At 45.8% G+C, this 288,358-nt stretch overlaps 1 protein-coding gene across 1 annotated transcript; it reads left to right on the forward strand.

Moving 5' to 3' along the window:
- Positions 1 to 58,771: 58,771 nt before the first annotated feature.
- On the forward strand, positions 58,772 to 220,532 carry LOC309799070 (forkhead-associated domain-containing protein 1-like). The gene is made up of 10 exons (XM_082612098.1): positions 58,772 to 58,829; positions 63,244 to 63,350; positions 82,803 to 83,009; positions 99,138 to 99,368; positions 136,897 to 137,020; positions 137,704 to 137,828; positions 140,743 to 140,832; positions 141,256 to 141,476; positions 142,013 to 142,175; positions 220,271 to 220,532. The coding sequence occupies exons 2-10, from the start codon at positions 63,258 to 63,260 to the stop codon at positions 220,385 to 220,387; spliced, it is 1,371 nt and encodes a 456-aa protein (XP_082468224.1). The 5' UTR covers positions 58,772 to 58,829; positions 63,244 to 63,257; the 3' UTR covers positions 220,388 to 220,532.
- The last annotated feature ends 67,826 nt before the right edge of the window (positions 220,533 to 288,358 follow it).

A 288,358-nucleotide genomic window follows, 5' to 3' on the forward strand; every position in this document is an offset into this window, starting at 1 on the left:
TTGATGCGCGCGGGCTTTCTCTAGTTGCGGCGAGCGGGGGCTACCCTTCTTTGCAGTGCGCGAGTTTCTCTTTGCGGTGGCTTCTCTTGTTGCGGAGCATGGGCTCTAGGTGCGTGGGCTTCAGTAGTTGTGGCACGCGGGCTCAGTAGTTGTGGCTCACGGGCTCTAGAGCACAGGCTCAGTAGTTGTGGCCCATGGGCTTAGTTGCTCCGTGGCATGTGGGATCTTCCTGAACCAGGGCTCGAATCTCTGTCCCCTGCATTGGCAGGCGGATTCTTAACCACTGCGCCCCCAGGGAAGTCCACCCACTAACTCTTTACCAGGGATATGGCTGCCGTTCCTGGACAAATTCAGTTGCCCCCTTTCTTCTTCTGCTTTGACGATGGTGATCACACGTGGTGGCTAATGTTTTATGCTCATTTATTATGGACCAGGAAGTGTTCCCAGCATTTCACGTGCACTATCTCACCCACTTCTCACAGACTAAGAAATGGCTGTTGGTATCCCTGTGTCTTACAGACAAGGCACAGAAATGACACACTCGTCAGGGTCCCAGAGAAGGAGCAGAGCCGGGAGCCGGACCAGAGTCTGTGTGACGCCGGATCCCAAGGTCTTAACCCGAGGTCGGCACGTTATGGCCCAGGGCCAAGTGCGGGCCATCGCCTGTTTCTGTAAAGTTTCCTGGGAACACAGCCATCCCATTCATTTCAGTATTGCCTGTGTTGTCGGCTACAATGGCAGAGTAAGCTGGGCAGATCCTATGGCCCACAGGGCTGGAAATGCTTACTGTCTGGCTCTACAGAAAACGTTGACCAGCCTCTGCCTGTAACACTATGCAGTCCTGCCTCTTTCATTTGACTTGGTTTCTAAAAGAAGAACTTAAAATAGAGGGGGGAGCTGGGGAGAAAGAACTCACTCAGATTGAGCCTTACTGTGTGCCAGGAAATGTGCTGCTTAATTGCTTAAGTTTACTGAGGAATAAGAAGAAACAGACAAGCTGGAAAACTAAATTTTGAACAGTCTTTTCAATACCTCTTTAAAAAAGAGCTGGAAATATGTGGTTCTAAATATACATTACACATATATATGCATTTGCAAATATAGTAATAATATAATTACATTGACATGGATCTGATAAATGTACTAGACATTAACATATTATATATACAACAGATGCATACTATAAATTTTACCTGTTTCTTCAACTGGAAAGTTTTCTTTTAAAACTGTGGACTGTTGGGAATTCCCTGGTGGTCCAGTGGTTAGGACTCAGTGCTCTCAGTGCTCTCACTGCTGAAGGCCTGGGTTCAATTCCTGGTCAGGTAACTAAGATCCCACAAGTGCACGGCGAGGCCAAAAAACGAAATAAATGAAACTATGGAATGTCTTCCCTGAGTAACTTTTGAAGCAGAAATTTGGGGTTTGTAGTCTGAAGCCTGCTGTAGCTAGAGAACTATTTATCTATCAAGGTTTCTCTAAGCAGCGTTTTACTACTTGTCTTATGATTGGTTCCTTGGTCTTAAATCATTCTTCTCTGGAGATGCTGCTTTACTTTTATAAGTTGAAAGGTAAATTTGGTGCATGATGACAGTCTGGTGGGTTTTATTTGAGCATGTCATAACCTTTAAAACAACTTTCACTCTGAGTACATAGTGATGCTTATGCTAAAGTCTCAGTAAGCATACTGTCCAGGAAATTTGATTGTTTGCAAGTGTCAGAAAACCAACTAAAAGTAGCCTAGGCAAAAAAAAAAAAAAAAAAAAAGCTCATGGAACTGAAAAGGCCAAAAGCTGCAGCTTAGGCCCAGCTGGATCCAGGCACCCAAATCATGGTCAGGAATCTGACTCTTTCTTCCCTGTTAGCTTCCCAATCTCAGACAGACTCTTGCCTCACCTGTAGGAAAGTGGCCACCAGCAGCCCCAGAGCCCTCCAAAGTAGCAGTTCCAGGGAAAGAGCCAGCATCTTCATTGACACTGGCTTGGATCACGTGGCTTCTCCTGAACCAATCAGTGAGGCCAGGGGCCAGGAATGCTCTGATTGTCCAGGCCTGGGTTATGGTCTCACCCCTGGGGTGGAAGGGTCAGAGTTCTATGGACTCAGGATTGTCAGGGAAAGGGTGTCTTCCCTGCAAAAAAATTAAGATGCCCATCCAGAAGATGGAAGAAATGGATGCGGGGGAGGCAAAAACAAAGAAGATGTCCATGACATTAGGAAGCATTCCTATTGCCTAAGTGGAGCCTTGCTAACGGGATTTGCCACTAGGGATCTGGGGGGAGGAAAATGATGAATAATCCACTTTTCCATTGGAAAAGTCCCAGGCTAGTCTCCAAGGAAGCAGAGTTGCTCGTTTCTCTCCTGTGGTGAACTGGTGTGATGAGAAGCTCAGAGTCTGGGCCTTAGTTGTCCATCCCCAAGAAGGGTGGTGTTTCCACATTCCTGGGACCTCTGAATAGGGCCCGTTGTTGAGGAGGATGTGGCTTTACTGTACCGGGGGTTGAGAAGCCGGCAACTGAGTGAATGGCCAGAGAGTATGGTGCCCTTCAGAACAAAGCCTCTTTCTGGTCAAGCTTTGTCATCTCCTACCTGACCTTGTAGGATTTCCTCTACCCTGTGCTCTTACAGGTCCCGTGGGGACTTACTTATGTGATGAGAACTCCTGAGGCTGTGTGTTTTACATCAAAGGCGATTTCCCGAGACCAGTGAAGTGGAGGGCACGGGGCAGCAGGCAGCCTCAGGCTTGGCCTCTGCAGCAAAAACTCACACAAAAGGACCCCTGAGGCTGTGTTGTCACCAGATGTCTACAGGCGATGGAGATGACATCGGGGGAGGTGGAGACGGGAGCGTGGGCTGAACCCTTAGCATCCTGCTGAGACAGAACCCAGACTCGGTCAGGAACCAGGCCGCGTCCTGTTTCCTCTGGCAGACCACACCCTTTGTTACCAAATCAGAACCACGTTGCTCCTTCTCTGAACTTAGTTGATGATCATTCATTCATTCATTCATTCATTCCGTCTCTCTATCTGGCAAGACCGAATTGAAGCAGGCCAAGTCTAGGGGTAGCAAAAGCTATTTGCAAAAATACGGCTGTTTTCTCATTAGATTCTATTTCCCATTTTATGGACTGACCAGGAAGCTGATTAGAACTTGAAAGGAAAGGAAAAACCGTAAGATTGAAGATTTACAAGAAAATGGGAAAATTAGATGGGCCAGATCTCCTTGAACACAGCTGGGAAAAACCCAAACGAATGGCTTTTCTGAACAGCTCAAAGGGACTTAATTCTTTTAAGTTCCAAAACCTAAAAATAATGTATAACTTGGCGGTTCTGTGTTCTAAATGTATAACCCTGATTTCTCACACTGAAGCCCCGTACATGATTTACCCTTTTCTTGGGGACATAGAATTATTACCCATCTCTGAGTTACGGTGACACCCCGGGAGCTGTTGAGATAAAGGCCATTTGTCCTGGCACCAAGTAGCACCCTCTCCTGGCTTCTGAGATCTACTGGCCATGTTTTCTAGTCTCCATTCTGTCTTTCCAGGTCCATGGCTCCTCCATGCTGCGGTCAGTGTCCCTGCTCGCCACCATCACCCCTACCCCCCAGGCCCTTCCAGACCATGGGAATTAAGCTCCACATCTATGTATGTTAAATTCTTCTGTAAGGAAGCCGGTCTCTTCTCCCTCCTTTATGTATTTACTCACTAATGTATCTATGTCAGTATGGATCCATGTATACTGATTTTACACTTTGAATTATAATCCAATACTCATTAAATATTTCTTCGCTCAAATTCTTCCAGCCTTGGCCACTGGGAGCTCTTTCAGATTGCTTGCTGTGTCCTTGAGCATCTCCCCACCTTTTCGTTTTGGGCACTTCCTTACTCTCTGCTGTTACAAGATGCGCCAGGCTTAGCATGTGTTTTCCCCATCCCAGCCCCAGAATCAAAGTGCTTTTTATTTACACTCCGTTTGCCAACCGTTCAGCTCAGTCAGCGAACACCTACCATAGCAGGCACTCTGCTGGGTGCCAGCATAGCCAGCAATTGGCTGGTAAATATTTAATGACCAGCTCTCTGGAAAAAGTAAAGTACATGGATGCATAGCATAAGGTTTACTGATATAAAGAATGTGTAGCACAGTCTTTCCATGTAACAAGATATACAGTACTCTTTCCTGTAAATTCTATATAGCCAGCTGACCCTCACAGAATGCTTTCATTGACTTTAGGTGAACTCTTGTATCCATAGCCAATTTCTCATTGCAGTTGACGAATGAGAGAGTTCCCAACCTGAGCACTCGTGGGTATTTTTGGATATTTTGGATTTATGAATAATACAAGTGAAAAAAGAAAGACGTTAGAACTTCACATGTTCATCAGTGACATGAGTGACTTTGTTGCTGCATCAGATAATAATTTTTAAATACTGGAAGAACGTTTCCCCAATTTTTTGCTCTATTCATAACATAACGGCTAAGACACAACATGCTTTTGTATAATCTGCATTGTTAACATTTTCTCCATTACCGTCTTAAGTCTAGGCAATCAACAAAACAAACAAACAAACAAAATCAAGCTCTACATGAACCACCGTTATTAAACCTATGTATAAAACTTTTTAAAAACCAAGCCCTCATTTATAACATTTCCTGATTTCTATGGTGTAATACGCCCTCCACGGTCAATTTCAAGCTCCCAATGACACATCCCTGAATACAGAGAAGGAAAGAGAGGTGTGGTAACACATTACTATGTAACATTTCCAACAGAAACATATAGTAGAGTGAAATAACCTCAAGAGCATAGGTAATAATAAAATAGAGTAAAATAATTAGGAAAGGGTGAGTTTTAAGTTTGTATAACTTTTGTTTCTGATATAATTTAATTGTAAACTTATGTAAGTTAATTCGTATTAATGGCTGTGTTTATCAACCAGTTGGCAAAATTCCTGGACATTTTACAATCGGTTCTCGTGAGCGGGTACCAGCTGGGCCCAGGACTCCTCTGGTACAGCAGTGAACATACCACAGGTCTTCCCGGATGGAGGCTGGGGTCCTCTGAGCTGCTTCCAGCGCGTGGCATGTACCAGATGAATAACACTTCCATAAGACAGTTGTCAGTGTTCCTAGAAAATCCCATTTCTAAGTAACCCATGCGATGTCTTGTGTTTTTTCACACCATCTAATGTTCATTTCCTTTTTTTAACTTGGAAAATATCCTATCATTCACTAACCAATCGTCTAAGATCCGTTTGCGAGTATGGAAAGCAGGTAATAAATCATGACTTCGAGTAACCTAGAAGTCCTAAGAGCACAGGTATTGGAGTCAAATTGTGTCACCACTTCCTGGATGTGAGACCTTGGGCAAGTCGTTTAACCTCTCTGAGCTTCAGTTTCTTAATCCACACAATGAGGGGTAAAATGCCTCCTGCAAGATTATTCTGGAGATCAGATGAGACGACACGCATTAAGTGCCCAGCACAGTCTGTGGCACCTCTGTGGCTTCTCTACACAGTGGCTCATAGTCGTTGTATTGTCCACAATTACTTACAAATGGCAGAGCACATAACAAGCTCTCCAAGGGCAAGGTCTAAGTTTCCACCTTCTCTGCAGGCTCCAGGGCTTCCTGGCAGAATTCATGTGTACTGTACGCACTCGATGTGCAAACTACTTCGAATTTTTTTTAGGGTGTTCTGTTCAACTTACACTCTTCTCAGGGTTAGAAGCAGATATTGGAGAAATAACACAAAGAACAAATAGATAATTTGAAAAAAAATGGATAGTGATTTCTTGAGTAAATCATGGACCTGTGTTTATTAAAGCTAATATAAATTCAGCCGTGGATGTGGTCATGGTTAATCCAGGTGTTTGACAACCTGCTTTTTTTTTTTTTTTTTTCGGTACACGGGCCTCTCACTGTTGTGGCCTCTCCCGTTGCGGAGCACCAGGCAACTAAAGCCTGGGTTTGAATCAGACTCCACGTCTGACCAGCCGCGTGATCCCGAGCAGGGGGCCTCGCCTCTCTGAGTCTCAACCTGGCTCCCTTGCAAAATGGGCACATTCATGGGAACGTCAGCCTTCAGCAACGCTGTGACGAGTATCATTGTAGCATGTGTGAACAGGCTTTGTAAACTCTGGAGTGTTCTGTGAGGTATAAACTACCCTCTATTCTCATTAGAGGGAATTCATTTCATAACCTGCTCCTGGCTCTTGAACTTTGCTGTGCATCCAGTCAGTGCTGGATGATCTGGAACCAACAGCTGGTCTATTTATGGCTGAAAACCCACAGGTCATAGGAAGACAGAAACACCCGAGCCCCTGGGTGGCCACAAAGATAAGGTCCGTGTCTCGAGGACCGATGACATGGTGGTCACTGAAGGAACAGGCCCCCTCCTGCCCCTTCCACTAGTGACAACTGAAAACCTTGGTTTCCCCAACACCCCGATCCAAGATCAACCCGACTCTTTGCCCAACGTTGGAGAAGTACCGGCGTGTCCTGCAGGCCTGGCTGGCCCCCTCTGACGGTGTGTTGCCTCCTTCCACAGATCAGTGCCCTACAGCAAGTGTACAACAAGGTGCTGTGCCAGACCCTGTCTGAGAGAATCTTAGAAATCACCTCCCTGAAGCACGAGGCCGAGAACTTAAGGAGGGAGGCCGCCATCACATCAGGTGAGGCCCTTCTGCATTCAGGCCCCAGAGCTTCTGCCCTCCCCCTGCAGACATCACCAGTCAACCAGCACACCTGTGCCCGTGACATGGGTGCAGCCTCAGGGATCACCCGTGTCGCTGCATTAGAGTTCTCCCTCAGTGGAGGTTTCTTGCCACCCAGTTCCGAGGGCAGGGCCTGGTAAATATTTGAGAGAATGTTATCTCTTTGCTACAAGGTCTCCTGAGCACTGGCCCCACCAGGGAGAACACAGGTCACCTTGTGGCTTGGGTGGTTCCACAAAGCAGCCTGAGTGCAAACTAGAGCGTGGACAAAATGGGCTCACTCCTTTAAGGCACCCATGGTCTCACCCATTTCAGCCCAGTGCACTTGGGCCCAAGTGAAAACATTTTCTAATTTGATCAGAGGTGGTTCCCTGATAAAGGGCTTGGGTTGTGAGAGGTGCAGCCAACGCACAGCTGTGGCTGAGCTTTGATTCCCTGGATTCCTTCATTGCTTCCACATGTTTCTTGAGCTCCTACTAGGTGTCAGGCCCCGTTCCAGGCTCCGGGGAGGGAGAGCCAAGCAAGACAGTCAGATTCCTGTACTCACAGATTTGGGAGGGGGTGACAGACAATAAAAGTAAACGGATGAATACACAAGCCCACGTCAGAGAGCAGTGGTGCTGTGGAGAAAATAAACTGTGTGTCGTGGTGGCCAGCGCTTCAAGCGGGGAGGCCAAGGGGGACCAGCTTAGTGGGTGTGCAACCATGGAACTCAGGTGGGACTTGAACCCGTGGGCTGGGACTCGAACCCAGTGAGAACCCACTATCTTTTAATCGAGATCACGCATCTGGTCTCGCGACTTAATATAGCTCAGGTTCTTTATGTCTCATCGCAGAAAGAATTCAGTGAGAGACAAAGTAAGAAGTGGATTTCTTTAGAGAGAAACACACTCCACAGACAGAGTGTGGGCCATTTCAGAAGGCTAGAGACCCCCAAATATGGGGCGGTTGGGTTTTATGGGCTGGGTAATTTTATAGGCTAATGAGTGGGAGGATTGGGACAACTCTAATATTTTGGGGAAGGGGCGGGGATTTCCAGGAATTGGGCCAACACCCACTTTTTTTTGTTTTTTTTTTTTTTTTTCTGTATGCGGGCCTCTCGCTGTTGTGGCCTCTCCCATTGTGGAGCACAGGCTCCAGACGCGCAGGCTCAGCGGCCTTGGCTCACGGGCCCATCCGCTCCGTGGCATGTGGGATCTTCCCAGACCGGGGCACGAACCCGTGTCCCGTGCATCGGCAGGCGGACTCTCAACCACCGCGCCACCAGGGAAGCCCCACCACCCACTTTCTGACCTTTATGCTCAGCCTCCGAACTGTCCTGGTGCTGGTGCGTGTGTCATTTCGCTCATGTATTACAATGAGCCTGTAATGAGGCTCCAGTTCCCCTGGAAGTCGAATCTTACGCCCCCTTGGACCTAGCTGATTCTAACCAGTTTATGTTGTATCCTCCACGGCTATGTCCTTCTTTTAGAGAGGACCTGTTTCAGGTGCGCAAGGACAAGCCAAGGGCAAGAGAGGCTGCATGGAGTGAACAGGGGATTGTGGGTCTGGGCAGGGTCTGGGGGTCTGGGTTTTTATTCCAAGGGTGTTGGGAATCCAGTGGAGGTTTTCAAGCAGGAACTGGCATGCCTAGAGACCTGAAGAGGATGGGACCACTCACAGACGAGGGGAGGGAGAGAAGCAGGTGACAGGGAGGAGGCAGTGAGCCTCGGAGGGGCACATCACTCTGAAAGCAGCCAGCGCGTAGCAGGAAACATGCCCACAGCTGTAGAAGCCAGGCATAGCATTGAGTCGCACGTGAATCACCATCTCTGTATGAATCTGTGCTTTCCTTCTGCCTCACTCTGCAACTTAATCACACCCAGCCCCACCCCCTGCTGCCCCCAGGTCTCTGCTTATGCTCCTCCCTCACTTGGGATGTCCTCAGATATTTTTTGAGCACCTCCCCCAGGCTAGGTGCTGTTCTGGGCACCAGGAATGGAAGGATGAACTCACTGGTCCTCACCTTCCTCCCGTATGTCGGCCAGTGAAACCTCATCCAAGCATCAAGCCTGTCTCAGATCCCACCTTCTCTGATCAGGGAGTCGGACAGACCTGGGTTGGGATAACGCTTGAGATGGGCTGGACCCACTCAAAGTGTGGCAAGCCGCAGAGGGATTTCCAAGTAACTGAACTGTGTCCTGGAGGCAAAGCTCATTTTTAAAATGAAATTCTGGAGCATTTTGTGCTTTATTTCATAGACATTCTTGATTGATACCTACCACTAAAACTGGGCCTGATGTTCTTTCAAGAAAAGAACCGTAGGAGATAACCCAATACCACTGCATTTATGCACCCTTCTTCCCACTTTTATTCAAAATGATACTACAATGCAAGAGGGAAGAGATATGGGGAGATATGTATATGCATAACTGATTCACTTGGTTATAAAGCAGAAACTAACACACCATTGTAAAGCAATTACACTCCAATAAATATGTTAAAAAAATGATACTACAGTAATGGAGTAGTTATCTATTGCTGCATAACAAGTTACCCCAAAATGTAATGGATAAAACCCCAACCAATATTTATGATCTCCCCCAGTTTCTGTAGTTCAGGAATTTGAGCGGGGGGTGACTTAGTTCTCATGAGTTGCAGTCAAGATGTCGGGTGGGGCATCAGTCATGCCATCTAAAGCCTCGGGGGGCGCCGGAGGATCCCCCTTCAGAATGGCTGCTCATGTGGCTATTGGCTGGAGGCCTTAGTCCCTCAGCACACATGCTTCTCTCTAGGGCTGCTTGAGTGTCCTCACAACACAGCAGTTGGCTTCCCCCAGAGTGAGTGATTCAAGAGGGAGCAAAGAGGAGGCCACAGTGTCTTTTATGACCCAGCCTGAGAGGAAACAGTCCGTCATTTCCACAGTATCATATTGGTTCCCCTGGCAGCCCTATTCAGGGTGGGAGGGGCTACACAGGGCATGAATTCTAGGCGGCAGGGATCATTGGGGCCATTTTGGAAGCTGGCTGCCGAAAAAAATAATAGGCACCCTTTAACAAACATAATTTAGCCACTTTGTGTTCTTGGGACATACCGCATCATTTGACCCTTACAATAACTCTGTGTGGGACAGACAGTGGGAGGTGAAATAGCTTGTCCAAAACCACGAAGCTAATAAGTGGTAGAGAGGGGTCCAAACTCAGAGGACTGTGAAACCAACCACCCCATCAATAGCGTCCAGCAGTGCCCTCTGCCACACGCCCGTCTCCTGGCCTCTGGAGAAGAATTCCTGGACCTTCCCTGTGCTGGGCCTTTGTTCCCCAGGCCCATGGTGTGGCCTCTCCTCCCAGCTTTGCCTGGCTTGTGCCCACAAGGGGCCCCTAAAGGCTTCTCCTCTCGCTGCTGCTGACCGCCCCTCATTCTCACTGAAGCCTCAAACCCTGTTCCGTGGACTTTGCTCTCATTCCCATTCCTGCTCTGGGACCCTTGGAAAAAGCCTCCCCAGTTCTAGGCGGGCACCGGTGGTGGCTCAGGCTTGGAAGGTCTTGTCCGAACGTTGGCTGACAGCCATGGTGTTGCCAATGATCCTTCCTGCCTCTTTGACCTCCATGAGTCTTTTGTTTTGGTTTGGTTTGGTTCTTTTACAGAGATGGTGTCATCTTTGCAAAGAGACGTGTTAGTAAAGGATGGTCAAGTTCAACAACTACAACAGGAGGTGAATCAACTGAAAAGTGAGAACAAAGAAAAGGATCACCAGCTCGAAGCCCTCAGCTTCAGAGTGAGTGTCGGGTCATCAGCAAATTGTAGCTGCGAAAAGCAGACACAGTGGAGTCACATGACACACGGTGGTGAGATGAGGCCAGTGCCCAAGGACACAGGGAGGGTAGCTGCTGGGCAGGTGGCCAACTTCTCTGAAGCCTTTCAAAGGACAGCATGTATGTGGCTCAGAAGAAGCATAATAGATTTTCAAATCCAGCAAACATTTTCTAACCCCTATTATAAATTAGTTTGTTTAATCCCAGCAACAAACACCCCTATGAGCATATACTGCCATTGCAAAGTTTAACATTAAACAGAATACGATCTCTCTGTGAGCACGGATGACCACACGGCTGCGTCGTGGTCCCAGAACCACTGGTTCTCATAACTGTCTTCAAAGCAGAACGTCTGAAGATCCAGATGCAAACACGCAGACTCTCATTTCCTCCTTAGACTTTAGTGTGCAGAATGTCTCTATGGAAGATGAGCGTGGTAGGCAAGCAAAGAGCTTTTTCCATGTAACTTTGACTATTTGCAAATCTTGCCTTCAATGCTAACTTTAGAATCCTGACTCTATAGGATAAGATTTCTCAGTATTTGTATGATGTGCCTGTTTCTGTGAGTCAAGGTAAAACCTCAAAGCTTTCATCTCAGGTGGCAACTCAGAGATTCCCAGAGGCTACCCGATAGCTAGGTCTGCATGGGGGTGGGGTGAGAACAGACCTTGAGGTTCCAAGGAAAAGGCACAATAAGTAATACCTGGTACGTAGTACCATACCCAGTTTGGAGCTGGTGAAAGGCACTGCATGAGCTTTGGGATCAGACAGACCAGGGTCCCATCCCAGAGCTTTCTTTTCTTGTAACTTATTTGGCCTCCATTTCCCCATCTGTGAAATGGGGATGACAAAATCGTTTTCCAAGAAGTGGGAGGCTGGTTTTAGTTGTGCTCTTCTGCCTCTGCCCGAGGTCGGCTGCCTGGCCAAGCCCTCTGCATTCGTTTCTCCCAAGCAGAGTGTCTTCCCAGGCATGTGCTATAGCTGTTTAATGTGGTGTGTGTGTGTGTGTGTGTGTGTGTGTGTGTGTGTGTGTGTGTGTTGGGGACGGGAAGGGGATGCAGAGCTGGTGCTAAGTAGAAGGAATCTGCAAAGACAGCACCTGCTTGGCTCTTCTACCTCCTGAAGTGCATTTGGATGATTTATGTCCCCGTTTCCCCTTCCTCGTTGACCTTGGAATGAGGTCCCTTCTCCTCTAGACTGTGCTGGCCAATAGCACAAGGGCTCGTCACCACCAAGGGTACTGCTCTTGTGAACATTTGAGATGCCTTTTTTTTAATGACATACATCATGTGTGTTAATTTTAGAAAAATAAGTAGTTGACATTGAAAAGAAAAAGTAAAAAGAGAGGAGAGGAAATGCTACCTTGAGAAATCAGTGTTAATATTTTCATGTCTGTTTTTCCAGTCTTGTTTCTATATATTGCCTAGAAATCAATCAATCATTTTATAGTGAATTTCTACTATGCACATTTTTTAAATTTTAAATACTGATTATTTTCCATTCTAATAAATCAATGCTCTTATCATTCGTCTTAAAAGCTACATACTTTCTCCTGGATGTACCCAGTGTTATAAAGTGGTCTGCTGTTCTAAACAACACTTGGGTTGTTTCCTCTTTTTTTTTTTTCTTCCACTGTTACTGACAATTCTGTGAAGAGCATCCTTGAAACTACAGATTTACTTATTTCTCCAGTCATTGTCCTTAAGGTACATTCCTAAAGTGGGAATTGCTGGGTCAAAAGAAGGCACATCCATCCTTATGCCCTTAATGCCTGTTGCCAAGCCGCCCTCGGGCAAGACAGCTCCGTTTACCCCTCCACACCAGTCAGGGCAGTTGTGTCTTTGAGATGCAACCTGCACAAAAGCCCTAAGATGGACCTGGGCTCACTGGCTCGGCCCCGTCCACCCTCACTGGTCACAGCGTGAAAATACCCCAATTCCTGCACCCTAAGTACCCAGACACTACAAAGCTGGATTTCCCCTGCGGTGAAGTTTGCTGGCTTTTGAAGAGGAATTTAGACGCTCTATTCCTCAGAACTCATGAGAGGGGTGAACTGGGAACGACTGCAGGATCCCGTGCTCCCATCACACAAATGGTCTCGCCTCTCAGAATTCAGAGGTGTGATTGGGTTATACAGCAGGAAACACTCCTGGGCGTGAACACAGGTACTTGGGACCCCCAGCCAAGCCCCCGTGGCCTTGTCCTTTTTCTCCACAGTGCTCAGTGCTGAAAGAAGAGTTACAGAAGGAAGATGCCCAGAAGGAGAAGTGGGAAGCCCAAGAGAAAGAGTTAAAACTCTGCAAAACCGTGCGTTGAACCTCCTGACCCCTAGGTGTCCACTGAAAGCCTAGATTGTGGCCTTGAGGGTTTTGGAGGGGTTCCTTGGCCCATTAGCTAGCACAAGCTCTGGGGCTTTCTGGGTGTTTGTCTGTTATTGTAGTCTCCTAATTCTTTGATTTGCTAGCCTCAAAGAGATGGGTGAAAAGACCATGGAAAACACACGCTCCCCAGATTTTCTGGGCAGTTGGCTCAAGGCCCCTCATCAGGTTTCCCCTGGGGAAAGGGACGGGAGGTGGCCACCGTATGCTGCTAGAAATTCACCGCGGTCCCTACCCCTGGACTTGTGATGCCCAGACTTTCATGATCCACTGTCACAAGTTTTATCACAGCCCTGAGCACTGTTATTCACACAACTCTTCTTGAAGTATTTTTACTTAAATACATTCAATTTTACAACAATTCGTAAAAACAAAATAGAAAGCAAATGTATCACTGGCCTTGTATGGAAGGTGAACATAAAAATTAACACAATGAAAAGATGACCACTCAATGTAAATGTTCACCCTGTGTACCAGCCCAAACCCTCGTGCACATCACCAGGCATATGTTTTCCATCCGTTGGGAAGGACGGTGCCTGGGACGGGGGCAGGAGACGTGTGTTCTTCTCTCTGTCAGGAGCACACTTCTCTGCCTCAAATGAGAAAAATGAAAAGTGTCATTGTTCTTTTTTCCAAACTGTGCCCATTGTGTCTTCCAAACAGCCCTTATTTAGATTGAACTCAAAAATATACCCCAAGGAAAGAGATTCTAATGAGTGGATAGGTATCTTGTACTGTTTAATCCAGGATCCATGCTGATCTTGAAAAGAAACTCAAATTTTCCCTCACCCAGCCCTTTCATTGCATCCGTTGAAAGAAAGTCTACTTTGCCTCAAAGATGTGGAATTGTCCCCCAAGGGAAGGAATGAAGCGAATCCCAGACTAGGTTTCTGCCTTAATGAACCGGATGAAATGAGTTGTGAAGTTGACTTCCCTGTTGTTGGAACTCTTTCAGCAAATCCAGGACATGGAAAAAGAAATGAGGAAGCTCAGGGTGGAGCTGAAAAGGAGCAGTACCGAGCAGAGGCTGATCTCTATGATGCTGCGGGAAAAGAGCAAGGTATGGCAGGGACAGGTCGGCCTGGGAACCACTCTGGGGCAAGCACTCCACCTGCATCATCTCTGTTCATCCTCACAATGACCCCATGCGGTCTATACTGGTATTAACCCCACCTTACAGTCGGGAAAACTGAGGCTCACAGAGGTGAAGGAAGTTATGCAAGTTCACTTGCATAAAGTAGTTGTGGCAGAACTTGAATCCAGGTCTGCCTGACTCCAAAGCTCCTGTGTGTAACCACTACCGTAGACTGCCTTCAAATCTTAATTGTGAAATTATTTAAGAAAGAATTGATCCATTAAATCAAGTTTGCCAATGATGTTGTTCCAACTTAAATTCTCATATTGATTTTTTTTTGTCTTTTTGTTCCATCATTGAGAATGTTTTTGAAAATCTCAATATGTTTGTAATTTGAGTGTTTCTTCTTTTAATATGAACGATGTTTGCTTTATATATTTTGAGGCTGTGTTACTAGGTGCATATGAATTTAGAATCCTAATACTTCCTGTAGAGCAAAACTTTAGATCATCATGAAATGTCCCTTTTCATCTCTAGTAGTGTTTCTTCCTTAACGTCTCCTTTGTCATTTAGCTTCATCACTGGCTTTCTGTTGGTTAGAGTTTTCATACCATATGTTTTTCATATGTTCTCTGTCAATTTTTGTCTTAAGGTTTAGACATATGCCATCAAATAGCGTATCATTTTTACAAAATCCAGTTTGACAATCTTTGACTTTTAGTCCATTTATATTATGTAATTACTCGTGTCCTGGGGTTTAACTCTACCTTCTTGCTCAATACCAGATGTACCATCTGTGTTATGTTCCTTTCTCTCCTTTCTTGCCTCCTTCTGAGTGGATGGTTTTCTCTTATTCCACTTTCCCCCTCTATTAGCTTGGAAATATTTCACTTTTATACTATCCTTTTAGTAATAGTAAGACAATAGCATTCATCCTTGACTCACCAAAATCACACATTAATTAAGTTTTTCACTCTTCTACTATTCTCTTAGTAGTCATCCTGAAGACTACAATATGCATTGTTTTTTTTGTTTTTTTTTTTTGCGGTACGCGGGCCTCTCCCTGTTGTGGCCTCTCCCTTTGCGGAGGACACGCTCCAGACGCACAGGCTCAGCGGCCATAGCTCACGGGCCCAGCCGCTCCGCGGCATGTGGGATCCTCCCGCACCGGAATACGAACCCATGTCCCCTGCATCGGCAGGCGGACTCTCAACCCCTACGCCACCAGGGAAGCCCTGCATTCTTAACTTACCAAGAGGCAATAGTAGTTGATAATTATGCCCTTCTCCTTGACAGTGCAATGAGTTTCAAACACCTTAACTTCACTTAGCCCCTCCAGATTTATAAGCCATTGCTGTCATTTTCTAAACTCCTCTTGATACTTAAAACCCCACAAGACATTATTAGTGTTTTTCTATGGTCAGTATCATATCCACACATTACCCTTACTGTTGCTTGTCTTTTCTGCATCTCTGATCACCCACCTGGGTTCATTTTTCTTGTGTCTGAAGAATAGCCTTTAATGTTTTCCCTCATTGTGGCTCTGCTGATGACAAATTCTCAAATGTGCCTGTGTGTCTGTCTGGAGATGTATATTTAACCTTCATTCTTAAAACACATTTGACTGCGTATTGAATTCTACAATGGCAATTCTTTTCTTTCAGCACATTAGATACAGCATTAGATATGTCACTATTGTCTTGTGGCTCCTATTATTTCTATTTAGAAGTCATCTGTAAGCCTAACTGTTGTACCTTTGCATAATCTGTCTTTTTCTCCGGTTGCTTTTAAGATTGTCTTTTGCCTTGATTTCCAGCAGTTTTATTATGGTTTATCTAGGTGTGGATTCAGTTTTATTTACCTCGTTCAGAGTTCGTAGGGGCTTCTTGAATCCCTGGCTTGGTGTTTTGCCTTAGTTCAGGCGCTTGGGCTCTGTACCACACAGGCAGTGGGGAGCTCCTAAGGCTTCTGAACAAGTGACTGATGCAATGACATTCGTGGACGGTAATAAGGGTGAAAATGATAGTTACAATTTCTCACGTACTAGGAGTTTCCTTGAACATTTCATCTCTTCATCTTCACAACAGCGCTGTGATCTAGAAATCATCCTCTCCATTTTACAGATGAGAACGTCAAGGCTACTAGTTACTAGTAAAGTAACTAGCCCAATGGCACAGTCGGTTTTGTCTGACTCCAGGTTCGTCTGACTTCAGTGACCCTGGCGTAGCAAACAGCCACATGCTACTGTTTACACTGAAATTAATGAAAATTAAGTAAAATTTTTAATTCAGTTCCTCCGTCACACCAGCCCCATTTCGAGTGCTCGATCCCCAGATGTGGCTGGTGGCTGCCGTATTAGACAACACAGCCTCGCTCAGACTACCTGTACCATTGCAGAAAGTTCTGTTGGACAGAGCTGCCTTACAGCTGGGTAACTCTCACAGTACCGTTAAGATTGCACTGGAAGAAACTAAACTCGAGGCGAGGAGGCCAGTTGTCACAGTCCAGCTTGCATGTGAGAGGGGTTGTAGGACAGGCGTGAGACCCCTGAGTGTGAGAGAGGGAGCAGGGCGGCTGTTGAAGGTGACTCTGAGGCTTGGGGATGGGAACGGGGGCTGTTCATGCAGAACACAAACAGGGGCAGAGTCCAAGGCTGGACTTGGCTTTTGCAGCACATGAAAAAGGCTGCTGACCTAGAAGTCAGAGCATGTTTAGACGTGGGAGAAAACTAAGGCCCAGAGAGCTTAGATGACTTTTCCAAGGTAACAGAGCTCGGCAGAGGCTCTTCCACTGGACCACACTACTCAGAAGAAAGCTCTTAAGGGCTTTTCTGGGTCTTTTATTACATCCCTGTGATCCCCCTCTTCAGATCCCTAAAAAAACAGCCTGTGAATTTGTTTCAGCACAAAATCTTTCCATTTATTTACGAGAGTTTGCCTCATTTCCTGTTAGTGCCAGGGCCCAGGGCTCAGCAGGTGCATCTAAAAACTGAGCAGCTGCGAGGCCTACACAGGCCAGCCAAGGGTAGCGTGGAGCACTCCCAAGCTTACTGTTTGTTGACTGTTACCCAAGCAAGGGGGGAAAAGTAGGCAAGCTTCTCCACTTTAAATGCCTTCCTTGGCAGGCTGCAATTCTTAATAGACATTGCTTTAGCAAGCCTCCAGAGAGGTTACCACCAGTGAGTGTGCTCAAAGTGGTAATGACAAACAGTTATGATAATAAACCCAATCATAACATTTCCAAGTACCCATCACGAGTTATTAGAACGAGACTGTACGGCGGACATTCCCGTTCCCCTTTCATAGGTCACAACAGTACTTAACACACTCACAGAGCCCTTAAGCACTATTCCGAACATTGAATCCCCACAAGAACTCTACGCAATGATACTAGTATAATCATCCCCATTGGACAGATGAGGACACTGAGTCCCGGAGCAGTGAAATAACTTTCCCAGGGTCGTACGGCTTGTTAGGGACCGAGCTGGGATGGGAGTGTGCGGTAGAACATAGTTGAGCCCCGGGTGCAGAGCTCGGCCCTTTCCCGTAGGGGGCAACTCCCTGTGAGTCTGCCGCTACCCTGTGCATGCCTGTGACCCCTGCTGCTGGTCTGCAGCTGTCCCTACCCCTCAGGGACTCCCCCACTGCCATTAGCCACCCCCCCCGAAGAGTTTCCCCAGAGGGCATGATGATCACATTAGCAGCAAGCCCTCGGTTTCATCATCCTTTCAGGTTGAAGAGAAGCTTCGGGAGGATTCCAGAAGGAAATTGCTTCAGCTGCAAGAAATGAGGAACAGAGAAAACCTCATTAAAGCCAATTTGGAAAGGGTAGTAGGTCAGGTAGGCGTGCTGCAGAGCCCCTTCACGGGCCCGTGCTTTCCACGGAATCCCGCACCCAAGCGGCCGGCAGGGATGAATGAGGAGGAAGATGGCCTGCCTTAGTTCACCCGCTTATTTTCTATACGAAGAAGTGTCTAGAAAGATCTAGAGCTGAGATTCTATCTAGATCTGGAGTCTGAGCTCTTAACCACGATGCTCTACTACTTCGCTATTAGTTACTAAGCTAAGCATCGTTTTTCTGTGTTTTGAAGAAAGTTTCGTGAACCTTTGTCCCGCCCCCAAAGGTAGTGGAAATGACTCCTGCGTTAGTCCTGTCCCCCATCAGCTGCAGTTTCCCTTCCCCTCATTTCAGATGAGGATCAACAGTTCTCGGGAAACTCAGCAGTATTTGCTGCAAGAACAGTTACGGCAGCATCTGGCAGAGAAGGAGAAGCTGACCGAGGAAAGGCTACAGCAAGAGGAGAAGCTGAAAGCCAGAGTCAAGCGGCTAATGGCAGAGAAATCGGTAAGGTGGTCCCCGTCCTTCTCTTTACTACTGGAAACTGATGAAATGGGCTTTCCTATGAGAAACAGAGGGCACGTACTCAGATGGAGGAATCTCAGCAACTCCTTGTTGGGAACTAAATTAATTAAAGAGGGTGAATGATGTAGGAGGAATTAACATGAAGCTTCAATCCTAAAGCTCAGAGATCAACTTGAAGATCAACTTGAAGAGGCAAGCTTATTGAAATGTCTAGAAATGGTACTTTGTTTATATACCGCAGCTGATTTTATTGATACAAATCCCAGTCGTTACTGCGGGTCCTGGTTTGTGTCTAAGTGTGTGCAAGACCAACCAATTGTATTTCAGTCTTTTGCTTTCTCTTCATGCATATCAGGGGAAACACATGGCCAAAACGGCTACTTACTTTTCCAGAAACCAGCCAATTAGACGATACTTTACAGTGGCGCCTCTCAACTCAAAGGTGTCCACGGATCATATGGGGATGTTGTTGAAATGCAGATTCTGACTCAGCAGGTCTCGGGTGGGGGGAGCCTGGGATTCTGCATTTCTGAACAGCTCCCAGCTGGTACCAATAGCACAGCTCTGCAGACTACATTTTCAGCCACAAAGTCTTAGAAGAAGCTTTTCCCCAAGTTGGCCGATAAGAACCACCTGGGGCTTCCCTGGTGGCACAGTGGTTGAGAGTCCGCCTGCAGATGCAGGGGACACCAGTTCATGCCCCGGTCCGGGAGTATCCCACATGCTGTGGAGTGGCTGGGCCCATGAGCCATGGCCGCTGAGCCTGCGCGTCCAGAGCCTGTGCTCCGCAAGGGAGAGGCCACAACAGTGAGAGGCCCGCGTACCGCAAAAAAAAAAAAAAAAAATGCCCCTCCAGGGACTTCCCTGGCGGTCCAGTTGTTAAGACTCTGTGCTTCCGCTGCAGGGGGCGCGGTTTCGATCCCTGGTCAGGGAACTAATATCCCGCATGCCGCATGGTGCCGGCAAAAAAAAAAAAGCCCCTCCAGGAGCAAATTTGATGTGATTGTTCAGAGATGAGACCAGAATGACAACAAGTGGAAACCCAAGCTTAGAAGAATATTAGAAGAAAAAAAAGAAATAAAACATGGGGAGGGAACATAGGGGGGATCTCTTATTTATAGTGATGCTAAGTAGGTAGGAAAGTTGGAAATCTTCCTAGATGTGACTCTGTATTCGAAATGCAATTTTTAAATTCCTTCTCTGCTGAAGCCCTGTAATGAGATTTTCCAAGGTACTAAGTAAGTGACAGGGTTTCTGCTAATCCATGATTTGTTCATGTTTCTTCAAATACAAGAGAGGGAGGTTGTGATCACTGATAAAGCTGCTGTCCTCACCATTCTGGCCACAGGAGCAGTCCTTCAGTGATCTAGGAGCCAAGTGCAAAGGGTCCCGACATGAGGAAGTCATTCAGCGTCAGAAAGAGGCTTTATCTGAGCTTCGTGCACGAATTAAAGAACTTGAGAAGGCCTGCTTGTCAAGTAAGTTTCCTCCTGCCTAGTCACCCCCTCTGTGCTGAGAACCGTGGACCCCAGACTTGAGGGTTCACTTTAGGGACTAACCAATTTGCCAGGACCACCATCTTCTATCCCCATCATTTCATAACTAAAAAAACAGAGTTATAAAAAAAGATGGGCAGGAAAAAAAAAATAGATGGGTAGGCATGAGCTCAGAGTCAAGAGCAGGCCTTGATATTAAATAAACAGGATTTCATGAAAAACTCACAACCTTGTCCTTCTTTTTCTTATTTCACTGTGGCCCAGTGAAAACTTTTTCATAGACGGATGCTGTGCAAGGACCAACCTTGGGGAACTTCCCAGGATAAATACCCTGTTTAGAGGGAATAGGGCTTTCAAGAAACCAAGCTTGCTGCTGGGTGGAGCCCTGGGCTGGGACACAGAAGCCTGGGTTCAAGTCCGTCCTCACACCTGTGGCCGAAGGTTCCCCCTCAGTGCCCCAGCCCTGGGAGGCTGCAGCCTCATACGAGCTGTGTGGCCTTGGACAAGTCATGTCACCTCTCTGGGCCTCGATGCCTCACCTGCCAAGGGAGGATGGTGAGCTCATTAGTACTGGCCTGTGGTAAGGGTCCAGTAAATAGCAGCTGTGAGTTTTACATGCAGTAACTTCTTCCTGAGCCTTTCTTTTGAGTGTAAATTATGTCTTTTGTAGATCACAAGGACCACATGGATGGATCATGTCTAGACTTAAAGACCCTCGGGATGGAAAAAAATGTTCAGAAAAGATTGGATGTAAAACCTGACTTGCCAACTTTTTCAAGAGTAGAGATCGGAACGGTAACCAAAGAAACTTTGTCTCTGCATTGACTGACACGTGGGGAGGGTGGGCATGAGGACAGACACTAGCCGTGTGCCCTGGCACCACTGTATACATCATTGGTTCGAGGCCAGGTCCTCCCTGATGGGCTGGCACCTGTATGGACTGATCGGTGCCTGGCCGTACCAGCGATCCAATGTTTGAATAGAAAGGCGGCTTCCCATCATGTACAGCATGATATAGCATTGCACTGATGCTGGCCAGGTCAATCTCTGGGCCCTCCTTTTCACATCACACGTTATATTCTGCAGAAATATCCAACAAGCTAATGTACAACAGTATGTCATGAGCTTGCCTAACATTTGCTTTTTGCTATAAACTGAAAAACATGAACACATAAAGGGCAGCAGAAGGGAGCCATGATGATTAAGAAGACACAAGTTCTAGAATCAGAGACCTGTGTCCTAATCCCAGCTCTGCAAGCTCTGTGACCTTGGGCAGCCTCCTAACCTTTCTGGGACTTCAATTTCCCAGCTGTAAAATGAGGATGGAAAAATTAAAGGAGATCATTATGTAAAGTGCTTATCCCAGTGCCTAGCTCATAGCGAGCACTTTAATAGATGATAGTTATTATTGTCAAACAGTATTTAAAGAGTATTATCCAAGAAAACCTTCCTTTCTTAGGGAGCATAGTTTGTGTTTTCCAGGATTTTCAGAAGTAATTTGATTGTTAGGTTGAAGGTGCCCTGTATCCTAAATGGATGTTTGATCGGGTGTTTGACTGACACATGACAATGGACAGCTCTGATCAGCGTGGCTTGCTGCGGCAGCTGGTCTAAACCAGCTTTTGGAAAACATAATAAAGCCATCCTATCTGTACCAGCATTTTCTCCTACAATTTTTCTAGACATTTGCTCACACGTCTAGAGATGTGAGTCTTCAGAAACGTGTTGGTCTTCCTGATAAAATCGAACCTTCCTTCTCTGAGGTTGGGAGTAGAGGGACCGTCTCCAGGTGGGGAGCTCAGCTGGATCTCACGTCCTGATGGTCCTGCTTCCAAGACCTTCTCCTTGGCAACAAGCCCTCATCCCACCACTGACACCACAGAGCAGGAAACCTCCTAACTCTCAGTCCGCCAAGGTTGGCAGTAATTAAATGAAAGAGCAGGAGGAAGAATAGCTGACATCTGTGAACTGCTTACTGTGTGCCAGGCGTTGAGCTCAGCCGGCTCCATGCCTTATGTCATTTAACCATCGTAGCAGCCTTGTGTCATAGTTACTATTATTGTCCCCATTTAACAGATAAGAAAAATTAAGGCTTCAGGAGGTCAAGTACCTCACCCAAGGTCACAGAATAATGATTGAAGACACACCAGGGGTGTGTCCCTGGTGGTCTGTCTGCTAGCCTGCAGAGACCGGGTGGGGACTGTGTGCTTGGATCCTGTAGCCCAGGCTCTTCCTTAGTGACCCTCCCCTCAGGAAAAGAGGGGGCGTCTGGAGAGGTACAGAGGATGCAGCTCAGGGTAGCTGAAGACACTGAGCAGTATCTCAGGTTCTTTTTGCAGCAGATCTGCCCGGTTTATTGTCATCTTCAGATACCCTCTTTTATTCTCATCTCCATAGATACATAGACAAATATGTCCACGCTTATCTATCACAGTCACTTTGGGGGCCATTATAGTTTTTTAGTTGTTTTGTTTTTAGTCTCAGAGGTTTTCTGGGTAGTGCCAACAAATGCTAGGGCTAAGAGAGGCTCATGGCAAGCATTAAAAGGCAATTTATTTTTTAAGGAGGCTTATTATGGTTATTTGTAGTCGTTCAGTTCGGGTAACCTATTCAGACTGGTGGCCATTGCATGCAGTCATTTGGGCTTCCAGCAGCCAGCTGGCTGGTTGGGGTCTTAGGGAGATGCAGCTGCAAACACTATCTGCATTGTCTCTGGAAAGGGTCTGAAGTGATGCCCACCCACCAGGTTCCCGAGCCAGGAGAAGGTTGGGCCAAATTTTGTGAGGGTATGGTTTCTGCTGCACAGAAATGAGATTCCTTTAATAAAAAGGAGGGAGGCTATTTTCCACTTAACCTTCATTCGTTCATTCAACAAACATGCCCACTATGCACCACTCGGTGCCAGGTGCCATGCTGGGCACAAGGAGGGAGATAGTGAGCAAAAGCCGCATGGTCCCCATTTTTCTGGAGCTTGTCTTCTCAACATCAGCGGTACTGATTTTTTGAGCCAGGTAACTCTTTGTTTGGGAGACTGCCCTATGCATCGTGGGGTGTTTAGCAGCATCCTTGTCCTCTACCCACTAGACGCCAGCAGCAATTATGACAACCACAAATGTGTCCAGGCATTGCTAAATGTCCTGGAGGGGGTAGGGTGGACAGAGTCACCCCCGGTTGAGAACCACTGGCCTAAAGGGAAGACAGACGAGACGGTGGCCAAAGAACGGCACAAGTGATGCATCATTTCAAAGGCAGTCGTGCTCTGAAGGGGTAGGAACACTGTCATAAAGAAAGCAGTTCACAGAGTCAGACTGGATTTAAAACCAACTCTCTTGGCATGGACATATATACACACACACGCCACCAAAGGTAAAATAGATAGCTAGTGGGAAGCAGCTGCATCGCACAGGGAGAGCAGGTCGGTGCTGTGTGTCTACCTAGAGGGGTGGGATAGGGAGGGTGGGAGGGAGACGCAAGAGGCAGGGAATATGGGGATATATGGATATGTATAGCTGATTCACTTTTTGATATAGCAGAAACTAACATACCATTGTATAGAAATTATACTCCAATAAAGATGTTAAAAAAATCAACTCTCTCAAATTATTCTTTAGTATCTTTCCAGTTCTTCCATTATTATTTGGGTTATTCTTCTGGATGTAGAAAATCATAATGGAATGCCAAGAGAGTTTTTCTTCTTTTTTTAAATTTCAGCCTCAAAATGGCCTTTCCAGCCCAGGGTCCATCATGGTCTCTGAGAAGTTAAGGAAAATGGATCTGGCTGACGCTTTAGATCTTAGTGAAAAGCTGGTAGGTATACCCAGCATCAGTCCCCTCCTGTCCAAACCTGTGTGCCCTGCAGATAGTTTAAAACCAACTCCACATACATGTTTAGTTGTTACAGTAGCTCCACGAGACCCATCTCCTATCCCAGCATGGGCTGGAAATTGCAGAGCCCAATTCCTTGCAAGACTGGGTAGTAAGAATGAATGTTTATGTCTGTTGTCATTCCCCCTCCCCACTTCCCCCCAGTTCTCAAAAAGGCATAGTGTAAATGGATGCGGGGGAAAATGAAAGTCGTACTAAAAACCCGAAATGCACTCATTTGCAAAGCATGTGTTTCTTCTCTGCAACTGCAGAAAATGAATGAAACAGAATTAGACGTTTGCCTCCTCAAAGTGCTCACCAGTGGTCTTGGGCCAGGCCTCTTACCTGCGAAATGCTTTCTCGTAGTACATGGACATGAGCCAAACCCTCGGGAATTTGATGAACATCCAAGGTATGTCAGGTCACGTGTCCATGAAACACCTCTCCCCAAAAGAGAGGGAGAGAGTCTACCAGCTTCGAGAAATAGACCTGTACCTGGTGTTTGATAAAATCACCCTACTCAAGAACCAGCTGCAGAGAAAAGAGGAGCTTTTGAGACGATACGAGAAGGACATTGAACAGCTCAAGTATGGCCCATGTCTCCGGCAAAAGGCCCAGGCCTCCATTCTCCAGGCTAAACCTCGGTGCAGCTGCAGACCCGTAGGGACCAGGACAAGAGGACAGAGGCCTGGGTGTGGAGTGGGGCAGGCGGGATGGTGACTCAGGGCCTGATGGACCCAAGTCTCTGGGCAAGAAAGCAGCAGTTAAAGTACCCTACTGTTAAGGAATAAGGTGCACCTTTTATAAATGTGTCTGATGTTTCACCATGTGTGTGCTTTTCGTAATTCCATCCTATTTTCAGTGGTATCCATTCCCCGACCCTCTCTGGAAAATTGGGAGGGGCTGGTAGCATAACCCTTGCCCCCTTCATGCTGCACGTCCACAGCCAATGGGCTATTTATTCTGCCCTCTAGTCCCCACATCTTCAGCCTTCCCCCCACTTGTAAGGAAACCGCGAAGCCAGGCATATATGGAAGTGTTCTGAGGATCTCCCAGGTCGGGAGCATTGGTGGTGAGTGAGAAAGATGAGGAGAAAAGAGACTTTGTCTCCCCTGTGTGCTCAGGCAGAGCCAAGTGTCGGTTCAGATGTACCAGTCACAGGTGGCAAAGCTGAAGGACGACATCTCCAAAGAGGCCGAAGAAAAGGCGCTGCTGAAGGAGGCCCTGGCGCACATGGAAGAGCGGCTGCACCAGGAGAAGAGGGTCACCAGGGCGATCATGCAGCAGAAGGTGAGAGGTCCCTGCTCAGAGCAGAGCCTCTGAGGCTGCCCCTCAGCTCCCTTTAGAAACAGCCAACTGAAGTCCCAGTGGGACCCAGGCAGCACAGAATGCATTCGCTCATTGCAAAGGAAGGTGGCAGAATAGCTTTAGCGTTAGGCAGACTTAGGTTTAGACTCTTGTTCTGCCATTTACTGTGTGACTTCAGGCAGCTTTTTTTAATTTTTTTAACATCTTTATTGGAGTATAATTGCTTTACAGTGTGGTGTTCGTTTCTGCTGTATAACAAAGTGAATCAGCTATATGCCTACGTTTATCCTCAGATCCCTCCCTCTTGCGTCTCCCTCCCACCCTCCTTATCCCACCCCTCTAGGTGGTTGCAAAGCACTGAGCTGATCTCCCTGTGCTATGCAGCTGCTTCCCACTAGCTATCTATTTTACATTTGGTAGTGTATATATGTCCATGCCACTCTCTCACTTCGTCCCAGCTTACCCTTCCCCCTCCCCATTTCCTCAAGTCCATTCTCTACATCTGTGTCTTTATTCCTGGCTGCCCCTAGGTTCATCAGAACCTTCTTTTTTTTTTTTTTTTTTTAGATTCCATATATATGTGTTAGCTTAACCTCTCTGAGACTCATAGTCTAGCTTGCCTCTATTTTTTTTAACTTTCTTTTTTTTAATTTAATTTTTATTTTATATTGGAGTATAGTTGATTTACAGAGTTGTGTTAGTTTCAGGTGTACAGCAAAGTGATTCAGTTATACATATACATATATCTATTCTCTTTCAGATTCTTTTCCCATATAAGTTATTACAGAATATTGAGTAGAGTTCCCTGTGCTCTACAGTAGGTCCTTGTTGATTACATATTTTATATATAATAGTGTGTATATGTTAAACCCAAACTCCTAATTTATCCCTCCCCACCACATTTCCACTTTGGTAACCATAAGTTTGTTTTCAAAGTCTGTGAGTCTGTTTCTGTTTTGTAAATAAGCTCATTTGTATCATTTTTTTTAGATTCCACATATAAGTGATATAATATGATATTTGTCTTTGTCTGACTTACTTCACATAGTATGATAGTCTCTAGGTCCATCCATGTTGCTGCAAATGGCATTACTTCACTCTTTTTTACGGCTGAGTAGTATTCCACTGTATATTTGTACCACATCTTCTTTATCCACTCCTCCATCGACATTTAGGCTGCTTCCATGTCCTGGCTGTTGTGAACAGTGCTTTCTGAGACTCATAGTCTAGCTCGTCTGTATTTTTTTAACTTTTGATAATTCGTGTATTTTATCTTGTTCTTTCTATCCAGATAACTATTTTTTCTACCAGTTTTATTGAGACATAATTGACCCACAGCACTGTACTGAGCTTAAGGGTGTCCAGCATCATGATCTGACTTCCCGGCCTCCTGAAATGATGACCACAATCAGTTGAGTGAACAGCCCGAGTGTTTTTAAAGGCGGCGCTTCTGATTTTCATTGTTCTGCCAGGTGCCAGGGATACACCGAGGAATAAGCTCTCTGAGAATAAAGATTTGGGTTTGCTCTTCTGAGTAGCCAGAATAGTACTCCAGTCTTTCTGACTTGGGGCTGTGTATTTGTACACGCATGCTTGCGTGTATGTGTGTACATGTGAGTATGTGCTGTGTGTTTGCATGTGTGTGTATTTGCGTGTGTGTGTTTGTTGCCTGCATGAGCTCTAAGGAGGCCAAGGTCATAGAAGGGTGCCCTTCTCCTCAACCAGGAGGTGATGGTCAGATAGTTCCTTGCAGAAGCCTGCCCTCCATCCTGCCAACCTTCCAGGCAATAGGTTTCCAGACAGCAGGCTCTCTGGCTTAGAGCCCCAGAAATGAAAAGTGGCTGTCCTGCTCTGAGGGAGCCTGGATGCGGTGTTTCCAGTGCTCACTGCTGTGAATTAAACATCACAGGCCTTAGTCTGCATGTGTCATCGGGCTGCCTCAGGCAGAGGACAGTTTCCTTTCACACCAAGCAATGCCAGGGAGAGCTGGGCCAGTGACAGAGTTGTGACTTTCCCTTTGATGTGCCCTCTGGAGAGCTCACCCCTCTCCGACATGCCCCCCACCTCCGCGCCCAGGGCTTGGCAGACTAGGCCCCAAAGCAGAGACACCAGACCACAGAATGGGACAGAGAAGGGCCCAAAAAAAGCCATTGTCATGTACTGAAAACCTGAGGATTTACATAATCAGGCTTCACATGCATTATTCATGGGCTGCCTCATTCATACACAATGCAAGGGACATGCCAGCTTGTTTGTCAGGAAGAAAACAATAATACATTTGAAAGTTTTGCTGGATCCTAAAGGGCACTTGTATACATCTGTCTTGGCATCCGTTCCTTCCAGGGAGTATATCTTCATTGTCTTTAAGCAGAAATGAACAGAAAGTAGAATTCCTCTTTTCTAAGTATTACACTTGGTATTTTCACAAGGAGCCTTAGTTTTTTTTTTGTTTTTTGTTTTTTTGGTACGCCGGTCTCTCACTGTTGTGGCCTCTTCCCATTGCGGAGCACAGGCTCCGGACGCGCAGGCCCAGCGGCCATGGCTCACGGGCCCAGCCGCTCCGCGGCATGTGGGATATTCCCAGACCAGGGCACGAACCCGTGTCCCCTGCATCGACAGGCGGACTCTCAACCACTGCGCCACCAGGGAAGCCCGAGCCTTAGTTTTTTAGCCTTTTGTATAAAACTTTGAAACTCTTCACCCGTTCACAGAGGTGGCAAGGTTGAAGCACTGAGATGAAATGACACATCTTAAGCCTCAGAATTGCCCCCCCCCAAAAATGGAGTTTGTAGTTTTAATGTTTGACCATCTCTTCACCAAGCAGACCTTTCAAGAATCAAAAGTCCTATTTCCACACTAATATCTCTGGCTGTGAAAATGAGACTTGGTATAAGATGCTGGGCCTTCACAGCGAACTGGGCCTGTGGCTCTGTCCATGTGGCAGAGGGACGGGAACCACGGCCCAGGCCGTGCTCACTCGAATCCACATCCCACATCCTTCGAGAAGCCGGCAGTGTCTCTCAGAGTTCAGAGGCCAGATTTGGAGTCAAACAAATAGGGGTCAAGCCCCACCACTGCCCCGAATGACCCTGAGTAAGTGGCTTGACCTCTGTATCCCAGGTTCCTCAACAAAAGCAACCAAAACTGTTAGCAAGGGGCCTACTGCGTGGGGCAGCGGGAGGGTTAAATGGCAAAATGCCTGCAGTGCCTGGCACATCGCAAGCCCCGTTTCTAAGGGGGAAGAATAGGCAGCTCATGGATGGGTGGGGATTCCTCTATTTCTTTCAGGGAGCTTCCTGCCAGCTGACGCCTTCCCCAGTCCTCCCAAAGCCGCCAGCTCTTATGGGACGCGCTCTTCTCTTTGGTGAATACGACTAGGGCCACGGCCAAGAAAGGACCCAGATACCTTTTGTGAATGGGCTAAGGCTGGAATTTTCAATAGGAAATTTTTAAATGCACAGAAGTTGCCACTTGGGAAGCACGCAAGCCCTTTCTTAGGGCTTGAAGTGGAAGAAAGGCTGAAGGGCACCGGCTGCTTCTGGCAGGAGAAGCCGCTCAGCTCTCCTGCCAATCAAATCTCCAGCCAATCAAGTCCTGGCTAAGGGGCGTGACCACCGCTTTGCCTTGTGGTCTCAGCCAGGAAAAGCCCCTAACCTTCCCTCTGCTTAATTAGCTCAGATCCCTTTTCTTTAAGATGAGAATAAAAATGGCACCTAGCTCGTAGCCTTCCCAATGGGAGCTTGTATGCAAAAGCCTTAGCACATAGGACCACAAAGCATACACGCTCTCCTACCATCGTCATTATCCTCACTATTCTCTTTAACTCACTATCTTCCAAGATTTCCTTGGGCCCAGGTATTCTCAAGATTCTGGCTTCTTCCGTGCCACTTGTGTGTTTTGTTTGTGTGTTTGTTTGTTTGTTTTTGCGGTACACAGGCCTCTCACTGTTGTGGCCTCTCCCGTTGCGGAGCACAGGCTCCGGACGCGCAGGCTCAGCGGCCATGGCTCACGGGCCCAGCCGCTCCGCGGCATGTGGGATCCTCCTGGACCGGGACACGAACCCGTGTGCCCTGCGTCGGCAGGCGGACTCTCAACCTCTGCGCCACCAGGGAAGCCCCACAATTGGTAGATGTTGTGTAGGAGGAGCGTGGGATGGGAGGGGCTTGGGGTGGTGCTCTTCCGCCCACAATGATGAAGTAGAACCATATGGCCAGGCCTATGCAGCCTACGGATAGAAGAAGGCTAAAGAAAAAGACCCTCCCGCACCCCCTTCATCACATCCCAGTGTGTTCAGTAAAGTTCAGGAAAAGCAGGTGCACAGGGCCCAGGCTCTGCCCTTCAGTGCCCAGTTGCCCACTGACGGAACTTAATCCAGGAAGGAATTTTGCAACAATGTTCAAACTGGGGTTCCCTGGAGCCTTTGGGTGCCATGGACGGGTGTGACTCTCAAAGCACACACACCTTTCTCCCGCCAGAGAAGCTCTCCATTATCTTATACCCCAAATTCCTCATGGGATTTTGCTTGGATAAACGGTTCTGCAAAAAAAGAGGCGGGGTATGGGGTGGGAGAGAAGAAGGCTGTTGGTTTAAAACTAACCCCTGCTTTATAATATCTGGGAATTTGGATAGTGATTGTCTCAACTGAGTTTGTGATAAATACTGAGTGGCTGCCAGCTCGAGGCCTTCTCCACGGAAAATGCCTGGAGGGCAACTGTCAGTTCAATACGGGCCCATCAGCCTTCACGGACAGTCCTCTGAGGGTAGAGTTAGCATCCTTCTGGGAGAATGGAAGAGTCTTGTAAGCACCTATGCCCTGTCCCAAAAGACAGCCTTATTTCCTCCCTGAGTTTTGTGACTACCCGGTAGGGTTGCCAGATTGAGGGGAAAACAAACAAACACAAAACACGATGCCCAGTTAAATTTTAATTTCAGATAAACAACAAAAGCTATTCAGTATAAATGTCCTAAATATTACACGGGGCGTATTCACACTCACAAATTTGTTGGCTTCATTCTGAAATTCAGATTTAACTGGGCATCCTGTATTTTATCTGGCAACCCCTCCAACATTTACTGAGCACCAACTAGACACCAAGCAGGGAGGTTCTGAAGCAGGTGTCGCAAGATGGCAGCCCACAGATATATTCCATTTGGCCCATGGGATTTTTTTTTAGTTACATTTCAAACTAGGGCAGTTTCCTGGAATACTCTGGATTTCCAGCTTCTCTGGGAAACTTGGAAGATCTGGCGACCCTAGGCCCACAGACCCACAAGCCACCATCACAAGCCTCCATCTTCCAGGCCCCTTAGAAAGGCGCTGGGCTCGTGTGTTTGCTGCTGTCCACCACCACCCCAGCTCACTTCACCCACTTCTTTTACTTTCCTGGCCGCTGTAGGAATCAGGTTGGCGACCCCAGTGGATGCTCAGGGCTCTAGGAGAACGTCTCCTTCCTGACACCACTGCACATTCACCTGCGGAGTGTCAGTCTGCAACGGAGACCCCAGTTCCCTCTCACTTTTGTGTCTCCAGTGCCTAGGGGATGCTCTTTCTTTGATGAGCTGCCCCTGAGGTGCAGGGTCTTGAGCAGATCAGGGTCAGCAATAGTAATCAAACCCCAGGGGAGCGGCAAGCTCCAGGGTTTCAGTGATGCTGGCTTCCCAACAGGCCCCTGTCGTCCCTGCCAGGGAGGTTAGCCACTGGGGCTTTCAACATTTCCACTGGGTGGAAAGCCACTGGACATCTACAGCCTCTTCCACTGATCTAGGAGGCTCTGCTTCCAGCTAAAGCAGATCTGTCCTCCAAGAAGAATACAGTATCCTTCATAGCCTTCTTGGTTGACCACCTCCTTCTCTGCTGGAATCTGGAACAGAGATTCCCTAAAAGGTGCAGCAGGACACTGTAGCGTTACCCCAAAGCCACACCCCCTTCTGCAGACCTCTATCCTCACCTCCTCACCTAGGAAGGCTCAACATTCCATCCAAATGGGTAGCATCTGAAAGTTGAGAAAAATCCATTTTTCTCTGATGCAAAAGGCAAAGAAGAACATAAGCTAAATTTGGTCAATATTCTTTCTGTGTTAAAGAGATGAATGTTTGGAGAGCTGATGAAGAACTCAAAGATGCAGAACTCACATTTCCAGGTGAGCCAGAAGAGAGAAGAGAGAAAACCCTAGAACGTCAGCAGGAAGCCCAGTTGACAGTTATCCCACATCTATTATGTATTGAGCATTTGGCATGTGCCGGGCACAGAGCCAAACACTCGACATGCAGTATCTATTTTAAGCTTCACAACAACCCTATTGGATGGGTGTTGTTATTATACCCAATTGACAGATGAGGTGTCTGAGGCTCAGAGACTTTCTTTGTCCAGAGCCACACAGCTCAGTAGGAGAGCTGGGAATCAGTGCAGATCTGACACCCAGGTGAGTACTAGCTTTTCCTCCTTTAGGTTAGAAACCTCCAGGTAATAAACCGGATACATTTCCAGTGGCATTTCTCTGAAATTTCAAGGAAGCATCCTCTAGAATTCTCTTCCAAGTTGAGAATTAAGACTACGAAATCTTGAACATGTTGAAACATTGCCATTGACCAATCAGCCCTGGAACTGGAATTAAGCCAGTCCACGTTCCCACTTTGCAGACAGTAGAGGTGAGCTCTCAGAAAGCTAGAAAGCCAAACACATTTTGGTTGAATATGAGAGAGGAGACATTCAAGTTTGATAAAAGGCCACAGTCATGCTGAGGCAACCAAATTATCATGGGAAGAAACGAAGATATTCTAGGTGAGGGATATATTTGGAAAATAGAAGCTTCTCAACCAGCATCCTTGTGCTAAGACCAGAAGGTGGTTAGTCCCCAGAGCAGGATGTTAAGAGGATAGAGAGCATCCTGAGGGCCCCACTTGATCTGAGACGTTTGCCACCCTGCAAAGTGGAAACGACTGGAAGTTTGTTACTTATTCACTCACATATATGACTGAGCTGGGAGGAGGCAGAAACTGCCCTACATCTAGGTTTTGTCTGAGGACCACCTGGGGATGTGAAATGGCAGAGGAGATATTGGGATGGGTCCCGGATGTTGTGGGAACATTGTGCTTCTCTGAGCTGTGAGACGCCCTGGAACTTCACGCTGCCTCTGGCTTTAACAGAAACGGGGCAGATGGTGCTTCGGCTAAGAGCAAAGAGCCAGCTTCCCATTCTCCCTGCCCTCCAGCCTGAGCTTAGAAGTTTGGTGTCTAGGATCTCGTCAGTACAGAAAGGTTTCCTCCAGGTTCCTTGCCAAGTGTAACTTGGGCGACTCCTTCCCCAAGAGTGGGCCTTGGGCTTCCCTGGTGGCGCAGTGGTTGAGAGTCCGCCTGCCGATGCAGGGGACACGGGTTCGTGCCCCGGTCTGGGAAGATCCCACATGCCGCGGAGCGGCTGGGCCTGTGAGCCATGGCCGCTGAGCCTGCGCGTCCGGAGCCTGTGCTCCGCAACGGGAGAGGCCACAACACTGAGAGGCCTTCGTACTGCGAAAAAAAAAGGCGGGGAGGGGGCTTTTTTAAGGATATAGGGGTGAGTGCCTCATAAAAACTGGGAGCTGAAAGAGAGCCTGGCCTCGAAATAGAACTGGTAAGCCATCAGATCTCAGGCATCATCTCTTTTACACACACACAAGCATGCACACACGCACACACAGGCCGTATCTCCTCTCTGTGTCTCTGTGTGGCTCCCCTGATCTCTGCTCTCTCCAGTCATGTGACAGGAAGGAATGACCTCATGGTCCCCCAGTTCAAAGGACCAGCCCAGGAAGCAAGTAGCATCTTAGAGCCCATAACCCCCAATCCTGGGAGTGATCATCTTAAAAGCCCAGCCCGTGCCAAGTGCCCGATCAGCTATGACCAGGGACAGAGTCACACACATGGCTGCCTGGATCCAGGAGTAGTGCTCAGAAAAGGGTTAGACAGACCCCCTAGAGTATGCTGCATTTTCCCCTCCTAAGACATCAGAGACATAAGGCATTCAGTTCAGTAACAGCTTTTCGAGAAAAAGTCCATCCCAATGAAATTGCCTATGATCAGAAACTCCTGGTTCAAAAAAAGATGCAAATGTCAGAAGAAAACGTTATCTGTGTATCTGGAAGAGTGTACACCAAAATGTGAATAAGGTTACCTGTGGGTAGTGTGATAATGGTGGATCATTTTACCTTCGTTTTGCTCACGTCTATGTGTGTATATAAATACTTTTTACAACAAAGATTTTATTTTGAGTAAAAAAAAATGTCATTTGAGAAATATTTGGGGATCTCCCTACAATTATAGAGTTTGGGCATTTGTTGCTCTTGCTTGTTGTAGGTTGGAGCCAGAAAAGGCACCCCAAAGATGGACCAAGGAAGGGAGATGCTGAAGAGAGAAATGTCCAGCAAATCCAGCCAGAGCCTTCTGTTTTCTAAACCTGGTGGAAGGAACTAGAAACGTTGTCCCGCTGGGCCTCGCGTGATGCTCCGTGAGTCAGTGTAACTCTTCTGCGTCAAACTACTAAGATGCTTTTTTAGGACATTAAAGGTTGCTACCCTAGTGTGTTGCTTCCTAGACTGGTATTTTGCACAATACTGTATTTTGGAGTGTGTGAGGAGAGGGGTTCTTTTCACAGATATTATGAATGTAAACATACGCTGGTGTATGAAGAATAAGTTTGAAATCAGACTCCTAGGCCTGGTAGATGCAATTATGTGTTTGAGTAGTGACAAACCCAAATGTCACACCTCCAAGGAGCTCTGAGAAGCCCGCAGTTGAGAAAACCCAGGGCGTGTACTGGGGCCACAGGACAGAATGGTAACCTCAGGGCTGTTGGGGCCATGGTATAGTGCATTTATATCTGAATTGATTATAATAAATGTGAACAGCAACCAGTTTTATCGCTTCCATAACAGTGAGTCATGTTTATGTGGCGCTCTGCGGTGTTCAAAACACTTCTCGTCTAATCGTCTCTCAAGCCCTGGGAGGTAAATAGCATTATGTTCCCCATTTTACAAAGGAGGAAGCTGAGGCCCAGAGAGGTTAAATGGCCCGTCTAAAGTCACACAGCTAGTAAATTCAAGAATTGGGTCTGGAACCCAGGTTTCTAACTCCATCTCACGCTGCCCATTCTGCCGCACCAAGACAGCCCAGTAGGTCAAGTCCCAGGCCATCAGGACAGACCAAGTACCCAGTCATCAAAGAACACACACTGCCCAGGTGGACACACCCTTTTCCCGTGGTGTTTGAAGAGACCCTCATTTTTGCCTTCTCTCCAGCCATCTGTTCTCTCCCTGCCTTTCTTATACAGCCAGAGACCACCAAACAAAACAGGAGGAAGAGCCAGAAGCCATGAATATCATTTATTTTTTTATTTTTAAAAAGCCACATGAAATGTATTTTGATATTTTAAAACCAAATGCATTCTTTATACTGATTAAAACTAGAAGGAAATGGGAAAAATGATTTGCATGATCTTCCACTAAAGGTACTTCTTACACAGTGAGAAGGGTGAGCATCACCTGACCTTAAAAATAATCTTGAAAATCCCAGCAGTTTTCCATAAAGAACATATTACTTATACTGTACCATATCCCCCAAATCCAAAACAGCAATCTCCAGCACCAGAAAAGATCACTTGGTCAGGCAGTAGTTAAGTAGCTGGCTCATGTTTGGAAGCCAAATTGTGTGGGAAAAAAATACTTTGGTTGAATACAAATATTTGAATTTGCATAAGTTAACTGTAATGCCTATGTGACTCCACTGTATTTGAGGTCTTTCAAAGGACGTGTTAATCTTTATCGTATCAACATTGCAACCCACAATGGCAATGTCCTTTCTTCACTCCTTGAACTAGATGGTTCTTTAGGTGTCTCCTCAGCCACACACCCCTTTCTCTGAGAATGCACATTCCCCAACCAGGTTTACCCTACCTACTGCTGCTCTCTTGGCCACACCTGACTGGCTGATCAGTAGATAGTGTACCCAAGCCAGACCAATCAGGTTTCTCTTCTAACCCAAGCTGGGCCAATCAGCACCTGTGCCCTTGATATTTGGAAGTGGGACACGGAGTTACCACACAGGTCATTAATGGCCCGGAGCTGAAAGTCTTGATGCAGTTCCCAGCTGGGGTGGCCATTTCTCCCACTGTGTTTGGAGAAACAAAGCCAGTCTTAGAAAGAGATGGCCAGGATAGATAAGCAACAGGTAGAGACAAGAAACCAAGACCCAGGGAATTCCCTGGCGGTCCACCCTGCGCTTTCACTGCCAAGGGCCCGGACTCAATCCCTGGTCAGGGAGCTAGGATCCCATAAGCCACACCGTGTGGCAAAAAAAAAAAAAAAGAAGAAGAAACCAAGACGAGCCCCAGAGAGACAGTGCAGCAGACACTACAAGCCCCTTAGTCATTGCCTTCCTGTACTGTATAAGCAGCACCCTAATTTCCCAGCCTCCCTTTCAGCTAGACCTGGCTGTGTTGTTCAGTTCTGGCCAGTGACATGCAGGTGAAGGCTCTGGGCAGGGATTCCCTTCTGGAATTAAAGGCAAGGCTTTGCTAGGAGAAAGTTTTTCTCTTTGTCCCTTTGCCTTGTCTCCTTTTCCTCTCCTGGAGCTCGGACTTGGAGCTGGAACAGCCGTGTTGGGGATCACCAGGTAACAAGCAAGAGACCAAAGCCCACCTCAAAGGACAGTGGAGTGGAAAGACATGAAAAGCCTGGGTGGGAGCCTTGTGGCATCACTGTGCTCTGCACTGTACCTGAACTGCCTACCTCTGTACGTCCTGTTGTATAAATAAATAAATCCTCTCAGTTTCAGCCACTGTAGTCAGATGTACCTGTTTATGCTGTGGAGCAAATGACTCAAAAGTTAGTGACTTAAAATGGCAACTGTTATTACTCATGATTCCATGCGTCAAGCAGGCCACTTGTACTGGTCTGGTTGGTTTGGCTGGGGCTAGTTTAGGGTGGCTTCGTGTACATGCCTGCCTGGTCATTGCCCGGCAAGCTGGGTTAGGACAGTGGTTCTCAACTGGGGGCGATTTTGCCACCCAGGGGGCATTGGGCAATGTCTGGACACACTTTGGTTGTTAAACTGGGGTGGGGGTGATCCTATCATCTCGGGGTAGAGGCCAGGGATGCTGCTAAACATCCTGCAGTGCACAGAACAGCTGCCCACAACCAAGACTTATTTGATCCAATATGTCAATCGTACCGAGAATGAGAAACCCTGGTCTAGAAAGGCCTCAGCTGGGACGTCTGATTCTGCCTGGTGTGGTCCCTCATCACCCAGCAGGCCAGACCAGGCCACGTGTGGTGGGTACAGGTTTCCAAGAGCAAGAGGAGAGAGAAAGCCGCAAAGCACACTTTTCAAGTCTCCACCTGCCATGTGTTTGCCAACATCTCATCAGACAAAGCAAGCCACATGGCTAGAGTTCATTTGGGAGGGGCTCCAAAGTTTTACCATCTACCCACATCCAGGTTTCTGTTATTTAAAGCTGAAGGCAGCGCGCGCCCAGAGCGTTAACGGGCGGGGGCGGGGGTGTGGCGTTGGGAGGTCCACTGGGCCTCCTGGTAGCCTCCCTGAGTTCAACCAATCCAGTGAGGAGAAGCCGTGGGCGGGGCGAGCTCCGCTGCCAGAGCGGCGTGAAAAATTTCCCAAGGCAGAGCGAAAACCTTTCCTGAGCGACTGAGCATGCCCGCTGGTGAAAGGTCCAGCCCAACTTTCACCACATCCCAGACTCCAGAGGGACTTTTCTGAAACCCAGAGAATTGACCATGTCCTCAAACAGCTTAAAAGTCTTCCATGGCTCCCCCGTGCCTCCTCAGGAAAAAAAGATCACACTTCAGTGGGTTTTTTATGCTTCATCCTCAACCAATTTCTTCAGCCACGTCTCCCACTACATTTGCAAGAACTCTTTTGCTCCACGGATGTCGAAAACTTGCAGCTTCTCATACATACCATGTTCTCTGTGCACACAGGTTCACCTACCTGCGATTCTCTGCCCAGGCCCTCTCTACCAGGATACTTGCATCTGTGCTTTCTAGGTCTATGAAGACAGTCATGCTTCATCCCTCTGGCATAGCTCTTGGTTTTTTTTTTTGCATCTTTGGTGGAGTGTAGTTGCTCTACAGTGGTGTGTTGGTTTCTGCTTTGTGGCAGGGTGAATCAGTTATGCATGTGCGTGTGTTCCCATGTCTCTTCCCTCTTGCGTCTCCCTCCCTCCCGCCCTCCCTGTCCCACCCCTCTAGGTGGTCGCGGAGCGCTGAGCTGATCTCCCTGTGCTGTGCGGCTGCTTCCCACTAGCTATCTATTTGATGTTTGCTGGTGTATATGTGTCCATGGCATAGCTCTTCTTATTCTGTGTTGTGAATATACTCTATGTGCTCCATGTCTTATCTTCACTAGAATGTGAGCTACTTGAGGGCAGGGGTCTTGGCATATTTTATACCTGTATGGAACTCTAAGACCTACCAGGGTGCCTGGCACAGGATAGATACTCAATAATTGTTTATTGAAAAAATGAATGGATTATGAGCTCCATGAAGGAAAAAAAAGAAAAGCTGAAGGCATTCCAACTGATGCAGAAAGTTGCCCTGATTCCTGATGACTTTCTGGTTCCTGGTTTCTTTCCTTGGAAAGGCCCATTCCAATGCCTGCCCTTGGGTTCCACTAGGACGTTTTGTATCACTCAAGATTCTCTGGTTGCAACCAACAGAAATCTCCTGTGGCTAACTTAAACAGAAAAGGAGTTTACTGAAAGGAAATGCGGAAGGTTAGAGAATCAAAGGGCAAGCAAAGCGGAGGAGTCTGGACAGGCAGGAGCCATTTTTTCTTCTCCATAGATGTCGCCTTTTTTCTTCAGCCGGTTTGAGTTTCTGTTATTTGCAACCAAAATGGCATTTACTAAGACGCTCTGCACAGCCCCAACTGGTAGCTCTGAGAAGCTACCAGCGACCTTTCTTTCCCCTGATGTTGTACCAAGGGACAGCAGGGTACCTGCAGTCCCCCCCCCCAGAACTCCCAAACTTCTGATCCCCCAAGAAGCTAAGCCAAACAACTTCCTTCCACCCTTGCCAAGGGGGGCCCATTTGGATTCGTGACTTTGCAGATAAGGTGCCCTTCTCCAGCAACTTGGCAGAGCCAGCAGTGCCTGCTGTTGTGGAAACCGGGGTCATGAAGTGTCTACGGAAGAAAACAGCTTCCCCTGGATCCGTGTTGCAAAGTGTGTTCCTGGTAAGTGGAATGGTTTCCAATTTTTTAGGGTCTTAGGAATAAAAGCAATACACTAACAATGAGAGGAAACCCAAAATCTGCTAATGCATTTATTTTTTTTATTATTATTATTTTTAAATTGATGGCTGCATTGGGTCTTCGTTGCTGCGTCCGGGATTTCTCTAGTTGTGGCGAGCAGGGGCTACTCTTTGTTGCGTTGCGTGGGCTTCTCATTCCATGACCTTCTCTTGTTGCGGAGCACGGGCTCTAGGCATGGAGGCTTCAGTAGTTGTGGCTCGCAGGCTCAAGAACGCAGGCTCAGTAGTTGTGGTGCACGGGCTTAGTTGCTCCGCGGCATGTGGGATCTTCCTGGACCAGGGCTCGAGCCTGTGTCCCCTGCATTGGCAGGCGGATTCTTAACCACTGCACCACCAGGGAAGCCCCTCATTGACTCTTAATGCTTCCCCCTGTTGAGGACAAACAGGAGGAAAAAAGAAAGGGCAGGGCTTCCTTGGTGGCGCAGTGGTTGAGAGTCCGACTGCCAGTGCAGGGGACACGGGTTCGTGCTCCGGTCCGGGAGGATCCCACATGCCACCGAGCGGCTGGGCCCGTGAGCCATGGCTGCTGAGCCTGTGCGTCCAGAGCCTGTGCTCCGCAGCGGTAGAGGCCGCAACAGTGAGAGATCCACGTACCGAAAAGAAAAGAAAAAAAAAAAAAAGGGCAGTAACAAGGTTCCAAATGAGCTGAGAAATGACCTTCTAAAAGGGCTCTCAATCTGGCCTCTGGTAGATGTCTGTCGGGGTTTCTGCCCAGCCTAGACCTTCCTCAGGAGAGAAGACGTTTAGGGCTTACAGTGGGCTGACTGGTGGCCCCAAAGATCTCAGGCTCTAATCCCTGGGACCTGAGAATGTTACCTTATAAGGTAAAGTTTTGCGGATATAAGGATTTTGAGTTGAGACTATCCTCGCCCTAAGTGCCATCTGTAAGTGTACTTATAAGTGAGAGACAGGAGGAGATTATATACAAAGAGGCGGAGGCAGTGACCACAGAGGCAGGACTAGAGTGCTGCACCTACAAGTCAAGGGATGCCAGCAGCTTCTGTGGTTAGAGTCTTTTGAACTCCTTGGCTTTTCAGCTCCTAGGCTGTAAGATTTGAATCAGCAAATGCCCCAAGGAGAAAAGCTGCACCAAATGTCAAGCTTGCGTCTGTGTTTCCCTTCTCTCCAGAACTTGGCCCACATGTCTTGGTGTCTCTCTAACATTCAGATGCCAGCAAACAGATGTTTTCTTACTTTATCCAGGTTTTCTAAAATTTCTTTAGACTTCACCTGATCTTATGTTATTATTGAACTACCATCTCAATTACCCCTAGGAAGAAAATTTACAATTTTTAGAGAAAATGGAACCCTGGTACAGTGTTGGTAGGAATGTAAACTGGCACAGCCACTGTGGAAAACAGTATGGAGGGTTCTCAGAAAACTAAAAATAGAACTACCATATGACCTCGAAACTCAACTCCTGGGTATAAATCCGAAAAAAACAAAAACACGTGTTATCAAAAACATGTATTTGAAAAGATATATGCACCCCAATGTTCAGAGCGTCATTATTTACAATTACCCAGATATGGAAGCAACCTAAGTGTCATCAAGGGATGAATGGATAGGGGCTTCCCTGGTGGCGCAGTGGTTGAGAGTCCGCCTGCCGATGCAGGGGACACGGGTTTGTGCCCCGGTCCAGGAAGATCCCACATGCCGCGGTGCGGCTGGGCCCGTGAGCCATGGCCATTGAGCCTGTGCATCTGGAGCCTGTGCTCTGCAATGGGGGAGGCCACAACAGTGAGAGGCCCGCGTACCGCAAAAAAAAAAAAAAATTTTAAAGAGATGAATGGATAAAGAAGATGTGGTACATATAACCAATGGAATACTACTCAGCCTTAAAAAAGAACGAAATGTTGCCATTTGCAGCAACATGGGTGGACTTGGAGGGCATTGTGGTAAGTGAAATAAGTCAAACAAAAACAAATACTATAGGATATCACCTATATATGGAATGTAAAAAATACAACAAACTACCAAATATACCAAAAAAGGAGGAGAGTCACAGATATAGAGAACAAACTAATGGTTGCCAGCACGGAGTGGGAGGAGGGGCAATACACGGTGGGGAGGTGAGAGATGTAAACTTCTAGGTGTACAATAGGCTCAAGGATGTATTGTACAACACAGGGAATATAGCCAATATTTTGTAATAACTATAAATGTAAAGTAACCTGTAAAAAGTATATAAAAAAATTTTTTTAAAGAAATCATAGTGAAAATTGGAAACAATTTAAATGTCCATCAACAGGAAAATGCACATATAAATTATTGTATTTCCCTAGATGGGAATCCTACATAGCGAGAAAAAAAAAAGAAAAGAAAAAAGGGATGCCAGCAGCCACCAGAGCTGGAAGAGGCAAGGGATGGACTCCTCCCTAGAGCATCCAAGGGAGTTTGGTCCTTCTGAAAAACCTTGATTGCAGCCCAGCTGATGCTGATTTGGGGCTTCCAGCCCCCAGACCCATGAGAGAATACGTTTGTTGTTTTAGGCCACTAAGCTTGTGGGAATTCATCACTGTGTTTAGCAAACCAACACGGGGCTCAATCTTCAACTCATTAGAGACCAGCCCCCCACTTTGATCTGAACACTTCTGGACTCTTCCTATACGGCAGGAGTGCTGTGGAAATTGCACAAAGGACCTTAGTTGTTTTGTATGTATGGAAACAATCAAGTAGAAAATTATTCACGTTGTTCAGAGAATAGCTCATGGATGTTTAGTACATAAAATATGGAGCATGGATGCACCTCCGTCTAAAAGGAAGGCAGGGAGAATGTTAGCTGGGAATGGTAGCAATAGGCTGGAGCCCTGAATAGTGCCTAGGAAGACAAGGAAGTTATCTGCAAGAGTAAATTAAAACCAAAGCAGGAGGTCACTTTCACCTCAAAATTCCCGAAGGCACACTCGTCCTGCTTGTTCACTGGTTCAGACTTCTCAGAGCTCTCTATGTTTTCACTACAGAAAAAGCTAAAAAGGTAAATACCAGAAGAAAGATACTGGCCCTTCCTTTCCTCTCCGCCGTGTTTTTGTTCTTAGACTAAATATAAGAAAGGCAGAGACAGGGGAGAAAAATCAAAAGCCACCCACCTCACCTGTTCTTGGGCCCTAACTGGCCCCAGGGCTATGAAAGAGCAAAGAAAATTCCCCCCAGCACTCCCCCCCCCCACCCAGAAGGAGGAATCTCAGCAGCCATATTGGTGCCATGTGACCTCCACCCTCTCAAGTCACAGCTGATAGGTATGTGTTCACCTGACCCAGGAGAACCAATCAGAAGCTGGGCTGGGCTAGGCTCATCTCTCCCAGGTCCTGGTTGGGCAATGTGGTATCAGGGATTAAGGGGCCACAGGTGAGTGAAGCAGGGGACGTGCCTCAGCACAGAGAGAAGCCGATTGCTGAAAGAGGCCGACATGAGGATGAGACCTCAGACATAGCTGTGTCCTGATGACTTTCTGGTCTTTGGTCCTGATGCCTTGGAAAGCCCAGCTGTACTTCTGCCCCTGGGTTCCACAAGAAATGCTGTGTCCTCCCAATAAATTCCCCTTTTAAGGTCGGATCCTAAATTTAGCCCATGTCCTTGAAGGCGTGCCCTGCCTTTGCATCATATCAGGCAGTGCTGGGCCCACAGTGGATACTCCACCTGGTCTCAATTTTGATTTTCACTTTTCTCAGACCAGTTACAGTTCTGAAAAGGGGAGCCACAAGCAGATGATTGAGATAAAAGATCGTGTTGGAGCACAACTGTGACCGCAGTGCAGAGCGCTGCCTGGTGTGTGTGTGCAGCTAAGTCAGCTGCATCCACCCACAGATAAGTATGGAGCTCCACAGATATGTGCCAGGGTACTGTTCTGGGTTCTGGGGACAAAGCATGAAGCCCCGCTCTCCACGGGAAGGGTCCTTGCTTGAACAGTGTTTCCCAAAGTGGGTCCCGTGGCCTTGGGTGACCATGACCATGGTCATTTTGGACTGGCTACTTGCACTGGATCTAATCAACTTGAAAGCCACCAGGGAGCCACGTGCCCAGAGGAAGCTGGTCTGCAAGAGGAGACTCATGAAGCAGAGGTTCACGGAGAAAACAGTCCTTCAGAGAAAGAGAGAGTTCTGGGCTCTCCTTAGCCTGGCCTCACTCACTGTCCTATAGGATGCCCCAGGCTACTTTCAATAAAGTCCTATCTTATGCTTAAACGAGTTGCAGTGGGTTTCTGTTGCTTGATGCCAAATGTTCTGAGACGGCTTGGCTCTGGATGAACACGTGTGAGATGGGAACTCTAAACTAAACCCACAACTGTGGAGCAAAACTGAAAATGGGACACAGCTTTATCCCTGGAAATGGATGGATCAATCAAACCACAGGCCATAAATGGGCAGTACACGAAGAGCCCCCTGAGGATTACTGGTCTCATTTGTTGCCTTAAGGGCCCTGGCCAGGCCCATTTAGCTCCTAGGACAAATTGTGCTGAGTATTTAAGTGTGGAGGTACAAAAGGACAGCCCCTGTTCTGTACGCAAGCACAGAGGGCGAGAGATGGGCTTTCAACTGGTGAGGACTTTGTTTTAATCCAAGCACTGTTGCTTCCTAGAAGGATGATCGTGAGCAAATAATTGGATCCCTCTGAGCCTTCCTCTCTACACCAGCAAAATGGAGTTTCCTAATTTTTTTTTTTTTTTTTTTTTGTGGTATGTGGGCCTTTCACTGTTGTGGTCTCTCCCGTTGTGGAGCACAGGCTCCAGATGCACAGGTCCAGCAGCCATGGCTCATGGGACCAGCCGCTCCGTGGCATGTGGGATCCTCCCGGACCGGGGCACGAACCCGCGTCCCCTGCATTGGCAGGCGGACTCCCAACCACTGCGCCACCAGGGAAGCCCTGGAGTTTCCTACTTTTGAGCACCTGAGGAATCCACAGCAAAGTGCCAAAGCTACACCTGACACAGAGTGGAGGCGGGGGTGCGGGAGGGAGCTGCCACATGGTGGCTGTGACTAGACCACAGTCTCCTGATGGAGAACTTGAAGATTCAAGCACTTCTCCAAGTGTGAGCCTCACACTCATTTCTGAAAACGTGTTTTGGGAAGATTCACCAGGCGCCACCAATAGTTTGCGAGGAATCTTCACATACAGCCATCTCAGGAAAACGGCAGCAGGGCCACGTAGGTAAGACCAGTTGAGGCAGCCCTGGGCTCAGCCTTGCACAAGGCTTGGTTCCTCAAGGCACGTGATGGCAACTCTCACGACGTCCGTTTTGTTTGTTTTCAGGCTAACGCCGAGTTGTCTGTGTACTCAGAACTAAGTGGCTGGTACTAGGAACCACGGCCCTCAGGATTTTAGCCACCCTCTTCCTGGTGAGTCCCCAAGCACATTTCCCAGGATTTTAATGGCAAAACGTCCCTGATGAGCTCCATTTGGGAATCTCCAAGTTAAACAGTCTATTCATTCAACACATTTTTATTGAGCACCTACTATGGGTCACATGCTAGGGATAATCTGCAAACAAATGGATCAAGTCCCTGCTGACACAGAGGGCACATCTTGGGTGGAGGGGGGACATAAAATAAACCAATAAATAAGAATAAGATGCAATGTCAGAAAATGAGAAGTGCTGTGAAGACAAATGAGGCAGGGTAAAGGACAGATGAGAAGGGATCACAGATCTGGGTGATCAGGAAAGTCTCGAGGGCAATCACATTGCAGAAAAGTGACGAGTGAGCCACATGGATACCTGGGTGCAGAGAATTCCAGAAAATGTCTCAAATGTTTGTGCACATTATGAATCTCCAAACAGATGCTGTATGACGTCACATTTCCCAAACCCATTTGGCCACAAAACTCTTTTTCCCCACAGAGCATCTTCCAGGGTCAGCTTTCACAGAACACCCTGCAGGGAATGGTGATGGAGCCAAATGTGATATTCTGCAGGGGGAGAAACGGGCCCAGAGCAGACAAGGATTGCCCATAGTCCTACAGCTCATTGATGAAGTCGTCCATCAGCTTTCTCGCTAGGTGGCATTCAGATCGCAGATCACCAGTAAGGGCAAGCCACTAAGATGGCCCAGCAGCGCCTGGCAGTGGTGGCGGTGGGCAGCGGGGTAGAACCAAGTTCATGGGTGCAGGATGAGCCAGGCACAGGCGCCTGGAACCTCCAGCTCAGACCCCCCTGTGTCCACTCCCCGACAGGGAAGCGTGTGCCTCTGATGGGAAGCCTGCACCCCCTCATGACAGCCTCATGGCAGAGGGGTGGATGCTTTCCAAAGTTCTTGCCACCTGTGTGGGTGGTGGTTCGCAAGGCACTGTCAGACCATTCAGAAGCACCTTTCATGCTGAGCCGACAGGAGAAAGCCATTCCCCGGTGTCTTTGTAGCAATGCAGCTGGCCTAGGAAGCGATGTCCCAGAGTGCCTGAAGATGGGATGGTACGTGACAGCGAGCCACAGCACATCAGGCTCAGATCCTCCAATAACTGAAGGAGAGTAGTGGTCAGGAAACCTGCTCTCCTTGGACATTGCGAAGCAAGCTGACCCAGAGAGGGAGGGAAAGATAGGGAAATACGAGCACACAATACACAGATGCAAATTTCTCCAGAAAAGCCACTAGAGAGAACATGTATACACCTTTAAAACGTAGCCCTGGCAACAGGAGTTTCCTTGGGACCAACCCGCCTGACTGCCATGTGTCTCATCAGACCCCTGGAACTCTGCACTTTCCAGGAAGGCAGTTAGGTGCATGACATGCTGATACAAGTCAACCAGCTCCCAGATGCAACATGTGACCAAACGTTCTCAGCTTGCAGTGACACTGTTAAGGATTCAAGCCAACGCCAGAACTGAATGTTCTCACCTCAGATCAGTGGTTCTCAACCAGGATTGGGTTTGCCCCCCAGTGGACATTTGGCAAAGTCACAGTGGCCGGAGGGGGAGCTGCTGCTGGCATCTAGGAGAGCAGGGATTCTGCTAAACACCCACCAATGCATAGGACAGTCCCCACAACAAAGAACTGTTCTACCCCACAGTCAATGGGGCCCAGTTTGAAAAACGCTGCCCTGATCAGAGGAAAATCCATTCTCTTGGGCAGTGAGGATTCCCAGCAGAGAGCCTGGACACCCGGTGTCAGTTCCATAAGAAAGAAGCAGGAAACAATCATCCTTGGAGACCAGTCTGAGTGTGGTACTTACCATTTTCCTTTAAAGAAACAGTCTTTTACAAAGACTGTTTTCCTATCCCTCCCCAGTCCAGAACTATAAATCAAATTCTCCATGGCATGATATAAACAGACTTCTCTTCCCTTTCTCCTTTTCTCTATCTCCAGTCCCAACTCTGTGCGTTAAAACCTGGCATTTAATTGTAATATAAAAACTGTGGGAAAGAAAAGAGTCAGTAGTAGTTAGAAACTCAAATTGATTTGGAGAAATTTTAGATTATTTAAAAGCATACTTGGAACTAATGGAGGGTGAATAACCACAACAAAACCAACTAGAATACAATTTGGGAAGCAAAAGTTATGGCAAAAAGCCTTCTGGGCTATAGGTCTTCCTTATCAGAAAAAAGAACCAATGTCAAACAATACAGCATGCATCTCAGAGATCACCTAGGCTCAATACTGTATAACATTGGAGAGGTGCATGGGAACTTTAAATGCAAGAAAATGTCCTTAGTGTTTATCATCAAGATGACTTATTTCAGAAAGCATCCTTGATGATATGTCCAGTCAAGAAAAATCATCAGCATCTACTTGAACAAAACACAAAAGAGAGAAAAATCATATAATAATGGGATAGCAAGCTTTTTCCTTCACTTTTTGGGTAAAACTTGACAAGCTGTGAATATATGTGTTGGTAAGAGAAATTGTGTGAATACTTGATATAAACAAGTGAATAAATGTACCTGCCTGGGCTTCCCTGGTGGCGCAGCGGTTAAGAATCCGCCTGCCAATGCAGGGGGCATGGGTTCGAGCCCTGGTCTGGGAAGATCTCACATGCCGCGGAGCAACTAAGCCCATGTGCGACAACTACCGAGCCTGTGCTCTAGAGTGCGTGAGGCACAACTACTGAGCCCGCGTGCCACAACTACTGAAGCCCATGTGCCTAGAGCCCGTGCTTCACAACAAGAGAAGCCACTGCAATGAGAAGCCCACGCACCGCAACGAAGAGTAGTCCCCGCTCGCCGCAACTAGAGAAAGCCAGTGCGCAGCAAAAAAGACCCAACGCAGCCAAAAATAAAAATAAATGTACCTGCCTTATCTAAATGCTGCCTCTTTCAAAGCTGAATAACAACCACAAAAAAGATAAAAGCTGCATTTTTTTTTGTTTCTGACAAATTAGTTGTCTGTTTTAAAAATCAGATTCAAAGTATGAGCCCACAAATTGACTTTTTGATTAGGAAAGGACACACCATTCTAGCAGTTGCCAATGATAAATTCATTTTAGCACCAAGTGGGTTCTTTTAAATCAGCACAAAAGCATGAGAGAGAAAGATTCAGGAATACACATCTCACAGGAGATGCTGTGAGCAGAAGAGAGCAATAATTTGAAAGGTAATGCTAAGTTTATTGAAAATATCCACTCAATCAATTAAAATGGCAAAGTGGAATTGGGACCAAAAATATCTAACTGCTATTTACGATAAAAGGTGATTTTGATGTTTATTTCCCGAGTCTGAAAAAAAAAAATTTAAGACCTAAGATTTTTCCATTGACCTGAAAGCAGTAAAAATTGTCCATTGACCTTCCCTCAGGCCAATAATAGAAAGGTCTCAAGGGGTAGAATAGGAGCCAGAAATAAGATTGAAGGGGAAACAGTAAGGAGATACACATCAAATGACTAAATTCTATGGGTAGGTTAAAAACAGACGATCTCATTGTCCTACGTCATGTATAGCTGAATTCTCAGATGTGTACATTTTTATATGTACTTCCTTTCACTGAAACATATAAGTAAGAGGAATATGATTTTATCTCTATGGATTTCTTCGAGTCAGGGTTTCTCAGCTTTGGCACTAATGATATTTGGTGCCGGAGAGCATTTATGTGAGGGGGGCCGTCCTGTGCACTGTAGGATGTTTAGCAGCATCCCTGGCCTCTACCTACTGGATACCAGTAGCTCCTCCCTTGTGTGACAATCAAACATGTCTCTAGACATTGTCAGAAGTCCCCTGGGAGGCAAAATATCCCTAACTGAGAGGTACAGCTTTAAGTCTACTGGGGGAAAATGCAGTATGGAGAAGTAGACTAAAAACAGTATCAGCAGGGTGCCAATTTTCATGTTTCTGAAAGGAAGGTGTTGGTAACTGCATTCAGTCACAGGACTGGAAGAATCCAATGACTAAACCATAATGTTCTATGTAATGAAAATGCTACAAAAGGGAGAGTTTTGAACAGGAATGGTGCTAGAGCTCATTTTGTCCAACTTCCTTGTACAGCGAAGGAAAACTGAGAGGCAGAGTTGTTTGTCTAAAGACCACACCAATGCAATACAAACATAGGTGGTTACAAGTAAATCCTGCGTAGTTTCCACCTGGAAAAACAAAAACACGGGAGCCAACCTGCATGAACCACTGAGGTGGCATAGTACGAGCCTCAAACCACATAATGAGTTCAGTGGATTAAAACACATCTACACTGTTTAAATCAAAGACTCCTAATGATATTTTTTAAAACTCACTGGTCACTTTGGCAGTTGCTTCTTTGAATACTGACACATAGGAGGAAGGAACCAATCTCTTATTCTGCCTTCCCTGAACCAACTGTATTTTATGATAAACAAATAAACAAATGGTTGATTAAGGATTCTAGCTAATAATTACCAAAGGAATAACAATCAGAAAAAAATCACAACTCTGTGACCGCACAAGAAATACGGATCCAGGGAATGATCCTCAAAGGATGCTAAAACTATTCGGTAAAAAGTTGCTGGATGAGCTCCAGTGCCCACTTACAAATGAATGGATAAAACAAGGTATATACACACAAGGAAATATTATTCAGCCTTAAAAAGGAAGGAAATTCTGACACATGCTACAACATGGATGAACCTTGAGGATATTATGCTAAGTGAAAGAAGCCGGTCACTAAAAAGACAAATACCGTATGATTCCACTTAAATGAGGTCCCTAGCGTAGCCAGATTCATAGAAGTAGAAAATAGATGGGTGGTTGCCAGGGGCTGGGGTAAGGGGAAAATGGAGAGTAGTTGTTTAAGGGGCACACAGTTTCGGTTTTACATGATGAAAAGTTTTTGGAGGTTGGTTAAGCAACAATGTGAATATCCTTAACGTTAGTGAACTGTATATTTTTAAATGGTTCAGATGGTAAATGTTATGTTATGTATATTTTAGCATAATGAAAAATTAAAAATGTGAATTATTGGGGGAAAAAAAGCCGTTGGGGACTTTGTAATGGATGGCTCAGTCTGTTAGCATTGGACCTACCATTCAATCTCAATATCGTGAAAAACAGGATGACCAGACATTATGTGCTCACTGTGTGATGCAGGATGGATCACACAGTACCGCCTATGAAGGCGTCTGGACAACAAAAAGACTTTGATCTCCTCAGTCCTCTAGATCTAACTATTAGTTTACAGGAAACATGGGGAAAAGAGGAACAACTTAACTGAAACCAAGAGGAAGTGATCAGCCAAATCCAGGATGTGAATATTCTACAGGACACAAGACCCAGTTTCTCCAACAAATCAGTGGCTGGGGGATAAAAAAGGTCAGGGCCGGGAGTTGCTGTTACAGAATTAAAGACCTGTCAGAGACATAACAACAAAGTGTAATGTGTGGACATTGTCTGGATCCTGATTCTAACAAACCAACAGTCAAAAAGATATTTCTGAGAGAATCAAGGAAATGTGAGCATGGACTGAATATTAGATGATATTCAGGAATGATTATAAGTATTTTTAGCTGTGATAATGTCCAGGCGGGGATAATGTAAAGGAAAAAAAAGTCCTTTCAGCTAGGATGTCTTTATGGGTGAAATGACACAATTTGCTTTAAATTAACCTAGAAAAAAACTCAAAAAGGAAGAAAAAAGAATGAGAGAACACTGGGAAAATGTTGAAGCTGGATGATGAATACATGGAGTTAATCGCAGGCTTCTCTAGTTTTGTGTGTGTTTCCAAAATCCCATAATAAAAAACAATTTTTATGTAGGCAATCTCAAAGGAACATACAGACACACAACACAAACAGAGTGAGCTACAACCAAAGCGTAAGCAAATGAGGAAGCCATTTGCGTTTAATAAGTGCAGGAAATGGGAGATTAAGCCTTGGGCCTTGCAAAGTGAGCTAACCAAGTCTAAGATGCCTGTATTAAGCTGGCACGCTCAAAGATGCTCCACACCCTGGCAAGGGGAGGGCTTAAAAATTTTTTTTTCTGGTCTTTCAGAAAGGGGAGTCTATGAAAACCTGTAGTTTTCAATGTGGCTCTGGAGGGGAAAACTAATAATGGCCACAATACTGATGATGATGATGATCACCCTGAAGGTTTGTAACCACGTGGGTCTGGGGCTCAAGTTTACATTCCATGTATTCAGTGGAAAAACTCCAAGTTGAGGAAATAAATGTCAGTGTTCAGAGGTTATTTGCATCCCAGGCATCCAGCTGAAACAAACAAAAAAGACTTCCGAGAGAAAAGCAGCCAGGAATCAGACCCCTCAGGATTCCCACAGATTAAGTTCAATCAAGAATGAGATCACAGTCAAATTACTAAACATCCAAGCAATAAGTCAGTATGAGCCAGAGTAAACAGACACATCAAACAAGATATTGAGACACCCCCCAACCACTCCCACCCAAAGACTTCAGATGTTGGAATTATCAGATAACAGATTCGAAAATCACTATGTATTCAATATTTTTTTTAAAGAAGGCTTTTAAAATGAGCAAGGAATGAGACTATCAAAATGGCCAGGCATTTGTCCTCAGGAGTTTGTGGGAGCACAGGAGAGCTATTTGACCCCTGTACATTTGGCTCTTCCATTCTGGTGGGAAAAACAGATTTCTTTACAGAATCAAATTATGCTGGCAATAAAAATTCAAGTGCTTCCAGGAGCCAGAGAGGAAATATGAGCAGTGCATTGGGCAGGCAGAACATAGGCTGTATCTAAAGAGGGAGCCTCTACTCAGCCCCAGCAGATTGTTGATCTATAGACAAGAAGAGAGTCCAGGTATTGCCAGATATTCCCATTTTCCCAAAAAAAGGCATAAATCCAGATGTCAATGATCTGTACATGTTGGCTACTGTGGTAGACATCTGGTTTTTGTCACCTAATAACAATTCACCTCTCTTCTAAAATATTATGGCGTTATGATGCCCCTTTGGGGACAACACCTTTCTCCTAGTCTCAGTCCAGTTTCTCAGAGACGCTGTTGATTCCACCTCTGGCTGCAGGGATGGGCATGTGGGTCAAGTTCAGCCAATCAGAGCAGTCTCCTGGGCCACAATAATTGGCTCAGCAATGGGCTTGTGACCCACCCAGAGAAAATGAGAAGCAGTGAGGCCATTGGGGGAAGCTTAGGAAAAAGACTCCTGTCCTTCCCTATGGAATTCAAAGCTGAGAAGATGTAAGGGCTGGAGCTTCGGCCGCCTTTTTGTGACCATTATACAGAGATTCTGTCTAAGGTTGGATCCACATGGTTCAAAGAATCCCTGAGAGCTGGAGAGAGGCCAAGGCCTCATGAAATCATCTGAGCCTGAACCCAGAGGTTCCCTCTAGACTTTTCATTTTTGGTAACCACTGAATTTGCATTCATGCTGAAGACAATTTGAGTTTTCTGTCACTCCACAGAAAGAGGCCTCTCCCTTCAGCAACTAATTAAAAGTCTTTTAACACGCTGAGAAAGCCAGACAAACATATCTGAGGGCTGACCATGGACCTTCAGTCTGCGGTCTCAGCACATGACCACCCCTCTCCTTCTGTACTCCTGTCCCTAGCTTCTCTGATGACTCGTCTTCTAGCCTCCATTCCCACTGCTCCTTCCTTGGACCAACCTCTTCTCTCCCTGCTCTGCCTCTGGAAATCCTACTCTTCCTTTAGAACTCAAGTCAAATGGGTCCTTTTTTCTTAGCGCTTTTCCTGAGAACCCCACCCTAAGCCCTACCCGAGGCAGAAGAAGATACCTCTCCCTCCATCCCCAGGCCCCTCTGACCGCCCCGATGAACACTCAGCCCTTCTGCTGAGGATCCTAATTACCCAGCCACGTTCCTGTCTCGCCTGCTTCTTGACCGTGATCCAAATTCAGACCCAGATTAGAAGGGATGATATTTGAGGCTTAAGTTTCAAAAAACAATCAGTTCTTAGGAGAAGTCAGAAAACATGGTGAAAGATGAGGATTTGGGTAAGGGATTCGAAGGAAAAGAACAGTTGTTCTGCCGAAAAGAGAGGGTGTATGTGGAGTGCAGTGAGGAAGGAGGAAACACTGGACATATTTAGACCAAACGAAATGATTCAGAGGAAACCTGAGAAGAAATGTCTAGAGAGGCATGAGGTCGATCTGACTGGAAAGGAATACAAAAAATGTGTGACGGGAATGACCCAAAACAACAACGACAAAATGCCGAAAATAGGTGCACTGTTCACGTGAGAAAAGAATGCAGACAGCAGCAAGACGCTGAGCAACCTCCAGAAAACAAGAGAGAAGGTAACAAAGGATGAGGTCATCTCAAACCAGATAAACTGGGAGGCTTTCTATTGATTGAAAGTGTTTTTTCAAAAGCTAGGGCTCATGTTGGCTTGCCGCTGATGGAAACTCAGGGCACCGAGGCCTTGTGGAATTTTCTGTTCAACAGACAAACACAGGGAGGGTCCCAGGAGGCCAGGCAGTGGCTAGATGTACCAAAAGAACTACCATGGGTCAAAGGACAAAACAAGCAAGGTGTCCGTTTATGAGCCACACCAGGCAAGCACTGTCTCCCTTTTTACTTCTAAGGACCATGGGACCTCGTCCACAGTTCCCATGCCACCTACCCTGGGACCAGTTCTTTCTTCATGTGATAAAATACCTAAGCCGGACAGTAGCCAATCACAGCGGCCTTTAACCTTTGTTGGGGACATAGCTGGTTGAGGCTCTGAGCCCTCTTCCCAGAAAAATGCACACAGCCTCAGACACAACAAAGTTTCCTTCCCGTTTAAGCAGCTTATACCCGCCCTGGGGCCCATCTCTTGAACAATATTTCCTAAACTCATTCACTTAATCAAAAAAACATTTATTGAGTGCCAGCTACCTGGTACCTGCCAGGTACTGCTGCCGGGTACTGCTCTGGGCACCAAGGATACAGGGATCCTCGCCTCATGGAGTGGACCTTCCAGTTTGTATCTGAGCCCTCAAATGATCAGAATGTCTGGCGAAGCGGCCCGGGAATTCAGTGATTCTGACATGGGGCCAGAATTAGGACCTGTCGTCCCAAAGAGCCCCAGCTCAAACACCCCTTCTGTAAGGAGAGGGGAGGAGTGTATTGAAAGCATGTGCTCTAACTGGGAAGCTTATAGCCTGCTGAGGGAGTGTAGAGGGTACCTGCACTTTGGAAAAATGTTTGGCAGAATCTCATAAAGCCGGACGTATGTGTGACCCAGAAATTCTACTCCTAGATATATACCCAAGAGATATGTGCACATGTGCAGACCAAAAGGCATACACAACGGCCCCCAATTATCCCTGGTGTTCACACCTCTGTGTCCCCTCCCCTTGAGAGTAGGCAGGACTGTACCTTATTTCTAATCCGTAGATGCTGCAAAGGTGATGGGCATGTCATTTCTGTGATTATGTTACAGAAGATTGTAACTTCCATCTTGCCTGGAGACTCTCTCTATGGACTCTCACTGGCTTTGATGAAGCAAGCCACATTATGGAGAGGCCCACATGGCAAGAAACAGTGCAGGATCTCTGGCTAACAGCCAGCAAGGAGGTGAGGCCCTCAGACTAACTAACAACCCTCAGGGAACTGTATCCTGCCAACCACCCCATGAACTGGAAAGAGGATCCTTCCCAGCTGAGCCTCAGATGAGACCGCAGCCCTGGCCACCTCCCTCACTGCAGCCTGGGAGAGACCCTGAGCAGAGAACCCAGCTAAGCAGCACCCCGATTCCTGACCCACAGAAACTGTGACATAAGGTGTGTTTTTTGGATCCGTTAAGTTTGCCATCATTTGTTCTGCAGGAATAGATAACAGAGTGTAATGCAATGCAGCAGTGAGAATGAATGAACCACAGCTACATCAGACAACGTGGTCGAACCTCACATACTTGAGTGAAAGAAACCAGGCAGCAAATGGAATCTGTAAGATTCCATTTCCATGAAGTTCAAAACCAAGCAGAACTAATCTATGATTGGAAGTCAGACAAGCGGGAGGGGGTAACCAGAATGAGCACAGGGAGTCTTCTCGGAGGGGCGGGGGTGGGTGGTGATGTTCTGCTTCTAGTTCTGGGTTCTGGTTAGGGTGGGTGCATACACTTTGTGATAATTCTTCAAGTGTACGCTTATCAGTTGTGCTCTTTTCGAGATGTAGATTATGTTTTGAAAACAAAACTTTACAAAAAAGAAAATATGCTGGAGTCCAACAGCTAGGGTTCGAATCTTGGACCTATCACTTACAAGATTTGTAACTGGGAAAGTTACTTGACTTTTCTGAGCCCGCTTCTGTGAAATGGGTTGGGCCAAGAATTAAATAAAACAGTGCATGGCATAGCGGCTGGTACCTAACAAGCCTCAGTAAATATTAGCTAGTTCGGTTCACCTCATTCATAGTGGTTCATTGTTAATCCCAAAACAAAAAGTAGTGGAGGTTGATTTGCCTGGATGCCTGGAAGTCGAATATATGGAGTTGTCTTGCACGTGCCACGCCACAGAGACCAGCTGGATTCTCAGAATCCCTCCAGCAGCGATCAGGGGAGCTCAGCCTGCCTCTGACACCCACACCCAGAAAGGTCCCTGGGCAACAAGCAAGATGATATGCGAGTGTTCAGAGGTCAACTTTGCTCTGGGTTGGGACTGAGACGATGCAAATCAAAGCTCTCCCCAGGATGGCTGTGATCGGGTTGAGATGGTGCTGTCCTCCCACATCATCAAGAAAACAAAAAAAACAAGCAAACAGACAGACAGCAACGCGGACATTCACAGAAGGAGTCTGTGGTATCGGGCACAGTTTACTACTTCACACATATTAACCCATTTGGTCTTTACAGTCAATGCTGTTATTACCTCCATTTTACAGGTGAGAGAAGTGAGGTACAGACAGAATAAAACAAACAAACAAACGAAACCAGGCCAATCAGAGGTGGGATCAGCACCCTTCATCTGCAGCTTTCAAACAGAACATACAGACTGACCTCCCTGGCAAAGCTTTTTTTCTGTTTTTTTGTTTGTTTGTTTGTTTTTAGAGAGAGTGGTTTTTTGGTTTTGTTTTAATTTTTTTAATTAATTAATTAATTTATTTTTGGCTGTGTTGGGTCTTCGTTTCTGTGCGAGGGCTTTCTCCAGGTGTGGCAAGCGGCGGTCACTCTTCATCGCGGTGCACAGGCCTCTCACTATCACGGCCTCTCTTGTTGCAGAGCACAAGCTCCAGACGCGCAGGCTCAGTAGCTGTGGTTCACAGGCCTAGTTGCTCCGCGGCATGTGGGATCCTCCCAGACAAGGGCTCAAACCCACGTCCCCTGCATTGGCAGGCAGATTCTCAACCACTGTGCCACCAGGGAAGCCCCCTGGCAGAGCTCTGATTTGCAAGAGATGAACATCCCAACCAGCCTTGTCTCTATCTGAGAAAACACCTGGGTGACTTCTCATTTTCTGACAGGGGAAGGGGGTGAGCACGGCCGCAGAAGGCCTCAGTGACCAGCTGTGATTTTGTGGTTTGAATTTATTTTTGTGAACCTGTGTGTGTGTGTGTGTATAAAAACCTGCATTTCCTTAGCCCATAGCGTCAGGTATGAATGGACTGTGGAGCCTCCAGTGGCCCTTTGCTCTCCCATCTGTCACCTACTCAAGAGCTTAGCTACTTCCTGATCCTCGAGCGCTCTCTCTCTCTCTTTTACTCTCCCTTTCTCCTTTTCCAGCTCTTTCCCTGGCTCTCTCTTACCCCTTAAAGGCTGGGCAAGCTCCCTACCTCTTCCAGGCGGGAGGCCAGCATTCATTTCTTGTTGGAATGCAGGGGACAACAAGCAGATCTGGGGAGGGGGCACAGTGGATGGGCTCTCCCAGTCAAGGACAGCCCAGGGAAGGTAACTGCGGCCCAATGAGATTTTATGGGGCAGAGGTCCTGCAGGAAAGAAGCCCAGTGGGTGGCAGGAGAGGTCCCTGGCAAGCCCCAGCTACCCCCTCCTGGCCTCAGCTCCCTCCCTCTCTTGCTGCAGGCACTGCCCAAACTTCAGGACAGCCAGATGCCCAGATTGTTCAGGGCTGAGGGAAAGCCGGTGGTGAGCATGGGTGTCTCGTGGCTGTGACACCTGTCACCTGTGGTCCCCGGGGAAAATACCTTCCCATCACAGTCATCTAGATTGAAATCCTTTTCTGGCTGTGTCACCTTGGTCACATACCTCCATGTCTCTTGAGCCCTATTTTCCTGTTCAAGTGGGAGTGATGTGATAGAAATAATACCCATCACGACATTTTTGAGCACTTCTCTGCAGAGCTCCCTGTTCCAGGTGTTTCACACACACCTACTGCCCCAGGTTATGGTGAGGATTAAATGAGATGATCCACAGGAAAGACTGTGACAGTGCCCTGAGGGTGGAAAGCCCAGAGTTAACATTACTCGCTCCAGTATTATGAGGACAGCTGGGAATGACAAAGCTGGGACTTGGACCCAGGCCTTTCAGACACCAGCATCCTGATGTTGATGGAGATACAGTACAGCCTTGGTAGCCACCAAGAGCTCAATAAGATTCATTGATTACAGGCATCACCAAGGAGCCCATATAAGCTAGAAATCTCTTTTTTTTTTGGCCATGCCTTGTGGCTTGTGGGATCTTAATTTCCCCACTAGGGATTGAACCCGGGCCACGGCAGTGAAAGCACCAAGTCCTAACCAGTGGACCACCAGGGAATTCCCCAGGTGCAGTATTTTGAACACCCCATCATCGCAAAGTACAACTCTCACTCAGCCCAGGACATGCTATGATAAAGCCATGAGTTATTGGGGTATTTTAGTTTCTGTTTTTGAAATTTAAGTGGATGACATGGAACTGGGTTTTAAGACTTTCACACACCCTTTGAGATGACTGTGGCATCCTGTGGGGAGCGGCAGGATCCAATCAAGATTTGGCAATTTCTGCTCCAGTGAGCCTGAATGTCAGCTTTGTTCTCCGTTTAGTATTTCCTCATCGAGAGATGGACTAATGGCAACATATGCTCTCCCAAGCCTATCAGGGGGCCAAGGGCGGCACCGGCTCCAGGCTGGCCTGCATGGGCTCCGTAGGGTCTGGCTGGCAATGAGCAGGGTTGCGTTCTGTGCTCATGTTGATGACATTGAAGACAAGCATGGAGATGGGGGTGGGGCTGGGGAGGGCCAAGGCTACAGAAGCCTAGGTCCTGGGGTAAGGACAGTTCAGCTCAGCAGCTCAAGATTAGGAGGCAAGGCTGTGGGCGGGTGGCAAGGGTTGCCCCTGTTCATTCACTCATTCATTCATTCAGGCACTGTTCTATGTACTGGTGATACAGCAGTGAACAAAAGAGAAAAAAAATCCCTGCCCTCATGGAGCTTAAGTTGGGGGGCAGGGGGGAGTTGGGAGTGGGGAGACTGACAACAAATAAGAGAAGGAAACTAAATAAATAGCATGTTAGAGGAGTGGTAAGATGAAGGGAAGAGCAATAGAGTGAGGTGTTTGTTTTGTTATTCATGTTTTTGGGGGGGTGTTTTTTGTTTTGTTTTGTTTTTTTGGGTGGCATCATGGGGCTTGCAGGATCGACCAGGGATCGAACCGGGCAGTGAAAGCACCGAGTCCTAAACACTGGACCGCCAGGGAATTCCAAGACCATTTTAAATAGGGCGATATTTGAGTAAAAATCTGAAGGAGCTGAAGGAGATCCCTGGGGGAAGTGCCTGGTAGGGAGAAGAAACAGTAACTGCAAAGGCCCTGAGGCAGAAATGTGCCTGGAGAGTTGAGCCTGACCCTCTCTGTTCCTCTGAAGTTACCACTCAGGGCCCCGGCCTCTGTGGTCACTCCTCATACATTCCTAAGGTCTTTCTGGTCGAATGGAACTAACCCAGGCAGAACCTTCCAGGCTGACTGAGGGCCTGGAAGAGATTTCTAGGGACAAGTGCTGGGAGGGCTCTGCGATTCAACTGCAGGGTTGAATAAGTCCTGAGGTTTTGCCAAGCTTTTAACAAATGCACAAGGAATTTGCAAGAATGCAACAAATTCATTCCTGGACCATGCGCCAGAGCTGCCTAATCAGAATCTCTGAGGTCTGTGCCAGGGAATGTGCATTTCTAAGAGCCTCTAGGCATGTGGGAGCATCTTTACCATATATTCCATCCCATATCGATTTCCATGATTTTTCTCTCTTATATCTTCTTCTAATTGACTAGAGTGGAGTCTGCCATCTTTCATCTTTCTCAGATGAATATTTTGAGTTTGTCTTGGGGCACCTTGTCCGTCATTTCCTGCCAGGGAAATGAGGCATTCTGTAGGTAGTCAGCAGGGCTGTTCTGCTCCCAGACAGAAGGGGCTGATCTGAAAAAGGTGACATGGGGTGAGGGGAGATAGTTGGCATTTGCATGTCTTCTCCACACGCTCCATCCCCCCAGCCCCGTGCCCATGGGGAGTGCGGGGGCGTTTCTTAAGGATCTCATCCAGGTCAACACTGGGGCCACCGTCTGACCTTATAGGGACTCAGGTGATGTTTGTAGAAGTAAAGAACACATGAATGAATAAACGCGAGTTTTGACAGGGAAGGACAGGAACAGGAAGGCTGTGGGCTTGTAAATACCCTTTCCCTAGCACGTGGGAGAATCTTCCATTCTTTCAGAAGTGTTCCTTCCACCCCACCCATCTCCCATCTCCACCCCCACCCCCAGAAGTGATGGTCCCCCCAGCTTACTCTGTTTTCTCCTCCACAACAGAGAGAACTAGAGATTCGGGTGGGACGGGGGATACTAACCTCCAAGCTTCTCGTGGCTCAGCTCCATTACCCTCCCACGCCTGACCACCCCCTCCTCAACGCACCGAGCCTAGAGCTAAGGTCAGTAGGAAGGATTCTTGAGTCTGCTGCTTCCCCGCTGTAAGACTTGGAGCTACTTCTGTGAACACGGAGCCTGTTTCCCCATCCTGGAAACGGGGCTGGGGACCTCTAGCGGGCAGGTCGGGGAGGGCTCGCAGCGCTGCAGCGGGCTGTAATTGGCCGGGTGCTGCCAGCGCACCTCCCCCTCATCCTCGGGAGTCGCGCACGCCACGCCCCTCCTCAGCTCCGCCGTCATAATGGCGTTGCCGTGGCGACGTTTGTAAAAAGGCCGGGCGGGCGCGCGGGCTGCGGGCCGCTGGCTGGAGAGTCCGCGGGAGGGCGGCAGAGCGGAGGTCAGGGCTCTCGGCGGAGGACGAGGCGTGGGCTTCTTCCTCTGGCCAGGTGAGAGCGGCGCGCGAGGAGGCGGCGGGCGGAAACCTGGGCCAGAGGAGGCCAGCCCTGCGAGGTCAAGGGCGTTGGGGTAGGCAGGGGACCCGGCGCCAGCCGAGTCCGAACTCTCTGATCCAGGCTCGGGTCGCCAGGAGCACCCCAGAAAAGGTGCCCCAACACCAGCCATTCCTTCCTAAGTGCAGCCCCTACCTCGCCCCCCAAGGGAGGCGGCACGGGAGCTTTAAGCCTCTCCTGGGCACCAGCTCTTGGATGTCCTGTGGGTATAGCTGGGATTAAGAGAGGAACCCCTGTTTCCCCTGATTTATGGACAACACCCACCCAATGGTCAGAGACACACACACACACACACCCGCCCCTTACCTGGACTCCCCTTCTTTAAGGAACTTTGAGGCCACTGTAAACTTCAAAAGAAAGTTTGCTCCTATAGCCCAATTCTGAGCCATCCAAAGTGGTCGGGGGAACGCAGATGACTGAAGCCCTTTTGCTCTTTCCTGTGGCTGGTGCTCCATGGCGCTGAGTAAGAAGGAATTCACAGAGCTCCACACATTCAAATTACTTTGACAGTGTTTTCACGCAAGGAAGTGATGCACAGGGCAAAATGAAGGTGGAGAAATATTGTCCAATCCAAAAGCTAAAGAGATAGAATTTAGGTTTTCCAAGGAGTCATCTAAGCTAGATACTGACAGGAAAAATGAAAGGTAGTTACTATCAAAGCTTCCTATCCAGCTGGCTGTACTGACTTGCTTTGAGGTGTCCTTTGTATTTTCATTCACTCAGCAAGTGTTTCCCAAGCACCTACTATGTGTCAGGTTCTGCCCCGCCGCCGCCCCCTACCCTGGAGAAGGGGTAATGCACAGAACTGGCAGGTACTGCAAAGGGTCTGACATTTGACCCTGTTTGAAAGTTAGTAAGTTAGCCTGCCCAGCTTATAGTTCCTGGCAGAAGACAAGAGACTCCTGGGCCAGAAACAAAGAACTTGATTACTCACAGCACAGCTGACATAACAGGCAGCAGAGCTGCATATGCACATTGGTTCCTGTTGCCCTGAAAGTCCCTCGGGGTGGTGCAGAGCAGCCAGTGTGGATGCTGTGCGCACAGTGGGTCTGTGTCCCAGGTAAGGAACTCCAAACTCAGGAAACTGCAATCTTTGAAAGGGGCTGCTAGCAAACCTGCCCAACTTTTGCCCCAGAAGGAGCCGTTATCTTTATTAGAAACATTACCTCTATCCTCCCAGGCTGTTTGCCATACAAGCATCCTCAGAAAGTGAGTGCAGGACAAAATCTTTCAATGCCTTTGCTCTGAAGATGGGTACAAACACAACATACCCATGAAGAATCGCTTCTGAACAAAATGAACACAGTCCTGGTTTTCCAGGAACATATATGTTAGTGAAAGAGAAACCAACAGCAAGCATAACTAAAGAAAGGAACAAGAACATGTCAGAGAATGATAAGTACAAGGAAGGAAACACAGCAGGGGAAAACTAGCAGGGGAATAACATGACTGAGGGTGCCTTTAGCCAGAGGGGTCAGGTGGTTTCCCCGAGGGGGGACGTCTGAGCAGAGAGAAGACCCCAGCCTTGGGGACATCTGGGGTGAGAGCTAAAAAACAAATATGCGCATGATCCAAGTTTAAGTTTTCGATTAGTGGCGTTTCCTGTGGTTTTCCTGCAGAAGAGACATTTCTTGGAAGTTTCCATTTTAGCTTAATTAGACTTGAATGTGTTGCGTGCTAACATGGTCCTCTGCAATTGAAGATTAATAACTGAAGGCAGCAGAGCATGGTTCTTTGGGAAGAGGAAATGTCTTTTCCCCTGTATACATGACAGCAAACTTAATCAAATGTATTTCTCATTATCTGAAAGCATCAATATTTGTGGGACATCCACAGGCCTCAAAGTTTACAAATATAAACTATGCTGCTTATTTTTATTTCTCTTACCCCCAGCTAGGGTCTCGTCTTCCTTTCAGAGGATAGAATGCTGGTTTCAAGGACTTTCTTTTACTACATGTGCCAAGTGTCAGCAGACAGTGCAATTCCCCCACCCCTACTCTGCCCCACCAGCAGCAATGGAGGTTTTGTACACTGGTTACATGCAAAGGCCCAGAGTTGTCACACACTTACTATTGTGTGACCTTAACTTCTCTGAGTCTCAGTTTCCTCATTTGTAAAGCGGGACAATACTGACACCTGCCTCGCAGGGTGGTTCTGAGGATGAAAAGAGGCCATGTGTATTAAAGGATAGCCCAGTGCCTGGCACTTAGTAGGGATTCAGTGATGGAATGATGATGGAGATGTTGATGGAAAGCAGAGCCAGACCAGAGACCCTCTACGGTCAGACCTAGATGATTTTTGTTTTTATCCACAGTCTAACAACTTCACACTTCAGTGACCTTTCAGTTGAAAGGAGACTTTGGGGACTTTCCTGGTGGCTCAGCGGTTAAGAATCCGCCTGCCAATGCAGGGGACACGGGTTCGAGCCCTGGTCCAGGAAGATCCCACATGCCTCGGAGCAACGAAGCCAGTGCACCACAATTACTGAGCCTGCACTCTAGAGCCCACGAGCCACAACTAGGGCCTGTGTGCCGCAACTACTGAGCCCACGTGCTCCAACTACTGAAGCCTGCACATCTCCACAACAGGAGAAGCCACCGCAATGAGAAGCCTGCGCACTGTGAGGAAGAGTAGCCTCCGCTCGCCGCAACTAGAGAAAGCCCACATGCGGCAACGAAGACACAACACAGCCAAAAAAAAAAAAGAAAGAAAAAGAAAAGAGACTATCTTTGACATGGCACTGAGATGGATCAGAATTCAAATATCATGTGAATTATCATCAACATCTTGGAATCAGCTGAAGTCACTGAAATTTTTATGTTTTAAAACACATGTATATATGGGCTTCCCTGGTGGCACAGTGGTTGAGAGTCCGCCTGCCGAGGCAGGGGACACAGGTTCGTGCCCCGGTCTGGGAGGATCCCACATGCCGCGGAGCGGCTGGGCCTGTGAGCCATGGCCTCTGAGCCTGTGCATCCGGAGCCTGTGCTCCGCAATGGGAGAGGCCAAAACAGTGAGAGGCCCGCGTAATGCAAAAAACATAATAATAAATAAATAAAAATTAAAAAAATAAAAAACATGTATAGGGCTTCCCTGGTGGCGCAGTGGTTGAGAATCTGCCTTCTAATACAGGGGACATGGGTTCGAGCCCTGGTCTGGGAAGATCCCATGTGCCGCTGAGCAACTAGGCCCGTGAGCCACAACTACTGAGCCTGCGCATCTGGAGCCTGTGCTCCACAACATGAGAGGCCGTGATAGTGAGAGGCCCGTGCACCGTGATGAAGAGTGGCCCCCGTTTGCCACAACTAGAGAAAGCCCTCGCACAGAAACGAAGACCCAACACAGCCAAAAATAAATAAATAAAATTTAAAAACGTGTATAGGATATACTTTGAAATGCATTAAAATATAAAATGTATAGATGGGTAGATATGTGATAAAGCAAATAGAACAATATGTTGATTGTAGAATCTGGGTGGTGGTTCTATAGAAGTTCCCGATCCACTTCTTTCAACTTTTCTGTGTGTTTGACATTTTCCTAATAAAATGCCAGCAAAAGATACGTACAGAGTCTTGACCGTACAGCCAAGCTATAATCTTGATATTTTGTCTTTGGAAATCATTTTTTTTTCAACCTAAATATATGAAGGAATGCGGTGACTTAAAAAGAAAGTATCTTCTAATGCCCATTTCCTTAATGACTGACTCTTCCACACTTTAAGAAGCTCTGTAGAAGTTGGAGTTTCTTGAGTCAAAGTTCAGAAGCCCAAGATTAATAACAGTCACAATCACAGTAGGACAAATGGGTGTTTAGTGTAGCAATCACCATTCTAGATGCTTCACATTTAATCCTCACAAAACTCTTTGGGATACAGAGTATTATTAGCCCCATTTTACAGATGAGGAAACAGAGGCATAGAGAGAGAATAAGTAACTCACTCAGAGTCACAGAGCTAGTAAGTGGTGGGTTAGTAACACTGAGTATTTGATTCTGTCAGATAACTAACCCCAAACTAAGCTTAATGGGAGGTGGAGAGCGGTTATCAGTGGAATTCAGATTTGTTTTTTTTTTTTTTTTTTTGCTATTGCTTGTTTGTGCTCTGAGTTACATAAAGGATGTCCTCTTGTGATCAGAAGCAAGCTCATCTATGCCAGATATCACTGTTAAAAGGACAGTCTTAAAAATGTGCGGAATTATCATTGTGATCATTGTTAAATCCAGCTATCCACTCCTACCTCTGCTGACTTCTCCTGTGGACATTATGGTGTATTCCATTCATTCTAAATATGACATTGAATAATTAGAGGACTGTATTTTTCTAACAAAATTGTTTTCTGAAAACCTTTTATAGGGAAAGCAGAGAATATGAAAGCCTATCTAAAGAGTGCAGAAGGCTATTTTGTCCTGAATAAAAGCACTACGATTGGAAGGCATGAAAATTCAGACCTTGTTTTAGAGGTAAGACCTCTTCCTAGCCAGTCCCCGACCCTCCCTACCCCTCACACCACCAAAAGTCCTTACTGTTCTGTGGACTCCAGTCTCTTGTAAAGCACAGCCTCTGGCTAACAGTCCCAGCCTTCCTCGGTGTGCCACCAATAACCATTCCCCGCATGTGCTGGGTCTCCCTGGCACATGTGGTAAGAATGAGCACAGTGCAAAGTGCGATGGGCCCTGTGTCCTTTGCTGACTGTGTCTGCAGTGTCCCACCCTGATGGCGTGGTTTGGAAGGTGGGCTTAGAGCTGATGCTTGACCTTCACCTGCTCCGCATCTGGCAGCCACGGCCACCTGAAGGGCCCAGCTTGAGCAATGGGCTCTCGCCCTTTCCAGAGCTTCTGGAGACTCTGGGCCCCTCAGAGCCGTCCCCCGCCCCCGTACCTCCAAGTAGTAAATCAGGGTAAGCCCTGGGCGTGGCCTCAGCACTCTCTCACTTCATTTCATTCCATTCTCTGAATTAGCTGTGGCTTGGTCCACAGTCCCAGCTCATTGACAGCCAAGGAAGTTGGAAGAAATTGTAAGTCAGGGATTATAAAAACAGTGGCTTTGAGCCTTTTAAAATTTTGAAAGGGATTAAAATATTGAAGCAGAAAGAGAAATGCAATGGAATCTCTTTAGGACTGTGAAAGACAGACCTCTCTCAGACTTCCCTCAACAGATTTTTTTAAACTTTATTTTGAAATAATTATAGATGCACAAATAGTAGAGAGAATGGCACGAAGCATGTGTGGAGTCCTGTGCCATTTTACCACGTGTGGATTTGGGTGTGGCCATCAGGATATAGGAGTATTCCATCATCAGAGATGTCCCTTGTGATGCTCCTTTTATAGTCACAATTCCTCCTCCCACCATCGTCCCCACGCTCCGAAAACCACTAATGTCTTCTCTGTCTCTATAATTTTCATCATGTATGTATGAACTTTGTGATTGATTTTTTTTTTTTTTTTAGTCAGTGTAGTGCCCTTGACATCCATTTAGGTTATTAGCTTGTTCTTTTATTGCTGAGTTATAGTCCACGGTATGGACGTATCACCTATGTTTAACCATTCACTTTTTGAAGGACATTTTGTTTCCATTTGGGGCTATTACAAATAAATGTACTATAAACATTTGTGTACAGGTTTTTGTGTGAACATAAGTTTTTATTTCTCTGTGATAAATGCTCAGGAGTATGATTGCACGGATTAACATATGTGTTTATATATATTCGGTTTGTAAAGAAACTGCCAGGCTTATCCAGCGTTGCTGTACCATTTTTCATTTCCACCAGCAATGTATGAGACACATCCTCACCAGCAATTAGCATAAACACTGTTTTTCATTTTAGCTGTTTTAGTAAGTGTGTAGTGGTATCTCATCATAGTCTTAACTTGCATTTTCCAAATCGATAGTGATGTTAAATGTCTTTTCATGTACGTGTTTGCCTTCTGCATATCCTCTTCAGTGAAATATCTCTTCATATCTTTTAAGTGTCTCTAATCGAATTGTTTAGTTTTTTACCACTGAGTTTTGAGAATTCTTTATGTATTTTACATATGAGTCCCTTGTCAGATAGATGGTTTGCAAATATTTTCTCCCATCCATAGCTTGTCTTCTCATTCTCTTAGCAGAGTATTTCACAGAGCAAAAGCTTTAACTCTTGATGAAGTCCAGGTAGTTATTTTTTCTTTTATAGATCATGCTTTTAGTGTCATGTCTAAGAACATGCCACAACGTCCCTGACCCTGAGGATTTTCTCTTATGTTTTCTTCTAAGTGTTTTATAGTTTTATTTTTAAACCTATGAACCATTTTGGGTTCACTGTCGTTTATGATGTGAGATTTAGGTCAAAGTTCATTTTTCTTGCATGTGGATATTTAGTTGTTCCAGAACCATTTGTTGAAAAGACTATCCTTTCTCCATTGAATTGCTTTTGCAAGTTTGTCAAAAATAATCTGGCCATACTTTCTGTGGGGGCTACTTCTTAGTTCCCTATTATGTTTCATGGATCTATTTGTCATAATGGATCTACCATTATGAGATAGCCTTGATTACTGTCACTATGTAAGTCTTAAATAAGGTAGTGTGATTCCTACCACTTTTCTTTAAAGAAATTTTTAACCTATTCTAGTTCCTTTGCCTTTCCATTTACATTTTAGTGTAAGCCTGTCTGTATACACAAAATATCATGCTGTAATTTTGATTGGAATTGTGTTTTATCCTATATATCAATGTGAGAATAATTGATATACTCCTACATTGTCTTCCAATTCATGAACATGGTATATTTCTCCATTTATTCAGTGTCTCTCATGAGTGTTTTGTAGTTTTCAGCGTACGAGTCCTGTACATGTTTTGTTAGATTTACACTTAAGTATGTCTCCTTTTTTTTTTTGAGTGATTGTAAATGGTATTATATTTTTAATTTTGGTGTCCACATGTTCTTTGACAGTATATAGAAATACAGTTGATTTTTGTATGCTTCTTGGTATCTTGCAACCTTAACTGCACTTTTTTTTTTTTTTTTTTGCTGTACGTGGGCCTCTCACTGTTGTGGCCTCTCCCGTTGCGGAGCACAGTCTCCGGACGCACAGGCTCAGCGGCCATGGCTCACGGGCCCAGCCGCTCCGCGGCATATGGGATCCTCCCAGACCGGGGCACGAACCCGTATCCCCTGCATCGGCAGGGGGACTCTCAAGCACTGCGCCACCAGGGAGGCCCTGCACTTTCTTATATAAGGGCTTTTGTAGATTTCTTGGGATTTTATACATAAACAATCATGTCATCTGCAAATAAGAACAATTTTATTTCTCCTTTCAGAAAAGGAGATCTGAATGCCTTGAATCTTCTTTTCCTTGCTTTATTTCCCTGGTTAAGACTTCCAGGACTCTGCTGAACAAGAGCAGTGTATAAATTCTTATATTCACTTGTTCCTGACCTTAGGGGAAAGCAGTCAGTCTTTCACCGTTAAGTACGAGGTTAGCTGTAGGGTATTTATACATGTTCTTACCAAGTGAGAAATTTCCCCCTTTATTCCTAGTTTTCTGAGAATGTTTATTGTAAACGCAACAGAGTTAAAGATAACTCCATGAACCTCCCCGTGAGATTCTCCTCCATGATATGGTCTCCCTTCAAGGACACAGAACATCTGTTCAGTGTGCAAAGTGGGAGGAAAAAGAAGAAGAAGAAGAACTGTAGTTTCTTCTTTATCCTAAGAAGGCATAGATTTCGGGTAGTTTTATTTCCTGTCTGGCTAAAGTAGAGACAGAGATCTCTGTTTTGAACCTGACTATGATATTAGAAAACTGTAGTAATTTTTAAAAGCACAGGCTTTGGAGATAGACAGAGCTGGGTTTGAATCTCATTAGGCTACTTTGTGGCTGAGTGACTTCAACCAAATTACTTAATCACTCTGAGCTCCTTTTCCCTGTCTGTAAACCTCTTACCTCACAGGGTTATTCTGAGGATTAAGTGAGAAATGCATATAAAGAGCCTGGCATGTGGTGCTCAGTGAATGACACAATGATCATTCTTATGGTCTCCTAAAACAGAGACTGAGAAGAATCCTCAGAGGTGCACAGGGTTGAGATGAGGATCCACTGACATTAATAAGCCATTTGGAAAAGGGAACTAATGAGGACAGTTATTAAGGAGACAGAAATTGAGTTGCATTCATTGTATAGAAATAATTGACTGCTTACTGCTCCTCGGACTTAGCTTAAGAAATGCGTCACTAGGCTTCCCTGGTGGCGAAGTGGTTGAGAGTCCGCCTGCCGATACAAGGGACACGGTTTCGTGCCCCGGTCCGGGAATATCCCACATGCCGCGGAGCGGCTGGGCCTGTGAGCCATGGCCGCTGAGCCAGCGTGTCCGGAGCCTGAGCTCTGCAACGGGAGAGGCCACAACAGTGAGAGGCCCGTGTACCGCAAAAAAAAAAAAAAAAAAAAAAAAAATTCAGGGATTTATATTACTAAAAAATCATCCTTGCAATTACCCAGAGGTTACATCTAGCAAATAAAAAAGATTGTTTTATTTGCCTTGATCAATCCTAAAGAATAGGCAGTCATGCTTCTAAAGATTTCTACTCATCAGCAAGGCTGACATGTTGTTTTGACTATTGGTATCATAGTATTTCGACATCATTTACTCTTTCCGATAATGGAAGGTAGTTACATGCTTCTTGTTTTTAAAAATTGGGAGAAAGGAAAATATAAGGAAGAAAATAAAAGTCACTTGTAATCATTTGGCTCAGGGAAACATCAATATTGATATTTGCAGGGTTTTACCCTCCAGACTTTTTTCTATATCCTGTAAGGAGTTTGGTTCCCTAAGGCAATAGGAAGCCTGTTTATAGCCAGGCTAGTGAGAACTGTTTATAGTCAACAGTGATAACTGTTGCTATCACTCATTCATTGCACAGTATTTACCCAGAGCCTCAGCACCAAGCCAAGCCTAGGGGTACAGTGATGGCAGAACTGGACATGGTCCCTGCCATCAGGAAGCTGCCAGGAGAGAGAGAAATAAGTCAAATGATCCCACAAAGGTGTGACTAATTCCATTCCAACATTGGGGCTGTAAAGGAAAGGAATATGGAAGACAAGGAGGACTTCACTAGACAAAAGGAGAAGGGAATGGCATGTGCAAGGGCCCTGGGGTGGAAGAGCATATTGTGAACCCAAGGGACTGAGAGAAAACCAGGGCGTCCAGAAGTCAGAGTGGGAAGGAGGAGGGCTAAGGGACAAGTCGGCCTCCTTCATGTCACCATAAGGGTTTTGATCTTTATCTGAAAAGCAGTGGGAAGAAGGCTTGAAGGATTGTAAACAAGGGGGAGACCTGCCAGTGAACATCCCGGCTGCTGTGTGCAGACGAGCCATCAGGAGCTCTATTCACAATCTTCCCTCTCCCATTTTACACGGCTGAAAAGCCTCAGCCTTGCTCATTTCACAGCTAAACCTTGCAAGTTATAATTTATATGATTTGATGTGCCTTGTAAACTGTATTTTTTAGAGTTTGATATGGCTGTTATTTAAACTCTGCTGAGAAAGGGACTCAGTTCTTCCAGAATGAAGAAACACCAAAGCCAGTGGTTTTTGGATTTTCCGCATGTTTAAGAGTGGTTGTTCAACATGAACTCCTAGGCATTCTGACCCAGTGGGTTTGGGGTAAGGCCCAGGAATCTTCACATTTATATGCTCCCCAGGTTCAGGTGGGGGGAATGGAGTCCCTGGAGTTGGTTCCAGGACCACACTTTGAGAACCCCACCATCAGTGCTCCCTCCCTCTCCCTTCTTGATCAGCAGAGCTCCTGCTTGTGTGTGTGTGTGTGTGTGTGTGTGTGTGTGTGTGTTTATTCTTTCAATAAACTTTGTTTTGAGGAAAAGAGAAGCGAAGGGTAAACAATGAAGGGCTGACTGACCCTACCCCCTCCCCAGGGACTCCCCCAGTCCCACCCTGGGGTAGTCCCAGGATCCCTAGAAGACTGAGCTCTAGGACAGCCCAAGTCAGTGCAGGGCTGCAGCTAGGAAGGTGGAGATGGAAGAGAAAAAGAAAGAACAGACATGAAAGGGGGATGAAATGCTGGTGTCCACCCCTCACCCTCGGTGGTCAGTGTCCTGCCAGGCATCTCCTTTCTCATGGGTTTAGCCATCTCTCCAGCCTGTGTCAGCTCTTCTCGCGTGGGATCTGAGGGTCGTGAAGCCAGACTGATCTCATACACATACCCCAGATCCCATCCAGCCGGATGACTCTCGTCCCTTTTCCTGGCCCCTGCCAGTTCTGGGCTGCCTCTCAGGAAAGAACCAGAGCCTACACCATAATCTTGTTTATTATTATTAAACAAGGCTGCTGGGATTCTCCTATTATTTGCATAATTTCACGGACATGCAGGTACGTCTGCTCTGTCAAAGGACACATACAGCTGTAACTCTGATGGGCATGGCCAAATTTCCCACCAGAGGTTTCCGGATGTGGTGTCCTGCCAGCAGTGGATGGCCATCTCTCACTCCCTCCCCAGCCTAGGGTGCTGACCCCCCATTGGATCTTCACTGATCTACGGGGTGAAGTATGGTACCTGTGTCATTTTACTTCACATTTCTCTTATTCTAAGCGAACACCTGCATTTTGAGACATAAGGTGACAGGTGGACTCTCTGTGGGGAAATCCACGGAATGAAACAGGCCTGGGAGGGTGCACTTGCTGTCTCCCCATCTGCATCGCGCTTGTCCTCCTGCCTGGGTCGTGCTCCCATCCTCCCCCCTCACCCCCCACCTCACCTCTGGCTTCTCCCCAAGTGCTCCTTGCTCTGGGGGTTCACCTGTTAGGTCTCACCAGTCCTCAGGGAATGTTTTGTCCCCTGTTTGGGAACTGGCGGCTGATTTCGTTGGTCATTTCCCACCACAGCAATTGATGGGACTAGTTTCTCACCAGCAGATGGAGGGCTTCCAAGAGGAAAAGTTCAGAGGAAAGGGCTAGATCGTGATCTCATTTTTCTCATTTTTTTTATTGTGGTAAGATATGCATAACATAAAATTTACCATCTTAACCACTTTTATTAAGTGTGCAGTTCAGTGGCATTAAATATATTCACACTGTTGTGCAGCCATCACCCCCATCCATCTCCAGAACTCTTTGAATCTTGCAGAACTGAAACTGCACCCATGAAACAACTCCCCTTGTCCCCCCATCCCTGCCCCCAGCAACCACCGTTCTGCTTTCTGTCTCTATGACCTTGGCTACTCTGGGTATCTCATATAAGTAGAATCATAACAGTATTTGTCTTTTCATGACTGGCTTCTTTCACTGAGTATAATATCCTTTCACTGAGTATAATGTCCATGTTCATCCATGCTGTAGCATGTGTCCGAATTTCCTTCCTTTTTTAAGGCTGAATAATATTCCATTGTGTGGATTCACCACATTTTGTTTATTCCTTCATCTACTGATGGACACTTGGGTTGTTTCCACCTTTTGGCTGTTGCAAACAATGCTATGAACATGGGTGTATAAATATCTCTTCAAGGCCCTGCTTTCAGTTCTTTGGGATATATACCCCAAAGTAGACTTGCTGGATCATATGATAATTTTATTTTTAATTGTTTGAGGAACTGCCATGCTGTTTTCCATAGTGGCTGCACCAAGTTACATTCTCACAACAGGGCACAAGGGTTCCACTTTCCCTGCGTCCTCACCAACACTTGTGATTTCCCTTTTTTTTTTATAGTAGCCATTCTGATGGATGTGAGATGAAAGAAAGATCATAATCTTTTGAATAGCATACATAATACAAATAGCTACAGCATAGATTTCTGGACTACTTACTGTATCTCACATGGCTTTATACATCATCTATGTATGTTCTGTATATATATTTATAGAATTATATCCACAAAACAAATCCTGTGCGGGTGAGAACTACTATTATCATTATTATCCTCATTTGATGACATGGACATGGGACTCAGAAAGGTTAAGGAACTGGCCCAAATCACACAGCTAGACGGGGGAGGTGGGGCTGAGTTTCAGACTGAGCTGACTCAAGCTTCTAAAAACAGAAGCTTCACTTTTTGAGTGTAAATTTAGCTTTGGGAACATCTAATATCTAAATTGGAAATTCTCAGATAACTGAGATAACAAGATAATTGACTAATCTAGGGAAATTCCACCCTGTGGAATCGAGAATGGGGGTTGTCAGTGAAATGTGAGATGAATGTTCTTGTGATCCTCATTCATGCAACAGACTGAGGTGGTGCCATCTAGGGGGGGATTTGGGTAAAGAGGAAACATTGACCTGGTGCTTTCCCAGGAAGAGGAGCATTGGGGCTGTTAAGTGGGGGCCCAGCAAGAAACACCACTTATCTCTCCAATCCAGCCAGAGTAAGTTCTCTGCTTATAAGGACTGGTGGAGTTCAATTAGTCCCACCTGGATAACCCAGGATAGTCTCCCACTTTTTAAAAAATTTTTAAAAAGTTTTTGGCTGGGTTTGGTCTTCGTTGCTGAGCACAGGCTTTCTCTAGTTGCAGCGAGCGAGGGTTACTCTTTGTTGCGGTGCACGGGCTTCTCATTGCAGTGGCTTCTCTAGTTGTGGAGCATGGGTTCTAGGCACGCAGATTCAGTAGTTGTGGCACGTGGGCTCAGTAGTTGTGGCTCGTGGGCTCTGGAGCGCAGGCTCGGTAGTTGTGGCACACGGGCTTCGTAGCTCCATGGCATGTGGGATCTTCCCGGACCAGGGCTCGAACCCGTGTCCCCTGCATTGGCAGGCGGATTCTTAACCACTGCAACACCAGGGAAGTCTTTAGTCTCCCTCTTTTAAGAGCACTGATTAGTAACCTTGACATCGGCACAGTCCCTTTGGCCACCTCATGGAGCATATTCCCAGGTTCTGGGGATCAGGGCATGGGCATCTTTGGGAGACCATTCTGCCCACCACATTAATACTACCACCTGACTGGACCGTTGCTTTGGGACTGGTCTGAGAGCTTTCTGGAAGAATCAGTAGGATCAATGCCACAGGCCACGGAGAAAGATGGCTGGATGAGCTGGCAGGTGATAATACCGTTACCAAGAGGGCAGGAAGCAGGACTGGTTGAGTGAGCACCTCAACATACCAGAAGCAGCCAGGCAGTTTGGGGCCTGGAGATGAACCAGGGGTTGGAAATACACACCTGCGAATCGAGGGGGTGGCACAGTGGCCCCAGCCCATGGACAGAGTGTGGAGGGAACGGACATCTGAGGGGAGAGGGGCCCCGCGTGGAGACCTGGAAGCAGTCAGAGAGGTGAGGGAGCCAGAGAGCTGCTGCCAGGCTGAGGGTTTTCATCACAGAGACAGCTTGCTTTGTGCCAGGTACTGTTCTGGGCACTTTCGAGTGTATTAACTCATTTCATCCTTAGGAGGTTAGTGTTGTTTGCCCCACTTTACAGATGAGGGCGTTGAGGCACAGATAGGCTGAGTATCCTGCCTGAGGTCACAGAGGGAGGCTGGGGCACTGGGCACCACGCTCGGGCAGTCTGATTTCAGGACCAGCCTCTCCTGAGGCCTTGCCGGTCCACAGGGCTCTCCCGGGGAGACCGGGGTGGAAGGATCCAGCTGACGGGGAAGCAGAGAAGCTTCTTCTTTCCTTCCACTCCCAGACTCGTCTCACCAGTGCCTGGCCGTTTCCTCATATCCATATTCTTTTGAAAACCCCATTTCTTTTTTTACTATTTCTTCTCTACATCCCTTTCCTGAGGCAGTGGGGGGATGGGGCTGGGGGATGGGATAGCCTAGAACCAAAAAGTTAAAAGAAATAGATAAAACACACACACACACACACACACACAAGTTAATTTTGAAAATGTTATCCCACTCCTTTGAACATGTCACCAAGCAGTACCTTTTGTCAATCCTACAAAGCCCAGCTTACCAAACTCATTTTTGCTGCTCAGGGAGCAACCAAAGAGAAGCAAAGAACCATGCCCCAGGCTGCACAGCTGGAAGGTAGCAGAGGTGGGACTTGAACTCAAGGCTTTCTAACTCCAGAGCCCATCCTCTTGCTCATAATAGAGAACATTTCCCATTTGCCCTATGTTCTCTTCTAAGTGCTTTTGTATGTATTATATCATTTATACGTCACCAGTAACTTATAAGACTGTCCTTTTGTTACCTTACAGATGAGGAAGCTGAGGTATCACTTGCCCAAGGTCACCCTGCTAGGAAGTAGGAGAGCTGGGCTCGAGCCCAGTCTAATAACCACCGCACAGCCCTGCTCCCCCAACCCCTGAACCAACAGGCCACGTGCCTCTCTCTGACAACTGTGTCACATGTCACAGGGAGCCCGAGAGCCCGAGGAGGCCCCCGAGGGCAATGGCAGTGGGTTGAGGACGCAGCGGGAGAGGAACCTCTTGAAGCCATTTGATATTAAAGGAAAGGAAGGGGGAAGGGGCGGTGTTTCCAGGCCGAGGGTGTGGTGAGCACGTTCACAGCTTAGACGGAAGTTACACTGTCAAGGTGAGGATGCAGAAGAGGAGATGGTTGAGGAGAGGGACCAGAGCAGGGTGGGATGAAGGCAGGACCACCCGGAGGCCCTTGGCAGCTAAGAGAAGTCTTGAAGGTCCCATCTACGAGCTTCTCCATGCCTGGGAAGTCCAGGTCCTGGCAGGGAGCTGAAGGCACATTCACAGGGGTGTGGAGTGATGGAGGGGAGTTTCCTGAAGGGACTCCATAGGGAGTGGGCAGGGCTCAGAGAAACCACAAAGGATAGTGCAGGGCCCAGAGCTAGTATGGATGAGGACTGTTCCCACCCCCAGAGCTGAGGGGTGAGGGGCAGGGGCATTTCCTGGGACCCGGAGACCCCGTGGGCTGGGTAGAGTCCTCTGAGGGAAGCTGTGTGGCCCCACAGAAAGGAAGCCAGGGGAGTAAGTACCCCAAGCTCTCTCCTCCCTGCTGTGATCTCTAACCCCCCCATTGGCCAAACCCAACCAGAAACCAGAGGCAAGGAGCCCATCAGCCCATGGATATAGCTGCACAGGTGGGTCTGCTGGGCAGAGGGCGCCGTAGAAAGGGATGGAGGAGGGTCTGGAGAAGCAGACGGAGAATGCAGGCAGGTGCAGGAGGTGAAGACCTAGGAGGCTGTTGTCAAAGTAGAATGAAAAGCCTAAGACCAGGGACCTGCTGGCTGGGGCGCCCAGAGGGCACTGGGACAGTCTCAGGACAGAAGTGTGAGGGTGGCAGGAGGGTTTGCGGGCCAGGATGGACTTGAAGGAGCTGGTGAGCTCGAGCAGGGCCCAGGCTGGGTGAGCGTAGGGCATTACACATAGGGAGGGGACGGGGAGCAAAGGCTACGTGACTCAAGGAGAGGACGAGACAGAGGATAAGGAAGGCTGGGAGCGGGAAGTTATGGTCTGAGATGGGGCTTCCCAGTTCCAGGTGATGCAAGGTTGAAACCTAGCTCCAAAGGACGGTTCCAGGTACACGTCGAACCTCAGCGACAACATCAGCGAACGTCAGGGCAACGTCATAACTAAGTCAGCTTCCCGAGGAGGCTTCCTCAAAGCACAGGAGTCATCAGAGCAGATGGTCATTGTTAATAGATGTTTAAACGTCTCAATATTTTATGGACTCACTATATACTTTTTAAACATTTAAAATGCAGGAGCCTTTAAAAAATGCACTTGTTTTCTATATTAGGTCCTGCCTGTCTCCTCTCTCATTATTAAATCACTCTCTACTCTGAAAATCACAGGGTACAAATCAAAGGTACAAGTTTTGGAATTAGACTTGGGTTCAAACCCTGACATTGCCCTGTGCCAGCATCCTGATGTTGAGTGAGTCCCTTCATCTTAGCCATTTTTTAAATCGTGGTAAAATACATATAAAGTTTACCGTCTTAACCACATTTAAGTGTACAGATCAGTAGTTGTAAGTTATTCACATTGTTGTGCAACCAGCCTCAGAATTTTTCATCTTGCAAAACTGAAACTGTACCCATTAAACAACAACTCCCCGTTTCCCCCTTCCCCAGCCCCTGGCAACCCCTATTCTATTTTGTTTCTATGAGCCTGACTACTCTATGTACCTCACATAAGTGGAATCATACAAAATTTGCCTTTTTGTGACACTTATTTCACATCATGTCCTCACGGTTCATCCATGTTGTAGCATGTGTCAGAATTTCCTTCCTCCTACACTGAATAATATTCCACTGTATGGATGGACCACATTTTGCTTATCCAATCTTCAGTCAGTGGGCACTTGGGGGGCTTCTACCTTTTGGCAATTGTGAATAATGCTACTATAAACATGAGTGTACAAATATCTCTTTAAGTTCCTGCTTTCAATTCTTTGGGGTATATACCCGGAAGTGGACTTGCTGGATCATATGATAATTTTATTCTAAATTGTTTGAGAAGCCGCTCTACTGTTTTTCCTATCAGCTGCATCATTTTACATTCTCAGCAGTGCATTAGTGTTCCCCTACTCTACATCCTTGCCAACACTTGTTATTTTCTGTTGCTGTTTGTTTGTTTTTAATAGTAGCCATCCTAATGGGTATGAGGTGGTATCTCACTGTGGTTTTGATTTGCATTTCCCTAATGACTAGTAATGTTGAGCATCTTTTTATATGCTTGTTGGACATTTGTATATCTTCTTTGGAGAAATGTCTATTCCAGTTCTTTACCCATATTTGATCAGGTTATTTGGGGTTTTTTTTTCTTGTTGTTGTTGTTGAGTTATAGTTCTCTATATATTCTTCATATTAACCCTTTTTCAGATTTGTGATTTGCAACTATTTTCTCCCATTCTCTAGATGGCCTTTCACCCTGTTTATTGTGTCCTTTGATTCACAGAAGTTTTAAATTTTGACATAGTTGAATTTATCTATTTTTACTTTTGCTGCCTATGCTTTTGGGATCATATCCAAAAAAGCATTGCCAAATCCAATGTCATAAAGCTTTCCTCCTGTGTTTTCCTCTAAAAGTTTTATAGTTTTAGACTACGTTTAAGTCTTTGATCCACTTTGAGTTAATTTTTATACATGGTGTAAGGTAAGAGTTCAACTTAATTCTTTTGCAGTCTTTCCCAGCATCATTTGTTGAAAATACTGTTCTTTCCCCATTGAATAATCTTGGCACCCTTGTCAAAAGTCATTGGACCATATATGCAAAGTTTTATTTCTGTGCTCTCTATTCTATTCTATTGGCCTATGTGCCTGACCTTATGTCAGTATCACACAGTTTTGATTGCTGTAACTTTGTATGCAGTAAGTTTTGAAATCAGGAAGTGTGAGACCTCCAGCTTTGCTTTTCTTTTTCAAGATTCTTTTGGCTATTTGGGGTCCACTGAGATTCCATATGAATTTTAGGATGGATTTTTCTATTTCTGCCAAAACTGCTGTTGGGATTTTGAATCTGTAGATCCTGCTGTGTAGTAATGACATCTTCACAATATTAAGTCTTTCAACCCATGAATACAGGGTGTCTTTCCATTTATTTGTGTTTTTAATTTCTTTCAGCAGCACTTTGTAGTTTTCAGTGTACACATCTTTTACCACCTTGGTTAAATTTATCCCAAAGTATGTTATTCTTTTTGATGCTATCATAAATGAAATTATTTTCTTAACTTCCTTTTCAGATTGTTCATTGAGAGCATATAGAAACACAACTGATGTTTGTTGTTGATTTTGTATCCTACGATTTTGCTTCTGAATGTTGTTTATTCTAAGAGGGTTGTGGTTTTTCATGGACTCTAGGATTTTGTACATGTAAGATCATGTTGCCTGTGAACAGAGATAATTTTACTTCTTCCTTTCGAATTTGGATGCCTTTATTTCTTTTTCTTGCCTAATTGCTCTGGCTAGGACTTCCAATACTTTGTTGAATAGAAGTGACAAAAGCAGGTATCCTTATCTTCTTCTTGATCTTAGAGGAAAGGCTTTCAGTCTTTCACATTTGAGTATGATGCTACCTGTGGGCTTTTCATGTTTGACCTTTATTATGTTGACGTAATCTCCCTCTATTCCCTGTTTGTTGAGTGCTTTTATCATGAAAGACTGTTGCATTTTGTCAAATGCTTTTTGTACATCCATCGAGATGATCATTTTTTTCCTTCTTTCTGTTAATGTGATGTATTACGTGGATTAATTTTCATATGTTGAACCATCAAGTCAGCATTCCAAGAATAAATCCCACTTGGTCATAGTGTATGCTCCTTTTAATGTGCTGTTGAATTCAGTTTCCTCCTATTTTGTTGAGGATTGTGGTATCAGTGTTCATAAGAGATATTGGTCTGTAGTTTTCTTGTAGTGTCTTTGTCTGGGTTTGGTATCAAGGTAATGCTGTCCTCTCACTTCACCTTTTGAGTCTCAGCTTCTTCATCTCTAAGATGGAGATAATAATAGAGTCCCTGTTTAGGGCTGTCATGCAGATTAAATGATAAAAATGCACACAAAATGCTTCAGCAGGGCCCAGTTCACAGGAAGCCCTCAAAATATGTTAGAGGATGATAAGGATTATAATAATAATAATAATTAATAAATAACAGTTCATCTCATAGTTGGACAGCTCAGTAGGCTGGGGCTTATAGAGTCAGTCTGTATTAGCAGCAGGGCGTCTGTCCAGTAGTAGCATTTAGCAATTTTCCAAGGAAAGGGAACGAGTGATATTATAGGGCCGAACTAGGAAGCTGTCTCCTGGCCTAACATGTGGTAGAGGCTCAACCAATTTTGTGGAGTCATTTAAAACTTCCTGCTTGCTTTGATTTCTTAATAATGGCTTGACAGATTTTGAGGAACTGAAAGTAGTGAAGCCTGGGAAGGGACAAACAAAATGTAACACACAGAATTTCTCTCATTCATGGGTTATCAAAGGTTCAAAGGACACAGAGATCAATGGCAATGGTGATGAAGATGATGTGGGTGACATTTTCCAAAGAACTAATGTGTTTTCATTTTTTTTAATACTTTATTTTTTTGAACAGTTTTAGGTTTACAGGAAATTGAGCAGAGAATACAGAGAGTTCCCATATATCCACCCCTCCAATACACACTGTTTCCCCTATTATTAACATCATGCATTAGTGTGGTACATTTGTTACAACTGATGAACCAATATTGATGTGCTATTATTAACTAAGTCCATAGTTTACATTAGGGTTCACTCTTTGCATTGTACGTTCTTTTGTTTTGACAAATGTATAGTGACAAGTATCCACCATTACAGTATCATAAAAAATATTTTCACTGCCCTGAAATCCCCTGTGCCCCTCCTCTTCATCCTGAGCCCCAGAGCCCCTGTGCCCCTGGCAAGCACTGATCTTTTACTCTCCTTATAGTTTTACCTTTTCCAGAATTTCATACAGTTGGAATCATACAGTATGTAACCTTTTCAGACTAGGTTCTTTCACTAAGCAATATGCATTTAAGATGCCTCCATGTCTTTTTTGTTATTTGATAACTCATTTATTTTTATCACTAATATTTCATTGTGTGGATGTACCACAATTTTTTATCCATTTACCTTTTAAAGGACATTTGTTTGCTTCCAGCTTTTGGCAGTTATGAAGAAAAGTGCTGTAAGCATGTATCCAAAATACATGAGTCTTCATGGATATAGAGAACAGACTGTGGTTGCCAAGGGGGAGGGGGTTGAGGGAGAGATGGAGTGGGGGGTTGAGGTTAGCAGATGTGAGCTGTTACATCCAGGATGGAGAAACAACAAGGTCCTACTGTATAGCACAGGGAACTATATTCAATATCCTGTGATAAAGCATAATGGAAAAGAATATTTTAAAAAGAATGTATATATATGTATAACTGAATCACTTTGCTGTACAGCAGAAATTAATACAACATTGTAAATCAACTACACTTCAATAAAATAAATAAATAAAATTAATGAGTCTTAAAAGTCAACAATAAGAAACCAAACAACCCAACTTAAAAATGGGCAAAAGAACTCAACAGACACCTCACCAAAGAAAATCTACAGATGTCAAATAAGCATATGAAAAGATGTTAAACATCATACATCGTTAAGGAATATCAAATAAACATGAAATATCTCTTCATTTATTTAGACTACTTTGATTTCTTTCATCAACATTTTGTAGTTTTCTTCATATACCTCTTCATATAGCTAAGTATTTTGTTAGATTTATTCCTAAGTACTTCATTTTTTTTTTGGTGCTAATGTAAATGGTGTTGTGTTTTTAATTTCAAATTCCACTTGTTCATTGTTGGTATATAGGAAAGCAATTGACTTTTGTATTTTAATCATGTATCCTGCAACCTGGGTATAATTGCTCATTAGTTCCAGGAGGGCTTTTTGTCACTTCTTTGGGATTTTCTGCATCGACAATCATGCCATCTGCAAAATGGGCAAAAGATCTGAACAAACACCTCACCAAAGAAGATTTTTTTTCCTTCCCAATCTGTCTTTTATTCTCTTTTCTTGCCTTGTTGCATTAGCTAAGACATACAGTACAATGTTGAAAATGCGTGGTGAAAGGGGACATCTTCACCTTATTCCTGATCTTAATTGGAAAGTTTCTAGTTTCTCACCATTAAATATGACGTTAGCTTTAGGGTTTTTATAGATGTACTTTATCAGGTTGAGGAAGTTCCCCTCCATCCCTAATTTGCCAAGAGTTGTTGTGGTGGTTTGGTGGTTTGTTAGTTTATCATGGATGGGTGTGTAATTTTGTCAAATGTTCTTTTTGCATCTGCTGTTATGATAATGCGATTTCTCTTCTCTGCGCTGTTGATGTGATAGATTGCATTAACTGATTTCCAAATGTTGAACCAGCCTTGCATACCTGGAATAAATCCCACTTGACTGTGGTGTAGAACTCTTTTTATACATCACTGGATTCAATTTGCTAATATTTTGTTGAGGATTTTGCATCTATGTTCATGAGAGGTATTGGTCTGCAATTTTCCTGTTTTGCAATATCTTTATCTGGTTTTGCTATTAGAATAAGCTTGGCCTCACAGAATGAGCTGGGAAGTGTTCTCTCTTCTTCTATTTTCTGGAAGAGATTATTGAGAACTGGTATCATTCTTTCCTTAATGTTTGATAGAATTTACCAGTGAACCCACCCAGGCCTGGTGCTTTCCATTTTGGAAGGTTATTCATTATTGATTCAAATTCTTTACTAGATATGAGTCTATTCAGAGTATTTATTTCTCCTTGTGTGAGTTTCAGTAGATTGTGTCTTTCAAGGAAATGGTCCACTTCATTAAGTTATAAAATCTGTGGGCATAGAATTATTCATAATATTCCTTTATAATCCCTTCAGTGTCCATGAGATCAGTAGTGATGCCATCGCTTTCATTTCTGATTTGAGTAATTTGTATCTTCTCTCTTTTTTTCTTGCTTATCCTGCTAGAGGTTTGTCAATTTTATTGATCTTTACAAAAAAAAGACCAAACAGCTCTTTATTTTGCTGACTTTTCTCTCTTGTTTTCCTGCTTTTTATTTCATTCATTGCTTCTTTTCTTCTGCTTGTGGTAGGCTTATATTGCTCTTCTTTCTCTAGTTTCATAAGGTGGAAGCTTAGATCTTTTCAAATGTATGCCTTCAATGCCATAAACTTCCCTCCAAGCACTGCTTTCACTGCATCTTGCAAATTTTCATAGGTTGTATTTTCATTTTCATTCAGCTCAAGATAAATTTTTATTTCCCATGAGACTTCCTCCTTGACCCATCTGTTGCTTAGAGGTGTGTTATTTAATCTCCAAATATTTGGGGATTTTCCAGCTGTCTTTCTGGTATTGGTTTCTAGCCTAATTCCATTGTGTTCTGAAAACGTACTTGGCATAATTTCTATTCTTTCACATTTGTTGAGGTATATTTCGTGGCCTGGAATGTGGTCTGCTTGGTGAATGTTCCATGGGAGCTTGAGCAGGATGTGTGTTTTGTTGCTGTGGGATGAAGCTGTGTGGTTGCCAGTTAGATCCAGATGATGGTAGTGCTGTTCAGTTCAACTTCATTCTTACTAATTTTCTGCCTGGTGGGTCTGCCTGTCACTGACAGAGGGCTGTTGAGGTCTCCAGCTACCATGATGGATTCATCTGCTTCTCCTTGCAGTTCTATCAGTTTTTGCCTTCCATACTTTGATGCTCTATTGTTGGGTACATACAATGAAGGACTGTTATGTCTGCTTGGAGAATCGACCCCTTTATCACTCTGTATCGCCTCTCTTTATCCCTGATAACTTTCCTTCCTCTGAAGTTGGCTCTGCCTGAAATTAATAGAGCTACTCCTGCTTTCTTCTTGTGTTTCAGTATTTTAAGTGCCAAAGTGTTTGGTAGGAATTTGAAAAGTGGGTAAAGGCACAGTCATTTGAATCAGGCAAACCTGGGAACAAGCCAAGCGAGTCAAAGTGGCTGACTGTGGGCACACTTAATCGTTCTAAGCCTCAGTTTCCTCATCTAAAAAATGAGTAACTATTGGACCTACTGTACAGCACAGGGAACTATATTCAATATCTTGCAGTAACCTGTGATAGAAAAGAATCTGAAAAAGAATAGATATTATATATATCTATAACTGAATTACTTTGCTGTACACCTGAAACTAACACAACATTGTTAATCAACTAGACTTCAATCAAAAATTAAATTTTTTTTTAATGAGGAAGTATCCCTTTGAATTATTGTGAAGATGAAACGGTATAATGCAGTAAAGCACTTAGCCAATTTCCTGGCATTTGTGTAATTACACATAATGTGTCATTAATATATTCTACTAATATATGCAGTTATATTATTATCTATTCATATACTATAAGCTATTATTAATATAAGCTATTGGTTAAAATTATATTGTGGGACATTAGTATAGATTTCTAAGTCCAAGTACTCTCTATGAAAGTTGGATGAGGCACTCTGAGAAGAGTGACTTAGAAAATAGTTGCAAAGTCTCAGGCTGGAGTGGATGGCTCATAGGCAGTGTCCTGAGGAGACAGAAGACTTCGCACGTGCCCTGCAGCCCATAGTCCAGGGCGCCGGGGCCAGGGAGGATGTGATATTTCCTCCTTGGTGCCGAGGTTTGCTCATTCTTCTTATTAAAGTGGTTACACAGGAGGTTTCTGACCCCACTGACAATTCACTGTCTGGGGTCTCTCTCTTTTGGGGGAAATGTGGTCACACCAGGGCCCCTATTGAAAAATAGATCATCTTTGGTTAGATAAATTCTGTTTAGCTTTAAGAAGCAACAGTAATAATTAAGCACATGGGAAAAACCTTCATTGTACACCAAGGCTTTTAAAAGGTAGTTATAAAACTATGTTTTGTGGTGTGAGCTCAATTGTGTTTAAACTTTTTAAAAAGATTGTAAGCATAGAGAAAAGACTGGAAGGATGTGAACCATCGTGTTCTCAGGGCCTGCCTCTGGGGGATGGGAGTCTAAGTGATTTTAATGTCTTCTTTGTGTTTTTCTCTACTTCTCATTTTCTGCATTATTACAAAAAACATGTTTTTTTAAAAATGAATAGAACAAACAAATGAAAACAACATTTATTACAAAACCTCCCCTTAACTTTAACACTTGCAGTAAATGGACAGTTGTCACTTGCCAACTGACCTTTCTGGTTTGTGTTGGGCCATTTCTGCTGTCTTGCCACTCGGGACAACCAAAAGGATACTTGCACGGGATCAGAGAACTATCAAGTGGCCAATTCCTGGCCAATTCCCCCCGAGTTCCCTCTTGCCTCTGTGTTGCCTGACGCCCTACCCCAAAACTGGGCATCTATTCTGGGTCTGCTGTCAGGGTCTGGTGACCCTCCACTCACTAGCTGAGTGGCCTTAGGCAAGTCACTTAACCTCTCTGACCCTCAGCATCCTCCTCTTAAAATGAGGATTGCAGTGACCGTCCAGCCAGATGAAGTGGTGAGCACATTGGGGCCCCCAGTGTCAGTGGCACTAGTTATTCCTGGCTCTGACTGTCCCCCTTCTGCATTTCAGTCTGCAGACGTCGACAACCATCACGCACTCATTGAATATAATGAGGCCGAAAGCAGCTTTGTTCTCCACGACTTCAACTCCTGCAACGGCACGTTCGTCAATGAGCGCCACATTCAGAACGTGGCTGTGAAGCTCCTACCCGGAGACATCCTGAGGTTTGGGTCCAGAGGGCTGACCTACGAACTGGTCATCGAAAACCCAGCCTCGGTGAGTCCAGGCCCCTGCGGGGTGGGGGGGAGGTCGGGGTGCAGAAGTGCCGTGTTGTGTCACCTTCCGTGCAGCCTAGGGCTCGGGTACGGCCACAGGTGGAGTTCGTCTGGAGCGCATCACTCTTGCTTTCGCGATTCTGCGAAGTTCAGCCCCATCGCGTGGGTGCCCGGGGAGCGCGAGTCCTCGCGCCCTCTTCTGGGCATTTCATGGAATTACATGCAAGGGTTGCCTAGCGAGCAGCCCGGAGCGAGAGCGTTTTCCTGAAAAGTGAAGCTTGGCGAGGGGAGGTGGAAAGCAGGTGTGTGCTTTTGAAGATGCAGAGATGGATGCTTCCTTTTTAGGCAGATCAGTGCTCTCCAACTTCCTAGCTTTGCGACCTCGGCCAGGCTTCTCTGCGTGCCTGGGTCTGGGTCTTCTCAGCGGTGCAGGGCGTTGAGACAGTATCTATGTATAAAAAGTCAAAGTCTCTGGCCGGAGTAGACGCTCAAGGCCTGCCAGCTGTTATTACCCCGGATCAGAAATGTTCCCGTGATCAGGACCTAAAGTATGGCCCCAGGTTAAGCGGAACGTAAGCCAAAATTCGCCCAGCAAAGCTCAGTCACAAGAAGTATCTGGTTCAGTAGGGAGGCAGGATGGGGACTGGTTAGCAACACAGACCTGGGTCAGAACCCCAGCTCTGCCACTGGCCTACTCGGTGCGCTCTTGCACAAGCCATTGGACCCCTCGGAACCTCGGTTTCCTCATCTACAAAATGGGGCCAACGACAGCAATGACCTTGCAGGCTTATCTCGAGAGCTAAATGAGATGGTTATCATTGTAAAACTCCCAGAATAATGCCCATTCGTGGTGAGCACAAAATGAATACCTGTCGTGTGTGTCCCAGAGAGACGGTGTGTTAACCTCACTCCCCAGCACCAAGAACCCTGCATGGACTGAGACTTCTGAGGCTTAAAGTCCTTTCTGGGACGAGGCTGGGTATAAATAAATAAAGTTTAGAGAATTTAGACAGAATCCTGGGTGTGGGTCCCCTAGGCAGCCCTAAATACTCACTCAGAGAAGATCAGCACCATCCCTCAGTCTGCAGGGCTCGTGAATCTGCATCCACCACGTTTGGCTTTGAAAATCTGGGGCAGTTTTCTCCTGCTGCTTCTCAGCCCCCTTTTCCTCCTTGGACCAACATTAAAGTGTGCTCACCTGTGGGATGCACTGGGATCCACTGGCCGCCCTGAGGAGGGGCTCCTGACCCAGAAGGTGTTGACCTGATCAGGGGTTCTCAACATGGGTTCTAAGGATCCCCCTCGTCAGAAGCACGTGGGGAGCAGACCCACAGTGCAGATCTGGGCTTCACCCCAGGCCTGAGGACTCATACTTAGGATTCCCAGAAGAAATACAGGACACCCAGTTAAATCTGAATTTCAGAGAAGCAACAAATAATTGTTATGTACAGGTGTGGCCCAACTATTGCAAGGAACCACTTATGCTAAAAAAATTATTTGGTGTTTATCTGAAATTCAGATTTAACGGACACCCTATAGTTTATTATATATTGATTTATTCATTTCTTTACTTATGCGAAATCTGGCAACCATACACATCCTCCCTGGGAGTAGGGCCTGGGAATATGCATTCTCACAAGCTCCCTGATGATTCTGATGCACCGCCAATAGGAGGGAAACCGAAATTTAGAATCATTTGTATGGAACACTTACAGAATTTTTTAGGGATCAAAGAAAAGGGGATTTCACACTCCCAAGCCTGAAAATCCAAGTTCAGGAAGTTTGATTCAATGTGCCCCAACATGTCTGATTCCAAGAATTTTTCAGGAATGTTCAGTAAAATTACAGGTTCCCAGGCCCCCTCCCTGGGAAATTCTGACTCTGTGGCTTGCCTGTGGGGAGAAGAATAGGGGAGCAGCAAATAATATCTGCATTTTTTTCTATTTTTTTCCTACAAAGATATTTATTGAAATGTTATTGATAGGGGCATAAAATTTGAAACCTAAATTTCCATCCAAAGGAGGCATTGTTTAATTAATTATATTGTTTAATATATTATAAGGAGTTTAATATATTATAAGGAGTTCGTTTATATATGGAATACTGTTCTGCCTTTTTAAAACACAGCTTTCTTGAGATATAATTGACATGTCATAAACGGCACATGTTTAAAGTCTGTAAGTGGATGGGCTTTGACATATGGGTACACCTGTGGAACCATAGCCACAATCAAGACAGTGAACAGCTCCTTCATCCTCCAAAGTTTCCTTTGGATCACAGCATGTGTTTGTTTGCTTGCTTGCTCTTAAGAGCTTCACTGAAGTACAATTTACATAACAGAAACTTCACCCATTTGAAGTGTCCAATTCAATCAATTTGAATATTGATGGAGTTGTGCAGCCATCACCACAACCTGCTTTCAGAACATTTTCCTCCATTTCTATCACCCCAAACCTCGGAGAAACCTTGGAGGTATTTCATTTTGGGGTTTGTTTTTAACTTTTAATTTTCAAAATTATGGTAAAATACACATAAAATTTACCATCTTAACCATGTTTCAGTGTACAGTTCACAGTGGCATTAAATCTATTCACACTGTTGTGCAGCCATCACCCTCATCCATCTTCAGAACTTTGTTCATCTTCCCAAACTGAAACTCTAAGCCCATCAAATCAAACCCCCTGCTTCCTTCCTCCCCTCCCACCATGCTGTGTCTGTGAATTTGACTATTCTAGGTTCCTCATATAAATGGAATCTTACATTGTTTGTCCTTTTGCGATCATCTTATTTCACTTAGTATGATATCCTCATGGTTCATTCCAGTTGAATATTTCATTGTATGGATTCACCACATTTTGTTTATGTGCTCATCCATCCATGGCCACTTGGGTTGCTTCCACCTTTTGGCCATTTTGAGTAAGTTTGTTATGAACACAGGTGTACAACTATGGAATGGGGATTTTATTTTACAAGGTGCTTCTTATATAATTGTGGGAAACAGTGATGACGACCTCTAACCTTTAGTAGATAAGACGGAAGAAGATGTTTTGTAAGAAGAGAAACGAGGAGAGCAGCAGGAGGAATCACTGACGTGAACAGCACTGTGCTAAGCAATTCACCTGCTCTCCCTTATTTCACGCTCACAGCAACCTATGAGATGGGTTCTCCCATGATCCCCATTTTACAGACAAGGAATCCGAAACTCAGAGAGGTTAAGTAATTTCCCCAGGGCCACACAGCTAGTCAGTGCAAATTAAACACTATCCCCACTTGTGGAAAAAGGAGGGGAGAAAACCATTTAGTCTGATGCTAGCTGGAGGAGTAGCCTTGACTGGTTTTCACACCGAGGAAAGCATACTCTCACGGTCACTCGAATATGCACGGATTTTTTCAATTCTTATTCCTACACGCACTTGCACCTTGCTTCATTCCTCGGTTGACTGCAGGCAGCTGCACAAGTGTTGCCCTGGCCTGTGCCCAGGGCACTTTGCAGGACTCTCCCCAACCCCATCTTCTCAAAAGCGCTCTCTGCTGGGGCATCCCCAGCTTGAGAAGCTTCCATCCATGATGCTCATATTCATGGAGGGGTCCTTTGCAGCGTCCGTGTGAGGGCAGCCTGTGGACTGACTGACACCTTCCTACAAATTCCACTTCCTGATGACCCCAACCTGCTGGCTGTTTAAAAGAAGAGAAAGGAAGAGGGGAAAAAGGGAGAGGTATTGAAGAGCATCTCTCATCAAATATTTTGAAGCCGAGTTTTTCTAAAAAATTCGTGGCCGTCTTGCTTCCGGCATATTCTTGTTTCCAATTGATTTTGGGGTCCCTGGTGAGGGCGCTGTGTTTCCTCCTTGGATGGAGTTTCCACGGAGGACTGCCCTGATATCATACAGATTAAGTATGATGAGAACTGTTCTTCTCCCGACAAAGAGTTCCCAAATGAAAGCATTTAGTTCAGGTTTTGTGGTGACCCTAACCAATAGAGGAGGGTGTGTCAGCATTTTATTGGGGGAGGGGGGTGAGGTGCGGGGCGGTTAGGAATCCAGATGTGTTTGCAGATGTCACAGTGGTTAGAGCACGTGCCCTGAGGTCAGGCTGACTCCAGCGCCGTCCCAGCCCTGCTCTTGACCGGCTTTTATACTGGACGTGCACAAATCTTCTACCTCTCAGAGCCTCGGTCCTCACTCCTGTAACAATAGTTCCTACCACCTTGAGTGACTGTGGTATTAAGTGGGCAAAGTGCGTAAATTGCTTACTCCAGTGTCTGGCACCTAATAAGCACATGATAACCCTCAGCTTTAAAGTCAAGCAAACCAGCATGGAGCAGCCAAGATGCCTCCTTTGTAAGTGTCCTTTTGGACAGGGAAACCTCCCAAGACCTCTCCCCGCTAGCAGATAAATACATTTGCAGATAAATTACCCTTAGAATAACATACAAGATGGAAAAATATAAAGAAAAACTCTTGTTTGACAAAGTGCATTGGCAGGCCAGTTGTGCCCAGGACCATCCTTTTTTTTTTTTTTTTTTTTTTTTTTTTTTTGCGGTCGCGGGCCTCTCACTGTTGTGGCCTCTCCCGTTGCAGAGCACAGGCTCTGGATGTGCAGGCTCATAGGCCCAGCCGCTCCGCGGCATGTGGGATCTTCCCGGACCGGGGCCCAAACCCATGTCCCCTGCCTCGGCAGGTGGACTCTCAACCACTGCGCCACCAGGGAAGCCCCCAGGACCATACTTTGTAAATTATACCTCTCTCATCAAAGTATAACCTAGGGCTGCCATATTGCACAACTCCAGGTTCACCCTTCACAACGTAGTCCATGTGGATGGCGCCCACTGAAGCTGTGCAGGACATAATCCACAGGGCCATCTGCAATGCCCTGAAGCAACCGTTGATTAATCCCATAGAGTCTTGGCACCAGGCGTGGGAAATTGAAGTCCCAGAGTCAGGTGTGCTGCCGTGTTGTGGGTTTTGTTGGTTGTTGCCTTTACTCGTGCTTTCTGAGCTCTGGGAAAGGAGGTGTGGAAACAAGCTGTGCTAGTCACAGTGGCGCCGTTCTTACAAGGCAGCTGAGTAAGGAAACCCACGTCACCCATATGTATCCATCATGTCTTTCTCTGTTCTGAAATATGGCAAAACGGATGGAAATGGCCAGAATGAAAAAGGAAGCCAGGCGCCACAAATGACGTGCCGAGTTGTTCCATGAGGGGGTTGACAGCTCCTTGGCGGCAGCCCCCATCCCCATGACTGCCTGTGTCTGGCCTTCCCTGAAGCCTGCTCTGCCCTGTTCCCAGTCCAGCCAGACTCTCCCACGTGGCTCCTGGATACTGTCTTCTGACCCTGCAATGTCATGACGTCCTGTCTTGCGAGAAGAGCGCTCTCTGTCGGCCAATATTCCTTGCTGCTTTAATGGGGAAGCTCTGCATGCAGAACACAATTGAGAAAGCAAGGGCTTTGGAGTTAGATGGACCCAAGTTGAAATGCCAGCTGCAACTGACTTTACCTTTCTGAGCTTCAATTTCCAATTTCTGCCAAGGAGCTACTCATTAATCCCAGGTCCCCTTTCCCCCTTCAGTTGTTTTTTATAGAGGTCCCTCGGACCACCCCTATCATGGCATAAACTGAGGCTCAGAGAGTTTCAGTGACTTCCCCAAGGTTAGGCATCAGTCCTATAGATCCAGAGACAGGATTTAAAGCCAGCTCTCCTGAGTCCCTTGGAGGCTTTTCCTAATAGCACGAAGCATCGTGGGGCCGTGAGAGCCCAGGCAGGTCCTTCACTGCCCAGCGGTTAAGGAAGGTCTTGCAATTCCCAGTCCAACCTGCAATTTCACACGCTGACAGGGGATGATTCATTATGTGGGTAAAACCGAAAGCCACTGATAATAGAAGAAACTGCATTTTCAGTTATCTGGCTTCCTTGCTTGTTTGGCTCCACTAACTTTTTTTATGGCTGCACCAATGCAGGATCTTAGTTCCTCAACCGGGGATCAAACCTGCACCCCCTGCATTGGAAGCGTGCAGTCTTAACCACTGGACGGCCAGGGAAGTCCCTGGCTCCACTAACTTTTTTTCTTTAATTATTTTATTTATTTTATTTATTTATTTTTGGCAGCGTTGGGTCTTCGTTGATGCGCGCGGGCTTTCTCTAGTTGCGGCGAGCGGGGGCTACCCTTCGTTGCAGTGCGCGGGTTCCTCATTGTGGTGGCTTCTCTTGTTGCGGAGCATGGGCTCTAGGTGCGTGCGCTTCAGTAGTTGTGGCACGCGGGCTCAGTAGTTGTGGCTCGCGGGCTCTAGAGCACAGGCTCAGTAGTTGTGGCCCATGGGCTTAGTTGCTCCGCGGCATGTGGGATCTTCCTGGACCAGGGCTCGAATCCCTGTCCCCTGCATTGGCAGGCGGATTCTTAACCACTGCGCCCCCAGGGAAGTCCACCCACTAACTCTTTACCAGGGATATGGCTGCCGTTCCTGGACAAATTCAGTTGCCCCCTTTCTTCTTCTTTTTTGACGATGATGATCATACCTGATGGCTAATGTTTTATGCTCATTTATTATGGACCAGGAAGTGTTCCCAGCATTTCACGTGCACTATCTCACGCACTTCTCACAGACTAAGAAATGGCTGTTAGTATCCCTATGTCTTCCAGACAAGGCACAGAAATGACACACTCGTCAGGGTCCCAGAGAAGGAGCAGAGCCGGGAGCCGGACCAGAGTCTGTGTGACGCCGGATCCCAAGGTCTTAACCCGAGGTCGGCACGTTATGGCCCAGGGCCAAGTGCGGGCCATCGCCTGCTTTTGTAAAGTTTCCTGGGAACACAGCCGTCCCATTCATGTCAATATTGCCTGTGTTGTCTGCTACAACGGCAGAGTAAGCTGGGCAGATCATATGGCCCACAGGGCTGGAAATGCTTACTGTCTGGCTCTACAGAAAACGTTGACCAGCCTCTCTGCCTGTAACACTATGCAGTCCTGCCTCTTTCATTTGACTTGGTTTCTAAAAGAAGAACTTAAAATAGAGCGGGGAGCTGGGGAGAAAGAACTCACTCAGATTGAGCCTTACTGTGTGCCAGGAAATGTGCTGGTTAATTGCTCAAGTTTACTGAGGAATAAGAAGAAACAGACAAGCTGGAAAAATAAATTTTGAACAGTCTTTTCAATACCTCTTTAAAAAAGAGCTGGAAATATGTGGTTCTAAATATACATACACATATATATGCATTTGCAAATATAGTAATAATATAATTACATTGACATGGATCTGATAAATATACTAGACATTAACATATTATATATACAACAGATGCATATTATAAATTTTACGTGTTTCTTCAACTGGAAAGTTTTCTTTTAAAACTGTGGACTGTTGGGAATTCCCTGGTGGTCCAGTGGTTAGGACTCAGTGCTCTCACTGCTGAGGACCTGGGTTCAGTTCCTGGTCAGGTAACTAAGATCCCACAAGTGCACGGCGAGTCCAAAAAACGAAATAAATAGAACTATGGAATGTCTTCCCTGAGTACCTTTTGAAGCAGATATTTGGGATTTGTAATCTGAGGCCTGCTGTAGCTAGAGAACTATTTATCTGTCAAAGTTTCTCTAAGCAGCGTTTTACTGCTTGTCTTATGATTGGTTCCTTGGTCTTAAATCATTCTTCTCTGGAGATGCTGCTTTACCGTTATAAGTTTAAAGGTAAATTTGGTGCATGATGACAGTCTGGTGGGTTTTATTTGAGCATGTCATAACCTTTAAAACAACTTTCATTCTGAGTAAATAGTGATGCTTATGCTAAAGTCTCAATAAGCATACTGTCCAGGAAATTTGATTGTTTGCAAGTGTCAGAAAACCAACTAAAACTAGCCTAGGCAAAAAAAAAAAAAAAAAAAAAAAAACTCTTGGAACTGAAAAGGCCAAAAGCTGCAGCTTAGGCCCAGCTGGATCCAGGCGCCCAAATCATGGTCAGGAATCTGACTCTTTCTTCCCTGTTAGCTTCACAATCTCAGACAGATTCTTGCCTCACCTGTAGGAAAGTAGCCAGCAGCAGCCCCAGCACCCTACAAAGTAGCAGTTCCAGGGAAAGAGCCAGCATCTTCATTGACACTGGCTTGGATCACGTGGCTTCCCCTGAACCAATCACTGAGGCCAGGGGCAAGGAATGCTCTGATTGTCCAGGCCTGGGTTATGGTCTCACCCCTGGGGTGGAAGGCTCAGAGCTCTATGGACTCAGGATTGTCAGGGAAATGGTGTCTTCCCTGGAAAACAATTAAGGTGCCCATCCAGAAGATGGAAGAAATGGATGCGGGGGAGGCAAAAACAAAGATGTCCATGACATTAGGAAGCATTCTTATTGCCTAAGTGGAGCCTTCCGAACGGGATTTGCCACTAGGGATCTGGGGGGAGGAAAATGATGAAGAATCCACTTTTCCATTGGAAAAGTCCCAGGCCAGTCTCCAAGGAAGCAGAGTTGCTCATTTCTCTCCTGTGGTGAACAGGTGTGATGAGAAGCTCAGAGTCTGGGCCTTAGTTGTCCATCCCCAAGAAGGGTGGGATTTCCACATTCCTGGGACCTCTGAATAGGGCCCATTCTTGAGGAGGATGTGGCTTTACTGTACCGGGGGTTGAGGAGCCGGCAACTGAGTGAATGACCAGAGAGCATGGTGCCCTTCAGAACAAAGCCTCTTTCTGGTCAAGCTTTGTCATCTCCTACCTGACCTTGTAGGATATCCTCTACCCTGTGCTCTTACAGGTCCTGTGGGGACTTACTGATGTGATGAGAAATCCTGAGGCTGGGTGTTTTATATTAAAGGCGATTTCCCGAGACCAGTGAAGTGGAGGGCATGGGGCAGCAGGCAGCCTCAGGCTCGGCCTCTGCAGCAAAAACTCACTCACAAGGAGCCCTGAGGCTGTGTTGTCACCAGATGTCTACAGGCAATGCAGATGACATCGGGGGAGGTGGAGACGGGAGCGCGGGCTGAACCCTTAGCATCCTGCTAAGACAGAACCCGGACCTGGCCAGGAACCGGGCCGCGTCCTGCTTCCTCTGGCAGACCACACCCTTTGTTACCAAACCAGAACCATGTTGCTCCTTCTCTTGACTTAGTTGATGATCATTCATTCATTCTTTCATTCATTCATTCCGTCTCTCTATCTGTCAAGACCGAATTGAAGCAGGCCAAGTCTAGGGGTAGCAAAAGCTATTTGCAAAAATCCGGCTGTTTTCTCATTAGATTCTATTTCCCATTTTATGGACTGACCAGGAAGCTGATTAGAACTTGAAAGGAAAGGAAAATCCGTAAGATTGAAGATTTACAAGAAAATGGGAAAATTAGATGGGCCAGATCTCCTTTAACACCGCTGGGAAAAACCCAAACGAATGGCTTTTCTGAACAGCTCAAATGGACTTAATTCTTTTAAGTTCCAAAACCCAAAAATAATGTATAACTTGGCGGTTCTGTGTTCTAAATGTATAACCCTGATTTCTCACACTGAAACCCCGTACATGATTTACCCTTTTCTTGGGGACATAGAATTATTACCCGTCTCTGAGTTACGGTGACATCCCGGGACTTGTTGAGATAAAGGCCATTTGTCCTGGCACCATGTAGCCCCCTCTCCTGGCTTCTGAGTTCTACTGGCCATGTTTTCTAGTCTCCATTCTGTCTTTCCAGGTCCATGGCTCCTCCATGCTGCGGTCAGTGTGCCTGCTCGCCACCATCACCCCTACCCCCCACCCCTTCTAGACCGTGGGAATTAAGCTCCACATCTATGTATGTTAAATTCTTCTGTAAGGAAGCCGGTCTCTTCTCCCTCCTTTATGTATATACTCACTAATGTATCTATGTCAGTATGGACCCATGTATACTGATTTTACACTTTGAGTTATAATCCAATACTCATTAACTGGTTCATCACTCAAATTCTTCCAGCCTTGGCCACTGGAAGCTCTTTCAGATTGCTTGCTGTGTTCTTGAGCATCTCCCCACCTTTTTGTTTTGGGCACTTCCTTACTCTCTGCTGATACAAGATGCGCCAGGCTTAGCATGTATTTTCCCCATTCCAGCCCAGAATCAAAGTGCTTTTTATTTACACTCCGTTTGCCAACCGTTCAGCTGAGTCAGCGAACACCTACCATGAGTAGCATGCACTCTGCTGGGTGCCAGCACAGCCAGCGATTGGATGGTAAATATTTAATGACCAACTCTCTGGAAAAAGTAAAGTTCATGCATGCATAGCATAAGGTTTACTGATATAAAGAATGTGTAGCACAGTCTTTCCATATAACAAGAAATACAGTACTCTTTCTTGTAAATTCTATATAGCCAGCTGACCCTCACAGAATGCTTTCATTGACTTTAGCTGAACTCTTGTATCCATAGCCAATTTCTCATTGCAGTTGATGAATGAGAGAGTTCCCAACCTGAGCACTGGTGGGTATTTTTGGGTACTTTGGATTTATGAACAATACAAGTGAAAAAAGAAAGACGTTAGAACTTCACATGTTCATCAGTGACATGAGTGACTTTGTTGCTGCATCAGATAATAATTTTCAAATACTGGAAGAACGTTTCCCCAATTTTTTTTTCTATTCATAACATAATGGCTAAGACACAACATGCTTTTGTATAATCTGCATTGTTAACATTTTCTCCATTACCGTCTTAAGTCTAGGCAATCAACAAAACAAACAAACAAACAAAATCAAGCTCTACATGAACCATCATTATTAAACCTCTTTATAAAAGTTTTTAAAAATCAAGCCCTCATTTATAACATTTCCTGATTTCTATGGTGTAATACGCCCTCCACGGTCAATTTCAAGCTCCCAATGACACATCCCGGAATACAGAGAAGGAAAGAGGGGTGTGGTAATACATTACTATGTAGCATTTCCAACAGAAACATATAGTAGAGTGAAATAACCTCAAGAGCATAGGTAATAATAAAATAGACTAAAATAATTAGGAAAGGGTGAGTTTTAAGTTTGTATAACTTTTGTTTCTGATATAATTTAATGGTAAATTTATGTAAGTTAATTCTTATTAATGGCTGTGTTTATCAACCAGTTGGCAAAATTCCTGGACATTTAACAATCGGTTCTCTGGGCGGGTACCAGGTAGCCACAGCACTCCTGTGGTACAGAAGTAAACATACCACAGGTCTTCCCGGATGGAGGCTGGGGTCCTCTGAGCTGCTTCCAGGGCGTGACATGTACCAGATGAATAACACTTCCATAAGACAGTTGTCAGTGTTCCTAGAAAATCCCATTTCTAAGTAGCCCATGCGATGTCTTGTGGTTTTTCACACCATCTGATGTTCATTTCCTTGTTTTAACTTGGAAAATATCCTATCATTCACTAACCAATCATCTAAGATCTGTTTGTGATTATGGAAAACAGGTAATAAATCATGACTTCGAATAACCTAGAAGTCCTAAGAATACAGGTATTGGAGTCAAATAGTGTCACCACTTCCTGGCTGTGAGATGTTGGGCAAGTCATTTAACCGCTCTGAGCTTCAGTTTCTTAATCCACACAATGAGGGGTAAAATGCCTCCTCCAAGATTATTCTGGAGATCAGATGAGATGACACGCATTAAGTGCCCAGCACAGTCTGTGGCACATCTGTGGCTTCTCTACACAGTGGCTCATAGTCGTTGTATTGTCCAGAATTACTTACAAATGGCAGAGTGCATAAGAAGCTCTCCAAGGGCAAGGTCTAAGTTTCCACCTTCTCTGCAGGCTCCAGGGCTTCCTGGCAGAATTCATGTGTATTGTAGGCAATCGATGTGCAAACTACCTTGAATTTTTTTTAGGGTGTCCCATTCAACTTACACTCTTTACAGGGTTAGAAGCAGATATTGGAGAAATAACACAAAGAACAAGTAGATAATTTGAAAAAAAATGGATAGTGATTTCTTGAGTAAATCATTGACCTTTGTTTATTAAAGCTAATATAAATTCAGCCGTGGATGTGGTCATGGTTAATCCAGGTGGTTGACAACGTGCTATTTTTTTTTTTTTTTTTTTTGGTACGCGGGCCTCTCACTGTTGTGGCCTCTTCCATTGCGGAGCCCAGGCTCTGGACGCTCAGGCTCATCGGCCAGGTCTCACGGGACTAGCCGCTCTGCGGCATGTGGGATCTTCCCAGACTGGGACATGAACCTGTTTCCCCTGCATCGGTAGGCGGACTCTCAACCACTGCACCACCAGGGAAGCCCCAACCTGCTATTTTAAAGGTAGTATAGAAAAGAAATCAGGAGTATAACATATGCTACCTCAAAAACAAAACAAAAAACCCAACCATGGCAACATACCATATGGTCAGAGAACAGACACAAAGAAAGAGAAAAGGCATTAGCGTGTATTTTTAAACTAAAGTTTCTAAAAACAGACTTGAAGACTTCCCTGGTGACACAGTGGATAAGAATCCACCTGCCAGTGCAGGGGACACAGGTTCGAGCCCTGGTCTGGGAAGATCCCATATGTCACGCAGCAACTAAGCCCAGGCACCACAACTACTGAGCCTGTGCTCTAGAGGCCATGTGCCACAACTGCTGAGCCCATGTGCCCCAGCTACTGCAGCCCATGCGCCTAGAGCCCACACTCCGAAACAAGAGAAGCCACCACACGGAGAAGCCCGTGCACCACAACCAAGAGTAGCCCCCCGCTCGCCACAACTAAAGAAAGCCTGCAGGTAGCAACGAAAACCCAACACAGCCCAAAATAAATAGAATTAAATCTAAAATAAATAAATAATAAAAACAGACTTGTTGATAACTGACCTTGACCCCATGCTTCCTGTACAGCCCAGAGCTGGCTTTGAATGGGAGTCTTCTTCTTATGTTTGCTTTTCTCCCTGCCTGTTTCATTGTAGTTACCATCAGCAATTTCTGAGAAAACCTTGACCTTCCCTCTGATAAAGCAAGCCGGCAAACTAGAGAAAACCAACTTTAACCATCCAACTAAAGCTACCCTCAACCAACACGCTTCAGAGAATAAAAAAAACAAAAAACTTTATTTTTTAATTTTTATACCCGTAGAGCTTGGAGTCTCTGCTGCATTTATACATCTTTGGATCCTTCCCCCTAGAGGCCCTATTGTTCGAGCTCTGTGTGCTGCAAGCAACAGAAACCAGCTCTAGCCGGCCTCAGGGATGGAGCACTTCAGGGTAGCACCCCAGCCAAGGCTCAAAACCAGCTTCCTTATTTTCCCCACCATGTTCACAGCAGCATAGTTATAATAGCCAAGAGGTAGAAACTACCCAAGTGCCCATGACGCTTAATGGATAAACAAAATACACTCTAAACTGTATGATGGAATATTATTTAGCCTTAAAAATGAAAGAAGGGCTTCCCTGGTGGCGCAGTGGTTGAGAGTCCGCCTGCCGATGCAGGGAACACGGGTTCGTGCCCTGGTCTGGGAGGATCCCCCATGCCGCAGAGCGGCTGGGCCCGTGACCCAAGGCCGCTGAGCCTGCGCGTCCGGAGCCTGTGCTCCACAATGGGAGAGGCCACAGCAGTGAGAGGCCCTCCTCCCACAAAAAAAAAAGAAGGAAATTCTGACATGTTACAACATGGATGAACCTTGAGGGCATTGTGCTAAGTGAAATACGCCAGTCACAAAAAGACAAGTACCATGTGATTTCACTTATTTGAGGTACTTGGTACTTAGAGTAGTCCAATTCATAGAGACAGAATGTTGGTCACCACGGGCTGGGTGGCGGAGGGAATGGGGAGTTGTTGTCTAATGGTTAATAAAGTTTACGTTTTGCAAGATGAGAAAGTTCTGGAGATCCATCTCACAGAAATGTGAAAATACTTAACACCACTGAACTATTTACTTTAAAATGGCTAAGATGATAAATTTTATGTTGCAGGTTATTTACCACAATTTGAAAAATAAAGAAACAGCTTCCCTCTCTCCATGTCTGGGCTCCACTCCCTCATGCTGGCTGCATTCTGAAGTCCCACCAGGTCACTCCAGATCCTGGTGTCCAGCCAAGTCTTCTTGGGTCTCCTTGGCTCTGATTGGATCACTTGCCCCACCACTGAACCAATCAGTATGTCCAGGGAGTGTGATTGGTTGATTGCTTAGCCCCACCCACAGCAATGGGCCGACAGATAGGGAGGGAGATTCCTGGAATTTCCAGAAGAGCCGGGTGGGTTGCCGCCTGTCCACTACGGCAGTGAACCACTTGAGGCATGAGATATGAGCACTCCCTTTAGCAACCTGGCAATTAGTGGGCAGTGAGGCACATCTAGCTGAGTATCCCAGCACAAAAGGGAATTCCTCCACACTACCCGTGGTCTCTAGATTTGTTTTCTATCAGGCGGGGGGTAAAACATATTCAAATTTCCCCCTTCCCACGTTCAGCCCTTTCATTCGATAAATCTTTATTAAATCGATGAGGAAAGGTTGTAGGAATGATTGAGGCAAGACAGCCCCAGAGGAGAGGACGGGAAGGGATAGGATGGATGGAGAAGTGAGTGCAAGGCAGGAGCAGGACACCTCAGCTTCTGAAAGGAGAGAAAGGAAGAAAGCTTAGGTGGAGACCGAGGTGCCCACAGTGGAGAGAAATTCGAATCTTCACATAAGGTAACAGAGTTCTGGAACACTGCCAAGTCCGTTCCGGAAACAGGTTTCAACGGGGCCAGTGTCATCATAAATGCTGGGCCAGGTGTCGCCAGGCAGTTGGAGTTTGATTTTCCCCAACAGTGTTCTCCCTGACTCCAAAAAATCTTCAGGGGAATTCACCGGATTCTTGACTTGGCTGGGAAAGACTAGCTAAAGGACTGGTTTGGGAACCTGAGTGAGTGGAGAACCTTCCTCTTGAATACAATCCAGCTGGAGCTATAGGAAGTTCTGTCTGCCAGTGGTCCTATTTCGGAAGCATTCTGTCCTGTTTCTCATTATGTGTCTGCAGTCTGCAGAAAGAGAAACGTGACCCGCCACAGGCGGCAACCTTTGAACTTAGCTTCTTACTTGAAAAGTGTGTTTTTTTTCTGCCAAGCGACTGGGGGTGGGGGTGGGGCAGAGAAGGGAGAGAGAGACAGAGAGGGAAAGAGCTTTCCAGAACCCCAGTCCCACCACCCTCTCCACCACCACCTGAGCTTGGTGAAGTCCTTAACCTCTCTCCACCACCACCTGAGCTTGGTGAAGTCCTTAACCTCTCCAAGCCTCATTTGTAAGCTAGGAATAAGGAGAGCGCCTCCCCTTCAGGGCTATCGCGAGAAATCGGTGAGTAATTACAGTAAATGGTAGCATTCACGATGTCACGGTTTAACCACTACGCTGGGGGAGGGACGGCCACAACAGCATTAACCAAGACAAAGCCAGGTGTCAGCACCTCTCAGCATTTGCTTCTCCCGGTGTATATGGATTTTGATGTGCTCTCTAATGAAAGTAGCTACAGACATCATCTGCTGGGTCAGATGATAAAAGGTTCCCTCGATAGATATTTACGGAACATCTGCCAAGAATCAGATGTGGCAGATGTTGAGGATCACAGGTTAATGAGCCAGTTGGGGTGTGAGCCAGTTGGGGTGCCTGCCACCCCAGAGCTCTCGGCTTCAGGAAACAGGTGGAATGGGAGTGCCAGGGAGACACACAGTGTGGATGTGTGTGTCCTGGAGAGCTGGGCTTGAATCTCAGAGATGTGTTCATTCATTCTTTCAACCAGTATTTAAGGACCTACTGTGTATGTGCCAAGGGTTTATTCTAGGAGCTGAGGATACGGTGCTGAGCAAGGTAGACAAAAAGCTGTCAGCCTCTCAGAGCTCAGAGGTGGCGTTCTACCAGCTCAGACGCTCACTGCCAAATCTGTGATCCTGGGAAAGTCACTAGGTCTTGCTCAGCCTTGGGCTCGTCAGAGAGCATCAGGGGTATTAAATGAGGTAATGCATGTGAATCTCTTGACTGGGTGCCTGGCACGAAGGCTGCACCCAATAAATGGTGGTGCGATAGTGTGCAAGGTGACCCATGGTGTGGACCGCCATCCCAACTTTGGGGAGAGTCTGGGAGGGCTTCCTGGGAGAAGTGACTTATACGCCAAAATCTAGGGCAGCAATTATGTCGCTGGGACAGAAAGGTGAAGACCACCCCAGCTGCTCGTAACCTCCCCTGACCCTCTTGTCTGCCCCTGCAGGTCTCCTTCCCATGGGTGAGGGGCCCAGCACCTTGGCCAAGGCCACAGCCACCTTGGGCCACCCAGCAACTGAACCAGTCACCCTCACCACCACAGACCCCCTTCTACCCGGGCATCTGGACAGCGCCAGTGCAGAGGAGCTGGTCGCAGGGGTCCCCCGAGCCCCCCATGGTCCCACCAGCCTCCCACAGGCAGCCCGTGAGTGCCAGCAAGAAGATGTTCTCCTTCGAGGTGGACAGAGCCGCCCACAGCATTCCCATCATCAGGCAAGGTACTCATGGGCACTTCCATGGCGGCTTAGGGGAGGGGCTTTTGCTAGGAGGATGGGTCTCAGTTTCTGCTTTCCCTTTTTTTTTTTTTTTTATTGAGGTGCAGTTGATTTACAGTGTTGTGTTAGTTTCAGGTATGCAGCACACTGAATCTGTTCAACATATACATGTATCCACTCTTTTTTAGATTCTTTTCCCATATAGACCATTACAGAGTATTGAGGAGAGTTCCCTGTGCTATCCAGTAGGTCCTTCTTAGTTATGTCTTTTATGTATAGTATTGTGTATGTCAATCCCTCTCTTCCAATTTATCCCTCCCCCTTCTTATTCCCGGTAACCATAAGTTTATTTTCTACATCTGTAACTCTATCTCTGTTTCGTAGATAAGTTCATTTGTACCTTTTTTTAGATTCCACATATAAGCAATATGGTATGATATTTGTCTTTCTCTGGCTTTTGCTTATGTTCTCTGGTTCTGAAGTAGAACATAATCAAATGTGAAAAAAATGGGATAAGCAGAAAGTTAGAAAACAGTAAAAGATAAGCTGTCACCCTTATCACCAGAATTCTCCCTGTGGACTTTTTGGTACAAACTCCTCCAAGACTGTGCTCTGCCCATCTGCACACATCAGTACCTCTGTGGTGAGTGTGTGTGTGTGTGTGTGTTTGTACGTATATATGAATATATATGAATGTGTATCAGAATCTAAACTTATATACTTCGACTCAGATGTACAGACATATTGGTAACTGAAATCCCTCTTGCCTTAAGAGGTTTTTAAATATTTTATTACCATTTACAGGTAAGAGGAGACTGAGGCTTAAGGAGAAAATTACTTCTCCGGAGGTGATATATTCAATCTAATCTAATCTAACGCTTTTCAGTCAAATTTAAGGCTGGTTATCTCAGTGACTGTCACTCACAGACTGGTCACTTTGGGGACACACAGCCATCAGGGTTTCCTTCTCCCACCCTCCGCCCGAGAAGGCCTCATGGCATTTGGGGAGGAGACTTCCTGTCTGTCACCATCCTCTCGGCCTTGCCAGCCTTACTGGCCGAGTAGCTGGCCCGACTTAGTCCCTGGCATGATTCCCAGGTTTCTTCTGTGGCCACTGGTGTGAAGGTCCCATTCTCTGTTTTCTGCGTCCCAGCCCCAGACCTCTGTGAGTCCCCAGGTCTCTCGATGCCTCCACACCCTTCCCTGGTCTCACTCAGGACCACTCACCTAGTCACTTCCCTCAGCCATTCAAATAATAGTTATTATTCTGAAATATACAGACTAAGGAGCAAATGAAAGGTATCTCTGCAGTTTACATCATCATCATCATCATCTAAGGAACGCTCATGTACCTACCACCCAAGTTAAGAAATTACCCAGCCATTTCCCCCCAGCATTTTAATGTGAAAACTTTCAAACATACAGCAAAGCACAAAGAATTTTACAGAGACAGCTCTCCTCCTAATTCTACCGCTAACACTTTGCTGTACTCTTTATTACATTTCTGTCTACCCATCCTTCTTGGCCTGCATTAATCCATCTTATTTTTTGGATGCATTTCAAAATAAATAGCACACATCTGTAGTCCTCCCCCTAAATGTTTTAGCACATATACCATTAACTAGAATTCAACATGTTTTGTCTCCTTCATGTAAAATGAACACACAATGTGTATTAGTTATCATGATTGCATAACGAATTCTCCCCAAACGTAGCAGCCTAAAGCAAAAATCAAACATGTGTTATCATCTATACGGTTTCTGTGGGTCAGGAATTTGGGAGCAGCTTAGCAGGACGGCTGTGGCTCAGGGTCCCTCGTAAGGCTGCAGTCATCTGAAGGCTTGACCTGGGTCACAGGATGCACTTCCAAGACGGCTGCTCACCTGGCTGTCAGCAGGAGGCCCCGGCTCCTCACCACATGGGCCTCCCCAGAGAGTGGCTCGAGCGTTCTCAGGACACGGCAGCTGCTCCTCCTGAGCAAGTGATCCTGGAGGACAAGATGGAAATGGCAACATCTCTTGTGACTAAGCCTCAGAAGTCATGCTCTGTCATTGTTGCAATATCCTGATGGTTACCCAGGGCGTCACCCTCCAGTGTGGGGGAAGACTACACACGGGCCTGAAGACCAGGAGGCGGGGATTATCAGCAGTCATCTTGGACGCCGGCTACCACAGCCTGCCCTCGGGTCCTCAATGATTCACACTCCTCCTCCTCTCTCCCAAGGCCCCCCAGAATCTCACCCCAGTAACAGCATCACCTCAAATTCCAGAATCTCGTCTAAATCAAGTCCAGGTACAGATGGGGCTCATGGGTGTAGTACGTTACGTTCAGCTCATCAAGTACTACTTCCAGAAATCTGAAGACCTCTGAACAAAGGGTCTGTCCCTCACACACCCAGCACATATTGGTGGGACAGACATAGCATGACTGCTACATACACTCCTCTTGTTCCAAAAGAAGAAAAACAGGAAACACACAGGAGTCCCTGGCCCAAAGCAGTTCTGAAGTCCAGCTGGGAAAATATCGGCAGTTCCTTGACTGGGCTTCAGTCCAACTCTTGCCCAGAAATGACTTTCCAGGGCTCTTGGCTCTGCCCGCCTGTCCCTGAGTTCCGCCTTCGGAGTCGTCCTCCCTTTCCTATGAAAGGTGTCCCATGGATGTGGCTGCATAGTTTTATAGCCTGCTTCCTGCCTGTAGAAGCTTGTGGGTCCAGACGCTTCTTTTACTTTTGTGGGTCTCTGACAGTCTGAGTTGGCAGTGCTTCTTATTGGGGTTCATCCTATTAGGCAAAACCCACGCCCACAGATATTTTTGGACACAAGCCCTTCCACCATGGGCTTCTGCAAAGACTGACAAAGGACAGAAGCTTCTTAGAAGCCCAGTTCTTTGACCGAAGGGCTCTCTTGGACACTGCCCTGGATCTGTACTCTTAACAAAGCATTTTACAACCACACCCTCAGCTTCTTCTCTGGACTGTGTTTTCTTGAGAGTGCCTTTGATTTGATCTTTGCCCAGAACCTGTTTCTTACATTTCATTTGCCACCTGGAGAGGCAGGGAATTTTCAATCCCAGAACATTGCCCTGATTTAACAGCCCTTCCTTTAACTGTCTCTCCCGCTCACATTTCACTATAAGTAGCAAGAAGTAACCAGGCAGCAGCACCTTCCAAGACTCTGTCTGGGACTCTCTCTAGCTAGACCATTCAGCCTCATCACAAACATTTTCTACCTTCCTCATGACCACAGGCAACGTGTTAAGAAACCTTCTGCCACCACCTGACAAGGATCCCTTAACCCCAGTAACATTTTCCTCACTTTCCTGGAACCCTTCCCTCACTGCCTCCTCAAAGGCCATCGGGCTTCTACTAAGACTATTCAGGCTTTCTCAAAGACTCTTGGCCAAAGTCCTCCAGCTTCTGGCCACTGTTCCATCCCAAACCACTCCACATTGTAGGGTTTTTGTTCAATTTTGCACCACTCCTGGTGCCCAAACCTGTATTTGCTACTTATTGTTGCATAACAAATTACTGCAGGATGTAATGGCCTAAAACAACAGTAAACATTTATTCTCTACTAGTTTCTCTGAGTCAGGAAGTTGGGAATGGCTTCGCTGGGGGATTCTTGCTCAGGATTGTTCATCAGGTTGCAGTAATGGTGGTGGCTGGGACGTGGTCCTCTGGAGGCTTGTCTGGGGCTGGAGGACCCACCTCTAGGATGGGTCACTCCCATGGCTTTTGGTAAGAGGCCTCAGTTCTTCATTAAGTGCACCTCTCCATACATTGCTTGAGTATCCTCAAGCTGCCAGCTCCTCCAGACAAGTGGTCCTAGAGAGTGAGGCAGAAGCTGCAATGTCTTTTATGATCTAACCTCAGGAATCAAACTGTGTCATTTCTGCAATATCCTTGGTTACATAGAGAAGCTTTGTTACGGACTGAATTGCATTCCCCCAAAATGCATATGCTGAGGCCTCAATCCCAATATCGCAGAATGTGACCATATTTGGAGATAGTGTATTGAAATAGATGAGTAAGTTAAAATGAGATGATTGGGTGGGCCCTAATCCAAGGGCTGGTGTCCTTGTAAGAAGAGAGAGAGAGACGCCAGGGATGCACGTGCACAGAGAAAAGTGCATGTGAGGACACAGCAGGAAGGTGGCCGTCTGCAAGCCAAGGAGAGAGGCCTAACCCTGCCCACACCTTGATCTTGGACTTCCAGCCTCCAGAACTGTGAGAAAATGAATTTCTTTTGTTAAGACCTCCTGTGGTGTTTTGTTATGGCAGCCCCAGCTAACTAATATAAAGTCCATCCAGTATTGGAGAGGATGATGCAAGGGTCTGAATACCAGGAGACAAGAATCAGTGGGGCCATCTTGGAGACTGGCTACCACACCCTGAAAGGTGTAGATCTTGAATGTGCTCACTGAGTTTTGCCAGTCGTGCACACCTATGTAACCCAAATTCCTATCAAGATATAGAACATTACCATCACCCCAGAAAGTTCCCTCATGTCCCTCCCCAGTCAATTCCCAGCCCCAGGCCCCAGAGGCACCCACTCTTCTGAATTCTTTTCCCGCCATGGATTAGATATTCCTGTTCTAGAATCTCAAGTACACAGAACCATGTAGTACATGTTCCTTTGTGGAAGGCTTTTTTCACTCAGCATAGTATTTCTGAGATTCATTCATTTTGTTGTATGCATCATGTTCTGTCTTATGAACATATATACAGGGTTTTTGGGGTTTTTTTTTAATGCGTCCTTTGGACACATGGCACATGGGCTGTTTCTTTTCTTTTTTTCACTCCGCCATTTAAATTTTTCCACTGTAATCCCCGGTTTCTCCAGTGCCATGTTGAACTTGGGGCTTCTCTAAAGGACTTGCATCCCCCCTGGAGAAATGAAGGATGAGTCGTATGGCTTATAGTCCCTCACACCTACCTGGGCTCTATCTCCTCAGCTTCTCAGCCAGGTCTCATGTTTCCAAACGTTTGCCCTCATTCCCCTGACTCTCTCCCCATCCTCAGAAAAGGACTTTCATCTTCCCGTGTCATGGGGAGTTCCTTTCTGTCTGGGCCTCTCTACTCCACGCTTTAGAGAAAACTCTGTGCTCCAGTCCTCCATGCTGTCTCTTGACAGAAAACACCTCTTTTTAAGGGTTCCGAGAAAGCTCTTTCCTCTCTTAGCAAAGCTGGGCTCTTCCAATTAAATTAGTTCACTGTTAGACTGTCACCTTGCTTTAGACTTGAAAAATTCTATTTGAAAACCCAAAGCCAAGGATTTATTTACTGCAGATCAGGTCAGGGTTTCTCAATCTTGGCACAGTGACATGTGGGTGGCATAACTCCTTGTTGTAGGATCTGTCCTGTCCACTGTAGAATGTTTAGCAGCATCCCTGACTCCTACCCACCAGAGATACCAGTAGCAACACCACCCCCACCACCCCCCCCAACTGTGGTGCTGAAAAATGTCTCCAGACATTGTCCAAAATGGAAACGTCATTGTGCCTGGGGGAAAATCACCCGGTTCTAGTTAATACTCATCCTTCCTTTACCACAAGGCAATAAAACGTCAGCTCCAAGGCCAAATCTTAATGGCAAGAGCTCATGGGAGGTGGGGAAGAATTACTGAGAAAAGAAAATATGTGGAGTGATTTATTAAAATAGCATCTTGATTCATATATATATATATATATATATTTTCCCAATAATGGGATCATATGAACCTAACATAGGTAACCTTCTTTTTTTTTCCTTTTTTGGCTGTGCCACTCAGCTTGCAGGATCTTTGTTCCCCAGCCAGGGATGGAACCTGTGCCCCCTGCAGTGGAAGCACAAAATCCTAACCACTGAACTGCCAAGGAATTCCTTACCTGATTGTTAAAATTCAATAATATGTCATAAACATCTTCCCACTTCAATACATTGACTGCATAGTGGTTAAAAGCATAGGCTCTGAATCCAACAAACTTAGGTTCATCCCTTGACTCTACCACTTACCAGCTGTGTGTCCTTGAGCAGGTGACTTGACGTCTCTGTGCCTCATATCTCTCACGTATAAAATGGAGATGGGAATAATAATGCCTATCTCACTGGGTTGTTATGAAGACGAAACCGTATCCTGCGTGTAAGTGCTGAGCACAGCGCCTGGTGCATAGCGAACATTCAGTAAATATTAAATTATTTAAAATTTTAATATTTAAAATTAAAATTTTAATAATTTAAAATTTTAATATTAAAATTTTAAATATTAAAATTTAAAAATTAAGTTATTACCTAACCACGATTGTTATTTAACTTTTATTTACAACTTACAGTGTCTGAAAGACACAGTGAAGGTGCACACATACTGCCCCTGCTGCAGACTGGTGATTACTGGAGTGCACCAGGACAGCCGGGGGTTGTTAAAATATTAAAGTCACTCCCCTGCCATTGGGCCAACAGCTCATGCACGAAAATTCTTAAAGTGCCTGCATCCCCATATCCGCCGTCCCACCTCCCCAGCCCTCCCGACCCTCCCTGGGGCTTCTCCCCACTGGGACCTCCGAAGGATCCAGCAGCTAGAGTTAAGCCAGTTTCTTCATACGTGGCCCTTAGGTTCTTTCTGATAAATAAGAGTAGCCAGTAAAGAAGTTTGGGGTGGGTGAGGGGTAACTGCTCCAGCACCTCCCTTCCTGGGTGTAAGGAAAGCGAGTCTCAGAGCAAATTCTAGCTCCACAAAGACTTTGAATAAACACACCTTCCCCAGTAAAGGGACCCCATCGATCAGCCTGTTCTGTAAGTTTGATGAAGTCCCCCCTCCGGCCATCATCTTGCAGGGAAGCGTCCCTCAAGACAACCACAACAGGGTCGCAGAGGCACCTGGAGTCACCCGTAGAGATGGCATCAGACGCCAGAGCTCTAAGCTGAGACTGGACAGGGGCCCAGTTAGGGTCAGACCCCGAGGCCCTCCCTGGGGACACGGGCCAGGCAGTACCTTCCTCCAGTGGGAGCCGATTTCTTGAGGAATCTGAAAACAGATCAAGTCTTGCTCCTGAAAATTCAGTTTCCAAATTCAGATGCGCAATCAGTGTCAAATAAACCCCAGATTTCAAAGGCTTCATGCCTCGAAGAAAAAGAATATAAAATATCTCCATATTTTTTGTCGATCACGTGTTGAAATGATGTTTTTTTAATGTATTGGGTTAAATCAAATTGATCATTAAAAATTCCTCTCTTCTTTTCACCTTTTTAACGTGACGACGAGAACATTGAAAATTGCATTCTGTAGCTCCGTTATTTCTCTATCAGGTACTGCTGCTGTAGCCAGTTAGGACTTAGCTGCTCAGGATCCAAGAGAGTCAGATGGGGGCAGTGAGCTTCAAATAAAAGTTTTCTAATCATGGACCTAGCTGGGGAGGCGGAGGGAGAGAAAATGGGCAGCTGCTGAAGTTCCAGGCCCTTGTGTTCCTCGCGCCCCAGGAAACACTGTGGCCAGGGCTGCTCATTCAACACGCAAGGCTGTGCATTCTCCGGGCACCACGGGCCATCAGCTATGTCCACTAGAGGTTCTGGGGTCCACAAACAGGTTTGAGACCTGGCTTGGGGGCAGGAATCTTTGACTCTAAAATGCATAAATAAAAAATGCAGAAGCAAAATGAATAAATGATGAATGTCCACAAACATGACAGTGCATGCTTCATTCATCATTAATGTTAATACTCATTAAAGTTTCATCACCACTGAAAACAATTTGTTCAGTTTCTCACTTCACAAGAAGATAAGAGTGTGCAGTGGCTGTCCAGAAACCATAGTCACTTGGAAATTTAAAATACGCTGCTTGGGCCCAAGTGATCTCACAAGTAGAATTATAGAAATCTTTACAAACGTTTCTACACCAATAAAAAAAAATGTATTCAGTGTTGATGTGAGTGAATTGCGAGATGTCTGATGTGATCCAGAGTGGGGCCCCCAAACACAATGCCATACTCCCCAAAAGTCATATAAGCAGGCCTTGTAATATTGGGGTAAATAAGAAAAAAATCAGGAAAGCTTAAATGTCTCTCAAGTGGATCCTAGTTAAACACATTTGGCACACTTGTACAGTGGACCACAATGCTACCCTTGAAAAGAACCCAGTACAGCCTCAAATACTGACATGGGAAGATGTTTTTGATATTGTTAGCTGAAAAGTAAGCTGGATAAGAATCTCTGTCATGTAAAAGCATTTTTGTTTTTTGAAAAGATATGACTCAATAAAAAAAATATAGCTAACGTTTAGTGCTAAATGCTCTACCTGAGGGATCAGCAAACTTTTCCTGTAAAGAGCCAGATAGTAAATACTTTAGGATTTGTGGGTCCCATGGTCTGTGCTGCAACTACTCAGCTCTGCCTTTGTAGCTGGGAAGCAGCCATAAATAATCTGTAAATGAATCACTGTGGCTGTGTTGCAATAAAACTTTATTTACAAAAATAGGCAGAAGGCCAGATTTGGCCACAGGGCCATAGTTTGCCAACCCCTGCTCTATATCATTATTCTTTTTAATCTCCAGATAGCCCTTTATAGCAGAGACTATCAGTGATCCTAAATTATGTATGTGGAAACGAAGGCTTAGAGAGAGCAAATGACTTGCCCAAGGTCATCAGCTCTTATGCGGCATAGAAAAAAGTCTGGAAAGAGACACACCACAGTGCATCAGTGCAGTTAATGCTGGGGAAGAGAAATGAGGCGGCTCTTACCCTTTCCAGTCCTCCTGCAATGCTTTCAGTGCATAAGTCTCATGAATGTGAAGGTTAATCTGAAAATATTCTTTAAGACTTTGGGGAAACTCACAGTCTCCTCTGCATTCTCTGTTGATCTTGTGTGTTAGTGTGGACCAACGCGGCAGAACTGTCGGAACAATCAGTGGCCGAGGAAATTCCTGTGGCAGAGCCTTACAGAGAAATTTTTGTGGACCAGGACCTGGCCCAGTACGATAAGGTGAGGGGTCTCAGGGAAGCACAGAGCTACAGCAGCAAGAGGGACCTTGGAGAGATTGCCACTGCCTCTTGTTCTCTGTGTCTCAAGGACTGTCCCTTTTTCCTACTTCCAAGAAACCACCTCTTCCTCCCAAGACATTCAGCCAGGTTTGGCCACTGCTCATTTTATCCCAAATAACATCTACAACTACAAGGTACTGAGCACCTACTGTGTGCTGGGCCATGTCCTGTGCACTTGACATTTATTAGCTTGTTAATCTTCACCATCTTCAAAATAGATTTTATCACCCTCACTTTGCAGATGAGGAAACTGAAGCTCAGAGAGGTTCAGTGATGTGTTCAAGGCTGCCCAATGCAAGGAGCAGTGTTAGGATTCAAAGCGAGGTCTGGTTAGCTTCTCAGCGGGTACTTCTAACTCCCACACAGTAATCACTTGGTCAACCTTCAGTGATGGAACAGTGATGCAAAAACACGTTCCTAGCAGGAGGAAGTGAGCCCTGAAGTCAGGGAGGCCTGGGCCAAGAGACTCGTTAAAGAACCAGAGAGGTTTAAAGCAGGGGTACGAGCAGAACAGGTGGATTCAAGCCATCCTGGGAAGGGCCCAGGTCAATTTCTCCCCACTTAGACACGACCTGAAAGTTACTGTAAAAGAAGCAGTCTATAATATCTCGCTTTCCTTCAGGGCCAGGGCCTGCTCCTGCAGCAATTCTCAGAGTTTGTGAGGAGCAGACCTACCTGGGGTTCTTGTCAGACACGGAAATCCAAACGTTCAGGAGGCAGGGGGTTCCAACCCAGGCATCCTGGGACCAGACTCTGCAAAATGTTGCAGAAAGGCGAGAAGCCACGCTCAGATTCTGTATTTATCGCTGTGTAACAAGCCACCCCAAAACTTAGCGGCTTCAAACAGCAATTCATTATTCCCCAGAATCTATGGGTTGACCTGGAAGGTTCCTTTGCTCGCGTCCCCTGGCCTCACTCATGCGGCCTCAGTCAGCTGCTGGCTTGGCCTGTCTGGTGGTCGGTCTCCATTGGCCTCCTTCCCACATCTAGGGCCTCAGCCAGGACGCCTGGACTGGTGGGCCCCTTTGTGCATGTGGTTTTTCATCACAGCACGGTGGTCTCAGGGTTCCCAGGGGGCCAGAGCAGAAGCTGCACAGCCTGTAAGAACTTGCCTGGAGATCATGCAGCATCACTTCCACTCCATTCCGTTGGTTAAAGCAAGTCACGGGGCCAGCCCAGACTAAAGGTTGGGGAAATAGACTGGATGGCAAAACTGCAAAGTATTGGTAGCCATTTTTCAACCTGCCTCAATTTTAACTTGGAAAGATAGTGCAACCACTATAATTTTTTTCTATTTATAGAAAATTTTTATAAGCCATTTATAATTTTTTCTATTTATAACAGAAATAATTATTTCTATTTATATGCTGTTTATACCCTGACTTGCCAGGACTCCTTCAAGTGACAATAAACAAATTAGCTTGAGGGGGAGCATTGATTAGCTCATCTTATTGGAAAATTTAAAGGGCCACTAGCTTCAGGTATGGCTAGATCCAGGAGCTTGAATAATGTCATCAGAACACCTCCCCATTACCAAACTCTCCCCTCTGTTTCCCTCAGAGTCTGGCTTTCTACATAAGGCTGGCTTTGTGTGTCAGAAAAGACAAACTCAGGCAAACAAGCCTATATATTTAAAGTTTATGATCCAAAAGAAGGCAAGATCCTCTCCCTCTGTAATCGATGTGTGAAATCTCTGATTGACCAGCTTGGGCCACATGCACATGGGGAGGTGGGACAGGAAGGAGCAGGGCACATGACTGACAGTCCTACCCAGACCCCATGGAAGGAGGAACGCTCCCTCCAAGAAGGGCAAGGGGACCCTCAGCAGGAAAGCAGAACCCACAGCTGTCCACTGCCCTCTGCAAACTTCTTATATTCCAGCACTGGCATGGGGCCTGGCACTTAGTTGCTGCCCGATGAACATTTGTTGCATGAAAAATGAATAAGCACCTGGCTGATCATAACAGGGTGAAACAGGGGAAACTGCCCAGGAGTAGGGAATACGTCTGCCACTCTCTCTTGAAGTTTTGCCACCAACTTTCACAAGGACCCAAAGGAAGGCCCCTGGCAGCAGCTGGCAATGTCAGACAGGCTTTCTCATGAGCGAGACCCTGTCCTTCCCCAGGTCATGGAGCTAGCAGGTCGTGAGGCTGACTGGACGGCTCTCCTGGGAATGAGCTGGCCCAGAAATTGCCCGTTTACCTCCTCCCGTGACTGCTTTGGAAAAGGCCTCTGGGGAATTTTTTTCTTCTTCTTCTTCTTCTTCTTCTTCAGTTTTTCTGATATTTTATTGATAACGTCTGGTGAGAAGTTTGGGGGAATTTTTTTTCCTTTTTTGGAAAACCTAACAAATTCTTTGGCTGCAGAGCTTTATCACTGGAGAGATGGAGGACAGGGTTAATTATACCTGTGGGTACAGTCTACCAGCAATTTTGTTTTTCCAGCCAAAAGTTTACATGAGCCCATGCAAATAAATCACTATTCCTGTCTCATTTACTTTCCAGATTGAGTTACCTGGAAAAAATTCATACATGAATAGCCAAAAGAGGCAGGAAATATTAGAAGAGAGGAAAGGGAAAACAAATATTTCAGAATGTTTTAAGTTAAAACAAATAACCCTCATTATAGGCAGAATGTGGTCAAACAGAATGTTGTTTTCCTAACTACCTTTCCTAGGTCCCCAGTGTGCTAGGCTGAATATTATAAATGAAAACATTCTAAGTAAACTTTCTAGCAACAAAAGTTCCCAAGTGGGATGGTTGTTCTTAATATGAAAGTCTAATTCTTGGGGAAAGGAAAGTTTCCATACCTGTGAGGTACAGACATCCATTACAGGAGTCTATATACAAGTACATCATTTTAACCCAATTCTTGTCTCTGTGAGATTTTCCAAGTGACAGAGATAGCCTTGAAAGTCTGCTTTTTCCCTCCCTGCCTGCCCTCACCTTCCCAAAGAATGATACCATATTTTTCCTGTGTTTCTTTAAATGGGCTCAGCCTTACACCCAGACCCACACCTAGTAAATTTCCCATCTGGCCTCCACCCAGGATGAAATAATTTGGCTGCTGGGACAAGAAGTCAGCCGTCTCTCCGATTTTGAACTTGAATGTAAATACAAAGACACCGTGATAGCAAGCCTGCAGAACCAAGTGTCCAACCTGAGGCAGAAGCTGTTGGAAACAGCCGCCTCCAGGCAGAAGGAGAGGGTGATCCCGCCCAAGTTTCAGGTTCTGCATGAAGAGGACGATGCCCAACAGAGAGAGATCCAGAGCTTGAAAAGCCAGGTACGGCTCAGAGACAAGTGGGTCGGGGCCTTGGTGTCACAACACAGGGTGACAGCTCTCAGGTAGAGCCTGGGGGGAGCCACCCGGGTAGTTAGAAATGGGCAGTGAGCACAACATGGTGAAGAGTGCAGATCCAGGGAGTGGAGGGTTGGCAAGTTTCTAGCCTTGTAAGAACAACATTAGATTTGATTAAGTGCCTACCATGTTCAGGCCCCGGTGCAGGTGCTTTGAGTGCATTAGCTTATTGATTTATTTATTTATTTATTTATTTATTTATTTATTTATGGCTGCATTGGGTCTTCGTTGCTGTGCACGGGCTTTCTCTAGTTACAGTGAGCAGGGGCTACTCTTCACTGCGGTGCGTGTGCTTCTCATTGCAGTGGCTTCTCTTGCTGCAGAGCACGGGCTCTAGGCGCGTGGGCTTCCGTAGTTGCAGCATGAGGGCTTCAGTAGCTGTGGCTCGCGGACTCTAGAGTGCAGGCCCAGTAGTTGTGGCCCACGGGCATAGTTTCTCCACAGCATGCGGGATCTTCCTGGACAAGGGCTCGAACTCGTGTCCCCTGCATTGGCAGGCGGATTCTTAACCACTGTACCATGAGGGAAGTCCCCTCATTAGCTATTTAAACCTCAGTCTTCTGACACATGCCATTCTACAGATGAGGAGACTGAGGCACGCTCAGAGATGCCCAGGAGCTTGGTACAGCTTGCACAGCAAGTGAGAAGCAGTGATGTGAGTTGGGCTCAGTTCTGCCACCTTGTACACCTCATGCTTTCACACCCACTTTGCATTTCCACCCAACTCCTGTCGCTTCAGTGACCACTTCTCACACCCACCCGGACCCAGCCAGAAGGAGCTGGAGATGGGGAGAAGGAACCCCACAGTGTTCCAAACACTGAGGCCTTTATCAAACCCTGAAGGCAGCTGCTGGTTCATTTATAGGGAATTTCACCAAAAATTCTCCACCCAGAATGTCTGGATTTACCAGTCAACTTCCTTCCTCCTGAAAATAAATCCAAAAAAAATATTTTTTTTTAAGTCTTAAAGAACTACTTTAAAATTGGCAACTGATATTGTTCATAAATTATATCGCAACAAAGTTGATAAAAAAGCAATTGGTCATTGATGAATTTTGGCCTCAGTGCATAATTCTGCTTAAAACCATCGTCAGATTTGGTTCAACATGGCGGAGTAGAAGGACATGCTGTCACTCCCTCTTTCGAGAACACTGGAATCACAACTAACTGCTGAACAGTCATCGACAGGAAGACACTGGAACTCACCAAAAAAGATACCCCACATGCAAAGACAAAGGAGAAGGCGCACTGAGACAATAGGAGGGGCGCAATCCCCATAAAATCAAATCCCATCACTGCTGGGTGGGTGACTCACAAACTGGAGAACACTTAGACCACAGAAGTCCACCCACTGGAGTGAAGGTTCTGAGCCCCACGTCGGGCTACCCAACCTGGGGGTCCGGCAATGGGAGGAGGAATTCCTAGAGACTCAGACTTTGAAGGCTAGTGGGATTTGATTGCAGGCCTTTGGCAGGACTGGGGGAAAGAGAGTTTCCACTCTTGGAGGGCACACACAAAGTAGTGTGTGCATTGGGACCCAGGGGAAGGAGCAGTGACCCCCATAGGAGACTGAACCAGACGTACCTGCTAGTGTTGGAGGTTCTCCTGCAGAGGCAGGGGGCAGCTGTGGCTCAGCAAGGGACAAGGACACTGGCAGCAGAAGTTCTGGGAAGTATTCCTTGGCATGAGCCCTCCCAGAGTCTGCCATTAGCTCCACCAAAGAGCCTGGGTAGTCTCCAGTGTTGGGTCACCTCAGGCCAAACAACTAACAGGGAGGGAACCCAGACCCACCCATCAGCAGACAAGCAGATTAAAGTTTTACTGAGCTCTGCCCACCAGTGCAATAGCCAGCTCTACCCACCACCAGTCCCTCCCATCAGGAAACTTCCACAAGCCTCTTAGGTAGCCTCATCCACCAGAGGGCAGACAGCAGCAGCAAGAAGAACTACAATCCTGCAGCCTGTGGAACAAAAACCGTATTCACAGAAAGACAGACAAGATGAAAAGGCAGAGGGCTATGTAACAGATGAAGGAACAAGATAAAACCCCAGAAAAACAACTAAATGTAATGGAGATAGGCAACCTTCCAGAAAAAGAATTCAGAATAATGATAGTGAAGATGATCCTGGACATCAGAAAAAGAATGGAGGCAAAGATCGAGAAGATGCAAGAAATGTTTAACAGAGATCTAGAAGAATTCAAGAACAAACAAACAGAGATGAACAATACAATAACTGAAAAAAAAATACACTAGAAGGAATCAATAGAATAACTGAGGCAAAAGAACGGATAAGTGACCTGGAAGACAGAATGGTGGAATTCACTGCTGAGGAACAGATAAGAAAAAAGAATGAAAAGAAATGAAGACAGCTTAAGAGACCTCTGGGACAACATTAAACACAACAATGTTCACATTATACGGGTCCCAGAAGGAGAAGAGAGAGAGAAAGGACCCGAGAAGATATTGAAGAGATTATAGTCAAAAACTTCTCTAACATGGGAAAGGAAATAGCCACCCAAGTCCACGAAGCACAGAGAGTCCCATACAGGAGAAACCCAAGGAGAAACACACCGAGACACATAGTAATCAACTTGGCAAAAATTAAAGAAAAATTAGTGACAGCAGCAAGGGAAAAATGACAAATAACATACAAGGGAACTCCCAGAAGGTTAACAGCTGATTTCTCAGCAGAAAGTCTACAAGCCAGAAGGGAGTGGCATGATATACTTAAAGTGATGAAAGGGAAGAACCTACAACCAAGATTACTCTACCCAGCAAGGATCTCATTGAGATTCCATGGAGAAATCAAAAGCTTGACAGACAAGCAAAAGCTAAGAGAATTCAGCACCACCAAACCAGCTCTACAACAAATGTTACAGGAACTTCTCTAAGTGGGAAACACAAGAGAAGAAAAGGACCTACAAAAACAAACCCAAAACAATTAAGAAAATGGTCGTAGGAACACACATATCGATAATTACCTTAAACATGAATGGATTAAATGCTCCAACCAAAAGAGACAGGGTTGCTGAATGGATACAAAAACAAGACCCATCTATATGCTGTCTACAGGAGACCCACTTCAGACCTAGGGAAACATACAGACTGAAAGTGAGGGGATGGAAAAAGATATTCCATGCAAATGGAAATCAAAGGAAAGCTGGAGTAGCAATACTCATATCAGGTAAAATACACTTTAAAATAAAGAATGTTACAAGAGACAAGGAAGGACACTACATAATGATCAAGGGATCAATCCAAGAAGAAGATATAACAATTATAAATATATATGCACCCAACATAGGAACACGTCAATGCATAAGGCAACTGCTAACAGCTCTAAAAGAGGAAATCAACAGTAACACAATAATAGTGGGGGACTTGAACACCTCATTTAAACCAATGGACAGATCATCCAAACAGAAAATAAATAAGGAAACACAAGCTTTAAATGACACAATAGACCAGATAGATTTAATTGATATTTGTAGGACATTCCGTCCAAAAACAGCAGATTACACTTTCTTCTCAAGTGCGCATGGAACATTTTCCAGGATAGATCACATCTATGTCACAAATCAAGCCTCAGTAAATTTAAGAAAATTAAAATCATATCAATCATCTTTTCTGACCACAATGCTATGAGATTAGAAATGAATTACAGGGAAAAACCTGTAAAAAACACAAAAACATGGAGGCTAAACAGCATGTTACTAAATAACCAAGAGATCACTGAAGAAATCAAAGAGGAAATCAAAAAATACCTAGAGACAAATGACAATGAAATCACGACGATCCAAAACCTATGGGATGCAGCAAAAGCATCCCATAGTTCTAAGAGGGAAGTTTATAGCTATACAAGCCCACCTCAAGAAACAAGACAAATCTCAAATACACAATCTAACGTTACACCTAAAGGAACTAGAGAAAGAAGAACAAACAAAACCCAAAGTTAGCAGAAGGAAAGAAATCATAAAGACCAGAGTAGAAATAAATGAAATAGAAACAAAGAAAACAATAGCAAAGGTCAATAAAACTAAAAGCTGGTTCTTTGAGAAGTTAAACAAAACTGATAAATCATTAGCCAGACTCATCAAGAAAAGAGGGAGAGGACTCAATAAAATTAGAAAGGAAAAAGAAGTTACAACAGACACCGCAGAAATACAAAGCATCCTAAGAGACAACTACAAACAACTCTATGCCAATAAAATGGACAACCTGGAAGACATGAACAAATTCTTAGAAAGTTATAACCTTTCAAGACTGAACCAGGAAGAAATAGAAAATATGAACAGATCAATCACAAGTAATGAAATTGAAAGTGTGATTAAAAATCTTCCAACAAACAGCAGTCCAGGACCAGAAGGCTTCACAGGTGAATTCTATCAAACATTTAGAGACGAGCTAACACCCATCCTTCTCAAACTCTTCCAAAAAATTGCAGAGGAAGGAACACTCCCAAACTCATTCTCTGAGGCCACCATCAGCCTGATACCAAAACCAGACAAAGACACTACAAAAACAGAAAATTACAGACCAATATCACTGATGAATATAGATGCAAAAATCCTCAACCAAATACTAGCAAACAGAATCCAGCAACACATGAAAAGGATCATACACCATGATCAAGTGGGATTTATCCCAGAGAGGCAAGGATTCGTCAATATATGCAAATCAATCAATGTGATACACCATATTAACAACTTGAAAAAGAAAAACCATATGATCATCTCAATGGATGCAGAAAAAGCTTTTGACAAAATTCAACTCTGATTTATGATAAAAACTCTCCAGAAAGTGGGCATAGAGGGAACCTACTTCAACATAGTAAAGGCCATATATGACAAAGCCACAGCAAACATCATTCTCAGTGGTGAAAAACTGAAAGCATTTCCTCTAAGATCAGGAACAAGACAAGGATGTCCACTCTCAGTACTATTCTTCAACATAGTTTTGGAAGTCCTAGCCACAGCAATCAGTGAAGACAAAGCAATAAAAGGAATACAAATTGAAAAAGAAGAAGTAAAACTGTCACTGCTTGCAGATGACATAATACTCTACAGAGAGAATCCTAAAGATGCCACCAGAAAACTACTAGAGCTAATCAATGAACTTGGTAAAGTTGCAGGACACAAAATGAATGCACAGAAATCTTTTGCATTCCTATACACTAAGGATGGAAAATCTGAAAGAAACATTAAGGAAACACTCCCATGTACCACTGCAACAAAATAATAAAATACCTAGGAATAAACCTACGTAGGGAGACAAAGACCTGTATGCAGAACACTGTAAGACACTGATGAAAGAAATTAAAGATGATAGCAACAGATGAAGAGATATACCATGTTCTTGGATTGGAAGAATCAATATTGTGAAAATGACTCTACTACACAAAGCAATCTACAGATTCAATGCAATCCCCATCAAATTACCAATGGCATTTTTTAGAGAACTAGAACAAAAAAGCTTAAAATTTGTGTGGAGACACAAAAGACCCCGAATAGCCAAAGCAGTCTTGAGGCAAAAAAACGGAGCTGGAGGAATCAGACTCCCTATCTTCAGCCTATACTTCAAAGCCACAGTAATAAAAACAATATGGTACTGGCACAAAAACAGAAATATAGGTCAATGGAACAGGATAGAAAACCCAGAGATAAACCCATGCACCTATGGTCAACTAATCTATGACAAAGGAGGCAAGGATATACCATGGAGAAAAGACAGTCTCTTCAATAAGTGGTGCTGGGAAAACTGGACAGCTACATGTAAAAGAATGAAATTAGAACACTCCCTAACACCATACACAAAAATAAACTCAAAATGGATTAGAGACCTAAATGTAAGACCAGACACTCTAAAATTCTTAGAGGAAAACATAGGAAGAACACTCTTTGACATAAATCACACCAAGATATTTTTTGATCCACTTCCTAGAGTAATGGAACTAAATACAAAAATAAACAAATGGGACCTAATGAAACTTCAAAGCTTTTGCACAGCAAAGGAAACCATAAACAAGATGAAAAGACAACCCTCAGACTGGGGGAAAATATTTGCAAAGGAAGCAACTGACAAATGATTAATTTCCAAAATATATAAAGAGCTCATGCAGCTCAATATTAAAAAACAAACAACCCAATCCAAAAATGTGCAGAATACCTAAATAGACATTTCTCCAAAGAAGATATACCGCTGGCCAAGAAGCACATGAAAAGCTGCTCAACATCATTAATTATTAGAGAAATGCAAATCAAAACTGCAATGAGGTATCACCTCACACCAGTTAGAATGGGCATCATCAGAAAATCTACAAACAACAAATGCTGGGGACGGTGTGGAGAAAAGGGGACCCTCTTGCACTATTGGTGGGAATGTAACTTGATAACAGCCTCTATGGAGAACAGTATGGAGGTTCCTTACAAAACTAAAAGTAGAATTACCATAGGACCCAGCAATCCCACTACTGGGCATATACCCAGAGAAAACCATAATTCAAAAAGCCACATGCACCCCAATGTTCATTGCAGTACTATTTACAATAGCCAGATCATGGAAGCAACCTAAATGCCCATCGACAGACGAATGGTTAAAGAGGAAGTGGTACATATATACAATGGAATATTACTCAGCCATGAAAAGGAACAAAATTGGGTCATTTGTAGAGACGTGGATGCATCTAGAGACTACCGTACAGAGTGAAGTAAGTCAGAAAGAGAAGAACAAATATCATATATTAACGCATATATGTGGAACCTAGAAAAATGGTAAAGATGAACCAGTTTGCAGAGCAGAAATGGAGACACACATGTAGAGAACAAACGTATGGACACCAAGGGGGGAAAGCGGCAGGGGGTGGGGGTGGTGGTATGATGAATTGAGAGATTGGGATTTACATGTATACACTGATGTGTATAAAATGGGTGACTAATAAGAAAAATACAAATAAATAAATAAACATTTTAAAAAAAGAAATAGAAATAAAAAAACCGTAGTCAGTGCTTTGGGGCCTTTGTTCTCTTGTTCTCTGTTTACTGTCTTTCCCTTCTGTAACCAATTCTAGGTACACAGTTTCAATCCTAGAAATGGTGCTCTAGAAAGGACACAAATTGTGTATGGTGAACCTAGGAGATTCTAGCAGGAAACTGTAAGCTCCATGAAGGCAAAGGTTGGGCCCAGTAACCTTCCAGAACTCTGTTAGGACCGTGTCTGTTTGTTTGTTCTTTATTCATCCATCCATCCATTAATCCAAATAAATATTTTGGGGGGCCTATCCTGTGCCATGCCCTCTTCCAGGCTCTGAGAATTCAGCAGAGAACAAGACAGACATGATCCTTCCCCCTGTTATGCTCTAGTGAGGGAGTCAGAATAAACAAGTCAACAAATACATGCTCTAATATTTAAATGAACTAATGACTCTCCTTCAAACCTGGTTTTGAAAAAACAATGAAAGTAACAGGTCCTATAGGAATTATTAGTGCAAACAGCTACCTTGACATGTAGCTGACACATTAATGAGCATCTTTTTCTTGAACTGAACCCAATTTTGCTGAAATATTCCTTTCAGTTATTCTCCCATTTCAGAGCTTTCCTGAGAAAATGACATGTCTTTTTCAGGTACATGGATGAGGCTGAATTATTCCCACATACCTTTTTTTTTTTTTGGCCATACCATGCGGCTTGCAGGATCTTAGTTCCCTGACCAGGGATGAAACCCAGGCCTCCAGCAGTGGAAGCACAGAGTCCTAACCACTGGACTGCCAGGGAATTCCCCACATACCTTTTTTTAAATAATTGAAATATATTTGACATAGAATATTATATAATTTCCACATATCTTTGAATATCAGCCGGTCCCAATTTGAGTTTTATTTAAAGTGGCTGCCGATATCTGGGGGAAAAAATGTTTTTGTACAAAGAAATTATCTAGAAATAATTACACTGATGCCTCCCCTACCACTGGAACTTCACTTATAACTGAAGAAGAATATTTTATAGCAAGGCATATATGAACCAGAGGCTCCATCGGTTTGAACTCAAATCGAGTTTCATCCACTGACATTTTAGTTTCTTAACTATTCTACTGCCTGCAGGGCATTCCACCAGAAGTGTAAGCCACATGGCAGGTTGATTTATGGTTCTGATTACTTTATGTGTTTTCCCTGGTCCCCGAAGGTGTGTGCATAATGATTTGCTCTCAGAGATCTTCGACCTGCTACAGTATCACTAGAAAATTCTTACCTCCATGTGCTCTTATACGCCTGTGCTAATTAGAAGCCAAATTATCATCCTGAAACAATCACTCCTCCTAGCGCTCTTAACTTTCTTATGATTCAGTGCCCATTTTATTACACAGCTTAACAGACATTAAACATCTTGGAATTTATGCCATTACAAACAATATGGATATTTATTTTGATAGTAAAAGTATCAAAGAGGTTTGAAGACTCTTTGGAGTTTTCCAGCAATCTGAAATCCTAAAACTCTGACACTCAGATTGAAATATTTTCAATCTGTCAAAACCACTGGAATCTTAGAGGGGAACGTATGTTTTCCCTCCCGGAAGTTTGTCTCTGTGTGTTCTATCTCTGGTATCTTGCAAATAAAAGCATTAAGCTGAGAAGAGCTTACAAACACTTTCAGTGTTCCAAGGACCTTTTATGGAAAAGTTGTATTTCTCCCCAACAGAGAAAAGTAAAATGTGAAAGAATTTTTTTACTCAAAGTTTCCAAAGCACAAACATGCAAAAGTATAGCCTTGGGGAGAGTGGGGGTCAGAGTGGCCTGTGTCCCCGCAACTTCTAGCATCGACCCCCCACAAAAATGTCTCAGGTGCCCCAGGGAAAAAGTAAGTGTAACTGCCCCAAAAGTCCTAGACTCTGAACCATGATGGTGCATGAAACGAGTCAGAAAACGTGTGAGACCTTGACGCTTCTGTTAATTCTACCAGAGTAATAATGACAAGATTTCCAAGGACTCAAACCAAGACCAAAGGCTGTGAGCGCCATCTGGTGGCCATATCAGCACACCCGAACTCCATTACCTGGGCATGCCCACCACCTCCCCCCAATCTTTTTTTTTTTTTTTTTAGTGTGCTGCCTGCAACCTGGTCTGATGATAAACAGGGAAATTCCTGTATTTCTTCTTTTGGAGGGATCATTTTTATTTAAGATACTGAGTCTCTATTTACTTATTTATTTATTTATTTATTTTTAATTTAATGCCCGTTTTTAAGTTTAAAAAGGGAGCTGCTTCTACGAAAAATGCTAAGAAATTATAGTGGGGCTAGCCAAGAGACATGGGAAAAACGGTGAAAGTGGTATATGAATGACTGAAGTTTGGGAACTCTCTTAGGGTGGGGTTGCCAGATAAAGTAAGGACACCCAGTTAAATTTGAATTTTAGAATTTCGTTTTAGTGTGTGTCCCAAATATTGCATGGGACACATTTGCACTGAAATATGATTCATTATCTGAAATCCTATTTTAAGTGAACATCCTTTTTTCCTCCCCTAAATCTGGCAAACTTACCTTAGGAGAACAAAGAAATTGCACCCAGAACTTCCCTGGTGGCACAGTGGTTAGGAATCCGCCTGCCAGTGCAGGGGACACGGGCCCGAGCCCTGGTCCAGGAAGATCCCACATGCCGTGGAACATCTAAGCCCGTGTGCCACAACTACTGACCCCTCGTGCCACAACTACTGAAGCCCGTGCGCCTAGAGCCCATGCTCTGCAACAAGAGAAGGCGCTGCAATAAGCCTATGCACCGCAACAAAGACCCAACGCAGCCAAAAATAAATAAATAAATAAATAAAATTTAGTTTTTAAAAAAGAAAAGAAATTACATCCTTCTCCTTGTCACTTCCGTTTTGATCTATCAAAACAAGCTAGTGGGGCTTCCCTGGTGGTGCAGTCGTTCACAGTCCGCCTGCCGATGCAGGGGACGCAGGTTCGTGCCCCGGTCCGGGAAGATCCCACATGCTGCGGAGCGGCTGGGCCCGTGGGCCATGGCCACTGAGCCTGCACGTCTGGAGCCTGTGCTCCGCAACAGTAGAGGCCACAACAGTGAGAAGCCCGTGTACACCAAAAAAAACAAAAAACAAAAAAAAACAAGGTACCTCTTGTCCTGTCTACGGATTGCGTGGCATTTATGCCCCAATAAACGTGTCCCTGTGGAGTACTGAGGCCTGACATCTGAAAAATCACAGGGCAAAGGCCCACAGTGCACCTTGAGGTGGGAAAGTCCGGGCCACTCAGAACAAGCAGTCTGGCCACATCAAACCGAGAGGGAGGGTGTTCCCGGCCCAGCTCTCTTTCCCAGCCTCTCAGGTACCTGCTCTGTGCAGGCCGAGGCCTGGCAGCTACTTTCGGGCCCTTACCAACGTTGCATTTGATGGAGAGCCTTCCGCACCCCACGTGTAGACCTAGACCCCTGGAGGGGGGACCGCCCTTGAGGGGGCTCTGAGCCATGGACTTAGAGGGTGCTCACAGCAGCCATAGATAGAGCCGGCCTGTGGTGCTCCCACCCACGATTCCTGTATTTCCTGTTTTTTTTTTTTTTTTTTTTTTTGTGGAACACATGCCTCTCACTGTTGTGGCCTCTCCCATTGCAGAGCACAGGCTCCGGACGCGCAGGCTCAGCGGCCATGGCCCACAGACCCAGCCGCACCGCGGCATGTTGGATCTTCCCGGACCGGGGCACGAACCCGCGTCCCCTGCATCGGCAGGCGGACTCTCACCCACTGCGTCACCAGGGAGGCCCCTGTATTTGCGCTTAATAACAACCACATTGGCGTTTAAGTGAGCCTGGCAAGGCTTACAAATGCACACATAAAGATTACCAACTACCTTCCCCAGAGACGGACGAGGGAAGCTGAAGCTAAAACACCCTGTGAGGGCTTCTCTGGTGGCGCAGTGGTTGAGAGTCCACCTGCCGATGCAGGGGACACGGGTTCGTGCCCCGGTCCGGGTAGATCCCACATGCCGCGGAGCGGTTCTGCCCGTGAGCAATGGCCGCTGAGCCTGCGCGACAGGAGCCTGTGCTCCGCAATGGGAGAGGCCACAACAGTGAGAGGCCCGCGTACCGCAAAAAAAACCAAAATAAACCCAAAACAAAAGAAAAAAAACACCGCGTGGGTAGTCAGAGGAGAGGACCGTCACAGCTCATCACCCTGTGCCGTGTGCCAGGCATGATCTGATCACTTGTACACATGCTAACTTATTAAAATACTTCTAACAATCCTATCAGGTTGGGACTACCATCACCCCGCGTACAGACTGAACAAAAGGAAACAGAATATGGTGTCCTCCTTGTGTTCACAAAGCCCGTTAACTGGCAGAGACAGGACTTGAAGGCCACAGTCCGGCTCCCGAGTCCATGCCATGCTTTACAGCCTCCAACTTCTCACGCTCATTCCTAGAGCCACCTGGGAAGGAGGAACCAGGCAACTAAAGCCTGGGTTTGAATCAGACTCCACGTCTGACCAGCCACGTGATCCCGAGCAGGGGGCCTCGCCTCTCTGAGTCTCAACCTGGCTCCCTTGCAAAATGGGCACATTCATGGGAACGTCAGCCTTCAGCAACGCTGTGACGAGTATCAGTGTAGCATGTGTGAACGGGCTTTGTAAACTCTGGAGTGTTCTGTGAGGTACAAACTACCCTCTATTCTCATTAGAGGGAATTCATTTCATAACCTGCTCCCGGCTCTTGAACTTTGCTGTGCATCCAGTCAGTGCTGGATGATCTGGAACCAACAGCTGGTCTATTTATGGCTGAAAACCCACAGGTCATAGGAAGACAGCAGCACCGGAGCCCCTGGGTGGCCACAAAGATAAGGTCCGTGTCTCGAGGACCGATGACATGGTGGTCACTGAAGGAACAGGCCCCTCCTGCCCCTTCCACTAGTGACAACTGAAAACCTTGGTTTCCCCAACACCCCGATCCAAGATCAACCCGACTCTTTGCCCAACGTTGGAGAAATACCGGCATGTCCTGCAGGCCTGGCTGGCCCCCTCTGACTGTGTGTTGCCTCCTTCCACAGATCAGTACCCTACAGCAAGGCTACAACCAGGTGCTGTGCCAGACCCTGTCTGAGAGAAAATTAGAAATCACCTCCCTGAAGCACGAGGCCGAGAACTTAAGGAGGGACGCCGCCAAAACGTCAGGTGAGGCCCTTCTGCATTCAGGCCCCAGAGCTTCTGCCCTCCCCCTGCAGACATCACCAGTCAACCAGCGCACCTGTGCCCGTGACCTGGGTGCAGCCTCAGGGATCACCCGTGTCGCTGCATTAGAGTTCTCCCTCAGTGGAGGTTTCTTGCCGCCCAGTTCCGAGGGCAGGGCCTGGTAAATATTTGAGAGAATGGTATCTCTTGGCTACAAGGTCTCCTGAGCACTGGCCCCACCAGGGAGAACACAGGTCGCCTTGTGGCTTGGGTGGTTCCACAAAGCAGCCTGAGTGCAAACTAGAGCGTGGACAAAATGGGCTCACTCCTTTAAGGCACCCATGGTCTCACCCATTTCAGCCGAGTGCACTTGGGCCCAAGGGAAACCATTTTCTAATTTGATCCGAGGTGGTTCCCTGATAAAGGGCTTGGGTTGGGAGAGGGGCAGCCAACGCACAGCTGTGGCTGAGCTTTGATTCCCTGGATTCCTTCATTGCTTCCACATGTTTCTTGAGGTCCTACTAGGTGTCAGGCCCCGTTCCAGGCTCCGGGGAGGGAGAGCCAAGCAAGACAGTCAGATTCCTGTACTCACAGATTTGGGAGGGGGTGACAGACAATAAAAGTAAACGGATGAATAAACAAGCCCACTTCAGAGAGCAGTGGTGCTGTGGAGAAAATAAACTGTGTGTCGTGGTGGCCAGCGCTTCAAGGGGGGAGGCCAAGGGGGACCAGCTTAGTGGGTGTGCAACCATGGAACTCAGGTGGGACTTGAACCCGTGGGCTGGGACTCGAACCCAGTCAGAACCCACTATCTTTTAATCGAGATCACTCATCTGGCCTCGGAACTTAATAAAGCTCAGGTTCTTTATGTCTCATCGCAGATAGAATTCAGTGAGAGACAAAGTAAGAAGTGGATTTCTTTAGAGAGAAACACACTCCACAGACAGAGTGTGGGCCATCTCAGAAGGCTAGAGACCCCCAAATATGGGGCGGTTAGTTTTTATGGGCTGGGTAATTTTATAGGCTAATGAGTGGGAGGATTGCGACAACTCTAATATTTTGGGGAAGGGGCAGGGATTTCCAGGAATTGGGCCAACACCCACTTTTTTTTTTTTTGTACGCGGGCCTCTCGCTGTTGTGGAGCACAGGCTCCGGACGCGCAGGCTCAGCGGCCTTGGCTCACGGGCCCATCCGCTCCGTGGCATGTGGGATCTTCCCAGACCGGGGCACGAACCCGTGTCCCCTGCATCGGCAGGCAGACTCTCAACCACCGCGCCACCAGGAAAGCCCCACCACCCACTTTTTGACCTTTATGCTCAGCCTCGGAACTGTCCTGGTGCTGGTGCGTGTGTCATTTCGCTCATGTATTACAATGAGCCTGTAATGAGGCTCCAGTTCCCCTGGAAGTCGAATCTTACGCCCCCTTGGACCTAGCCGATTCTAACCAGTTCATGTTGTATCCTCCACCGCTATGTCCTTCTTTTAGAGAGGACCTGTTTCAGGTGCGCAAGGACAAGCCAAGGGCAAGAGAGGCTGCATGGAGTGAACAGGGGATTGTGGGGCTGGGCAGGGTCTGGGGGTCTGGGTTTTTATTCCAAGGGTGTTGGGAATCCAGTGGAGTTTTCTAAGCAGAAACTGACATGTCTAGAGACCTGAAGAGGATGGGACCGCTCACAGACGAGGGGAGGGAGAGAAGCAGGTGACAGGGCAGAGGCAGTGAGCCTTGGAGGGGCACATCACTCTGAAAGCAGCCAGCGCGTAGCAGGAAACATGCCCACAGCTGTAGAAGCCAGGCATAGCATTGAGTCGCACGTGAATCCCCATCTCTGTATGAATCTGTGCTTTCCTTCTGCCTCACTCTGCAACTTAATCACACCCACACCCACCCCCTGCTGCCCCCAGGTCTCTGCTTATGCTCCTCCCTCACTTGGGATGTCCTCAGATATTTTCTGAGCACCTCCCCCAGGCTAGGTGCTGTTCTGGGCACCAGGAATGGAAGGATGAACTCGCTGGTCCTCACCTTCCTCCCGTATGTCGGCCAGTGAAACCTCATCCAAGCATCGAGCCTGTCTCAGATCCCACCTTCTCCGATCAGGGAGTCGGACAGACCTGGATTGGGATAACGCTTGAGATGGGCTGGACCCACTCAAAGTGTGGCAAGCCCCAGAGGGATTTCCAAGTAACTGAACTGTGTCCTGGAGGCAAAGCTCATTTTTAAAATGAAATTCTGGAGCATTTTGTGCTTTATTTCATAGACATTCTTGATTGATACCTACCACTAAAACTGGGCCTGATGTTCTTTCAAGAAAAGAACCGTAGGAGATAACCCAATACCACTGCATTTATGCACCCTTCTTCCCACTTTTATTCAAAATGATACTACAATGCAAGAGGGAAGAGATATGGGGGGATATGTATATGCATAACTGATGCACTTGGTTATAAAGCAGAAACTAACACACCATTGTAAAGCAATTATACTCCAATAAAGATGTTTAAAAAAATGATCCTACAGTAATGGAGTAGTTATCTATTGCTGCATAACAAGTTACCCCAAAATGTAATGGATAAAACCCCAACCAATATTTATTATCTCACCCAGTATCTGTAGTTCAGGAATTTGAGCGGGGGGTGACTTAGTTCTCACCAGTTGCAGTAAAGATGTTGGCTGGGGCATCAGTCATGTCATCTAAAGCCTCGGGGGGAGCCGGAGGATCCCCCTTCAGAATGGCTGCTCATGTGGCTATTGGCTGGAGGCCTTAGTCCCTCAGCACACATGCTTCTCTCTAGGGCTGCTTGAGTGTCCTCACGACACAGCAGTTGGATTCCCCCGGAGTGAGTGATTCAAGAGGGAGCAAAGAGGAGCCCACAGTGTCTTTTATGACACAGCCTGGGAGGAAACAGTCCGTCATTTCCACAGTATCATATTGGTTACCCATGGCAGCCCTATTCAGGGTGGGAGGGGCTACACAGGGCATGAATTCTAGGTGGTAGGGATCATTGGGGCCATTTTGGAAGCTGGCTGCCGAAAAAAATAATAGGCGCCCTTTAACAAACATAATTTAGCCACTTTGTGTTCTTGGGACATACCGCATCATTTGACCCTTAAAATAACTCTGTGTGGGACAGACAGTGGGAGGTGAAATAGCTTGTCCAAGACCACCAAGCTAATAAGTGGTAGAGAGGGGTCCAAACTCAGAGGACTGTGAAACCAACCACCTCATCAATAGTGTCCAGCAGTGCCCTCTGCCACACGCCCGTCTCCTGGCCTCTGGAGAAGAATTCCTGGACCTTCCCTGTGCTGGGCCTTTGTTCCCCAGGCCCATGGTGTGGCCTCTCCTCCCAGCTTTGCCTGGCCTGTGCCCACAAGGGGCCCCCAAAGGCTTCTCCTCTCGCTGGTGCTGACTGCCCCTCATTCTCACTGAAGCCTCAAACCCTGTTCTGTGGACTTCGCTCTCATTCCCATTCCTTCTCTGGGACCCTTGGAAAAAGCCTCCCCAATTGTAGGCAGGCAGCGGTGGTGGCCTGGACTTGGAAGGTCTTTTCCAAACATTGGCTGACAGCCACGGTGTTGCCAATAATCCTTCCTGCCTCTTTGACCTCCATGAGTCTTTTGTTTTGGTTTGGTTTGGTTCTTTTACAGAGATGGTGTCATCTTTGCAAAGAGACGTGTTAGTAAAGGATGGTCAAGTTCAACAACTACAACAGGAGGTGAATCAACTGAAAAGTGAGAACAAAGAAAAGGATCACCAGCTGGAAGCCCTCAGCTCCAGAGTGAGTGTCGGGTCATCAGCAAATTGTAGCTGCGAAAAGCAGACACAGTGGAGTCACATGACACACGGTGGTGAGATGAGGCCAGTGCCCAAGGACACAGGGAGGGTAGCTGCTGGGCAGGTGGCCAACTTCTCTGAAGCCTTTCAAAGCACAGCATATATGTGGCTCAGAATAAGCATAATAGATTTTCAAATCCAGCAAACATTTTCTAACCCCTATTATAAATTAGTTTGTTTAATCCCAGCAACAAACCCACGTATGAGCATATACTGCCATTGCAAAGTTTAATATTAAGCAGAATACGATCTCTCTGTGAGCACGGATGACCACACGGCTGCATCATGGTCCCAGAACCACTGGTTCTCATAACTGTCTTCAAAGCAGAACGTCTGAAGATCCAGATGCAAACACGCAGACTCTCATTTCCTCCTTAGACTTTAGTGTGCAGAATGTCTCTATGGAAGATGAACGTGGTAGGCAAGCAAAGAGCTTTTTCCACGTAACTTTGACTATTTGCAAATCTTGCCTTCAATGCTAACTTTAGAATCCTGCCTCTATAGGATAAGAGTTCTCAGTATTTGCATGATGTGCCTGTTTCTGTGAGTCAAGATAAAACCTCAAAGCTTTCATCTCATGTGGCAACTCAGAGATTCCCAGAGGCTACCGGATAGCTAGGTCTGCATGGGGGTGGGGTGAGAACAGACCTTGAGGTTCCAAGGAAAAGGCACAATAAGTAATACCTGGTACGTAGTACCATACCCAGTTTGGAGCTGGTGAAAGGCACTGCATGAGCTTTCGGATCAGACAGACCAGGGTCCAATCCCAGAGCTTTCTTTCATTGTAAATTATTTGGCCTCCATTTCCCCATCTGTGAAATGGGGATGACAAAATCGTTTTCTGAGAAGTGGGAGGCTGGTTTTAGTTGTGCTCTTCTGCCTCTGCCCTGGGTCAACTGCCTGGCCAAGCCCTCTGCATTCGTTTCTCCCAAGCAGAGTGTCTTCCCAGGCATGTGCTGTAGCTGTTTAATGTGGTGTGTGTGTGTGTGTGTGTGTGTGTGTGTGTGTGTTGGGGATGGGAAGGGGATGCAGAGCTGGTGCTAAGTAGAAGGAATCTGCAAAGACAGCAACCGCTTGGCTCTTCTACCTCCTGAAGTGCATTTGGATGATTTATGTCCCCGTTTCCCCTTCCTTGTTGACCTCGGAATGACGTCCCTTCTCCTCTAGACTGTGCTGGCCAGTAGCACAAGGACTCGTCACCACCAAGGGTACTGCTCTTGTGAACATTTGAGATGCCTTTTTTTTTAATGACATACATCATGTGTGTTAATTTTAGAAAAATAAGTAGATGACATTGAAAACAAAAAATAAAAAGAGAGGAGAGGAAATGCTACCTTGAGAAATCAGTGTTAATATTTTCATGTATGTTCTTCCAGTCTTATTGCTATATATTGCCTAGAAATCAATCAATCATTTTATAGTGAATTTATTCTATGCACATTTTTAAAAATTTTAAATACTTACTATTTTCCCGTGCTAATAAATCAACGCTCTTATCATTCGTCTTAAAAGCTACATACTTTCTCCTGGATGTACCCAGTGTTATAAAGTGGTCTGCTGTTCTAAACAACACTTGGGTTGTTTCCTCATTTTTTTTTTTTATTCCACGGTTACTGACATTTCTGTGAAGAGCATCCTTGAAACTACAGATTTACTTATTTCTCCAGTCATTGTCCTTAAGGTACATTCCTAAAGTGGGAATTGCTGGGTCAAAAGAAGGCACATCCATCCTTATGCACTTAATGCCTGTTGCCGAGACGCCCTCGGGCAAGACAGCTCCGTTTACCCCTCCACACCAGTCAGGGCAGTTGTGTCTTTGAGATGCAACCTGCACAAAAGCCCTAAGATGGACCCCAGCTCTCTGGCTCGGCCCCCTACACCCTCACTGGTCACAGCATGAAAACATCCCAATCCCTGCACCCTAAGTACCCAGAGTCTACAAAGCTGGATTTCCCCTGCAGTGAAGTTTGCTGGCTTTTGAAGAGGAATTTAGACGCTCTATTCCTCAGAACTCATGAGAGGGGTGAACTGGGAAGGACTGCAGGATCCCGTGCTCCCATCACACAAATGGTCTCGCCTCTCAGAATTCAGAGGTGTAATTGGGTTATACAGCAGGAAACACTCCTGGGCGTGAACACAGGTACTTGGGACCCCCAGCCAAGTCCCCGTGGCCTTGTCCTTTTTCTCCACAGTGCTCAGTGCTGAAAGAAGAGTTACAGAAGGAAGATGACCAGAAGGAGAAGTGGGAAGCCCAAGAGAAAGAGTTAAAACTCTGCAAAACCGTGCGTTGAAACTCCTGACCCCTAGGTGTCCACTGAAAGCCTAGATTGTGGCCTTGAGGGTTTTGGAGAGGTTCCTTGGCCCATTAGCTAGCACAAGCTCTGGGGCTTTCTGGGTGTTTGTCTGTTAATGTAGTCTCCTAATTCTTTGATTTGCTAGCCTCAAAGAGATGGGTGAAAAGACCATGGAAAACACACTCTCCCCAGATTTTCTGGGCAGTTGGCTCAAGGCCCCTCATCAGGTTTCCCCTGGGGAAAGGGACGGGAGGTGGCCACCATATGCTGCTAGAAATTCACCGCGGTCCCTACCCCTGGACTTGTGATGCCCAGACTTTCATGATCCACTGTCACGAGTTTTAGCACAGCCCTGAGCACTGTTATTAACACAACTCTTCTTGAAGTGTTTTTGCTTAAATACATTCAATTTTACAACAATTCATAAAAACAAAATAAAAAGCAAATGTATCACTGGCCTTGTATGGAAGGTGAACATAAAAATTTATAAAATGAAAAGATGACCACTAAATGTAAATGTTCACCCCCTGTACTGGCCCGAACCCTCGTGCACATCACTAGGCATACGTTTTCCATCCGTTGGGAAGGACGGTGCCTGGGACGGTGGGAGGAGATGTGTGTTCTTCTCTCTGTCAGGAGCACACTTCTCTGCCTCAAATGAGAAAACAGAAAAATGTCATTGTTCTTTGCTTCCAAACTGTGCCCATTGTGTCTTCCAAACAGCCCTTATTTAGATTGAACTCAAAAATATACCCCAAGGAAAGAGATTCTAATGAGTGGATAGGTATCTTGTACTGTTTAATCCAGGATCCATGCTGATCTTCAAAAGAAACTCAAATTTTCCCTCACCCAGCCCTTTCATTGCATCCGTTGAAAGAAAGTCTACTTTGCCTCAAAGATGTGGAATTGTCCCCCAAGGGAAGGAATGAAGCGAATCCCAGACTAGGTTTCTGCATTAATGAACCGGATGAAATGAGCTGTGAAGTTGACTTCCCTGTTGTTGGAACTCTTTCAGCAAATCCAGGACATGGAAAAAGAAATGAGGAAGCTCAGGGTGGAGCTGAAAAGGAGCAGTACCGAGCAGAGCCGGATCTCTATGACGCTGCGGGAAAAGAGCAAGGTATGGCAGGGACAGGTCAGCCTGGGAACCACTCTGGGGCAAGCACTCCACCTGCATCATCTCTGTTCATCCTCACAATGACCCCATGCGGTCTATACTGGTATTAACCCCACTTTACAGTCGGGAAAACTGAGGCTCACAGAGGTGAAGTAAGTTATCCAAGTTCACTTGCATAAAGTAGTTGTGGCAGAACTTGAATCCAGGTCTGCCTGACTCCAAAGCTCCTGTGTGTAACCACTACCGTAGACTGCCTTCAGATCTTAATTGTGAAATTATCTAAGAAAGAATTGATCCATTAAATCAAGTTTGCCAATGATGTTGTTCCAACTTAAATTCTCATATTGATTTTTTTTTGTCTTTTTGTTCCATCATTGAGAATGTTTTAAAAATCTCATATGTTTGTAATTTGTGTGTTTCTTCTTTTAATATGAACGATGTTTGCTTTATATATTTTGAGGCTGTGTTACTAGGTGCATATGAATTTAGAATCCTAATACTTCCTGTAGAGCAAAACTTTAGATCATCATGAAATGTCCCTTTTCATCTCTAGTAGTGTTTCTCCCTTAACGTCTCCTTTGTCATTTAGCTTCATCACTGGCTTTCTGTTGGTTACAGTTTTCATACCATATCTTTTTCATATGTTCTCTGTCAATTTTTGTCTTAAGGTTTAGACATATGCCATCAAATAGCGTATCATTTTTACAAAATCCAGTCTGACAATCTTTGACTTTTAGTCCATTTATATTATGTAATTACTCGTGTCCTGGGGTTTAACTCTACCTTCTTGCTCAATACCAGTTTTACCATCTGTGTTATGTTCCTTTCTCTCCTTTCTTGCCTCCTTCTGAGTGGATGGTTTTCTCTTATTCCACTTTCCCCCTCTATTAGCTTGGAAATATTTCACTTTTTTACACTTCTTTTAGTAATAGTAAGACAATAGCATTCATCCTTGACTCACCAAACTCACACATTAATTAAGTTTTTCACTCTTCTACTATTCTCTTAGTAGTCATCCTGAAGACTACAATATGCATTCTTTTTTTTTTTTTTTTTTTTGTGGTACGCGGGCCTCTCACTGTTGTGGCCTCTCCCGTTGCAGAGCACAGGCTCTGGACGCACAGGTTCAGCGGCCATGGCTCACGGGCCAAGCCGCTCCGCGGCATGTGGGATCCTCCCGGACCGGAACATGAACCCATGTCCCCTGCATCGGCAGGTGGACTCTCAACCACTGCGCCACCAGGGAAGCCCTGCATTCTTAACTTACCAAGAGGCAATAGTAGTTGATAATTATGCCCTTCTCCTTGACAGTGCAATGAGTTTCAAACACCTTAACTTCACTTACCCCCTCCAGATTTATAAGCCATTGCTGTCATTTTCTAAACTCCTCTTGATACTTAAAACCCCACAAGACATTATTAGTGTTTTTCTATAGTCAGTATCATATCCACACATTACCCTTACTGTTGCTTGTCTTTTCTGCATCTCTGATCACCCACCTGGGTTCATTTTTCTTGTGTCTGAAGAATATCCTTTAATGTTTTCCCTCATTGTGGCTCTGCTGATGACAAATTCTCACATGTCCCTGTGTGTCTGCCTGGAGATGTATATTTAACCTTCACCCTTAAAACACATTTGACTGCGTATTGAATTCTACAATGGCAATTCTTTTCTTTCAGCACATTAGATATTTCACTATTGTCTTGTGGCTCCTATTATTCCTATTTAGAAGTCATCTGTAAGCCTAACTGTTGTACCTTTGCATAATCTGTCTTTTTCTCCGGTTGCTTTTAAGATTGTCTTTTCCCTTGATTTCCATCAGTTTTATTATGGTTTATCTAGGTGTGGATTCAGTTTTATTTACCTCGTTCAGAGTTCATAGGGGCTTCTTGAATCCCTGGCTTGGTGTTTTGCCTTAGTTCAGGCACTTGGGCTCTGTACCACACAGGCAGTGGGGAGCTACTAAGGCTTCTGAACAAGTGACTGATGCAATGACATTCGTGGACAGTAATTAGGGTGAAAATGATAGTTACAATTTCTCACGTACTAGGAGTTTCCTTGAACATTTCATCTCTTCATCTTCACAACAGCGCTGTGATCTAGAAATCATCCTCTCCATTTTACAGATGAGAAAGTCAAGGCTACCAGTTACTAGTAAAGTAACTAGCCCAATGGCACAGTCGGTTTTGTCTGACTCCAGGTTCGTCTGACTTCAGTGACCCTGGCGTAGCAAACAGCCACATGCTACTGTTTACACTGAAATTAATGAAAATTAAATAAAATTATTTATTCAGTTCCTCCGTCACACCAGCCCCATTTCGAGTGCTTGATCCCCAGATGCGGCTGGTGGCTGCCGTATTAGACAACACAGCCTCGCTCAGAGTACCTGTACCATTGCAGAAAGTTCTGTTGGACAGAGCTGCCTTACAGCTGGGTAACTCTCACAGTACCATTAAGATTGCACTGGAAGAAACTAAACTCGAGGCGAGGAGGCCAGTTGTCACAGTCCAGCTTGCATGTGAGAGGGGTTGGAGGACAGGCGTGAGACGACCGAGTGTGAGAGAGGGAGCAGGGCGGCCGCTGAAGGTGACTCTGAGGCTTGGGGCTGGGAACGGGGGCTGTTCATGCAGAACACAGACAGGGGCAGAGTCCAAGGCTGGACTTGGCTTTTGCAGCACATGAAACAGGCTGCTGACCTAGAAGTCCGAGCATGTTTAGACCTGGGAGAAAACTAAGGCCCAGAGAGTTTAGATGACTTTTCCAAGGTAACGGAGCTGGGTAGAGGCTCTTCCACTGGACCACACTACTCAGAAGAAAGCTCTTAATGGCTTTTCTGGGTCTTTTATTAGATCCCTGTGATCCCCCTCTTCAGATACCTAAAAAAACAGCCTGTGAATTTGTTTCAGCACTAAAACTTTCCATTTATTTACGAGAGTTTGCCTCATTTCCTGTTAGCGCTAGGGCCCAGGGCTCAGCAGGTGCATCCAAGAATTGAGCAGCTGCGAGGCCTACACTGGCCAGCCAAGGGAAGCGTGGAGCACTCCCAAGCTTACCGTGCGTTGACTGTTACCCAAGCAAGGGGGGAAAAGTAGGCAAGCTTCTCCACTTTAAATGCCTTCCTTTGCAGGCTGCAATTCTTAATAGACATTGCTTTAGCAAGCCTCCAGAGAGGTTACCACCAGTGAGTGTGCTCAAAGTGGTAACGACAAACAGTTATGATAATAAACCCAATCATAACATTTCCAAGTTCCCATCACGAGTTAGTAGAACGAGACTGTACGGCGGACATTGCCGTCCCCCTTTCATAGGTCACAACAGTACTTAACACACTCACAGAGCCCTTAAGCACTATTCCGAACATTGAATCCCCACAAGAACTCTATGCAGTGATACTAGTATAATCATCCCCATTGGACAGATGAGGACACTGAGTCCCGGAGCAGTGAAATAACTTTCCCAGGGTCGTACGGCTTGTTAGGGACCGAGCTGGGATGGGAGTGTGCGGTAGAACATAGTTGAGCCCCGGGTGCAGAGCTCGGCCCTTTCCCGTAGGGGGCAACTCCCTGTGAGTCTGCCGCTACCCTGTGCATGCCTGTGACCCCTGCTGCTGGGCTGCAGCTGTCCCTACCCCTCAGGGACTCCCCCACTGCCATTAGCCACCCCCCCCGAAGAGTTTCCCCAGAGGGCATGATGATCACATTAGCAGCAAGCCCTCGGTTTCATCATCCTTTCAGGTTGAAGAGAAGCTTCGGGAGGATTCCAGAAGGAAATTGCTTCAGCTGCAAGAAATGAGGAACAGAGAAAACCTCATTAAAGCCAATTTGGAAAGGGTAGTAGGTCAGGTAGGCGTGCTGCAGAGCCCCTTCACGGGCCCGTGCTTTCCACGGAATCCCGCACCCAAGCGGCCGGCAGGGATGAATGAGGAGGAAGATGGCCTGCCTTAGTTCACCCGCTTATTTTCTATACGAAGAAGTGTCTAGAAAGATCTAGAGCTGAGATTCTATCTAGATCTGGAGTCTGAGCTCTTAACCACGATGCTCTACTACTTCGCTATTAGTTACTAAGCTAAGCATCGTTTTTCTGTGTTTTGAAGAAAGTTTCGTGAACCTTTGTCCCGCCCCCAAAGGTAGTGGAAATGACTCCTGCGTTAGTCCTGTCCCCCATCAGCTGCAGTTTCCCTTCCCCTCATTTCAGATGAGGATCAACAGTTCTCGGGAAACTCAGCAGTATTTGCTGCAAGAACAGTTACGGCAGCATCTGGCAGAGAAGGAGAAGCTGACCGAGGAAAGGCTACAGCAAGAGGAGAAGCTGAAAGCCAGAGTCAAGCGGCTAATGGCAGAGAAATCGGTAAGGTGGTCCCCGTCCTTCTCTTTACTACTGGAAACTGATGAAATGGGCTTTCCTATGAGAAACAGAGGGCACGTACTCAGATGGAGGAATCTCAGCAACTCCTTGTTGGGAACTAAATTAATTAAAGAGGGTGAATGATGTAGGAGGAATGAACATGAAGCTTGAATCCTAAAACTCAGAGATCAACTTGAAGATCAACTTGAAGAGGCAAGCTTATTGAAATGTCTAGAAATGGTACTTTGTTTATATACCGCAGCTGATTTTATTGATACAAATCCCAGTCGTTACTGCGGGTCCTGGTTTGTGCCTAAGTGTGTGCAAGACCAACCAATTGTATTTCAGTCTTTTGCTTTCTCTTCATGCATATCAGGGGAAACACATGGCCAAAACGGCTACTTACTTTTCCAGAAACCAGCCAATTAGAGGATAGTTAACAGTGGCACCTCTCAACACAAAGGTGTCCACGGATCATATGCGGATGTTGTTGAAATGCAGATTCTGACTCAGCAGGTCTCGGGTGGAGGGAGCCTGGGATTCTGCATTTCTGAACAGCTCCCAGCTGGTACCGATAGCACAGCTCTGCAGACTACATTTTCAGCCACAAAGTCTTAGAAGAAGGTTTTCCCCAAGTTGGCCGATAAGAACCACCTGGGGCTTCCCTGGTGGCGCAGTGGTTGAGAGTCCGCCTGCCGATGCAGGGGACACCGGTTCATGCCTCGGTCCGGGAGGATCCCACATGCCGCGGAGCGGCTGGGCCTGTGAGCCATGGCCACTGAGCCTGCGTGTCCGGAGCCTGTGCTCCACAACGGGAGAGGCCACAAGAGTGAGAGGCCCGAGTAACGCAAAAAAAAAAAAAAAAAAAAGGCCGCTCCAGGGACTTCCCTGGCGGTCCAGTTGTTAAGACTCTGTGCTTCCGCTGCAGGGGGCACGGTTTCGATCCCTGGTCAGGGAACTAATATCCCGCATGCCGCATGGTGCCAGCAAAAAAAAAGCCCCTCCAGGAGCAAATTTGATGTGATTGTTCAGAGATGAGACCAGAATGACAACAAGTGGAAACCCAAGCTTAGAAGAATATTAGAAGAAAAAAAGAAATAAAACATGGGGAGGGAACATAGGGGGGATCTCTTATTTATAGTGATGCTAAGTAGGTAGGAAAGTTGGAAATCTTCCTAGATGTGACTCTGTATTCGAAATGCAATTTTTAAATTCCTTCTCTGCTGAAGCCCTGTAATGAGATTTTCCAAGGTACTAAGTAAGTGACAGGGTTTCTGCTAATCCATGATTTGTTCATGTTTCTTCAAATACAAGAGAGGGAGGTTGTGATCACTGATAAAGCTGCTGTCCTCACCATTCTGGCCACAGGAGCAGTCCTTCAGTGATCTAGGAGCCAAGTGCAAAGGGTCCCGACATGAGGAAGTCATTCAGCGTCAGAAAGAGGCTTTATCTGAGCTTCGTGCACGAATTAAAGAACTTGAGAAGGCCAGCTTGTCAAGTAAGTTTCCTCCTGCCTAGTCACCCCCTCTGTGCTGAGAACCGTGGACCCCAGACTTGAGGGTTCACTTTAGGGACTAACCAATTTGCCAGGACCACCATCTTCTATCCCTATCATTTCATAACTAAAAAAAACAGAGTTATAAAAAAAGATGGGCAGGAAAAAAAAATAGATGGGTAGGCATGAGCTCAGAGTCAAGAGCAGGCCTTGATATTAAATAAACAGGATTTCATGAAAAACTCACAACCTTGTCCTTCTTTTTCTTATTTCACTGTGGCCCAGTGGAAACTTTTTCATAGACGGATGCTGTGCAAGGACCAACCTTGGGGAACTTCCCAGGATAAATACCCTGTTTAGAGGGAATAGGGCTTTCAAGAAACCAAGCTTGCTGCTGGGTGGAGCCCTGGGCTAGGACACAGAAGCCTGGGTTCAAGTCCATCCTCACACCTGTGGCCATAGGTTCCCCCGCAGTGCCCCAGCCCTGGGAGGCTGCAGCGTCATATGAGCTGTGTGGCCTTGGACAAGTCATTTCACCTCTCTGGGCCTCGATGCCTCACCTGCCAAGGGAGGATGGTGAGCTAATAAGTACAAGCCTGTGCTAAGTGTCCAGTAAATAGCAGCTGTGACTTTTACATGCAGTAACTTCTTCCTGAGCCTTTGAGTGTAAACTTTTTCTTTTATAGATCACAAGGACCACATGGATGGATCATTTCTAGACTTAAAGACCTTCGGGATAGAAAAAAATGTTCGGAAAATATTGGATGCAAAACCTGACTTGCCAACTTTTTCAAGAGTAGAGATCGGAACGGTAACCAAAGAAACTTTGTCTCTGCATTGACTGACACGTGGGGAGGGTGGGCATGAGGACAGACACTAGCCGTGTGCCCTGGCACTACTGTATACATCATTGGTTCGAGGCCAGGTCCTCCCTGATGGGCTGGCACCTGTATGGACTGATCGGTGCCTGGCCGTACCAGCGATCCAATGTTTGAATAGAAAGGCGGCTTCCCATCATGTACAGCATGATATAGCATTGCACTGATGCTGGCCAGGTCAATCTCTGGGCCCTCCTTTTCACATCACACGTTATATTCTGCAGAAATATCCAACAAGCTAATGTACAACAGTATGTCATGAGCTTGCCTAACATTTGCTTTTTGCTATAAACTGAAAAACATGAACACATAAAGGGCAGCAGAAGGGAGCCATGATGATTAAGAAGACACAAGTTCTAGAATCAGAGACCTGTGTCCTAATCCCAGCTCTGCAAGCTCTGTGACCTTGGGCAGGCTCCTAACCTTTCTGGGACTTCATTTCCCAGCTGTAAAATGATGATGGAAAAATTAAAGGAGATCATTATGTAAAGTGCTTATCCCAGTGCCTAGCTCATAGCGAGCACTTTAATAGATGATAGTTATTATTATTAAACAGTATTTAAAGAGTATTATCCAAGAAAACCTTCCTTCCTTAGGGAGCATAGTTTGTATTTGCCAGGATTTTCAGAAGTAATTTGATTGTTAGGTTGAAGGTGCCCTGTATCCTAAATGGATGTTTGATAAGGTGTTTGACTGACACATGACAATGGACAGCTCAGGCCAGTGTGGCTTGCTGCGGCAGCTGGTCTAAAGCAGCTTTTGGAAAACATAATAAAGCCATCCTATCCGTACCAGCATTTTCTCCTACAATTTTTCTAGACATTTGCTCACACGTCTAGAGATGTGAGTCTTCAGAAACGTGTTGGTCTTCCTGATAAAATCGAACCTTCCTTCTCTGAGGTTGGGAGCAGAGGGACCGTCTCCAGGTGGGGAGCTCAGCTGGATCTCACATCCTGATGGTCCTGCTTCCAAGATTGACCTTCCCCTTGGCAACAAGCCCTCATCCCACCACTGACACCACAGAGCAGGAAACCTCCCAACTCTCAATCCTCCAAGGTTGGCAGTAATTAAACGAAAGTGCAGGAGGAAGAATAGCTGACATCTGTGAACTGCTTACTGTGTGCCAGGCGTTGAGCTCAGCCGGCTCCATGCCTTATGTCATTTAACCATCGTAGCAGCCTTGTGTCAGTTACTATTATTGTCCCCATTTAACAGATAAGGAAAATTAAGGCTTCAGGAGGTCAAGTACCTCACCCAAGGTCACAGAATAATGATTGAAGACACACCAGGGGTGTGTCCCTGGTGGTGTGTCTGCTAGCCTGCAGAGACCGGGTGGGGACTGTGTGCTTGGATCCTGTAGCCCAGGCTCTTCCTTAGTGACCCTCCCCTCAGGAAAAGAGGGGGCGTCTGGAGAGGTACAGAGGATGCAGCTCAGGGTAGCTGAAGACACTGAGCAGCATCTCAGGTTCTTTTTGCAGCAGATCTGCCCGGTTTATTGTCATCTTCAGATACCCTCTTTTATTCTCATCTCCATAGATGCATAGACAAATATGTCCACTCTTATCTATCACAGTCACTTTGGGGGCCTTTATATTTTTGTAGTTGTTTTTTTTTAAATCTCAGAGGTTTTCAGGGTAGTGCCAACAAATGCTAGGGCTAAGAGATGCTCATGGCAAGCATTAAAAGCCAATTTATTTTTTAAGGAGGCTTATTATGGTTATTTGTAGTCGTTCAGATCAGGTCCCCTATTCAGTCTGGTGGCCTTTCCATGCAGTCAGTTGGGCTTCCAGCAGCCAGCTGGCTGGTTGAGGTCTTAGGGAGATGCAGCTGCAAACACTATCTGCATTGTCTCTGGAAAGGGTCTGAAGTGATGCCCACCCACCAGGTTCCAGAGCTAGGAGAAGGTTGGGCCAAATTTTGTGAGTGTATGGCTTCTGCTGCACAGAAATGAGATTCCTTTAATAAAAAGGAGGGAGGCTATTTTCCACTTAACCTTCATTCGTTCATTCAACAAACATGCCCACTATGCACCACTCGGTGCCAGGTGCCATGCTGGGCACAAGGAGGGAGATAGTGAGCAAAAGCCGCATGGTCCCCATTTTTCTGGAGCTTGTCTTCTCAACATCAGCGGTACTGATTTTTTGAGCCAGGTAACTCTTTGTTTGGGAGACTGCCCTATGCATCGTGGGGTGTTTAGCAGCATCCTTGTCCTCTACCCACTAGACGCCAGCAGCAATTATGACAACCACAAATGTGTCCAGGCATTGCTAAATGTCCTGGAGGGGGTAGGGTGGACAGAGTCACCCCCGGTTGAGAACCACTGGCCTAAAGGGAAGACAGACGAGACGGTGGCCAAAGAACGGCACAAGTGATGCATCATTTCAAAGGCAGTCGTGCTCTGAAGGGGTAGGAACACAGTCATAAAGAAAGCAGTTCACAGAGTCAGACTGGATTTAAAACCAACTCTCTTGGCATGGACATATATACACACACACGCTACCAAAGGTAAAATAGATAGCTAGTGGGAAGCAGCTGCATCGCACAGGGAGAGCAGGTCGGTGCTGTGTGTCTACCTAGAGGGGTGGGATAGGGAGGGTGGGAGGGAGACGCAAGAGGCAGGGGATATGGGGATATATGGATACGTATAGCTGATTCACTTTTTGATATAGCAGAAACTAACATACCATTGTATAGAAATTATACTCCAATAAAGATGTTAAAAAAAATCAACTCTCTCAAATTATTCTTTCCAATTCTTCCATTATTCTTTGGGTTATTCTTCTTGATGTAGAAAATCATAATGGAATGCCAAGTGAGTTTTTTTCTTTTGTTTTATTTCAGCCTCAAAATGGCCTTTCCAGCCCAGGGTCCATCATGGCCACTGAGAAGTTATGGAAAACGGATGTGGCTGAGGCTTTAGATCTTAGTGAAAAGCTGGTAGGTATACCCAGCATCAGTCCCCTCCTGTCCAAACCTGCGTGCCCTGCAGATAGTTTAAAACCAACGCCACATACATGTTTAGTTGTTTCAGTAGCTCCACGAGACCCATCTCCTATCCCAGCATGGGCTGGAAATTGCAGAGCCCAATTCCTTGGAAGACTGGATAGTAAGAATGAATGTTTATGTCTGTTGTCATTCCCCCTCCCCCCCTCCCCCCAATTCTCCAAAAGGCATAGTGTAAATGGATGCGGGGGAAAATGAAAGTCGTACTAAAAGCCCCAAATGCACTCATTTGCAAAGCATGTGTTTCTTCTCTGCAACTGCAGAAAATGAATGAAACAGAATTAGACATTTGCCTCCTCAAAGTGGCCACCAGTGGTCTTGGGCCAGGCCTCTTACCTGTGAAACGCTTTCTCGTAGTACTTGGATATGAGCAAAACCCTCGGGACTATGATGAACATCAAAGATATGTCAGGTCACGTGTCCATGAAACACCTCTCCCCAGAAGAGAGGGAGAGAGTCCACCAGCTTCGACAAAGAGACCTGTACCTGGTGTTTGATAAGATCACCCTACTCAAGAACCAGCTGCAGAGAAAAGAAGAGCTTTTGAGACGATACGAGAAGGACATTGAACAGCTCAAGTATGGCCCGTGTTCCCGGCAAAAGGCCCAGGCCTCCATTCTCCAGGCTAAACCTCGGGGCAGCTGCAGACCCGTAGGGACCAGGACAAGAGGACAGAGGCCTGGGTGTGGAGGGGGGAGGCGGGATGGTGACTCAGGGCCTGATGGACCCAAGTCTCTGGGCAAGAAAGCAGCAGTTAAAGTACCCTACTGTTAAGGAATAAGGTGCACCTTTTATAAATGTGTCTGATGTTTCACCATGTGTGTGCTTTTCGTAATTCCATCCTATTTTCAGTGGTATCCGTTCCCCAACCCTCTCTGGAAAATTGGGAGGGGCTGGTAGCATAACCGTTGCCCCCTTCATGCTGCACGTCCACAGCCAATGGGCTATTTATTCTGCCCTCTAGTCCCCACATCTTCAGCCTTCCCCCCACTTGTAAGGAAACCGCGAAGCCAGGCATATATGGAAGTGTTCTGAGGATCTCCCAGGTCGGGAGCATTGGTGGTGAGTGAGAAAGCTGAGGAGAAAAGAGACTTTGTCTCCCCTGTGTGCTCAGGCAGAGCAAAGTGTCGGTTCAGATGTACCAGTCACAGGTGGCAAAGCTGAAGGACATCTCCAAAGAGGCCGAAGAAAAGGCGCTGCTGAAGGAGGCCCTGGCGCACATGGAAGAGCGGCTGCACCAGGAGAAGAGGGTCACCAGGGCGATCAGGCAGCAGAAGGTGAGAGGTCCCTGCTCGGAGCAGAGCCTCTGAGGCTGCCCCTCAGCTCCCTTTAGAAACAGCCAACTGAGGTCCCAATGGGATCCAGGCAGCACAGAATGCATTCGCTCATTGCAAAGGAAGGTGGCAGAATAGCTTTAGCATTAGGCAGACTTAGGTTTAGACTCTTGTTCTGCCATTTACTGTGTGACTTCAGGCAGCTTTTTTTTTTAACATCTTTATTGGAGTATAATTGCTTTACAGTGTTGTGTTCGTTTCTGCTGTGTAACAAAGTGAATCAGCTATATGCATACGTATATCCTCACATCCCTCCCTCTTGTGTCTCCCTCCCACCCTCCTATTCCCACCCCTCTAGATGGTCGCAAAGCACTGAGCTGATCTCCCTGTGCCATGCGGCTGCTTCCCACTAGCTATCTGTTTTACATTTGGTAGTGTATATATGTCCATGCCACTCTCTCACTTCGTCCCAGCTTACCCTTCCCCCTCCCCATGTCCTCAAGTCCATTCTCTATGTCTGTGTCTTTATTCCTGGCCTGCCCCTAGGTTCATCAGAACCTTTTTTTTTTTTTTTTTTTTTTTTAGATTCCATATATATGTGTCAGCTTAACCTCTCTGAGACTCATAGTCTAGCTTGCCTCTATTTTTTTAAACTTTCTTTTTTTTAATTTAATTTTTATTTTATATTGGAGTATAGTTGATTTACAGAGTTGTGTTAGTTTCAGGTGTACAGCAAAGTGATTCAGTTATACATATACATATATCTATTCTCTTTCAGATTCTTTTCCCATATAAGTTATTACAGAATATTGAGTAGAGTTCCCTGTGCTCTACAGTAGGTCCTTGTTGATTACATATTTTATATATAATAGTGTGTATATGTTAATCCCAAACTCCTAATTTATCCCTCCCCACCACATTTCCACTTTGGTAACCATAAGTTTGTTTTCAAAGTCTGTGAGTCTGTTTCTGTTTTGTAAATAAGCACATTTGTATCATTTTTTTTAGATTCCACATATAAGTGATATCATATGATACTTGTCTTTGTCTGACTTACTTCACATAGTATGATAGTCTCTAGGTCCATCCATGTTGCTGCAAATGGCATTAATTCATTCTTTTTTACAGCTGAGTAGTATTCCACTGTATATTTGTACCACATCTTCTTTATCCACTCCTCCATCGACATTTAGGCTGCTTCCATGTCCTGGCTGTTGTGAACAGTGCTTTCTGAGACTCATAGTCTAGCTCGTCTGTATTTTTTTAACTTTTGATAATTCGTGTATTTTATCTTGTTCTTTCTGTCCAGATAACTATTTCTTCTACCAGTTTTATTGAGACATAAGTGACCCACAGCACTGTACTGAGCTTAAGGGTGTCCAGCATCATGACCTGACTTCCCTGCCTCCTGCAATGATGACCACAATCAGTTGAGTGAACAGCCCGAGTGTTTTTAAAGGCGGCGATTCTGATTTTCATTGTTCTGCCAGGTGCCAGGGATAAACCGAGGAATAAGCTCTCTGAGAATAAAGATTTGGGTTTGCTCTTCTGAGTAGCCAGAATAGTACTCCAGTCTTTCTGACTTGGGGCTGTGTATTTGTACACGCATGCTTGCGTGTATCTGTGTACATGTGAGTATGTGCTGTGTGTTGGCATGTGTGTGTATTTGTATGTGTGTGTTTGTTGCCTGCATGAGCTCTAAGGAGGCCAAGGTCATAGAAGGGTGCCCTTCTCCTCAACCAGGAGGTGATGGTCAGATAGTTCCTTGCAGAAGCCTGCCCTCCATCCTGCCAACCTTCCAGGCAATAGGTTTCCAGACAGCAGGCTCTCTGGCTTAGAGCCCCAGAAATGAAAAGTGGCTGTCCTGCTCTGAGGGAGCCTGGATGCGGTGTTTCCAGTGCTCACTGCTGTGAATTAAACATCACAGGCCTTAGTCTGTGTGTGACATGGGGCTGCCTCAGGCAGAGGACAGTTTCCTTTCACACCAAGCAATGCCAGGGAGAGCCGGGCCAGTGACAGAGTTGTGACTTTCCCTTTGATGTGCCCTCTGGAGAGCTCACCCCTCCCCGAAGTGCCCACCCCCACCCCCAGGGCTTGGCAGACTAGGTCCCAAAGCAGAGACACCAGACCACAGAATGGGACAGAGAAGGGCCCCCAAAAAAGCCATTGTCATGTACTGAAAACCTGAGGATTTACATAATGAGGTTTCTCATGCATTATTCCTGGGCTGCCTCATTCACACACAATGCAAGGGACATGCCAGCCTGTTTGGCGCTGGACATCCCTCAGCCGAGAAGGGTCTGAAATGGCCAAGTTGAACCTGTGTCAGGGTCCCCAGAAGAGCTACAGCTAGTAGGTTTCAATTTCGTGGAAGTCACAACTGGGGGAAAGACTTACCAAGGGACAGGCACCTGCTCCACACCGCACATGCTTCATCTCTCCCATCAACCTGCAAGGGATGCTGGCAAGTGTCAGCCCCTTAGAGAGAGGGGAAAGCTGAGTTGACAGAGGGTACCGTTCCCTGGCTACTAAGTGGCAGAAACAGGATTCCCTCCCCACCTGCTGCCCTCCCCCGCCCATGTTCACTTTTCCACACCCCCTCCTTCTGTGTCTCCCTTACCAGGGTGGCCCCCTTGGATACATCGCACCATTGCTCCTGGGGGTTTCACTCCAGGACTCAGGTTTGCATTTCAGGCTTGTTGTTAATATGTCATCAGAAATCCCTGTTTGTCGGGAAGAAAACAATAATACATTTGAAAGTTTTGCTGGATCCTAAAGGGCACTTGTATACATCTGTCTTGGCATCCGTTCCTTCCAGGGAGTATATCTTCGTTGTCTTTAAGCAGAAATGAACAGAAAGTAGAATTCCTCTTTTCTAAGTATTACACTTGGTATTTTCACAAGGAGCCTTAGTTTTTTAGCCTCCTGTATAAAACTTTGAAACTCTTCATCCGTTCACAGCGGTGGCAAGGTTGAAGCACTGAGATGAAATGACACATCTTAAGCCTCAGAATTGCCCCCCGAAAAAAGAACGGAGTTTGTAGTTTTAATGTTTGACCATCTATCTCTTCACCAAGCAGACCTTTCAAGAATCAAAAGTCCTATTTCCACACTAATATCTCTGGCTGTGAAAATGAGACTTGGTATAAGATGCTGGGCCTTCACAGCGAACTGGGCCTGTGGCTCTGTCCATGTGGCAGAGGGACGGGAACCGCGGCCCAGGCTGTGCTCACTCGAATCCACATCCCACATCCCTCGAGAAGCCGGCAGTGTCTCTCAGAGTTCAGAGGCCAGATTTGGAGTCAAGCAAATAGGGGTCAAGCCCCACCGCTGCCCCGAATGACCCTGAGTAAGTGGCTTGACCTCTGTATCCCAGGTTCCTCAACAAAAGCAACCAAAACTGTTAGCAAGGGGCCTACTCCGTGGGGCAGCGGGAGGGTTAAATGGCAAAATACCTGCAGTGCCTGGCACATCGCAAGCCCGTTTCTAAGGGGGAAGACTAGGCAGCTCATGGATGGGTGGGGATTCCTCTGTTTCTTTCAGGGAGCTTCCTGCCAGCTGACGCCTTCCCCGGTCCTCCCAAAGCCGCCAGCTCTTATGGGACGCGCTCTTCTCTTTGGTGAATACGACTAGCGCCACGGCCAAGAAAGGACCCAGATACCTTTTGTGAATGGGTTAAGGCTGGGATATTCAAGAGGAAATTTTTAAATGCACAGAAGTTGCCACTTGGGAAGCACGCAAGCCCTTTCTCAGGGCTTGAAGTGGAAGAAAGGATGAAGGGCACCGGCTGCTTCTGGCAGGAGAAGCCGCTCAGCTCTCCTGCCAATCAAATCTCCAGCCAATCAAGTCCTGGCTAGGGGGCGTGACCACCGCTTTGCCTTGTGGTCTCAGCCAGGAAAAGCCCCTAACCTTCCCTCTGCTTAATTAGCTCAGATCCCTCTTCTCTAAGATGAGAATAAAAATGGCACCTAGCTCGTAGCCTTCCCAATGGGAGCTTGTATACAAAAGCCTTAGCACATAGGACCACAAAGCATTCACCCTCTCCTACCATCGTCATTATCCTCACTATTCTCTTTAACTCACTATCTTCCAAGCTTTCCTTGGGCCCAGGTATTCTCAAGATTCTGGCTTCCTCCGTGCCACTTGTGTGTTTTGTTTGTTTGTTTGTTTGTTTGTTTTTGCGGTACACAGGCGTCTCACTGTTGTGGCCTCTCCCATTGCAGAGCACAGGCTCTGGACGCACAGGCTCAGCGGCCATGGCTCACGGGCCCAGCCTCTCCGCGGCATGTGGCATCTTCCCGGACCGAGGCACGAACCCGTGTCCCCTGCATCGGCAGGCGGACTCTCAACCACTGTGCCACCAGGGAAGCCAGAACTGTATATTTTTACTGTATATTTTTAAATGGTTCAGATGGTAAATGTTATGTTATGTATATTTTACCATAATGAAAAATTAAAAATGTTAATTATTGGGGGAAAAAAAGCCGTTGGGGACTTTGTAATGGATGGCTCAGTCTGTTAGCACTGGATCTACCATTCAATCTCAATATCGTTAAAAACAGGATGACCAGACGTTATGTGCTCACTGTGTGATGCAGGATGGATCACACAGTACCGCCTATGAAGGCATCTGGACAACAAAAGACTTTGATCTCCTCAGACCTCTAGATCTAACTATTTGTTTACAGGAAACATGGGGAAAAGAGGAACAAGTTAACTGAAACCAAGAAGAAGTGATCAGCCAAATCCAGGATTCTGAATGTTCTCCAGGACAAAAGACCCACTTTCTCCAACAAATCAGTGGCTGGGGGATAAAAAAGGTCAGGGCCGGGAGTTGCTGTTACAGAATTAAAGACATTTCGGATACATAACAACCAAGTGTAATGTGTGGACCTTGTCTTGATCCTGATTCTAACCAACCAACAGTAAAAAAGATATCTCTGAGAGAATCAAGGAAATGTGAGCATGGACTGAATATTAGATGATATTCAGGAATGATTATAAGTATTTTTAGCTGTGATCATGTCAAGGCGGGGATAATGTAAAGAAAAAAAAAAGTCCTTTCAGTTAGGATGTCTTTATGGGTAAATGACACAACTTGCTTTAAATTAACCTAGAAAAACACTCAAAAAGGAAGAAAAAAGAATGAGAGAACACTGGGAAAATGTTGAAGCTGGATGATGAATACATGGAGTTAATCACACTCTTCTCTAGTTTTGTGTGTGTTTCCAAAATCCCATAATAAAAAACAATTTTTATGTAGGCAATCTCAAAGGAACATACAGACACACAGACAAACAGAGTGAGCTACAACCAAAGCATAAGCAAATGAGGAAGCCATTTGCCTTTAGTAAGTGCAGGAAACGGGAGATTAAGCCTTAGGCCTTGAAAAATGAGCTAACCAAGTCTAAGATGCCTGTATTAAGCTGGCACCCTCAAAGATGCTCCACACCCTGGCAAGAGGAGGGCTTAAAAAATTTTTTTTCTGGACTTTCAGAAAGGGGAGCCTATGAAAACCTGTAGTTTTCAATGTGGCTCTGGAGGGGAAAACTAATAATGGCCACAATACTGATGATGATGATGATCACCCTGAAGGTTTGAAACCACGTGGGTCTGGGGCTCAAGTTTACACTCCATGTATTCAGTGGGAAAACTCCAAGTTGAGGAAATAAATGTCAGTGTTCAGAGGTTATTAGCATCCCCGGCATCCAGCTGAAACAAACAAAAAAGACTTCCGAGAGAAAAGCAGCCAGGAATCAGACCCCTCAGGATTCCCACAGATTAAGTTCAATCAAGAATGAGATGACAGTCAAATTACTAAACATCCAAGCAATAAGTCAGTATGAGCCAGAGTAAGCACACACAACAAACAAGACATTGAGACACCACACCTCTGCCACTCCCACCCAAAGACTTCAGGTGTTGGAATTATCAGATAACAGATTCTAAAATCACTGTGTATTCAATATTTTTTTTAAAGAAGGCTTTTAAAATGAGCAAGGAATGAGACTATCAAAAATGGCCAGGCATTTGTCCTCAGGAGTTTGTGGGAGCCCAGGAGAGCTATTTGACCCCTGTACATTTGGCTCTTCCATTCTGGTGGGAAAAACAGATTTCTTTACAGAATCAAATTATGCTGGCAATAAAAATTCAAGTGCTTCCAGGAGCCAGAGAGGAAATATGAGCAGTGCATTGGGCAGGCAGAACATAGGCTGTATCTAAAGAGGGAGCCTCTACTCAGCCCCAGCAGATTGTTGATCTATAGACAAGAAGAGAGTCCAGGTATTGCCAGATATTCCCATTTTCCCAAAAAAGGCATAAATCCAGATGTTAATGATCTATACATGTTGGCTACTGTGGTAGACATCTGGTTTTTGTCACCTAATAACAATTCACCTCTCTTCTAAAATATTATGGCGTTATGATGCCCCTTTGGGGACAACACCTTTCTCCTAGTCTCAGTCCAGTTTCTCAGAGACGCTGTTGATTCCACCTCTGGCTGCAGGGATGGGCATGTGGGTCAAGCTCAGCCAATCAGAGCAGTCTCCTGGGCCACAATAATTGGCTCAGCAATGGGCTTGTGACCCACCCAGAGAAAATGAGAAGCAGTGAGGCCATTGGGGGAAGCTTAGGAAAAAGACTCCTATCCTTCTCTATGGAATTCAAAGCTGAGAAGATGTAAGGGCTGGAGCTTCGGCCGCCTTTTTGTGACCATTATACAGAGATTCTGTCTAAGGTTGGATCCACATGGTTCAAAGAATCCCTGAGAGCTGGAGAGAGGCCAAGGCCTCATGAAATCATCTGAGCCTGAACCCAGAGTTTCCCTCTAGACTTTTCATTTTTGGTAACCAGTGAATTTGCATTCATGCTAAAGACAATTTGAATAGGTTTCTCTGTCACTCCACAGAAAGAGGCCTATTCCTTCATCAACGAATTAAAAGTCTTAACACACTGGGAAAGCCAGACAAACATATCTGAGGGCTGACCATGGACCTTCAGTCTGCGGTCTCAGAACCTGGCCACCCCTCTCCTTCTGTACTCCCGTCCCTAGCTTCTCTGATGACTCATCTTCTAGCCTCCATTCCCACTGCTCCTGCCCTGGACCATCCTCTTCTCTCCCTGCTCTGCCTCCGGAAATCCTACTCATCCTTCAAAACTCAAGTCAAATGGGTCCTTTTTTCTTAGCGCTTTCCTGACAACCCCACCCTACGCCCTACCCAAGGCAGAAGAAGATACCTCTCCCTCCATCCCCAGGCCCCTCTGACCCCCCCGATGAACACTCAGCCCTTCTGCTGAGGAGCCTAATTACCCAGCCACGTTCCTGTCTCGCCTGCTTCTTGACCATGATCCAAATTCAGACCCAGATTAGAAGGGATGATATTTGAGGCTTAAGTTTCAAAAAACAATCAGTTCTTAGGAGAAGTCAGAAAACATGGTGAAAGATGAGGATTTGGGTAAGGGATTCGAAAGAAAAGAAGAGTTGTTCCAGGGAAAAGAGAGGGTCTATGTGGAGTGCAGTGAGGAAGGAGGAAACACTGGACATATTTAGACCAAACGAAATGATTCAGAGGAAACCTGAGAAGAAATGTCTAGAGAGGCATGAGGTTGATCTGACTGGAAAGGAATATAAAAAATGTGTGACGGGAATGACCCAAAACAACAATGACAAAATGCCCAAAATAGGTGCACTGTTCACGTGGGAAAAGAATGCAGACAGCAGCAAGACGCTGAGCAACCTCCAGAAAACAAGAGAGAAGGTGACAAAGGATGAGGTCATCTCAAACCAGATAAACTGGGAGGCTTTCTATGGATTGAAAGGGGTTTTTCAAAAGCTAGGGCTCATGTTGGCTTGCCCCTGATGGAAACTCAGGGCACCGAGGCCTTCTGGAATTTTCTGTTCAACAGACAGACACAGGGAGGGTCCCAGGAGGCCAGACAGTTGTTAGATGTACCAAAAGAACTACCATGGGTCAAAGGTCAAAACAAGCAAGGTCTCAGTTTATGAGCCACCTCAGGCAAGCACTGTCTCGCTTTTTACTTCTAAGGACCATGGGACCATGTCCACAGTTCCCATGCCTCCTACCCTGGGACCAGTTCTTTCTTCATGTGATAAAATACCTAAGCCGGACAGTAGCCAATCACAGCGGCCTTTAACCTTTGTTGGGGACATAGCTGGTGGAGGCTCTGAGCCCTCTTCCCAGAAAAATGCACACAGCCTCAGACACAACAAAGTTTCCTTCCCGTTTAAGCAGCTTATACCCGCCCTGGGGCCCATCTCTTGAACAATATTTCCTAAACTCATTCACTTAATCAAAAAAACATTTATTGAGTGCCAGCTACCCGGTACCTGCCAGGTACTGGTGACAGGTACTGCTCCGGGCACCAAGGATACAGGGATCCTCGCCTCATGGAGTGGACCTTCCAGTTTGTATCTGAGCCCTCAAATGATCAGAATGTCTGGCGAAGCGGCCCGGGAATTCAGTGATTCTGACATGGGGCCAGAATTAGGACCTGTCCTCCCAAAGAGCCCCAGCACAGACACCCCTTCTGTAAGGAGAGAGGGGAGGAGTGTATTGAAAGCATGTGCTCCAACTGGGAAGCTCATAGCCTGCTGAGGGAATGTAGACGGTACCTGCACTTTGGAAAAATGTTGGGCAGAATCTCATAAAGCCGGACGTATGTGTGACCCAGAAATTCTACTCCTAGATATATACCCAAGAGATATGTGCACATGTGCATACCAAAAGGTATACACAACGGCCCCCAATTATCCCTGGTGTTCACACCTCTGTGTCCCCTCCTCTTGAGAGTAGGCAGGACTGTACCTTATTTCTAATCAGTAGATGCTGCAAAGGTGATGGGCATGTCATTTCTGTGATTATGTTACAGAAGATTGTAACTTCCATCTTGCCTGGAGACTCTCTCTATGGACTCTCACTGGCTTTGATGAAGCAAGCCACCTTATGGAGAGGCCCACATGGCAAGAAACAGTGCAGGATCTCTGGCTAACAGCCAGCAAGGAGGTGAGGCCCTCAGACTAACTAACAACCCTCAGGAAACTGTATCCTGCCAACCACCACATGAACTGGAAAGAGGATCCTTCCCCAGCTGAGCCTCAGATGAGACCCCAGCCCTGGCCACCTCCCTCATTGCAGCCTTGGAGAGACCCTGAGCAGAGAACCCAGCTAAGCAGTGCCCGGATGCCTGACCCACAGAAACTGTGACATAAGTGTGTGTTTTTTGGATCTGTTAAGTTTGCCATCATTTGTTCTGCAGGAATAGATAACAGAGTGTAATGCAATGCAGCAGTGAGAATGAATGAACCACAGCTACATCAGACAACGTGGTCGAACCTCACATAGTTGAGTGAAAGAAACCAGGCAGCAAATGGAATCTGTAAGATTCCATTTCCATGAAGTTCAAAACCAAGCAGAACTAATCTATGATTGGAAGTCAGACAAGCGGGAGGGGGTAACCAGAATTGAGCACAGGGAGTCTTCTCGGAGGGGCGGGGGCGGGTGGTGATGTTCTGCTTCTTGTTCTGGGTTCTGGTTAGGGTGGGTGCATACACTTTGTGTAAATTCTTCAAGCATACACTTATTAGTTGTGCTCTTTTCGAGATGTAGATTATGTTTTGAAAACAAAAGTTTACAAAAAAGACAATATGCTGGAGTCAAACAGCCAGGGTTCGAATCTTGGACCTATCACTTACAAGATTTGTAACTGGGCAAGTTACTTGACTTTTCTGAGCCCGCTTCTGTGAAATGGGTTGGGCTAAGAATTAAATAAAACAGTGCATGGCATAGCGGCTGGTACCTAACAAGCCTCAATAAATATTAGCTAGTTTGGTTCACCTCATTCATAGTGGTTCATTGTTAATCTAAAAAAAAAGAAGTAGTGGAGGTTGATTTGCCTGGATGCCTGCAAGTCGAATTTATGGAGTTGTCCTGCAGGTGCCACCCAACAGAGACCAGCTGGATTCTCAGAATCCCTCTAGCAGTGATCAGGGGAGCTCAGCCTGCCTCTGACACCCACACCCAGAAAGGTCCCTGGGCAACAAGCAAGATGATATGCAAGTGTTCTGAGGTCAAGTTTGCTCTGGGTTGGGACTGAGACGATGCAAATCAAAGCTCTCCCCAGGATGGCTGTGATCGGGTTGAGATGGTGCTGTCCTCCCACATCATCAAGAAAGCAACAAAAACAAGCAAACAGACAGACAGCAACGCGGACATTCACAGAAGGAGTCTGTGGTATCGGGCACAGTTTACTACTTCGCACATATTAACCCTTTTGGTCTTTACAGTCAATGCTGTTATTACCTCCATTTTACAGGTGAGAGAAGTGAGGTACAGACAGAATAAAACAAACAAACAAACGAAACCAGGCCGATCAGAGGTGGGATCAGCACCCTTCATCTGCAGTTTTCAAACGGAACATACAGACTGACCTCCCTGGCAAAGCTTTTTTTCTGTTTTTTTTTTTTTCTTTTTTTAGAGACAGTGGTTTTTTGTTTTTGTTTTAATTTTTTTAAATTAATTAATTAATTTTTGGCTGTGTTTGGTCTTCGTTTCTGTGCGAGGCCTTTCTCCAGTTGCGGCAAGTGGGGTTCACTCTTCATCGCGGTGCACAGGCCTCTCACTATCGCGGCCTCTCTTGTTGCAGAGCACAAGCTCCAGACGCGCAGGCTCAGTACTTGTGGCTCACGGGCCTAGTTGCTCCGCGGCATGTGGGATCCTCCCAGACAAAGGCTCGAACCCACATCCCCTGCATTGGCAGGCAGGTTCTCAACCACTGCGCCACCAGGGAAGCCCCCTGGCAAAGCTCTGATTTGCAAGAGATGAATGTCCCAACCAGCCTTGTCTCTATCTGAGAAAAAACCTGGGTGACTTCTCATTTTCTGACAGGGGAAGTGGGTGAGCACGGCTGTAGAAGGCCTCAGTGACCAGCTGTGATTTTGTGGTTTGAATTTATTTTTGTGAACCTGTGTGTGTGTGTGTGTATAAATACCTGCATGTCCTTGCCCATCGCACCCCAGGTTATTAATGGACTGTGGAGCCTCCAGTGGCCCTTTGCTCTCCCATCTGTCACCTACTCAACAGCTTAGCTACTTCCTGATCCTCGAGCGCTCTCTCTCTCTTTTACTCTCTCTTTCTCCTGTTCCAGCTCTTTCCCTGGATCTCTCTTACCCCTTAAAGGCTGGGCAAGCTCCCTACCTCTTCCAGGCGGGAGGCCAGCATTCATTTCTTGCTGGAATGCAGGTGACAACAAGCAGATCTGGAGAGGGGGCACAGTGGATGGGCTCTCCCAGTCAAGGACAGCCCAGGGAAGGTAACTGTGGCCCAATGAGATTTTATGGGGCAGAGGTCCTGCAGGAAAGAAGCCCAGTGGGTGGCAGGAGAGGTCCCTGGCAAGCCCCAGCTACCCCCTCCTGGCCTCAGCTCCCTCCCCCTCTTGCTGCAGGCACTGCCAAAATTTCAGGACACCTGGAAGCCCAGATTGTTCAGGGCTGAGGGAAAGCAGGTGGTGAGCATGGGTGTCTCGTGGCTGTGACACCTGTCACCTGTGGTCCCCGGGGAAAATACCTTCCCATCACAGTCATCTAGATTCAAATCCTTTTCTGGCTGTGTCACATTGGGCACATACCTCCATGTCTCTTGAGCCCTATTTTCCTGTTCAAGTGGCAGTGATGTGATAGAAATCATACCCATCACGACATTTTTGAGCGTTTCTCTGCAGAGCTCCCTGTTCCAGGTGTTTCACACACACCTACTGCCCCAGGTTATGGTGAGGATTAAATGAGATGATCCACAGGAAGGACTGGGACAGTGCCCTGTGTGTGGAAAGCCCGGAGTTAACATCACATGCTCCAGTATTATGAGGACAGCTGGGAATGACAAAGCTGGGACCTGGACCCAGGCATTTCAGACACCAGCATCCTGATGTTGATGGAGATAAGAGTACAGCCTTGGTAGCCACCCAGAGCTCAATAAGATTGATTGATTACAGGCATCACCAAGGAGCCCATATAATCTAGAAACCTCTTTTTTTTTTTTTTTGGCCATGCCGTGTGGCTTGCGGGATCTTAATTTCCCCACCAGGGATTGAACCCGGGCCACGGCAGTGAAAGCACCAAGTCCTAACCAGTGGACCGCCAGGGAATTCCCCAGGTGCAGTATTTTGAACACCCCATCATCGCAAAGTACAACTCTCACTCAGCCCAGGACATGCTATGATAAAGCCATGAGTTATTGGGGTATTTTAGTTTCTGTTTTTGAAATTTAAGTGGATGACATGGAACTGGCTTTTAAGACTTTCACACACCCTTTGAGATGACTGTGGCATCCTGTGGGGAGCGGCAGGATCCAATCAAGATTTGGCAATTTCTGCTCCAGTGAGCCTAAATGTCAGCTTTGTTCTCCGTTTAGTATTTCCTCATCGAGAGATGGACTAGTGGTAACATATGCTCTCCCAAGCCTATTAGGGGGCCAAGGGCTGCTCTGTCTCCAGGCTGGCCTGGATGGGCTCCGTAGGGTCTGGGTGGCAGTGAGAAGGGTTGCGTTCTGTGCTCATGTTGATGACACTGAAGACAAGCATGGAGATGGGCGTGGGGCTGGGGAGGGCCAAGGCTACAGAAGCCTAGGTCCTGGGGTAAGGACAGTTCAGCTCAGCAGCTCAAGAGTAGGAGGCAAGGCTGTGGGCAGGTGGCAAGGGCTGCCCCTGTTCATTCACTCATTCGTTCATTCAGGCACTGTTTTAGGTACTGGTGATACAGCAGTGAACAACAGAGAAAAAAAATCCCTGCCCTCATGGAGCTTAAGTTGGGGGGCAGGGGGGAGTTGGGAGTGGGGAGACTGACAACAAATAAGAGAAGGAAACTAAATAAATAGCATGTTAGAGGAGTGGTAAGATGAAGGGAAGAGTAATAGAGTGAGGTGTTTGTTTTGTTATTCATGTTTTTTGGGGGGTGTTTTTTGTTTTGTTTGGTTTGGTTTGGTGGCATCATGGGGCTTGCAAGATGGACCAGGGATCGAACCGGGCAGTGAAAGCACCAAGTCCTAAACACTGGACCACCAGGGAATTCCAAGACCCTTTTAAATAGGGTGATATTTGAGTAAAAATCTGAAGGAGCTGAAGGAGATCCCTGGGGGAAGTGCCTGGTAGGGAGAAGAAACAGTAACTGCAAAGGCCCTGAGGCAGAAATGTGCCTGGAGAGTTGAGCCTGACCCTCTCTGTTCCTCTGAAGTTACCACTCAGGGCCCCGGCCTCTGTGGTCACTCCTCATACATTCCTAAGGTCTTTCTGGTCGAAGGGAACTAACCCAGGCAGAACCTTCAAGGCTGACTGAGGGCCTGGAAGAGATTTCTAGGCACAAGTTCTGGGAGGGCTCTGTGATTCAACTGCAGGGTTGAATAAGTCCTGAGGTTTTGCCAAGCTTTTAACAAATGCACAAGGAATTTGCAAGAATGCAACACATTCATTCCTGGACCATGCTCCAGAGCTGCTTAATCAGAATCTCTGAGGTCTGTGCCGGGGAATGTGCATTTCTAAGAGCCTCTAGGCATGTGGGAGCATCTTTACCATATATTCCATCCCATATCGATTTCCATGATTTTTCTCTCTTATATCTTCTTCTAATTGACTAGAGTGGAGTCTGCCATCTTTCATCTTTCTCAGATGAATATTTTGAGTTTGTCTTGGGGCACCTTGTCCGTCATATCCTTCCAGGGAAATGAGGCATTCTGTAGGTAGTCAGCAGGGCTGTTCTGCTCCCAGACAGAAGGGGCTGATCTGAAAAAGGTGACATGGGGTGAGGGGAGATAGTTGGCATTTGCATGTCTTCTCCACACGCTCCATCCCCCCAGCCCCGTGCCCATGGGGAGTGCGGGAGGGTTTCTTAAGGATCTCATCCAGGTCAACACTGGGGCCACCTTCTGACCTTATAGGGACTCAGGTGATGTTTGTAGAAGTAAAGAACACATGAATGAATAAATGCGAGTTTTGACAGGGAAGGACAGGAACAGGAAGGTTGGGGGCTTGTAAATACCCTTTTCCTAGCACGTGGGAGAACCTTCCATTCTTTCAGAAGTGTTCCTTCCACCCCACCCATCTCCCTTCTCCACCCCCACCCCCAGAAGTGATGGTCCCCCCAGCTTACTCTGTTTTCTCCTCCACAACAGAGAGAACTAGAGTTTCGGGTGGGACGGGGGGTACTAACCTCCAGGCTTCTCGTGGTTCAGCTCCATTACCCTCCCACGCCTGACCACCCCCTCCTCAACGCACCGAGCCTAGAGCTAAGGTCAGTAGGAAGGATCCTTGAGGCTGCTCCTTCCCCGCTGTAAGACTTGGAGCTACTTCTGTGAACACTGAGCCTGTTTCCCCATCCTGGAAACGGGGCCGGGGACCTCTAGCGGGCAGGTCGGGGAGGGCTCGCAGCGCTGCAGCGGGCTGTAATTGGCCGGGTGCTCCCAGCGCACCTCCCCCTCATCCTCGGTCGCCGCGCACGCCACGCCCCTCCCCAGCTCGGCCGTCAGAATGGCGTTGCCGTGGCGACGTTTGCACAAAGGCCGGGCGGGCGCGCGGGCTGCGGGCTGTGGCCTGGAGACTCCGCGGGAGGGCGGCAGGGCGGAGGTCAGGGCTCTCGGCGGAGGACGAGGCGTGGGCTTCTTCCTCTGGCCAGGTGAGAGCGGCGCGCGAGGAGGCGGCGGGCGGAAACCTGGGCCGGAGGAGGCCAGCCCTGCGAGGTCAAGGGCGTTGGGGTAGGCAGGGGACCCGGCGGCACCCGAGTCCGAACTCTCTGATCCAGGCTCGGGTCGCCAGGAGCACCCCAGAAAAGGTGCCCCAACAGCAGCCGTTCCTTCCTAAGTGCAGCCCCTACCTCGCCCCCCAAGGGAGGCGGCACGGGAGCTTTAAGCCTCTCCTGGGCACCAGCTTTTGGATGTCCTGTGGGTATAGCTGGGATTAAGAGAGGAACCCCTGTTTCCCCTGATTTATGGACAACACCCACCCAATGGTCAGAGACACACACACACACACACCCGCCCCTTACCTGAACTCCCCTTCTTTAAGGAACTTTGAGGCCACTGTAAACCTCAAAAGAAAGTTTGCTCCTATAGCCCAATTCTGAGCCATCCAAAGTGGTCGGGGGAACGCAGATGACTGAAGCCCTTTTGCTCTTTCCTGTGGCTGGTGCTCCATGGCACTGAGTAAGAACGAATTCACAGAGCTCCACACATTCAAATTACTTTGACAGTGTTTTCACACAAGGAAGTGATGCACAGGGCAAAATGAAGGTGGAGAAATATTGTCCAATCCAAAAGCTAAAGAGATAGAATTTAGGTTTTCCAAGGAGTCATCTAAGCTAGATACTGACGGGAAAAATGAAAGGCAGTTAGTATCAAAGCTTCCTAGCCAGCTGGCTGTACTGACTTGCTTTGAGGTGTCCTTTGTATTTTCATTCACTCAGCAAGTGTTTCCCAAGCACCTACTATGTGTCAGGTTCTGCCCCCCCGCCGCCCCCTACCCTGGAGAAGGGGTAATGCACAGAACTGGCAGGAACTGCAAAGGGTCTGACATTTGACCCTGTTTGAAAGTTAGTAAGTTAGCCTGCCCAGCTTATAGTTCCTGGCAGAAGACAAGAGACTCCTGGGCCAGAAACAAAGAACTTGATTACTCACAGCACAGCTGACATAACAGGCAGCCAGAGCTGCATATGCACATTGGTTCCTGTTGCCCTGAAAGTCCCTCGGGGTGGTGCAGAGCAGCCAGTGTGGATGCTATGCGCACAGTGGGTCTGTGTCCCAGGTAAGGAACTCCAAACTCAGGAAACTGCAATCTTTGAAAGGGGCTGCTAGCAAACCTGCCCAACTTTTGCCCCAGAAGGAGCCGTTATCTTTATTAGAAACATTACCTCTATCCTCCCAGGCTGTTTGCAATACAAGCATCCTCGGAAAGTGAGTGCAGGACAAAATCTTTCAATGCCTTTGCTCTGAAGATGGGTACAAACACAACATACCCATGAAGAATCGCTTCTGAACAAAATGAACACAGTTCTGGTTTTCCAGGAACATATATGTTAGTGAAAGAGAAACCAACAGCAAGCATAACTAAAGAAAGGCACAAGAACATGTCAGAGAATGATAAGTACAAGGAAGGAAACACAGCAGGGGAAAACTAGCAGGGGAATAACATGACTGAGGGTGCCTTTAGCCAGAGGGGTCAGGTGGTTTCCCCGAGGGGGGACGTCTGAGCAGAGAGAAGACCCCAGCCTTGGGGACATCTGGGGTGAGAGCTAAAAAACAAATATGCGCATGATCCAAGTTTAAGTTTTCGATTAGTGGCGTTTCCTGTGGTTTTCCTGCAGAAGAGACATTTCTTGGAAGTTTACATTTTAGCTTAATTAGACTTGAATGTGTTGTGTGCTAACATGGTCCTCTGCAATTGAAGATTAATAACTGAAGGCAGCAGAGCATGGTTATTTGGGAAGAGGATATGTCTATTCCCCTGTATACATGACAGTGAACTTAATCAAATGTATTTCTCATTATCTGAAAGCATCAATATTTGTGGGACATCCACAGGCCTCAAAGTTTACAAATATAAATTATCCTGCTTATTTGTATTTCTCTTACCCCCAGGTAGGGTCTAGTCTTCCTTTCAGAGGATAGAATGCTGGTTTCAAGGACTTTCTTTTATTACATGTCCCAAGTGTCAGCAGACAGTGCAATTCCCCCACCCCTACTCTGCCCCACCAGCAGCAATGGAGGTTTGTACACTGGTTACATGCAAAGGCCCAGAGTTGTCACACACTTACTATTGTGTGACCTTAACTTCTCTGAGTCTCAGTTTCCTCATTTGTAAAGCGGGACAATACTGACACCTGCCTCGCAGGGTGGTTCTGAGGATGAAAAGAGGCCATGTGTGTAAAAGGATAGCCCAGTGCCTGACACTTAGTAGGGATTCAGTGATGGAATGATGATGGAGATGTTGATGGAAAGCAGAGCCAGACCGGAGACCCTCTACGGTCAGACCTAGATGATTTTTGTTTTTATCCACAGTCTAACAACTTCACACTTCAGTGACCTTTCAGTTGAAAAGAGACTTTGGGGACTTTCCTGGTAGCTCAGCAGTTAAGAATCCGCCTGCCAATGCAGGGGACACGGGTTCGAGCCCTGGTCCAGGAAGATCCCACATGCCTCGGAGCAACTAAGCCAGTGCACCACAACTACTGAGCCTGCACTCTAGAGCCCGCGAGCCACAACTAGGGCCCGTGTGCCGCAACTACTGAGCCCACGTGCTCCAACTACTGAAGCCTGCACATCTCCACAACAGGAGAAGCCACCGCAATGAGAAGCCTGCGCACTGTGCGGAAGAGTAGCCTCCGCTCGCTGCAACTAGAGAAAGCCCACATGCAGCAACGAACACCCAACACAGCCAAAAAAAAAAAAGGAAAAGAAAGAAAAGAGACTATCTTTGACATGGCACTGAGATGGATCAGAATTGAAATATCATGTGAATTATCATCAACATTTTGGAACCAGCTGAAGTCACTGAAATTTTTATGTTTGAAAACACATGTATATATGGGCTTCCCTGGTGGCACAGTGGTTGAGAGTCCGCCTGCCAATGCAGGGGACACGGGTTCGTGCCCCGGTCTGGGAGGATCCCACATGCCGCGGAGCGGCTGGGCCCGTGAGCCATGGCCTCTGAGCCTGTGCATCCGGAGCCTGTGCTCCGCAACGGGAGAGGCCAAAACAGTAATAGGCCCACGTAACGCAAAAAAAAAAAATAATAATAATAAATAAATAAAAATTAAAAAAATAAAAAACATGTATAGGGCTTCCCTGGTGGCGCAGTGGTTGAGAATCTGCCTTCTAATACAGGGGACATGGGTTCGAGCCCTGGTCTGGGAAGATCCCACGTGCCGCGGAGCAACTAGGCCCGCGAGCCACAACTAATGAGACTGCGCATCTGGAGCCTGTGCTCCACAACATGAGAGGCCGCGATAGTGAGAGGCCCACGCACCGCGATGAAGAGTGGCCCCCGCTTGCCACAACTAGAGAAAGCCCTCGCACAGAAACGAAGACCCGGGTACACAGCCAAAAATAAATAAATAAATTTTAAAAACATGTTTAGGATTTACTTTGAAATGCATTAAAATATGAAATGTATAGATGGGTAGATATGTGATAAAGCAAATAGAGCAAAATGTTGATTGTAGAATCTGGGTGGTGGTTCTATAGAAGTTCACCATCCACTTCTTTCTACTTTTCTGTGTGTTTGACACTTTCCTAATAAAATGCCAGCAAAAGATACGTACAGAGTCTTGACCGTACAGCCAAGCTATAATCTTGATATTTTGTCTTTGGAAATCATTTTTTTTTCAACCTAAATATATGAAGGAATGCGGTGACTTAAAAAGAAAGTATCTTCTAATGCCCATTTCCTTGATGACTGACTCTTCCACACTTTAAGAGCTCTGTAGAAGTTGGAGTTTCTTGAGTCAAAGTTCAGAAGCCCAAGATTAATAACAGTCACAATCACAGTAGGACAAATGGGTGTTTAGTGTAGCAATCACCATTCTAGATGCTTCACATTTAATCCTCACAAAACTCTTTGGGATACAGAGTATTATTAGCCCCATTTTACAGATGAGGAAACAGAGGCATAGAGAGAGAATAAGTAACTCACCCAGAGTCACAGAGCTAGTAAGTGGTGGGTTAGTAACACTGAGTACTTGATTCTGTCAGATAACTAACCCCAAACTAAGCTTAATGGGAGGTGGAGAGCGGTTATCAGTGGAATTCAGATTTGTTTGTTTTTTTTTTTTTTTTGCTATTGCTTGTTTGTGCTCTGAATTACATAAAGGATGTCCTCTTGTGATCAGAAGCAAGCTCATCTATGCCGGCTATCACTGTTAAAAGGACAGTCTTAAAAATGTGCAGAATTATCATTGTGATCATTGTTAAATCCAGCTATCCACTCCTACCTCTGCTGACTTCTCCTGTGGACATTATGGTGTATTCCATTCATTCTAAATATGACATTGAATAATTAGAGGACTGTATTTTTCTAACAAAATTGTTTTCTGAAAACCTTTTATAGGGAAAGCAGAGAATATGAAAGCCTATCTAAAGAGTGCAGAAGGCTATTTTGTCCTGAATAAAAGCACTACGATTGGAAGGCATGAAAATTCAGACCTTGTTTTAGAGGTAAGACCTCTTCCTAGCCAGTCCCCGACCCTCCCTACCCCTCACACCACCAAAAGTCCTTACTGTTCTGTGGACTCCACTCTCTTGTAAAGCACAGCCTCTGGCTAACAGTCCCAGCCTTCCTCGGTGTGCCACCAATAACCATTCCCCGCATGTGCTGGGTCTCCCTGGCACATGTGGTAAGAATGAGCACAGTGCAAAGTGCGATGGGCCCTGTGTCCTTTGCTGACTGTGTGTGCAGTGTCCCACCCTGATGGCGCGGTTTGGAAGGTGGGCGTAGAGCTGATGCTTGACTTTCACCTGCTCTGCGTCTGGCAGCCACGGCCACCTGAAGGGCCCAGCTTGAGCAATGGCCTCTCGCCCTTTCCAGAGCTTCTGGAGACTATGGGCCCCTCAGAGCCGTCCCCCGCCCCCGTACCTCCAAGTAGTAAATCAGGGTAAGCCCTGGGCGTGGCCTCAGCGCTCTCTCACTTCATTTCATTCCATTCTCTGAATTAGCTGTGGCTTGGTCCACAGTCCCAGCTCATTGACAGCCAAGGAAGTTGGAAGAAATTGTAAGTAAGGAATTATACAAACAGTGGCTTTGAGCCTTTTACAATTTTGAAAGGGATTAAAATATTGAAGCAGAAAGAGAAATGCAATGGAATCCCTTTAGGACTGTGAAAGGCAGACCACTCTCAGACTTCACTCAACAGAGTTTTTTAAACTTTATTTTGAAATAATTATAGATGCACAAATGGTAGAGAGAATGGCACGAAGCATGTGTGGAGTCCTGTGCCATTTTACCACGTGTGGATTTGGGTGTGGCCATCAGGATATAGGAGTATTCCATCATCAGGGATGTCCCTTGTGATGCTCCTTTTATAGTCACAATTCCTCCTCCCACCATCATCCCCACGCTCCGAAAACCACTAATCTATTCTCCGTCTCTATAATTTTCATCATTTATGTATGACCTTTGCGATTGATTTTTTTTTTTTTTTTTTAGTCAGTGTAATGCCCTTGACATCCATTTAGGTTATTAGCTTGTTCTTTTATTGCTGAGTAATAGTCCACGGTATGGACGTATCACCTATGTTTAACCATTCACTTTTTGAAGGACATTTTGTTTCCATTTGGGGCTATTACAAATAAATGTACTATAAACATTTGTATACAGGTTTTTGTGTGAACATAAGTTTTTATTTCTCTGTGATAAATGCTCAGGAGTATGATTGCATGGATTAACATATGTGTTTATATATATTCGGTTTGTAAAGAAACTGCCAGACTTATCCAGCATGGCTGTATCATTTTTCATTTCCACCAGCAATGTATGAGACACATCCTCACCAGCAATTAGCATAAACACTGTTTTTCATTTTAGCTGTTTTAGTAAGTGTGTAGTGGTATCTCATCATAGTCTTAACTTGCATTTCCCAAATCGATAGTGATGTTAAATATCTTTTCATGTACGTGTTTGCCTTCTGCATATCCTCTTCAGTGAAATATCTCTTCGTATCTTTTAAGTGTCTCTAATCGAATTGTTAATTTTTTTACCATTGAGTTTTGAGAATTCTTTATGTATTTTACATATGAGTCCCTTGTCAGATAGATGGTTTGCAAATATTTTCTCCCATCCGTAGCTTGTCTTTTCATTCTCTTAGCAGAGTATTTCACAGAGCAAAAGCTTCAAATGTTGATGAAGTCCAGGTAGTTATTTTTTCTTTTATAGATCATGCTTTTAGTGTCATGTCTAAGAACATGCCACAAGGTCCCTGACCCTGAGGATTTTCTCTTATGTTTTCTTCTAAGTGTTTTATAGTTTTATGTTTAAATCTATGAACCATTTTGGGTTCACTGTCGTTTATGATGTGAGATTTAGGTCAAAGTTCATTTTTCTTCCATGTGGATATTTAGTTGTCCCAGAACCATTTGTTGAAAAGACTATCCTTTCTCCATTGAATTGCTTTTGCAAGTTTGTCAAAAATAATCTGGCCATACTTTCTATGGGGGCTACTTCTTAGTTCCCTATTATGTTTCATGGATCTATTTGTCATAATGGATCTACCATTATGAGATAGCCTTGATTACTGTCGCTATGTAAGTCTTAAATCAGGTAGAGTGATTCCTCCCACTTTTCTTTAAAAAAAATTTTTAACCTATTCTAGTTCCTTTGCCTTTCCATTTACATTTTAGTGTAAGCCTGTCTGTATATACAAAATATCATGCTGTAATTTTGATTGGAATTGTGTTTAATCCTATATATCAATGTGAGAATAGTTGATATACTCCTACATTGTCTTCCAATTCATGAACATGGTATATTTCTCCATTTATTCAGTGTCTCTCATGAGTGTTTTGTAGTTTTCAGCATACGAGTCCTGAACATGTTTTGTTAGATTTACACTTAAGTATATCTCTCTTTTTTTTTTTGAGTGATTGTAAATGGTATTATATTTTTAATCTTGGTGTCCACATGTTCATTGACAGTATATAGAAATACAGTTGATTTTTGTATGCTTCTTGGTATCTTGCAACCTTAACTGCACTTTCTTATATAAGGGCTTTTGTAGATTTCTTGGGATTTTATACATAAACAATCATGTCATCTGCAAATAAGAACAAGTTTATTTCTCCTTTCAGAAAAGGAGATCTGAATGCCTTGAATCTTCTTTTCCTTGCTTTATTTCCCTGGTTAAGACTTCCAGGACTCTGCTGAACAAGAGCAGTGTATAAATCCTTATATTCGCTTGTTCCTGACCTTACGGGAAAGCAGTCAGTCTTTCAGGTTAAGTATGAGGTTAGCTGTAGGGTATTTATACATGTTCTTACAAAGTGAGAAATTTCCCCCTTTATTCCTAGTTTTCTGAGAATGTTTATTGTAAACGCAACAGATTTAAAGATAACTCCATGAACCTCCCCATGAGATTCTCCTCCATGATATGGTCTCCCTTCAAGGACACAGAACATCTGTGCAGTGTGCAAAGTGGGAGGAAAAAGAAGAAGAAGAAGAACTGTCGTTTCTTCTTTATCCTAAGAAGGCATAGATTTGGGGTCGTTTTATTTCCTGTCTGGCTAAAGTAGAGACAGAGATCTCTGTTTTGAACCTGACTATGATATTAGAAAACTGTAGTAATTTTTAAAAGCACAGGCTTTGGAGATAGACAGAGCTGGGTTTGAATCTCATTAGGCTACTTTGTGGCTGAGTGACTTCAACCAAATTACTTAATCACTCTGAGCTCCTTTTCCCTGTCTGTAAACCTCTTACCTCACAGGGTTATTCTGAGGATTAAGTGAGAAATGCATATAAAGAGCCTGGCATGTGGTGCTCAGTGAATAACACAATGATCATTATTATGGTCTCATAAAACAGAGACTGAGAAGAATCCTCAGAGGTGCACAGGGTTGAGATGAGGATCCACTGACATTAATAAGCCATTTGGAAAAGGGAACTAATGACGACAGTTATTAACGAGACAGAAATTGAGTTGCATTCATTGTATAGAAATAATTGACTGCTTACTGCTCCTCGGACTTAGCTTAAGAAATACATCACTAGGCTTCCCTGGTGGCGAAGTGGTTGAGAGTCCGCCTGCTGATGCAAGGGACACGGGTTCGTGCCCGGTCCGGGAATATCCCACATGCCGCGGAGCGGCTGGGCCTGTGAGCCATGGCCGCTGAGCCAGGGTGTCCGGAGCCTGAGATCCGCAACGGGAGTCCACAACAGTGAGAGGCCCGTGTACTGCCAAAAAAAAAAAAAAAAAAAAAAAAAATTCAGGGATTTATATTACTAAAAAGTCATCCTTGCAATTACCCAGAGGTTACATCTAGCAAATAAAAAAGATTGTTCTATTTGCCTGGATCAATCCTAAAGAATAGGCAGTCATGCTGCTAAAGATTTCTACTCATCAGCAAGGCTGACATGTTGTTTTGACTATTGGTATCGTAGTATTTCGACATCATTTACTCTTTCCGATAATGGAAGGTAGTTACATGCTTCTTGTTTTTAAAAATTGGGAGAAAGGAAAATATGAGGAAGAAAATAAAAGTCACTTGTAATCATTTGGCTCAGGGAAACATCAATATTGATATTTGCAGGGTTTTACCCTCCAGACTTTTTTCTATATCCTGTAAGGAGTTTGGTTCCCTAAGGCAATAGGAAGCCTGTTTATAGCCAGGCTAGTGAGAACTGTTTATAGTCAACAGTGATAACTGTTTTTATCACTCATTCATTGCACAGTATTTACCCAGAGCCTCAGCACCAAGCCAAGCCTAGGGGTACAGTGATGGCAGAACTGGACATGGTCCCTGCCATCAGGAAGCTGCCAGGAGAGAGAGAAATAAGTCAAATGATCCCACAAAGGTGTGACTAATTCCATTCCAACATTGGGGCTGTAAAGGAAAGGAATATGGAAGACAAGGAGGACTTAACTAGACAAAAGGAGAAGGGAATGGCATGTGCAAGGGCCCTGGGGTGGAAGAGCATATTGTGAATCCAAGGGACTGAGAGAAAACCAGGGCATCCAGAAGTCACAGTGGGAAGGAGGAGGGCTAAGGGACAAGTCAGCCTCCTTCATGTCACCATAAGGGTTTTGATCTTTATCTGAAAAGCAGTGGGAAGAAGGCTTGAAGGATTGTAAACAAGGGGGAGACCTGCCAGTGAACATCCCAGCTGCTGTGTGCAGATGAGCCATCAGGAGCTCTATTCACAATCTCCCCTCTCCCATTTTACATGGCTCAAAAGCCTCAGCCTTGCTCATTTCACAGCTAAACCTTGCAAGTTATAATTTATATGATTTGATGTGCCTTGTAAACTGTAATTTTTAGAGTTGGATGTGGCTGTTATTTAAACTCTGCTGAGAAAGGGACTCAGTTCTTCCAGAATGAAGAAACACCAAAGCCAGTGGTTGTTGGATTTTCCGTATGTTTAAGAGTGGTTGTTCAACATGAACTCCTAGGCATTCTGACCCAGTGGGTTGGGGTAAGGCCCAGGAATCTTCACATTTATATGCTCCCCAGGTTCAGGTGGGGGGAATGGAGTCCCCTGGAGTTGGCTCCAGGACCACACTTTGAGAACCCCACCATCAGTGCTCCCTCCCTCTCCCTTCTTGATCAGCAGAACTCCTGCTTGTGTGTGTGTGTGTGTGTGTGTGTGTGTGTGTGTGTGTATTCTTTCAATAAACTTTGTTTTGAGGAAAAGAGAAGCGAAGGGTAAACAATGAAGGGCTGACTGACCCTCCCCCCTCCCCAGGGACTCCCCCAGTCCCACCCTGGGGAAGTCCCAGGATCCCTAGAAGACTGAGCTCTAGGACAGCCCAAGTCAGCGCAGGGCTGCAGCTACGAGGGTGGAGATGGAAGAGAAAAAGAAAGAACCGACATGACAAGGGGATGAAATGCTGGTGTCCACCCCTCACCCTCGGTGGTCAGTGTCCTGCCAGTCATCTCCTTTCTCATGGGTGGAGCCATCTCTCCAGCCTGTGTCAGCCCTTCTAGCGTGGGATCTGAGGGTCGTGAAGCCAGACTGATCTCATACACACACCCCAGATCCCATCCAGCCGGATGACTCTCGTCCCTTTTCCTGGCCCCTGCCAGTTCTGGGCTGCCTCTCAGAAAAGAACCAGAGCCTACACCATAGTCTTGTTTATTATTATTAAACAAGGCTGCTGGGATTCTCCTATTATTTGCATCATTTCACGGACGTGCAGGTATGTCTGCTCTGTCAAAGGACACATACAGCTGTAACTCTGATGGGCATGGCCAAATTGTCCACCAGAGGTTTCCGGATGTGGTGTCCTGCCAACAGTGGACGCCCGTCTCCCACTCCCTCCCCAGCCTAGGGTGCTGACCCCCCATTGGATCTTCACTGATCTACGGGGTGAAGTATGGTACCTGTGTCATTTTACTTCACATTTCTCTTATTCTAAGCGAACACCTGCATTTTGAGACATAAGGTAACAGGTGGACTCTCTGTGGGGAAATCCACGGAATGAAACAGGCCTGGGAGGGTGCACTTGCTGGCTCCCCATCTGCATCGCGCTTGTCCTCCTGCCTGGGTCGTGCTCCCATCCTCCCCCCTCCCCCCCACCTCACCCCTGGCTTCTCCCCAAGTGCTCCTTGCTCTGGGGGTTCACCTGTTTGGTCTCACCAGTCCTCAGGGAATGTTTTGTCCCCTGTTTGGGAACTGGCGGCTGATTTCATTGGTCAGTACCCAGCACAGCAATTGATGGGCCTAGTTTCTCACCAGCAGATGGAGGGCTTCCAAGAGGAAAAAGTTCAGAGGAAAGGGCTAGATCGTGATCTCATTTTTCTCATTTTTTTTTATTGTGGTAAGATATGCATAACATAAAATTTACCATCTTAACCACTTTTATTAAGTGTGCAGTTCAGTGGCATTAAATATATTCACACTGTTGTGCAGCCATCACCCCCATCCATCTCCAGAACTCTTTGAATCTTGCAGAACTGAAACTGCACCCATGAAACAACAACTCCCCTTGTCCCCCCATCCCAGCCCCCAGCAACCACCATTCTGCTTTCTGTCTCTATGACCTTGGCTACTCTGGGTATCTCATATAAGTAGAATCATAACAGTATTTGTCTTTTCATGACTGGCTTCTTTCACTGAGTATAATATCCTTTCACTGAGTATAATGTCCATGTTCATCCATGCTGTAGCATGTGTCCGAATTTCCTCCCTTTTTTGAGGCTGAATAATATTCCATTGTGTGGATTCACCACATTTTGTTTATTCATTCATCTAGTGATGGACACTTGGGTTGTTTCCACCTTTTGGCTCTTGCAAACAATGCTATGAACATGGGTGTATAAATATCTCTTCAAGGCCCTGCTTTCAGTTCTTTGGGATATATACCCAAAAGTAGACTTGCTGGATCATATGATAATTTTATTTTTAATTGTTTGAGGAACTGCCATGCTGTTTTCCATAGTGGCTGCACCAAGTTACATTCTCACAACAGGGCACAAGGGTTTCCCTTTCCCTGCGTCCTCACCAACACTTGTGATTTCCCTTTTTTTTTTATAGTAGCCATTCTGATGGATGTGAGATGAAAGAAAGATCATAATCTTTTGAATAGCATACATAATACAAACAGCTACAGCATAGATTTCTGGACTACTTACTGTATCTCACATGGCTTTATACATCATCTATGTATGTTCTGTATATATATTTATAGAATTATATCCACAAAACAAATCCTGTGCGGGTGAGAACTACTATTATCATTATTATCCACATTTGATGACATGGACATGGGACTCAGAAAGGTTAAGGAACTGGCCCAAATCACACAGCTAGACGGGGGAGGTGGGGCTGAGTTTCAGACTGAGCTGACTCAAGCTTCTAAAAACAGAAGCTTCACTTTTTGAGTGTAAATTTAGCTTTGGGAACATCTAATATCTAAATTGGAAATTCTCAGTTAACTGAGATAACAAGATAATTGAGTAAGCTAGGGAAATTCCACCCTGTGGAATCGAGAATGGGGGTTGTCAGTGAAATGTGAGATGAATGTTCTTGTGATCCTCATTCATGCAACAGACTGAGGTGGTGCCATCTAGGGGGGGATTTGGGTAAAGAGGAAACGTTGACCTGGTGCTTTCCCAGGAAGAGGAGCATTGGGGCTGTTAAGTGGGGGCCCAGCAAGAAACACCACTTATCTCTCCAATCCAGCCAGAGTAAGTTCTCTGCTTATAAGGACTGGTGGAGTTCAATTAGTCCCATCTGGATAACCCAGGATAGTCTCCCACTTTTTAAAAAATTTTTAAAAAGTTTTTGGCTCGGTTTGGTCTTCGTTGCTGAGCACAGGCTTTCTCTAGTTGCAGCGAGCGAGGGTTACTCTTTGTTGCGGTGCACGGGCTTCTCATTGCAGTGGCTTCTCTTGTTGTGGAGCACGGGCTCTAGGCACGCAGATTCAGTAGTTGTGGCACGTGGGCTCAGTAGTTGTGGCTCGTGGGCTCTGGAGCGCAGGCTCGGTAGTTGTGGCACACGGGCTTCGTTGCTCCATGGCATGTGGGATCTTCCCGGACCAGGGCTCGAACCCGTGTCCCTTGCATTGGCAGGCGGATTCTTAACCACTGCAACACCAGAGAAGTCCTTACTCTCCCTCTTTTAAGAGCACTGATTAGTAACCTTGACATCGTCACAGTCCCTTTGGCCACGTCATGGAGCATAGTCCCATGTTCTGGGGATCAGGGCATGGGTATCCTTGGGAGACCATTCTGCCCACCACATTAATACTACCACCTGACTGGACCGTTGCTTTGGGACTGGTCTGAGAGCTTTCTGGAAGAATCAGTAGGATCAATGCCACAGGCCACGGAGAAAGATGGATGGATGAGCTGGCAGGTGATAATACCGTTACCAAGAGGGCAGGAAGCAGGACTGGTTGAGTGAGCACCTCAACATCCCGGAAGCAGCCAGGCAGTTTGGGGCCTGGAGATGAACCAGGGGTTGGAAATACACACCTGCGAATCGAGGGGGTGGCACAGTGGCCCCAGCCCATGGACAGAGTGTGGAGGGAACGGACATCTGAGGGGAGAGGGACCCGGCGTGGAGACCTGGAAGCAGTCAGAGAGGTGAGGGAGCCAGAGAGCTGCTGCCAGGCTGAGGGTTTTCATCACAGAGACAGCTTGCTTTGTGCCAGGTACTGTTCTGGGCACTTTCGAGTGTATTAACTCATTTCATCCTTAGGAGGTTAGTGTTGTTTGCCCCACTTTACAGATGAGGGCGTTGAGGCACAGATAGGCTGAGTATCCTGCCTGAGGTCACAGAGGGAGGCTGGGGCACTGGGCACCACGCTCGGGCAGTCTGATTTCAGGACCAGCCTCTCCTGAGGCCTTGCCGGTCCACAGGGCTCTCCTGGGGAGACCGGGGAGGAAGGATCCAGCTGACGGGGAAGCAGAGAAGCTTCTTCTTTCCTTCCACTCCCAGACTCGTCGTCTCACCAGCGCCTGGCCGTTTCCTCATATCCTTATTCTTTTGAAAACCCCATTTTTTTTTTTTTACTATTTCTGCACTACATCCCTTTCCTGAGGCAGTGGGGGGATGGGGCTGGGGGATGGGATAGCCTAGAACCAAAAGGTTAAAAGAAATAGATAAAACACACACACACACACACAAGTTAATTTCGAAAATGTTATCCCACTCCTTTGAACATGTCACCAAGGAGTACCTTTTGTCGATCCTACAAAGCCCAGCTTACCAAACTCATTTTTGCTGCTCAGGGAGCAACCAAAGAGAAGCAAAGAACCATGCCCCAGGCTGCACAGCTGGAAGGTAGCAGAGGTGGGACTTGAACTCAAGGCTTTCTAACTCCAGAGCCCATCCTCTTGCTCATAATAGAGAACATTTCCCATTTGCCCTATGTTCTCTTCTAAGTGCTTTAGTATGTATTATATCATTTATACGTCACCAGTAACTTATAAGACTGTCCTTTTGTTACCTTACAGATGAGGAAGCTGAGGTATCACTTGCCCAAGGTCACCCTGCTAGGAAGTAGGAGAGCTGGACTCGAGCCCAGTCTAATAACCACCACGTTGCCCTGCTCCCCCAACCCCTGAACCACCAGGCCACGTGCCTCTCTCTGACAACTGTGTCACATGTCACAGGGAGGCCGAGAGCCCGAGGAGGCCCCCGAGGGCAATGACAGTGGGTTGAGGACCCAGCGGGAGAGGAACCTCTTGAAGCCATTTGACAATAAAGGAAAGGAAGGGGGAAGGGGCGGCGTTTCCAGGCCGAGGGGGTGGTGAGCACGTCCACAGGTTAGACGGAAGTTACACTGTCAAGGTGAGGATGCAGAAGAGGAGATGGTTGAGGAGAGGGACCAGAGCAGGGTGGGATGAAGGCAGGACCACCCGGAGGCCCTTGGCAGCTAAGAGAAGCCTGGAAGGTCCCATCTAAGAGCTTCTCCCTGCCTGGGAAGTCCAGGTCCTGGCAGGGAGCTGAAGGCACATTCACAGGGGTGTGGAGTGATGGAGGGGAGTTTCCTGAAGGGACTCCATAGGGAGTGGGCAGGGCTCAGAGAAACCACAAAGGATAGTGCAGGGCCCAGAGCTAGTATGAGTGAGGACTGTTCCCACCCCCAGATCTGAGGGGTGAGGGGCAGGGGCATTTGCTGGGACCCGGAGACCCCGAGGGCTGGGTAGAGTCCTCTGAGGGAAGTTGTGTGGCCCCAGAGAATGGAAGCCAGGGGAGTAAGTACCCCAAGCTCTCTCCTCCCTGCTCTGATCTCTATCCCCCCCATTGGCCAAACCCAACCAGAAACCAGACACAAGGAGCCCATCAGCCCATGGATGTAGCCGCACAGGTGGGCCTGCTGGGCAGAGGGCGCCGTGTAAAGGGATGGAGGAGGGTCGGGAGAAGCAGACGGAGGATGGGGGCAGGTGCAGGAGGTGAAGACCTAGGAGGCTGTTGTCAAAGTAGAATGAAAAGACTGAGAGCAGGGACCTGCTGGCTGGGGGGCCCAAAGGGCACTGGGCCAGCCTCAGGACAGAAGTGTGAGGGTGGCAGGAGGGTTTGGGGGCCGGGATGGACTTGAAGGAGCTGGTGAGCTTGAGCAGGGCCCAGGCTGGTTGAACATAGGGCATTACCCATAGGGAGCAAACAAGGAGCAAAGGCTACGTGACTCAAGGAGAGGAAGAGACAGAGGATAAGGAAGGCCGGGAGTGGGAGGTTGTGGTCTGAGATGGGGCTTCCCAATGCCAGGTGATGCAAGGTTGAAACCTAGCTCCAAAGGACGGTTCCAGGTACACGTCGAACCTCAGCGACAATGTCAGTGAACCTCAGGGCAACGTCATAACTAAGTCAGCTTCCCGAGGAGGCTTCCTTAAAGCACAGGGGTCATCAGAGCAGATGGTCATTGTTAATAGAAGTTTAAACGTCTCAATATTTTATGGACTCACTATATACTTTTTAAAGACATTTTAAATGCAGGAGCCTCAAAAAATGCACTTGTTTTCTATATTAGGTCCTGCCTGTCTCCTCTCTCATTATTAAATCACTCTCTACTCTGAAAATCACAGGGTACAAATCAAAGGTACAAGTTTTGGAATTAGACTTGGGTTCAAACCCTGACATTGCCCTGTGCCAGCATCCTGATGTTGAGTGAGTCCCTTCATCTTAGCCATTTTTTAAATCGTGGTAAAATACCTATAAATTTTACCGTCTTAACCACTTTTAAGTGTACAGGTCAGTAGTTGTAAGTTATTCACATTGTTGTGCAACCAGCCTCAGAATTTTTCATCTTGCAAAACTGAAACTGTACCCATTAAACAACAACTCCCCGTTTCCCCTTCCCCAGCTCCTGGCAACCCCCGTTCTATTTTGTTTCTATGAGCCTGACTACTCTATGTACCTCACATAGTGGAATCATACAAAATTTGCCTTTTTGTGACACTTATTTCACATCATGTCCTCACGGTTCATCCATGTTGTAGCATGTGTCAGAATTTCCTTCCTCCTACACTGAATAATATTCCACTGTATGGATGGACCACATTTTGCTTATCCAATCATCGGTCAGTGGGCACTTGGGTGGCTTCCACCTTTTGGCAATTGTGAATAATGCTACTATAAACATGAGTGTACAAATAACTCTTTAAGTTCCTGCTTTCAATTCTTTGGGGTATATACCCAGAAGTGGACTTGCTGGATCATATGATAATTTTATTCTAAATTGTTTGAGAAGCCGCTCTACTGTTTTCCATATCAGCTGCACCATTTTACATTCTCAGCGGTGCATAAGTTTTCCCCTACTCTACATCCTTGCCAACACTTGTTATTTTCTGTTGCTGTTTGTTTGTTTTTGATAGTAGCCATCCTAATGGGTATGAGGGGGTATCTCACTGTGGTTTTGATTTGAATTTCCCTAATGACTAGTAGTTTGAGCACTTTTTATATGCTTGTTGGACATTTGTATATCTTCTTTGGAGAAATGTCTATTCCAGTTCTTTGCCCATATTTGATCAGGTTACTTGGGGGTTGTTTTTTGTTGTTGTTGTTGAGTTATAGTTCTCTATATATTCTTCATATTAACCCTTTTTCAGATTTGTGATTTGCAACTATTTTCTCCCATTCTCTAGATGGCCTTTCACCCTGTTTATTGTGTCCTTTGATTCACAGAAGTTTTAATTTTTGATATAGTTGAATTTATCTATTTTTACTTTTGCTGCCTATGCTTTTGGTATCATATCCAAAAAAGCATTGCCAAATCCAGTGTCATAAAGCTTTCCTCCTGTGTTTTCCTCTAAAAGTTTTATAGTTTTAGACTACGTTTAAGTCTTTGATCCACTTTGAGTTAATTTTTATACATGGTGTAAGGTAAGAGTTCAACTTAATTCTTTTGCAGTCTTTCCCGGCATCATTTGTTGAAAATACTGTTCTTTCCCCATTGAATAATCTTGGCACCCTTGTCAAAAATCATTGGACCATATATGCAAAGTTTTATTTCTGTGCTCTCTATTCTATTCTATTGGCCTATGTGCCTGACCTTATGTCAGTATCACACTGTTTTGATTACTGTACCTTTGTATGCAGTAAGTTTTGAAATCAGGAAGTGTGGGACCTCCAGCTTTGCTTTTCTTTCTCAAGATTATTTTGGCTATTTGGGGTCCACTGAGATTCCATATGAATTTTAGGATGGATTTTTCTATTTCTGCCAAAACTGCTGTTGGGATTTTGAATCTGTAGATCCTGCTGTGTAGTAATGACATCTTCACAATATTAAGTCTTCCAACCCATGAATACAGGGTGTCTTTCCATTTATTTGTGTCTTTAATTTCTTTCAGCAGCACTTTGTAGTTTTCAGTGTACACATCTTTTACCACCTTGGTTAAATTTATCCCAAAATATGTTATTCATTTTGATGCTATTGTAAATGAAATTATTTTCTTAACTTCCTTTTCAGATTGTTCATTGTGAGCATATAGAAACACAACTGATGTTTGTGTGTTGATTTTGTGTCCTACGATTTTGCTAGCGAATGTTATTTATTGGTTCTAAGAGGGTTGTGGGTTTTCATGGACTCTTTAGGATTTTGTACATGTAAGATCATGTTGCCTGTGAACAGAGATAATTTTACTTCTTCCTTTCGAATTTGGATGCCTTTATTTCTTTTTCTTGCCTAATTGCTCTGGCTAGGACTTCCAGTACTTTGTTGAATAGAAGTGGCAAAAGCAGGTATCCTTATCTTATTCTTGAAATTAGAGGAAAAGCTTTCAGTCTTTCACCTTTGAGTATGATGCTACCTGTGGGCCTTTCATATTTGACCTTTATTATGTTGAGGTAATTTCCCTCTATCCCCTGTTTGTTGAGTGCTTTTATCATGAAAGAGTGTTGCATTTTGTCAAATGCTTTTTGTACATCAATCGAGATGATCATTTTTTTTCTTCTTTCTGTTAATGTGATGTATTACGTGGATTAATTTTCATATGTTGAACCATCAAGTCTGCATTCCAAGAATAAATGCCACTTGGTCATAGTGTATGATCCTTTTAATGTGCTGTTGAATTCGGTTTCCTCCTATTTTGTTGAGGATTGTGGTATCAGTGTTCATAAGAGATATTGGTCTGTAGTTTTCTTGTAGTGTCTTTGTCTGGGTTTGGTATCAAGGTAATGCTGTCCTCTCACTTCACCTTTTGAGTCCCAGCTTCTTCATCTCTAAGATGGAGATAATAATAGAGTCCCTGTTTAGGGCTGTCATGCAGATTAAATGATAAAAATGCACACAAAATGCTTCAGCAGGGCCCAGTTCACAGGAAGCCCTCAAAACATGTTAGATGATGATAAGGATAATAATAAAAATAATAATAAATAAATAACAGTTCATCTCATAGTTGGACAGCTGAGTAGGATGGAGCTTATACAGTCAGTCTGTATTAGCAGCAGGGCATCTGTCCAGTAGTAACATTTAGCAATTTTCCAAGTAAAGGGAGCGAGTGATATTATAGGGCCGAACTAGGAAGCTGTCTCCTGGCCTAACATGTGGTAGAGGCTCACCCAAATTTGTGGAGTCATTTAAAACTTCCTGCTTGCTTTGATTTCTTAATAATGGCTAGACAGTTTTTGAGGAACTGAAAGCAGTGAAGCCTGGGAAGAGAAAAACAAAATGTAACACACAGAATTTCTCTCATTCATGGGTTATCAAAGGTTCAAAGGACACAGAGATCAATGGCAATGGTGATGAAGATGATGTGGGTGACATTTTCCAAAGAACTAATGTGTTTTCATTTTTTTAATACTTTATTTTTTTGAACAGTTTTAGGTTTACAGGAATTTTAGCAGAGAATACAGAGAGTTCCCATATATCCACCCCTCCAATACACACAGTTTCCCCTATTATTAACATCATGCATTAGTGCGGTACATTCGTTACAACTGATGAACCAATATTGATATGCTATTATTAACTAAGTCCATAGTTTACATTAGGGTTCACTCTTTGCGTTGTATGTTCTTTCGTTTTGACAAATGTATAGTGACAAGTATCCACCATTACAGTATCATAAAAAATATTTTCACTGCCGTAAAATCCCCTGTGCCCCTCCTCTTCATCCTGAGCCCCAGAGCCCCTGTGCCCCTGGCAAGCACTGATCTTTTACTCTCCTTATAGTTTTACTTTTTCCAGAATTTCATACAGTTGGAATCATACGGTATGTAACCTTTTCAGACTAGGTTCTTTCACTAAGCAATATGCATTTAAGATTCCTCCATGTCTTTTTTGTTATTTGATAACTCATTTATTTTTATCACTAGTATTTCATTGTATGGATGTACCACAATTTGTTTATCCATTTACCTTTTAAAGGACATCTTGGTTGCTTCCAGCTTTTGGCAGTTATGAAGAAAGATGCTGTAAGCATGTTTCCAAAATAAATGAGTCTTCATGGATATAGAGAACAGACTGGTTGCCAAGGGGGAGGGGGTTGAGGGAGAGATGGAGTGGGGGGTTGAGGTTAGCAGATGTGAGCTGTTATATCCAGGATGGAGAAACAACAAGGTCCTACTGTATAGCACAGGGAACTATATTCAATATCCTGTGATAAAGCATAATGGAAAAGAATATTTTAAAAAGAATGTATATATATGTATAACTGAATCACTTTGCTGTACAGCAGAAATTAATACAACATTGTATATCAACTACATTTCAATAAAATAAATAAATAAACAATATAAATGAGTCTTAAAAATCAACAATAAGAAACCAAACAACCCAACTTAAAAATGGGCAAAAGAGCTCAACAGACACCTCACCAAAGAAAATCTACAGATGTCAAATAAGCATATGAAAAGATGTTAAACATCATATATCATTAAGAAATTTCAAATAAACATGAAATATCTCTTCATTTATTTAGACTACTTTGATTTCTTTCATCAACATTTTGTAGTTTTCTTCATATACCTCTTCATATAGCTAAGTATTTTGTTAGATTTATTCCTAAGTACTTCATTTTTTTTTTGGTGCTAATGTAAATGGTGTTGTGTTTTTAATTTCAAATTCCACTTGTTCATTGTTGGTATATAGGAAAGCAATTGACTTTTGTATATTAATCATGTATTCTGCAACCTGGGTACAATTGCTCATTAGTTCCAGGAGGGCTTTCTGTCGGTTCTTTGGGATTTTCTGCATAGACAATCATGCCATCTGCAAAATGGGCAAAAGATCTGAACAAACACCTCACCAAAGAAGATTTCTTTTTCCTTCCCAATCTATCTTTTATTCTCTTTTCTTGCCTTGTTGCATTAGCTAGGAGATACAGTACAGTGTTGAAAATGAGTGGTGAAAGGGGACATCTTCACCTTATTCCTGATCTTAATTGGAAAGTTTCTAGTTTCTCACCATTAAATATGACGTTAGCTTTAGGGTTTTTATAGATGTACTTTATCAGGTTGAGGAAGTTCCCCTCCATCCCTAATTTGCCAAGAGTTGTTGTGGTGGTTTGATGGTTTGTTAGTTTATCATGGATGGTGTTTAATTTTGTCAAATGCTCTTTTTGCATCTACTGTTATGATAATGCGATTTCTCTTCTCTACGCTGTTGATGTGATGGATTACATTAATTGATTTCCAAATGTTGAACCAGCCTTGCATACCTGGAATAAATCCCACTTGACTGTGGTGTAGAACTCTTTTTATACATCACTGGATTCAATTTGCTAATATTTTGTTGAGGATTTTGCATCTATGTTCATGAGAGGTATTGGTCTGCAATTTTCCTGTTTTGCAATATCTTTATCTGGTTTTGCTATTAGAATAAGCTTGGCCTCACAGAATGAGCTGGGAAGTGTTCTCTCTTCTTCTATTTTCTGGAAGAGATTATTGAGAACTGATATCATTCTTTCCTTAATGTTTGATAGAATTGACCAGTGAACCCATCCAGGCCTGGTGCTTTCCATTTTGGAAGGTTATTCATTATTGATTCAAATTCTTTACTAGATATGAGTCTATTCAGAGTATTTATTTCTCCTTGTGTGAGTTTCAGTAGATTGTGTCTTTCAAGGAAATGGTCCACTTCATTAACTTATAAAATCTGTGGGCATAGAATTATTCATAATATTCCTTTATTATCCCTTCAGTGTCCATGAGATTAGTAATGATGCCATCGCTTTCATTTCTGATTTGAGTAATTTGTATCTTCTCTCTTTTTTTCTTGGTTATCCTGCTAGAGGTTTGTCAATTTTATTGATCTTTACAAAAAAAAGACCAAACAGCTCTTTATTTTGCTGACTTTTCTCTCTTGTTTTCCTGCTTTTTATTTCATTCATTGCTTCTTTTCTTGTGCTTGTGGTAGGCTTATATTGCTCTTCTTTCTCTAGTTTCATAAGGTGGAAGCTTAGATCTTTTCAAATGTATGCCTTCAATGCCATAAACTTCCCTCCAAGCACTGCTTTCACTGCATCTTGCAAATTTTCATAGGTTGTATTTTCATTTTCGTTTAGCTCAAGATAACTTTTTATTTCCCATGAGACTCCCTCCTTGACCCATCTGTTATTTAGAGGTGTGTTGTTTAATCTCCAAATATTTGGGGATTTTCCAGCTGTCTTTCTGGTATTGGTTTCTAGCCTAATTCCATTGTGTTCTGAAAACGTACTTTGCATAATTTCTATTCTTTTACATTTGTTGGGTATATTTTTTGGCCTGGAATGTGGTCTGCTTCATGAATGTTCCATGGTAGCTTGAGAAGGATGTGTGTTTTGTTGCTGTGGGATGAAGCTGTGTGGTTGCCAGTTAGATCCAGATGATGGTAGTGCTATTCAGTTCAACTTCATTCTTACTAATTTTCTGCCTGGTGGGTCTGCCCGTCACTGACAGAGGACTGTTGAGGTCTCCAGCTACCATGATGGATTCATCTGCTTCTCCTTGCAGTCCTACCAGTTTTTGCCTTCCATATGTTGATGCTCTATTGTTGGGTACATACAATGAAGGACTGTTATGTCTGCTTGGAGAATCCACCCCTTTATCACTCTGTATCGCCTCTCTTTATCCCTGATAACTTTCCTTCCTCTGAAGTTGGCTCTGCCTGAAATTAATAGAGCTACTCCTGCTTTCTTCTTGTGTTTCAGTATTTTAAGTGCCAAAGTGTTTGGTAGGAATTTGAAAAGTGGGTAAAGGCACAGTCATTTGAATCAGGCAAACCTGGGAACAAGGCAAGCGAGTCAAAGTGGCTGACTGTGGGCACACTTAATCGTTCTATGCCTCAGTTTCCTCATCTAAGAAATGAGTAACTATCGGACCTACTGTACAGCACAGGGAACTGTATTCAATATCTTGCAGTAACCTGAGATAGAAAAGAATCTGAAAAAGAATAGATATTATATATATGTATAACTGAATCACTTTGCTGTACACCTGAAACTAACACAACATTGTAAATCAACTAGACTTCAATAAAAAATTAAATTTTTTTTAAATGAGGAAGTATCCCTTTGAATTATTGTGAAGATGAAACGGGATAATGCAGTAAAGCACTTAGCAAATTTCCTGGCATTTGTGTAATTACACATAATGTGTCATTAATATATTCTACTAATATATGCAGTTATATTATTATCTATTCATATACTGTAAGCTATTATTAATATAAGCTATTGGTTATAATTATATTGTGGGACATTAGTATAGATTTCTAAGTCCAAGTACTCTCTATGAAAGTTGGATGAGGCACTCTGAGAAGAGTGACTTAGAAAATAGTTGCAAAGTCTCAGGCTGGAGTGGATGGCTCATAGGCAGTGTCCTGAGAAGACAGAGGACTTCGCACGTGCCCTGCAGCCCATAGTCCAGGGCGCCGGGGCCAGGGGGGGATGTGATATTTCCTCCTTGGTGCCGAGTTTTGCTCATTCTTCTTCTTAAAGTGGTTACACAGGAGGTTTCTGACCCCACTGACAATTCACTGTCTGGGGTCTCTCTCTTTTGAGGGAAATGTGGTCACACCAGGGCCCCTATTGAAAAACAGATCATCTTTGGTTAGATAAATTCTGATTAGCTTTTAAGAAGCAACAGTAATAATTAAGCACATGGGAAAAACCTTCATTGTACACCAAGGCTTTTAAAAGGTAGTTATAAAACTATGTTTTGTGGTGTGAGCTCAATTGTGTTTAAACTTTTTAAAAAGATTGTAAGCATAGAGAAAAGACTGGAAGGATGTGAACCACCGTGTTCCTGGTGCCTGCCTCTGGGGGACGGGAGTCTAAGTGATTTCAATGTCTTCTTTGTGTTTTTCTCTAGTTCTCATTTTCTGCATTATTACAAAAAACATGTTATTTTAAAAATGAATAGAACAAACAACAATTATTACAAAACCTCCCCTTAACTTTAACACTTGCAGTAAATGGACAGTTGTCACTTGCCAACTGACCTTTCTGGTTTGTGTTGGGCCATTTCTGCTGTCTTGCCACTTGGGACAACCAAAAGATACTTGCATGGGATCAGAGAACTATCAAGTGGCCAATTCCTGGCCAATTCCCCCCGAGTTCCCTCTTGCCTCTGTGTTGCCTGACGCCCTACCCCAAAACTGGGCATCTATTCTGGGTCTGCTGTCAGGGTCTGGTGACCCTCCACTCACTAGCTGAGTGGCCTTAGGCAAGTCACTTAACCTCTCTGACCCTCAGCATCCTCCTCTTAAAATGAGGATTGCAGTGACTGTCCAGCCAGATGAAGTGGTGAGCACATTGGGGCCCCCAGTGTCAGTGGCACTAGTTATTCCTTGTTATTCCTGTTATTCCTGGCTCTGACTGTCCCCCTTCTGCATTTCAGTCTGCAGACGTCGACAACCATCACGCACTCATTGAATATAATGAGGCCGAAAGCAGCTTTGTTCTCCACGACTTCAACTCCTGCAACGGCACGTTCGTCAATGAGCGCCACATTCAGAACGTGGCTGTGAAGCTCCTACCCGGAGACATCCTGAGGTTTGGGTCCAGAGGGCTGACCTACGAACTGGTCATCGAAATCCCAGCCTCGGTGAGTCCAGGCCCCTGCGGGGGGGGTGGGGTGGGGTGCAGAGGTGCCGTGTTGTGTCACCTTCCGTGCAGCCTAGGGCTCGGGTACGGCCACAGGTGGAGTTCGTCTGGAGCGCGTCACTCTTGCTTTCGCGATTCTGCGAAGTTCAGCCCCATCGCGTGGGTGCCCGGGGAGCGCGAGTCCTCGCGCCCTCTTCTGGGCATTTCATAGAATTACATGCAAGGGTTGCCTAGCGAGCAGCCCGGAGCGAGAGCGTTTTCCTGAAAAGTGAAGCTTGGCGAGGGGAGGTGGAAAGCAGGTGTGTGCTTTTGAAGATGCAGAGATGGATGCTTCCTTTTTAGGCAGATCAGTGCTCTGCAACTTCCTAGCTTTGTGACCTCGGCCAGGCTTCTCTGTATGCCTGGGTCTGGGTCTTCTCAGCGGTGCAGGGCGTTGAGAGAGTATCTATGTATAAAAAGTCAAAGTCTCTGGCCAGAGTAGACGCTCAAGGCCTGCCAGCTGTTATCACACCGGATCAGAAATGTTCCCGGGATCAGGACCTAAAGTATGGCCCCAGGTTAAGCGGAACGTAAGCCAAAATTCGCCCAGCAAAGCTCAGTCACAAGAAGTATCTGGTTCAGTAGGGAGGCAGGATGGGGGCTGGTTAGCAACACAGTCCTGGGTCAGAACCCCAGCTCTGCCACTGGCCTACTCGGTGCGCTCTTGCACAAGCCATTGGTCCCCTCGGAACCTCGGTTTCCTCATCTACAAAATGGGGCCAACGACAGCAATGACCTTGCAGGCTTATCTCGAGGGCTAAATGAGATGGTTCTAATTGTAAAACTCCCAGAATAATGCCCATTCGTGGTGAGCACACAATTAATACTTGTCGTGTGTGTCCCAGAGAGACGGCGTGTTAACCTCACTCCCCAGCACCAAGAACCCTGCATGGACTGAGACTTCCGAGGCTTAAAGTCCTTTCTGGGACGAGGCTGGGTATAAATAAATAAAGTTTAGAGAATCTAGACAGAATCCTGGGGTGTGGGTCCCCTAGGCAGCCTTAAATACTCACTCAGAGAAGATGAGCACCGTCCCTCAGGCTGCAGGGCCCGTGACACCGCATCCACCACGTTTGGCTTTGAAAACCTGGGACAGTTTTCTCCTGCTGCTTCTCAGCCCCCTTTTCCTCCTTGGACCAACATTAGTGTGTGCTCACCTGTGGGATGCACTGGGATCCACTGGCCGCCCTGAGGAGGGGCTCCTGACATAGAAGGTGTTGACCTGATCAGGGGTTCTCAACATGGGTTCTAAGGATCCCCCTCGTCAGAAGCACGTGGGGAGCAGACCCACAGTGCAGATCTGGGCTTCACCCCAGGCCTGAGGACTCATACTTAGGATTCCCAGAAGAAATACAGGACACCCAGTTAAATCTGAATTTCAGAGAAGCAACAAATAATTGTTATGTACAGGTGTGGTCCAACTATTGCAAGGAACCACATATGCTAAAAAAATTATTTGGTGTTTATCTGAAATTCAGATTTAACGGACACCCTATTGTTTATTATATATTGATTTATTCATTTCTTTATTTATGCGAAATCTGGCAACCATACACATCCTCCCTGGGAGTAGGGCCTGGGAATATGCATTCTCACAAGCTCCCTGATGATTCTGATGCACCGCCAATAGGAGGGAAACCGAAATTTAGAATCATTTGTATGGAACACTTACATAATTTTTTAGGGATCAAAGAAAAGGGGATTTCACACTCCCAAGCCTGAAAATCCAAGTTCAGGAAGTTTGATTCAATGTGCCCCAACATGTCTGATTCCAAGAATTTTTCAGAAATGTTCAGTAAAATTACAGGTTCCCAGGCCCCCTCCCTGGGAAATTCTGACTTTGTGGCTTGCCCGTGGGGAGAAGAAGAGGGGGAGCAGCAAACAATATCTGCATTTTTTTCTTCTTTTTTCCTACAAAGATATTTATTGAAATATTATTGATAGGGGCATAAAATTTGAAACCTAAATTTCCATCCAAAGGGGGCATTGTTTAATAAATTATATTGTTTAATATATTCTAAGGAGTTTAATATATTATAAGGAGTTCGTTATATATGGAATACTCTTCTGCCGTTTTAAAACACAGCTTTATTAAGATATAATTGACATGCAATAAACAGCACATGTTTAAAGTCTGTAAGTGGATGGGCTTTGACATATGGGTACACCTGTGGAACCATAGCCACAATCAAGACAGTGAACAGCTCCTTCATCCTCCAAAGTTTCCTCCGGATCACAGCATGTGTTTGTTTGCTTGCTTGCTCTTAACAGCTTCACTGAAGTACAATTTACATAACAGAAACTTCACCCATTTTAAGTGTCCAATTCAATCAATTTGAATATATTGATGGAGTTGTGCAGCCATCACCACAACCTGCTCTCAGAACATTTTCCTCCATTTCTATCACCCCAAACCTCGGAGAAACCTTGGAGGTATTTCATTTTGGGGTTTGTTTTTAACTTTTAATTTTCAAAATTATGGTAAAATACACATAAAATTTACCATCTTAACCATGTTTCAGTGTACAGTTCACAGTGGCATTAAATCTATTCACACTGTTGTGCAGCCATCACCCCCATCCATCTTCAGAACTTTGTTCATCTTCCCAAACTGAAACTCTAAGCCCATCACATCAAACCCCCTGCTTCCTTCCTCCCCTCCCACCATGCTTTCTGTGTCTGTGAATTGGACTATTCTAGGTTCCTCATATAAATGGAATCTTACATTGTTTGTCCTTTTGTGACCATCTTATTTCACTTAGTATGATATCCTCATGGTTCATTCCAGTTGAATATTTCATTGTATGGATTCACCACATTTTGTTTACCTGTTCATCCATCCATGGCCACTTGTGTTGCTTCCACCTTTTGGCCATTTTGAGTAAGTTTGTTATGCACACGGGTGTACAACTATGGAATGGGGACTTTATTTTACAAGGTGCTTCTTATATAATTGTGGGAAAAAGTGATGACGACCTCTAACCTTGAGTAGATAAGACGGAAGAAGATGCTTTGTAAGAAGAGAAACGAGGAGAGCAGCAGGAGGAATCACTGACGTGAACAGCACTGTGCTAAGCAATTCACCTGCTCTCCTTATTTCACGCTCATAGCAACCTATGAGATGGGTTCTCCCGTGATCCCCCTTTTACAGACAAGGAATCCGAAACTCAGAGAGGTTCAGTAATTTCCCCAGGGCCACACAGCTAGTCAGTGCAAATTAAACACTATCCCCACTTGCGGAAAAAGGAGGGGAGAAAATCATTTAGTCTGATGCTAGCTGGAGCAGTAGCCTTGACTGGTTTTCACACCGAGGAAAGCATACTCTCACGGTCACTCGAATATGCACGGATTTTTTCAATTCTTATTCCTGCACGCACTTGCACCTTGCTTCATTCCTCGGTTGACTGCAGGCAACTGCACAAGTGTTGCCCTGGCCTGTGCCCAGGGCACTTTGCAGGACTCTCCACAGCCCCATCTTCTCAAAAGCGCTCTCTGCCGGGGCGTCCCCAGCTTGAGAAGCTTCCATCCATGATGCTCATATTAATGGAGGGGTCCTTTGCAGCGTCTGTGTGAGGGCAGCCTGTGGACTGACTGACACATTCCTAAAAATTCCACTTCCTGATGACCCCAACCTGCTGGCTATTTAAAAGAAGAGAAAGGAAGAGGGGAAAAAGGGAGAGGTATTGAAGAGCATCTCTCATCAAATATTTTGAAGCCGAGTTTTTCTAAAAACTTCGTGGCCGTCTTGCTTCCGGCATATTCTTGTTTCCAATTGATTTTGGGGTCCCTGGTGAGGGCGCTGTGTTTCCTCCTTGGATGGAGTTTCCACGGAGGACTGCCCTGATATCATACAGATTAAGTATGACGAGAACTGTTCTTCTCCCGACAAAGAGTTCCCAAATGAAAGCATTTAGTTCAGGTTTTGTGGTGACCCTAACCAATAGAGGAGGGTGTGTCAGCATTTTATTGGGGGAGGGGGGTGAGGTGCGGGGCGGTTAGGAATCCAGATGTGTTTGCAGATGTCACAGTGGTTAGAGCACGTGCCCTGAGGTCAGGCTGACTCCAGCGCCGTCCCAGCCCTGCTCTTGACCGGCTTTTATACTGGACGTGCCCAAATCATCTACCTCTCAGGGCCTCGATCCCCACTCCTGTAACAATAGTTCCTACCACCTTGAGTGACTGTGGTATTAAGTGGGCAAAGTGCGTAAATTGCTTAGTCCAGCATCTGGCACCTAATAAGCACATGATAACCCTCAGCTTTAGAGTCAAGCAAACCAGCATGGAGCAGCCAAGATGCCTCCTTTGTAAGTGTCCTTTTGGACAGGGAAACCTCTAAAGACCTGCCCACGCTAGCAGATAAATACATTTGCAGATAAATTACCCTTAGAATAACATACAAGATGGAAAAATATAAAGAAAAACTCTTGTTTGACAAAGTGCATTGGCAGCCAGGTTGTGCCCAGGACCATCCTTTTTTTTTTTTTTGTGATCGCGGGCCTCTCACTGTTGTGGCCTCTCCTGTTGCAGAGCACAGGCTCCGGACGTGCAGGCTCATCGGCCATGGCTCACAGGCCCAGCCGCTCCGCGGCATGTGGGATCTTCCCGGACCGGGGCCCAAACCCGTGTCCCCTGCATCGGCAGGTGGACTCTCAACCACTGCGCCACCAGGGAAGCCCCCAGGACCATACTTTGTAAATTATACCTCTCTCATCAAAGTATAACCTAGGGCTGCCATATTGCACAACTCCAGGGTCACCCTTCACAACGTAGTCCATGTGGATGGCGCCCACTGAAGCTGTGCAGGACATAACCCGCAGGGCCATCTGCAATGCCCTGAAGCAACCGTTGATTAATCCCATAGAGTCTTGGCACCAGGCGTGGGAAATTGAAGTCCCAGAGTCAGGTGTGCTGCCGTGTTGTGGGTTTTGTTGGTTGTTGCCTTTACTCGTGCTTTCTGAGCTCTGGGAAAGGAGGTGTGGAAACAAGCTGTGCTAGTCACAGTGGCGCCGTTCTTACAAGGCAGCTGAGTAAGGAAACCCACGTCACCCGTATGTATCCATCATGTCTTTCTCTGTTCTGAAATACGGCAAAACGGATGGAAATGGCCAGAATGAAAAAGGAAGCCAGGCGCCACAAATGACGTGCCGAGTTGTTCCATGAGGGGGTTGACAGCTCCTTGGCGGCAGCCCCCATCCCCATGACTGCCTGTGTCTGGCCTTCCCTGAAGCCTGCTCTGCCCTGTTCCCAGTCCAGCCAGACTCTCCCACGTAGCTCCTGGATACTGTCTTCTGTCCCTGCAATGTCATGACGTGCTGTCTTGCGAGAAGCGCGCCCTCTGTCGGCCAATATTCCTTGCTGCTTTAATGGGGAAGCTCTGCAGAACACAATCGAGAAAGCAAGGGCTTTGGAGTTGGATGGACCCAAGGTGAAATGCCAGCTGCAACTGACTTTACCCTTCTGAGCTTCAATTTCCAATTTCTGCCAAGGAGCTACTCATCAATCCCAGGTCCCCTTTCCCCCTTCAGTTGTTTTTATAGAGGTCCCTGGGACCACCCCTATCATGGCATAAACTGAGGCTCAGAGAGTTTCAGTGACTTCCCCAAGGTTAGGCATCAGTCATATAGATCCAGAGACAGGATTAAAAGCCGGCTCTCCTGAGTCCCTTGGAGCCTTTTCCTAATAGCACGAAGCATCGTGGGGCCGTGAGAGCCCAGGCAGGTCCTTCACTGCCCAGCGATTAAGGAAGGTCTTGCAATTCCCAGTCCAACCTGCAATTTCACACGCTGACAGGGGATGATTCATTATGTGGGTAAAAAGGAAAGCCACTGATAATAGGAGAAACTGCATTTTCAGTTATCTGGCTTCCTTGCTTGTTTGGCTCCACTAACTTTTTTTTTGGCTACACCAATGCAGGATCTTAGTTCCTCAACCGGGGATCAAACCTGCACCCCCTGCATTGGAAGCGTGGAGTCTTAACCACTGGACGGCCAGGGAAGTCCCTGGCTCCACTAACTTTTTTTCTTTAATTATTTTATTTATTTTATTTATTTATTTTTGGCAGCGTTGGGTCTTCGTTGATGCGCGCGGGCTTTCTCTAGTTGAGGCGAGCGGGGGCTACCCTTCTTTGCAGTACGCGAGTTTCTCTTTGCGGTGGCTTCTCTTGTTGCGGAGCATGGGCTCTAGGTGCGTGGGCTTCAGTAGTTGTGGCACGCGGGCTCAGTAGTTGTGGCTCACGGGCTCTAGAGCACAGGCTCAGTAGTTGTGGCCCATGGGCTTAGTTGCTCCGCGGCATGTGGGATCTTCCTGAACCAGGGCTCGAATCTCTGTCCCCTGCATTGGCAGGCGGATTCTTAACCACTGCGCCCCCAGGGAAGTCCACCCACTAACTCTTTACCAGGGATATGGCTGCCGTTCCTGGACAAATTCAGTTGCCCCCTTTCTTCTTCTGCTTTGACGATGGTGATCACACGTGGTGGCTAATGTTTTATGCTCATTTATTATGGACCAGGAAGTGTTCCCAGCATTTCACGTGCACTATCTCACCCACTTCTCACAGACTAAGAAATGGCTGTTGGTATCCCTGTGTCTTACAGACAAGGCACAGAAATGACACACTCGTCAGGGTCCCAGAGAAGGAGCAGAGCCGGGAGCCGGACCAGAGTCTGTGTGACGCCGGATCCCAAGGTCTTAACCCGAGGTCGGCACGTTAGGGCCCAGGGCCAAGTGCGGGCCATCGCCTGTTTCTGTAAAGTTTCCTGGGAACACAGCCATCCCATTCATTTCAGTATTGCCTGTGTTGTCGGCTACAATGGCAGCGTAAGCTGGGCAGATCCTATGGCCCACAGGGCTGGAAATGCTTACTGTCTGGCTCTACAGAAAACGTTGACCAGCCTCTGCCTGTAACACTATGCAGTCCTGCCTCTTTCATTTGACTTGCTTTCTAAAAGAAGAACTTAAAATAGAGGGGGGAGCTGGGGAGAAAGAACTAACTCAGATTGAGCCTTACTGTGTGCCAGGAAATGTGCTGGTTAATTGCTCAAGTTTACTGAGGAATAAGAAGAAACAGACAAGCTGGAAAAATAAATTTTGAACAGTCTTTTCAATACCTCTTTAAAAAAGAGCTGGAAATATGTGGTTCTAAATATACATACACATATATATGCATTTGCAAATATAGTAATAATATAATTACATTGACATGGATCTGATAAATGTACTAGACATTAACCTATTATATATACAACAGATGCATATTACAAATTTTGCCTGTTTCTTCAACTGGAAAGTTTTCTTTTAAAACTGTGGACTGTTGGGAATTCCCTGGTGGTCCAGTGGTTAGGACTCAGTGCTCTCAGTGCTCTCACTGCTCAAGGCCTGGGTTCAGTTCCTGGTCAGGTAACTAAGATCCCACAAGTGCACGGCGAGGCCAAAAAACGAAATAAATGAAACTATGGAATGTCTTCCCTGAGTAACTTTTGAAGCAGAAATTTGGGGTTTGTAGTCTGAAGCCTGCTGTAGCTAGAGAACTATTTATCTATCAAAGTTTCTCTAAGCAGCGTTTTACTACTTGTCTTATGATTGGTTCCTTGGTCTTAAATCATTCTTCTCTGGAGATGCTGCTTTACTTTTATAAGTTGAAAGGTAAATTTGGTGCATGATGACAGTCTGGTGGGTTTTATTTGAGCATGTCATAACCTTTAAAACAACTTTCACTCTGAGTACATAGTGATGCTTATGCTAAAGTCTCAGTAAGCATACTGTCCAGGAAATTTGATTGTTTGCAAGTGTCAGAAAACCAACTAAAACTAGCCTAGGCAAAAAAAAAAAAAAAAAAAAAAAGCTCATGGAACTGAAAAGGCCAAAAGCTGCAGCTTAGGCCCAGCTGGATCCAGGTGCCCAAATCATGGTCAGGAATGTGACTCTTTCTTCCCTGTTAGCTTCCCAATCTCAGACAGACTCTTGCCTCACCTGTAGGAAAGTGGCCACCAGCAGCCCCAGAGCCCTCCAAAGTAGCAGTTCCAGGGAAAGAGCCAGCATCTTCATTGACACTGGCTTGGATCACGTGGCTTCCCCTGAACCAATCAGTGAGGCCAGGGGCCAGGAATGCTCTGATTGTCCAGGCCTGGGTTATGGTCTCACCCCTGGGGTGGAAGGGTCAGAGTTCTATGGACTCAGGATTGTCAGGGAAAGGGTGTCTTCCCTGCAAAAAAATTAAGATGCCCATCCAGAAGATGGAAGAAATGGATGCGGGGGAGGCAAAAACAAAGAAGATGTCCATGACATTAGGAAGCATTCCTATTGCCTAAGTGGAGCCTTGCTAACGGGATTTGCCACTAGGGATCTGGGGGGAGGAAAATGATGAATAATCCACTTTTCCATTGGAAAAGTCCCAGGCCAGTCTCCAAGGAAGCAGAGTTGCTCATTTCTCTCCTGTGGTGAACTGGTGTGATGAGAAGCTCAGAGTCTGGGCCTTAGTTGTCCATCCCCAAGAAGGGTGGTGTTTCCACGTTCCTGGGACCTCTGAATAGGGCCCGTTGTTGAGGAGGATGTGGCTTTACTGTACCGGGGGTTGAGGAGCCGGCAACTGAGTGAATGGCCAGAGAGTATGGTGCCCTTCAGAACAAAGCCTCTTTCTGGTCAAGCTTTGTCATCTCCTACCTGACCTTGTAGGATTTCCTCTACCCTGTGCTCTTACAGGTCCCGTGGGGACTTACTTATGTGATGAGAACTCCTGAGGCTGGGTGTTTTACATCAAAGGCGATTTCCCGAGACCAGTGAAGTGGAGGGCACGGGGCAGCAGGCAGCCTCAGGCTTGGCCTCTGCAGCAAAAACTCACACAAAAGGACCCCTGAGGCTGTGTTGTCACCAGATGTCTACAGGCGATGCAGATGACATCGGGGGAGGTGGAGACGGGAGCGCGGGCTGAACCCTTAGCATCCTGCTGAGACAGAACCCAGACTCGGTCAGGAACCAGGCCGCGTCCTGTTTCCTCTGGCAGACCACACCCTTTGTTACCAAATCAGAACCACGTTGCTCCTTCTCTGAACTTAGTTGATGATCATTCATTCATTCATTCATTCATTCATTCCGTCTCTCTATGTGGCAAGACCGAATTGAAGCAGGCCAAGTCTAGGGGTAGCAAAAGCTATTTGCAAAAATCCGGCTGTTTTCTCATTAGATTCTATTTCCCATTTTATGGACTGACCAGGAAGCTGATTAGAACTTGAAAGGAAAGGAAAAACCGTAAGATTGAAGATTTACAAGAAAATGGGAAAATTAGATGGGCCAGATCTCCTTGAACACAGCTGGGAAAAACCCAAACGAATGGCTTTTCTGAACAGCTCAAAGGGACTTAATTCTTTTAAGTTCCAAAACCTAAAAATAATGTATAACTTGGCGGTTCTGTGTTCTAAATGTATAACCCTGATTTCTCACACTGAAGCCCCGTACATGATTTACCCTTTTCTTGGGGACATAGAATTATTACCCATCTCTGAGTTATGGTGACACCCCGGGAGCTGTTGAGATAAAGGCCATTTGTCCTGGCACCAAGTAGCACCCTCTCCTGGCTTCTGAGATCTACTGGCCATGTTTTCTAGTCTCCATTCTGTCTTTCCAGGTCCATGGCTCCTCCATGCTGCGGTCAGTGTCCCTGCTCGCCACCATCACCCCTACCCCCCAGGCCCTTCCAGACCATGGGAATTAAGCTCCACATCTATGTATGTTAAATTCTTCTGTAAGGAAGCCGGTCTCTTCTCCCTCCTTTATGTATTTCCTCACTAATGTATCTATGTCAGTATGGATCCATGTATACTGATTTTACACTTTGAATTATAATCCAATACTCATTAAATATTTCTTCGCTCAAATTCTTCCAGCCTTGGCCACTGGGAGCTCTTTCAGATTGCTTGCTGTGTCCTTGAGCATCTCCCCACCTTTTCGTTTTGGGCACTTCCTTACTCTCTGCTGTTACAAGATGCGCCAGGCTTAGCATGTGTTTTCCCCATCCCAGCCCCAGAATCAAAGTGCTTTTTATTTACACTCCATTTGCCAACTGTTCAGCTCAGTCAGCGAACACCTACCATGAGTAGCAGGCACTCTGCTGGGTGCCAGCACAGCCAGCGATTGGCTGGTAAATATTTAATGACCAGCTCTCTGGAAAAAGTAAAGTTCATGCATGCATAGCATAAGGTTTACTGATATAAAGAATGTGTAGCACAGTCTTTCCATGTAACAAGATATACAGTACTCTTTCTTGTAAATTCTATATAGCCAGCTGACCCTCACAGAATGCTTTCATTGACTTTAGGTGAACTCTTGTATCCATAGCCAATTTCTCATTGCAGTTGATGAATGAGAGAGTTCCCAACCTGAGCACTGGTGGGTATTTTTGGATATTTTGGATTTATGAATAATACAAGTGAAAAAAGAAAGATGTTAGAACTTCACATGTTCATCAGTGACATGAGTGACTTTGTTGCTGCATCAGATAATAATTTTTAAATACTGGAAGAACGTTTCCCCAATTTTTTGCTCTATTCATAACATAACGGCTAAGACACAACATGCTTTTGTATAATCTGCATTGTTAACATTTTCTCCATTACCGTCTTAAGTCTAGGCAATCAACAAAACAAACAAACAAACAAAATCAAGCTCTACATGAACCACCGTTATTAAACCTATTTATAAAACTTTTTAAAAACCAAGCCCTCATTTATAACATTTCCTGATTTCTATGGTGTAATACGCCCTCCACGGTCAATTTCAAGCTCCCAATGACACATCCCTGAATACAGAGAAGGAAAGAGAGGTGTGGTAACACATTACTATGTAACATTTCCAACAGAAACATATAGTAGAGTGAAATAACCTCAAGAGCATAGGTAATAATAAAATAGAGTAAAATAATTAGGAAAGGGTGAGTTTTAAGTTTGTATAACTTTTGTTTCTGATATAATTTAATTGTAAACTTATGTAAGTTAATTCGTATTAATGGCTGTGTTTATCAACCAGTTGGCAAAATTCCTGGACATTTAACAATCGGTTCTCGTGAGCGGGTACCAGCTGGGCCCAGGACTCCTCTGGTACAGCAGTGAACATACCACAGGTCTTCCCGGATGGAGGCTGGGGTCCTCTGAGCTGCTTCCAGCGCGTGGCATGTACCAGATGAATAACACTTCCATAAGACAGTTGTCAGTGTTCCTAGAAAATCCCATTTCTAAGTGGCCCATGCGATGTCTTGTGTTTTTTCACACCATCTAATGTTCATTTCCTTTTTTTAACTTGGAAAATATCCTATCATTCACTAACCAATCTTCTAAGATCCGTTTGCGAGTATGGAAAGCAGGTAATAAATCATGACTTCGAGTAACCTAGAAGTCCTAAGAGCACAGGTATTGGAGTCAAATTGTGTCACCACTTCCTGGATGTGAGACCTTGGGCAAGTCGTTTAACCTCTCTGAGCTTCAGTTTCTTAATCCACACAATGAGGGGTAAAATGCCTCCTGCAAGATTATTCTGGAGATCAGATGAGACGACACGCATTAAGTGCCCAGCACAGTCTGTGGCACCTCTGTGGCTTCTCTACACAGTGGCTCATAGTCGTTGTATTGTCCACAATTACTTACAAATGGCAGAGCACATAACAAGCTCTCCAAGGGCAAGGTCTAAGTTTCCACCTTCTCTGCAGGCTCCAGGGCTTCCTGGCAGAATTCATGTGTACTGTACGCACTCGATGTGCAAACTACTTCGAATTTTTTTTAGGGTCTCCTGTTCAACTTACACTCTTCTCAGGGTTAGAAGCAGATATTGGAGAAATAACACAAAGAACAAATAGATAATTTGAAAAAAAATGGATAGTGATTTCTTGAGTAAATCATGGACCTGTGTTTATTAAAGCTAATATAAATTCAGCCGTGGATGTGGTCATGGTTAATCCAGGTGGTTGACAACCTGCTTTTTTTTTTTTTTTTTTCGGTACACGGGCCTCTCACTGTTGTGGCCTCTCCCGTTGCGGAGCACCAGGCAACTAAAGCCTGGGTTTGAATCAGACTCCACGTCTGACCAGCCGCGTGATCCCGAGCAGGGGGCCTCGCCTCTCTGAGTCTCAACCTGGCTCCCTTGCAAAATGGGCACATTCATGGGAACGTCAGCCTTCAGCAACGCTGTGACGAGTATCATTGTAGCATGTGTGAACAGGCTTTGTAAACTCTGGAGTGTTCTGTGAGGTATAAACTACCCTCTATTCTCATTAGAGGGAATTCATTTCATAACCTGCTCCTGGCTCTTGAACTTTGCTGTGCATCCAGTCAGTGCTGGATGATCTGGAACCAACAGCTGGTCTATTTATGGCTGAAAACCCACAGGTCATAGGAAGACAGAAACACCCGAGCCCCTGGGTGGCCACAAAGATAAGGTCCGTGTCTCGAGGACCGATGACATGGTGGTCACTGAAGGAACAGGCCCCCTCCTGCCCCTTCCACTAGTGACAACTGAAAACCTTGGTTTCCCCAACACCCCGATCCAAGATCAACCCGACTCTTTGCCCAACGTTGGAGAAGTACCGGCGTGTCCTGCAGGCCTGGCTGGCCCCCTCTGACGGTGTGTTGCCTCCTTCCACAGATCAGTGCCCTACAGCAAGTGTACAACAAGGTGCTGTGCCAGACCCTGTCTGAGAGAATCTTAGAAATCACCTCCCTGAAGCACGAGGCCGAGAACTTAAGGAGGGAGGCCGCCATCACATCAGGTGAGGCCCTTCTGCATTCAGGCCCCAGAGCTTCTGCCCTCCCCCTGCAGACATCACCAGTCAACCAGCACACCTGTGCCCGTGACATGGGTGCAGCCTCAGGGATCACCCGTGTCGCTGCATTAGAGTTCTCCCTCAGTGGAGGTTTCTTGCCACCCAGTTCCGAGGGCAGGGCCTGGTAAATATTTGAGAGAATGTTATCTCTTTGCTACAAGGTCTCCTGAGCACTGGCCCCACCAGGGAGAACACAGGTCACCTTGTGGCTTGGGTGGTTCCACAAAGCAGCCTGAGTGCAAACTAGAGCGTGGACAAAATGGGCTCACTCCTTTAAGGCACACATGGTCTCACCCATTTCAGCCGAGTGCACTTGGGCCCAAGTGAAAACATTTTCTAATTTGATCAGAGGTGGTTCCCTGATAAAGGGCTTGGGTTGTGAGAGGTGCAGCCAACACACAGCTGTGGCTGAGCTTTGATTCCCTGGATTCCTTCATTGCTTCCACATGTTTCTTGAGCTCCTACTAGGTGTCAGGCCCCGTTCCAGGCTCCGGGGAGGGAGAGCCAAGCAAGACAGTCAGATTCCTGTACTCACAGATTTGGGAGGGGGTGACAGACAATAAAAGTAAACGGATGAATACACAAGCCCACGTCAGAGAGCAGTGGTGCTGTGGAGAAAATAAACTGTGTGTCGTGGTGGCCAGCGCTTCAAGCGGGGAGGCCAAGGGGGACCAGCTTAGTGGGTGTGCAACCATGGAACTCAGGTGGGACTTGAACCCGTGGGCTGGGACTCGAACCCAGTGAGAACCCACTATCTTTTAATCGAGATCACGCATCTGGTCTCGCGACTTAATATAGCTCAGGTTCTTTATGTCTCATCGCAGAAAGAATTCAGTGAGAGACAAAGTAAGAAGTGGATTTCTTTAGAGAGAAACACACTCCACAGACAGAGTGTGGGCCATTTCAGAAGGCTAGAGACCCCCAAATATGGGGCGGTTGGGTTTTATGGGCTGGGTAATTTTATAGGCTAATGAGTGGGAGGATTGGGACAACTCTAATATTTTGGGGAAGGGGCGGGGATTTCCAGGAATTGGGCCAACACCCACTTTTTTTTGTTTTTTTTTTTTTTTTCTGTATGCGGGCCTCTCGCTGTTGTGGCCTCTCCCATTGTGGAGCACAGGCTCCAGACGCGCAGGCTCAGCGGCCTTGGCTCACGGGCCCATCCGCTCCGTGGCATGTGGGATCTTCCCAGACCGGGGCACGAACCCGTGTCCCGTGCATCGGCAGGCGGACTCTCAACCACCGCGCCACCAGGGAAGCCCCACCACCCACTTTCTGACCTTTATGCTCAGCCTCCGAACTGTCCTGGTGCTGGTGCGTGTGTCATTTCGCTCATGTATTACAATGAGCCTGTAATGAGGCTCCAGTTCCCCTGGAAGTCGAATCTTACGCCCCCTTGGACCTAGCTGATTCTAACCAGTTTATGTTGTATCCTCCACGGCTATGTCCTTCTTTTAGAGAGGACCTGTTTCAGGTGCGCAAGGACAAGCCAAGGGCAAGAGAGGCTGCATGGAGTGAACAGGGGATTGTGGGTCTGGGCAGGGTCGGGGGGTCTGGGTTTTTATTCCAAGGGTGTTGGGAATCCAGTGGAGGTTTTCAAGCAGGAACTGGCATGCCTAGAGACCTGAAGAGGATGGGACCACTCACAGACGAGGGGAGGGAGAGAAGCAGGTGACAGGGAGGAGGCAGTGAGCCTTGGAGGGGCACATCACTCTGAAAGCAGCCAGCGCGTAGCAGGAAACATGCCCACAGCTGTAGAAGTCAGGCATAGCATTGAGTCGCACGTGAATCACCATCTCTGTATGAATCTGTGCTTTCCTTCTGCCTCACTCTGCAACTTAATCACACCCAGCCCCACCTCCTGCTGCCCCCAGGTCTCTGCTTATGCTCCTCCCTCACTTGGGATGTCCTCAGATATTTTTTGAGCACCTCCCCCAGGCTAGGTGCTGTTCTGGGCACCAGGAATGGAAGGATGAACTCACTGGTCCTCACCTTCCTCCCGTATGTCGGCCAGTGAAACCTCATCCAAGCATCAAGCCTGTCTCAGATCCCACCTTCTCTGATCAGGGAGTCGGACAGACCTGGGTTGGGATAACGCTTGAGATGGGCTGGACCCACTCAAAGTGTGGCAAGCCGCAGAGGGATTTCCAAGTAACTGAACTGTGTCCTGGAGGCAAAGCTCATTTTTAAAATGAAATTCTGGAGCATTTTGTGCTTTATTTCATAGACATTCTTGATTGATACCTACCACTAAAACTGGGCCTGATGTTCTTTCAAGAAAAGAACCGTAGGAGATAACCCAATACCACTGCATTTATGCACCCTTCTTCCCACTTTTATTCAAAATGATACTACAATGCAAGAGGGAAGAGATATGGGGAGATATGTATATGCATAACTGATGCACTTGGTTATAAAGCAGAAACTAACACACCATTGTAAAGCAATTATACTCCAATAAATATGTTAAAAAAATGATACTACAGTAATGGAGTAGTTATCTATTGCTGCATAACAAGTTACCCCAAAATGTAATGGATAAAACCCCAACCAATATTTATGATCTCCCCCAGTTTCTGTAGTTCAGGAATTTGAGCGGGGGGTGACTTAGTTCTCATGAGTTGCAGTCAAGATGTCGGGTGGGGCATCAGTCATGTCATCTAAAGCCTCGGGGGGCGCCGGAGGATCCCCCTTCAGAATGGCTGCTCATGTGGCTATTGGCTGGAGGCCTTAGTCCCTCAGCACACATGCTTCTCTCTAGGGCTGCTTGAGTGTCCTCACAACACAGCAGTTGGCTTCCCCCAGAGTGAGTGATTCAAGAGGGAGCAAAGAGGAGGCCACAGTGTCTTTTATGACCCAGCCTGAGAGGAAACAGTCCGTCATTTCCACAGTATCATATTGGTTCCCCTGGCAGCCCTATTCAGGGTGGGAGGGGCTACACAGGGCATGAATTCTAGGCGGCAGGGATCATTGGGGCCATTTTGGAAGCTGGCTGCCGAAAAAAATAATAGGCACCCTTTAACAAACATAATTTAGCCACTTTGTGTTCTTGGGACATACCGCATCATTTGACCCTTACAATAACTCTGTGTGGGACAGACAGTGGGAGGTGAAATAGCTTGTCCAAAACCACGAAGCTAATAAGTGGTAGAGAGGGGTCCAAACTCAGAGGACTGTGAAACCAACCACCCCATCAATAGCGTCCAGCAGTGCCCTCTGCCACACGCCCGTCTCCTGGCCTCTGGAGAAGAATTCCTGGACCTTCCCTGTGCTGGGCCTTTGTTCCCCAGGCCCATGGTGTGGCCTCTCCTCCCAGCTTTGCCTGGCTTGTGCCCACAAGGGGCCCCTAAAGGCTTCTCCTCTCGCTGCTGCTGACCGCCCCTCATTCTCACTGAAGCCTCAAACCCTGTTCCGTGGACTTTGCTCTCATTCCCATTCCTGCTCTGGGACCCTTGGAAAAAGCCTCCCCAGTTCTAGGCGGGCACCGGTGGTGGCTCAGGCTTGGAAGGTCTTGTCCGAACGTTGGCTGACAACCATGGTGTTGCCAATGATCCTTCCTGCCTCTTTGACCTCCATGAGTCTTTTGTTTTGGTTTGGTTTGGTTCTTTTACAGAGATGGTGTCATCTTTGCAAAGAGACGTGTTAGTAAAGGATGGTCAAGTTCAACAACTACAACAGGAGGTGAATCAACTGAAAAGTGAGAACAAAGAAAAGGATCACCAGCTCGAAGCCCTCAGCTTCAGAGTGAGTGTCGGGTCATCAGCAAATTGTAGCTGCGAAAAGCAGACACAGTGGAGTCACATGACACACGGTGGTGAGATGAGGCCAGTGCCCAAGGACACAGGGAGGGTAGCTGCTGGGCAGGTGGCCAACTTCTCTGAAGCCTTTCAAAGGACAGCATGTATGTGGCTCAGAAGAAGCATAATAGATTTTCAAATCCAGCAAACATTTTCTAACCCCTATTATAAATTAGTTTGTTTAATCCCAGCAACAAACACCCCTATGAGCATATACTGCCATTGCAAAGTTTAACATTAAACAGAATACGATCTCTCTGTGAGCACGGATGACCACACGGCTGCGTCGTGGTCCCAGAACCACTGGTTCTCATAACTGTCTTCAAAGCAGAACGTCTGAAGATCCAGATGCAAACACGCAGACTCTCATTTCCTCCTTAGACTTTAGTGTGCAGAATGTCTCTATGGAAGATGAACGTGGTAGGCAAGCAAAGAGCTTTTTCCATGTAACTTTGACTATTTGCAAATCTTGCCTTCAATGCTAACTTTAGAATCCTGACTCTATAGGATAAGATTTCTCAGTATTTGTATGATGTGCCTGTTTCTGTGAGTCAAGGTAAAACCTCAAAGCTTTCATCTCAGGTGGCAACTCAGAGATTCCCAGAGGCTACCCGATAGCTAGGTCTGCATGGGGGTGGGGTGAGAACAGACCTTGAGGTTCCAAGGAAAAGGCACAATAAGTAATACCTGGTACGTAGTACCATACCCAGTTTGGAGCTGGTGAAAGGCACTGCATGAGCTTTGGGATCAGACAGACCAGGGTCCAATCCCAGAGCTTTCTTTTCTTGTAACTTATTTGGCCTCCATTTCCCCATCTGTGAAATGGGGATGACAAAATCGTTTTCCAAGAAGTGGGAGGCTGGTTTTAGTTGTGCTCTTCTGCCTCTGCCCGAGGTCGGCTGCCTGGCCAAGCCCTCTGCATTCATTTCTCCCAAGCAGAGTGTCTTCCCAGGCATGTGCTATAGCTGTTTAATGTGGGGTGTGTGTGTGTGTGTGTGTGTGTGTGTTGGGGACGGGAAGGGGATGCAGAGCTGGTGCTAAGTAGAAGAAATCTGCAAAGACAGCACCTGCTTGGCTCTTCTACCTCCTGAAGTGCATTTGGATGATTTATGTCCCCGTTTCCCCTTCCTCGTTGACCTTGGAATGAGGTCCCTTCTCCTCTAGACTGTGCTGGCCAATAGCACAAGGGCTCGTCACCACCAAGGGTACTGCTCTTGTGAACATTTGAGATGCCTTTTTTTTAATGACATACATCATGTGTGTTAATTTTAGAAAAATAAGTAGTTGACATTGAAAAGAAAAAGTAAAAAGAGAGGAGAGGAAATGCTACCTTGAGAAATCAGTGTTAATATTTTCATGTCTGTTTTTCCAGTCTTGTTTCTATATATTGCCTAGAAATCAATCAATCATTTTATAGTGAATTTCTACTATGCACATTTTTTAAATTTTTAAATACTGATTATTTTCCATTCTAATAAATCAATGCTCTTATCATTCGTCTTAAAAGCTACATACTTTCTCCTGGATGTACCCAGTGTTATAAAGTGGTCTGCTGTTCTAAACAACACTTGGGTTGTTTCCTCTTTTTTTTTTTTCTTCCACTGTTACTGACAATTCTGTGAAGAGCATCCTTGAAACTACAGATTTACTTATTTCTCCAGTCATTGTCCTTAAGGTACATTCCTAAAGTGGGAATTGCTGGGTCAAAAGAAGGCACATCCATCCTTATGCCCTTAATGCCTGTTGCCAAGCCGCCCTCGGGCAAGACACCTCCGTTTACCCCTCCACACCAGTCAGGGCAGTTGTGTCTTTGAGATGCAACCTGCACAAAAGCCCTAAGATGGACCTGGGCTCACTGGCTCGGCCCCGTCCACCCTCACTGGTCACAGCGTGAAAATATCCCAATTCCTGCACCCTAAGTACCCAGACACTACAAAGCTGGATTTCCCCTGCGGTGAAGTTTGCTGGCTTTTGAAGAGGAATTTAGACGCTCTATTCCTCAGAACTCATGAGAGGGGTGAACTGGGAACGACTGCAGGATCCCGTGCTCCCATCACACAAATGGTCTCGCCTCTCAGAATTCAGAGGTGTGATTGGGTTATACAGCAGGAAACACTCCTGGGCGTGAACACAGGTACTTGGGACCCCCAGCCAAGCCCCCGTGGCCTTGTCCTTTTTCTCCACAGTGCTCAGTGCTGAAAGAAGAGTTACAGAAGGAAGATGCCCAGAAGGAGAAGTGGGAAGCCCAAGAGAAAGAGTTAAAACTCTGCAAAACCGTGCGTTGAACCTCCTGACCCCTAGGTGTCCACTGAAAGCCTAGATTGTGGCCTTGAGGGTTTTGGAGGGGTTCCTTGGCCCATTAGCTAGCACAAGCTCTGGGGCTTTCTGGGTGTTTGTCTGTTACTGTAGTCTCCAAATTCTTTGATTTGCTAGCCTCAAAGAGATGGGTGAAAAGACCATGGAAAACACACGCTCCCCAGATTTTCTGGGCAGTTGGCTCAAGGCCCCTCATCAGGTTTCCCCTGGGGAAAGGGACGGGAGGTGGCCACCGTATGCTGCTAGAAATTCACCGCGGTCCCTACCCCTGGACTTGTGATGCCCAGACTTTCATGATCCACTGTCACAAGTTTTATCACAGCCCTGAGCACTGTTATTCACACAACTCTTCTTGAAGTATTTTTACTTAAATACATTCAATTTTACAACAATTCGTAAAAACAAAATAGAAAGCAAATGTATCACTGGCCTTGTATGGAAGGTGAACATAAAAATTAACACAATGAAAAGATGACCACTCAATGTAAATGTTCACCCTCTGTACCAGCCCAAACCCTCGTGCACATCACCAGGCATATGTTTTCCATCCGTTGGGAAGGACGGTGCCTGGGACGGGGGCAGGAGACGTGTGTTCTTCTCTCTGTCAGGAGCACACTTCTCTGCCTCAAATGAGAAAAATGAAAAGTGTCATTGTTCTTTTTTCCAAACTGTGCCCATTGTGTCTTCCAAACAGCCCTTATTTAGATTGAACTCAAAAATATACCCCAAGGAAAGAGATTCTAATGAGTGGATAGGTATCTTGTACTGTTTAATCCAGGATCCATGCTGATCTTCAAAAGAAACTCAAATTTTCCCTCACCCAGCCCTTTCATTGCATCCGTTGAAAGAAAGTCTACTTTGCCTCAAAGATGTGGAATTGTCCCCCAAGGGAAGGAATGAAGCGAATCCCAGACTAGGTTTCTGCCTTAATGAACCTGATGAAATGAGTTGTGAAGTTGACTTCCCTGTTGTTGGAACTCTTTCAGCAAATCCAGGACATGGAAAAAGAAATGAGGAAGCTCAGGGTGGAGCTGAAAAGGAGCAGTACCGAGCAGAGGCTGATCTCTATGATGCTGCGGGAAAAGAGCAAGGTATGGCAGGGACAGGTCGGCCTGGGAACCACTCTGGGGCAAGCACTCCACCTGCATCATCTCTGTTCATCCTCACAATGACCCCATGCGGTCTATACTGGTATTAACCCCACCTTACAGTCGGGAAAACTGAGGCTCACAGAGGTGAAGGAAGTTATGCAAGTTCACTTGCATAAAGTAGTTGTGGCAGAACTTGAATCCAGGTCTGCCTGACTCCAAAGCTCCTGTGTGTAACCACTACCGTAGACTGCCTTCAAATCTTAATTGTGAAATTATTTAAGAAAGAATTGATCCATTAAATCAAGTTTGCCAATGATGTTGTTCCAACTTAAATTCTCATATTGATTTTTTTTGTCTTTTTGTTCCATCATTGAGAATGTTTTTGAAAATCTCAATATGTTTGTAATTTGAGTGTTTCTTCTTTTAATATGAACGATGTTTGCTTTATATATTTTGAGGCTGTGTTACTAGGTGCATATGAATTTAGAATCCTAATACTTCCTGTAGAGCAAAACTTTAGATCATCATGAAATGTCCCTTTTCATCTCTAGTAGTGTTTCTTCCTTAACGTCTCCTTTGTCATTTAGCTTCATCACTGGCTTTCTGTTGGTTAGAGTTTTCATACCATATGTTTTTCATATGTTCTCTGTCAATTTTTGTCTTAAGGTTTAGACATATGCCATCAAATAGCGTATCATTTTTACAAAATCCAGTTTGACAATCTTTGACTTTTAGTCCATTTATATTATGTAATTACTCGTGTCCTGGGGTTTAACTCTACCTTCTTGCTCAATACCAGATGTACCATCTGTGTTATGTTCCTTTCTCTCCTTTCTTGCCTCCTTCTGAGTGGATGGTTTTCTCTTATTCCACTTTCCCCCTCTATTAGCTTGGAAATATTTCACTTTTATACTATCCTTTTAGTAATAGTAAGACAATAGCATTCATCCTTGACTCACCAAACTCACACATTAATTAAGTTTTTCACTCTTCTACTATTCTCTTAGTAGTCATCCTGAAGACTACAATATGCATTGTTTTTTTTTGTTTTTTTTTTTTGCGGTACGCGGGCCTCTCCCTGTTGTGGCCTCTCCCTTTGCGGAGGACACGCTCCAGAATCACAGGCTCAGCAGCCATAGCTCACGGGCCCAGCCGCTCCGCGGCATGTGGGATCCTCCCGCACCGGAATACGAACCCATGTCCCCTGCATCGGCAGGCGGACTCTCAACCCCTACGCCACCAGGGAAGCCCTGCATTCTTAACTTACCAAGAGGCAATAGTAGTTGATAATTATGCCCTTCTCCTTGACAGTGCAATGAGTTTCAAACACCTTAACTTCACTTAGCCCCTCCAGATTTATAAGCCATTGCTGTCATTTTCTAAACTCCTCTTGATACTTAAAACCCCACAAGACCTTATTAGTGTTTTTCTATGGTCAGTATCATATCCACACATTACCCTTACTGTTGCTTGTCTTTTCTGCATCTCTGATCACCCACCTGGGTTCATTTTTCTTGTGTCTGAAGAATAGCCTTTAATGTTTTCCCTCATTGTGGCTCTGCTGATGACAAATTCTCAAATGTGCCTGTGTGTCTGTCTGGAGATGTATATTTAACCTTCATTCTTAAAACACATTTGACTGCGTATTGAATTCTACAATGGCAATTCTTTTCTTTCAGCACATTAGATACAGCATTAGATATGTCACTATTGTCTTGTGGCTCCTATTATTTCTATTTAGAAGTCATCTGTAAGCCTAACTGTTGTACCTTTGCATAATCTGTCTTTTTCTCCGGTTGCTTTTAAGATTGTCTTTTGCCTTGATTTCCAGCAGTTTTATTATGGTTTATCTAGGTGTGGATTCAGTTTTATTTACCTCGTTCAGAGTTCGTAGGGGCTTCTTGAATCCCTGGCTTGGTGTTTTGCCTTAGTTCAGGCGCTTGGGCTCTGTACCACACAGGCAGTGGGGAGCTCCTAAGGCTTCTGAACAAGTGACTGATGCAATGACATTCGTGGACGGTAATAAGGGTGAAAATGATAGTTACAATTTCTCACGTACTAGGAGTTTCCTTGAACATTTCATCTCTTCATCTTCACAACAGCGCTGTGATCTAGAAATCATCCTCTCCATTTTACAGATGAGAACGTCAAGGCTACTAGTTACTAGTAAAGTAACTAGCCCAATGGCACAGTCGGTTTTGTCTGACTCCAGGTTCGTCTGACTTCAGTGACCCTGGCGTAGCAAACAGCCACATGCTACTGTTTACACTGAAATTAATGAAAATTAAGTAAAATTTTTAATTCAGTTCCTCCGTCACACCAGCCCCATTTCGAGTGCTCGATCCCCAGATGTGGCTGGTGGCTGCCGTATTAGACAACACAGCCTCGCTCAGACTACCTGTACCATTGCAGAAAGTTCTGTTGGACAGAGCTGCCTTACAGCTGGGTAACTCTCACAGTACCGTTAAGATTGCACTGGAAGAAACTAAACTCGAGGCGAGGAGGCCAGTTGTCACAGTCCAGCTTGCATGTGAGAGGGGTTGTAGGACAGGCGTGAGACCCCTGAGTGTGAGAGAGGGAGCAGGGCGGCTGTTGAAGGTGACTCTGAGGCTTGGGGATGGGAACGGGGGCTGTTCATGCAGAACACAAACAGGGGCAGAGTCCAAGGCTGGACTTGGCTTTTGCAGCACATGAAAAAGGCTGCTGACCTAGAAGTCAGAGCATGTTTAGACGTGGGAGAAAACTAAGGCCCAGAGAGCTTAGATGACTTTTCCAAGGTAACAGAGCTCGGCAGAGGCTCTTCCACTGGACCACACTACTCAGAAGAAAGCTCTTAAGGGCTTTTCTGGGTCTTTTATTACATCCCTGTGATCCCCCTCTTCAGATCCCTAAAAAAACAGCCTGTGAATTTGTTTCAGCACAAAATCTTTCCATTTATTTACGAGAGTTTGCCTCATTTCCTGTTAGTGCCAGGGCCCAGGGCTCAGCAGGTGCATCTAAAAACTGAGCAGCTGCGAGGCCTACACAGGCCAGCCAAGGGTAGCGTGGAGCACTCCCAAGCTTACTGTTTGTTGACTGTTACCCAAGCAAGGGGGGAAAAGTAGGCAAGCTTCTCCACTTTAAATGCCTTCCTTGGCAGGCTGCAATTCTTAATAGACATTGCTTTAGCAAGCCTCCAGAGAGGTTACCACCAGTGAGTGTGCTCAAAGTGGTAACAACAAACAGTTATGATAATAAACCCAATCATAACATTTCCAAGTACCCATCACGAGTTATTAGAACGAGACTGTATGGCGGACATTGCCGTCCCCCTTTCATAGGTCACAACAGTACTTAACACACTCACAGAGCCCTTAAGCACTATTCCGAACATTGAATCCCCATAAGAACTCTACGCAGTGATACTAGTATAATCATCCCCATTGGACAGATGAGGACACTGAGTCCCGGAGCAGTGAAATAACTTTCCCAGGGTCGTACGGCTTGTTAGGGACCGAGCTGGGATGGGAGTGTGCGGTAGAACATAGTTGAGCCCCGGGTGCAGAGCTCGGCCCTTTCCCGTAGGGGGCAACTCCCTGTGAGTCTGCCGCTACCCTGTGCATGCCTGTGACCCCTGCTGCTGGGCTGCAGCTGTCCCTACCCCTCAGGGACTACCCCACTGCCATTAGCCACCCCCACCGAAGAGTTTCCCCAGAGGGCATGATGATCACATTAGCAGCAAGCCCTCGGTTTCATCATCCTTTCAGGTTGAAGAGAAGCTTCGGGAGGATTCCAGAAGGAAATTGCTTCAGCTGCAAGAAATGAGGAACAGAGAAAACCTCATTAAAGCCAATTTGGAAAGGGTAGTCGGTCAGGTAGGCGTGCTGCAGAGCCCCTTCACGGGCCCGTGCTTTCCACGGAATCCCGCACCCAAGCGGCCGGCAGGGATGAATGAGGAGGAAGATGGCCTGCCTTAGTTCACCCGCTTATTTTCTATACGAAGAAGTGTCTAGAAAGATCTAGAGCTGAGATTCTATCTAGATCTGGAGTCTGAGCTCTTAACCACGATGCTCTACTACTTCGCTATTAGTTACTAAGCTAAGCATCGTTTTTCTGTGTTTTGAAGAAAGTTTCGTGAACCTTTGTCCCGCCCCCAAAGGTAGTGGAAATGACTCCTGCGTTAGTCCTGTCCCCCATCAGCTGCAGTTTCCCTTCCCCTCATTTCAGATGAGGATCAACAGTTCTCGGGAAACTCAGCAGTATTTGCTGCAAGAACAGTTACGGCAGCATCTGGCAGAGAAGGAGAAGCTGACCGAGGAAAGGCTACAGCAAGAGGAGAAGCTGAAAGCCAGAGTCAAGCGGCTAATGGCAGAGAAATCGGTAAGGTGGTCCCCGTCCTTCTCTTTACTACTGGAAACTGATGAAATGGGCTTTCCTATGAGAAACAGAGGGCACGTACTCAGATGGAGGAATCTCAGCAACTCCTTGTTGGGAACTAAATTAATTAAAGAGGGTGAATGATGTAGGAGGAATTAACATGAAGCTTGAATCCTAAAACTCAGAGATCAACTTGAAGATCAACTTGAAGAGGCAAGGTTATTGAAATGTCTAGAAATGGTACTTTGCTTATATACCGCAGCTGATTTTATTGATACAAATCCCAGTCGTTACTGCGGGTCCTGGTTTGTGTCTAAGTGTGTGCAAGACCAACCAATTGTATTTCAGTCTTTTGCTTTCTCTTCATGCATATCAGGGGAAACACATGGCCAAAACGGCTACTTACTTTTCCAGAAACCAGCCAATTAGACGATACTTTACAGTGGCGCCTCTCAACTCAAAGGTGTCCACGGATCATATGGGGATGTTGTTAAAATGCAGATTCTGACTCAGCAGGTCTTGGGTCGGGGGAGCCTGGGATTCTGCATTTCTGAACAGCTCCCAGCTGGTACCGATAGCACAGCTCTGCAGACTACATTTTCAGCCACAAAGTCTTAGAAGAAGGTTTTCCCCAAGTTGGCCGATAAGAACCATTTGGGGCTTCCCTGGTGGCACAGTGGTTGAGAGTCCGCCTGCAGATGCAGGGGACACCAGTTCATGCCCCGGTCCGGGAGTATCCCACATGCTGCGGAGCGGCTGGGCCCCTGAGGCATGGCCGCTGAGCCTGCGCGTCCAGAGCCTGTGCTCCGCAAGGGAGAGTCCACAACAGTGAGAGGCCCGCGTACCGCAAAAAAAAAAAAAAATGCCCCTCCAGGGACTTCCCTGGCGGTCCAGTTGTTAAGACTCTGTGCTTCCGCTGCAGGGGGCGCGGTTTCGATCCCTGGTCAGGGAACTAATATCCCGCATGCCGCATGGTGCCGGCAAAAAAAAAAAAGCCCCTCCAGGAGCAAATTTGATGTGATTGTTCAGAGATGAGACCAGAATGACAACAAGTGGAAACCCAAGCTTAGAAGAATATTAGAAGAAAAAAAGAAATAAAACATGGGGAGGGAACATAGGGGGGATCTCTTATTTATAGTGATGCTAAGTAGGTAGGAAAGTTGGAAATCTTCCTAGATGTGACTCTGTATTCGAAATGCAATTTTTAAATTCCTTCTCTGCTGAAGCCCTGTAATGAGATTTTCCAAGGTACTAAGTAAGTGACAGGGTTTCTGCTAATCCATGATTTGTTCATGTTTCTTCAAATACAAGAGAGGGAGGTTGTGATCACTGATAAAGCTGCTGTCCTCACCATTCTGGCCACAGGAGCAGTCCTTCAGTGATCTAGGAGCCAAGTGCAAAGGGTCCCGACATGAGGAAGTCATTCAGCGTCAGAAAGAGGCTTTATCTGAGCTTCGTGCACGAATTAAAGAACTTGAGAAGGCCAGCTTGTCAAGTAAGTTTCCTCCTGCCTAGTCACCCCCTCTGTGCTGAGAACCGTGGACCCCAGACTTGAGGGTTCACTTTAGGGACTAACCAATTTGCCAGGACCACCATCTTCTATCCCCATCATTTCATAACTAAAAAAACAGAGTTATAAAAAAAGATGGGCAGGAAAAAAAAATAGATGGGTAGGCATGAGCTCAGAGTCAAGAGCAGGCCTTGATATTAAATAAACAGGATTTCATGAAAAACTCACAACCTTGTCCTTCTTTTTCTTATTTCACTGTGGCCCAGTGGAAACTTTTTCATAGACGGATGCTGTGCAAAGACCAACCTTGGGGAACTTCCCAGGATAAATACCCTGTTTAGAGGGAATAGGGCTTTCAAGAAACCAAGCTTGCTGCTGGGTGGAGCCCTGGGCTGGGACACAGAAGCCTGGGTTCAAGTCCGTCCTCACACCTGTGGCCGAAGGTTCCCCCTCAGTGCCCCAGCCCTGGGAGGCTGCAGCCTCATACGAGCTGTGTGGCCTTGGACAAGTCATGTCACCTCTCTGGGCCTCGATGCCTCACCTGCCAAGGGAGGATGGTGAGCTCATTAGTACTGGCCTGTGGTAAGGGTCCAGTAAATAGCAGCTGTGAGTTTTACATGCAGTAACTTCTTCCTGAGCCTTTCTTTTGAGTGTAAATTATGTCTTTTGTAGATCACAAGGACCACATGGATGGATCATGTCTAGACTTAAAGACCCTCGGGATGGAAAAAAATGTTCAGAAAAGATTGGATGTAAAACCTGACTTGCCAACTTTTTCAAGAGTAGAGATCGGAACGGTAACCAAAGAAACTTTGTCTCTGCATTGACTGACACGTGGGGAGGGTGGGCATGAGGACAGACACTAGCCGTGTGCCCTGGCACCACTGTATACATCATTGGTTCGAGGCCAGGTCCTCCCTGATGGGCTGGCACCTGTATGGACTGGTCGGTGCCTGGCCGTACCAGCAATCCAATGTTTGAATAGAAAGGCGGCTTCCCATCATGTACAGCATGATATAGCATTGCACTGATGCTGGCCAGGTCAATCTCTGGGCCCTCCTTTTCACATCACACGTTATATTCTGCAGAAATATCCAACAAGCTAATGTACAACAGTATGTCATGAGCTTGCCTAACATTTGCTTTTTGCTATAAACTGAAAAACATGAACACATAAAGGGCAGCAGAAGGGAGCCATGATGATTAAGAAGACACAAGTTCTAGAATCAGAGACCTGTGTCCTAATCCCAGCTCTGCAAGCTCTGTGACCTTGGGCAGGCTCCTAACCTTTCTGGGACTTCAATTTCCCAGCTGTAAAATGAGGATGGAAAAATTAAAGGAGATCATTATGTAAAGTGCTTATCCCAGTGCCTAGCTCATAGCGAGCACTTTAATAGATGATAGTTATTATTGTCAAACAGTATTTAAAGAGTATTATCCAAGAAAACCTTCCTTTCTTAGGGAGCATAGTTTGTGTTTTCCAGGATTTTCAGAAGTAATTTGATTGTTAGGTTGAAGGTGCCCTGTATCCTAAATGGATGTTTGATCGGGTGTTTGACTGACACATGACAATGGACAGCTCTGATCAGCGTGGCTTGCTGCGGCAGCTGGTCTAAACCAGCTTTTGGAAAACATAATAAAGCCATCCTATCTGTACCAGCATTTTCTCCTACAATTTTTCTAGACATTTGCTCACACGTCTAGAGATGTGAGTCTTCAGAAACGTGTTGGTCTTCCTGATAAAATCGAACCTTCCTTCTCTGAGGTTGGGAGTAGAGGGACCGTCTCCAGGTGGGGAGCTCAGCTGGATCTCACGTCCTGATGGTCCTGCTTCCAAGACCTTCCCCTTGGCAACAAGCCCTCATCCCACCACTGACACCACAGAGCAGGAAACCTCCTAACTCTCAGTCCTCCAAGGTTGGCAGTAATTAAATGAAAGAGCAGGAGGAAGAATAGCTGACATCTGTGAACTGCTTACTGTGTGCCAGGCGTTGAGCTCAGCCGGCTCCATGCCTTATGTCATTTAACCATCGTAGCAGCCTTGTGTCATAGTTACTATTATTGTCCCCATTTAACAGATAAGAAAAATTAAGGCTTCAGGAGGTCAAGTACCTCACCCAAGGTCACAGAATAATGATTGAAGACACACCAGGGGTGTGTCCCTGGTGGTCTGTCTGCTAGCCTGCAGAGACTGGGTGGGGACTGTGTGCTTGGATCCTGTAGCCCAGGCTCTTCCTTAGTGACCCTCCCCTCAGGAAAAGAGGGGGCGTCTGGAGAGGTACAGAGGATGCAGCTCAGGGTAGCTGAAGACACTGAGCAGTATCTCAGGTTCTTTTTGCAGCAGATCTGCCCGGTTTATTGTCATCTTCAGATACCCTCTTTTATTCTCATCTCCATAGATACATAGACAAATATGTCCACGCTTATCTATCACAGTCACTTTGGGGGCCATTATAGTTTTTTAGTTGTTTTGTTTTTAGTCTCAGAGGTTTTCAGGGTAGTGCCAACAAATGCTAGGGCTAAGAGAGGCTCATGGCAAGCATTAAAAGGCAATTTATTTTTTAAGGAGGCTTATTATGGTTATTTGTAGTCGTTCAGTTCGGGTAACCTATTCAGACTGGTGGCCATTGCATGCAGTCATTTGGGCTTCCAGCAGCCAGCTGGCTGGTTGGGGTCTTAGGGAGATGCAGCTGCAAACACTATCTGCATTGTCTCTGGAAAGGGTCTGAAGTGATGCCCACCCACCAGATTCCAGAGCTAGGAGAAGGTTGGGCCAAATTTTGTGAGGGTATGGTTTCTGCTGCACAGAAATGAGATTCCTTTAATAAAAAGGAGGGAGGCTATTTTCCACTTAACCTTCATTCGTTCATTCAACAAACATGCCCACTATGCACCACTCGGTGCCAGGTGCTATGCTGGGCACAAGGAGGGAGATAGTGAGCAAAAGCCGCATGGTCCCCATTTTTCTGGAGCTTGTCTTCTCAACATCAGCGGTACTGATTTTTTGAGCCAGGTAACTCTTTGTTTGGGAGACTGCCCTATGCATCGTGGGGTGTTTAGCAGCATCCTTGTCCTCTACCCACTAGACGCCAGCAGCAATTATGACAACCACAAATGTGTCCAGGCATTGCTAAATGTCCTGGAGGGGGTAGGGTGGACAGAGTCACCCCCGGTTGAGAACCACTGGCCTAAAGGGAAGACAGACGAGACGGTGGCCAAAGAACGGCACAAGTGATGCATCATTTCAAAGGCAGTCGTGCTCTGAAGGGGTAGGAACACAGTCATAAAGAAGGCAGTTCACAGAGTCAGACTGGATTTAAAACCAACTCTCTTGGCGTGGACATATATACACACACACGCCACCAAAGGTAAAATAGATAGCTAGTGGGAAGCAGCTGCATCGCACAGGGAGAGCAGGTCGGTGCTGTGTGTCTACCTAGAGGGTTGGGATAGGAAGGGTGGGAGGGAGACGCAAGAGGCAGGGGATATGGGGATATATGGATATGTATAGCTGATTCACTTTTTGATACAGCAGAAACTAACATACCATTGTATAGAAATTATACTCCAATAAAGATGTTAAAAAAATCAACTCTCTCAAATTATTCTTTAGTATCTTTCCAGTTCTTCCATTATTGTTTGGGTTATTCTTCTGGATGTAGAAAATCATAATGGAATGCCAAGAGAGTTTTTCTTCTTTTTTTTAATTTCAGCCTCAAAATGGCCTTTCCAGCCCAGGGTCCATCATGGTCTCTGAGAAGTTAAGGAAAATGGATCTGGCTGACGCTTTAGATCTTAGTGAAAAGCTGGTAGGTATACCCAGCATCAGTCCCCTCCTGTCCAAACCTGCGTGCCCTGCAGATAGTTTAAACATCAACGCCACATACATGTTTAGTTGTTACAGTAGCTCCACGAGACCCATCTCCTATCCCAGCATGGGCTGGAAATTGCAGAGCCCAATTCCTTGCAAGACTGGGTAGTAAGAATGAATGTTTATGTCTGTTGTCATTCCCCCTCCCCACTTCCCCCCAATTCTCAAAAAGGCATAGTGTAAATGGATGCGGGGGAAAATGAAAGTCGTACTAAAAACCCCAAATGCACTCATTTGCAAAGCATGTGTTTCTTCTCTGCAACTGCAGAAAATGAATGAAACAGAATTAGACGTTTGCCTCCTCAAAGTGGTCACCAGTGGTCTTGGGCCAGGCCTCTTACCTGCGAAATGCTTTCTCGTAGTACATGGACATGAGCCAAACCCTCGGGAATTTGATGAACATCCAAGGTATGTCAGGTCACGTGTCCATGAAACACCTCTCCCCAAAAGAGAGGGAGAGAGTCTACCAGCTTCGAGAAATAGACATGTACCTGGTGTTTGATAAAATCACCCTACTCAAGAACCAGCTGCAGAGAAAAGAGGAGCTTTTGAGACGATACGAGAAGGACATTGAACAGCTCAAGTATGGCCCATGTCTCCGGCAAAAGGCCCAGGCCTCCATTCTCCAGGCTAAACCTCGGTGCAGCTGCAGACCCGTAGGGACCAGGACAAGAGGACAGAGGCCTGGGTGTGGAGTGGGGCAGGCGGGATGGTGACTCAGGGCCTGATGGACCCAAGTCTCTGGGCAAGAAAGCAGCAGTTAAAGTACCCTACTGTTAAGGAATAAGGTGCACCTTTTATAAATGTGTCTGATGTTTCACCATGTGTGTGCTTTTCGTAATTCCATCCTATTTTCAGTGGTATCCGTTCCCCGACCCTCTCTGGAAAATTGGGAGGGGCTGGTAGCATAACCGTTGCCCCCTTCATGCTGTACGTCCACAGCCAATGGGCTATTTATTCTGCCCTCTAGTCCCCACATCTTCAGCCTTCCCCCCACTTGTAAGGAAACCGCGAAGCCAGGCATATATGGAAGTGTTCTGAGGATCTCCCAGGTCGGGAGCATTGGTGGTGAGTGAGAAAGCTGAGGAGAAAAGAGACTTTGTCTCCCCTGTGTGCTCAGGCAGAGCAAAGTGTCGGTTCAGATGTACCAGTCACAGGTGGCAAAGCTGAAGGACATCTCCAAAGAGGCCGAAGAAAAGGCGCTGCTGAAAGAGGCCCTGGCGCACATGGAAGAGCGGCTGCACCAGGAGAAGAGGGTCACCAGGGCGATCAGGCAGCAGAAGGTGAGAGGTCCCTGCTCGGAGCAGAGCCTCTGAGGCTGCCCCTCAGCTCCCTTTAGAAACAGCCAACTGAAGTCCCAGTGGGATCCAGGCAGCACAGAATGCATTCGCTCATTGCAAAGGAAGGTGGCAGAATAGCTTTAGCATTAGGCAGACTTAGGTTTAGACTCTTGTTCTGCCATTTACTGTGTGACTTCAGGCAGCTTTTTTAAATTTTTTTAACATCTTTATTGGAGTATAATTGCTTTACAGTGTGGTGTTCGTTTCTGCTGTATAACAAAGTGAATCAGCTATATGCATACGTTTATCCTCAGATCCCTCCCTCTTGCGTCTCCCTCCCACCCTCCTTATCCCACCCCTCTAGGTGGTTGCAAAGCACTGAGCTGATCTCCCTGTGCTATGCAGCTGCTTCCCACTAGCTATCTATTTTACATTTGGTAGTGTATATATGTCCATGCCACTCTCTCACTTCGTCCCAGCTTACCCTTCCCCCTCCCCATTTCCTCAAGTCCATTCTCTACATCTGTGTCTTTATTCCTGGCTGCCCCTAGGTTCATCAGAACCTTCTTTTTTTTTTTTTTTGTAGATTCCATATATATGTGTTAGCTTAACCTCTCTGAGACTCATAGTCTAGCTTGCCTCTATTTTTTTTAACTTTCTTGTTTTTAATTTAATTTTTATTTTATATTGGAGTATAGTTGATTTACAGAGTTGTGTTAGTTTCAGGTGTACAGCAAAGTGATTCAGTTATACATATACATATATCTATTCTCTTTCAGATTCTTTTCCCATATAAGTTATTACAGAATATTGAGTAGAGTTCCCTGTGCTCTACAGTAGGTCCTTGTTGATTACATATTTTATATATAATAGTGTGTATATGTTAAACCCAAACTCCTAATTTATCCCTCCCCACCACATTTCCACTTTGGTAACCATAAGTTTGTTTTCAAAGTCTGTGAGTCTGTTTCTGTTTTGTAAATAAGCTCATGTGTATCATTTTTTTTTAGATTCCACATATAAGTGACATAATATGATATTTGTCTTTGTCTGACTTACTTCACATAGTATGATAGTCTCTAGGTCCATCCATGTTGCTGCAAATGGCATTAATTCATTCTTTTTTACGGCTGAGTAGTATTCCACTGTATATTTGTACCACATCTTCTTTATCCACTCCTCCATCGACATTTAGGCTGCTTCCATGTCCTGGCTGTTGTGAACAGTGCTTTCTGAGACTCATAGTCTAGCTCGTCTGTATTTTTTTAACTTTTGATAATTCGTGTATTTTATCTTGTTCTTTCTATCCAGATAACTATTTTTTCTACCAGTTTTATTGAGACATAATTGACACACAGCACTGTACTGAGCTTAAGGGTGTCCAGCATCATGATCTGACTTCCCTGCCTCCTGAAATGATGACCACAATCAGTTGAGTGAACAGCCCGAGTGTTTTTAAAGGCGGCGCTTCTGATTTTCATTGTTCTGCCAGGTGCCAGGGATACACCGAGGAATAAGCTCTCTGAGAATAAAGATTTGGGTTTGCTCTTCTGAGTAGCCAGAATAGTACTCCAGTCTTTCTGACTTGGGGCTGTGTATTTGTACACGCATGCTTGCGTGTATCTGTGTACATGTGAGTATGTGCTGTGTGTTTGCATGTGTGTGTATTTGCGTGTGTGTGTTTGTTGCCTGCATGAGCTCTAAGGAGGCCAAGGTCATAGAAGGGTGCCCTTCTCCTCAACCAGGAGGTGATGGTCAGATAGTTCCTTGCAGAAGCCTGCCCTCCATCCTGCCAACCTTCCAGGCAATAGGTTTCCAGACAGCAGGCTCTCTGGCTTAGAGCCCCAGAAATGAAAAGTGGCTGTCCTGCTCTGAGGGAGCCTGGATGCGGTGTTTCCAGTGCTCACTGCTGTGAATTAAACATCACAGGCCTTAGTCTGCATGTGTCATCGGGCTGCCTCAGGCAGAGGACAGTTTCCTTTCACACCAAGCAATGCCAGGGAGAGCTGGGCCAGTGACAGAGTTGTGACTTTCCCTTTGATGTGCCCTCTGGAGAGCTCACCCCTCTCCGACATGCCCCCCACCTCCGCGCCCAGGGCTTGGCAGACTAGGCCCCAAAGCAGAGACACCAGACCACAGAATGGGACAGAGAAGGGCCCAAAAAAAGCCATTGTCATGTACTGAAAACCTGAGGATTTACATAATCAGGCTTCACATGCATTATTCGTGGGCTGCCTCATTCATACACAATGCAAGGGACATGCCAGCTTGTTTGTCAGGAAGAAAACAATAATACATTTGAAAGTTTTGCTGGATCCTAAAGGGCACTTGTATACATCTGTCTTGGCATCCGTTCCTTCCAGGGAGTATATCTTCATTGTCTTTAAGCAGAAATGAACAGAAAGTAGAATTCCTCTTTTCTAAGTATTACACTTGGTATTTTCACAAGGAGCCTTAGTTTTTTTTTTTGTTTTTTTTTTGTTTTTGTTTTTTGTTTTGGTACGCCGGTCTCTCACTGTTGTGGCCTCTTCCCATTGCGGAGCACAGGCTCCGGACGCGCAGGCCCAGCGGCCATGGCTCACGGGCCCAGCCGCTCCGCGGCATGTGGGATATTCCCAGACCAGGGCACGAACCCGTGTCCCCTGCATCGACAGGCGGACTCTCAAGCACTGCGCCACCAGGGATGCCCGAGCCTTAGTTTTTTAGCCTTTTGTATAAAACTTTGAAACTCTTCACCCGTTCACAGAGGTGGCAAGGTTGAAGCACTGAGATGAAATGACACATCTTAAGCCTCAGAATTGCCCCCCCCCAAAAAATGGAGTTTGTAGTTTTAATGTTTGACCATCTCTTCACCAAGCAGACCTTTCAAGAATCAAAAGTCCTATTTCCACACTAATATCTCTGGCTGTGAAAATGAGACTTGGTATAAGATGCTGGGCCTTCACAGCGAACTGGGCCTGTGGCTCTGTCCATGTGGCAGAGGGACGGGAACCGCGGCCCAGGCCGTGCTCACTCGAATCCACATCCCACATCCTTCGAGAAGCCGGCAGTGTCTCTCAGAGTTCAGAGGCCAGATTTGGAGTCAAACAAATAGGGGTCAAGCCCCACCACTGCCCCGAATGACCCTGAGTAAGTGGCTTGACCTCTGTATCCCAGGTTCCTCAACAAAAGCAACCAAAACTGTTAGCAAGGGGCCTACTGCGTGGGGCAGCGGGAGGGTTAAATGGCAAAATGCCTGCAGTGCCTGGCACATCGCAAGCCCCGTTTCTAAGGGGGAAGAATAGGCAGCTCATGGATGGGTGGGGATTCCTCTATTTCTTTCAGGGAGCTTCCTGCCAGCTGACGCCTTCCCCGGTCCTCCCAAAGCCGCCAGCTCTTATGGGACGCGCTCTTCTCTTTGGTGAATACGACTAGCGCCACGGCCAAGAAAGGACCCAGATACCTTTTGTGAATGGGCTAAGGCTGGAATTTTCAATAGGAAATTTTTAAATGCACAGAAGTTGCCACTTGGGAAGCACGCAAGCCCTTTCTTAGGGCTTGAAGTGTAAGAAAGGCTGAAGGGCACCGGCTGCTTCTGGCAGGAGAAGCCGCTCAGCTCTCCTGCCAATCAAATCTCCAGCCAATCAAGTCCTGGCTAGGGGGCGTGACCACCGCTTTGCCTTGTGGTCTCAGCCAGGAAAAGCCCCTAACCTTCCCTCTGCTTAATTAGCTCAGATCCCTTTTCTTTAAGATGAGAATAAAAATGGCACCTAGCTCGTAGCCTTCCCCATGGGAGCGTGTATGCAAAAGCCTTAGCACATAGGACCACAAAGCATACACGCTCTCCTACCATCGTCATTATCCTCACTATTCTCTTTAACTCACTATCTTCCAAGATTTCCTTGGGCCCAGGTATTCTCAAGATTCTGGCTTCTTCCGTGCCACTTGTGTGTTTTGTTTGTGTGTTTGTTTGTTTGTTTTTGCGGTACACAGGCCTCTCACTGTTGTGGCCTCTCCCGTTGCGGAGCACAGGCTCTGGACCCGCAGGCTCAGCGGCCATGGCTCACGGGCCCAGCCGCTCCGCGGCATGTGGGATCCTCCTGGACCGGGACACGAACCCGTGTGCCCTGCGTCGGCAGGCGGACTCTCAACCTCTGCGCCACCAGGGAAGCCCCACAATTGGTAGATGTTGTGTAGGAGGAGCGTGGGATGGGAGGGGCTTGGGGTGGTGCTCTTCCGCCCACAATGATGAAGTAGAACCATGTGGCCAGGCCTATGCAGCCTACGGATAGAAGAAGGCTAAAGAAAAACACCCTCCCGCACCCCCTTCATCACATCCCAGTGTGTTCAGTAAAGTTCAGGAAAAGCAGGTGCACAGGGGCCAGGCTCTGCCCTTCAGTGCCCAGTTGCCCACTGACGGAACTTAATCCAGGAAGGAATTTTGCAGCAATGTTCAAACTGGGGTTCCCTGGAGCCTTTGGGTGCCATGGACGGGTGTGACTCTCAAAGCACACACACCTTTCTCCCGCCAGAGAAGCTCTCCATTATCTTATACCCCAAATTCCTCATGGGATTTTGCTTGGATAAACGGTTCTGCAAAAAAAGAGGCGGGGTATGGGGTGGGAGAGAAGAAGGCTGTTGGTTTAAAACTAACCCCTGCTTTATAATATCTGGGAATTTGGATAGTGATTGTCTCAACTGAGTTTGTGATAAATACTGAGTGGCTGCCAGCTCGAGGCCTTCTCCACGGAAAATGCCTGGAGGGCAACTGTCAGTTCAATACGGGCCCATCAGCCTTCACGGACAGTCCTCTGAGGGTAGAGTTAGCATCCTTCTGGGAGAATGGAAGAGTCTTGTAAGCACCTATGCCCTGTCCCAAAAGACAGCCTTATTTCCTCCCTGAGTTTTGTGACTACCCGGTAGGGTTGCCAGATTGAGGGGAAAACAAACAAACACAAAACACGATGCCCAGTTAAATTTTAATTTCAGATAAACAACAAAAGCTATTCAGTATAAATGTCCTAAATATTACACGGGGCATATTCACACTCACAAATTTGTTGGCTTCATTCTGAAATTCAGATTTAACTGGGCATCCTGTATTTTATCTGGCAACCCCTCCAACATTTACTGAGCACCAACTAGACACCAAGCAGGGAGGTTCTGAAGCAGGTGTCGCAAGATGGCAGCCCACAGATATATTCCATTTGGCCCATGGGATTTTTTTTTAGTTACATTTCAAACTAGGGCAGTTTCCTGGAATACTCTGGATTTCCAGCTTCTCTGGGAAACTTGGAAGATCTGGCGACCCTAGGCCCACAGACCCACAAGCCACCATCACAAGCCTCCATCTTCCAGGCCCCTTAGAAAGGCGCTGGGCTTGTGTGTTTGCTGCTGTCCACCACCACCCCAGCTCACTTCACCCACTTCTTTTACTTTCCTGGCCACTGTAGGAATCAGGTTGGCGACCCCAGTGGATGCTCAGGGCTCTAGGAGAACGTCTCCTTCCTGACACCACTGCACATTCACCTGCGGAGTGTCAGTCTGCAAGGGAGACCCCAGTTCCCTCTCACTTTTGTGTCTCCAGTGCCTAGGGGATGCTCTTTCTTTGATGAGCTGCCCCTGAGGTGCAGGGTCTTGAGCAGATCAGGGTCAGCAATAGTAATCAAACCCCAGGGCAGCGGCAAGCTCCAGGGTTTCAGTGATGCTGGCTTCCCAACAGGCCCCTGTCGTCCCTGCCAGGGAGGTTAGCCACTGGGGCTTTCAACATTTCCACTGGGTGGAAAGCCACTGGACATCTACAGCCTCTTCCACTGATCTAGGAGGCTCTGCTTCCAGCTAAAGCAGATCTGTCCTCCAAGAAGAATACAGTATCCTTCATAGCCTTCTTGGTTGACCACCTCCTTCTCTGCTGGAATCTGGAACAGAGATTCCCTAAAAGGTGCAGCAGGACAGTGTAGCGTTACCCCAAAGCCACACCCCCTTCTGCAGACCTCTATCCTCACCTCCTCACCTAGGAAGGCTCAACATTCCATCCAAATGGGTAGCATCTGAAAGTTGAGAAAAATCCATTTTTCTCTGATGCAAAAGGCAAAGAAGAACATAAGCTAAGTTTGGTCAATATTCTTTCTGTGTTAAAGAGACGAATGTTTGGAGAGCTGATGAAGAACTCAAAGATGCAGAACTCACATTTCCAGGTGAGCCAGAAGAGAGAAGAGAGAAAACCCTAGAACGTCAGCAGGAAGCCCAGTTGACAGTTATCCCACATTTATTATGTATTGAGCATTTGGCATGTGCCGGGCACAGAGCCAAACACTCGACGTGCAGTATCTCTTTTAAGCTTCACAACAACCCTATGGGGTGGGTGTTGTTATTATACCCAATTGACAGATGAGGTGTCTGAGGCTCAGAGACTTTCTTTGTCCAGAGCCACACAGCTCAGTAGGAGAGCTGGGAATCAGTGCAGATCTGACACCCAGGTGAGTGCTAGCTTTTCCTCCTTTAGGTTAGAAACCTCCAGGTAATAAACCGGATACATTTCCAGTGGCATTTCTCTGAAATTTCAAGGAAGCATCCTCTAGAATTCTCTTCCAAGTTGAGAATTAAGACTACGAAATCTTGAACATGTTGAAACATTGCCATTGACAAATCAGCCCTGGAACTGGAATTAAGCCAGTCCACGTTCCCACTTTGCAGACAGTAGAGGTGAGCTCTCAGAAAGCTAGAAAGCCAAACACATTTTGGTTGAATATGAGAGAGGAGACATTCAAGTTTGATAAAAGGCCACAGTCATGCTGAGGCAACCAAATTATCATGGGAAGAAACGAAGATATTCTAGGTGAGGGATATATTTGGAAAATAGAAGCTTCTCAACCAGCATCCTTGTGCTAAGACCAGAAGGTGGTTACTCCCCAGAGCAGGATGTTAAGAGGATAGAGAGCATCCTGAGGGCCCCACTTGATCTGAGACGTTTGCCACCCTGCAAAGTGGAAACGACTGGAAGTTTGTTACTTATTCACTCACATATATGACTGAGCTGGGAGGAGGCAGAAACTGCCCTACATCTAGGTTTTGTCTGAGGACCACCTGGGGATGTGAAATGGCAGAGGAGATATTGGGATGGGTCCCGGATGTTGTGGGAACATTGTGCTTCTCTGAGCTGTGAGACGCCCTGGAACTTCACGCTGCCTCTGGCTTTAACAGAAACGGGGCAGATGGTGCTTCGGCTAAGAGCAAAGAGCCAGCTTCCCATTCTCCCTGCCCTCCAGCCTGAGCTTAGAAGTTTGGTGTCTAGGATCTCGTCAGTACAGAAAGGTTTCCTCCAGGTTCCTTGCCAAGTGTAACTTGGGCGACTCCTTCCCCAAGAGTGGGCCTTGGGCTTCCCTGGTGGCGCAGTGGTTGAGAGTCCGCCTGCCGATGCAGGGGACACGGGTTCGTGCCCCGGTCTGGGAAGATCCCACATGCCGCGGAGCGGCTGGGCCTGTGAGCCATGGCCGCTGAGCCTGCGCGTCCGGAGCCTGTGCTCCGCAACGGGAGAGGCCACAACACTGAGAGGCCTTCGTACTGCGAAAAAAAAAGGCGGGGAGGGGGCTTTTTTAAGGATATAGGGGTGAGTGCCTCATAAAAACTGGGAGCTGAAAGAGAGCCTGGCCTCGAAATAGAACTGGTAAGCCATCAGATCTCAGGCATCATCTCTTTTACACACACACAAGCATGCACACACGCACACACAGGCCGTATCTCCTCTCTGTGTCTCTGTGTGGCTCCCCTGATCTCTGCTCTCTCCAGTCATGTGACAGGAAGGAATGACCTCATGGTCCCCCAGTTCAAAGGACCAGCCCAGGAAGCAAGTAGCATCTTAGAGCCCATAACCCCCAATCCTGGGAGTGATCATCTTAAAAGCCCAGCCCGTGCCAAGTGCCCGATCAGCTATGACCAGGGACAGAGTCACACACATGGCTGCCTGGATCCAGGAGTAGTGCTCAGAAAAGGGTTAGACAGACCCCCTAGAGTATGCTGCATTTTCCCCTCCTAAGACATCAGAGACATAAGGCATTCAGTTCAGTAACAGCTTTTCGAGAAAAAGTCCATCCCAATGAAATTGCCTATGATCAGAAACTCCTGGTTCAAAAAAAGATGCAAATGTCAGAAGAAAACGTTATCTGTGTATCTGGAAGAGTGTACACCAAAATGTGAATAAGGTTACCTGTGGGTAGTGTGATAATGGTGGATCATTTTACCTTCGTTTTGCTCACGTCTATGTGTGTATATAAATACTTTTTACAACAAAGATTTTATTTTGAGTAAAAAAAAATGTCATTTGAGAAATATTTGGGGATCTCCCTACAATTATAGAGTTTGGGCATTTGTTGCTCTTGCTTGTTGTAGGTTGGAGCCAGAAAAGGCACCCCAAAGATGGACCAAGGAAGGGAGATGCTGAAGAGAGAAATGTCCAGCAAATCCAGCCAGAGCCTTCTGTTTTCTAAACCTGGTGGAAGGAACTAGAAACGTTGTCCCGCTGGGCCTCGCGTGATGCTCCGTGAGTCAGTGTAACTCTTCTGCGTCAAACTACTAAGATGCTTTTTTAGGACATTAAAGGTTGCTACCCTAGTGTGTTGCTTCCTAGACTGGTATTTTGCACAATACTGTATTTTGGAGTGTGTGAGGAGAGGGGTTCTTTTCACAGATATTATGAATGTAAACATACGCTGGTGTATGAAGAATAAGTTTGAAATCAGACTCCTAGGCCTGGTAGATGCAATTATGTGTTTGAGTAGTGACAAACCCAAATGTCACACCTCCAAGGAGCTCTGAGAAGCCCGCAGTTGAGAAAACCCAGGGCGTGTACTGGGGCCTCAGGACAGAATGGTAACCTCAGGGCTGTTGGGGCCATGGTATAGTGCATTTATATCTGAATTGATTATAATAAATGTGAACAGCAACCAGTTTTATCGCTTCCATAACAGTGAGTCATGTTTATGTGGCGCTCTGCGGTGTTCAAAACACTTCTCGTCTAATCGTCTCTCAAGCCCTGGGAGGTAAATAGCATTATGTTCCCCATTTTACAAAGGAGGAAGCTGAGGCCCAGAGAGGTTAAATGGCCCGTCTAAAGTCACACAGCTAGTAAATTCAAGAATTGGGTCTGGAACCCAGGTTTCTAACTCCATCTCACGCTGCCCATTCTGCCGCACCAAGACAGCCCAGTAGGTCAAGTCCCAGGCCATCAGGACAGACCAAGTACCCAGTCATCAAAGAACACACACTGCCCAGGTGGACACACCCCTTTCCCGTGGTGTTTGAAGAGACCCTCATTTTTGCCTTCTCTCCAGCCATCTGTTCTCTCCCTGCCTTTCTTGTACGGCCAGAGACCACCAAACAAAACAGGAGGAAGAGCCAGAAGCCATGAATATCATTTATTTTTTTATTTTTAAAAAGCCACATGAAATGTATTTTGATATTTTAAAACCAAATGCATTCTTTATACTGATTAAAACTAGAAGGAAATGGGAAAAATGATTTGCATGATCTTCCACTAAAGGTACTTCTTACACAGTGAGAAGGGTGAGCATCACCTGACCTTAAAAATAATCTTGAAAATCCCAGCAGTTTTCCATAAAGAACATATTACTTATACTGTACCATATCCCCCAAATCCAAAACAGCAATCTCCAGCACCAGAAAAGATCACTTGGTCAGGCAGTAGTTAAGTAGCTGGCTCATGTTTGGAAGCCAAATTGTGTGGGAAAAAAATACTTTGGTTGAATACAAATATTTGAATTTGCATAAGTTAACTGTAATGCCTATGTGACTCCACTGTATTTGAGGTCTTTCAAAGGACGTGTTAATCTTTATCGTATCAACATTGCAACCCACAATGGCAATGTCCTTTCTTCACTCCTTGAACTAGATGGTTCTTTAGGTGTCTCCTCAGCCACACACCCCTTTCTCTGAGAATGCACATTCCCCAACCAGGTTTACCCTACCTACTGCTGCTCTCTTGGCCACACCTGACTGGCTGATCAGTAGATAGTGTACCCAAGCCAGACCAATCAGGTTTCTCTTCTAACCCAAGCTGGGCCAATCAGCACCTGTGCCCTTGATATTTGGAAGTGGGACACGGAGTTACCACACAGGTCATTAATGGCCCGGAGCTGAAAGTCTTGATGCAGTTCCCAGCTGGGGTGGCCATTTCTCCCACTGTGTTTGGAGAAACAAAGCCAGTCTTAGAAAGAGATGGCCAGGATAGATAAGCAACAGGTAGAGACAAGAAACCAAGACCCAGGGAATTCCCTGGCGGTCCACCCTGCGCTTTCACTGCCAAGGGCCCGGACTCAATCCCTGGTCAGGGAGCTAGGATCCCATAAGCCACACCGTGTGGCAAAAAAAAAAAAAAAGAAGAAGAAAGCAAGACGAGCCCCAGAGAGACAGTGCAGCAGACACTACAAGCCCCTTAGTCATTGCCTTCCTGTACTGTATAAGCAGCACGCGAAATGCCCTAATTTCCCAGCCTCCCTTTCAGCTAGACCTGGCTGTGTTGTTCAGTTCTGGCCAGTGACATGCAGGTGAAGGCTCTGGGCAGGGATTCCCTTCTGGAATTAAAGGCAAGGCTTTGCTAGGAGAAAGTTTTTCTCTTTGTCCCTTTGCCTTGTCTCCTTTTCCTCTCCTGGAGCTCGGACTTGGAGCTGGAACAGCCGTGTTGGGGATCACCAGGTAACAAGCAAGAGACCAAAGCCCACCTCAAAGGACAGTGGAGTGGAAAGACATGAAAAGCCTGGGTGGGAGCCTAGTGGCATCACTGTGCTCTGCACTGTACCTGAACTGCCTACCTCTGTACGTCCTGTTGTATAAATAAATAAATCCTCTCAGTTTCAGCCACTGTAGTCAGATGTACCTGTTTATGCTGTGGAGCAAACGACTCAAAAGTTAGTGACTTAAAATGGCAACTGTTATTACTCATGATTCCATGCGTCAAGCAGGCCACTTGTACTGGTCTGGTTGGTTTGGCTGGGGCTAGTTTAGGGTGGCTTCGTGTACATGCCTGCCTGGTCATTGCCCGGCAAGCTGGGTTAGGACAGTGGTTCTCAACTGGGGGCGATTTTGCCACCCAGGGGGCATTGGGCAATGTCTGGACACACTTTGGTTGTTAAACTGGGGTGGGGGTGATCCTATCATCTCGGGGTAGAGGCCAGGGATGCTGCTAAACATCCTGCAGTGCACAGAACAGCTGCCCACAACCAAGACTTATTTGATCCAATATGTCAATAGTACCGAGAATGAGAAACCCTGGTCTAGAAAGGCCTCAGCTGGGACGTCTGATTCTGCCTGGTGTGGTCCCTCATCACCCAGCAGGCCAGACCAGGCCACGTGTGGTGGGTACAGGTTTCCAAGAGCAAGAGGAGAGAGAAAGCCCCAAAGCACACTTTTCAAGTCTCCACCTGCCATGTGTTTGCCAACAACTCATCAGACAAAGCAAGCCACATGGCTAGAGTTCATTTGGGAGGGGCTCCAAATGTTTACCATCTACCCACATCCAGGTTTCTGTTATTTAAAGCTGAAGGCAGTGCGCGCCCAGAGCGTTAACGGGCGGGGGCGGGGGTGTGGCGTTGGGAGGTCCACTGGGCCTCCTGGTAGCCTCCCTGAGTTCAACCAATCCAGTGAGGAGAAGCCGTGGGCGGGGCGAGCTCCGCTGCCAGAGCGGCGTGAAAAATTTCCCAAGGCAGAGCGAAAACCTTTCCTGAGCGACTGAGCATGCCCGCTGGTGAAAGGTCCAGCCCAACTTTCACCACATCCCAGACTCCAGAGGGACTTTTCTGAAACCCAGAGAATTGACCATGTCCTCAAACAGCTTAAAAATCTTCCAGGGCTCCCCCGTGCCTCCTCAGGAAAAAAAGATCACACTTCAGTGGGTGTTTTATGCTTCATCCTCAACCAATTTCTTCAGCCATGTCTCCCACTACTTTTGCAAGAACTCTTTTGCTCCACGGATGTTGAAAACTTGCAGCTTCTCATACATACCATGTTCTCTGTGCACACAGGTTCACCTACCTGCGATTCTCTGCCCAGGCCCTCTCTACCAGGATAATTGCATCTGTACTTTCTAGGTCTATGAAGACAGTCATGCTTCATCCCTCTGGCATAGCTCTTGTGGTTTTTTTTGCATCTTTGTTGGAGTGTAGTTGCTTTACAATGGTGTGTTGGTTTCTGCTTTGTGGCAGGGTGAATCAGTTATGCATGTGCATGTGTTCCCATGTCTCTTCCCTCTTGCGTCTCCCTCCCTCCCGCCCTCCCAGTCCCACCCCTCTAGGTGGTCGCGGGGCTCCGAGCTGATCTCCCTGTGCTGTGCGGCTGCTTCCCACTAGCTATCTATTTGATGTTTGCTGGTGTATATGTGTCCATGGCATAGCTCTTCTTATTCTGTGTTGTGAATATACTCTATGTGCTCCATGTCTTATCTTCACTAGAAAGTGAGCTACTTGAGGGCAGGGGTCTTGGCATATTTTATACCTGTATGGAACTCTAAGACCTACCAGGGTGCCTGGCACCGGATAGATACTCAATAATTGTTTATTGAAAAAATGAATGGATTATGAGCTCCATGAAGGAAAAAAAAAAAAGCTGAAGGCATTCCAACTGATGCAGAAAGTTGCCCTGATTCCTGATGACTTTCTGGTTCCTGGTTTCTTTCCTTGGAAAGGCCCATTCCAGTGCCTGCCCTTGGGTTCCACTAGGACGTTTTGTATCACTCAAGATCTGGTTGCAACCAACAGAAATCTCCTGTGGCTAACTTAAACAGAAAGGAGTTTACTGAAAGGAAATGCGGAAGGTTAGAGAATCAAAGGGCAAGCAAAGCTGAGGATTCTGGACAGGCAGGAGCCATCTTTTCTTCCCCGTAGATGTCCCCTTTTTTGCTTCAGCCGGTTTGAGTTTCTGTTATTTGCAACCAAAATGGCATTTACTAAGACGCTCTGCACAGCCCCAACTGGTAGCTCTGAGAAGCTACCAGCGACCTTTCTTTCCCCTGACGTTGTACCAAGGGACAGCAAGGTACCTGCAGTCCCCCCACCAGAACTCCCAATCTTCTGATCCCCCAAGAAGGTAAGCCAAACAACTTCCTTCCACCCTTGCCAATGGGGGCCCATTTGGATTCGTGACTTTGCAGATAAGGTGCCCTTCTCCAGCAACTTGGCAGAGCCAGCAGTGCCTGCTGTTGTGGAAACCGGGGTCATGAAGTGTCTACGGAAGAAAACAGCTTCCCCTGGATCCGTGTTGCAAAGTGTGTTCCTGGTAAGTGGAGTGGTTTCCAATTTTTTAGGGTCTTAGGAATGAAAGCAATACACTAACGATGAGAGGAAACCCAAAATCTGCTAATGCATTTATTTTTTTTTATTATTATTATTTTTTTAATTTATGGCTGCATTGGGTCTTCGTTGCTGCGCCCGGGCTTTCTGTAGTTGTGGCAAGCAGGGGCTACTCTTTGTTGCGTTGCGCGGGCTTCTGATTCCATGGCCTTCTTTTGTTGCGGAGCATGGGCTTTAGGCATGGAGGCTTCAGTTGTTGTGGCTCGCAGGCTCAAGAACGCAGGCTCAGTAGTTGTGCTGCACGGGCTTAGTTGCTCCGCGGCATGTGGGATCTTCCTGGACCAGGGCTCGACCCCGTGTCCTCTGCATTGGCAGGCGGATTCTTAACCACTGCACCACCAGAGAAGCCCCTCATTTACTCTTAATGCTTCCCCCTGTTGAGGACAAACAGGAGGAAAAAAGAAAGGGCAGGGCTTCCTTGGTGGTGCAGTGGTTGAGAGTCCGCCTGCCATTGCAGGGGACACGGGTTCGTGTTCCAGTCCGGGAGGATCCCACATGCCACCGAGCAGCTGGGCCCGTGAGCCATGGCTGCTGAGCCTGTGCGTCCAGAGCCTGTGCTCTGCAGCGGTAGAGGCCACAACAGTGAGAGACCCACGTACCGTAAAGAAAAGAAAAAAAAAAAAGGGCAATAGCAAGGTTCCAAATGAGCTGAGAAATGACCTTCTAAAAGGGCTCTCAATCTGGCCTCTGGTAGATGTCTGTCCGGGTTTCTGCCCAGCCTAGACCTTCCTCAGGAGAGAAGACGTTTAGGGCTTACAGTGGGCTGACTGGTGGCCCCAAAGATCTCAGGCTCTAATCCCTGGGACCTGAGAATGTTACCTTACAAGGTAAAGTTTTGCGGATATAAGGATTTTGAGTTGAGACTATCCTCGCCCTAAGTGCCATCTGTAAGTGTACTTATAAGTGAGAGACAGAAGGAGATTATATACAAAGCAGAGGCGGAGGCAGTGACCACAGAGGCAGGACTAGAGTGCTGCACCTACAAGTCAATGGATGCCAGCAGCTTCTGTGGTTAGAGTCTTTTGAACTCCTTGGCTTTTCAGCTCCTGGGCTGTAAGATTTGAATCAGCAAATGCCCCAAGGAGAAAACCTGCACCAAATGTCAAGCTTGCGTCTGTGTTTCCCTTCTCTCCAGAACTTGGCCCACATGTCTTGGTGTCTCTCTAACATTCAGATGCCAGCAAACAGATGTTTTCTTACTTTATCCAGGTTTTCTAAAATTTCTTTAGACTTCACCTGATCTTATGTTATTATTGAACTACCATCTCAATTACCCCTAGGAAGAAAATTTACAATTTTTAGAGAAAAGGGAACCCTGGTACAGTGTTGGTAGGAATGTAAACTGGCACAGCCACTGTGGAAAACAGTATGGAGGGTTCTCAGAAAACTAAAAATAGAACTACCATATGACCTCACAACTCCACTCCTGGGTATAAATCGGAAAAAAACAAAAACACGTGTTATCAAAAACATGTATTTGAAAAGATACATGCACCCCAATGTTCAGGGCGTCATTATTTACAATTACCCAGATATGGAAGCAACCTAAGTGTCATCAAGAGATGAATGAATAGGGGCTTCCCTGGTGGCGCAGTGGTTGAGAGTCCGCCTGCCGATGCAGGGGATATGGGTTTGTGCCCCGGTCCAGGAAGATCCCACGTGCCGCGGTGCGGCTGGGCCCGTGAGTCATGGCCGTTGAGCCTGTGCATCTGGAGCCTGTGCTCTGCAACGGGGGAGGCCACAACAGTGAGAGGCCCGCGTACCACACACACACAAAAAAAAATTTATAAGAGATGAATAGATAAAGAAGATGTGGTACATATAACCAATGGAATACTACTCAGCCTTAAAAAAGAACGAAATGTTGCCATTTGCAGCAACATGGGTGGACTTGGAGGGCATTGTGGTAAGTGAAATAAGTCAAACAAAAACAAATACTGTAGAATATCACCTATATATGGAATGTAAAAAATACAACAAACTACCGAATATACCAAAAAAGAAGGAGAGTCACAGACATAGAGAACAAATTAATGGTTGCCAGCGCGGAGGGGGAGGAGGGGGCAATACAGGGTGGGGATGTGAGAGATGTAAACTTCTGGGCGTACGATAGGCTCAAGGATGTATTGTACAACACAGGGAATATAGCCAATATTTTGTAATAACTGTAAATGTAAAGTAACCTTGAAAAAGTATATAAAAATTTTTTTAAAGAAATCATAGTGAAAATTGGAAACAATTTAAATGTCCATCAACAGGAAAATGCACATATAAATTATTGTATTTCCCTAGATGGGAATCCTACATAGCGAGAAAAAAAAAAAAAAAGAAAGAAAAAAGGGATGCCAGCAGCCACCAGAGCTGGAAGAGGCAAGGGATGGACTCCTCCCTAGAGCATCCAAGGGAGTTTGGTCCTTCTGAAAAACCTTGATTGCAGCCCAGCTGATGCTGATTTGGGGCTTCCAGCCCCCAGACCCATGAGAGAATACGTTTGTTGTTTTAGGCCACTAAGCTTGTGGGAATTCATCACTGTGTTTAGCAAACCAACACGGGGCTCAATCTTCAACTCATTAGAGACCAGCCCCCAACTTTGATCTGAACACTTCTGGACTCTTCCTATACGGCAGGAGTGCTGTGGGAATTGCACAAAGGACCATAGTTGTTTTGTATGTGTGGAAACAATCAAGTAGAAAATTATTCACGTTGTTCAGAGAATAGCTCATGGATGTTTAGTACATAAAATATGGAGCATGGATGCACCTCCATCTAAAAGGAAGGCAGGGAGAATGTTAGCTGGGAATGGTAGCAATAGGCTGGAGCCCTGAATAGTGCCTAGGAAGACAAGGAAGTTATCTGCAAGAGTAAATTAAAACCAAAGCAGGAGGTCACTTTCACCTCAAAATTCCCGAAGGCACACCCGTCCTGCTTGTCCACTGGTTCAGACTTCTCAGAGCTCTCTATCTTTTCACTACAGAAAAAGCTAAAAAGGTAAAAACCAGAAGAAAGACCCTGGCCCTTCCTTTCCTCTCCGCCGTGTTTTTGTTCTTAGACTAAATATAAGAAAGGCAGAGACAGGGGAGAAAAATCAAAAGCCACCCACCTCACATGTTCTTGGGCCCTAACTGGCCCCAGGGCTATGAAAGAACAAAGAAAATTCCCCCCAGCACTCCCACCCCACCCAAAAGGAGGAATCTCAGCAGCCATATCGGTGCCATGTGACCTCCACCCTCTCAAGTCACAGCTGATAGGTATGTGTTCACCTGACCCAGGAGAACCAATCAGAAGCTGGGCTGGGCTAGGCTCATCTCTCCCAGGTCCTGGTTGGGCAATGTGGTATCAGGGATTAAGGGGCCACAGGTGAGTGAAGCAGGGGACGTGCCTCAGCACAGAGAGAAGCTGATTGCTGAAAGAGGCCAACATGAGGATGAGACCTCAGACATAGCTGTGTCCTGATGACTTTCTGGTCTTTGGTCCTGATGCCTTGGAAAGCCCAGCTGTACTTCTGCCCCTGGGTTCCACAAGAAATGCTGTGTCCTCCCAATAAATTCCCCTTTTAAGGTCGGATCCTAAATTTAGTCCATGTCCTTGAAGGCACGCCCTGCCTTTGCATCATATCAGGCAGTGCTGGGCCCACAGTGGATACTCCACCGGGTCTCAATTTTGATTTTCACTTTTCTCAGACCAGTTACAGTCCTGAAAAGGGGAGCCACAAGCAGATGATTGAGATAAAAGATCGTGTTGGAGCACAACTGTGACCACAGTGCAGAGCGCTGCCTGGTGTGTGTGTGCAGCTAAGTCAGCTGCATCCACCCACAGATAAGTATGGAGCTCCACAGATATGTGCCAGGGTACTGTTCTGGGTTCTGGGGACAAAGCATGAAGCCCCGCTCTCCATGCTTGAACAGTGTTTCCCAAAGTGGGTCCCGCGGCCTTGGGTGACAATGGTCATTTTGGACTGGCTACTTGCACTGGATCTAATCAACTTGAAAGCCACCAGGGAGCCACGTGCCCAGAGAAAGCTGGTCTGCAAGAGGAGACTCATGAAGCAGAGGTTCACGGAGAAAACAGTCTTTCAGAGAAAGAGAGAGTTCTGGGCTCTCCTTAGCCTGGCCTCACTCACTGTCCTATAGGATGCCCCAGGCTACTTTCAATAAAGTCCTATCTTATGCTTAAACGAGTTGCAGTGGGTTTCTGTTGCTTGATGCCAAATATTCTGAGACGCCTTGGCTCTGGATGAACACGTGTGAGATGGGAACTCTAAACTAAACCCACAACTGTGGAGCAAAACTGAAAATGGGACACAGCTTTATCCCTGGAAATGGATGGATCAATCAAACCACAGGCCATAAATGGGCAGTACACGAAGAGCCCTTCTGAGGATTACTGGTCTCATTTGTTGCCTTAAGGGCCCTGGCCAGGCCCATTTAGCTCCTAGGACAAATTGTGCTGAGTATTTAAGTGTGGAGGTACAAAAGGACAGCCCCTGTTCTGTACGCAAGCGCAGAGGGCGAGAGATGGGCTTTCAACTGGGCAGGACTTTGTTTTAATCCAAGTACTGCTGCTTCCTAGAAGGATGATGGTGAGCAAATAATTGGATCCCTCTGAGCCTTCCTCTCTACACCAGCAAAATGGAGTTTCCTAATTTTTTTTGTGTGTGTGTGTGGTACGCGGGCCTCTCACTGTTGTGGTCTCTCCCGTTGTGGAGCACAGGCTCCAGATGCGCAGGTCCAGCAGCCATGGCTCATGGGCCCAGCCACTCCATGGCACGTGGGATCCTCCCGGACTGGGGCACGAACCCGCGTCCCCTGCATCGGCAGGCGGACTCCCAACCACTGCGCCACCAGGGAAGCCCTGGAGTTTCCTACTTTTGAGCACCTGAGGAATCCACAGGCAAAGTGCCAAAGCTACACCTGACACAGAGTGGAGGCGGGGGTGCGGGGGGGAGTTGCCTCATGGTGGCTGTGACTAGACCACAGTCTCCTGATGGAGAACTTGAAGATTCAAGCACTTCTCCAAGTGTGAGCCTCACACTCATTTCTGAAAACGTGTTTTGGGAAGATTCACCAGGCGCCACCAATAGTTTGCGAGGAATCTTCACATAAAGCCATCTCAGGAAAACGGCAGCAGGGCCACGTAGGTAAGACCAGTTGAGGCAGCCCTGGGCTCAGCCTTGCACAAGGCTTGGTTCCTCAAGGCACGTGATGGCAACTCTCACGACGTCCGTTTTGTTTGTTTTCAGGCTAACGCCGAGTTGTCTGTGTACTCAGAACTAAGTGGCTGGTACTAGGAACCACGGCCCTCAGGATTTTAGCCACCCTCTTCCTGGTGAGTCCCCAAGCACATTTCCCAGGATTTTAATGGCAAAACGTCCCTGATGAGCTCCATTTGGGAATCTCCAAGTTAAACAGTCTATTCATTCAACACATTTTTATTGAGCACCTACTATGGGTCACATGCTAGGGATAATCTGCAAACAAATGGATCAAGTCCCTGCTGACACAGAGGGCACATCTTGGGTGGAGGGGGGACATAAAATAAACCAATAAATAAGAATATGATGCAATGTCAGAAAATGAGAAGTGCTGTGAAGACAAATGAGGCAGGGTAAAGGACAGATGAGAAGGGATCACAGATCTGGGTGATCAGGAAAAGTCTCGAGGGCAATCACATTGCAGAAAAGTGACGAGTGAGCCACATGGATACCTGGGTGCAGAGAATTCCAGAAAATCTCTCAAATGTTTGTGCACATTATGAATCTCCAAACAGATGCTGTATGACGTCACATTTCCCAAACCCATTTGGCCACAAAACTCTTTTTCCCCACAGAGCATCTTCCAGGGTCAGCTTTCACAGAACACCCTGCAGGGAATGGTGATGGAGCCAAATGTGATATTCTGCAGGAGGAGAAACGGGCCCAGAGCAGACAAGGATTGCCCATAGTCCTACAGCTCATTGATGAAGTCGTCCATCAGCTTTCTCGCTAGGTGGCATTCAGATCGCAGATCACCAGTAAGGGCAAGCCACTAAGATGGCCCAGCAGCGCCTGGCAGTGGTGGCGGTGGGCAGCGGGGTAGAACCAAGTTCATGGGTGCAGGATGAGCCAGGCACAGGCGCCTGGAACCTCCAGCTCAGACCCCACTGTGTCCACTCCCCGACAGGGAAGCGTGTGCCTCTGATGGGAAGCCTGCACCCCCTCATGACAGCCTCATGGCAGAGGGGTGGATGCTTTCCAAAGTTCTTGCCACCTGTGTGGGTGGTGGTTCGCAAGGCACCGTCAGACCATTCAGAAGCACCTTTCATGCTGAGCCGACAGGAGAAAGCCATTCCCCGGTGTCTTTGTAGCAATGCAGCTGGCCTAGGAAGCGATGTCCCAGAGTGCCTGAAGATGGGATGGTACGTGACAGCGAGCCACAGCACATCAGGCTCAGATCCTCCAATAACTGAAGGAGAGTAGTGGTCAGGAAACCTGCTCTCCTTGGACATTGCGAAGCAAGCTGACCCAGAGAGGGAGGGAAAGATAGGGAAATACGAGCACACAATACACAGATGCAAATTTCTCCAGAAAAGCCACTAGAGAGAACATGTATACACGTGCACCAGACACCTTTAAAACGTAGCCCTGGCAACAGGAGTTTCCTTGGGACCAACCCGCCTGACTGCCATGTGTCTCATCAGACCCCTGGAACTCTGCACTTTCCAGGAAGGCAGTTAGGTGGATGACATGCTGATACAAGCCGACCAGCTCCCAGATGCAACATGTGACCAAACGTTCTCAGCTTGCAGTGACACTGTTAAGGATTCAAGCCAACGCCAGAACTGAATGTTCTCACCTCAGATCAGTGGTTCTCAACCAGGATTGGGTTTGCCCCCCAGTGGACATTTGGCAAAGTCACAGTGGCCGGAGGGGGAGCTGCTGCTGGCATCTAGGAGAGCAGGGATTCTGCTAAACACCCACCAATGCATAGGACAGTCCCCACAACAAAGAACTGTTCTACCCCACAGTCAATGGGGCCCAGTTTGAAAAACGCTGCCCTGAACAAAGGAAAATCCATTCTCTTGGGCAGTGAGGATTCCCAGCAGAGAGCCTGGCCACCCGGTGTCAGTTCCATAAGAAAGAAGCAGGAAACAATCATCCTTGGAGACCAGTCTGAGTGTGGTACTTACCATTTTCCTTTAAAGAAACAGTCTTTTACAAAGACTGTTTTCCTATCCCTCCCCAGTCCAGAACTATAAATCAAATTCTCCATGGCATGATATAAACAGACTTCTCTTCCCTTTCTCCTTTTCTCTATCTCCAGTCCCAACTCTGTGCATTAAAACCTGGCATTTAATTGTAATATAAAAACTGTGGGAAAGAAAAGAGTCAGTAGTAGTTAGAAACTCAAATTGATTTGGAGAAATTTTAGATTATTTAAAAGCATACTTGGAACTAATGGAGGGTGAATAACCACAACAAAACCAACTAGAATACAATTTGGGAAGCAAAAGTTATGGCAAAAAGCCTTCTGGGCTATAGGTCTTCCTTATCAGAAAAAAGAACCAATGTCAAACAATACAGCATGCATCTCAGAGATCACCTAGGCTCAATACTGTATAAAATTGGAGAGGCGCATGGGAACTTTAAATGCAAGAAAATGTCCTTAGTGTTTATCATCAAGATGACTTATTTCAGAAAGCATCCTTGATGATATGTCCAGTCAAGAAAAATCATCAGCATCTACTTGAACAAAACACAAAAGAGAGAAAAATCATATAATAATGGGATAGCAAGCTTTTTCCTTCACTTTTTGGGTAAAACTTGACAAGCTGTGAATATATGTGTTGGTAAGAGAAATTGTGTGAATACTTGATATAAACAAGTGAATAAATGTACCTGCCTGGGCTTCCCTGGTGGCGCAGCGGTTAAGAATCCGCCTGCCAATGCAGGGGGCATGGGTTCGAGCCCTGGTCTGGGAAGATCTCACATGCCACGGAGCAACTAAGCCCATGTGCGACAACTACCGAGCCTGTGCTCTAGAGTCCGTGAGCCACAACTACTGAGCCCGCGTGCCACAACTACAGAAGCCCATGTGCCTAGAGCCCGTGCTTCGCAACAAGAGAAGCCACTGCATTGAGAAGCCCGCGCACCGCAACGAAGCATAGCCCCCGCTCGCCACAACTAGAGAAAGCCAGTGCGCAGCAAAAAAGACCCAACGCAGCCAAAAATAAAAATAAATGTACCTGCCTTATCTAAATGCTGCCTCTTTCAAAGCTGAACAACAACCACAAAAAAGATAAAAGCTGCATTTTTTTTTGTTTCTGACAAATTAGTTGTCTGTTTTAAAAATCAGATTCAAAGTATGAGCCCACAAATTGACTTTTTGATTAGGAAAGGACACACCATTCTAGCAGTTGCCAATGATAAATTCATTTTAGCACCAAGTGGGTTCTTTTAAATCAGCACAAAAGCATGAGAGAGAAAGATTCAGGAATACACATCTCACAGGAGATGCTGTGAGCAGAAGAGAGCACTAATTTGAAAGGTAATGCTAAGTTTATTGAAAATATCCACTCAATCAATTAAAATGGCAAAGTGGAATTGGGACCAAAAATATCTTAACTGCTATTTACGATAAAAGTTGATTTTGATGTTTATTTCCCGAGTCTGAAAAAAAAAAATTTAAGACCTAAGATTTTTCCATTGACCTGAAAGCAGTAAAAATTGTCCATTGACCTTCCCTCAGGCCAATAATAGAAAGGTCTCAAGGGGTTGAATAGGAGCCAGAAATAAGATTGAAGGGGAAACAGTAAGGAGATACACATCAAATGACTAAATTCTATGGGTAGGTTAAAAACAGATGATCTCATTGTCCTACGTCATGTATAGCTGAATTCTCAGATGTGTACATTTTTATATGTACTTCCTTTCACTGAAACATATAAGTAAGAGGAATATGATTTTATCTCTATGGATTTCTTCAAGTCAGGGTTTCTCAGCTTTGGCACTAATGATATTTGGTGCCGGAGAGCATTTATGTGAGGGGGGCCGTCCTGTGCACTGTAGGCTGTTTAGCAGCATCCCTGGCCTCTACCTACTGGATACCAGTAGCTGCTCCCTGGTGTGACAATCAAACATGTGTCTAGACATTGTCAAAAGTCCCCTGGGAGGTACAGCTTTAAGTCTACTGGGGGAAAATGCAGTATGGAGAAGTAGACTAAAAACAGTATCAGCAGGGTGGCAATTTTCATGTTTCTGAAAGGAAGGTGTTGGTAACTGCATTCAGTCACAGGACTGGAAGAATCCAATGACTAAACCATAATGTTCTATGTAATGAAAATGCTACAAAAGGGAGAGTTTTGGACAGGAATGGTGCTAGAGCTCATTTTGTCCAACTTCCTTGTACAGCGAAGGAAAACGGAGAGGCAGAGTTGTTTGTCTAAAGACCACACCAATGCAATACAAACATAGGTGGTTACCAGTAAATACTACGTAGTTTCCACCTGGAAAAACAAAAACACGGGAGCCAACCTGCATGAACCCCTGAGGTGGCATAGTACGAGCCTCAAACCACATAATGAGTTCAGTGGATTAAAACACATCTACACTGTTTAAATCAAAGACTCCTAATGATATTTTTTAAAACTCACTGGTCACTTTGGCAGTTGCTTCTTTGAATAATGACACATAGGAGGAAAGAACCAATCTCTTATTCTGCCTTCCTGAACCAACTGTATTTTATGATAAACAAATAAACAAATGGTTGATGAAGGATTCTAGCTAATAATTACCAAAGGAATAACAATCAGAAAAAAATCACAACTCTGTGACCGCACAAGAAATACGGATCCAGGGAATGATCCTCAAAGGATGCTAAAACTATTAGGTAAAAAGTTGCTGGAGGAGCTCCAGTGCCCATTTACAAATGAATGGATAAAACAAGGTATATACACACAAGGAAATATTATTCAGCCTTAAAAAGGAAGGAAATTCTGACACATGCTACAACATGGATGAACCTTGAGGATATTATGCTAAGTGAAAGAAGCCAGTCACTAAAAAGACAAATACCGTATGATTCCACTTATATGAGGTCCCTAGCATAGCCAGATTCATAGAAGTAGAAAATAGATGGGTGGTTGCCAGGGGCTGGGGTAAGGGGAAAATGGAAAGTAGTTGTTTAAGGGGTACACAGTTTCGGTTTTACATGATGAAAAGTTTTTGGAGGTTGGTTAAGCAACAATGTGAATATCCTTAACGTTAGTGAACTGTATATTTTTAAATGGTTCAGATGGTAAATGTTATGTTATGTATATTTTACCATAATGAAAAATTAAAAATGTTAATTATTGGGGGAAAAAAAGCCGTTGGGGACTTTGTAATGGATGGCTCAGTCTGTTAGCATTGGACCTACCATTCAATCTCAATATCGTTAAAAACAGGATGACCAGACATTATGTGCTCACTGTGTGATGCAGGATGGATCACACAGTACCGCCTAGGAAGGCGTCTGGACAACAAAAAGACTTTGATCTCCTCAGTCCTCTAGATCTAACTATTAGTTTACAGGAAACATGGGGAAAAGAGGAACAAGTTAACTGAAACCAAGAGGAAGTGATCAGCCAAATCCAGGATGTGAATATTCTACAGGACACAAGACCCAGTTTCTCCAACAAATCAGTGGCTGGGGGATAAAAAGGGTCAGGGGCGGGGAGTTGCTGTTACAGAATTAAAGACCTGTCAGAGACATAACAACCAAGTGTAATGTGTGGACATTGCCTGGATCCTGATTCTAACAAACCAACAGGAAAAAAGATATTTCTGAGAGAATCAAGGAAATGTGAGCATGGACTGAATATTAGATGATATTCAGGAATGATTATAAGTATTTTTAGCTGTGATAATATCCAGGCGGGGATAATGTAAAGGAAAAAAAAGTCCTTTCAGTTAGGATGTCTTTATGGGTGAAATGACACAACTTGCTTTAAATTAACCTAGAAAATAACTCAAAAAGGAAGAAAAAAGAATGAAAGAACACTGGGAAAATGTTGAAGCTGGATGATGAATACATGGAGTTAATCGCAGGCTTCTCTAGTTTTGTGTGTGTTTCCAAAATCCCATAATAAAAAACAATTTTTATGTAGGCAATCTCAAAGGAACATACAGACACACAACACAAACAGAGTGAGCTACAACCAAAGCGTAAGCAAATGAGGAAGCCATTTGCCTTTAGTAAGTGCAGGAAACGGGAGATTAAGCCTTGGGCCTTGCAAAGTGAGCTAACCAAGTCTAAGATGCCTGTATTAAGCTGGCACCCTCAAAGATGCTCCACACCCTGGCAAGGGGAGGGCTTAAAAATTTATTTTTTTCTGGTCTTTCAGAAAGCAGAGTCTATGAAAACCTGTAGTTTTCATTGTGGCTCTGGAGGGGAAAACTAATAATGGCCACAATACTGATGATGATGATGATCATCCTGAAGGTTTGTAACCACGTGGGTCTGGGGCTCAAGTTTACACTCCATGTATTCAGTGGGAAAACTCCAAGTTGAGGAAATAAATGTCAGTGTTCAGAGGTTATTAGTATCCCCGGCATCCAGCTGAAACAAACAAAAAAGACTTCCGAGAGAAAAGCAGCCAGGAATCAGACCCCTCAGGATTCCCACAGATTAAGTTCAATCAAGAATGAGATGACAGTCAAATTACTAAACATCCAAGCAATAAGTCAGTATGAGCCAGAGTAAGCAGACACAACAAACAAGACATTGAGACACCACCCCCGCCACTCCCACCCAAAGACTTCAGATGTTGGAATTATCAGATAACAGATTCTAAAATCACTATGTATTCAATATTTTTTTTAAAGAAGGCTTTTAAAATGAGCAAGGAATGAGACTATCAAAAATGGCCAGGCATTTGTCCTCAGGAGTTTGTGGGAGCCCAGGAGAGCTATTTGACCCCTGTACATTTGGCTCTTCCATTCTGGTGGGAAAAACAGATTTCTTTACAGAATCAAATTATGCTGCCAATAAAAATTCAAGTGCTTCCAGGAGCCAGAGAGGAGATATAAGCAGTGCATTGGGCAGGCAGAACATAGGCTGTATCTAAAGAGGGAGCCTCTACTCAGCCCCAGCAGATTGTTGATCTATAGACAAGAAGAGAGTCCAGGTATTGCCAGATATTCCCATTTTCCCAAAAAAAGGCATAAATCCAGATGTCAATGATCTGTACATGTTGGCTACTGTGGTAGACATCTGGTTTTTGTCACCTAATAACAATTCACCTCTCTTCTAAAATATTATGGCGTTATGATGCCCCTTTGGGGACAACACCTTTCTCCTAGTCTCAGTCCAGTTTCTCAGAGACGCTGTTGATTCCACCTCTGGCTGCAGGGATGGGCATGTGGGTCAAGTTCAGCCAATCAGAGCAGTCTCCTGGGCCACAATAATTGGCTCAGCAATGGGCTTGTGACCCACCCAGAGAAAATGAGAAGCAGTGAGGCCATTGGGGGAAGCTTAGGAAAAAGATTCCTATCCTTCCCTATGGAATTCAAAGCTGAGAAGATGTAAGGGCTGGAGCTTCGGCCGCCTTTTTGTGACCATTATACAGAGATTCTGTCTAAGGTTGGATCCACATGGTTCAAAGAATCCCTGAGAGCTGGAGAGAGGCCAAGGCCTCATGAAATCATCTGAGCCTGAACCCAGAGGTTCCCTCTAGACTTTTCATTTTTGGTAACCAGTGAATTTGCATTCATGCTGAAGACAATTTGAATAGGTTTCTCTGTCACTCCACAGAAAGAGGCCTCTCCCTGCAGCAACTAATTAAAAGTCTTTTAACACGCTGAGAAAGCCAGACAAACATATCTGAGGGCTGACCATGGACCTTCAGTCTGCGGTCTCAGCACCTGACCACCCCTCTCCTTCTGAACTCCTGTCCCTAGCTTCTCTGATGACTCATCTTCTAGCCTCCATTCCCACTGCTCCTTCCTTGGACCATCCTCTTCTCTCCCTGCTCTGCCTCCAGAAATCATACTCTTCCTTCAGAACTCAAGTCAAATGGGTCCTTTTTTCTTAGCGCTTTTCCTGAGAACCCCACCCTAAGCCCTACCCGAGGCAGAAGAAGATACCTCTCCCTCCATCCCCAGGCCCCTCTGACCCCACCGATGAACACTCAGCCCTTCTGCTGAGGAGCCTAATTACCCAGCCACGTTCCTGTCTCGCCTGCTTCTTGACCGTGATCCAAATTCAGACGCAGATTAGAAGGGATGATATTTGAGGCTTAAGTTTCAAAAAACAATCAGTTCTTAGGAGAAGTCAGAAAACATGGTGAAAGATGAGGATTTGGGTCAGGGATTCGAAAGAAAAGAACAGTTGTTCCGGGGAAAAGAGAGGGTCTATGTGGAGTGCAGTGAGGAAGGAGGAAACACTGGACATATTTAGACCAAACGAAATGATTCAGAGGAAACCTGAGAAGAAATGTCTAGAGAGGCATGAGGTTGATCTGACTGGAAAGGAATACAAAAAATGTGTGATGGGAATGACCCAAAACAACAACGACAAAATGCCCAAAATAGGTGCACTGTTCACGTGAGAAAAGAATGCAGACAGCAGCAAGACGCTGAGCAACCTCCAGAAAACAAGAGAGAAGGTAACAAAGGATGAGGTCATCTCAAACCAGATAAACTGGGAGGCTTTCTATTGATTGAAAGGGGTTTTTCAAAAGCTAGGGCTCATGTTGGCTTGCCCCTGATGGAAACTCAGGGCACCGAGGCCTTGTGGAATTTTCTGTTTAACAGACAGACACAGGGAGGGTCCCAGGAGGCCAGGCAGTGGCTAGATGTACCAAAAGAACTACCATGGGTCAAAGGACAAAACAAGCAAGGTGTCCGTTTATGAGCCACCCCAGGCAAGCACTGTCTTGCTTTTTACTTCTAAGGACCATGGGACCTCGTCCACAGTTCCCATGCCACCTACCCTGGGACCAGTTCTTTCTTCATGTGATAAAATACCTAAGCCGGACAGTAGCCAATCACAACGGCCTTTAACCTTTGTTGGGGACATAGCTGGTTGAGGCTCTGAGCCCTCTTCCCAGAAAAATGCACACAGCCTCAGACACAACAAAGTTTCCTTCCCGTTTAAGCAGCTTATACCCGCCCTGGGGCCCATCTCTTGAACAATATTTCCTAAACTCATTCACTTAATCAAAAAAGCATTTATTGAATGCCAGCTACCCGGTACCTGCCAGGTACTGCTGCCAGGTACTGCTCCGGGCACCAAGGATACAGGGATCCTCGCCTCATGGAGTGGACCTTCCAGTTTGTATTTGAGCCCTCAAATGATCAGAATGTCTGGCGAAGCGGCCCGGGAATTCAGTGATTCTGACATGGGGCCAGAATTAGGACCTGTCGTCCCAAAGAGCCCCAGCTCAGACACCCCTTCTGTAAGGAGAGAGGGGAGGAGTGTATTGAAAGCATGTGCTCTAACTGGGAAGCTCATAGCCTGCTGAGGGAGTGTAGAGGGTACCTGCACTTTGGAAAAATGTTGGGCAGAATCTCATAAAGCCGGACGTATGTGTGACCCAGAAATTCTACTCCTAGATATATACCCAAGAGATATGTGCACATGTGCAGACCAAAAGGCATACACAATGGCCCCCAATTATCCCTGGTGTTCACACCTCTGTGTCCCCTCCCCTTGAGAGTAGGCAGGACTGTACCTTATTTCTAATCAGTAGATGCTGCAAAGGTGATGGGCATGTCATTTCTGTGATTATGTTACAGAAGATTGTAACTTCCATCCTGCCTGGAGACTCTCTCTATGGACTCTCACTGGCTTTGATGAAGCAAGCCACCTTCTGGAGAGGCCCACATGGCAAGAAACAGTGCAGGATCTCTGGCTAACAGCCAGCAAGGAGGTGAGGCCCTCAGACTAACTAAAAACCCGCAGGGAACAACTGTATCCTGCCAACCACCCCATGAACTGGAAAGAGGATCCTTTCCCAGCTGAGCCTCAGATGAGACCCCAGCCCTGGCCACCTCCCTCATTGCAGCCTGGGAGAGACCCTGAGCAGAGAACCCAGCTAAGCAGTGCCCGGATTCCTGACCCACAGAAACTGTGACATAAGTGTGTGTTCTTTGGATCCGTTAAGTTTGCCATAATTTGTTCTGCAGGAATAGATAACAGAGTATAATGCAATGCAGCAGTGAGAATGAATGAACCACAGCTACATCAGACAACGTGGTCGAACCTCACATAGTTGAGTGAAAGAAACCAGGCAGCAAATGGAATCTGTAAGATTCAATTTCCATGAAGTTCAAAACCAAGCAGAACTAATTTATGATTGGAAGTCAGACAAGCGGGAGGGGGTAACCAGAATGAGCACAGGGAGTCTTCTCGGAGGGGCGGGGGTGGGTGGTGATGTTCTGCTTCTAGTTCTGGGTTCTAGTTAGGGTGGGTGCATACACTTCGTGATAATTCTTCAAGTGTACACTTATCAGTTGTGCTCTTTTCGAGATGTATACTATGTTTTGAAAAGAAAACTTTACAAAAAAGAAAATATGCTGGAGTCCAACAGCTAGGGTTCGAATCTTGGACCTATCACTTACAAGATTTGTAACTGGGAAAGTTACTTGACTTTTCTGAGCCCGCTTCTGTGAAATGGGTTGGGCCAAGAATTAAATAAAACAGTGCATGGCATAGCGGCTGGTACCTAACAAGCCTCAATAAATATTAGCTAGTTTGGTTAACTTCATTCATAGTGGTTCGTTGTTAATCCCCCCCAAAAAAGTAGTGAAGGTTGATTTGCCTGGATGCCTGGAAGTCGAATATATGGAGTTGTCTTGCACGTGCCACACCACAGAGACCAGCTGGATTCTCAGAATCCCTCTAGCAGCGATCAGGGGAGCTCAGCCTGCCTCTGACACCCACACCCAGAAAGGTCCCTGGGCAACAAGCAAGATGATATGCGAGTGTTCAGAGGTCAACTTTGCTCTGGGTTTGGACTGAGATGATGCAAATCAAAGCTCTCCCCAGGATGTCTGTGATCAGGTTGAGATGCTGCTGTCCTCCCACATCATCAAGAAAACAACGAAAACAAGCAAACAGACAGAGAGCAACGCGGACATTCACAGAAGGAGTCTGTGGTATCGGGCACAGTTTACTACTTCACACATATTAACCCATTTGGTCTTTACAGTCAATGCTGTTATTACCTCCATTTTACAGGTGAGAGAAGTGAGGTACAGACAGAATAAAACAAACAAACAAACGAAACCAGGCCGATCAGAGGTGGGATCAGCACCCTTCATCTGCAGCTTTCAAACAGAACATACAGACTGACCTCCCTGGCAAAGCTTTTTTTCTGTTTTTTTGTTTGTTTTTTTTAGAGAGAGTGGTTTTTTGGTTTTGTTTTAATTTTTTTATTAATTAATTAATTTATTTTTGGCTGTGTTGAGTCTTCGTTTCTGTGCGAGGGCTTTATCCAGGTGTGGCAAGCGGGGGTCACTCTTCATCACAGTGCACAGGCCTCTCACTATCGCGGCCTCTCTTGTTGCAGAGCACAAGGTCCAGACACGCAGGCTCAGTAGCTGTGGCTCACGGGCCTAGTTGCTCCGCGGCATGTGGGATCCTCCCAAACAAGGGCTCGAACCCACATCCCCTGCATTGGCAGGCAGGTTCTCAACCACTGTGCCACCAGGGAAGCCCCCTGGCAGAGCTCTGATTTGCAAGAGATGAACATCCCAACCAGCCTTGTCTCTATCTGAGAAAACACCTGGGTGACTTCTCATTTTCTGACAGGGGAAGGGGGTGAGCACGGCCGCAGAAGGCCTCAGTGACCAGCTGTGATTTTGTGGTTTGAATTTATTTTTGTGAACCTGTGTGTGTGTGTGTGTGTGTGTGTGTATAAAAACCTGCATTTCCTTAGCCCATAGCGTAAGGTTATGAATGGACTGTGGAACCTCCAGTGGCCCTTTGCTCTCCCATCTGTCACCTACTCAAGAGCTTAGCTACTTCCTGATCCTCGAGCGCTCTCTCTCTCTCTTTTACTCTCCCTTTCTCCTTTTCCAGCTCTTTCCCTGGCTCTCTCTTACCCCTTAAAGGCTGGGCAAGCTCCCTACCTCTTCCAGGCGGGAGGCCAGCATTCATTTCTTGTTGGAATGCAGGGGACAACAAGCAGATCTGGGGAGGGGGCACAGTGGATGGGCTCTCCCAGTCAAGGACAGCCCAGGGAAGGTAACTGTGGCCCAATGAGATTTTATGGGGCAGAGGTCCTGCAGGAAAGAAGCCCAGTGGGTGGCAGGAGAGGTCCCTGGCAAGCCCCAGCTACCCCCTCCTGGCCTCAGCTCCCTCCCCCTCTTGCTGCAGGCACTGCCAAAATTTCAGGACACCTGGAAGCCCAGATTGTTCAGGGCTGAGGGAAAGCAGGTGGTGAGCATGGGTGTCTCGTGGCTGTGACACCTGTCACCTGTGGTCCCCGGGCAAAATACCGTCCCATCACAGTCATCTAGATTGAAATCCTTTTCTGGCTGTGTCACCTTGGTCACATACCTCCATGTCTCTTGAGCCCTATTTTCCTGTTCAAGTGGGAGTGATGTGATAGAAATAATACCCATCACGACATTTTTGAGCACTTCTCTGCAGAGCTCCCTGTTCCAGGTGTTCCACACACACCTACTGCCCCAGGTTATGGTGAGGATTAAATGAGATGATCCACAGGAAAGACTGTGACAGTGCCCTGAGGGTGGAAAGCCCAGAGTTAACATTACTCGCTCCAGTATTATGAGGACAGCTGGGAATGACAAAGCTGGGACTTGGACCCAGGCCTTTCAGACACCAGCATCCTGATGTTGATGGAGATACAGTACAACCTTGGTAGCCACCCAGAGCTCAATAAGATTGATTGATTACAGGCATCACCAAGGAGCCCATATAAGCTAGAAATCTCTTTTTTTTTCGGCCATGCCTTGTGGCTTGCGGGATCTTAATTTCCCCACCAGGGATTGAACCCGGGTCACGGCAGTGAAAGCACCAAGTCCTAACCAGTGGACCGCCAGGGAATTCCCCAGGTGCAGTATTTTGAACACCCCATCATCGCAAAGTACAACTCTCACTCAGCCCAGGGCATGCTATGATAAAGCCATGAGTTATTGGGGTATTTTAGTTTCTGTTTTTGAAATTTAAGTGGATGACATGGAACTGGGTTTTAAGACTTTCACACACCCTTTGAGATGACTGTGGCATCCTGTGGGGAGTGGCAGGATCCAATCAAGATTTGGCAATTTCTGCTCCAGTGAGCCTGAATGTCAGCTTTGTTCTCCGTTTAGTATTTCCTCATCGAGAGATGGACTAATGGCAACATATGCTCTCCCAAGCCTATCAGGGGGCCAAGGGCGGCACTGGCACCAGCCTGGCCTGGATGGGCTCCGTAGGGTCTGGCTGGCAATGAGCAGGGTTGGGTTCTGTGCTCATGTTGATGACATTGAAGACAAGCATGGAGATGGGCGTGGGGCTGGGGAGGGCCAAGGCTACAGAAGCCTAGGTCCTGGGGTAAGGACAGTTCAGCTCAGCAGCTCAAGAGTAGGAGGCAAGGCTGTGGGCGGGTGGCAAGGGCTGCCCCTGTTCATTCACTCATTCGTTCATTCAGGCACTGTTCTAGGTACTGGTCATACAGCAGTGAACAAAAGAGAAAAAAAAATCCCTGCCCTCATGGAGCTTAAGTTGGGGGGCAGGGGGGAGTTGGGAGTGGGGAGACTGACAACAAATAAGAGAAGGAAACAATAAATAGCATGTTAGAGGAGTGGTAAGATGAAGGGAAGAGCAATAGAGTGAGGTGTTTGTTTTGTTATTCATGTTTTTGGGGGGGTGTTTTTTGTTTTGTTTTGTTTTGTTGGGTGGCATCATGGGGCTTGCAGGATCAACTAGAGATCGAACGGGCAGTGAAAGCACCGAGTCCTAAACACTGGACCGCCAGGGAATTCCAAGACCCTTTTAAATAGGGTGATATTTGAGTAAAAATCTGAAGGAGCTGAAGGAGATCCCTGGGGGAAGTGCCTGGTAGGGAGAAGAAACAGTAACTGCAAAGGCCCTGAGGCAGAAATGTGCCTGGAGAGTTGAGCCTGACCCTCTCTGTTCCTCTGAAGTTACCACTCAGGGCCCCGGCCTCTGTGGTCACTCCTCATACATTCCTAAGGTCTTTCTGGTCGAATGGAACTAACCCAGGCAGAACCTTCCAGGCTGACTGAGGGCCTGGAAGAGATTTCTAGGGACAAGTGCTGGGAGGGCTCTGCGATTCAACTGCAGGGTTGAAAAAGTCCTGAGGTTTTGCCAAGCTTTTAACAAATGCACAAGGAATTTGCAAGAATGCAACACATTCATTCCTGGACCATGCTCCAGAGCTGCCTAATCAGAATCTCTGAGGTCTGTGCCAGGGAATGTGCATTTCTAAGAGCCTCTAGGCATGTGGGAGCATCTTTACCATATATTCCATCCCATATCGATTTCCATGATTTTCCTCTCTTATATCTTCTTCTAATTGACTAGAGTGGAGTCTGCCATCTTTCATCTTTCTCAGATGAATATTTTGAGTTTGTCTTGGGGCACCTTGTCCGTCATTTCCTGCCAGGGAAATGAGGCATTCTGTAGGTAGTCAGCAGGGCTGTTCTGCTCCCAGACAGAAGGGGCTGATCTGAAAAAGGTGACATGGGGTGAGGGGAGATAGTTGGCATTTGCATGTCTTCTCCACACGCTCCATCCCCCCAGCCCCGTGCCCATGGGGAGTGCGGGAGGGTTTCTTAAGGATCTGATCCAGGTCAACACTGGGGCCACCTTCTGACCTTATAGGGACTCAGGTGATGTTTGTAGAAGTAAAGAACACATGAATGAATAAACGCGAGTTTTGACAGGGAAGGACAGGAACAGGAAGGCTGTGGGCTTGTAAATACCCTTTCCCTAGCACGTGGGAGAATCTTCCATTCTTTCAGAAGTGTTCCTTCCACCCCACCCATCTCCCATCTCCACCCCCACCCCCAGAAGTGATGGTCCCCCCAGCTTACTCTGTTTTCTCCTCCACAACAGAGAGAACTAGAGTTTCGGGTGGGACGGGGGTTACTAACCTCCAAGCTTCTCGTGGCTCAGCTCCATTACCCTCCCACGCCTGACCACCCCCTCCTCAACGCACCGAGCCTAGAGCTAAGGTCAGTAGGAAGGATTCTTGAGTCTGCTCCTTCCCCGCTGTAAGACTTGGAGCTACTTCTGTGAACACGGAGCCTGTTTCCCCATCCTGGAAACGGGGCTGGGGACCTCTAGCGGGCAGGTCGGGGAGGGCTCGCAGCGCTGCAGCGGGCTGTAATTGGCCGGGTGCTGCCAGCGCAACTCCCCCTCATCCTCGGGAGCCGCGCACGCCACGCCCCTCCCCAGCTCGGCCGTCAGAATGGCGTTGCCGTGGCGACGTTTGTAAAAAGGCCGGGCGGGCGCGCGGGCTGCGGGCCGCTGGCTGGAGAGTCCGCGGGAGGGCGGCAGAGCGGAGGTCAGGGCTCTCGGCGGAGGACGAGGCGTGGGCTTCTTCCTCTGGCCAGGTGAGAGCGGCGCGCGAGGAGGCGGCGGGCGGAAACCTGGGCCAGAGGAGGCCAGCCCTGCGAGGTCAAGGGCGTTGGGGTAGGCAGGGGACCCGGCGCCAGCCGAGTCCGAACTCTCTGATCCAGGCTCGGGTCGCCAGAAAAGGTGCCCCAACACCAGCCATTCCTTCCTAAGTGCAGCCCCTACCTCGCCCCCCAAGGGAGGCGGCACGGGAGCTTTAAGCCTCTCCTGGGCACCAGCTCTTGGATGTCCTGTGGGTATAGCTGGGATTAAGAGAGGAACCCCTGTTTCCCCTGATTTATGGACAACACCCACCCAATGGTCAGAGACACACACACAGACACACCCGCCCCTTACCTGAACTCCCCTTCTTTAAGGAACTTTGAGGCCACTGTATACCTCAAAAGTAAGTTTGCTCCTATAGCCCAATTCTGAGCCATCCAAAGTGGTCGGGGGAACGCAGATGACTGAAGCCCTTTTGCTCTTTCCTGTGGCTGGTGCTCCATGGCGCTGAGTAAGAACGAATTCACAGAGCTCCACACATTCAAATTACTTTGACAGTGTTTTCACGCAAGGAAGTGAGGCACAGGGCAAAATGAAGGTGGAGAAATATTGTCCAATCCAAAAGCTAAAGAGATAGAATTTAGGTTTTCCAAGGAGTCATCTAAGCTAGATACTGACAGGAAAAATGAAAGGTAGTTAGTATCAAAGCTTCCTAGCCAGCTGGCTGTACTGACTTGCTTTGAGGTGTCCTTTGTATTTTCATTCACTCAGCAAGTGTTTCCCAAGCACCTACTATGTGTCAGGTTCTGCCCCCCCGCCGCCCCCTGCCCTGGAGAAGGGGTAATGCACAGAACTGGCAGGAACTGCAAAGGGTCTGACATTTGACCCTGTTTGAAAGTTAGTAAGTTAGCCTGCCCAGCTTATAGTTCCTGGCAGAAGACAAGAGACTCCTGGGCCAGAAACAAAGAACTTGATTACTCACAGCACAGCTGACATAACAGGCAGCAGAGCTGCATATGCACATTGGTTCCTGTTGCCCTGAAAGTCCCTCGGGGTGGTGCAGAGCAGCCAGTGTGGATGCTGTGCGCCCAGTGGGTCTGTGTCCCAGGTAAGGAACTCCAAACTCAGGAAACTGCAATCTTTGAAAGGGGCTGCTAGCAAACCTGCCCAACTTTTGCCCCAGAAGGAGCCGTTATCTTTATTAGAAACATTACCTCTATCCTCCCAGGCTGTTTGCCATACAAGCATCCTCGGAAAGTGAGTGCAGGACAAAATCTTTCAATGCCTTTGCTCTGAAGATGGGTACAAACACAAAATACCCATGAAGAATCGCTTCTTAACAAAATGAACACAGTCCTGGTTTTCCAGGAACATATATCTTAGTGAAAGAGAAACTAACAGCAAGCATAACTAAAGAAAGGAACAAGAACATGTCAGAGAATGATAAGTACAAGGAAGGAAACACAGCAGGGGAAAACTAGCAGGGGAATAACATGACTGAGGGTGCCTTTAGCCAGAGTGGTCAGTCAGGTGGTTGCCCCGAGGGGGGACGTCTGAGCAGAGAGAAGACCCCAACCTTGGGGACGTCTGGGGTGAGAGCTAAAAAACAAATATGCACATGATCCAAGTTTAAGTTTTCAATTAGTGGCGTTTCCTGTGGTTTTCCTGCAGAAGAGACATTTCTTGGAAGTTTCCATTTTAGCTTAATTAGACTTGAATGTGTTGCGTGCTAACATGGTCCTCTGCAATTGAAGATTAATAACTGAAGGCAGCAGAGCATGGTTCTTTGGGAAGAGGATATGTCTATTCCCCTGTATACATGACAGCGAACTTAATCAAATGTATTTCTCATTATCTGAAAGCATCAATATTTGTGGGACATCCACAGGCCTCAAAGTTTACAAATATAAACTAGCCTGCTTATTTTTATTTCTCTTACCCCCAGGTAGGGTCTCGTCTTCCTTTCAGAGGATAGAATGCTGGTTTCAAGGACTTTCTTTTATTACATGTCCCAAGTGTCAGCAGACAGTGCAATTCCCCCACCCCTACTCTGCCCCACCAGCAGCAATGGAGGTTTGTACACTGGTTACATGCAAAGGCCCAGAGTTGTCACACACTTACTATTGTGTGACCTTAACTTCTCTGAGTCTCAGTTTCCTCATTTGTAAAGCGGGACAATACTGACACCTGCCTCGCAGGGTGGTTCTGAGGATGAAAAGAGGCCATGTGTGTAAAAGGATAGCCCGGTGCCTGGCACTTAGTAGGGATTCAGTGATGGAATGATGATGGAGATGTTGATGGAAAGCAGAGCCAGACCGGAGACCCTCTACGGTCAGACCTAGATGATTTTTGTTTTTATCCACAGTCTAACAACTTCACACTTCAGTGACCTTTCAGTTGAAAAGAGACTTTGGGGACTTTCCTGGTAGCTCAGCAGTTAAGAATCCGCCTGCCAATGCAGGGAACACGGGTTCGAGCCCTGGTCCAGGAAGATCCCACATGCCTCGGAGCAACTAAGCCAGTGCACCACAACTACTGAGCCTGCACTCTAGAGCCCGCGAGCCACAACTAGGGCCAGTGTGCCGCAACTACTGAGCCCACGTGCTCCAACTACTGAAGCCTGCACATCTCCACAACAGGAGAAGCCACCGCAATGAGAAGCCTGCGCACTGTGAGGAAGAGTAGCCTCCGCTCGCTGCAACTAGAGAAAGCCCACATGCAGCAACGAACACCCAACACAGCCAAAAAAAAAAGGAAAAGAAAGAAAAGAGACTATCTTTGACATGGCACTGAGATGGATCAGAATTGAAATATCATGTGAATTATCATCAACATTTTGGAACCAGCTGAAGTCACTGAAATTTTTATGTTTGAAAACACATGTATATATGGGCTTCCCTGGTGGCACAGTGGTTGAGAGTCCGCCTGCCAATGCAGGGGACACGGGTCCGTGCCCCGGTCTGGGAGGATCCCACATGCCGCGGAGCGGCTGGGCCCGTGAGCCATGGCCTCTGAGCCTGTGCATCCGGAGCCTGTGCTCCGCAACGGGAGAGGCCAAAACAGTGAGAGGCCCGCGTAACGCAAAAAAAAATAATAATAATAATAAATAAATAAAAATTAAAAAAATAAAAAACATGTATAGGGCTTCCCTGGTGGCGCAGTGGTTGAGAATCTGCCTTCTAATACAGGGGACATGGGTTCGAGCCCTGGTCTGGGAAGATCCCACGTGCCGCGGAGCAACTAGGCCCGCGAGCCACAACTACTGAGCCTGCGCATCTGGAGCCTGTGCTCCACAACATGAGAGGCCGCGATAGTGAGAGGCCCACGCACCGCGATGAAGAGTGGCCCCCGCTTGCCACAACTAGAGAAAGCCCTCGCACAGAAACGAAGACCCAACACAGCCAAAAATAAATAAATAAATTTTAAAAACATGTTTAGGATTTACTTTGAAATGCATTAAAATATAAAATGTATAGATGGGTAGATATGTGATAAAGCAAATAGAGCAAAATGTTGATTGTAGAATCTGGGTGGTGGTTCTATAGAAGTTCACCATCCACTTCTTTCAACTTTTCTGTGTGTTTGACATTTTCCTAATAAAATGCCAGCAAAAGATACGTACAGAGTCTTGACCGTACAGCCAAGCTATAATCTTGATATTTTGTCTTTGGAAATCATTTTTTTTTCAACCTAAATATATGAAGGAATGCGGTGACTTAAAAAGAAAGTATCTTCTAATGCCCATTTCCTTGATGACTGACTCTTCCACACTTTAAGAAGCTCTGTAGAAGTTGGGGTTTCTTGAGTCAAAGTTCAGAAGCCCAAGATTAATAACAGTCACAATCACAGTAGGACAAATGGGTGTTTAGTGTAGCAATCACCATTCTAGATGCTTCACATTTAATCCTCACAAAACTCTTTGGGATACAGAGTATTATTAGCCCCATTTTACCGATGAGGAAACAGAGGCATAGAGAGAGAATAAGTAACTCACCCAGAGTCACAGAGCTAGTAAGTGGTGGGTTAGTAACACTGAGTACTTGATTCTGTCAGATAACTAACCCCAAACTAAGCTTAATGGGAGGTGGAGAGCGGTTATCAGTGGAATTCAGATTTGTTTGGTTTTTTTTTTTTTTGCTATTGCTTGTTTGTGCTCTGAATTACATAAAGGATGTCCTCTTGTGATCAGAAGCAAGCTCATCTATGCCGGCTATCACTGTTAAAAGGACAGTCTTAAAAATGTGCGGAATTATCATTGTGATCATTGTTAAATCCAGCTATCCACTCCTACCTCTGCTGACTTCTCCTGTGGACATTATGGTGTATTCCATTCATTCTAAATATGACATTGAATAATTAGAGGACTGTATTTTTCTAACAAAATTGTTTTCTGAAAACCTTTTATAGGGAAAGCAGAGAATATGAAAGCCTATCTAAAGAGTGCAGAAGGCTATTTTGTCCTGAATAAAAGCACTACGATTGGAAGGCATGAAAATTCAGACCTTGTTTTACAGGTAAGACCTCTTCCTAGCCAGTCCCCGACCCTCCCTACCCCTCACACCACCAAAAGTCCTTACTGTTCTGTGGACTCCAGTCTCTTGTAAAGCACAGCCTCTGGCTAACAGTCCCAGCCTTCCTCGGTGTGCCACCAATAACCATTCCCCGCATGTGCTGGGTCTCCCTGGCACATGTGGTAAGAATGAGCACAGTGCAAAGTGCGATGGGCCCTGTGTCCTTTGCTGACTGTGTCTGCAGTGTCCCACCCTGATGGCGTGGTTTGGAAGGTGGGCGTAGAGCTGATGCTTGACCTTCACCTGCGCCGCGTCTGGCAGCCACGGCCACCTGAAGGGCCCAGCTTGAGCAATGGCCTCTCGCCCTTTCCAGAGCTTCTGGAGACTATGGGCCCCTCAGAGCCGTCCCCCGCCCCCGTACCTCCAAGTAGTAAATCAGGGTAAGCCCTGGGCGTGGCCTCAGCGCTCTCTCACTTCATTTCATTCCATTCTCTGAATTAGCTGTGGCTTGGTCCACAGTCCCAGATCATTGACAGCCAAGGAAGTTGGAAGAAATTGTAAGTAAGGAATTATACAAACAGTGGCTTTGAGCCTTTTACAATTTTGAAAGGGATTAAAATATTGAAGCAGAAAGAGAAATGCAATGGAATCCCTTTAGGACTGTGAAAGGCAGACCACTCTCAGACTTCACTCAACAGAGTTTTTTAAACTTTATTTTGAAATAATTATAGATGCACAAATGGTAGAGAGAATGGCACGAAGCATGTGTGGAGTCCTGTGCCATTTTACCACGTGTGGATTTGGGTGTGGCCATCAGGATATAGGAGTATTCCATCATCAGGGATGTCCCTTGTGATGCTCCTTTTATAGTCACAATTCCTCCTCCCACCATCGTCCCCACGCTCCGAAAACCACTAATCTATTCTCCGTCTCTATAATTTTCATCATTTATGTATGACCTTTGCGATTGATTTTTTTTTTTTTTTTTTAGTCAGTGTAATGCCCTTGACATCCATTTAGGTTATTAGATTGTTCTTTTATTGCTGAGTAATAGTCCACGGTATGGACGTATCACCTATGTTTAACCATTCACTTTTTGAAGGACATTTTGTTTCCATTTGGGGCTATTACAAATAAATGTACTATAAACATTTGTATACAGGTTTTTGTGTGAACATAAGTTTTTATTTCTCTGTGATAAATGCTCAGGAGTATGATTGCATGGATTAACATATGTGTTTATATATATTCGCTTTGTAAAGAAACTGCCAGACTTATCCAGCATGGCTGTACCATTTTTCGTTTCCACCAGCAATGTATGAGACGCATCCTCACCAGCAATTAGCATAAACACTGTTTTTCATTTTAGCTGTTTTAGTAAGTGTGTAGTGGTATCTCATCATAGTCTTAACTTGCATTTCCCAAATCGATAGTGATGTTAAATATCTTTTCATGTACGTGTTTGCCTTCTGCATATCCTCTTCAGTGAAATATCTCTTCATATCTTTTAAGTGTCTCTAATCGAATTGTTAATTTTTTTACCATTGAGTTTTGAGAATTCTTTATGTATTTTACATATGAGTCCCTTGTCAGATAGATGGTTTGCAAATATTTTCTCCCATCCGTAGCTTGTCTTTTCATTCTCTTAGCAGAGTATTTCACAGAGCAAAAGCTTCAACTTTTGATGAAGTCCAGGTAGTTATTTTTTCTTTTATAGATCATGCTTTTAGTGTCATGTCTAAGAACATGCCACAAGGTCCCTGACCCTGAGGATTTTCTCTTATGCTTTCTTCTAAGTGTTTTATAGTTTTATGTTTAAATCTATGAACCATTTTGGGTTCACTGTCGTTTATGATGTGAGATTTAGGTCAAAGTTCATTTTTCTTCCATGTGGATATTTAGTTGTTCCAGAACCATTTGTTGAAAAGACTATCTTTTCTCCATTGAATTGCTTTTGCAAGTTTGTCAAAAATAATCTGGCCATACTTTCTATGGGGGCTACTTCTTAGTTCCCTACTATGTTTCATGGATCTATTTGTCATAATGGATCTACCATTATGACATAGCCTTGATTACTGTCGCTATGTAAGTCTTAAATCAGGTAGAGTGATTCCTCCCACTTTTCTTTAAAAAAAATTTTTAACCTATTCTAGTTCCTTTGCCTTTCCATTTACACTTTAGTGTAAGCCTGTCTGTATATACAAAATATCATGCTGTAATTTTGATTGGAATTGTGTTTAATCCTATATATCAATGTGAGAATAATTGATATACTCCTACATTGTCTTCCAATTCATGAACATGGTATATTTATCCATTTATTCAGTGTCTCTCATGAGTGTTTTGTAGTTTTCAGCATACGTGTCCTGAACATGTTTTGTTAGATTTACACTTAAGTATATCTCTCTTTTTTTTTTTGAGTGATTGTAAATGGTATTATATTTTTAATTTTGGTGTCCACATGTTCATTGACAGTATATAGAAATACAGTTGATTTTTGTATGCTTCTTGGGACCTAGCAAACTTAACTGCACTTTCTTATATAAGGGCTTTTGTAGATGTCTTGGGATTTTATACATAAACAATCATGTCATCTGCAAATAAGAACAATTTTATTTCTCCTTTCAGAAAAGGAGATCTGCATGCCTTGAATCTTCTTTTCCTTGCTTTATTTCCCTGGTTAAGACTTCCAGGACTCTGCTGAACAAGAGCAGTGTATAAATCCTTATATTCGCTTGTTCCTGACCTTAGGGGAAAGCAGTTACTCTTTCACCATTAAGTACGAGGTTAGCTGTAGGGTATTTATACATGTTCTTACCAAGTGAGAAATTTCCCCCTTTATTCCTAGTTTTCTGAGAATGTTTATTGTAAACGCAACAGATTTAAAGATAACTCCATGAACCTCCCCGTGAGATTCTCCTCCATGATATGGTCTCCCTTCAAGGACACAGAACATCTGTTCAGTGTGCAAAGTGGGAGGAAAAAGAAGAAGAAGAAGAACTGTAGTTTCTTCTTTATCCTAAGAAGGCATAGATTTGGGGTAGTTTTATTTCCTGTCTGGCTAAAGTAGAGACAGAGATCTCTGATATTAGAAAACTGTAGTAATTTTTAAAAGCACAGGCTTTGGAGATAGACACAGCTGGGTTTGAATCTCATTAGGCTACTTTGTGGCTGAGTGACTTCAACCAAATTACTTAATCACTCTGAGCTCCTTTTCCCTGTCTGTAAACCTCTTACCTCACAGGGTTATTCTGAGGATTAAGTGAGAAATGCATATAAAGAGCCTGGCATGTGGTGCTCAGTGAATGACCCAATGATCATTATTATGGTCTCATAAAACAGAGACTGAGAAGAATCCTCAGAGGTGCACAGGGTTGAGATGAGGATCCACTGACATTAATAAGCCATTTGGAAAAGGGAACTAATGAGGACAGTTATTAACGAGACAGAAATTGAGTTGCATTCATTGTATAGAAATAATTGACTGCTTACTGCTCCTCGGACTTAGCTTAAGAAATACATCACTAGGCTTCCCTGGTGGTGAAGTGGTTGAGAGTCCGCCTGCTGATGCAAGGGACACGGGTTCGTGCCCGGTCCGGGAATATCCCACATGCCGCGGAGCGGCTGGGCCTGTGAGCCATGGCCGCTGAGCCAGGGTGTCCGGAGCCTGAGATCCGCAACGGGAGAGGCCACAACAGTGAGAGGCCCGTGTACCGCCAAAAAAAAAAAAAAAAATTCAGGGATTTATATTACTAAAAAGTCATCCTTGCAATTACCCAGAGGTTACATCTAGCAAATAAAAAAGATTGTTCTATTTGCCTGGATCAATCCTAAAGAATAGGCAGTCATGCTTCTAAAGATTTCTACTCATCAGCAAGGCTGACATGTTGTTTTGACTATTGGTATCGTAGTATTTCGACATCATTTACTCTTTCCGATAATGGAAGGTAGTTACATGCTTCTTGTTTTTAAAAATTGGGAGAAAGGAAAATATGAGGAAGAAAATAAAAGTCACTTGTAATCATTTGGCTCAGGGAAAAATCAATATTGATATTTGCAGGGTTTTACCCTCCAGACTTTTTTCTATATCCTGTAAGGAGTTTGGTTCCCTAAGGCAATAGGAAGCCTGTTTATAGCCAGGCTAGTGAGAACTGTTTATAGTCAACAGTGATAACTGTTGTTATCACTCATTCATTGCACAGTATTTACCCAGAGCCTCAGCACCAAGCCAAGTCTAGGGGTACAGTGATGGCAGAACTGGACATGGTCCCTGCCATCAGGAAGCTGCCAGGAGAGAGAGAAATAAGTCAAATGATCCCACAAAGGTGTGACTAATTCCATTCCAACATTGGGGCTGTAAAGGAAAGGAATATGGAAGACAAGGAGGACTCAACTAGACAAAAGGAGAAAGGAATGGCATGTGCAAGGGCCCTGGGGTGGAAGAGCATATTGTGAATCCAAGGGACTGAGAGAAAACCAGGGCATCCAGAAGTCAGAGTGGGAAGGAGGAGGGCTAAGGGACAAGTCAGCCTCCTTCATGTCACCATAAGGGTTTTGATCTTTATCTGAAAAGCAGTGGGAAGAAGGCTTGAAGGATTGTAAACAAGGGGGAGACCTGCCAGTGAACATCCCAGCTGCTGTGTGCAGATGAGCCATCAGGAGCTCTATTCACAATCTCCCCTCTCCCATTTTACACGGCTCAAAAGCCTCAGCCTTGCTCATTTCACAGCTAAACCTTGCAAGTTATAATTTATATGATTTGATGTGCCTTGTAAACTGTATTTTTTAGAGTTGAATATGGCTGTTATTTAAACTCTGCTGAGAAAGGGACTCAGTTCTTCCAGAATGAAGAAACACCAAAGCCAGTGGTTTTTGGATTTTCCGCATGTTTAAGAGTGGTTGTTCAACATGAACTCCTAGGCATTCTGACACAGTGGGTTTGGGGTAAGGCCCAGGAATCTTCACATTTATATGCTCCCCAGGTTCAGGTGGGGGGAATGGAGTCCCTGGAGTTGGTTCCAGGACCACACTTTGAGAACCCCACCATCAGTGCTCCCTCCCTCTCCCTTCTTGATCAGCAGAGCTCCTGCTTGTGTGTGTGTGTGTGTGTGTGTGTGTGTGTGTATTCTTTCAATAAACTTTGTTTTGAGGAAAAGAGAAGCGAAGGGTAAACAATGAAGGGCTGACTGACCCTACCCCCTCCCCAGGGACTCCCCCAGTCCCACCCTGGGGAAGTCCCAGGATCCCTAGAAGACTGAGCTCTAGGACAGCCCAAGTCAGCGCAGGGCTGCAGCTACGAGGGTGGAGATGGAAGAGAAAAAGAAAGAACCGACATGACAAGGGGATGAAATGCTGGTGTCCACCCCTCACCCTCGGTGGTCAGTGTCCTGCCAGTCGTCTCCTTTCTCATGGGTGGAGCCATCTCTCCAGCCTGTGTCAGCCCTTCTCGCGTGGGATCTGAGGGTCGTGAAGCCAGACTGATCTCATACACACACCCCAGATCCCATCCAGCCGGATGACTCTCGTCCCTTTTCCTGGCCCCTGCCAGTTCTGGGCTGCCTCTCAGGAAAGAACCAGAGCCTACACCATAGTCTTGTTTATTATTATTAAACAAGGCTGCTGGGATTCTCCTATTATTTGCATCATTTCACGGACGTGCAGGTATGTCTGCTCTGTCAAAGGACACATACAGCTGTAACTCTGATGGGCATGGCCAAATTGTCCACCAGAGGTTTCCGGATGTGGTGTCCTGCCAACAGTGGACGCCCGTCTCCCACTCCCTCCCCAGCCTAGGGTGCTGACCCCCCATTGGATCTTCACTGATCTACGGGGTGAAGTATGGTACCTGTGTCATTTTACTTCACATTTCTCTTATTCTAAGCGAACACCTGCATTTTGAGACATAAGGTAACAGGTGGACTCTCTGTGGGGAAATCCACGGAATGAAACAGGCCTGGGAGGGTGCACTTGCTGGCTCCCCATCTGCATCGCGCTTGTCCTCCTGCCTGGGTCATGCTCCCATCCTCCCCCCTCCCCCCCACCTCACCCCTGGCTTCTCCCCAAGTGCTCCTTGCTCTGGGGGTTCACCTGTTTGGTCTCACCAGTCCTCAGGGAATGTTTTGTCCCCTGTTTGGGAACTGGCGGCTGATTTCATTGGTCAGTTCCCACCACAGCAATTGATGGAACTAGTTTCTCACCAGCAGATGGAGGGCTTCCAAGAGGAAAAAGTTCAGAGGAAAGGGCTAGATCGTGATCTCATTTTTCTCATTTTTTTTTTATTGTGGTAAGATATGCATAACATAAAATTTACCATCTTAACCACTTTTATTAAGTGTGCAGTTCAGTGGCATTAAATATATTCACACTGTTGTGCAGCCATCACCCCCATCCATCTCCAGAACTCTTTGAATCTTGCAGAACTGAAACTGCACCCATGAAACAACAACTCCCCTTGTCCCCCCATCCCAGCCCCCAGCAACCACCATTCTGCTTTCTGTCTCTATGACCTTGGCTACTCTGGGTATCTCATATAAGTAGAATCATAACAGTATTTGTCTTTTCATGACTGGCTTCTTTCACTGAGTATAATATCCTTTCACTGAGTATAATGTCCATGTTCATCCATGCTGTAGCATGTGTCCGAATTTCCTTCCTTCTTTAAGGCTGAATAATATTCCATTGTGTGGATTCACCACATTTTGTTTATTCATTCATCTAGTGATGGACACTTGGGTTGTTTCCACCTTTTGGCTGTTGCAAACAATGCTATGAACATGGGTGTATAAATATCTCTTCAAGGCCCTGCTTTCAGTTCTTTGGGATATATACCCAAAAGTAGACTTGCTGGATCATATGATAATTTTATTTTTAATTGTTTGAGGAACTGCCATGCTGTTTTCCATAGTGGCTGCACCAAGTTACATTCTCACAACAGGGCACAAGGGTTCCACTTTCCCTGCGTCCTCACCAACTCTTGTGATTTCCCTTTTTTTTTTATAGTAGCCATTCTGATGGATGTGAGATGAAAGAAAGATCATAATCTTTTGAATAGCATACATAATACAAATAGCTACAGCATAGATTTCTGGACTACTTACTGTATCTCACATGGCTTTATACATCATCTATGTATGTTCTGTATATATATTTATAGAATTATATCCACAAAACAAATCCTGTGCGGGTGAGAACTACTATTATCATTATTATCCTTATTTGATGACATGGACATGGGACTCAGAAAGGTTAAGGAACTGGCCCAAATCACACAGCTAGACGGGGGAGGTGGGGCTGAGTTTCAGACTGAGCTGACTCAAGCTTCTAAAAACAGAAGCTTCACTTTTTGAGTGTAAATTTAGCTTTGGGAACATCTAATATCTAAATTGGAAATTCTCAGTTAACTGAGATAACAAGATAATTGAGTAAGCTAGGGAAATTCCACCCTGTGGAATCGAGAATGGGGGTTGTCAGTGAAATGTGAGATGAATGTTCTTGTGATCCTCATTCATGCAACAGACTGAGGTGGTGCCATCTAGGGGGGGATTTGGGTAAAGAGGAAACGTTGACCTGGTGCTTTCCCAGGAAGAGGAGCATTGGGGCTGTTAAGTGGGGGCCCAGCAAGAAACACCACTTATCTCTCCAATCCAGCCAGAGTAAGTTCTCTGCTTATAAGGACTGGTGGAGTTCAATTAGTCCCACCTGGATAACCCAGGATAGTCTCCCACTTTTTAAAAAATTTTTAAAAAGTTTTTGGCTGGGTTTGGTCTTCGTTGCTGAGCACAGGCTTTCTCTAGTTGCAGCGAGCGAGGGTTACTCTTTGTTGCGGTGCACGGGCTTCTCATTGCAGTGGCTTCTCTTGTTGTGGAGCATGGGTTCTAGGCACACAGATTCAGTAGTTGTGGCACGTGGGCTCAGTAGTTGTGGCTCGTGGGCTCTGGAGCGCAGGCTCGGTAGTTGTGGCACACGGGCTTCGTAGCTCCATGGCATGTGGGATCTTCCCGGACCAGGGCTCGAACCCGTGTCCCCTGCATTGGCAGGCGGATTCTTAACCACTGCAACACCAGGGAAGTCTTTAGTCTCCCTCTTTTAAGAGCACTGATTAGTAACCTTGACATCGGCACAGTCCCTTTGGCCACCTCATGGAGCATATTCCCAGGTTCTGGGGATCAGGGCATGGGCATCTTTGGGAGACCATTCTGCCCACCACATTAATACTACCACCTGACTGGACCGTTGCTTTGGGACTGGTCTGAGAGCTTTCTGGAAGAATCAGTAGGATCAATGCCACAGGCCACGGAGAAAGATGGCTGGATGAGCTGGCAGGTGATAATGCCGTTACCAAGAGGGCAGGAAGCAGGACTGGTTGAGTGAGCACCTCAACATCCCGGAAGCAGCCAGGCAGTTTGGGGCCTGGAGATGAACCAGGGGTTGGAAATACACACCTGCGAATCGAGGGGGTGGCACAGTGGCCCCAGCCCATGGACAGAGTGTGGAGGGAACGGACATCTGAGGGGAGAGGAGCCCGGTGTGGAGAGCTGGAAGCAGTGAGAGAGGTGAGGGAGCCAGAGAGCTGCTGCCAGGCTGAGGGTATTCATCACAGAGACAGCTTGCTTTGTGCCAGGTACTGTTCTGGGCACCTTCGAGTGTATTAACTCATTTCATCCTTAGGAGGTTAGTGTTGTTTGCCCCACTTTACAGATGAGGGCGTTGAGGCACAGATAGGCTGAGTATCCTGCCTGAGGTCACAGAGGGAGGCTGGGGCACTGGGCACCACGCTCGGGCAGTCTGATTTCAGGACCAGCCTCTCCTGAGGCCTTGCCGGTCCACAGGGCTCTCCCGGGGAGACCGGGGAGGAAGGATCCAGCTGACGGGGAAGCAGAGAAGCTTCTTCTTTCCTTCCACTCCCAGACTCGTCATCTCACCAGCGCCTGGCCGTTTCCTCATATCCTTATTCTTTTGAAAACCCCATTTTTTTTTTTTTACTCTTTCTGCTCTACATCCCTTTCCTGAGGCAGTGGGGGGATGGGGCTGGGGGATGGGATAGCCTAGAACCAAAAGGTTAAAAGAAATACATAAAACACACACACACACAAGTTAATTTCGAAAATGTTATCCCACTCCTTTGAACATGTCACCAAGCAGTACCTTTTGTCGATCCTACAAAGCCCAGCTTACCAAACTCATTTTTGCTGCTCAGGGAGCAACCAAAGAGAAGCAAAGACCATGCCCCAGGCTGCACAGCTGGAAGGTAGCAGAGGTGGGACTTGAACTCAAGGCTTTCTAACTCCAGAGCCCATCCTCTTGCTCATAATAGAGAACATTTCCCATTTGCCCTATGTTCTCTTCTAAGTGCTTTAGTATGTATTATATCATTTATACGTCACCAGTAACTTATAAGACTGTCCTTTTGTTACCTTACAGATGAGGAAGCTGAGGTATCACTTGCCCAAGGTCACCCTGCTAGGAAGTAGGAGAGCTGGGCTCGAGCCCAGTCTAATAACCACCGCACAGCCCTGCTCCCCCAACCCCTGAACCAACAGGCCACGTGCCTCTCTCTAACAACTGTGTCACATGTCACAGGGAGCCCGAGAGCCCGAGGAGGCCCCCGAGGGCAATGGCAGTGGGTTGAGGACGCAGCGGGAGAGGAACCTCTTGAAGCCATTTGATATTAAAGGAAAGGAGGGGGAAGGGGCGGTGTTTCCAGGCCGAGGGTGTGGTGAGCACGTTCACAGCTTAGACGGAAGTTACACTGTCAAGGTGAGGATGCAGAAGAGGAGATGGTTGAGGAGAGGGACCAGAGCAGGGTGGGATGAAGGCAGGACCACCCGGAGGCCCTTGGCAGCTAAGAGAAGTCTTGAAGGTCCCATCTACGAGCTTCTCCCTGCCTGGGAAGTCCAGGTCCTGGCAGGGAGCTGAAGGCACATTCACAGGGGTGTGGAGTGATGGAGGGGAGTTTCCTGAAGGGACTCCATAGGGAGTGGGCAGGGCTCAGAGAAACCACAAAGGATAGTGCAGGGCCCAGAGCTAGTATGGGTGAGGACTGTTCCCACCCCCAGAGCTGAGGGGTGAGGGGCAGGGGCATTTCCTGGGACCCGGAGACCCCGTGGGCTGGGTAGAGTCCTCTGAGGGAAGCTGTGTGGCCCCACAGAAAGGAAGCCAGGGGAGTAAGTACCCCAAGCTCTCTCCTCCCTGCTGTGATCTCTAACCCCCCCATTGGCCAAACCCAACCAGAAACCAGAGGCAAGGAGCCCATCAGCCCATGGATATAGCTGCACAGGTGGGTCTGCTGGGCAGAGGGCGCCGTAGAAAGGGATGGAGGAGGGTCTGGAGAAGCAGACGGAGAATGCAGGCAGGTGCAGGAGGTGAAGACCTAGGAGGCTGTTGTCAAAGTAGAATGAAAAGCCTAAGACCAGGGACCTGCTGGCTGGGGCGCCCAGAGGGCACTGGGACAGTCTCAGGACAGAAGTGTGAGGGTGGCAGGAGGGTTTGGGGGCCAGGATGGACTTGAAGGAGGTGGTGAGCTCGAGCAGGGCCCAGGCTGGGTGAGCGTAGGGCATTACGCATAGGGAGGGGACGGGGAGCAAAGGCTACGTGACTCAAGGAGAGGACGAGACAGAGGATAAGGAAGGCTGGGAGCGGGAAGTTATGGTCTGAGATGGGGCTTCCCAGTTCCAGGTGATGCAAGGTTGAAACCTAGCTCCAAAGGACGGTTCCAGGTACACGTCGAACCTCAGCGACAACGTCAGCGAACCTCAGGGCAACGTCATAACTAAGTCAGCTTCCCGAGGAGGCTTCCTCAAAGCACAGGAGTCATCAGAGCAGATGGTCATTGTTAATAGATGTTTAAACGTCTCAATATTTTATGGACTCACTATATACTTTTTAAACATTTAAAATGCAGGAGCCTTTAAAAAATGCACTTGTTTTCTATATTAGGTCCTGCCTGTCTCCTCTCTCATTATTAAATCACTCTCTACTCTGAAAATCACAGGGTACAAATCAAAGGTACAAGTTTTGGAATTAGACTTGGGTTCAAACCCTGACATTGCCCTGTGCCAGCATCCTGATGTTGAGTGAGTCCCTTCATCTTAGCCATTTTTTAAATCGTGGTAAAATACCTATAAATTTTACCGTCTTAACCACTTTTAAGTGTACAGATCAGTAGTTGTAAGTTATTCACATTGTTGTGCAACCAGCCTCAGAATTTTTCATCTTGCAAAACTGAAACTGTACCCATTAAACAACAACTCCCCGTTTCCCCCTTCCCCAGCCCCTGGCAACCCCTATTCTATTTTATTTCTATGAGCTTGACTACTCTATGTACCTCACATAAGTGGAATCATACAAAATTTGCCTTTCTGTGACACTTATTTCACATCATGTCCTCACGGTTCATCCATGTTGTAGCATGTGTCAGAATTTCCTTCCTCCTACACTGAATAATATTCCACTGTATGGATGGACCACATTTTGCTTATCCAATCATCAGTCAGTGGGCACTTGGGTGGCTTCTACCTTTTGGCAATTGTGAATAATGCTACTATAAACACGAGTGTACAAATATCTCTTTAAGTTCCTGCTTTCAATTCTTTGGGGTATATACCCAGAAGTGGACTTGCTGGATCATATGATAATTTTATTCTAAATTGTTTGAGAAGCCGCTCTACTGTTTTTCCTATCAGCTGCACCATTTTACATTCTCAGCGGTGCATAAGTGTTCCCCTACTCTACATCCTTGCCAACACTTGTTATTTTCTGTTGCTGTTTGTTTGTTTTTGATAGTAGCCATCCTAATGGGTATGAGGTGGTATCTCACTGTGGTTTTGATTTGCATTTCCCTAATGACTAGTAATGTTGAGCATCTTTTTATATGCTTGTTGGACATTTGTATATCTTCTTTGGAGAAATGTCTATTCCAGTTCTTTGCCCATATTTGATCAGGTTATTTGGGGGTTTTTTTCTTGTTGTTGTTGTTGAGTTATAGTTCTCTATATATTCTTCATATTAACCCTTTTTCAGATTTGTGATTTGCAACTATTTTCTCCCATTCTCTAGATGGCCTTTCACCCTGTTTATTGTGTCCTTTGATTCACAGAAGTTTTAAATTTTGACATAGTTGAATTTATCTATTTTTACTTTTGCTGCCTATGCTTTTGGTATCATATCCAAAAAAGCATTGCCAAATCCAGTGTCATAAAGCTTTCCTCCTGTGTTTTCCTCTAAAAGTTTTATAGTTTTAGACTCTGTTTAAGTCTTTGATCCACTTTGAGTTAATTTTTATACATGGTGTAAGGTAAGAGTTCAACTTAATTCTTTTGCAGTCTTTCCCGGCATCATTTGTTGAAAATACTGTTCTTTCCCCATTGAATAATCTTGGCACCCTTGTCAAAAGTCATTGGACCATATATGCAAAGTTTTATTTCTGTGCTCTCTATTCTATTCTATTGGCCTATGTGCCTGACCTTATGTCAGTATCACACAGTTTTGATTGCTGTAACTTTGTATGCAGTAAGTTTTGAAATCAGGAAGTGTGAGACCTCCAGCTTTGCTTTTCTTTTTCAAGATTCTTTTGGCTATTTGGGGTCCACTGAGATTCCATATGAATTTTAGGATGGATTTTTCTATTTCTGCCAAAACTGCTGTTGGGATTTTGAATCTGTAGATCCTGCTGTGTAGTAATGACATCTTCACAATATTAAGTCTTCCAACCCATGAATACAGGGTGTCTTTCCATTTATTTGTGTTTTTAATTTCTTTCAGCAGCACTTTGTAGTTTTCAGTGTACACATCTTTTACCACCTTGGTTAAATTTATCCCAAAGTATGTTATTCTTTTTGATGCTATCATAAATGAAATTATTTTCTTAACTTCCTTTTCAGATTGTTCATTGAGAGCATATAGAAACACAACTGATGTTTGTTGTTGATTTTGTATCCTACGATTTTGCTTCTGAATGTTGTTTATTAGTTCTAAGAGGGTTGTGGTTTTTCATGGACTCTTTAGGATTTTGTACATGTAAGATCATGTTGCCTGTGAACAGAGATAATTTTACTTCTTCCTTTTGAATTTGGATGCCTTTATTTCTTTTTCTTGTCTAATTGCTCTGGCTAGGACTTCCAATACTTTGTTGAATAGAAGTGACAAAAGCAGGTATCCTTATCTTCTTCTTGATCTTAGAGGAAAGGCTTTCAGTCTTTCACCTTTGAGTATGATGCTACCTGTGGGCTTTTCATGTTTGACCTTTATTATGTTGAGGTAATCTCCCTCTATTCCCTGTTTGTTGAGTGCTTTTATCATGAAAGAGTGTTGCATTTTGTCAAATGCTTTTTGTACATCCATCGAGATGATCATTTTTTTCCTTCTTTCTGTTAATGTGATGTATTACGTGGATTAATTTTCATATGTTGAACCATCAAGTCTGCATTCCAAGAATAAATCCCACTTGGTCATAGTGTATGCTCCTTTTAATGTGCTGTTGAATTCAGTTTCCTCCTATTTTGTTGAGGATTGTGGTATCAGTGTTCATAAGAGATATTGGTCTGTAGTTTTCTTGTAGTGTCTTTGTCTGGGTTTGGTATCAAGGTAATGCTGTCCTCTCACTTCACCTTTTGAGTCTCAGCTTCTTGATCTCTAAGATGGAGATAATAATAGAGTCCCTGTTTAGGGCTGTCATGCAGATTAAATGATAAAAATGCACACAAAATGCTTCAGCAGGGCCCAGTTCACAGGAAGCCCTCAAAATATGTTAGAGGATGATAAGGATTATAATAATAATAATAATTAATAAATAACAGTTCATCTCATAGTTGGACAGCTCAGTAGGCTGGGGCTTATAGAGTCAGTCTGTATTAGCAGCAGGGCGTCTGTCCAGTAGTAGCATTTAGCAATTTTCCAAGGAAAGGGAACGAGTGATATTATAGGGCCGAACTAGGAAGCTGTCTCCTGGCCTAACATGTGGTAGAGGCTCAACCAATTTTGTGGAGTCATTTAAAACTTCCTGCTTGCTTTGATTTCTTAATAATGGCTTGACAGATTTTGAGGAACTGAAAGTAGTGAAGCCTGGGAAGGGACAAACAAAATGTAACACACAGAATTTCTCTCATTCATGGGTTATCAAAGGTTCAAAGGACACAGAGATCAATGGCAATGGTGATGAAGATGATGTGGGTGACATTTTCCAAAGAACTAATGTGTTTTCATTTTTTTTAATACTTTATTTTTTTGAACAGTTTTAGGTTTACAGGAAATTGAGCAGAGAATACAGAGAGTTCCCATATATCCACCCCTCCAATACACACTGTTTCCCCTATTATTAACATCATGCATTAGTGTGGTACATTTGTTACAACTGATGAACCAATATTGATATGCTATTATTAACTAAGTCCATAGTTTACATTAGGGTTCACTCTTTGCATTGTACGTTCTTTTGTTTTGACAAATGTATAGTGACAAGTATCCACCATTACAGTATCATAAAAAATATTTTCACTGCCCTGAAATCCCCTGTGCCCCTCCTCTTCATCCTGAGCCCCAGAGCCCCTGTGCCCCTGGCAAGCACTGATCTTTTACTCTCCTTATAGTTTTACCTTTTCCAGAATTTCATACAGTTGGAATCATACAGTATGTAACCTTTTCAGACTAGGTTCTTTCACTAAGCAATATGCATTTCAGATTCCTCCATGTCTTTTTTGTTATTTGATAACTCATTTATTTTTATCACTAATATTTCATTGTGTGGATGTACCACAATTTTTTATCCATTTACCTTTTAAAGGACATTTGTTTGCTTCCAGCTTTTGGCAGTTATGAAGAAAAGTGCTGTAAGCATGTATCCAAAATACATGAGTCTTCATGGATATAGAGAACAGACTGTGGTTGCCAAGGGGGAGGGGGTTGAGGGAGAGATGGAGTGGGGGGTTGAGGTTAGCAGATGTGAGCTGTTACATCCAGGATGGAGAAACAACAAGGTCCTACTGTATAGCACAGGGAACTATATTCAATATCCTGTGATAAAGCATAATGGAAAAGAATATTTTTAAAAGAATGTATATATATGTATAACTGAATCACTTTGCTGTACAGCAGAAATTAATACAACATTGTAAATCAACTACACTTCAATAAAATAAATAAATAAAATTAATGAGTCTTAAAAGTCAACAATAAGAAACCAAACAACCCAACTTAAAAATGGGCAAAAGAGCTCAACAGACACCTCACCAAAGAAAATCTACAGATGTCAAATAAGCATATGAAAAGATGTTAAACATCATACATCGTTAAGGAATATCAAATAAACATGAAATATCTCTTCATTTCTTTAGACTACTTTGATTTCTTTCATCAACATTTTGTAGTTTTCTTCATATACCACTTCATATAGCTAAGTATTTTGTTAGATTTATTCCTAAGTACTTCATTTTTTTTTTGGTGCTAATGTAAATGGTGTTGTGTTTTTAATTTCAAATTCCACTTGTTCATTGTTGGTATATAGGAAAGCAATTGACTTTTGTATATTAATCATGTATCCTGCAACCTGGGTATAATTGCTCATTAGTTCCAGGAGGGCTTTTTGTCAGTTCTTTGGGATTTTCTGCATCGACAATCATGCCATCTGCAAAATGGGCAAAAGATCTGAACAAACACCTCACCAAAGAAGATTTTTTTTCCTTCCCAATCTGTCTTTTATTCTCTTTTCTTGCCTTGTTGCATTAGCTAAGACATACAGTACAATGTTGAAAATGCGTGGTGAAAGGAGACATCTTCACCTTATTCCTGATCTTAATTGGAAAGTTTCTAGTTTCTCACCATTAAATATGACGTTAGCTTTAGGGTTTTTATAGATGTACTTTATCAGGTTGAGGAAGTTCCCCTCCATCCCTAATTTGCCAAGTGTTGTTGTGGTGGTTTGGTGGTTTGTTAGTTTATCATGGATGGGTGTGTAATTTTGTCACATGTTCTTTTTGCATCTGCTGTTATGATAATGCGATTTCTCTTCTCTGCGCTGTTGATGTGATGGATTGCATTAACTGATTTCCAAATGTTGAACCAGCCTTGCATACCTGGAATAAATCCCACTTGACTGTGGTGTAGAACTCTTTTTATACATCACTGGATTCAATTTGCTAATATTTTGTTGAGGATTTTGCATCTATGTTCATGAGAGGTATTGGTCTGCAATTTTCCTGTTTTGCAATATCTTTATCTGGTTTTGCTATTAGAATAAGCTTGGCCTCACAGAATGAGCTGGGAAGTGTTCTCTCTTCTTCTATTTTCTGGAAGAGATTATTGAGAACTGGTATCATTCTTTCCTTAATGTTTGATAGAATTTACCAGTGAACCCATCCAGGCCTGGTGCTTTCCATTTTGGAAGGTTATTCATTATTGATTCAAATTCTTTACTAGATATGAGTCTATTCAGAGTATTTATTTCTCCTTGTGTGACTTTCAGTAGATTGTGTCTTTCAAGGAAATGGTCCACTTCATTAAGTTATAAAATCTGTGGGCATAGAATTATTCATAATATTCCTTTATTATCCCTTCAGTGTCCATGAGATCAGTAGTGATGCCATCGCTTTCATTTCTGATTTGAGTAATTTGTATCTTCTCTCTTTTTTTCTTGGTTATCCTGCTAGAGGTTTGTCAATTTTATTGATCTTTACCAAAAAAAGACCAAACAGCTCTTTATTTTGCTGACTTTTCTCTCTTGTTTTCCTGCTTTTTATTTCATTCATTGCTTCTTTTCTTCTGCTTGTGGTAGGCTTATATTGCTCTTCTTTCTCTAGTTTCATAAGGTGGAAGCTTAGATCTTTTCAAATGTATGCCTTCAATGCCATAAACTTCCCTCCAAGCACTGCTTTCACTGCATCTTGCAAATTTTCATAGGTTGTATTTTCATTTTCATTCAGCTCAAGATAAATTTTTATTTCCCATGAGACTTCCTCCTTGACCCATCTGTTGCTTAGAGGTGTGTTGTTTAATCTCCAAATATTTGGGGATTTTCCAGCTGTCTTTCTGGTATTGGTTTCTAGCCTAATTCCATTGTGTTCTGAAAACGTACTTGGCATAATTTCTATTCTTTCACATTTGTTGAGGTATATTTCGTGGCCTGGAATGTGGTCTGCTTGGTGAATGTTCCATGGGAGCTTGAGCAGGATGTGTGTTTTGTTGCTGTGGGATGAAGCTGTGTGGTTGCCAGTTAGATCCAGATGATGGTAGTGCTGTTCAGTTCAACTTCATTCTTACTAATTTTCTGCCTGGTGGGTCTGCCTGTCACTGACAGAGGGCTGTTGAGGTCTCCAGCTACCATGATGGATTCATCTGCTTCTCCTTGCAGTTCTATCAGTTTTTGCCTTCCATACTTTGATGCTCTATTGTTGGGTACATACAATGAAGGACTGTTATGTCTGCTTGGAGAATCGACCCCTTTATCACTCTGTATCGCCTCTCTTTATCCCTGATAACTTTCCTTCCTCTGAAGTTGGCTCTGCCTGAAATTAATAGAGCTACTCCTGCTTTCTTCTTGTGTTTCAGTATTTTAAGTGCCAAAGTGTTTGGTAGGAATTTGAAAAGTGGGTAAAGGCACAGTCATTTGAATCAGGCAAACCTGGGAACAAGCCAAGCGAGTCAAAGTGGCTGACTGTGGGCACACTTAATCGTTCTAAGCCTCAGTTTCCTCATCTAAAAAATGAGTAACTATTGGACCTACTGTACAGCACAGGGAACTATATTCAATATCTTGCAGTAACCTGTGATAGAAAAGAATCTGAAAAAGAATAGATATTATATATATCTATAACTGAATTACTTTGCTGTACACCTGAAACTAACACAACATTGTTAATCAACTAGACTTCAATCAAAAATTAAATTTTTTTTTAATGAGGAAGTATCCCTTTGAATTATTGTGAAGATGAAACGGTATAATGCAGTAAAGCACTTAGCAAATTTCCTGGCATTTGTGTAATTACACATAATGTGTCATTAATATATTCTACTAATATATGCAGTTATATTATTATCTATTCATATACTATAAGCTATTATTAATATAAGCTATTGGTTAAAATTATATTGTGGGACATTAGTATAGATTTCTAAGTCCAAGTACTCTCTATGAAAGTTGGATGAGGCACTCTGAGAAGAGTGACTTAGAAAATAGTTGCAAAGTCTCAGGCTGGAGTGGATGGCTCATAGGCAGTGTCCTGAGGAGACAGAAGACTTCGCACATGCCCTGCAGCCCATAGTCCAGGGCGCCGGGGCCAGGGGGGATGTGATATTTCCTCCTTGGTGCCGAGGTTTGCTCATTCTTCTTATTAAAGTGGTTACACAGGAGGTTTCTGACCCCACTGACAATTCACTGTCTGGGGTCTCTCTCTTTTGGGGGAAATGTGGTCACACCAGGGCCCCTATTGAAAAATAGATCATCTTTGGTTAGATAAATTCTGTTTAGCTTTAAGAAGCAACAGTAATAATTAACCACATGGGAAAAACCTTCATTGTACACCAAGGCTTTTAAAAGGTAGTTATAAAACTATGTTTTGTGGTGTGAGCTCAATTGTGTTTAAACTTTTTAAAAAGATTGTAAGCATAGAGAAAAGACTGGAAGGATGTGAACCATCGTGTTCTCAGTGCCTGCCTCTGGGGGATGGGAGTCTAAGTGATTTTAATGTCTTCTTTGTGTTTTTCTCTACTTCTCATTTTCTGCATTATTACAAAAAACATGTTATTTTAAAAATGAATAGAACAAACAAATGAAAACAACAATTATTACAAAACCTCCCCTTAACTTTAACACTTGCAGTAAATGTACAGTTGTCACTTGCCAACTGACCTTTCTGGTTTGTGTTGGGCCATTTCTGCTGTCTTGCCACGCGGGACAACCAAAAGGATACTTGCATGGGATCAGAGAACTATCAAGTGGCCAATTCCTGGCCAATTCCCCCCGAGTTCCCTCTTGCCTCTGTGTTGCCTGACGCCCTACCCCAAAACTGGGCATCTATTCTGGGTCTGCTGTCAGGGACTGGTGACCCTCCACTCACTAGCTGAGTGGCCTTAGGCAAGTCACTTAACCTCTCTGACCCTCAGCATCCTCCTCTTAAAATGAGGATTGCAGTGACCGTCCAGCCAGATGAAGTGGTGAGCACATTGGGGCCCCCAGTGTCAGTGGCACTAGTTATTCCTTGTTATTCCTGTTATTCCTGGCTCTGACTGTCCCCCTTCTGCATTTCAGTCTGCAGACGTCGACAACCATCACGCACTCATTGAATATAATGAGGCCGAAAGCAGCTTTGTTCTCCACGACTTCAATTCCTGCAACGGCACGTTCGTCAATGAGCGCCACATTCAGAACGTGGCTGTGAAGCTCCTACCCGGAGACATCCTGAGGTTTGGGTCCGGAGGGCTGACCTACGAACTGGTCATCGAAAACCCAGCCTCGGTGAGTCCAGGCCCCTGCGGGGTGGGGGGGAGGTCGGGGTGCAGAAGTGCCGTGTTGTGTCACCTTCCGTGCAGCCTAGGGCTCGGGTACGGCCACAGGTGGAGTTCGTCTGGAGCGCATCACTCTTGCTTTCGCGATTCTGCGAAGTTCAGCCCCATCGCGTGGGTGCCCGGGGAGAGTGAGTCCTCGCGCCCTCTTCTGGGCATTTCATGGAATTACATGCAAGGGTTGCCTAGCGAGCAGCCCGGAGCGAGAGCGTTTTCCTGAAAAGTGAAGCTTGGCAAGGGGAGGTGGAAAGCAGGTGTGTGCTTTTGAAGATGCAGAGATGGATGCTTCCTTTTTAGGCAGATCAGTGCTCTGCAACTTCCTAGCTTTGCGACCTCGGCCAGGCTTCTCTGCGTGCCTGGGTCTGGGTCTTCTCAGCGGTGCAGGGCGTTGAGACAGTATCTATGTATAAAAAGTCAAAGTCTCTGGCCAGAGTAGACGCTCAAGGCCTGCCAGCTGTTATTACACCGGATCAGAAATGTTCCCGTGATCAGGACCTAAAGTATGGCCCCAGGTTAAGCGGAACGTAAGCCAAAATTCGCCCAGCAAAGCTCAGTCACAAGAAGTATCTGGTTCAGTAGGGAGGCAGGATGGGGACTGGTTAGCAACACAGACCTGGGTCAGAACCCCAGCTCTGCCACTGGCCTACTCGGTGCGCTCTTGCACAAGCCATTGGACCCCTCGGAACCTCGGTTTCCTCATCTACAAAATGGGGCCAACGACAGCAATGACCTTGCAGGCTTATCTCGAGGGCTAAATGAGATGGTTATCATTGTAAAACTCCCAGAATAATGCCCATTCGTGGTGAGCACAAAATGAATACCTGTCGTGTGTGTCCCAGAGAGACGGTGTGTTAACCTCACTCCCCAGCACCAAGAACCCTGCATGGACTGAGACTTCTGAGGCTTAAAGTCCTTTCTGGGACGAGGCTGGGTATAAATAAATAAAGTTTAGAGAATTTAGACAGAATCCTGGGTGTGGGTCCCCTAGGCAGCCCTAAATACTCACTCAGAGAAGATCAGCACCATCCCTCAGTCTGCAGGGCTCGTGACTCTGCATCCACCACGTTTGGCTTTGAAAATCTGGGGCAGTTTTCTCCTGCTGCTTCTCAGCCCCCTTTTCCTCCTTGGACCAACATTAGTGTGTGCTCACCTGTGGGATGCACTGGGATCCACTGGCCGCCCTGAGGAGGGGCTCCTGACATAGAAGGTGTTGACCTGATCAGGGGTTCTCAACATGGGTTCTAAGGATCCCCCTCATCAGAAGCACGTGGGGAGCAGACCCACAGTGCAGATCTGGGCTTCACCCCAGGCCTGAGGACTCATACTTAGGATTCCCAGAAGAAATACAGGACACCCAGTGAAATCTGAATTCCAGAGAAGCAACAAATAATTGTTATGTACAGGTGTGGCCCAACTATTGCAAGGAACCACTTATGCTAAAAAAATTATTTGGTGTTTATCTGAAATTCAGATTTAACGGACACCCTATTGTTTATTATATATTGATTTATTCATTTCTTTACTTATGCGAAATCTGGCAACCATACACATCCTCCCTGGGAGTAGGGCCTGGGAATATGCATTCTCACAAGCTCCCTGATGATTCTGATGCACCGCCAATAGGAGGGAAACCGAAATTTAGAATCATTTGTATGGAACACTTACAGAATTTTTTAGGGATCAAAGAAAAGGGGATTTCACACTCCCAAGCCTGAAAATCCAAGTTCATGAAGTTTGATTCAATGTGCCTCAACATGTCTGATTCCAAGAATTTTTCAGGAATGTTCAGTAAAATTACAGGTTCCCAGGCCCCCTCCCTGGGAAATTCTGACTCTGTGGCTTGCCTGTGGGGAGAAGAATAGGGGAGCAGCAAATAATATCTGCATTTTTTTCTATTTTTTTCCTACAAAGATATTTATTGAAATATTATTGATAGGGGCATAAAATTTGAAACCTAAATTTCCATCCAAAGGAGGCATTGTTTAATTAATTATATTGTTTAATATATTATAAGGAGTTTAATATATTATAAGGAGTTCGTTTATATATGGAATACTGTTCTGCCTTTTTAAAACACAGCTTTCTTGAGATATAATTGACATGTCATAAACGGCACATGTTTAAAGTCTGTAAGTGGATGGGCTTTGACATATGGGTACACCTGTGAAACCATAGCCACAATCAAGACAGTGAACAGCTCCTTCATCCTCCAAAGTTTCCTTTGGATCACAGCATGTGTTTGTTTGCTTGCTTGCTCTTAAGAGATTCACTGAAATACAATTTACATAACAGAAACTTCACCCATTTGAAGTGTCCAATTCAATCAATTTGAATACTGATGGAGTTGTGCAGCCATCACCACAACCTGCTTTCAGAACATTTTCCTCCATTTCTATCACCCCAAACCTCGGAGAAACCTTGGAGGTATTTCATTTTGGGGTTTGTTTTTAACTTTTAATTTTCAAAATTATGCTAAAATACACATAAAATTTACCATCTTAACCATGTTTCAGTGTACAGTTCACAGTGGCATTAAATCTATTCACACTGTTGTGCAGTCATCACCCCCATCCATTTTCAGAACTTTGTTCATCTTCCCAAACTGAAACTCTAAGCCCATCACATCAAACCCCCTGCTTCCTTCCTCCCCTCCCACCATGCTGTGTCTGTGAACTGGACTATTCTAGGTTCCTCATATAAATGGAATCTTACATTGTTTGTCCTTTTGCGATCATCTTATTTCACTTAGTATGATATCCTCATGGTTCATTCCAGTTGAATATTTCATTGTATGGATTCACCACATTTTGTTTATCTGCTCATCCATCCATGGCCACTTGGGTTGCTTCCACTTTTTGGCCATTTTGAGTAAGTTTGTTATGAACACGGGTGTACAACTATGGAATGGGGACTTTATTTTACAAGGTGCTTCTTATATAATTGTGGGAAACAGTGATGACGACCTCTAACCTTTAGTAGATAAGACGGAAGAAGATGTTTTGTAAGAAGAGAAACCAGGAGAGCAGCAGGAGGAATCACTGACGTGAACAGCACTATGCTAAGCAATTCACATGCTCTCCCTTATTTCACGCTCACAGCAACCTATGAGATGGGTTCTCCCATGATCCCCATTTTACAGACAAGGAATCCGAAACTCAGAGAGGTTAAGTAATTTCCCCAGGGCCACACAGCTAGTCAGTGCAAATTAAACACTATCCCCACTTGTGGAAAAAGGAGGGGAGAAAACCATTTAGTCTGATGCTAGCTGGAGCAGTAGCCTTGACTGGTTTTCACACCGAGGAAAGCATACTCTCACGGTCACTCGAATATGCACGGATTTTTTCAATTCTTATTCCTACACGCACTTGCACCTTGCTTCATTCCTCGGTTGACTGCAGGCAACTGCACAAGTGTTGCCCTGGCCTGTGCCCAGGGCACTTTGCAGGACTCTCCCCAACCCCATCTTCTCAAAAGTGCTCTCTGCCAGGGCATCCCCAGCTTGAGAAGCTTCCAGCCATGATACTCATATTCATGGAGGGGTCCTTTGCAGCGTCCGTGTGAGGGCAGCCTGTGGACTGACTGACACCTTCCTACAAATTCCACTTCCTGATGACTCCAACCTGCTGGCTGTTTAAATGAAGAGAAAGGAAGAGGGGGAAAAGGGAGAGGTATTGAAGAGCATCTCTCATCAAATATTTTGAAGCCCAGTTTTCCTAAAAAATTCGTGGCCGTCTTGCTTCCGGCATATTCTTGTTTCCAATTGATTTTGGGGTCCCTGGTGAGGGCGTTGTGTTTCCTCCTTGGATGGAGTTTCCACGGAGGACTGCCCTGATATCATACAGATTAAGTATGATGAGAACTGTTCTTCTCCCGACAAAGAGTTCCCAAATGGAAGCATTTAGTTCAGGTTTTGTGGTGACCCTAACCAATAGAGGAAGCTGTGTCAGCATTTTATTGGGGGAGGGGGGTGAGGTGCGTGGCGGTTAGGAATCCAGATGTGTTTGCAGATGTCACAGTGGTTAGAGCACGTGCCCTGAGGTCAGGCTGACTCCAGCGCCGTCCCAGCCCTGCTCTTGACCGGCTTTTATACTGGACGTGCAAAAATCTTCTACCTCTCAGAGCCTCGGTCCTCACTCCTGTAACAATAGTTCCTACCACCTTGAGTGACTGTGGTATTAAGTGGGCAAAGTGCGTAAATTGCTTAGTCCAGCGTCTGGCACCTAATAAGCACATGATAACCCTCAGCTTTAAAGTCAAGCAAACCAGCATGGAGCAGCCAAGATGCCTCCTTTGTAAGTGTCCTTTTGGACAGGGAAACCTCCAAAGACCTGCCCACGCTAGCAGATAAATACATTTGCAGATAAATTACCCATAGAATAACATACAAGATGGAAAAATATAAAGAAAAACTCTTGTTTGACAAAGTGCCTTGGCAGGCCGGTTGTGCCCAGGACCATCCTTTTTTTTTTTTTTTTTTTTTTTTTTTTTTTTTTTGCGGTCGCGGGCCTCTCACTGTTGTGGCCTCTCCCTTTGCAGAGCACAGGCTCTGGACGTGCAGGCTCAGAGGCCAAGGCTCAGAGGCCCAGCAGCTCCGCGGCATGTGGGATCTTCCCGGACCGGGGCACAAACCCGTGTCCCCTGCATCGGCAGGCGGACTCTCAACCACTGCCCCACCAGGGAAGCCCCCAGGACCATACTTTGTAAATTATAGCTCTCTCATCAAAGTATTACCTAGGGCTGCCATATTGCACAACTCCAGGGTCACCCTTCACAACGTAGTCCATGTGGATGGCGCCCACTGAAGCTGTGCAGGACATAACCCGCAGGGCCATCTGCAATGCCCTGAAGCAACCGTTGATTAATCCCATAGAGTCTTGGCACCAGGCGTGGGAAATTGAAGTCCCAGAGTCAGGTGTGCCGCCGTGTTGTGGGTTTTCTTGGTTGTTGCCTTTACTCGTGCTTTCTGAGCTCTGGGAAAGGAGGTGTGGAAACAAGCTGTGCTAGTCACAGTGGCGCCGTTCTTACAAGGCAGCTGAGTAAGGAAACCCACGTCACCCATATGTATCCATCATGTCTTTCTCTGTTCTGAAATACGGCAAAACGGATGGAAATGGCCAGAATGAAAAAGGAAGCCAGGCGCCACAAATGACGTGCCGAGTTGTTCCATGAGGGGGTTGACAGCTCCTTGGCGGCAGCCCCCATCCCCATGACTGCCTGTGTCTGGCCTTCCCTGTAGCCTGCTCTGCCCTGTTCCCAGTCCAGCCAGATTCTCCCACGTGGCTCCTGGATACTGTCTTCTGACCCTGCAATGTCATGACGTCCTGTCTTGCGAGAAGCGCGCCCTCTGTCGGCCAATATTCCTTGCTGCTTTAATGGGGAAGCTCTGCATGCAGAACACAGTCGAGAAAGCAAGGGCTTTGGAGTTAGATGGACCCAAGTTGAAATGCCAGCTGCAACTGACTTTACCTTTCTGAGCTTCAATTTCCAATTTCTGCCAAGGAGCTGCTCATTAATCCCAGGTCCCCTTTCCCCCTTCAGTTTTTTTTTATAGAGGTCCCTCGGACCACCCCTATCATGGCATAAACTGAGGCTCAAGAGAGTTTCAGTGACTTCCCCAAGGTTAGGCATCAGTCCTATAGATCCAGAGACAGGATTTAAAGCCAGCTCTCCTGAGTCCCTTGGAGGCTTTTCCTAATAGCACGAAGCATCGTGGGGCCGTGAGAGCCCAGGCAGGTCCTTCACTGCCCAGCGGTTAAGGAAGGTCTTGCAATTCCCAGTCCAACCTGCAATTTCACACGCTGACAGGGGATGATTCATTATGTGGGTAAAAACGAAAGCCACTGATAATAGAAGAAAATGCATTTTCAGTTATCTGGCTTCCTTGCTTGTTTGGCTCCACTAACTTTTTTTATGGCTGCACCAATGCAGGATCTTAGTTCCTCAACCGGGGATCAAACCTGCACCCCCTGCATTGGAAGCGTGCAGTCTTAACCACTGGACGGCCAGGGAAGTCCCTGGCTCCACTAACTTTTTTTCTTTAATTATTTTATTTATTTTATTTATTTATTTTTGGCAGCGTTGGTTCTTCGTTGATGCGCGCAGGCTTTCTCTAGCTGCGGCGAGCGGGGGCTACCCTTCGTTGCAGTGCGCGGGTTCCTCATTGTGGTGGCTTCTCTTGTTGTGGAGCATGGGCTCTAGGTGCGTGCGCTTCAGTAGTTGTGGTACGCGGGCTCAGTAGTTGTGGCTCGCGGGCTCTAGAGCACAGGCTCAGTAGTTGTGGCCCATGGGCTTAGTTGCTCCGCGGCATGTGGGATCTTCCTGAACCAGGGCTCGAATCTCTGTCCCCTGCATTGGCAGGCGGATTCTTAACCACTGCGCCCCCAGGGAAGTCCACCCACTAACTCTTTACCAGGGTTATGGCTGCCGTTCCTGGACAAATTCAGTTGCCCCCTTTCTTCTTCTTTTTTGACGATTATGATCATACCTGATGGCTAATGTTTTATGCTCATTTATTATGGACCAGGAAGTGTTCCCAGCATTTCACGTGCACTATCTCACCCACTTCTCACAGACTAAGAAATGGCTGTTGGTATCCCTGTGTCTTACAGACAAGGCACAGAAATGACACACTCGTCAGGGTCACAGAGAAGGAGCAGAGCCAGGAGCCGGACCAGAGTCTGTGTGACGCCGGATCCCAAGGTCTTAACCCGAGGTCGGCACGTTATGGCCCAGGGCCAAGTGCGGGCCATCGCCTGCTTTTGTAAAGTTTCCTGGGAACACAGCCATCCCATTCATGTCAGTATTGCCTGTGTTGTCTGCTACAACGGCAGAGTAAGCTGGGCAGATCCTATGGCCCACAGGGCTGGAAATGCTTACTGTCTGGCTCTACAGAAAACGTTGACCAGCCTCTCTGCCTGTAACACTATGCAGTCCTGCCTCTTTCATTTGACTTGCTTTCTAAAAGAAGAACTTAAAATAGAGGGGGGAGCTGGGGAGAAAGAACTCACTCAGATTGAGCCTTACTGTGTGCCAGGAAATATGCTGGTTAATTGCTCAAGTTTACTGAGGAATAAGAAGAAACAGACAAGCTGGAAAAATAAATTTTGAACAGTCTTTTCAATACCTCTTTAAAAAAGAGCTGGAAATATGTGGTTCTAAATATACATACACATATATATGCATTTGCAAATATAGTAATAATATAATTACATTGACATGGATCTGATAAATATACTAGACATTAACATATTATATATACAACAGATGCATATTATAAATTTTACGTGTTTCTTCAACTGGAAAGTTTTCTTTTAAAACTGTGGACTGTTGGGAATTCCCTGGTGGTCCAGTGGTTAGGACTCAGTGCTCTCACTGCTGAGGACCTGGGTTCAGTTCCTGGTCAGGTAACTAAGATCCCACAAGTGCACGGCGAGTCCAAAAAACTAAATAAATAGAACTATGGAATGTCTTCCCTGAGTACCTTTTGAAGCAGATATTTGGGATTTGTAGTCTGAGGCCTGCTGTAGCTAGAGAACTATTTATCGGTCAAAGTTTCTCTAAGCAGCGTTTTACTGCTTGTCTTATGATTGGTTCCTTGGTCTTAAATCATTCTTCTCTGGAGATGCTGCTTTACTTTTATAAGTTTAAAGGTAAATTTGGTGCATGATGACAGTCTGGTGGGTTTTATTTGAGCATGTCATAACCTTTAAAACAACTTTCATTCTGAGTACATAGTGATGCTTATGCTAAAGTCTCAATAAGCATACTGTCCAGGAAATTTGATTGTTTGCAAGTGTCAGAAAACCAACTAAAACTAGCCTAGGCAAAAAAAAAAAAAAAAAAAAAAACCCTTGGAACTGAAAAGGCCAAAAGCTGCAGCTTAGGGCCAGCTGGATCCAGGCGCCCAAATCATGGTCAGGAATCTAACTCTTTCTTCCCTGTTAGCTTCACAATCTCAGACAGATTCTTGCCTCACCTGTAGGAAAGTGGCCACCAGCAGCCCCAGCACCCTACAAAGTAGCAGTTCCAGGGAAAGAGCCAGCATCTTCATTGACACTGGCTTGGATCACGTGGCTTCCCCTGAACCAATCACTGAGGCCAGGGGCCAGGAATGCTCTGATTGTCCAGGCCTGGGTTATGGTCTCACCCCTGGTGTGGAAGGCTCAGAGTTCTATGGACTCAGGATTGTCAGGGAAAGGGTGTCTTCCCTGCAAAAAAATTAAGGTGCCCATCCAGAAGATGGAAGAAATGGATGCGGGGGAGGCAAAAACAAAGATGTCCATGACATTAGGAAGCATTCTTATTGCTTAAGTGGAGCCTTCCGAACGGGATTTGCCACTAGGGATCTGGGGGGAGGAAAATGCTGAATAATCCACTTTTCCATTGGAAAAGTCCCAGGCCAGTCTCCAAGGAAGCAGAGTTGCTCATTTCTCTCCTGTGGTGAACAGGTGTGATGAGAAGCTCAGAGTCTGGGCCTTAGTTGTCCATCCCCAAGAAGGGTGGCATTTCCACATTCCTGGGACCTCTGAATAGGGCCCATTCTTGAGGAGGATGTGGCTTTACTGTACCAGGGGTTGAGGAGCCGGCAACTGAGTGAATGACTAGAGAGCATGGGGCCCTTCAGAACAAAACCTCTTTCTGGTCAAGCTTTGTCATCTCCTACCTGACCTTGTAGGATATCCTCTACCCTGTGCTCTTACAGGTCCTGTGGGGACTTACTGATGTGATGAGAAATCCTGAGGCTGGGTGTTTTATATTAAAGGCGATTTCCCGAGAACAGTGAAGTGGAGGGCACGGGGCAGCAGGCAGCGTCAGGCTCGGCCTCCGCAGCAAAAACTCACACACAAGGACCCCTGAGGCTGTGTTGTCACCAGATGTCTACAGGCGATGCAGATGACATCGGGGGAGGTGGAGACGGGAGCGCGGGCTGAACCCTTAGCATCCTGCTAAGACAGAACCCGGACCCGGCCAGGAACCGGGCCGCGTCCTGCTTCCTCTGGCAGACCACACCCTTTGTTACCAAACCAGAACCATGTTGCTCCTTCTCTTGACTTAGTTGATGATCATTCATTCATTCTTTCATTCATTCATTCCGTCTCTCTATCTGTCAAGACCGAATTGAAGCAGGCGAAGTCTAGGGGTAGCAAAAGCTATTTGCAAAAATCCGGCTGTTTTCTCATTAGATTCTATTTCCCATTTTATGGACTGACCAGGAAGCTGATTAGAACTTGAAAGGAAAGGAAAATCCGTAAGATTGAAGATTTACAAGAAAATGGGAAAATTAGATGGGCCAGATCTCCTTTAACACCGCTGGGAAAAACCCAAACGAATGGCTTTTCTGAACAGCTCAAATGGACTTAATTCTTTTAAGTTCCAAAACCCAAAAATAATGTATAACTTGGCGGTTCTGTGTTCTAAATGTATAACCCTGATTTCTCACACTGAAACCCCGTACATGATTTACCCTTTTCTTGGGGACATAGAAATATTACCCGTCTCTGAGTTACGGTGACATCCCGGGACTTGTTGAGATAAAGGCCATTTGTCCTGGCACCATGTAGCCCCCTCTCCTGGCTTCTGAGTTCTACTGGCCATGTTTTCTAGTCTCCATTCTGTCTTTCCAGGTCCATGGCTCCTCCATGCTGCGGTCAGTGTGCCTGCTCGCCACCATCACCCCTACCCCCCACCCCTTCTAGACCGTGGGAATTAAGCTCCACATCTATGTTTGTTAAATTCTTCTGTAAGGAAGCCGGTCTCTTCTCCCTCCTTTATGTATATACTCACTAATGTATCTATGTCAGTATGGACCCATGTATACTGATTTTACACTTTGAGTTATAATCCAATACTCATTAACTGGTTCATCACTCAAATTCTTCCAGCCTTGGCCACTGGAAGCTCTTTCAGATTGCTTGCTGTGTCCTTGAGCATCTCCCCACCTTTTTGTTTTGGGCACTTCCTTACTCTCTGCTGATACAAGATGCGCCAGGCTTAGCATGTATTTTCCCCATTCCAGCCCAGAATCAAAGTCCTTTTTATTTACACTCCGTTTGCCAACCGTTCAGCTGAGTCAGCGAACACCTACCATGAGTAGCATGCACTCTGCTGGGTGCCAGCACAGCCAGCGATTGGATGGTAAATATTTAATGACCAGCTCTCTGGAAAAAGTAAAGTTCATGCATGCATAGCATAAGGTTTACTGATATAAAGAATGTGTAGCACAGTCTTTCCATATAACAAGAAATACAGTACTCTTTCTTGTAAATTCTATATAGCCAGCTGACCCTCACAGAATGCTTTCATTGACTTTAGCTGAACTCTTGTATCCATAGCCAATTTCTCATTGCAGTTGATGAATGAGAGAGTTCCCAACCTGAGCACTGGTGGGTATTTTTGGGTACTTTGGATTTATGAACAATACAAGTGAAAAAAGAAAGACGTTAGAACTTCACATGTTCATCAGTGACATGAGTGACTTTGTTGCTGCATCAGATAATAATTTTCAAATACTGGAAGAACGTTTCCCCAATTTTTTTTTCTATTCATAACATAATGGCTAAGACACAACATGCTTTTGTATAATCTGCATTGTTAACATTTTCTCCATTACCGTCTTAAGTCTAGGCAATCAACAAAACAAACAAACAAACAAAATCAAGCTCTACATGAACCATCATTATTAAACCTCTTTATAAAAGTTTTTAAAAATCAAGCCCTCATTTATAACATTTCCTGATTTCTATGGTGTAATACGCCCTCCACGGTCAATTTCAAGCTCCCAATGACACATCCCGGAATACAGAGAAGGAAAGAGGGGTGTGGTAATACATTACTATGTAGCATTTCCAACAGAAACATATAGTAGAGTGAAATAACCTCAAGAGCATAGGTAATAATAAAATAGAGTAAAATAATTAGGAAAGGGTGAGTTTTAAGTTTGTATAACTTTTGTTTCTGATATAATTTAATGGTAAATTTATGTAAGTTAATTCTTATTAATGGCTGTGTTTATCAACCAGTTGGCAAAATTCCTGGACATTTAACAATCGGTTCTCTGGGCGGGTACCAGGTAGCCACAGCACTCCTGTGGTACAGCAGTAAACATACCACAGGTCTTCCCGGATGGAGGCTGGGGTCCTCTGAGCTGCTTCCAGGGCGTGACATGTACCAGATGAATAACACTTCCATAAGACAGTTGTCAGTGTTCCTAGAAAATCCCATTTCTAAGTAGCCCATGCGATGTCTTGTGGTTTTTCACACCATCTGATGTTCATTTCCTTGTTTTAACTTGGAAAATATCCTATCATTCACTAACCAATCATCTAAGATCTGTTTGTGATTATGGAAAACAGGTAATAAATCATGACTTCGAATAACCTAGAAGTCCTAAGAATACAGGTATTGGAGTCAAATAGTGTCACCACTTCCTGGCTGTGAGATGTTGGGCAAGTCATTTAACCGCTCTGAGCTTCAGTTTCTTAATCCACACAATGAGGGGTAAAATGCCTCCTCCAAGATTATTCTGGAGATCAGATGAGATGACACGCATTAAGTGCCCAGCACAGTCTGTGGCACATCTGTGGCTTCTCTACACAGTGGCTCATAGTCGTTGTATTGTCCAGAATTACTTACAAATGGCAGAGTGCATAAGAAGCTCTCCAAGGGCAAGGTCTAAGTTTCCACCTTCTCTGCAGGCTCCAGGGCTTCCTGGCAGAATTCATGTGTATTGTAGGCAATCGATGTGCAAACTACCTTGAATTTTTTTTAGGGTGTCCCATTCAACTTACACTCTTTACAGGGTTAGAAGCAGATATTGGAGAAATAACACAAAGAACAAGTAGATAATTTGAAAAAAAATGGATAGTGATTTCTTGAGTAAATCATTGACCTTTGTTTATTAAAGCTAATATAAATTCAGCCGTGGATGTGGTCATGGTTAATCCAGGTGGTTGACAACGTGCTATTTTTTTTTTTTTTTTTTGGTACGCGGGCCTCTCACTGTTGTGGCCTCTTCCATTGCGGAGCCCAGGCTCTGGACGCTCAGGCTCATCGGCCAGGTCTCACGGGACTAGCCGCTCTGCGGCATGTGGGATCTTCCCAGACTGGGACATGAACCTGTTTCCCCTGCATCGGTAGGCGGACTCTCAACCACTGCACCACCAGGGAAGCCCCAACCTGCTATTTTAAAGGTAGTATAGAAAAGAAATCAGGAGTATAACATATGCTACCTCAAAAACAAAACAAAAAACCCAACCATGGCAACATACCATATGGTCAGAGAACAGACACAAAGAAAGAGAAAAGGCATTAGCGTGTATTTTTAAACTAAAGTTTCTAAAAACAGACTTGAAGACTTCCCTGGTGACACAGTGGATAAGAATCCACCTGCCAGTGCAGGGGACACAGGTTCGAGCCCTGGTCTGGGAAGATCCCACATGTCACGCAGCAACTAAGCCCAGGCACCACAACTACTGAGCCTGTGCTCTAGAGGCCATGTGCCACAACTGCTGAGCCCATGTGCCCCAGCTACTGCAGCCCATGCGCCTAGAGCCCACACTCCGAAACAAGAGAAGCCACCACACGGAGAAGCCCGTGCACCACAACCAAGAGTAGCCCCCCGCTCGCCACAACTAAAGAAAGCCTGCAGGTAGCAACGAAAACCCAACACAGCCCAAAATAAATAGAATTAAATCTAAAATAAATAAATAATAAAAACAGACTTGTTGATAACTGACCTTGACCCCATGCTTCCTGTACAGCCCAGAGCTGGCTTTGAATGGGAGTCTTCTTCTTATGTTTGCTTTTCTCCCTGCCTGTTTCATTGTAGTTACCATCAGCAATTTCTGAGAAAACCTTGACCTTCCCTCTGATAAAGCAAGCCGGCAAACTAGAGAAAACCAACTTTAACCATCCAACTAAAGCTACCCTCAACCAACACGCTTCAGAGAATAAAAAAAACAAAAAACTTTATTTTTTAATTTTTATACCCGTAGAGCTTGGAGTCTCTGCTGCATTTATACATCTTTGGATCCTTCCCCCTAGAGGCCCTATTGTTCGAGCTCTGTGTGCTGCAAGCAACAGAAACCAGCTCTAGCCGGCCTCAGGGATGGAGCACTTCAGGGTAGCACCCCAGCCAAGGCTCAAAACCAGCTTCCTTATTTTCCCCACCATGTTCACAGCAGCATAGTTATAATAGCCAAGAGGTAGAAACTACCCAAGTGCCCATGACGCTTAATGGATAAACAAAATACACTCTAAACTGTATGATGGAATATTATTTAGCCTTAAAAATGAAAGAAGGGCTTCCCTGGTGGCGCAGTGGTTGAGAGTCCGCCTGCCGATGCAGGGAACACGGGTTCGTGCCCTGGTCTGGGAGGATCCCCCATGCCGCAGAGCGGCTGGGCCCGTGACCCAAGGCCGCTGAGCCTGCGCGTCCGGAGCCTGTGCTCCACAATGGGAGAGGCCACAGCAGTGAGAGGCCCTCCTCCCACAAAAAAAAAAGAAGGAAATTCTGACATGTTACAACATGGATGAACCTTGAGGGCATTGTGCTAAGTGAAATACGCCAGTCACAAAAAGACAAGTACCATGTGATTTCACTTATTTGAGGTACTTGGTACTTAGAGTAGTCCAATTCATAGAGACAGAATGTTGGTCACCACGGGCTGGGTGGCGGAGGGAATGGGGAGTTGTTGTCTAATGGTTAATAAAGTTTACGTTTTGCAAGATGAGAAAGTTCTGGAGATCCATCTCACAGAAATGTGAAAATACTTAACACCACTGAACTATTTACTTTAAAATGGCTAAGATGATAAATTTTATGTTGCAGGTTATTTACCACAATTTGAAAAATAAAGAAACAGCTTCCCTCTCTCCATGTCTGGGCTCCACTCCCTCATGCTGGCTGCATTCTGAAGTCCCACCAGGTCACTCCAGATCCTGGTGTCCAGCCAAGTCTTCTTGGGTCTCCTTGGCTCTGATTGGATCACTTGCCCCACCACTGAACCAATCAGTATGTCCAGGGAGTGTGATTGGTTGATTGCTTAGCCCCACCCACAGCAATGGGCCGACAGATAGGGAGGGAGATTCCTGGAATTTCCAGAAGAGCCGGGTGGGTTGCCGCCTGTCCACTACGGCAGTGAACCACTTGAGGCATGAGATATGAGCACTCCCTTTAGCAACCTGGCAATTAGTGGGCAGTGAGGCACATCTAGCTGAGTATCCCAGCACAAAAGGGAATTCCTCCACACTACCCGTGGTCTCTAGATTTGTTTTCTATCAGGCGGGGGGTAAAACATATTCAAATTTCCCCCTTCCCACGTTCAGCCCTTTCATTCGATAAATCTTTATTAAATCGATGAGGAAAGGTTGTAGGAATGATTGAGGCAAGACAGCCCCAGAGGAGAGGACGGGAAGGGATAGGATGGATGGAGAAGTGAGTGCAAGGCAGGAGCAGGACACCTCAGCTTCTGAAAGGAGAGAAAGGAAGAAAGCTTAGGTGGAGACCGAGGTGCCCACAGTGGAGAGAAATTCGAATCTTCACATAAGGTAACAGAGTTCTGGAACACTGCCAAGTCCGTTCCGGAAACAGGTTTCAACGGGGCCAGTGTCATCATAAATGCTGGGCCAGGTGTCGCCAGGCAGTTGGAGTTTGATTTTCCCCAACAGTGTTCTCCCTGACTCCAAAAAATCTTCAGGGGAATTCACCGGATTCTTGACTTGGCTGGGAAAGACTAGCTAAAGGACTGGTTTGGGAACCTGAGTGAGTGGAGAACCTTCCTCTTGAATACAATCCAGCTGGAGCTATAGGAAGTTCTGTCTGCCAGTGGTCCTATTTCGGAAGCATTCTGTCCTGTTTCTCATTATGTGTCTGCAGTCTGCAGAAAGAGAAACGTGACCCGCCACAGGCGGCAACCTTTGAACTTAGCTTCTTACTTGAAAAGTGTGTTTTTTTTCTGCCAAGCGACTGGGGGTGGGGGTGGGGCAGAGAAGGGAGAGAGAGACAGAGAGGGAAAGAGCTTTCCAGAACCCCAGTCCCACCACCCTCTCCACCACCACCTGAGCTTGGTGAAGTCCTTAACCTCTCTCCACCACCACCTGAGCTTGGTGAAGTCCTTAACCTCTCCAAGCCTCATTTGTAAGCTAGGAATAAGGAGAGCGCCTCCCCTTCAGGGCTATCGCGAGAAATCGGTGAGTAATTACAGTAAATGGTAGCATTCACGATGTCACGGTTTAACCACTACGCTGGGGGAGGGACGGCCACAACAGCATTAACCAAGACAAAGCCAGGTGTCAGCACCTCTCAGCATTTGCTTCTCCCGGTGTATATGGATTTTGATGTGCTCTCTAATGAAAGTAGCTACAGACATCATCTGCTGGGTCAGATGATAAAAGGTTCCCTCGATAGATATTTACGGAACATCTGCCAAGAATCAGATGTGGCAGATGTTGAGGATCACAGGTTAATGAGCCAGTTGGGGTGTGAGCCAGTTGGGGTGCCTGCCACCCCAGAGCTCTCGGCTTCAGGAAACAGGTGGAATGGGAGTGCCAGGGAGACACACAGTGTGGATGTGTGTGTCCTGGAGAGCTGGGCTTGAATCTCAGAGATGTGTTCATTCATTCTTTCAACCAGTATTTAAGGACCTACTGTGTATGTGCCAAGGGTTTATTCTAGGAGCTGAGGATACGGTGCTGAGCAAGGTAGACAAAAAGCTGTCAGCCTCTCAGAGCTCAGAGGTGGCGTTCTACCAGCTCAGACGCTCACTGCCAAATCTGTGATCCTGGGAAAGTCACTAGGTCTTGCTCAGCCTTGGGCTCGTCAGAGAGCATCAGGGGTATTAAATGAGGTAATGCATGTGAATCTCTTGACTGGGTGCCTGGCACGAAGGCTGCACCCAATAAATGGTGGTGCGATAGTGTGCAAGGTGACCCATGGTGTGGACCGCCATCCCAACTTTGGGGAGAGTCTGGGAGGGCTTCCTGGGAGAAGTGACTTATACGCCAAAATCTAGGGCAGCAATTATGTCGCTGGGACAGAAAGGTGAAGACCACCCCAGCTGCTCGTAACCTCCCCTGACCCTCTTGTCTGCCCCTGCAGGTCTCCTTCCCATGGGTGAGGGGCCCAGCACCTTGGCCAAGGCCACAGCCACCTTGGGCCACCCAGCAACTGAACCAGTCACCCTCACCACCACAGACCCCCTTCTACCCGGGCATCTGGACAGCGCCAGTGCAGAGGAGCTGGTCGCAGGGGTCCCCCGAGCCCCCCATGGTCCCACCAGCCTCCCACAGGCAGCCCGTGAGTGCCAGCAAGAAGATGTTCTCCTTCGAGGTGGACAGAGCCGCCCACAGCATTCCCATCATCAGGCAAGGTACTCATGGGCACTTCCATGGCGGCTTAGGGGAGGGGCTTTTGCTAGGAGGATGGGTCTCAGTTTCTGCTTTCCCTTTTTTTTTTAATTTTTATTGAGGTGCAGTTGATTTACAGTGTTGTGTTAGTTTCAGGTATGCAGCACGCTGAATCTGTTCAACATATACATGTATCCACTCTTTTTTAGATTCTTTTCCCATATAGACCATTACAGAGTATTGAGGAGAGTTCCCTGTGCTATCCAGTAGGTCCTTCTTAGTTATGTCTTTTATGTATAGTATTGTGTATGTCAATCCCTCTCTTCCAATTTATCCCTCCCCCTTCTTATTCCCGGTAACCATAAGTTTATTTTCTACATCTGTAACTCTATCTCTGTTTCGTAGATAAGTTCATTTGTACCTTTTTTTAGATTCCACATATAAGCAATATGGTATGATATTTGTCTTTCTCTGGCTTTTGCTTATGTTCTCTGGTTCTGAAGTAGAACATAATCAAATGTGAAAAAATTGGGATAAGCAGAAAGTTAGAAAACAGTAAAAGATAAGCTGTCACCCTTATCACCAGAATTCTCCCTGTGGACTTTTTGGTACAAACTCCTCCAAGACTGTGCTCTGCCCATCTGCACACATCAGTACCTCTGTGGTGAGTGTGTGTGTGTGTGTGTGTGTTTGTACGTATATATGAATATATATGAATGTGTATCAGAATCTAAACTTATATACTTCGACTCAGATGTACAGACATATTGGTAACTGAAATCCCTCTTGCCTTAAGAGGTTTTTAAATATTTTATTACCATTTACAGGTAAGAGGAGACTGAGGCTTAAGGAGAAAATTACTTCTCCGGAGGTGATATATTCAATCTAATCTAATCTAATGCTTTTCAGTCAAATTTAAGGCTGGTTATCTCAGTGACTGTCACTCACAGCCTGGTCACTTTGGGGACACACAGCCATCAGGGTTTCCTTCTCCCACCCTCCCCCCGAGAAGGCCTCATGGCATTTGGTGAGGAGACTTCCTGTCTGTCACCATCCTCTCGGCCTTGCCAGCCTTACTGGCCGAGTAGCTGGCCCGACTTAGTCCCTGGCATGATTCCCAGGTTTCTTCTGTGGCCACTGGTGTGAAGGTCCCATTCTCTGTTTTCTGCGTCCCAGCCCCAGACCTCTGTGAGTCCCCAGGTCTCTCGATGCCTCCACACCCTTCCCTGGTCTCACTCAGGACCACTCACCTAGTCACTTCCCTCAGCCATTCAAATAATAGTTATTATTCTGAAATATACAGACTAAGGAGCAAATGAAAGGTATCTCTGCAGTTTACATCATCATCATCATCATCTAAGGAACGCTCATGTACCTACCACCCAAGTTAAGAAATTACCCAGCCATTTCCCCCCAGCATTTTAATGTGAAAACTTTCAAACATACAGCAAAGCACAAAGAATTTTACAGAGACAGCTCTCCTCCTAATTCTACCGCTAACACTTTGCTGTACTCTTTATTACATTTCTGTCTACCCATCCTTCTTGTCCTGCATTAATCCATCTTATTTTTTGGATGCATTTCAAAATAAATAGCACACATCTGTAGTCCTCCCCCTAAATGTTTTAGCACATATACCATTAACTAGAATTCAACATGTTTTGTCTCCTTCATGTAAAATGAACACACAATGTGTATTAGTTATCATGATTGCATAACGAATTCTCCCCAAACGTAGCAGCCTAAAGCAAAAATCAAACATGTGTTATCATCTATACGGTTTCTGTGGGTCAGGAATTTGGCAGCAGCTTAGCAGGACGGCTGTGGCTCAGGGTCCCTCGTAAGGCTGCAGTCATCTGAAGGCTTGACCTGGGTCACAGGATGCACTTCCAAGACGGCTGCTCACCTGGCTGTCAGCAGGAGGCCCCGGCTCCTCACCACATGGGCCTCCCCAGAGAGTGGCTCCAGCGTTCTCATGACACGGCAGCTGCTCCTCCTGAGCAAGTGATCCTGGAGGACAAGATGGAAATGGCAACATCTCTTGTGACTAAGCCTCAGAAGTCATGCTCTGTCATTGTTGCAATATCCTGATGGTTACCCAGGGCGTCACCCTCCAGTGTGGGGGAAGACTACACACGGGCCTGAAGACCAGGAGGCGGGGATTATCAGCAGTCATCTTGGACGCCGGCTACCACAGCCTGCCCTCGGGTCCTCAATGATTCACAC

The sequence above is a fragment of the Mesoplodon mirus genome, assembly GCF_964341445.2.
Source record: "Mesoplodon mirus genome assembly, chromosome: 3".
In the NCBI taxonomy this organism is placed as follows: Eukaryota; Metazoa; Chordata; class Mammalia; order Artiodactyla; family Ziphiidae; genus Mesoplodon; species Mesoplodon mirus.

What these genes read in the sequence shown, in the direction of transcription:
- LOC309799070 (XM_082612098.1), top strand. Translation starts at nt 63,258, where the DNA reads ATGAAAGCCTATCTAAAGAGTGCAGAAGGCTATTTTGTCCTGAATAAA. An exon ending in AAGGACATTGAACAGCTCAA is followed by an intron (nt 141,477 to 142,012) that starts GTATGGCCCGTG and finishes CTGTGTGCTCAG; the next exon opens with GCAGAGCAAAGTGTCGGTTC. An exon ending in GGGCGATCAGGCAGCAGAAG is followed by an intron (nt 142,176 to 220,270) that starts GTGAGAGGTCCC and finishes TGCTTGTTGTAG; the next exon opens with GTTGGAGCCAGAAAAGGCAC.